General features: G+C 41.3%; 4 protein-coding genes and 1 pseudogene across 5 annotated transcripts; all 5 read left to right on the top strand.

Moving 5' to 3' along the window:
• Nucleotides 1-14,826: 14,826 nt before the first annotated feature.
• fstl4 (follistatin-like 4) lies at nucleotides 14,827-188,828 on the top strand (the record flags this gene model as incomplete). Its single annotated transcript, XM_083986585.1, has 15 exons — nucleotides 14,827-14,961; nucleotides 23,746-23,776; nucleotides 75,803-76,045; nucleotides 124,135-124,325; nucleotides 128,368-128,488; nucleotides 159,823-159,989; nucleotides 164,467-164,587; nucleotides 167,469-167,630; nucleotides 170,887-171,021; nucleotides 173,055-173,081; nucleotides 174,369-174,487; nucleotides 176,319-176,468; nucleotides 182,456-182,563; nucleotides 187,806-187,915; nucleotides 188,126-188,828. 15 exons carry the CDS (start codon nucleotides 14,827-14,829, stop codon nucleotides 188,826-188,828), a joined length of 2,523 nt encoding a protein of 840 aa, XP_083842711.1.
• Nucleotides 188,829-254,144: 65,316 nt separating this feature from the next.
• Nucleotides 254,145-255,888, top strand: LOC310997327 (tripartite motif-containing protein 29-like; annotated as a pseudogene). Its single transcript has 2 exons — nucleotides 254,145-255,169; nucleotides 255,713-255,888. The product of its transcript is annotated as a tripartite motif-containing protein 29-like (transcript).
• Nucleotides 255,889-257,536: 1,648 nt separating this feature from the next.
• On the top strand, nucleotides 257,537-259,220 carry LOC310997060 (tripartite motif-containing protein 16-like; the record flags this gene model as incomplete). The annotated part of the gene is made up of 1 exon (XM_083986635.1): nucleotides 257,537-259,220. One exon carries the CDS (start codon nucleotides 257,537-257,539, stop codon nucleotides 259,199-259,201), a length of 1,665 nt encoding a protein of 554 aa, XP_083842761.1. The 3' UTR covers nucleotides 259,202-259,220.
• A 1,621-nt stretch (nucleotides 259,221-260,841) lies between these two features.
• Nucleotides 260,842-262,586, top strand: LOC310997028 (tripartite motif-containing protein 16-like; the record flags this gene model as incomplete). The annotated part of the gene is made up of 1 exon (XM_083986599.1): nucleotides 260,842-262,586. The coding sequence occupies one exon, from the start codon at nucleotides 260,842-260,844 to the stop codon at nucleotides 262,513-262,515; it is 1,674 nt and encodes a 557-aa protein (XP_083842725.1). The 3' UTR covers nucleotides 262,516-262,586.
• Nucleotides 262,587-266,683: 4,097 nt separating this feature from the next.
• On the top strand, nucleotides 266,684-268,430 carry LOC310997066 (tripartite motif-containing protein 16-like; the record flags this gene model as incomplete). Its single annotated transcript, XM_083986641.1, has 1 exon — nucleotides 266,684-268,430. One exon carries the CDS (start codon nucleotides 266,684-266,686, stop codon nucleotides 268,346-268,348), a length of 1,665 nt encoding a protein of 554 aa, XP_083842767.1. The 3' UTR covers nucleotides 268,349-268,430.
• Between the last annotated feature and the right edge of the window lie 19,928 nt (nucleotides 268,431-288,358).

The following is a 288,358-nucleotide window of genomic DNA, read 5'->3' on the forward strand; positions in this document are numbered from 1 at the left end:
GCAGTGTTTGATAAATGGCTCCGGTAGGACTCCTCTGCCCGGATGCGCCAGGTTTGCTCAGGCAGCAGAGGGACTGAAATGATAACACAGTGAGACACGCACATCCCTCGCTGGGGCTCTCTGGCATGGCTTCCCGGTCCCAACACCACCACCTGCACCACCAGCCCCCCCTCCTCTCTCTCTTCAACCGCCGCCAATGCCACCACCACCTTCCACCCCTCCTCACCCGGTCCGTTTACCATCAGCCAATTTCTCTGGCAGGACGCAGGGAGGACTTCATCTATGAGCGATCAGTGTCTTATAACGCGCATCTCCACTCAGTGCATGCATGTATGAAAAAAAAAAAAAAAAAAACTCCCAAGAATGAGGAGGGGAGGAGGCATTTCTAAACATGATGAGATTTTCTTGTCTGATTGTGTTAAATGAGCTGCTTCAGCTCCCTCTCAAGGGAAAATCCTATCAGTGTCACCAGAGAGCTGGCACGGCGGCAGCAAAGCCTCCGTGACGGCCAACGGAGTGGGAAATGAGGATTGGTCGGCGCGCACGCCGCCGTGATACAGCGTATGTTGCGCCGGAGCTCTCCATGGTGCTGAAAACGCTCCAACCTCTTTGGTCTCTCTCTCTCTCTCTCTCTCTCTCTCTCTCTCTCTCTCTCTCTCTCTCTCTCTCTCTCTCTCTCTCTCTCTCTCCAACACTCTTCGTTCCTTTTTCCTCCCTCGCGCTCCAACCTTTTGCTTGCGTTTCTTGGATTTCCTCCCCACCTGGAACCAGATGTTGAACCAACATCCAGCTACAGAATTGTCGCCATTCATCAATGCGCTATCGGCTGCAAAACTGGTTGTAAATCCTGGCCCGTCAGCTTCAGGCGGGCCAACAACCCTTCCAACTCTCAACTCAGCCACGTAATCTCACACACAGCAAACACATGACCACACACACACAGACACGCACACATACACGCACGCACACACACACAAAACAAGCGCACCCGGATCAATATCTCCCCTTCGCTCCCTGAATGGCAGCGGTTCTCAGCTGTATCTGCTCGCGATGGGATCTCCGCTATATGAACCCGTAAATTACAGTGACATTCAACCTACAGAGATTATCCTGTTCCACACACACAACACAAACAAGCAGCCACAGACACACATCATATGCCGTGGCTGGCTGGAAAAGTTCTACATTAGTGTCTCCATGGATTAAACACTTGGATTTATAGTTTCTCATAACTGCCTCAGAGAAACTGGGAGAGGAAATAATCCATTTTAGAGCCGGGTGAACACCTAGTTTACTTCACTACAATTTAAATGCTCTTAGAGAATAAGCATGATAATAATGATAATAAACAAACCAGGGTCATGGCGGCTCTGAAATCACAGACAAAGTCATTTTTTCAGGTAGGAAGGGCACATCGTATCCTGAACCCTTCAGAATAGTTCTGCAGCCCACCCCGGGGTCACAGTCAGCGGGTTGAGAAATAATGATGTGGCCCAGAATAGTGACTCAGCCGGGCTTATTGCCGTTTGCAATCTGGTGTGTAACTTATTAGCTGTCTCACAGAGAGCCATTACAGTGCGGTGTCCAGCCGATCATGGCTGCTTGTTGTGCTTCAGAGACAGCCTAATAGTGGGATGACTCACACATTTACAGATTGATACTCAGCACACAGTAGCATATACAGTAGGCTAGTCATACTGGTGCATGCACGCACACACATGCACACACACAAAGAAAAATCTTCAGTGTAACATTTGTCATGAGAGTTGAATTAGCCTTCTGGAGTGTCCTCCTCCTGCTAAGAACTTAAACCCTGCAAAAGCCAGAACCAGCTTGAAGCAGCGTGTGCGTGTAAATGCATGTGTGCAGTATGTCATGCGTATTAGTTGGATAAAGTGAAAAATTTCAAGGATGGCAATAACAGACTAATGTGCTGTTGCATGCGTAACCAGGCTGAGGATGATTTTTCCACATGCCTCCAATGGACTTGCACGATGAGCTATTCTTAGCCCTGGCAGCCTCTTAACCATGTGTCCAGACTAGATTTAAATATGTCGGCATCAGCAGCAGTTTTCCTCCCGAAACCGTTAGAATATGTCAGTGTTGCTGTTTTTGTGGTTGTTAAGTCCTGAAGAGATAATTGGATTTTGAGTTGCCAGTAGTTTTTGTTTGAGCTGCTCTCAGAATTTATTTGTTAAATCGTGGTCAGATACGGTTTTCTTAAAAGAAGGCAGTCCTGAGAGTAATGCATGTCCAAACTGAGTAAGTCAACCTCCCAGTATGGTTTGAAATCAATTTTGAAAAGATATGATGAATGTGATAATTTATTGATCCAGTAGAAATTCTCTTTCCATTGGTCCTTGAAGAGCTGAGGTCGGATTGAGCAGCAGGTTGATTTCAGTGTCTTGCGCCAGGACATTTGAGCTGAATGAATGAACGGCTGCTGATATCAGAGGGTAAACACAGGTCATTTTCGGGGAGAGCGCGGTCTCCGTACCCACTTGACTTCCCCGCTGCTCACGTTCCTAAAATACTGGAAAAAGAGGAAAACCAGAGCGCGGCAGACGGTGCATCGTCAATACAAAATAGGAGCGAGCAACATGCATATTTATAGCTCAAAAGAAACATTCTGCATTCTTACTACACTACTGTTGTTACTCATCCAATGAAAAGGAATATTTTAAAGTTAATTTGTACTCCCAAAGAATTTTTTTTCCAAATTGAAAAGTTCAGCAGGCGTGTAGCTGGAAGATATAAGTTGTGTTTTACAGTGTGTTGATTCATTTGTTTTACAGAGAACGGAGTTAGGCTGCAGGACTGAGCAGGATTTTGATGTGGCCAACTGCTGTTTCTGTGTATGCTTTCATAACAAGTAGTGGCTGGGAACTGAGTTACTTGTACTGCTTTCAAGTGAATCTTCTTGTGTTTTGAACACATGGGCCAAATGTCAAACTGAGTGGGGCTTGTTAACATTGGCTGCCAGCCATTTTCAGAGCAGAGAGCCCCATACTGCCAGCCATTTTAGAGCATTTTGAACGATCTTATAAGACCCACAGAATATTGTGTTCTATGACTATATAAACACCGAAACTACCAAGAGAAAAGTAGACTCTCTTTGTTCAATAGGAAAAAAAAAGTTTGTTTCTACCTTTTTCCGTTCTTTTGTAAACAGCAGTAGAACATAGGCTGGTTTCGCCAAAAACAGCAGTTTTTGACCAAAACACTGAGAAAACGAGCTTTTTGTGGAAAGAAACGTGTCAAGCAGAACAGTGACTTTGACGTTGATATTTTTTGCTTTAGTGACACCTCACACATCTGAACAGTGTTTTCCTTCTATAAAACAACAAAAACAACACTGAGAAAGGACTTTTGATGGCAAAATAATAATTTATTTACAAATATCAGTAAAAATGCATTAACTTTTTTGTACGTTTGTAGCTGTCACATGACCTCTGCCCCATGGTCGACCACTGCTCGATCCACCACCTGTAAATTATAGAAATATATAGAATTACCATAAAAATACATCTCTTAGATGTAGTCAAGTGTGATGTGGAGTTTTTTTTTTTTTTTTAACCTTTCCGATCAAAGCGATCCGCCCTTCTGTAAGCAGTAAAAGTTAGCTCGCTAGCAAGTTAGTTTATTTTATTATTTTTACCATTGATGTATTATATTATTACCTTCATGTCTTTCTGGAGCGTGGGGACGAGTCTCTGCTGCTCCTGGTTGATCCGGATGGAATCGCTCGGGTCACGTCCACCGAGCCGTCAGTTGAGCTGGGCTCTGGTCTGTGGTGACGCACCGTCAGCTGCTGATTCTCACCACTCGGCCCGGCTGGATCGCCGGTGTCCAGCGTCGGTGTCGGTCGTCGGTGTCTTTTTCAATGATCTCCGTCATTTTCTCACGATCGCGACCCTCTTCCTTTCCGAACTACCGCGACACACACGGTACATAATGTGCCGACGTGCGGAACACATAGGCTCCGTGCATAAGTTTCTTTAGCATATCTCTTGTCATCTCGCTTCTTCTTCTCATACCGTAATACATGCTGATCTCTCATCCAAAGAGGGCACTGCTGCCCCCTACAGGCCGCTACACATCTTTACACTAGTTTACAAGCCTGATATTGATGGACAAGCTCCGCCAGACCTTCCTCCAGCCCTTCCCGTTGAAAAACGCAATTGACGTCTATCGACGTCAATGGCAGTGAACGGTTGTAATTAGATTGACGTCTATAGACGTCAATGGCAGCCAATGAGTTAAAGAAAACTTTTAGCACAAAAAAATATATAAAACTGTGTTTTTTGAAATACCCATAACCCCTAAATGATTATTAAGATGACAGATATTTGGAGTTTCCACAGAGCAGATACGACCCAGTGCTTTTTTTTTTCTTTTTCTTTTTCCCCAATTGGAGGTAGGAGCTGCAGGCTCTAAACAGTCACATACAAACACCCCTGGATGACAATTACATGTAACATTTAATTAGAATAGATTAACTTTTTACAATCAATTATAATATCCCACTCATGCACAGTTTAAATGCTTGGCATCACATCGCCTGAACCCCATGCAGAGCCTGTCTAATCAGGAGCAGGATTTATTTCCACACAACAAAGTTATCCCCTCGGGTGAACCAAACCCACTTCCTTCCCTTCTTTTTTTTTTTTTCCTCTTAACGCCTGGTGACTTTGATTTGTTTGGCTTTGCAAATTTTCCCAAAGAAATATAATGAGCCTTACTCCAAACAAAGGCAAACAGAAATGCATTGCAGATGGTGAGTCATGCTCTTATGGGCTGGCTCGTCCGCCGTACACTCACGCTTCTGATGGTTCTGACAAGATTAGTTTTAAATTGAACAGATGAAACTGTTCCTCATGGGTTTAGCAGGGGAGCACTGACTCTCACTCACTCTCATACCCAGAGAAATATCACTCTGATTAACACAAGGCCTATGACAATGGGAATCACTTAACAGGAGAGACACTGAAACGGAGGAGGACCGATAACTTGCTCCATTAGATTTAGCATTTCTTTATACTTTATACCCTCCACACACATAACCGTGTGTGTCGTCTCACCTGACGAGTCCCCTGAACTCCCTCCCAGAGCGCAGAGCTGCAAAATGTGGGCAACATGGTTCACTTGAAATTCCGATCACCAATGTTGAACTTCTAGAAATGACCTTTACTGCTGCATCCCATATGAACACAGCAGCTGAGCTCAGAGCATCAGCTGCGCAGCACTGAACAAACAGCGCTCGCCGCCTCCTTCGCCCGAATGCAAGAAATAAAACTGACGAAAGAGCCGGTAGAGAGGGAGAAATATGTGGTGGGGTCACGGAAAGGTCAGCGGTCATCACTGTTTTTCTGTAGTGAGTATAGTGAACCATCCCTATTCTGCAGTCACTGATCAAAACCAACCAAAATAGAAGTTCTTCTGCTCAGAGTTTTATTACAGTAAATCGTATTTGTTGTTGTGAAACTTTTCTTCACCTGCTGTAGGAGGCAACTCGTCCAATTTTCCTGTTCACTGAAAACATTCAACAAGTCAAGTGGAGGAAGTCTGAGGTTAAGTACCAGTCATTAGTGATCAGCTTCCTTTGTGGTGAAAAGGCTACGGTTGCTACGGCAAAAGGAGAGCAGCAGATGCCCATGAGAGGCAGGATATCAGCACAAATATGCTCTGTTTCCATTAACTGACTGAACTGATCTTATAGAAAACTGTTTGAAAGTGTTTGTTAGTGGATCTTGAGTTGAGATTGTTTCACCTCAAAACATCTAATCGTCCTTATCCCTCACGAAAATGACCAGATGCAGAGGAAAGGCAATCAGTGCCACAGTATTTTCTTCAAATATTGATATCTGTAATTTGCTGTAAACAAACAAAGCTGCTGCCTTTTATGTTTTATGTTATGTTTTAAAGGTTCAGTGGAAACCTGAAAGCGAAGCAAACTGAGCAAAACATTTCAGAAATTCTAACCGGTGATGAAAGGTTAAAGGTTTTCAAGCAAGCTCTAAAAGTTCCCCTTGGATTTACCACTTTGGTAGTAAACCTCTTGCAAACACCTCTGCTGTTATTTGGAGCCAGATATTTCTTGATTCTGAATCAATGTGAAGGTGAGTCTTTGGTGGAGCCACAGTATAAAAATACATGGCAATCTGACAGCCTGTCAACAGAGACAACACGCAAACAAACGCACCCGCTGTGAACGTTAATATCTCGATATCTGCTGAGAGTCTGAATGCTTTTTAATTTGTGAGTCCTGTAGCCAGGAGCATTTAGAGAAACACTGACAAAGGAAAGAGTCTGACAGTGTTTACAGACTGAGGCCCTGACAGTTTATAATGGTATTTTCAATGTAACGTTTGGCCTTTTGTCCAAAACACAAGTTAAATCAGACCATTGACAAAGCTCCGGCCAGGATGACTCAGAGTTTTTGGTTTGTAACATTGTTGTTGTTGTTGTCAGGCAGAAAGAGTTGTATCTTCTTAGACTTGTTTTTACAGTTGGGATTATACCAGGTTATTCAGGGTCATAGTGTTACACTGCCTGTTGCTTTGCATGCCTTCAATAGTGTTTGACAGTGCTTTCACTTGGATGGATTTATTTTTTTAACTGAGGGGGAAAAAAGCATCAGTTTTAATAAATGTCTGTGTACATGTGGACTTGGCCCTGATGTTCCTGAATTTTATAGCAGCAGCCCTGAATCCCAGAAATCACATTTCTGTGAAACTAAACTGCAACAGCAGATAGGACATGTAATCACTGCAGGTTTGGTGTTTCACACATTAATGTCAGTGGAGTCAGTAGAAGGTGGTTGCAGTAGTTTTGGTAACTGTTGCTGAGGAGTTGGTAACCTTTGGTTTAAGTTAGGGTCAGATCCTGCTATTTAAAAAAAGTTAAATCTGAATGTGATTCACTTCATGGCCATGCTCACGATCAACCTATTTGCCATTTGCCAAACACATACATTCCCAGCGTATCCTTATTATGGTAATAGAAAAACATAATCCGTCTGTAATTATGTTTTTGTACAAAACACATTTCATCTGTTGCTATTTAGTTGCATAGACACATCATTTTGGAGGAGACAAGGTTTCATATTAGAGATGAATCCTTCGCCTCTTCACATGCATTGATTTCTGGCTGCTACAGCCACCAGCAAAGCTTCAAGTGGTTCTTCAGTCAGTGATGATGATGTATACAAACCACATTTTTCACCATAAAGGGCCTCTGGAGAGCTATTTATGCTTTTTAAGGTGTTTTTCTCTTCATTGCAGACCTCTTTTAAGTTGTTTGCTAGCACTTTGCCACTGCTCTGTAATTAGCAGAAGTTCTATCCGCCAGACGTAGCTTCCCTCTCTGCGGTGGCACTCTACACCCCTGATGATTTTTTTTTCTTTGCTCTTTCAGCCATGTCATATCGCCTACGGGGGATTTCTAGATTTAACAAGTCACTCACAGTTTGTGTGTCTTTCAGCCGTACCTGACAAGCAGGATGTGTGCTTGTCAGAGAGAAAAGGAGGCAAAAGTCAATATTGCTTGTTGAGTAAGAAAGCTAAAGAGTGAGAGGAAGAGAATAGAGTACAATACAGAGAGAAGCAACCTCCTATTCATTCTCTCTCTCTAGTTTCAAGATGGGGTCTTATTACTACCTAACTGCCTGAAGCTCTGTCTCCTCTATAGAGACAGAGAGTGGCAAAGAGAGTGTCAGACAATGATTAATTCTGAGGTAACACAAGAGGAAGCTGTGCTGATAAGGATATGTGCACCACTAAAGCACCACAACCTGGACTCTGTGCTTTTTCTTGGAGACCAATTTGTTCCTTTTTTTCCCCTTCTTCTCTTTGGGAAAATCTGAAAAAAAACAACGCATGTGCAAAAGGAATACATTAACTTTTCTATCTCTGTTGCCATATGTTTCCCATCACGTGTTATAATTGCTTTAATGGTGTACTTATTGTTGCTCGCATAGTTTGCTCTGCTGTGTGTCTCTCTGGGTTATGCTTCATGTTTTAGTTTTATTATGTCTTTTTTATTTAACAAAGTGTCAGACTTCTGTCCTCTTTTCTCAGTTTTAGTATTTTAGTGCACACGTATCTCGATGTACGTCAGATAGATGCAGATAAATGTCATATATCTGTTTCAATTAAAAGGAATAATCAGTGTTTGCCAAAAATGACTGTAGATCAAAGATGCTTTACATCGCAGCCAACCATTTTTTCAGACAAAATGCAATAAGCAGACTCTGTATTAAATGTTCCACTAGGACCAAAAACTGTCTCTTTACGATATCATCTACTTATGTTTTATGGCTGAGTGACGGCAGCACTCTGCAACTGGTCAACTGAGCCCATGAAATTGAGGGTAAACAGAGAGAAGGGCATTTTAGATCAGTGCAATCCCCACATTTATGATGCATAAAATGTCTTTCATGTTCATCTCAGTTAAATCGACTGTTGAATCAGTGTTGATGCGGCAGTTGGTCTAATTCTTAACTAAACTGATGCGTCTTTGCATTTGCTTACAGTAGGAAATCTCAGTGCTAATGTGATGCAGATTTAAACATTGGAGTAATTTTACAGATTGACACATGGGCACACTGTGAATGTTTATTGGGTGCGTGTCTATCAAGCTTTTTTGGCTCCTCAGGGCCAAATCTGGCTCTTTAGCTGTCAAAGCTCAACTATGTTTGTTTATCAACTGGTGTTTAACTGTGTCTGTCTTCTGTTTTCTGGAGAGCAGTTAGAGTACAGTTGGCTGTGGTGGTACAGTATGTAACCCACTTCAACTTTGAATGCATGATTTGGAGCAATATTTTGGATCTCCAGTTTATGAATCAAGTCATTTATTAAAAAAAAAAATCATTTAATTTACCTCAGCTCTTGTTTCACTGTCACACAGATGATCACTATCAATAATCGGTATTGTGAACCATTTGCTGCTTAGTTTATTTTCATGTTGGAGCTAAATAGCTCAAAGTGCACAGTTCTTCAGCCGTTTATACAACTCGACACCAGCATCCACCTGTTGGCTCTGAGTCTGGTTTCTCTTAGGGAGCTACACAGACAAACAACGAGGTCAGACTCTGATGAGAATAAATTTATGACACATGTCAGGTGACAGAGATCAGCCATATTGGGTCTGTGACAGAGACACTGGTTTCTAAGTCCTGGTGACAACTAAAACATCTGCTGCCTCTCCCCTTTCTTCTTTTAACTCTGATCCGCCATCATTACTTTGATGTTTTTTTTTTCTTATTTAGTTTGAACTTGATCAGAGTCAAATCATTTTAACTAATACGCTCTCTGTGTATTAGATTTTAACTGGTGTCCTGCCAACCTCATCTCCTTTCCAATCAGCCTTATAGTCAAGTGTTTACATCACAACCTTATCTTTCCCGACTACTGTGCTATATATAAACACCACTCCAGAGTATCCTGAGATTTAGTGCATTCCTTGTCATAGAAAACAAACAAATAAATAAAGATAATAAAAGTAGGGGGGAAAAAATCCCTGTATCCTGTTTACCTGGAGTGTCTAGAAGACGACCAAGGTTAGAAGGTGCGATCCTGATGCAAGGCTGACTGACAGATTGACACTCCTGCAGTTTTCAGTATCTTCTTCAACCACACAAGAGCCGCATATAGACGAGTGAGTCAGCGCTGCAATCATGGAGAAAACGTTTTGGGTGAAGGCGATCTCCTTGGTGGCTGCATTTCATCTTTCTGAGTAAGGGGGCTGTTTGAAACCTAGGTGCAGGTGGTGGCAGGTAGACTGGCACACACTACACTAGCAGGCTGATAACAGATATTCCACTGAAGAGAAGAGGCAGCACTCAGTGTGACTACATGTAGAGAGGTTTGTTCCAAAATGGGGGCATGCACCATTTGGGGGATAAAAAAAAAGTCATGTACTTTTCTAAAAATGATTGACAGCATAAATGTTTCACCTTCTGCCTTTAAAGGGGGTAGCGGGTTTAACCCAGTTGACAAAAGGCAGAACTCTTTCGAACACGGGCGGCTCTTCTTCTTATTAATTGCATAGGGAATATTTTTTCAAAGTGTGAATATGCTGAGAGAATTCAAAAATAAAATATGTATGTGCCAAGGCAGTAAAATTACCTCAATGCTTCATATGCAAAAGATTTTACTTCAGGGTGGTGAACTACAAACCCTACAGTTTCAGCGTGTGGCGTTCAGTGTTCACAGATGTTATTCTATCCGTCCCTCCCGCCCTCCTTTGTAATCTTTTTAAATACTCAGCAACTTGCGTGGAAGGAAGCATGCTGAGTGGGGACTGATTGTCATGCTGGAACTGAATGTGTCATTTGTAACTGTGACAGCAAACCTACCTGGAGCACAGAGCTGGGACAGAGAGCTGGAAGGAGAGCTCAGACTGATCACTTGAATGTGTCTCGGAGCTCAGCTAGAGGCCTTCCCCTGCTGCCATTACACACAGACAGATAGGCTGTGGGACCGCATGCAGGGCTCATTTACATGCCAGTTTTACTTTTGGCTGTTGTCTTGGTCTCTTGACAAACATGTCCTCTTAGTCAGACTAATTTAGCCAGATTTTAGCTGGGTCATATCAAATCAAATCAAACCAGGCTTTGTGTTACAACTTTGTCCTGAATCTTCTGATGCTGTGATATGCCAGGTTTTAATCTGGAATATGTATTGTGTTAACTTTGCATGTTGAAAAGTGACTAAATTATACCCAATTTACTAAACTTGTAACCATCTTCTGCCATTTGCAAAAACAGCATTTTACTTTATGGTAACAGATATGGTTTCATTGTGGCATTATGTGACAGGGGCCATGTAAAGCTAATGAGTGTGGTGTGAGGCCAAATCCCACCCACAGTCTCGTAATGGCCCTGGATTAGGATCACTTGATCAATAGATGATTTGATCTGCAACCAAAAGAAGAAAAAAAAAACACTGAAAAGGCTTGTGCCGCAAAAGAAACAAGAAACATTAGTCTGCATCGATTCCACACAACATTATTCTCATTATTCTTTGGATCCATTGGTGATATTGTCGACACACATCACCATTAGCCGCAGCTTGACAGTTCATGTGAGCTCGTCTGAGCCAAATCAGATTTTTTTTTTTTTTTGTGGTTTCTCGCCATGAGAGAGAAAAAAATGTTTTGTGTTTTGTTTATGTTTATGGTTCCAGAAATAATCTCATAATCATGCAATTTAATCTTTGTTACCAGAAGAGAAATTAACCCCACCTGATTCAAGGTCATAATCAGATCTAATTTTGTTGGTGTCTGTTTGTAATGAGATTTTCTGGATGGTGCTGTGGATTCAACCTCGAACTCAACCTCGCTAAAGGCAGTTTTTCAAGTGAGAATGTTTTTCTTTTGACAAATGTAGGCAGAGTGAATCCGTCCTGAGGATTAAATTGGTTAGAGATTTCTTTTTTAAAAAGAAAAAATATTGGGATCAATATCTCTTTGTATTAAAAAAATAATATTTAGACCTGAACCACTTTGAAAATACCAGTTTATGGTTGGATGAAGTTGTGTCTCAAAGACCTTCATCCAATCCTTATTTTAAAACGTGGTGGCTATAAGCAGATGGCACTTAACTGTACCTGAGCACTGCACATTACAGGCATTTAGCCGACTATATCTTTTAGTGTTATGGTGGCAATAGAAAGAATGCCTCCGGTGAACTGCCATCATTACAAACGCCATAAACACCAATAGAATTCAAAATGGAGATTAGCACTTATACTTAAGAATATTGTAATTTCATATTTCTTACTGTCTATTTTAATACAATCTCACATGTTTTTAGTTGATGTTATTATTCTTCAAGCCCATGCAGACTGTAAAGTGCTCCCCTCGACTCTGCCTAGCCCTTCATGTCCCAGAAATTCTCTCTGGTTTTGTTTTCTCACCTTTTTAAAACTTCTAAAAAAAATCTATTATTCTTAATTCTAAGTTTTTCATTTAAAAAGCCTTCAAACCATTTTTTCCAAAATGAGTATGACATTTTCAGGCGCTGAAAAATATGTAGAAATCGTGGTCAGTCAATAGGTAGTTAGTTGTGAAGAAAGGAGAGACAGTAGATGGGGTGTAGTAGAGTAGATCGTTCAAGTTTCAGCACTTTTAATCCATATGAACACCAATGAGGCATAACACTATGGTCATTGTGTTGGTCTCTCTTTTGCTGCCAAATACACAACAAACTGCAATGCACTGTGTATTCTGACACCTTTCTATCAGAACCAGCATGAACTTCTTCAGCAGTTTGAGTAACAGTAGCTGGTCTGTTGAATTGGACCACACGGGCCATGCAACCTTCGCTCCCCTCATGTATCAATGAGCCTTGACCCTGAGCCCTGACACTGTGGTTCACCACTATTCCTTCCTTGGACCAACTTCTTTTTCAGATGCTCCAACCCAGTCATCACAGTTTGGTCCTTGTTGTCAAACTCGCTCAAATCCGTACACTTGCCCATTTTTCCTGCTTCTAACTCATAATGTTCACTTGCTGCCTGATGTATCCCCACCCACTAACAGGTGGCATGATGAAGTGTTATTCACTTCCCCTTTCAGTGGTCATATTGTTATGTCTGATTAGTATAGTGCAGGTTTCCTCACTGAGCTCTGATCTGAGCTCTGGTTTTAGGGTAGGCCTCTTTAAGTTCTTTAATATGCTGCTCAAATGACTTTCTCCCTCCTGATGAATTTCAAAATGGACCATTCATTCCACAACACCAGTGCTCTGTTTGTGCCTGTGTGTGTGTGTGTGTGTGTGCGTGCGTGCCAATGCTAGGGGGCCAGGCAGCACATTAAGAGAGTGACTGGCAGATCTCATTTGGTGTTTAATTTCACAAGGGTGAGCTCTCGTCTACGAGGGCCCGTTAGCCTCGGGCTAACTAGCTGAACGATGTTGGTGTTTCCTTGTCAAGTGCTACTTACACTGACAGGACTTTGGCACTTGGTTACGTGGTAACTAAGTAACTGAAGCTATCCACTGCAATCAAATCTGTATGTGAAACCTCTCTTCAACCCCTTTTTAACCTTCAATGTTGTTGAGATATTTAAGCTAATTTTCTTGATAATACTCATCCGCCTGTACATGAAGTTGCACTAATCTATACATTTCACATTAGTGTGACAGAGTCTCATGTGAATACAATCATGAATTGTGACAAAACCCTCCCAAACCTTCAGTATCATCTGATGCTTCAGCTTTCACCAGTGCTGTGGAGCGTTTACTGTACTTTGGGCCACAGTGTTGGTTTTCTGGCTCACAGCTGAGCTTTCATCCAAGTTCATTTCCAGACACAGCAGGCAGCTGTTTTCAGTGAAAAGGTTCTTATGAACTCATTGTGAGCTACATACTCAGCCCCAAATGGAAGACAGACGAAGACAGCGATGAGCTGGTGAACATAGCAGAGCATTTATCAGCTACAGAGACGGATATATTTTTTCTCTGTCATTGAAACAGGAACATGATAGTTTTATATATTTTTCTCCTTAATTGTTACTTTTTATCACAATAGCGAAATTGTGAAGATGCACCATCAGCCAAAATTGGCTTGCCAGGGAGCAGGTCAATGTGAATTGTGATGCTGTTGTAATATTCAATATTGCAGTGAAGATCCACCTGCAGACATTTAACACCTCAGTCACCTGCACTGCTTGAGATGCATTGCATGTTTTCGTGTCCTTGTTTCAGTTCAATTGCAATCTTTATGGCCCCCTTAGGGAAATTTGTTTTCAGACTGGTTCTGTAGTAAAACACCCAATAAAGTCACATAATAAAGTATAAGACCACGGTGAAAACAATAAACACATTACCTGAAAGCGCAATTACACACATGACAAACTGCCGGATCGCGCAGCCCAACTGTAAAGACCTACATCAGCAGATCAGACCGGACGGGAGGTCAATGGTTTGATGGAGTCCTATAAATATTTCTCATCAGTGCAAAATGCCAAGTTCCTCTGGAGGTCAAACCCTATATGATAACCTGCCATAAATACTACTGAAGATATCCATGTTTTAATGGGACTGTATCTACAGTACTTTTTTTTTGTTCTTTTGTGTCCAGCATTATTTTTTTATGTCAATAATTTAAGGATGAATTTTATTCCAGTTGAAATGGATTGTCCTCCGGCTCATTCACTCCCATGCTGCATCATTTAAAACACGTTTTAAGGTGTTTATTGTTAAATGTTGAGGTGCAGCTGCTTGAGGTGATTTCTCCCTTTGTACACACCAGTATAGTGGGGATGGTGTGTGTATTTTTCCTGAAAATGTGTGCATGTTTTTTCAGTGTGAGAGCAGCAGTGAAATTGATCTTCTGAGTTTATATTCTAAGCTCCCAAACCACACTCCACCATTTGTGACGACTTCAGAGGCTTGTCTCTTTGTTGACATCAAAAGATTTTCTGTGTCCTTTGTAATAGATAATTATCCCCATCAGGGCAGGCTTTGATGTTTACGTAGTTGTATGTGTGTGTGTGTGTGTGTGCGGCATCTGTTCCATTGTGAATGCATGTGTGCATGCATGAACATCACTCTGCCAATTTGTTTTTGCATGTTTTGAATACACTCTTGAAATATAGATAACTACAGTAACAGAGTTGGATGTATTAATTCTTCCAGGAAATATGAATGATAATAACACATAATGATATTTTTTTGCCTTTATTGGGCTTCTCCTTTGTCATGTTTAGAAATTGCGACTCTATCTTAACACTGATTATGAACCTGTGTGCACCATGTTTTCTTTTTGAAGTCTAAGAACTATATTGTGTGTGTTGTGTTTTTACTTTTGCAGGTAGACACTCATGGGCAGCCTGGGTGTGTGGGCTGTGGCTGTGGCCACTCTGCTGGGAACCGCAGGGTGCTGGCTGGCTGAAGGGCACAAAGGGAGCAGGCGAGGCAGCTTGGATAGAGCCTCCTCCCAGGAACCACACTCCATGGTGAATATCCGGTGCAGCAACCACACACACACTCAGACACACTGACTGTACTGCTTCCCAGCATCACTCTCCATCCAGCAATAGGAACTCTTATGGGGATGTAAATCAGTTGTATCAAACAAATCAAATCAGCATCCAACAGAAAAATCAAGTTAGAAACAATGTGGTTTGTGCCAGTGTTGCTTTGGCAAGTCAGCTTGTTCATTTCAATATATAGAATAAGGTCACTATTTATGTAAGACCACTGTAAAACACCTTGATGTAAACCCACAGAAAATATGTTCTGTTCTCTCCCATTTCCCACATCACATCATACTATGGATATTTCACCTTGAAAGCTTAAGCTAGCAGCAATTCAGATATTATTCAAAAGTGGGTGCTGCACCAAATACTGTACATTCACAAATGATGACAAATCACACTAAAATGGATAAACTACCACTTGAATGACCCTAAATAGTTTTGGCATGACATTATTTCCTTATACGAGCTCCCTACACAGCTACTGGCTGTAAATGTTTTCATGCTGCAAGACTTTTCCAATATTATTCAGACTCAAAATGCATAAAAAACATGAGTGATCCGACCCACTTCAGACATAAACTACTTTTATTTAGTTTTGTCAAGCCAAGCTGATCTTAAAAATATCAATCAATAGCTCTTGCCCACAGAATAGCCACCGCTGGGTATCATTAAGTCATTGAAAAACACCACAGAAGTTGGCTGCAGAGGCTGCTGATTTAATTTATTATAGTACATTTAACATAATATACACAGTAACAGATTTTTGATGTAACCCTGCAGCTATTAATTGGTGCCTCGTGGAAGATTTGAGTGTGATGATGGACCTCTGTTTTATTTATGATGCAGGGGCCACAGCAGCGCTTTAGGTTTAGCCTCAGTGCAGCGTGATGGACAAATCTTTACTCTGTCTTTGTCTCTCACTTCCTCTCGGTCTCTCTTCTCCCTTCTGAAGAGAAGAGGGAATTGACAGGAAGAGAAACTGGCAGACAGGGAGGACGAGAGGTTAACTATCGCTCACAAGGACGCCGTTTGGTCATGGCAGCTGAAAGAGAGAATCTATTAGCACAGTGAAATCAGTGGTCCCTGCTTCGACATTTACTGTGTCTCAAAATGTAGTCTCCTCCTCCTCCTCCCTGCAGAGTGTGTTTGTTGACTCAAGTTTACAAAGTGACAAAGTTTTCCACTCGTAGATTAAAAACCAGAGCTAGCTGGGAGCGTTTGAATAGATTTGTAGCAGTGTTTACAGTGTTGGTAATTTCGAGCTGTAGATAAACACAGATGTGAAAATGAAAAGGTGTTCTGAAACCTTTTATTATTCAATTTATTTCTGTGAGTTCTTCTTCCTCCTCTGCCTGTGGTCAAGGCCAATGAACCCTCTTATTATTACTGTAAAAGTGGAATATTGTGGTTGAATAATACCAGATGAAAGCAGATTTAAAATGTAGTGAGCAAGGGCAAGAGCAAGACTGAATTCACCTCGGCTAACAGATTCTACAGTATGTACTTAAGTAGCACAGCATCAGCTCGCACCTTCAGTCCTCAATCCTAGCTATTTAGTAAAAAATGGAAAGGACTGAGGGGGAGTGGAGTTGCAGATGTATGTGTGATGTACCCAGTGGCTTTATGGTGACATGAGGTAGACTAACTAACTGCTCAGTGTCACTGTTTGTCAGAGCTAATCTCAGTCTGCAGTGGAGATGTACAGACATGACTTTTGTCTGCACTATTTCTATAAGAGACAAAAACATATCTGTTTAATGCAACACAGCTCCTCAGCACCTACCAATACATCCTCCAATACTATGATAGACTCTCAAACAACGTGAGTAGAACCCTTCATGAAGGAGAAGGTGTTTAATGTTGTATTGAGTGTACATTTGTAAGTGCACAAGGTGAAAAGAGCCTGTTTGTCATTCATCAGTAGTAGTTGTTGTAGTAGTAGTAGTAGTAGTAGTAGTAGTACTGTATGTTCTGTTTTGCTGGAGTCAACAACATGTTGCACATTTCAAATTACATTAGTTCGTAGCTCTGTCTTTTATTTGAGCTCTTTTGTAGTTAATTCCACAGTTGAAGGTTTTCTGCTGTGTGTGCAAAGTAGTGGTTAACCTCACTTGTTTATTGGCCCTACATGTCCTGAGATATCTCATTGTGCCCATGTGTTGAGTGTTTGTGTGTAGAGGTGCGGAGGGGAAATAAGTCTCTGAGGTGTTTCTCTGCAGATATCTGTGAAAGCTCGTCAACATAACCGTCTAGTTTTTAGGAGCCAGGCCGAACGAGCGTAGAAATCAAAGGTCTCCCAGACAAGGTTCAGAGCCACAGTGGGAAGGTAACGGTATAAAAGCCATTCAAAACTGATAAGTTATGAATGGAAAACACCGATTATTAAACCTTGAAAATCACAAATGAACTCTCTGCTGCTGAAACTCTGATCCCAAATAGTGTGAAATTTGAAAATGAGAGTGGGTCATGATCATTACACTTCATCAGTTTGTGTGTGTGCTCCTCTCATAACATTTTTTTTGCATGTGCAACTGTGAACAAACTGTGTTCTGCGCGTCTCTGTGCGACAATGGGTTTACCGCTTCAAAGGCAGTGTTGGGTTGCAGTCTGAGCTTTGTTTGTTCATCCATTTATACCATTTTTAGATAATTGCTGAAACACCTCTAGGGTTGTTTCTGGATGAGTTTACCTGAATTCACCTTCTATCTTGATGGAGCACAAGACATTTGTGGCTTAGGGGAGGAAAAAGAGAAAAGATGAGCCCCTCGAGCAAACGGGTTCCTGGCAAGCAGGAATGAGCCCCTTAACAAATGTTGTCTGCATAACAGAAACACAAAGTCCCAACAGATTGTGAAAAAGACATAGGCACAGACAGTCGCACACACCACACAGCCCTGAGGTCGCCCTAATTCTTTGTGAAATGAAGCATGTAAACCCCCTGGTCTGTTCTAAGTCTGACTCACTTTGGGCTTTGCCAAGTTTGGCAGTCAGCTGTAGAGTGTCATTTTGCCTTGGTGGTTCTCTCTCCTGAGATCCCTTGATGCCCTCCTTTCACCCCCCACTCCCACAGCTACCCCCACCTCCACTTCCACCCCCCACAGGCCAGAATCTGAACTTAAAATAGATGTCAACCAATGCCAGACTTTAAAGTCGACCCTGGAGTGAATCATGCAAATTCGTAAATACACATGATTATGCAGGATGCACTTTGAAAGCCTCTGGGAATGAATAACTAGTGCCAGATTTCTTTCTTTTCAGTTTTTTTTTTCTATGACTGAAACCCTCCTCCTCCCTAAAAAAAAAACAATAGTACACATGTAAATGGAGGAACAGTAGAATCTGTTAGGGGTGGAACAATCTGAAAAATGATGAGAAAGAGAAGTAAAGCAGCAAAAAAAAAAAAGAGAAAAGAATCCAACTAAAAGCTTTTCGACTTCTGGGGAAGATGCTGGATCCCTGCAGAGCAACCAAGTTCCTTGAAGTGTGTTTACAAATCCATGTAGGGTTAGTGACGGCTTTGGTTACAATTACAGTATATATTTCCACAGATGCAAAGATGCCATAGAGCATCTGGACCAGAATATTAACATTATACTTAGGTCAGACTGCATGAAAGACCTGAACAGTAAGATAAAGAACAAGATAATGATAGAAAAACACATTATGATTATTATTCAGACGCTGCTTTGTTGGGAGTCAAAGAGGTTTAATAGTTACACTTGTGTGTAAACACACATTTTTAGTATCCTGACCCCTGACACTGACCCTGTCAGCTGCGTATTTGGTATGATTTGGTTTTGGGAGTGGCCTCCATGAAGAGTGGAGAAAAGAGTGGAGTGGTTAAATGATTTTTCAGGAACCACATACTGTAGTAAGAGGGGATTGTGCTCATTGGATAAAAGCTGTAGGAGTAAAAGAGAGTTGTGAAGTGAATAAAAAAAAGGAATAACTGCAGGAACAATGAAAATGGGAAGAAAAAAAGAAAATAGTCCTCTCTCCGTCAATGCAGGCTGTTTCAGTAGTGGGGCTACCCTGCTACATTTACATTTTGATTATGACTTGTGCCTTTAAAGCTTTACTTTTTATTACATTCAGTCCCTGGAGGGTTAGTTCACAGTCTCTCCAGGTGTCTCTCGATAATTTGTGCTTAAACCTGTAAAAAGCCTCTCAGGTATATACTAGAACATAACATATCCAGTGCAATATGAAGAAATAACTTGACATCTTGTGTGTTTGTAGCTTCTGTTATGTGACAAATTCTTACTTTACAAGACGGTTCTGGGTTACACTGAGTGTAGTTTATACACAACGGGGCCAAATATGTGCTGATTATGTTGTAACAAACTTAGACAGAGAAAGTTTTTGTTGCTGAATTATCTCTTGTGGTTGGTGATGTCATACACCGTGTGATCAAGGATATTGTAAGTGTCTATAGTTTTACACTTTACAACTGGTATGACATAAAACAGCTACAAATGTTTTCAGATCATCAAGAAAACAAAAATAATTGATAAACAATAGGGGGGAGTTTGTGATGTGTTGGTGCCTGTTGAATTCCAATGTATCCACCACAACAGGAGAAAAATCAAAGGAGCAGAGTAGGCGGAGTAAACAAAAATATGAAACAGCTTTCAGATAAGTTAGATGAGAGACACAAACAGGGAGTTACTTGAGAAAGGAAAAAAAAAAGATTGATATTGCACGACAGTGTGCAGCAACTGCTATGTGCAACATAACACACAGATTTCTATTTGTATGTGTGATGTTTATTGAAAAGCTCTTGTTGCTCTTGTCTTGCTGGTTGTTGTTGAATGAAATATAAATGATCGTTTGAACCAAAAACAGGCGTGAATTGAATTGAATGTTGGCTTCAGGGATCAGTATCAAACTGTGAGACAATCAAAGATTATAAATAATACAACAACAATAAAATCAAATGAATAGAACTGTGTTTCTTAATACAACTTGACAATTCCCACCATAGTATAAGGACAGATTGTGTCAAAATGTAACTTGGCCACTTGGGATAATAATGCATTTACTGTATTGAGCTTTCGTGCTATTTTTATGCCAGGGGAAGTCTTACTACTTCCATACGTTGCCAGTGTTTTTCTTTTTTTCCTCTTGGCTGTTTATTGTTTAACTCATTAAGTAGTTTGTTGGCACTGAATTACTGTTTGATAAGACAGAAGCCTTTTCTCTAAGTAACAGACATCAGGGATTCATTATTGAATGCCTATAGATGAACTCAGACGTGTACAGGTTCTGTTTTCTTTCCTCAGTCCATCAGCTTGGTCCTAATCAGACAGTATCTTTAAAAAGGTCAAAGTATCAATATGCTCTTTTATATCAGGCTTAAACTGAGGCTGCTGCTTAACAAATAGACTGAAGCTGCAACGCTGACTTGGCATACAGGCAGCTAATTCTAGCAGAGTGTTTTGTTGTTGACTGGAATTAAGAGCCAGAGAGAGATGGAGAGAGACGGAGGGAGAGAGTGGGTACATATAAACATATGGGTCCTTGAGTAAAAAGTGCCTGCATAGCAACGCATATAAGAGAGAGGGAGGGAAAGGCGTTTTCAAACAGACTCTGCTGCGACAGCCACACAGCTTGTCTTGAATCGCCCTGCTGTTCAAACGCATTCCCACAAAATGTGAGTCTCGGTGGCAGCAATGTCAGATTCCTGCTTTGTGTGGGTGTTTAAATGGCGTCTAATATGGAGGCATGTGGCACATACATGATAGGTGGCCATTGCATGAGCACTGTGAAGTAGTAATGCTGCGTTCTAGAGGCCTAACTCGCCCTGAGAATAATTCATGATGTGTCGTATAAACTTGGACGTAAAGGAAGGGAAACAAGAGCAAAAGCCATCTGAGGAGGTCAAAAGGTTAAAACATTCAGAATCTTTTCTCTTCCCTACTGCGCAAACCTCTCAGCAGTTCTCATGATCTTACCACATAATCCTATCCGCTGGGCAAGCATGGTATGTAGAAATACACCCACCCTTAATCAGCATCCCTCACAAAGAGGAAATATAGCATAAGATCCCTGAGTCTAATTGAGACCCAGTGGGTTTGCCACGTTTGCCCAAATGAAATTCTGTTGGCAGTCATTTACATTTCTCCATCGGTTGAGCTTGACAGACACGACTAAAGAGAAACATACAAATCATCTCCTCATCAGCTGTGTGTGAATGTGCGTATATGCTTTAAGGAGTGACACTGCACTAGTACTACACTCTCCTTCAGTTACTATTACGTATTCAGTGTTTCCTGTATAGTCGCTGCTTCGCTGCTGCTACATTATCAGCGTCAGCGCAGAAATTTCACACCATCATTAAAATCAGTGAGTGAGTTTGACACACTGAGACTGTTTTCATGCATCTGGTGAGAATAATAAGTTCACCTGAAACTGAATATGTTCACATGTGCTATTTATAGATTCAGGTAAATTGATGTGTGATCACAGACTTCATTTTAGAAAATGTATTTTATCTCAAAACATGAACTATGTACAAGGTCATAGTGAGTATTCAATAGAATAGAAGCTTAATGACCCACTGTGGCTATACTGTTGAGAAAAAGTGAAATCGCTTAAAATCAATGTCAAAAACTCATGATTATATCAATGTAATATAATGACACTAAAGTAATTTAATCTGAAGCTATTCTGACTTCTATGAATGCACGTCTTTTGTTGTACTGTTGCCTCAACAGCTGCTAAAAAGAATATTGTAGGGAAACACTGATGCTCAGAAGAAGATGGCAAAACAAACCCCGGAGAATGGTGGCGAGGAACGAACAGTATTTTTAGAAAGAGGCACTCAGCCTCTCTTTCACCCCTATGCTTGGTTTGATTCTCTAATCAATTGATCAAACAGCAGCACTCAAGATGATGGAAGGCGGTGCTGATGAGTACACTCAATTTTATCCTGCCATCATGAGGAAGCACGTCCGCAATTAAGATGGACAGATGGCAGAAAGAGAAGGGGATAGAGATGTGGAGACAAAAGAGGAAGCAATGACAGGAGGCGCTAAAACTGCTGGGTTTCTCGTGAGGCTCTCGGTCTCCGGGGAATCTGTGAAGGCCCTCGCAGACACACGTGTTTTTATCACTGAGCCTCATTACCGGTGACATCTTCACTGAGGGACAAGAACGCAAAATGTCACAACACTTCAATTGTTGCCACGAATTGGCTCCTACACAAGCAGCGTCGCGTCGGACGACTTGTTTCTGTTCTATTTTTAAACGGCGTGTTGAGCCTTTGTTTTGCCACTGTACGTTAAAATTGCATTTCAAGTTCAGATACGTTCATGCACGGCGTCGTTCTTGGCGCTTTAACAAGCACAAGTGATCAGTGGCTGACAAGTACACAATGTGCACCGACTTGTGCGCGCAGACACTGCACATGTTGGATGAATTCCTGCTTGTGATGACCGATAAAATGCATTTTCATCATCATGGCGACGTGAACGTGTCCAATAAACGGCTCACAAAAGACTGTCTGAAATGTGATGCAATTGAAACGCTCATTTTCTGTAGACATGCCATGCAGAGTTTTCCAGCTGCAGCGTCTGAGCCAAATGAAAGAGAGGTTTTGGTTTCCGTTATGATCAGGCTGCAGCCTCACACACACACACACACACTGTGGACAGCACAGAGGTGGTGATGTAGACCAGAGAATTGAATCTTTTACTCAAGTTGACAGCAACTACACGTGTAGCACTTTTAAATGTAATCAAAACCTTTTGTGAGTAAAAAGCCAGTAAGAGTCCTCCATCACAGAACCCATTCAGCGAGCTCCAAACACAGAGAAAAGCAATATTTTCCGCTGCTCACATCCACTGCAGCGTGTTTTACACAACCACAGGGCAACTGTTAAGCTTGTTAAGTTGAGGTTCACCAGTTTTTTTTAAGCAGTAAAAACACAATCAGATTTGACTGGTGATTCCAAACCTGCACTTTTATATCTCAGTGGCCACAGAAAGTGACGTTATGGAGAGTCTTGTTTGTAGGGACTTACAACTACAGGGCGAGTGTGTGCATGCAAGAGAGAGCGTGTCACAGAGCGGGGAAGAAGGTGAGCTAGTGAACCTGACCTATTGCACACAGTGTCTCAGTGAACTAATGCTTACAGGACACTGCTGCCTCACTTTTCGACCTGACCATAACCTGTGATATTCTCTCGTGAGTTTAACCCAAACTTGCCCGACCTCTGTAATCCGTGGGTTACAAGTCAACCGGTGCATCGCCAACAGATAGAGTCCTTCCTAAATGTTTTTGACAAGATTATCCAGCAATTAAATGAAAGTTGCATTTATTTTTGATGAATTTGAAACTGCACACCACGTCTAAGAAATAGGGCTGATAAATAAACCATCATTCATCCTCGTGGTGTCGAGAGTTTGACATCCAGATAAACATTCCTGTACAATATTGCCCACATCTGACATCATGCAGCCTGTTGACAAGTGGATTTCCAATTGGCTGATTGAATAGACTGTGGGATCCAATTTGTAAAGGTCTTCTCGTTTCTCCACTGTCATCCACCGCACATTGTCACTCACTCACTCTTTGTCATCCTCAGTTCATCTGTTCACCTTTGTTTTGTGTCGTCTCTGTCTGAGCGAGAGCAAAGGCGGAAAAGTCTCGCTAACGAATGGTCTGCAAAAAGCTGCACAAAGGGCTGTTTTTGTCTCACTCTTCCGAGCCTGTAATAACCCCCCTTTTTGTGTGTGTGTGTGTGCTCTCTATTTGCAGGAGGGGAAAGCAGACGGGAACATCGATCAATGTGAGTACACTTACTGTGTTCAAAACAAACAGCATTTTTCAAAATATGCCATGTTGTATTCCATGACAAAATCTTTTTTTTGTCCTTCTACTTCTTCTACTGTTATTCTGGCATGCACTTTGGTTTTTCTGATTTGCTTGGAAATGCTGCTGGAAAGTCATTCAGATCTAAATGGCTTCCACAAAATGGACCATGCAGCCTCTTATGGGGTGAGGGGGGGGGGGGGGGGGCTGTGATAATGATATGACTGTAGCAATCTGAAAAATCCCACTTGTTACTGCATCACATCCATTGCTCTGCTGTCCTCGGGGGAAGTCTTTGAGAACATTTCAGATTTCCATTTTGAAAGCATTTCAGTTGTCAGTGCCAAGAGATAATCTGCCAAGCAGTTGTAGGACACAGACGTAAGCCTGTGTATTCAGCTGCACATGACATTTCGCACTAGATGTGTATAACTTATAGTGGGAGTCATTTCATTAATGATGCAAACTCAACTCCACTGCATCCTGCCATCCTCCCTTAACTTGACAGATAAAAAATAGAGGCACCTACCATCACTCATTCCAAGTGACAACTTGTCTGTAAGTTGAAAAATATATTTGTCACTAGAATAATTATTCAGCTGTCAACCGTCTTCAGTCCCCTGTCAGAAATTATGACAGGGACCCTCAGTAAGAGCGTGGCGATGTTTGTTTGGCTTGTTTTACAGTGATTGCTCCGACAGCTGATGCCTTATAAATAAGAGCAGATTATTCTTAACTGTGAACCTCCGGATAACAGTGTGTGTGTGTGTGTGTGTCCACACGGTGTTAAAGCTGTGTTCTTCACTCACCCGTCTTGTTCATATCTGACAGATGCGCCTCTATTTTAATCAATCCAGCTGTCTGCACACACAACATGTCATGTACACAGACTGTAGCTCTATTGATTGCATTGGGATGTGGTGATGTACGATTCCATACTGTACCTACACACACTCACAGGCCTCTGTTGTTGTTGTTGTTGCTCTGCTGCTAACACAACATCTTCCATGTGGAGCCGGTGGCTTTTAACACCGAACCACTGACCCAACTGATCTGCTCTGCCATCTGAGCTGCAGCTGCAACAAGCAGATCTAGGTTAGCAGTGCCGACACTACGCTGAGTTCATCTAAAATTTTGATACCACGGCTCTGCCAAGAAGGGGTGTTGAAGTATTAACCTAGAACCTTAGTGTTTGAATAATGTTTAAATGTTTTACTCTCAAGTGTAGTTTATTTTAATGTTTCGATATAAATGTGCTGATTGATACTGTATTGAGCTCTGGCGACATAAAGATACACAGGTGCTGGTGTTTTTATGGCCTTTTCCTCTCTTACTAGTGCAACGTGTGCATCAATTCTCAGTTTCTCACTACGAAAGAAACCGAGTTCTAGTTCAGGATTGAATGCAATTTTGAACAGATTCTGCTCTTGGTTGATAAAGGTTCAGGTTGTGGCTGAGGAGTTGGTCTTAATGAGTTACTCCTGGCAGCCAATTGTGTCTGTATCCTTTGATTTTTTTTCACATTTGGTTTCTTTTGCATTTAGGGATTCAGTTGTTTTACACCAGTGTTAGTGTCTGGCTTCGTTGCTATAAAAGGTGTTTGTCATGCTGCTGTATTGCTGGCACTCATGAAAGCTAAGCATTCACATGTTTTTTGTTTTGTTTTGTTTTTTTTCTTCTGGGCCTTGCTGTTCTGTGTGTTTTTCTGTATTTTAGTCCATGGCAGGGAGGCTGAGCGGTTTGTGTGCAAGTTAGTGTAACAACTATCTTTCCAGGGCTGACTGCTTCCGATTTGACAAGTGACTTCCTCTGAAAGCATCAGGTCCATTATGATGTGTTGTCTTCACATCCAGAGAAAAGCACTGTTCCTATTGCACCTGATCATGACCCAGATGATTTCTTTTGTTCATGTGTATTATTCAACATCCACATCCACTGAAGCATATTGGCCTTTTTAGTTGATTTCCTTTTAACACCATTACATATGTAGTTTGTGATAATTGCTTTTTCTAGCTGCATCCTTTTCTGGGAGGTGATCCTGTGACAGGCACTTTTATTTACACTTTCCACCCATGTGTATGTACACTATATATACAGTATATAGCTATATAAATAGCAACGTCTTTCTTACAGCAGCACATAAAGACATTTTGTCAGAAAACTGATTTGGTATTCAGTCACAGGAAGTTGATGGGAACACCAGAAGGGGGGAAACAAAGGGGCTGAAGGTCATGGCATCGTATTTACATAAACTGGGCCCCTGTCATTTTAATAATATTTGTCTCAGGAGCCTAAAGTCCAAAGGACAAAGTGATTTCTGCACTGGATTTGTGCACAATGACTTTTCTGTCCTTCTAGGTTTTCCCCTGTGAATGTGAAGGTCTGTTGACATGTGGAAACTGCTGTACAACCATTCATAATAATGAGCATTGAATACCAATAATCAGGGTTTTGCTGCCTCTGGAGCCTTTTGATTGTTGTCAGATAAACAGAAAGAGAAGAAAACACATCACCATCTTCATCTTTCCCCAAACACCACACTGGGTATTCAAACCAGCAACTTTGCAGGTTTTTTTTTTTCTTCTGTTAGGACACTGTTGTCGTCTTCATTTACTGTATCTGGTTCACCAGATCACTTCCTGTTTACTGATGTGAGTCTGTTGTTGCAGTGAGCCGTTACAACAGACAAGGTGATAATAGGACATGATTGTGGCTGACAGTCACTTACTGTACTGTATATTTACATCAGCAGTAAGTGTGTTTGATTGTGTTAATGACGTGTTCGTCGATTGTGTTCGATGTCAGCAAGAAAAAATAGGCTACGTTTTTTGTATTGTTTTTTGCAATAGTATGACTTTCAAGTCGGGCAGAAATACATGAAAGAATCCTGCAACACTTGGAGTGAGGAATTGACTGGGCTATAATAGAATTCATGATTAATAAATAAATAAATAGCTTGGTTGCCTAGCTTTCCCATGTTTTCTGCTTTGACACAATAGTCTACGTAAACAGATACAGTATGTATAGGCTCCCATGTCTGTTGGTGTGAGCTGTGAGTCTATATTGTTATGTGCATCTGCAGTGCAGTGTTGATATCAGCTACCTGTGCTGACTATATCAGCCTATGGCTTAGTCTTATTGTCATTTTTTTTTTGCTTTGCTGAGCACTTTTATAATACACTGGCCTTAAGATATGAGAAATTATTAACTTTAAATGACTGGTGGCACCTGCCTGCCTCATGCCTCCTGTGTCGTAGCTACAGCTGCAGGTTTAAATGTGTTTTAGATTTCAGGTTAATGTTAATTCCTGTATATGGTGCAGACACCATAGTGAAATGACATTTGCTACTTGTGCTGCTTTAATAATTGATGTTTTCTACCAGAGATAAGAATGATGGAGAGGTAAAGTGAGGGAAGGCTGCAGTGAACATCTCCAGCTGATAGGCCGGTGCCTGTTATATGACTGTCCTGTCATCTGAGGACAGCTGCTTTTAATATTGTGAGCTTTTTTTTCTCCCTCTCAGTTTGTGCTGATTTCTCTCTTGAGACTAATTATCCACTGCCTGTTTGTATGCTAAACTAGATCCTCTGTCAAAATCAGGCAATTGCATTTCATTTTCTTGTTTTGCTGCCCCTTCTTTTACTTGGATGGCGATCAGTGAAGCTCTTTGGGATTGTCTGTTTTCACTGCTATTGGCTCGTGGCTTCTCCCACTTTGATTTTTTTTTATTACCTTCTCGTATCCTTCTCTTCCTGTATAATATCTTTATATTTGCTTAACCTATTCTCCTTAGATTTTTTTTCATTCTGTATTTTCACTCTCTTTTTCACTCATCTTCTCCCTCTCTGGCAAACCCTTTACTGTGCCGACATATACAAAGAGACGGTGACATTAATCAAATTGGCCCAGTTTTACCTCTGGAGCGCAGATGCTGCTTGTGAAAACTGCTTCACTACAAACATGGCCCATGAAGGTTTTAAGCTGGCGCCGACTGAAATTCTCAGAAAATGACATGTCACCGGTTGGTGAAACAAGCCAACACTGGTCAGACTGTCACACTGTGTAAAAACATACAGTCATTTTCATTGAGTGTTCTTGTTTTCACAGTGTGTTATTGTTGTCAGTGGGATCCATATGGAAAAAATTGAATATTGCCCATTTATCTTCCCAGGGAATAGTGATTAATTTGGCCTTGAGTGCTTAATTTATGAACCTTTGCGGAAGCCTAATCAGAGTTTGTTACCATCGCAAATTAAACAATGAGAAGAGGCAAAGTAAGTTAAGCATTCCTGTGGTTCATTTAGATTGTAATTGGGTGAGAATTAGATGGGACAAGGTTGACAGAGAGACTCTCTAATAAGCAGCAAATGACTGGGGAGGAAGCTGGGAGGAGAAAAAAAATGGCAGAGAAGAGAAGAGAGAGAGTGGAGGAAGCCCCCGGGAGATAGGGAGGGAGAGGGAGGGAGGGAGGGAGCGCGGAGGGATGACAGCGAGATATGACAGCTTGAAAGTCGTCTCGTCATTTCCTGGTGCAGTTACTCAATCAAATAAGATGCTTATTGTGCCTGTTGTTTAGTCTGCTCTGACATGTGCTCATACAGTAAATACATAATTGCTGATAGAAATATTTTGTAACATGGTAATACTCAATGAAATCTAGAATGATGGAGCCAGTGTGTGAAAGACGGAGAGAAAGTCACAGACAGGGTGTGTTTAAATTTTTATGCACAGAGTTCTTATATCGTCACCGACCACCAGTCACCAACCTTTGACTGTGTGACTGCACCGCTGACTAACAGCCTGCTGATGCCTGCACAGTCACTCTACTTACCGGTAGCTAAGTCGTCACACACTAGAAGAGGTGGCAGAGGCAACATGGAGGTGACAGTGCATAGAAAGAAAGTGGTAAAAGTAGAGACTGGATCAAAACAGAGAGAGAGAGAGGGAAAAAAACACTCGCGACTTGCAGATATTTTTTTCTTTCGCTTCTTAGTTGAAGCTTATTTTGTTCTACCTGTGTGTGTGTGCCTATGTTGATCTGATGTTCAAGAATGAATGGCTGGCAATTGGAAAAAGTCGGTCTTCATCTTGATTGGCTGATCGGTGTAAAATAAAACAGAGTTACAGACACACACGGAGGCTTTTTGGAGAAGAACTTGCGATTTATTATTCTTACAAGGCCAGAGTAAACTGTGGAGGAAACATCCAAAACAAACTTAATCAGACAAATAAAACACTGCCACTGAATCACTACACATCAGTAAATCACCTCAAAGCCATAACAACAAAGCTGAAGTGCAGCTTCTTCCCACAGGCTGTGAGGCTTATGAACTCCCTGCCTTAAAGGGATAGTTCAGTTTTTTTCAAGTGGGGTTGTATGAGGTAAAAATGGCCACGGCAGCACACAGCTCTCTGCTCTCGCCAAGTTAACCACACCAGGACATCGTGCTGGACAGAAATCCAGGAGATAAACAGCTGCTATGGATCCAAACCAACAGTGTTTTTTCATGAAGTCCCATCTCAGAATAATACGCCAGTTTAAGTGTTCACTATATACAATTTTTTTTTAATGGTGCTGGTCGGAAAAAAAGCAATTTCACTCACTCTGTATTTGTCTGAGCAGGCAGGTTGTGCGATATGCCGTATCACTTCGCCTCTTCCACACACCGCTAATGCCTGCAATCCACTGGGGTCACTGAGATTTCTTGCTGGACATGGTGCCAGTCCGAAATGGGCATCTGTCCACTGCTCTTTACACTTTACACTATCCTGTATGCTGCTGGAGCTGAGGAAAGTATTCAATTTCTTCATGTTTTAATAACATGAACTGAACTGAGCTACACTGAACTGAATGTCCAGTTTCATGAAGCTAACAAAGGCGAAGCAGCTGAACCCTCACTCCTTCGGGAGCTCTGCCTCGCAAATTCATCAGCGCCCATTACCGTGGCACTTTCACAGCATCTTTTATGCTGTGGAAGTGAATACTCTTTGTCATAGCAAAGTAAAATTCATAATATGAAACATCTAACAAATGACAGAACCGCAGCTCCACGAACACAGTTAAATAAGAACAACTTCAATCTCTCTTTCTCTCTCTGAGCTTCTTAATCAGTTCTTCTATATATAGACCTTTGTGCTTATGCCAGTTCTCTATTGTGTATTCACACTTCATACACAGTTGTGAATCACAACCAGCTTCATATGTAAGACGCTGTGATTTGTAGATTATTCTACCAGAGACATCCTGCATAATTACAATGTGCAAAAAGAATAAATTTTCACCGCTGAAAGTTGTAAGTCACTATCTCGGTCACATCGTAAATCTCTGTGAAATGTGATTTCATTAAACTGTAGCGCAATAAAGATTACCAAGTGAAGAGTTCATTGAGCCGTTGAGGACTTAATCAAAATAGTAAAATGAAACAGGCTTTGCTAAAATCAGACCCACCTTTATAGACATCATTACAAAATTAGAATGTCTTCAGGTAAAGTTATGATTTGCAACATAAATCTAACAATTTTCACATCGTCATGAACCTTAATTTGATCAGGCTGGGAGTTGTGGCTCATTTCCCCCTTTTTTTTTTCTTCTTTTTTTTAAAATCTAATTCACATGCAGCCAAAGTTTCATGGTACTGTATGATGATTTTTTTTTTTTTGGCCAAAAAAAGTCTGAAAGTCAAAGACAAAGGGGGATTGTAGCAGCAGCAGCAGTGTAAGCTTCATGTTGAGTGTGCCTAGAGACACTGCTGAAGGGCTTAAGGAGGGCACACGGTCTCTCCAGGGACTGAGAGGGACTGACAGTGGCACTCTGCATAACACTTCATGTGCCTGGGCCAAGCTGCACCAGTGGGCCTGCTTGAACACACATGCTTACACACACACATGGTGGAGTGCAGATAAAGAGAGCACAAACAGACAGAGGTTAGATGCAGAGAGACACCCTGTCTAAGAATCAGCAGACAAAGGTAGACGTTTATTACGGGGGCTTAGAGCGTCTTCACAGCTTCCTTTTGATCTGTAATGAGCTTGAGATAATCATTACACTGCTTTTCTGTTGGCCACAGGAAAGCAGCTAATGTGACAGCTATTTGCATACAGCGAAAGAGAGAGAGAACATGATCCACAGGTTCACCAAACAACTCTGACCTGCTTTTTTTCTTCTTCACACTTTCCAATCTTTAAACTGTGGTGATATATTTACAGCTTTTCAAACTTAATTAGAGTTGGATGTGGAGTGTATTTACCCTGGGATCCTGTGCATTTGGCTGTATACTCTCCATGGCAGCAGCTTCTTCAATTGAAATCTTAATCACATATTAACAGAAACACAAGTCATAACTAGTTTTAATTAATATAATCATTCTTAAGACTTTGAAATGTCAGAAAATATGATAAATTCAAACTGTGCAGAACCAAACTAATGCATCTTCAGTTGTTTGTTTTGATACATTCCCTGGTGTTAGGACTACAAATCCTAGACAGATTATGAGCTTGTCACCTGAGTTCTGTCTAAAAGTCAAACAGTTGCTGTATTTATCCGTTTCCAGTCATTAGCCATAACAATTATCCTGGGGGCTGACATTCGGCCATTCAAACTAACCTCCATGTGTTTGTGGGAGGAAACAGGAAACAGTCTTCCACTGCACTACTGTACTGTACATCATCTATTTATAATTGGTTTAATTAGCTACAGTACTGTATAATTCTGCTTATGCTTATGTATCACTCACTGGAGGTCAACACCTTGGATAATACCAGATTCAGCTGTGTGAATGCAAGCATCACTGTGAACCCTTCAGATCCTGTCTTTACTTTCATCCTCCTGATTTTTACTGCCGTACCCATCAACAGCACACGGCTTTATGAGCTGAGAACAAAAATGATTGCTTTTGAATTCAGATTATATGCCTCTGCGCTCAGCTCTTTCTTTCCCTGTCGCTCCTTCTCTCTGCCCTTTTCCCCACCTCCAGCACACATACACACATATATACACAGACACTGGTGTGAACACGCACCACACACACATATATATGTATATATACATATAAACCTGCTGGAGTTTGATGATAAGTTATTGTGATTTGGATTTCAACCAGCAAGGTCTCCGGTAGCACTTTGCAGAGGACAAGGTGTATTTGCATACCCCCAGGGAGGTGGAAATATTAATAAGCCGCTGTCAGGTCACATTTCTATGACTGAGTAAACACATTCACTCTTAAATACTTTCCTACGACTCAGATGTCATCAGTGTCCCGATACTGTTTTATCAGTGACTGAAAACGTATCTGTGAGAGTTGTTTTTGATTTGTATAACGTTTAATTGGATTCCTTTGCTGCTCCTGTGGTTCAGACCTTTCACCATTATGGGGAAAATGACTAAACGTTGTCAGGTTTTATTCTCACGTTAGGACACTGCGTCTAATTTTCACAATTAACAGCTGTTTACCTGCCAGTCCTGCCAAGTGCTTCCATCGTTGTGGTGTTTACAGTACAAATGGTTATGATGTGCTCTTCTGAGCAGTGCTGCTTTTCCAGACTTGGCACTGTTGTCACTCAATGTTTGGGAGGAGCGGAGCGGGGATAGCTGGTGGTTACTATGCTAATTTCACTGGAAGAAAATAATTGATAGAAACAGAATCAAAGCTCGAGGCTGCTTGGGTGTTGGACACCACCCTCGGTGAGTAACAGAGTAAAGTTAGATCCCACATTTGCAGCATTTCTTTCTAAGCTAGTAAGTAAACTGTTAATGCTAATGCTGATGTTGGAGTTTTAGCAAAATTTACTAATGCTGCTTTCAGGTGTAAGAAAAAAACTTCCTGCAGTTTGCTACCATAATAGGCAAGAAGAAGAAACGGTCCTATAGTCTCGAATTGGATCAGAGACGGATAACAATTATAAGAGACACAAAGGTGTTCACCCACGATGGATTAGTCTCACAAACACAAGTACCTAATTTGCACTTGCATAAAGTGATAAAGAGGCTGTTTATTCGTGAATTTGTTTTTAAGTGGGGTTGTTACTAATGCTTTATGATTTCAATAAATCCCAGAGAAAATAAGAAACATGGAGCCCTTTACTCCTCGGCTGTATTGCTGTCGGAACGGTGAATGAACCCAAACTATAAACGGCTCCAGAAAGAGCTGCAGATCACTGAGGCCACTGAGTAGCTGACTGGAAAACTAGCAGGCAACAGGTCATCAGAGGAGACAATTTATAACAGCTGGAAAATAAATTAAAGATTGATTGATGCTCAGGGGAAGGACAAGTAGAACTACAAATAAACTGTTGAGCACATTCTGACGGTGTTTGATTAGGCACTGAATATGGCTGTGTTGATTGAAGTCTATCTCCATTTGAATGATCAGATATTGGTAAATACAATCCTGACATTATTAATCTTAATGTATATTGATCATAGTGTGCATTTTACCATGAGTACAGCTGTGACCTCATGGCTTCATTGTAGGACCAGCCAAACCAAACAGAAGATGTATGAATGCAGTTTAGATTAAAAGTATCAAGGCAGTGAAGGGCTGCACAAAGCAAAGGCAAGATGTGCAAGAAGAAGAAAAGGAATAGAAATATTTTTAGATGCATGGGGTTAAGAAGTGTAAATTACAGTGCTGGTTCACTCAGAATCTAAATCAGACTAAGAAGTACCTGGGTGGTGCACACATGTATCTGTTGGTGTGAATATGAATACATGATAATAATAAAATCTCTAAGTTAGTGACAGAAAGTTAAATCCACCCCCCAGCATCCACCCAGTGTAGTCGACCCCCCACTTAATCTGATTCAAAGTTTCAGATTTAAGGCTCTCTGCAGTCATGACATAGCAGCAGTGATGATAATTTCACAGCCACAGGCTGCTGCTGCTGCAAAATGCATGTCGGGGAAACACTGAGCAGGGATCTCCAGGTGTTGAATGACATGGTAACTCCATCTACTGAGGAAGATTTAGTTCATGTGGCTGAAAGCGTTGAATCACTGAGTATGTGGACCTTGTAATTTTGTCAAACTGCCATTCCCAAGGTCAAAAATGAACCCCGAAGCTCAGTGTCTAAGCGAGCTGCAAATGCTCGTCAACCACCTTTGCAGCCGCCAGTGAGGAGGTATTTGATACTTAAGATTCTGGGTGGAGTGTCACTTAAAAGTACCCCCTGCCACAGTATTTATCTGTGCAAGATTGTTATTACCCCTTAGTCTTCGGTATTATCCAGAGAGAGGGTCAGAACAAGACAGAACAAAAAAGCAATGTGCAGCAGAAATCGCTGCCTGTGCAACAAATATGGAGAATGTTTTGGTCATTTACTGGCGCATCACTGTGCCCTTTAGGCCCCATCTGTGAGCTGTATTCTCATATTGTCCTTTTTCAGCAGTTTTAAAGAAGTAGTATTCGTATATTAGAAATAGATGATTTGTCAGTTTGGTGAAAAGACCTTCAAATGATGAAAATTGAATTTGAAATGCTCAAGGCAGAAAGCTTGGGCACAGATAAAATAAAGGAGATAACATTAAAAAAAAGAGTGAGTCAGGGAGGAACCGAGACGGCGGTCACACCGGTGCACCTTGGCAGGATAAAGTGAGATGAAAATGAATCAAATGAGCTTGAATAGAATTTAAAAAAGGTTTTAATATGGCATTTGTATTTCCCACATAATTTCCTAAATATGACAAGCAATTACCATTGTCTGGGCTTTGGCAGCCTGAGTGAGCGGGCTCTGCCAGGATTCTGCCTTTGAGGGTGTGCTTTTAGAATTCAATATGCAATTTGAGATTCCTCTGAAGCTCTTTGTCCACATCCACTCCTTTTTTGTCAGCGACAAGACAGCACATAAAAGCACCGCGGCTACTGTGACAGACATTGTGATCTCAACAAACTACTGTATACCCATACCCCACGGAGAACCATCTCCAGAAGTGTTATAGCACATATATATATATAAATACATATACAGGAATCTATTTTTAAAAGAAATTGTTATGATCCCAGAGGCCTTTGAAAACGCATGAAGATTAATGAGAATCCTATCAGGGATGTAATTTAAAAAACAAGTCAGTGAGGGGGTGGCACCCATGGCCAGGCAGGTGGGGTTGCTTGTTCTCAGAAATATTTGCCACTTTCTTTGGAATTAAATCACTGAATAATTTATTATGCAACAAATTTAAATGTAAAATGGCTCGGGCAGCCAGTTTCCAAGGGAGGAAGAAATACAGCAGCGGCAATAATAGCAAATGTAACAAGCAGAGATTTTTTTTTTCTTTTCTCTGAGTGAGCCTAGGATTTTTATGCTGGTGTACATAAAAGTGACTAGAATCATGCATATGCAATGTGATACAGTCATTGGGTCTGATTGGAGTGGAGGTCAAATGTCTTAGGTCAGTTATGGTATATTTGCCAGGATCTCTATAGGTTAATTATGATGTCGGATAGTTAAATCACCCCCTATAATTAAAACTCCCACCCTGCCAGGCTGGAGAGGTGGAAGCTCTTGTGGCCTGAGTTCTCCTGCTTTACTAAAACACATTATTACGCAGATGATTCATACTCTCGTAGCTCAGGTTCTCAGTTGAAGTCTGGTTGGAGAGTCATGTGCACCCGTTATGTAATTACCAAGCAGTTTCCTAGATTCCTAAACAGTCTGTTAAAATGCAACAGACTCAAAGGTCGACTTTTTCACTAAATTTTAGTGTTTCCAATATTTCCGCATCATTTTTGTATCCGATCTGTGCAGTCCATCTGCCACCTCCATCACTGCCTGGAGGTTTTACTGTGTTTGTTGTCAAACCAAGCCAGCTGTACTCTGGTTTGAATGTGGGTTACATTTAAACCAGTTCTTTGACAGCCACAACAGACAGCGATGGTAGAAAAACCGTTGCCAGTTTCATCAGACGTTTTGGTTTGGCTCCTTGCCCTCTTCTTTCACTCCCTGCTATCATATCTATTTTTTACAACCATCCTTCTGACAGAGGTTTGCTGTAATGCATCACCACTCTGTCAGACCTGAGGGATTATTAATCTCCTTCAATTTCCCTTGTTTTGTTTAGCTGTGCACTTTTTTTGACATAGTACACAGATGGGCTGTGAGATTAACAATGCAACAGGGTAGTCGCTTTATTTTGAAAGTTTATGCACTTTCGGATGATGTGTTTTTCCCCATTTGTAGAACAATGCCTCAGGAAAGCTGTCAATGGACATCTACCTACAGGATGTTCCTGTTAACATGTTTTTGAACATTAATGCTGTGAAATCTTCCCCCGTGCTCCTCCTGCACCTCCATCATAAATCTGTTGCTGTTTCCCCTTCCTTCTTTTGATTTCTGCTTACGCTGCATTCAGAAAGTGTTTGCTAAAGATGTTGATGGCTGATAGAGGCCTGTGTTCTGAGAGGAAATTTATTGTGATTGCAGGCAACACAATTGCATTTGGTGCTTTCAGTGGTCACACCACGCGGCGGTCCTACAAAACACAAAACAAAAACAATAGAAACGTTCTTTTAAAAACAAAGCAATGTACTGTACAAGCAGCGATAACAGCCCTTAACATCACAGTGTACCATTAACACGTGTTGATGGCACTTCAGCTAATGTAAAGAGGCGGATGCTGGGGTGGGGTGGGGAAATGCATTGTGTCTCATAACAACATTGAAATTAACCCTTAAAAGGCAAAAGGCAGGAAGTGTATATGTTCATTTATTGCAGTGTGGGGCCAGTTTGACAGAATTAGACTGCTGAGAAGAGTGCATCAGTGTGTGTTTGTGTGCAGGACAGAGTCTCTGGTCTCTGACAGTGTTTGTGTGTGTGAGTGCTGTTGAAGCTGAAGTGGGTCCAGACTTTGGTCTTGAAAGAATACACACCTCTTAGATCTCACCTGTCCACACATTGACCATATTGCTCATGGGTTTCTTCTTTTTCACTGCAATTTTACACCTTCATCTAAAAAGTGCCACCACGTGAAGTAGTGACTCTATCACATCAAATTAGCACAGGAATCTGTATACGTAGATATTTGTGCATTGAAAATGTATCACAAGGGGAATTAGTACAATATATTCCTGAATGGATATTTGTTCCACTGAATGTTAACGAGCAAAGTCATTTTACCGGTAAAGTATTTCTTCTTCATTAACACAGTCTAATTGGTCATAGATATTAGAGAGACTGGATGAATAGTTGAGGGCAATATAGTAATCATCAGAAAACGGACATATAGTTCACATTATACACTGAATATGTGAAAAACTACATATAAAATGATCAAAAGTGATGCATTTTTAATTGCTTGGACTGATTAATTTGGATAAATAAAAGAAGATACGATTTGAGAACTTGTTTGTTTTATCAGTGTTTAATTGTTTTTTTTACCCATGATATTTTGAAGGTTGCCAATATTTTCTCTACGTAAAAAACATAAAAGCTGATATTAAAAAAAGACACAGTACAATAGACATTTATCAACACACATCACTGCCTCTAAACAGATTACAGTACAAAGCTCAATTGCCCATGGAAGTAACCTAATTAAGAGGCAATATCTGAACATTTAGGAATTAAGAGAATAAATTCTGAGGACTAAATGTGTCATGCTGAATTGAAGTTATACCAACTTGAGCGTAAGACCAATATAAGACCAATTGCAATCTGTTGAACAATAACAATCTGGCTTCAGCAATTGGATTTGATCTTTCCCTTAGAGCTTGTGTAATGTGTAAAAATAATCCTCAAACTTCTTTCACAACTAATGACAAAGAGGAGATGAAGAGGTGATTTCAACGAAGAATAGAATATATCTCGCATCTCAAATGCTCTCTCAGGGGATAGATACAGTCTCTAGTCATACTCTGGAATTGCATTTCATATTCAAACACAAATGGAGCAATTTGTGCAAATAGCATGCGTAATAGTGGGGCAGACTCCCAGGTGTGTGAGCGACGGCCGGGGCCCTGGAGGAGAGGTTCTTCACCCTAAACGCATCAGCAACGAAACCTTAGGTCTACGGAAATAGAGCAGTGAATGAGTTAGTGTGTCATTGGTTAAGGACATCACTGAGAAGCAAGAGAGGGTGAGAGGGAGGGAGAGAGAGAAGGAGAGAAATTTGTAATGAAATTGCTACTTGCCATACTAAGCAGGAGCAGCGAGTACAGAGCCGGCTGTGGCTAGCATGGTTATTTTGACATGTTGGAATGAGCTGTCTCGCAGCGAGCTAAGTGATAATTCACCTGTCAATCTGTGGGGGAGGCAATGATAACACGTTTCCCACATGATGGAAAGAGGGCAGGGATCAAAGTTATCAAGCCAACTTTGCTCTCTGATAAGACTAATTAAAGAAAAATTAACGTCAAAGTTTAAGTTCTGCTAGCTAGCTGGAATACAATCTTAAAGGTCAGCCACATGATTTCCTCTGTATTTAAACTGCAGAAAGTTTTACATTTTCTTCATAACAGTAAAGAAAAAAGTATATAAAGCTTAAATCTCAAGACTTTTCAGGTTCATTAAAGGTAGAATATTGAATCCTCTCCTTTCTTACTACAGCATGTTCACTGTGTTTTACTGGGTTTAGACCAAGTCATTCAGCGGTGAAAGCAAAAGGTTTTATTCTTCAAACTATAAAAGACATGGCTGCTGTAGAAATGTTGGATATTTTATAAATAAGGATGTAAAATTATCCAAGTTTCCAGTTCTGTTCATATCTCAGATGTGCTCAGAGAGTCTGCAATCACAGGGTTATTATTATCTACTTTGAGTGAATACTGCAGACATGATCACTTGATCATAGGTGTCATGTAGGTGTTCAGTCTTCCATCCCTGTGAAACAAGATAATGGACTATTATTGCACTTGTACTTGTAAAATGTGTTATTCCTTTACCAGGTCAAAACCCAGTCTCCATTCACATAATCCTTCCACAGGAGTTGGCTGATTGAACTATATAGAATTTACTTTTTACACCCTAGAAATGTCAGTAATTATGATTTCCAATAAGGAATTTTCTGAAGCTCATTATCATGCCAGTTCCAATTCCCCTGCTCCTTAGAGAACATTAAAACAATAATCAATGCATTTAAGTTAAATGTTCACTTCTAAACCATTAAACCTGAGTAAAATGTACCTTGTCAGTTTTCTTCTTTAGTTATTCTGCGACTCCTTTTCTTATGTTTTCCCTCAATAATTTGAAGACAAGTAGTACTTTGGTACCAGCAGACGGTCTAATTTGCATCTATTAAAATGGATAGCATAATGACCAGCTGTAGGAATGAAAGTCATCGACTAGGGGTTTGTACCAACACAAGACAACCCAGCTTGCAGTGCAGTAAGGAACCCTATTAGGGAGACCTTTATTATTCAGAGTGGGTGTTTCAGAGCCTTGACCTTAATCACAGTTTACCATCATTTTCAGATGGCTTTGATAATAGCATATGCATTCACAGCACCAGCAGCCACTGTAAACAATCAGCCTCTACTTTTGTTTTGTGCAGCCCACACTCTCATCCGCTCTCCCAGTCTGCCACTGTCACCTGTTTTGTTCTGCTTCTTTCTACATTGTTTGATCTGCCTGTTTGTGTCTCGCCGCCTTTTTAGCTAACACTTTTTTTTTTTTTTGTCATTTGCACATGCATTCACCCAAAAGATGCAAGTGAAGACTTCCCACTTTACTTCAAGAATATTAAACTGGATGTGTTTTATTTTCCCATTACTGAAGCTGCAGTTTTATGCAGCCATTTGCATTAAAACACTGTTGAGGCAATAGACAATACATAATGTAAATTTATGCGAGGAACTCTGAATTTGAATTTCATTGAGACACTCATTGGTGGACAAAAATAATAAGGGAAATAAAATAATTCACTAGGGTTAAGTTCAAGACACCCATTTACCAGAGACAAGTTTTCTAACACATGCACCATCCAGTGAACACATTAGTTATATTGAATGGTCCACATCTAAGTTTTATGTACTGACTTTCCCAGACTGACTGCATTTCTATTCTGTGCTCAGTGAGACAGCTTAATGTATACACAGTTACATGGTTGAGTCAGATTTTTGGGAAATATCAAGTATTTATACTGCTGTCTGAATAAGTTAGGGGTTGCAGTCTTCTAGTCTACTGTAGTCTTTGTGTTTGATATGATCATTCATGCGCGGAAATATTGCTAGTGTCTGTTTTTGTTTTTCAGTATGTGGTTATGTATGCATGTATATGTGTATGAGCCCACATGTATAGAGACAGGCGGCTGAACTGATGAAAAATACATATGCATCTCTTAAGTCCTCCCCAGACATGCAGGGCCGTGTCAAGAGTTGTGTGCTGACGAATAAATGATTTGGATAGAAAACTGTGACCTCTAGTAGCTGTTACATATTTTACTAGCTAACATGGTTTTTCTCTCTTTTTTCCCCTTAATGTGCATTGGCCATTCGATTTGATCGTGCCAAAGAAGAAAAGAGAGATGAAAGCTGTCTGTCTCTGCTGTGGTGCTGTAGACTAAGACATTATGTCACTGTCTTGATGCAGAGCTATTCCAGACATTTGTCATCTTTAAACTCACCTCAGTGGGTGAAGCCAAAGAACAAGTCATAGAAAGGCATTGTTTGTGTCGCCTGTAACAGTAAAAGATGCAATCTAGACATGTCATGCAGATCCATATGCTCGTGGAGACTCCCATGCCTATAGCGATGTCAGTATAGCGTCCAAGATCATAAATGCTGCATTTATGAATCAACCGCTGTTGGGTTTTTTTCTGTCAAGCCTGCAGATGGTGAGATGGAGCAGATTCTTGATCTTGTATGAGTCAGGATGAGTTTAATGATTCCAAAAATACATGCACCATTTTCTAACAATTTGATTTTTTTTTTTTTTTTGTGTCGTTAAGTCTGCTTCATATTCTCCCTGTTAGTGAGATGGATTACGAGCTGTAGCCAAAAGAGAGAGTGTAACCAACACACACTGCACCACTTCCACACATCTTTTAGCCAATCCTGATCAGGCAAAAAGGAAGAATCTCAGTACAGTAATTTCAGATGAGCTGCTGCTGCACAGCATTGTGGATAACACAGGTCCCCTGGTACCAGTTGTGCAGCAGTGATGTGATGGTATTCTCTACTGTGGGGGAGATAACATTCAATGTAAAAAATCACCCTCTGCATTCATATTCATGGGCAATGCGGATATGATTAAAATTATTTTAAGTCTTAACAGAAGGTATTCAAAGCTGAAACCTTTTTTTGTTGTTGTTCAAGTGATTGAATGAAATGGATGTGCCATTAAGCCGGTCTGTATTTAATACCACTGGAGCTGCTGTTTATCTGGCTGTGTGAAAATGGATTATTTTCAGATGAGAGACCGCTCCACAGGGTCTCAGCTCTGCAGGTACAAGGAATCTCTTGACAATTAATACTATAGCGCTCAATTAATATTATAGCTCTTCAGTGGCATCTCATAATGTAAGCCTGTTTGATTCATTATACCCATTCAATTAGGATGTTTGAAATTTGGATAATTAAGCTCCACTGTATTGGTCATTGTGATTTAATTCCTCATTACAGAGGGAAGAGGAAGATTACTTTAATATGAAGTTTGAAGTGTCGCTCTGCATAGATAAGCATGGCCTCATGTAGATCTTTATTTCATCAGAGCAGTTTAGGAATCCCATCCGCAGTTCGAGCTGCAGAACCTTGCTGTAGGGAACATTGGCAGCGGTGGTGCATTCACAGCCCGCTGTCTGTGCGGAGTGGGACTTTTTGGGGCTTATTGTTCAGCTTCTGTACCAGCGGTCCCTCCAGCAAACGTTTAACAACCATGTGCATTGCAGGTTTTTGACATTCGATGGTCATCCCATGCTGTCATCACAGACTCATAAAAAAAACTCAACAGTTCAAAGGAAGCACAGATTTCTGCAGGCTACTCTCCGCTCACTGTGACAGAAAGTTAAATGATTTAATGATTTCCCTTTATTTCCTGCATTGGGAAGACGCATTAAATTCTGACCTCTATTAAATCAGAGTGCCAAAATGCATTTGAAGTAATTTCTTTGCACCTTTCTGAACTTGTATCAACTTGAAGCAATAACATCGCCTTTCTGGGAAATGGAAGCTCTTTTGCTCATGGATGAGGCTAATTAATGCCTGCTAAGTTCCCATCATTCTCCTTCCCCATTCATTTGGCATATTAGGCAAAATGCTCTGAGAAATGTAATTACATTCATGCATCATTAATAGCATATCTCAAAGTTATTTAGATGAGTAACAGAGAATTATGGACCTGTGCCCCCACTGCGTGTTTCGACGACAGATTTCATTTGACTTACACATATAATCTTTCAATGAACTTATAAATACTTTAAATATTTGCCCAGGGGGTGGGGGCTGATAGTGATGTGCTAAGTTGTGGCTGATAATGGAATAAAATTTGGTCATTTTCCATTGTTTGCATTTAAGACAAAGAAAACCTTATTTCATTCTAGCAAAGCCTTTCTTATCAAGGATTATGGGATACAGTATGTCTGCATTCAGGCCTGTGTTGGCTTCATGCTTAGTATTCATGAGGATTTTTTGGTCAGTATCAGTCTTTTATAGATTTTCATGCTTTCGCAGTGATTTGTAAATCCAAGAAAAAATCAGGAGTAAGAAGACGATTCTCCCTAAAACATGTCGACTGTCTCTGTTGTGGCTCTTCATTATCTTTCTGTGGAATACCAAGTATGGTAATATCTTAAAATCGTAGTTTTCTTTTTCTTCAAACACAGTTTCAGTTTTTTAAGACGGGATGTTCTGAGGAATATTTTGAAACTGAATAATTAGTCAGGATCCCTGCTGCGATATAAAGTTAAGGATAAATCTATTTAAGACAGAATCTCCTTTCCTTGTAAAAAGTTAAATATTTAGTTTATTCATTTACTTATTACTTATCTTTTATATTTTCTTACTTTCCTATCCTGTGTGGCTGCTGGTTACATTCACTTTAATGCTTGTTTCATGTTATAACTAAGGAGCATCAATTTTATCCAACGTGTCCAAAAGTATGCAGACACCAGAACGTTACACATCTCATTGAACATTTCATAATGCTGCTTTAACAGCCTTTCCTCCTCTGGGAAGGATTTCCACATCATTTTGGCTCGAGCATGCAGGCAGTTTTTTTCCTAATACAGCCACAAGAGCATTAGAGAGGCCGGCCACTGATGTTTGGCAACAAGACCTGGCTCAGTCTGTTCCAAATCACCCCAAAGGTGTTGGATGAGGTTGAGGTCAGGGCTCATTGCCAGGCCTGTTAAGTTCTCCCACACCAAATGATTTCAGTACAGACCTGGCTTTGTGCATGGGGACACTGTCGTGTTAATAGGAAAGACTCTCCCGATATGCCACTGCCAGGAAAGTGGCAGCAAACTTGCAATGATTTCTGGAGAAATAGACTCTATTTTTAGAGGAGGAGGTTTTCTGAAGTTGATACCATGTCTGTGGTGCTGTGTTGCAAATGTGTTACAGATAAATTAGTGAATAACATAATGTGAATAGTATGAATGAACAATAATACAGTTGAGTGCATGGTCCAAGCTTGTACAAAGGCTTGTGGGTAACAGGGATGCTGCTTGGCTCAGACTTTCCAAAGAGCACAAATACAGTACATGAAATTGAAGAGCTTAGCTTTAATTTCAGCACTTGGTTGGGTCAGTGATGATTATGGCAGCCTGGCCGCAGATGAGAGCAGAGAGCCACTGACTGCTCGCCTCAGCTCTATCGCCAAGCTGTATTGATCTCTATTGGATTTGGTCCACAACACACTCTCACCTAACTCAGGGGTTAAACCCCCAAAGGCACCTTAAAGACTCTGAAGTTTATAGGGACTCTTCCAGGCAAAGAGAGAATGAATGAGGTATGGCTCATTCAGTGCCCAAAGGTAACTCCAGTCTAGCTAAATCTCAGTGCAGCACTTCCAAAGTATTGGCTCCCATTTTTCCATTTCTCTTCATGAGACTTCTTCTGTGGAGGTTTAGAGGTAATAAAACAGAGATACTGGGCTGAGTGGAAGTTTTTCTTTGAGATCCTTCAGACACCAATCAAAACAAAGCATTAACAATAGAAAAAAATGGATGTGCCATTAATTCTTTCTGAGTCACACACATTAACATGGCTGTCTCTCAATTTATTACACAGGACAGCCATAAAGGATTTACCCAGGCACATAACACAAATATGTATCTAATTTGATTTCCATTTAAGTTGACTCAGCATTGAACTTCAAAATGTCGCATAACACATCTTTAATACATTTCAGTATCAGTCTGCAGTAAAATATTACTCTCAAATAAAGACGTTAGTATTGGCCTTAAGGATTTTGTTTGGGTCCATCTCTAATGTTTCTGTTTTTATGTCTGATCCTGATGTGATGTAGGCTACAACTTGTAATCAGTCGGTGAGATCGTATCTGCCGCAGCCTCACCATCGTTTCCTGCAGATATCCCATGATGCTTAGTAATAGCATTCATATAACTCCTGCTGTGGATTAAAAACAAAACTAATCTTTTCATTTCCTGGTTTGTCTCTTGATTTTGCTGAGGATAGGTTAATGGATGAAGAGAGTTAATGTGAGCTTTGAGAAACATATATAATGGTGTATTATGCTGTTGGGTGCAGGGAAACTGCAGAACTAAACAGAGCATCAGAGTTGAATGTTTGTTTTTTGTAGTACAAAGGTGAGCTATAGCTCAGAGGGGAAGGGTGGAGCTCAGTCCCCCACTGCCTCCCACCTGTGATGCAGAGGCTGGAGTCAGATTTACCTCTGGGTTTATCTGTGGACACATGCAGAGGCACACTTACCTCAAGGGCTCAGCAGTGTTTCCAGGTGCGGTTGTTCCATGCTGGGCTTTGCAGGCCAACTGTGTTCACACTGGGAGACCAGTCGTGGACCAGACCTCTGCTCTGAGTGAAGCACTGCACAGAAACAGATGCACAGCTCTTACTGTGTGTTTATGTGTAGGCACATTATTTCTACCTCAGTGTGTGTTGAAGAGCAAAGGTTCACTCACACACATTGACTTTTACGGCACAGGTCTGCACACACACACACACACACACACACACACACACACACACACACACACACACACACACACACACACACACACACACACACACACACCATGCCTCTGGCTCTCAACATTGCCATTGATCAGCACAGCACGCGCTCTGCTACACAGCACGATCATCAATGTTAATTTAACTTTTGACGGTGTTAAAATCAACACCCTGCCAGTGTTCATATCATTTCACATCTGCAAGGGATATTTAAATGTTTTTGAAGTTCTTAAATAATAATAAAAAAACGTCTCCCTCTGAGCTACAAGAGCTTCATGGGGGGGGTGAACAACTTTCCCCCCGTTGACTCTGGTCAGCCAGAATTGATTGTGACATTAAAATCAACAGTTAATGATGGTGTAATATGCTGCTCCATGGGACAGGGGGTGGTGGTTGGCGGAGGTTTGGAGAGCACATGCGACCAAACCAGACCAGCCGTCATCTCTCTCACCTCCCTCCCCTGTGTGTATGCATGGCTGGAGTCCAATCGTGGATGAATATGGAGCCTAGCTAAAGTTGATTGATGCCATTTGTCTTGGCAAGCAATCATACCTGCACCAATATTTTTGGTCTCTCTGTCTCGCTCTCTCTCTCTCTTTCTCGCTCTCTCTCAAGAGAGCAGTCACTTAGTTTGATAAGTGATATTTATAGCCGTGATGGCAGCTGGAGAGAGCATGCACAGCATGGCAAGGCAGGGACATATCAGGAGAGTGGACCATTCAAAGGCATCAGGGAATTGGGGCTTTGTTTTTATTAATTGCTTTCATCATCACTGTCCGTCTCTCACTCAGCGCTGAGCCTCTCTCCCACTCCTCTGCCACTGTCGCTGCGTTCTTACACAAAGTCTCTCCTCAGTCCCGGCTTGAAGGACAAATATGTGGCTGACTGCTGTTATCGTTTTGATGTGAAACCTCCTGTCTGTGGAAAATAGAGGAAATGTGATTTTACTGTCAGTACCTTCTCCGGGAGTCGAGAGCACACTCTTGAGAGGGTGAATATTTGTAAGGTCACGGGGGGCAGAAGCCATTGTGGCTCCCTTGATTCCTGAAGACAAATGATTGGCTGGTTTTTACCTCTAATCAGCAGCAATCATAAAACTGTGATTGAAGGTGATGGATGACCTGTGACGACGATGGTCAAAATCCTGATGACAGAGGGTCTAATAATGATAATGGTGGGGCTTCCCATGGTGCTGCAGCAACTGTTGGTTCACCTTTGATCACCCAGAATACCTGGAGGCATCAAATGGTTGTGAATGTTTTTACTTGTTTCTGTGCAGCCAGTTGGAGAAGAAGCCAAAGGGGAACAATGTTTCCTCTACAAAGTGGACAATGTTCATTTGGCATCAAGAGTTATAGGCTTAAAAGGAAAGGTGATAGAATTTGAGGGGAACAACAACATGAACTCCCTGTGATTAATAAAATGTGTTTGCAGGCGAAAAATTAATCACCACATGAAAAACTCTCCACTGGAAGATGCATTTACTGGCTGACATAGTCAATCAACATGAACAGTGCTTCAAAGATTATTCAATCAGAAATATTTGGTGGTTTCTTTCCACTTCTCTGATCTAATTATCTTTGGGGTTTTTGGACTGGACTCAGTAGATTTGTGCTTAATCACAAATCAACAGTCTATGATAGTGAATAATTGCTAGTTGCAGTTATTTACTGCTTAATCTAACTTGCTTCAAATGACATATTTATGAATAGTAAGTACTGAAGGACATTTCAAGTTGTAGTTAAGTATCTCAGTTTGTAAATGTTTGCTGTGAGCCGTCATTAAATGATGATTTTCTGTGCACTGCACACAGTGCAGTTATTTCCCGGTGTCCTATACGCTGCTTTTTTTGTTTTTGCAAAGACCCAGCCTCTGCCTCTGTCAATAATTTAGCTTAATAATCTTGGCAATGTTTGGCTTCACTGGTGCCTGAGACTGGCCTGTTTCCCATCTATAATCAATTTCACTGCTGATCATATTTGTATTTCCAGCTCTTCTCTATCTGCTTACACAGCATTACTTATTGCTGGGTTTCATTATCAGGTGTGCAGCAAGCCGTGCTGGGAAATGAGGAGAGAAGGATAGGCTAAAACAACATTTGAAATGTTTTTTCTTCGGTATGCCCTGCTTCACTGAATATCAAGACAATACAATTACCAGTTGGTATATTAGCTCGGCTAAAATGGAGATCAATAGTAAAATATGCTGTTTTAAAAAAAAGACTTTATCTATTTTTATATTTAATGGGATGGCAGAGGGAAGAGAGATGAATTGAGAGAAATACTGTACATCATATGAAAATGGAGATCCAATAAAGCTCATATACAGTACAGTACACAGCACATTGTGTTCATTTACATTGCGTTCATTTTGAATGCCTTTTCATTTTTCACACAGTTTATTACGGCCCAGGACACACGAGTGTCCAGAGGCATTTCTGCTGTTGTTGAGCAAGCACTGGTGTTTTATTATATGACCCATAATTAAAAGACCTATTAGTTAGAGTGTGAGGGTTAAAGCTGCAGAGTCCAGACAATCTATATGAAAAACATACACTCACTGCTGTTCATCCTAACCGGCTACTTCAGTATATCGAAAGACATGTTGCCTCCTGGGGCGACAGTAATGACCTCGGCTTTAGAAGTCAGTGCTCTTTACTTATATAACCCTCTATAGGAAGAGCTGAAAGCCTGTTACTGACTAATGCTTATACATAATATGCACATGTACATATTTACTGCATGTAAACATGAGATATATCATCAAAGAAATCAGAGCATATGTTGCACATTAAATGTTTATACTGGATGCTATATCTCCTTTGGTTCGGCCCATTTTATTGGCTCACTTTATTCAGTTAACTTTGTAGTTCTTATTTTCTTAAAGACATGTGTACATTTCCTGAGATCAAGCCTGTTTATTGTGCCGGATGACACGTATTAAAACTATAAAAGAATATTCTGTTTTACATCGGGGGATTTTCTTCTAATTGAACGATAACTTTGTTGAATGAGAATATAAAGCAGAATGATTAAGATACTTAAGTCTTTCATCACTAATAGAGGTGTCCTTGAGCACACATTTTGTCTACCTGCCTCAGGCTTACTGCTCCTGGTTATGCTGTTTTTTTCTTTTTTCTTTTTTAATCCCACGGTAACATGTGACTGTAACCTTCCCAAAGGGGCTGGGAATCACATCTCCAACTGAAAAAGCTCATCACACTGAGTGTAATAAGGCAATTTATGTGCAAGACATATACGCTTCAGAATGGACTTTATCCTCTGTTTTACCAGTGATTTCATCTGTATTCTGACAAAGGCGTTGAATCTGCGGGGTATAGGCCTATCTCACAGGCATTATAATGTCTACTATACTCTCATTTTTTTTAAGTCTCACATATGTTTTGTTTTCCAACTGTTTTCAGGTGGAACAAAACCACAAGACGTTCCTTTTTTTACTGGTTAAAAAACCCCTCACATTTAGTCAGTAATAGAAAACGATATAACTGACATTCACACCTGGGTCAAATGGATCTGCAATAGATGTTATGTATCGACTGCCACCCTTTTTTCCTGTTTTGATGTCTACACTGCAATCAAAGATGAAAGAATGAACTTCAGCCCCAAAATAAGTTTCAAAAACATTGAATCACCAAAGAGCACATGACCAGGGCAGAGATTTGACAAACCTATTTCACAAGTTTACACAGCTCTGTGAGTACATATGATCACATTTATCAGTCTGTACATTGAATGGCAAGCTCTACCAACAGTGAAAACGACTCGGCTGTCTTTTAATAGCAGGTTTATCTGCTTTCAAAAACTTGCTTATACCTGCTAATGTCGATGCAAAGAGCATAAATCAGAAACTGCACCTATTCGCCAGCAATCCAAATGTCATTTGTTGGACTGTGCTCACTTGTGTTGTGATGTTTGTAGAATATAAAAACAGTCAAGAAGTTTGGGAAGCCGCCTTAGGTTAAACTACAACTGCACTCCTTTCTCTTCACCTAGTTCATCCTAGGAGATAGTCCGGGTGTGATTTCCTCCACCTTTATTTCTCATGAAAATCCTCATGCTGACCTCAATTGACAGCCTTTTGGGCAAGAAAACAAACTACCAAGTGTAACAACAGCTTAGTTTATGGCAAACACTGTCTGTTATAAAGCTCAGTAAGGAGGAATCCAGATGGAGAGGGATTTGTACTTATTTACCAATAATAGAAAGTTGTCCAGAGATGATACAGTTGGCTGTGTCTACTGGTTGTACAGTACATGTCCTAACAGAGTGGATACCTCATACTGTATGCAGCCCCCCTCTTTATATGCAGGCCTTGTGCACTGAAGTGCAACTCTTCCTTACTAACTGAGTCTCTCCAAAAATTTCACCCACATCACCTGCTGTAGTTTGATCAATAGCTGATTGAGATTCAGTGTAAAACCGACTGCAGTCGTTCCAGTTCAACCAGTTGAACACCGACCTCCTGTCAACATGAAAGATGCTTTAAAAAACTTAACGGCTTCTGTCATTCACACAGAGCTAAAGCTGAAGGCAGCTTGTAGTGTCTTATCATTTACAATAGACTCCCACTGTGACCCAGTTTTACAAGCATTTATATCGACTCTTCAAACTGCTTTTACAGCAAAATCTACATTTTCTCTTCCCATTCATATCCTTGTTTTGTGCGAGACCTTTATATCTTCACACTGAAGCCTACTGTACCTCTACATCAGTTCTTTGACTCTACATTTGCTGGACTCAATACAGTATAAAGAAAGTCCAGCAAGGTGGAGATAATAATGTTTTTTAATGATTTATTTCAAAATGATGATCTGAATATAGCAACATTTCTAATTCAAATGACAATGTTGACAAAATGTACAGTCAACATCAGTTAGTTGCATAAATTATGTGTGGCATGTTTTTTTTCTCTTTGCACAAGTGACTGCTCCATATTGTGTTTTGAAAGTGACAAACTACTTCTACCCTTTGACATTTTGCCCATGTCATCGTCATTCAAGGCAAAGTTGCTTGTGAGAGTGGTGGATTTTTAGAGTGTATGAAAAGAAGATTGAGGTGGCCTTGGATGTGAAAGAGAAGTCAGCACTGCAAAGCTTCACCCAGGGGAAAAGTCTGGAGGGTGATAACATTGGCTTTTATCACTAGTTGTATGGTTGGCTGCATCCTATATTGTTCAGGGACAGGCAGACCCATCCATCTCCATTGGTTTTCATACAGTAGGTGGCTCTATGGATCGGGGGAAGGAGGATCAGCATGAAATGTCAGGCTGATTTGATTGGTTTGCCATTTGCAGTTTTGAGAAGCTCTGCTGTTACTGTAGTTTCTCTCTCTGGTTTGGCAGCAGTGGGTGTATCATAGAGTTGTTTGTCAAATGATTTCTTTTATATATATCACAAAAAAACATCCCAGGAACCCAATGCAGTAACGTCTTTTTACGTGAGTTTCTTGTTGAAAATTTTACTGGCCCTGATATGTTTGTTAGCTTGAGATCCTTTCTTGTGATATCTAAGAAAATGTTACATCTTTAATTGACTGATTAAATTCAGATTTGTACTACTACTTGTGTAAGTACTTTCCACAACAGTGCAGATGCAGTGATGGATTTCGACATCAATGGGGCCGGTGTCATAGTTGAAAGGTCAGATGTGACCGTAGCACGAAGCTGATCTGTTGGAGTTTGCCTCTGGCTGGATTCATTTCTAACTTCCTACATATATATTGCATAGTGGATGGAGATTTTTCTGGTGGTTTTACATATTTCCATTTGATTATCTGACCTGAAATGATTCTACAGTATCACACATACGGTAAGTTTATGTTGGCAAACTAAGAGGAACTTTGCAGAAATGCATCCAGTGATAAACAAGATTTTCTTTTATTAACCAAAACTTACGAAACCAAAAAACACAGATTGAAACATATGCAACATTGTAGTCCTTTCACGTCTCCGATAATCGTAAAATAAGTCAACCCTGTCACCATGTGTTACCAGGATACACACAGGATAACATGAGAATCTATACACGCCTGGAGGCACACACTATTTAAATCAATATCATATTTTCTTTCCCCCTTTTTACACAAGATTGGATCCAACCCTTGTTTTTTCAGTGACCCCAAACACAGTATGTGTCAGCTGTGTGCCACAACAGTGAAACCTCGGTTACATTTGAAGCTCCTCTTAGTCACGCCACTATACAGTAGTACACCACTTTCTTTGACAGGCAACCCAGCTGTGTTTCGTCGGAGATGGAAGAGTTATATCTTAGTTGAGTGATGACCTGATGAAAGTCAACTATTAGCAGCTTGAAGAGTTGAAGAAGACGCTGCAAGTACAGGAACCATATTTCCTAAAATCATTAATGCACTGTAGATAAATGTCCTCACCGTGGGGAGAGAAGTTGTTTTCCTTCCTGTGGGTGAAACTCAACCTTGAGGTTTCATAATGTGCCAATGATGATGGCTAACCACGACATGAAAGCAATTTCATCCGCGAGTGAGATCCTTGACTGGCGGAAATCACACGCACACACACACACACACACACATACACACTGTCTGTTACCAGTGAGCCTGCGTGGACACGTGCATGCATGGAGGCACCTCGGCATCAATCACGATCCAGACAGAGTTTTTAATAGGAAACAGAACAGCATAATAAATAACACAAGTCAAGCGTATACTGTTACTAATGATCTTTAGATTAGCCATTATGAGGAGCAAAAGTGCTGGGAGTCACTTAATTATTCTCCATGGATGTCTAGGCCATTGTATCGCAAAATACAAGTCATCCAGCACCGACTGTGCGTGCATATGCGTGTGTGTGTGTGTGTGTGTGTGTACAGCAAATTCTATAATTGAACATTACAATTGTATGTTTCTGCATATGTGTGATATAAAGCCACCGAAGAGGATTCATGTGTGGGTGTCCTGATGCAATTAGGAATGAAATTGCTGTTTACACTGTCTATGAGTTTATGAATCCGTATTCAAACGATGTATTATATACTGTTTTACATATGTGTGTGTGTGTTTGTGTGTGTAGTTAAGATGGTGGGAACTAGTGCACTGCTCACAATGATCATTCAAATTTCTTGTGTGTCCGTGGTTTCACAGGCTCAGGTACGCCTCATGTGCCTTTTTGATTAATGGGGTGGCGGAGCGGTTCACTGCAGAGATTGTCCCATGACTGAAAGGTTATAGGTTTTGTCCCTACCATAGCCAAGCAGCTATCAATAGCCCCGTGTCCTTGTGCAAGACAATGAACCCTACTCAGTCACTCTGAATAAGAGCATCACTTAATCCCTAAATTGTAAATCGTGCAGGCTTTTTCCGGGCAGGATAAGTCTGCCTTTAAATGTGTTTTTGATGAATGTTTTCAATAGCTCTGTGGGAGGAATCAGATGTGATTCAAGGTTTCTCTAAGTGCCATCCAATCCTAACACTGCACCATTTTAGGACTCAGCTCATGCAAAAGATATACTACTTCTTGGATATTGCCCCCCCCGAAATACCCACCGCTCCCCACTGAGTCAGACCTCATGAGTCAGAGTCAGCTTTGGATGCACATCACAAGTTCCCTCATAGCACACCCCTTCCCGTAATGGCCCCAAGAGAACCTGCCCACCAGTCTGAGAACCAGTGTAATACGTTAAACACACTCTTCATAAGTTTTATTATAATACGCCTAATGAAATTGGATGTATTATTTATTAAGGTTATAACTACAATTTGAAAATCTCAAACTCCTTAGAACTTCGAGAGACAGAAAATCTTGTCACAGATTTACCAGTGTGGTTCATTACATTTTAGCATGTTTAGCAGGGTTAGTAGAGACTATTTGCCTAGTTTCAGAATCATTGCCCATAATAATAATAAAACCTGATGTTGCTATTAATGGGTGTTTACTAGACCAACTGACAATAACTCTGTTTAAGTGTCTTGAACTTTGCCTCCTTTTTGAATAACCCGTTAAAAAATATCTCAATATTAATTTAGCTCCTTTGTGGGATGCATGATTCAAAGTGGTTGAACGTGTCTGGACACTATAAGAGAATGACTCACAGAGTAAATTTGAGGACAATGCTCATTGAAATCCCATGTTAAATAGAAATAGGTGGTAAATGTTTTGTATGTTGCTGACTTAACTGGGATTAAAAACTTATTAACCATCATTATTGTTCAGTGACACTAGAAAAGCAATAATATACAGTATGTTAAAGGCTATATAGTAAACAAACACACATGAGTAGGCCTTGGTTGGCAGATATTGCAATTTTTTTAATCCTTGCAGTCTCAGAATCTTTTTAACCGGCTGCATAGCCTCCAATAACCCAAATTAAACTGTCACTATTAATAGCTATTATTCTTCTATTTGAGTATCACAACATTTTGATTCCATTTTAAACTCTGAGTCATTTCTCACATTCACGACCGATCTCTGTCTCATGCTGTTTGTGTTGTCAACTGATGGTGAGCAGAGAAAGAGAGAGAAAGAGCAATTAACGGCTATATTGCAATATATTCCTTTGGCAATGATGGCTTTTTTTGTTATTAAAAGGGAGACAGACAGAATGTGATTAGGGAAAGGAGAGACTATTGGAGAGGTGAAGATCTGCAAAGGCACAAAAACAACAGGAGTCGTTGGGTTTGGAATGAGCATGAGGTTGTAGACTGTGAGGAGGAGGAGAGTGAAAAAGGGACATTATTAAAAGTGTCATGTGATCATGTTGTTTACTCCTGTAATCCTCCTTCTTTCCTCCCACTGGTGTCCTCTGGGACCCTTTTCTTTCGCTCTCTGCCAGGGAGCTAGAAATGAAAATCTGTGAATCTTGTGTATTTTCTATATTTTCTATATCCTCTCAGTGTGTGTGTGGCTGCATTTGTATTTCTGCATATGTTTTCCAGCATTAATATGTGTCATTGTTTTTGTTCATGTCAGTTTTTTTTTGTTTTTTTTTTTTGCCGTTTTGCTAGTGACAGCCATGGCCAAGAGGCATTGTGTTTTCAGGTTGTGTGTCTGTCTGTCTGTCCGTCCCACTCCTGTGAACCTGATATCAGAGAAACGCCTTGAGGCAATTTCATTACATCTGACACAAACGTGGCCGTGGACTCAAGGATGAATTAATTAGAATTTAGTTTGTCGAAAAAGTCAACCCAAGTATTCATACTAATGCTCTGACTATAATATGTGGCTTTTACTATCGTGCATACTGTATGTTAGCATTAACCACTTACAGTATATCCATTGGTCTGTGAGCGGACACAACATTTATTAGCAGCAACATGGCAGGAGACACATATTAACAGCAGTTTAGTTACCAGTCTAGAAGAAACAATGCCACTGGAGTGTTGAACTTCATTGCTTCAGTTGCCAAGAGTGATGCAAAAGAACGCTAATGTTAACTCTAGTTTTATCTCTGTTTCTATTGTTTCTTTTCTGCTACTGAAGTTAGCATGCTAACTAGACTAGACCAACACTTTCCGATACCGAGTCACTGTTGCATCCATGCTGCCCTATAAGAGATTGTGCTGCTCAAAGGACACTTTAACTTCCTGTCTTGGGAATGCAATGATGGCGGGGCCGATATAGCAGCAGCAAAACGGAAAAGTAGCTCCTTTTGTATTTTCTGTGAAATACCATCAAAGTCTTCAGTTCATATGATTGAAAGCTGGTAATTCCAGCATGGTCGCATTCTACTGTACATACATATGCAGTGGTGTGTAGGTATAAGTATATGTTTCCCAGAGCATAGAGTGCAGCCACAGCACAGGGAGTGGAAATAATTTCCTTTCTTTTCCTCTTGCATTTTTATACTTGACTGGCAGGAGAATATAAAAATGAGAAAATCTGAAGTGAAAAGGAAATGTTTTTCTCAATTGCCGCCTTCAGACAGTCCTCTAATTCATTTGCATTGTGATGCCAGGCTTCCTTTGAGGATGCTCTTTACCCCCCAAACAGCTGAAAAAACACCGACCTATAAAAATGACAAGGAATATTAGATGAAAGCTCTGAAAGACATTGAGGAAGAAAAGTGGATCTACTTGCCACTCTCTGTTTTGAAGCCTTGCTGGCTACAAAGTTGCGCTAATGAATATTAATAATAGTTATCGTAACAAATTTGTCAGTGATATAGAATATGACCAAACGCTTTACAGTAGGTGGCTTGAAGTAGCAAAACTTTTCTGTATGATTGAAGTTTTGTCTTTTGATGAGTTACTTTTCAGAACAGTTGGCAATGGAGAGAAATAGTTTTACACATATCAAAGACTTTCACTGCATGCAAAGTAGGGGTGTATTTCAGTCTTTGCCATAATCCAAAGATGTAATATCAATTTCAGGCCTTATTGAGAAACAATGAGAAACAGTGCTTCTCTGTAGTTGCAGCAGTGCCCTGTATTATTCTTGTCACAATGAAACGTCTTAAACATGAGCTCAGTGTGTCTCTAAAATCTGTCTGTGGCTGCACAGATATAACTCATGTCTATTCTATAAAATCTGTTATTTATTTTGTTTACATAATCATGTTTTATTTATGCAGCATCAGTCTTTGTAAAAAATGATGCTAATGAAATAGTCATGACCTTGAATGGTGACCTCCTTGTGTTGCTTTTGCCACATAAACAGTTTTATATACATGAAATCAAAACGATTGTGTTCTTCTGAAAAGCTAAAGCTACACTTTCTTAGTATAATTGATTGGCTCAATTTGATAGTGTGAAAAGGGAGCACCGTGTTCAGCATTCTCCACCACACCGGTCTCTTCCATGATGTCCATAATTCAATTAAAACCTATCTGGGTAACACAATAAAGCCATTGAGATCATTCCCAATGTGGTCTTTGTGGTCCATAATTAACATCCCTATCTCCTCCCTCGCCTGTTCAAAGAGAGTTAAGGGCAAAAGAAGGCCATGGGAACTCCATAAAAATGCAAATCTCAGTCACCTGTTTAATGCAAATCACTGCAGAGGTGAACTTAAATCCGCTTTTATTCGAACTTCCCCATGCAAATTCTGCAATTTTTTAATTTATACTCGTAGTAGTTTGTCTTGTTAAAAACTAAATGCTTTGTTGTTACATATCTGACGAACCAGGCTGAAAATCTTTTATTTGTATGGCATACATGAAGTGAGGTTTTGGCCATGTTTGGACATGATACACAGAAAAACTCATGTCTCATGACTCATGTCTCCTGCTGATCTTTCTGCTCTGATGCTTTAATATTTTTGCATATGCCCTGGAAACATTCAGTAAATACTTGGAGGAGTCCTACAGCTACATGGTCCAGTGATGCTACATGATGCTGAATGTGATGAAGCTCTCACTCATTAGTTGGTGTTCACTAAAAATCTGTCCAAAACAAAAAAATGACCGTATGTTTGACTGATTAGTCTCAACTGAAGGTGAAGTTCATGCTCATATTTCACAGTGTTTATGAGCAACAGGCTGTTCCATGCACTTTCAGACTGAGGTTGAATACGTCGCCAACTCACATCACCTCGTCTCAAGATGTTCCTTTTCATTTTTTCTCTTCCGTCCTATGGTCATGTCTTTCCTCAACACTGCTTCCATGATTACAGCTGTGTTTCATCAGTATCTGTGAGCCTTCAGAAAATGTGTACAATTTCAGACAAACTGAACACAGAGTACAGACGGAGCGCTCCGTCCGCAAATCCCTGCTCACCCCTAACACTGAGCATAAATGAGTCTTAACAGTTTCATCTCCACAACATGGTTTAGATTAGGCATCATGGGTCATATTCATATTGATTTTAACAGCTTAAAACCGAGGTTAGTGATTAATAAGAACAACATCAATGTCAAACAACATTAAAGAGGAGCTATGTAAGACTTTTACCTTAACTACAGTATGCTACATTTTTACAACAGCTTTTGGGTAATTGTGATTGTAATGATTTGTAACTTGTTCCAGGGAGAATGGAGGCTCTCTGCCTTCCACCTAGCGTCTCTTGGTTGGATCAGAGCGTCCGACCCAGTGTCCCAGCTTTGGCTCGGCGTCACCATGACACAAACGCACCCCGTAACCCGTGATCTCTTGTTTATGATGGATAAGGCTACACAAATATACACATCGTAACATCGTATATGATATATAACATTATCCACCGCTCCATGGATTGCTTTCCTGCTGGCTTCCTTGAAAACAAATACACATACTCTGTCTACATGATACAGTGTAAACAGAAATCTCACTACATATATGTAATATATATCTATAACATATAGTGGACATTGGCAGCAGTTCCTGTAAAGTGTTTTGTTTGTGTCCTATTGGGTAGATATCGTAGAGTTGAGTTGAGTCATATCTCTTTGTCATTGTCTTGCGCTCTTGTCTTTTCTGTCCCTTAACTAGATTTCCATCACACTCAGACTCATCTTTTCACAACACCCTCCCTCTCTTTCTGAATCTAAAGCTTGGCTCCATACTGCCATGGCTGACTGTGTTCCCAGCAGTCCAGCAGGCCAGTCAGCCAGCTGGGCTGCCAGTTGCTGATGGCCTCCTATACCCTCTACAGCGGCGTCCAGCTCCACTTTCTCCATGCCAGGTGGATCTCAGTAGACACCCAGAATGGCTGATGAGACACCACCACTTTCTTGCCCCCATAATCTTTCATTTTTTTTCAACGTAATGGAGCTAATGTTCAGCCCTGTGGACAGCTAACAGGGAGACTTGGGCCTTATGCAAACTTTATGATGGCGGAGACCGTCGTCTCCTTTGCACGTTGTGATGTGTCGTTCGACGCTGCACTTATTCTAACCCTGATTTCTGATGAATTATTGATGATCAACAGGGTCAGGGTTTGCTTTTAGTGCTCCCCTGTGGTGTGTTGCAGGGCTTAGAGCTGCTTCTGCACTCATAATATCATCACCACCCAGACGGCCCAGAACAGACTCACAAAAGCAGCCAGACTTGCATGTAACAAAGTAATGGGTTTGTAAGTGGATAGGTGAACTATGTCTGTGCTGCTGTTTCTACATGCTCAGTCTCTAAACTTTGGTTGTTATTTTAATTCACCAATTCTCATTTATATATGTATATATAATTGTTCCCATTGTCTGTATTTGTTAGACAGGAAATACAAAGAGAGGGAAAGAGAAAGAATAGACTACACCTTAACTGGAAAATGTTAGTTTCTAGATATTTAGATCCATTTAATTTAACTAAGAATCAGGTTTGCGCCTCTGATGTTTGATGCATGGTTGCATTTTAACTGGGGTCATACTTCCCCCTTTTTTTTTTCTTTAGCTGTCTTGCTTTTTGTCTTTTTGCTTGTGTCATTTTACCGAGTAATTTACCATCGCTGACTTATTCATAATAAACTAAACTGAGGCTGACCTGAATTATTACCTTCACTAAAGCCAAGTTCTTAAAAGTGGAATTTTTCACCTCATCAAATATTCAGTCCATGCCTGTCTAAATGAGCAGTTTTAACACCGGTCTAAACTGGAACAACATTTTGACCCTATTAGAGCTCCACCAGAACTCAGTTATATTAACACCACTCCATCACTCTGCTGAGCGTGGAGGGAATATTTTCAATAAGTCTGATTATTTTTGTACAGAAGTTGGTAGTTCTTCTGGTTTTTCAGTCATTTGTAGATAGATGGACTTTATCTCAACAAAGCAGGACGACCTCTCAAGGACGCATGTGTTGTAGTAGCCACCTGAGCGCTGAGATATATCCAGCGATATTTACTTTTTAATACCAACAATGATCAAGTACAACCCAGGGAACATTTACTGTCGTATCTATTTTTCATTTTAACTCGAAAATCACATTCAGAAGCAAACTCAGGGTTTTTACAAGCTGCCCAGTTTTTGTTGAGCGAGCACAGAGACAACGGCAAAAACAAGCGAGCATTCACACAAAAGGTCCATTAAGATGGTGCATGAATATTAGATAAATACACTCTATTACACTTTTTTTTTGCCCCCCCTCGCATGACGGTGAGCGATGTCTGCTCTTTGTGGGTCTTTTTGTGTGCATGTGTGTGTCCATGTATATGCGTGTGTGTTCCTTAGCACAGAGTAATTTTCTCCATGGCTCTCCTTCATAAGATATTTACATGGCCATCTATTATGGATTGTGATCTGATTGAAGCTGAGTGTTCCCATTTTGCCCCTTCTGTGAACTCACCACACGAGTACCAGGTTTTGAGAGAAGCCGGTTTCAGCCTCATCCCGGTCTCCGCAAAACAACAAGTTAAAGCCGGTAGTTTCACCCGCTGCTTTTTTGTATCCTGTGTTTCTATTGCCATCTTTTCTCCTTTGGTGAATATGAATAAATATCTGTGCAGCAAAAAGTAAAAACAACAACGGCAACTCAAGACAACTGTTGTGTTCCTTGTTCCTTGTTTTCCCCCTCAGTTGTTCAGTTTTAAGTCAGCAACACAATACCCCCGGCGTTTTCCACCAACGACGAGCCATATGGAGTTCGCTGCTTGTAGTAACTGTATTCCCACCTTCAAATTTCACCACTAAATCCAAATCCAACTTGGATTCATAGAATACCCACATCTCCAGGCAAGAGGCATATTTCTGGACTCCGGTAAACACACTGTTTGTTCCAACAACCCTAAATCCCTAATCCTCCACACATTGGGCCAGATCCACGTCGCTGTGTCTCTGTTCACCTCTCTGTCTTTTCATATTTATTTTTTTCTTTCTCTCTGAGAAACTCTCTTGTCCCCACACACACTGTCACGTTATGGCTCATACTTGCATTAGACAAGGTCTACTAGGGCTGACATGATCTTATATGATGGACAGTCTTACCTTTATGTGATGATCTACTTCAGTTTGTTCACAAAAGATGGCATTGTGTGCGAAGGGCAGCGGTGAGCAGAAAAATATCGAAAGGAAACATTATATGTGAATTACAACTTTCAGTCAAGACTCTCAGAATAAAATCAGGGTGAAAAAAAGATGCAGAGATTTGAGTCGGGTCATAAATTGGCGTATTGTGTATGTATGTTCATGCAAAACTAATCACATTTGTTCAGTAAACCTGTGGGGAGACTCCAGATTCAGACCAAGGATTGCAGTTCCGCTCCAAACGAATACTGTCCAGGACTGGCCCAAACAGCTACCCGTAGTCAGAACATACACACTTATACACACACACACACACACACACACACACACACACACTGACCGCTCAGTGGTGCTCCCTCAGATGCTTGGCCTCCATTCATTTCACCAGCTGCCCTCCAGTCACCCCCTCCACCTCCCCATTCTACTTTCTCCCCATCTGATTTATCCTCTCTCTCTCTCTCTCTCTCTCTCTCTCTCTCTCTCTCTCTCTCTCTCTCTCTCTCTCTCTCTCTCTCTCTCTCTCTCTCTCTCTCTCTCTTTCTTTCCTTCCATCCCCTGTTTGTCCTCTATTTCCTCCTCGTTCCTCCTCCCTTTTTCATTTTCTCTCTCTATCACACCTTCCCTCTTCTTGTCTGTCACCCTCTTTTCTCTGCCTCTGATTTTCATCCACCTTTCTTCCACCTCTCACCTGTGTCTCTCTTCTAACACCCCTGCTCTCACTTATCTCTCTATATCTCCTCATCCCTCAGCAGCTCCACCTCATTTTCTTCTTCTCTTTCTGGATTGGGTGCTGACCAGGCTGCAACTGACTGAAAATCTTTTTCTTATTTTATTTTTTTATTATTATGCATCATGGATTTCCATTTTTACTTTGATTCCAATATGTAAACCACATGACAAAATATAGAAAACGCGTAAAATACTGTATTCCTCTCAACAATTGATCTGATCTACACCTGCAAAATTCAGATTTATTCTAATCCAACACCCAGTGAACAAAACACTAAGAGTTAAATGAATGGTAATAAGAAACAAGGCATACGTCCCATTCTCTGATATAAAAGGGACAAAAAATGCTGAACTGACAATACGGACCCATCTTGATTCAAGCTGCAGGGAATTGGGTTACTGGCCCAAATCCATTAAGGCCAAGAGGTCATATTACTTTTCTCTCCTGTCCACCCACATCTCCCTCTCCACCTCTATTTTTTTCCTTCTTTTTATTCACCGTTTCTTCCTGAGACCCCTCTCCTGCCACCACCCCACCCTCTCTTCCTTTGTCTTCCTCCCGTCCCGCTGCCTCCCATCACTCCTGGAGTCATGACAGCCAGCTGTCAACACCACACCGGCTCTCCTGACCACTGAGCGGACCTGACAGCAGCACTGATGAGATCACTCACTGAGCGTCTCTCCCCGGGCACCGCTCGGTCAGAGCTATTTTAGATGGCAGTTGTTCTGTTTTATTTATTCATTAGCTTCTGGTTTTTTTTGTGGTTGTCTGGTGTTGTTTTTACGTGTTTATTCATAAGTGCGTGCCCGACTGGATGATTTGTATTTTTTTTTTATTCTATTTTTTACTTCTGACGATTTCAAAATACATATGACTATTTTTCTCTATGTTGCCTCCTCTTGGGTACCTTGAGGCAAATCATCATTTAAACATTAGACCTGTCAGTTGTATAAGAGGGAAAAAGTATTAATGTTTTATTCAGCACTTCTAATTCTGGGCCGTTCCGTTTATGGCTCTGTCTTTACCTGTCTCTGTCAGGTTTGGCACCGTCTTTATCAGTGTCGGTTTTTAATTGTTTTTATTAAAAGCACAGGATATATGTATGAGTGAAGAGCATTGAACTTGTATTAAAAATTAGCAAACTGTCGGACTTTCATGAGTTTATGTCATTTTTGCAGACATATACCGATACAACCAGACCATAGCTGCTTCTGGCTCAACATTTAGTATAGGCTATCTCTATAATGGCTTTTATTTTGGTGGAAGTGACACTGACTCGCATGCAGTTATTGATTGATGCAGCAGAGAGAGACAACTAAAGAAAAAACTACTGATTAAAGCAGATATCAGTGGAATGTTTTTGTTAATATAAGTCCTAAATAGTCCTATTTTCCGTCAGCAATCACTTACATGAAGTATTTCAGCCTAAACACGAGTCTCTCCGTCACTCTGCTCTGCTGTAACCCGAGGAGAAAATTTTCCTTGTGGGATACAAGTGTTATCCAATGAGGAGAGAGAACGGCATGAAGGGCTGTGTGTGCAGCCAAGGGATGCGCGTGAATGTGGTGACGTAGCACGAGGACCAATTGATGCCTGACAAGGGCGGGGGCTGCTAACTCATGGTGCGTTCAAAGAAACTCGTACTTTGTGTTTTTCCTTCCTGTGAAGTCATACCAGTTCGATCTGGTACGAGTTCACGGGTCGGAAGTTACGAGTGGCCGTTATAGGGAACTTTCACAGACAACAGGATGGTAAAAACACGAGCTACGGGTTACCTGGAACGCTACCAAGTCGTAGTTGTGACTTGAAGCTGTAACTTACGGTTTCAAAAGCCTGCCTTGAACGCAGCATTAGCCGAAACGGCCGTGAAGCTGATATCTGCTTTAAGTGATTCACTACTTCTTTGCATATAGTGAAGTCTCTGCACTGAATGAATGGACACCACCACTAATGGATATTTCCTCGTCGACTGACTTTATGATGCCGGTTGCGAGCTCTGTTTGCCTGTTTTTTTAATAGAAATGTCAGGATTGTCTTTATTCCTCCTCATTTTTTAAAAGTTTTTCCCTTTTCCGTCAATGTGTCAGTCGTCTGAAGGTTATAAAGATTTTTCAGAGGAAACATATGTCTTGCTTCTGAATTTTGAAGGATGCAAACATTCGTCATATTAATATTTTTGTTTGACTTGTCGTGTAATGTAATTTTATGTAAATGGACTTGTCATTTGAAATGATTACGATATTTTGACACATCACAGTAGGAAAACCACAGGTGTAAATAATGAAGCACCAGTGGGTGCTGGGTTTGTTGCCATGTTTGCTGTCACACTGTCTTTGTTTACTGGGACAACGGAGCATCCTTAATGTTAATAGCAGCAGCTTTGCTTTGCTTGTAATGACAAGTCATAATATCAGCTTTTAAAAGGCCTATTGTGTTTATTTATTGTATTCATTTTTAGAATATGTTATGGCTCTCCCTATGGTTCCATAGGATGATAGTTTGCTCTATAACAAAAAGCTTTATTCACTAAGCAGAAGCCGGCGCCCTCACCAGACCCCTGGTGCTCTAAGACTTGGTGAAGCTGTGCACTCTGAGGCAGATTGTTGTCCATCTTTTAGCTTCTAGCTCTGTGGGTCACAGAGCATTTTTTTTCCTCTTTATTTTATGGTTCACAAAGACAGTTTATAAAGAACTCTGCATGCAGCCCCTCCAGAAACCCACGAGCTTTGCGGAGCGGCTTTCATTTCCAAGTTGAATCGTCTCTTTCACTCACTGCATGGTTTTGTCTTTATTATCTCTCTTCCACTCTATCTCACCCATCTGTCTCTCTGTTATGCCATCTATCTCTGCTCCTTTTCACTGGAAGTAGTTTGTGTACCATGTCCAGTGTCATCAGCTGCACACAAGCACATCTCAGTGGCTCGCAATTATTTCTGAGGAAAACCCTCTCCATGGGCTCTGTCATAACCCAAATTAATTTTAGCATTATATTTGATATTTTCTTGCAGCTCTGGGCAAAGGCAACAGAAAGGCAATCCTTATTTCCCTGTAATTAGTCATTGTTGTCACTTGACATCACTTCGCAACATCCCCACCTCTGTTTTACAAAGCTACATTTGCTTCTGCTTAATTGGATCAGTCTGATTAACTCTCTTTGTGACTCATCGCTCATGTAATGGATTTTTTTTCCTCGTTTTTTCTGCATGTGCTGCTAAAAAAAGGAGCTTAAGGAGCAGGCCAATATGGAAACATAACTTCACAGAGTGCATGTTTCAGCAGAGACAGATTGGAAAATTGAAGGTGACAACGTAGCTGCTAATTGATAATAAGGTCACACCAGCTGTTTTCGTCCGAGAGAAGGTAAAGCTACTGTACAGGCAGTTGAACCTTTTCTGTCACAACTGTGTGAAAATATTTCTAACAATATGCTAGTTAGTGCAAACAAGCAAAAAAAAGAAAAAATCCCACTTGTTTATACACTGTCAGGTAGACATGTGCTGTACTGTATAGTCCGGTGTCATTAGCATCAGAATAATGCTGCCTCAGTAATCGTGTATGAACACCAGCCAGGTTCCTCAGCAGCTCATTCCCCCATGATTGATTTTATTTTATTGCCTCTCTTTAGAGTCCAAACAAGGTTTTCTAGTGTCAACCCTGCAGCTGCTTCTATACACACATTGATGACAGTGATGCTGCAAATTGAAATTCTTTCGTTGTATTACAATCTTGCTGTCCTGCTGTATCATTGCATCTCAAAGATGAATGTGGTGATTAATTCTGAACACTGTCTGAAAAAAAGAATAATCATGAGTAAATAAGGACCAGGTGGCAATCAATAAGGTATATACTGTATATCTGCATATTTTACACACATTAATTCAGCTCGTATATATCCTCCACTCCTTCAACTGTCTGTTTAAGTGCAAAACTCAAGATGAGGTGATGTGAGGAGCTCCGTTCACACAGGACTAATATCACCTGAGGGACGCCCAGTGATTTGTAATAATCACACATCATTTTGGATTTTATCTTGTGTGAATCTTCCATGTCTGCCCATACAGAAATCTCTGTGATGATACTAATCTTATGCAAACCATGGTCCCAAACATGATGTATTTTTCAGCTTTTCAAGGTGTTTCTCGGTCTGGCTCAGCGTCCCTGTTAATTTTGGTCAGACTGATATGACAGAAATCTCATATCCTGATAAAGGTCCTCTCATATCTGGATCACACCCTCGATGAATAATTAGTTGATATAAAATAAGCATATGGGAAGGCCCTTTTCTTTATATTTACATTTATACTTGACAAATCTGGTCATTTATGAAGTCCCTCCATGACACAGCAACATATAAAATAGCCTCAGTCTGCAGTATGTGTTTGCAGATACCAGGCTGTTGCCTACACTGCAGGTTGAATGCATATTTGATGTATGTGCAGCACATAATATTTTATATTTGTAAACATATAGCATGAGCTATGCAAGGACAAATCAACAAATACCACAGAAAGATGGGAACCAACAATGAATTATTGAAGAAAAGTCGTCTGTATACTTAAAGCTCCCTCCATCCATCATGTTCTGCTTCTCCAGAGTGGGGTCATGGCTGCAGCATGGTTAAGATGGAGGTTAGTTAAAGCTGAAATCCTCTATGCAACATTTCCAAATTGATATATTTTGAGTTATTCTTACAATCTAACATTTTACATTCATCAGAAATACTCTGCTGCTGATACAAACTACGATACTACACTGCTGATAGTATAATAGTACAGTAATAGTGTTTTATTGTGTGACCTGTTTTTGAAATATATCACAGAGGACGAGGTGCGAAGTGTCAGAGTCAGGACACAGGAGTTAGAAAGGTTCATCGTCTCATCCATTTAACAAAGTGCTCCGTTATAATTTTACCGTTTGTACTTGTTATGCAACTCTGTGTGACCCGTTTAAGCAGAAAGCTGTGGTTAAAAATACAAAATTTATAATCATCAAGTTGTTGCTATGAGCTTAAATTAGGATCAGTAAGACGTTGACCTTTGTTTAACCTCCCCTCTGATGTGATTTATTCATAGATTTTAGTCACTCTCATTTTGCTTTTATACAAAACACTACAAACTTTGGAACTTAACAAGCTCCAAATGTTATTGACCTGATTTGAGGTCATATATAAATACAATCAGTGCATCTCAAATACACAGTGGGACCATGTCTGTGACTACGCTTCAGTCCTTTTTAACACTGAATACAGAGAATCATTTTCCTCCATCTGACGCCTCAGTGCTTCTTGATGGGAAAACTGTAATGGCCGGTGATATTCTGCCCCACCACCCCACCCCAACATAAAGGATTTAATCCACAACACTATCTCTTTGTGACTGGGGTGTTAAGCAGCCAAAGCCCACCCAAAAGATGAAGCTTTTACAAGACCTAAGAGACGACGCCGGCTCTTGATCTTCCTCTCTCACCTTTTCGCCCTCACCTCTGCGGCCTCTCGCCCTGTGGGGCCTATTAGTCATCTCCAACCTCGGCTGTGGGAGCGAGGGCATCGGGGTGGTGGAGGGGTGTGGAGCTTGGGGCTTGGTCGCTGTTCTCCCAGAGCCCTGTGAAGACGCAGGTGCAGGTGTGGTGTCAGCAGAAATAACAGTATATACTGTAGAGAGATGTATAAATAGAGAGATGAATAGCAAGAGGTGAGAGCAAGACGAGGGAGAGGGTGGATCGAAGGGATTATGATGTTGTTGATAATAAACAGGGTGGAGTGTAGTGGGAGCACATCCAGAAGCTTTTACTGTACAGCGAAGGAAAAACTATATTTTCTAATAAGGGAAAGCAAACATTTTTCCCCAGACTGTACCACACAGTAGAATACAACAGCCACTTTTTTTTTTTGCCTCACACATGCATGCACATTTGCAGATAGACAAACACAGGAATGAAAATTTAATTTACGCCTTGAAGACTGAGATATTATGGCTCCAAATGCTGGCGTACAGGACACAGGAGGGACATTCCTTCTTTTCAAACGCTTGCTATTTGTACACTATACGACGGACTCCTGAGATGTTGTGAATGGATTCTTTTTTCCAGTCAGGATTATACAGTAGTCCCCACACTCACATGCTTACTCAAACCTACTGCAGAAAAATACATTTGAGAGCTTATTTCATCCTTGGCTGTGCTGGCATTAATGTGAAAATATGAGTGTGGCGGCGGCTGAAGAGGACTGATGCTCGAGCCCCCATCGTTGCTGTAGACTCCAGTTGTTCAGTATAGCTGCAGCAGAGGTGCAAAATTTGCAGGAAATAATGGAGCAGCTGGTGGGAACTAGCTTTTTCTGTGAGTGTCAGAGGTCAATCACAAGAAGCTAAGTTTACATTTGTACTGCAGGGACATGCAAACACTTACTTATAAGAGGCGGCTATAAGCATATACTGTAAAACTATGATCCATGGAGGAGTCGGAGCCAGATGGTGTGTGGCTACGACCTCAGTTGTTTTCATGAACAAAGCATGACACTCAGGTTCGTTTATATTCAGCGTTGATTACTGTGGATTGAATGTTGGGATCTGAAAATGCAGATGCAGAAACGTCTTTTTACATTCATCTGAATGCGTTATTTAATTAGAAAATGAAATCAAATGTCAGCATTAACATAACTGCAAATAACTCCTTAGGCTGCACCCTTAACTGAAGATAATCCTGTGTTATTTCCAAACAATGAATATTTCAGAATCAGAATTGGAACAGTTTTTTATTATATTGAATTCTTTCTTAGTGTAAGATTGTTTAATACAGGTTTTTCCAGCTTTTCTTCAGACTTTAATTATTGTGGAAAACCCAGAGACTGCGGTGCTGCCAGCCTTCCCCGAATCATTTTCAGTCATGGGGGTTGAGAGGCAGGTACCTGTCATACCTGAACCAATATGACCATGTGACTGACGGCTGCTGAGTGTGAATTCCAGTAGCTCTGGTCTCACACTCTTTTCTCAGTGTTGTCAGAAGCTTAGTGCTCCCAGATGGTTCTTCTTTTTTTTTTTTTTAGTGTGTGTCAGTGCACCTCTTTCCATTTCACTTCACCTTTATATTTCTGCTTTTATTTTCACACCCTGGGGGAAGTCGCGCTCCAGGTTGCCCAGAGAAAACATGTTGCATCCTGCCAACATCTAAATGAGCTGTTTTCATGCATAAACAACCGGTTCTTAAATGTCACTAGTTAGTTTTGAAGTCAGGATTTTTCTCCAAGAATCTTCTTTTTTTTTTTTTTTTCTTGAGTCCTTCGATGTGCTACAGACCCCACTGTGACCCTGAAAGATTCTCAGTGGATGGAAATACATGAATGAATAATTTGTATAAAATGTGGCGCAGCTCATGGTCAGCATGAGACATCGCAACAGCTCATCTGTCACTTCACAGTTGGCGGGTGAAATGTTTGTACTTGCAAAATGTCAACTGAAATAAAAGGAAATAAAAAGGAAAACAACCTTGGCTGTTAGAGTCCATACAGAAGTAGAAAAGTTTTATTAGACGAGTTAGAGCTATAGGGGCTGCAGAGGGTCAGTTAGTGGGTTTTTTGGCATATAGTCAAAAATGAGAATGTAAATGATGAAACTGATGCACTGAAACAGCAAACTACCTACAGTATAAACGGTGTGATCATGTTAACTGGTGTGTGTTCCCTGCTCGGTCTTGGACATAAAATTACCCACAAAAGCAGCAGCAGTAGCAGCAGCAGTAGCCCCCTGCTCTCCCAGGTCTTTGTAAACAGAGCTGGACCTCTCAGCACAGCAGCAACAGATACATGAAGATCAGAAGATCGATACGGGCCGATCAGCTGAACCAGCCATACGAGGCCAGTGACATTTCTCTCAGACCAAATATCCCTGCTCTGTTCTGTGGAGGCTGAGCGATCCTTTCCCTCTCCCCTGCACCATCACTTCCTCTCATATAAATCTTTTTTTTGCTGATTTCCAACTTCCTGTACCATCCTGAACGTTGCATCATTTGTTTGACTTCCTTTTACTTCTCATCTATGTCTCTGTCTTGAAATGTGTCCTTTGCTCCAGTAGTTTATTCTCATTCTGCGTGGTTGTTCCACATAAAAGCCATTTCTTATTTATCTTCTATCTCCTCATCTTAACAACATTTTAAGTCTTATTTTAAGCGTCCCCTATGTCATTACATTTGACTTGTACAGCTCCCATACTTTAATTCCTACCTGTGTGAATCCTCCCATTAAAAAAAAAACAGATACGAGATAAATTGGGTTCCACACTTCTGAAATAACGAATGAGAGTGTGACAGAGTAGGAGAGGAAGAGGAAGAAGAAGAACATTAACCACATTACACGTGTCTGAACACACTGTAAGACATCATAAACAACAGCGGCGAGCAGCTCCTCATTTCACTTGATTACTTCTTCCATTTGCGTGCTTGGCAATCGATGGTCTGGGAGGGAGGGGCCGAGCAAAAGAAACATCAAGACGGGAGGAAACAGAGTCGTCCTGCATGCGTTAATAACTTGACGAATGGTCTTAATCAGCTATGACTTCTTCCTTTTAGTCTCACCAGCCTCTTCAGGGAAGAGCTTCTCGTCTGCACTGCCAGTGTTTTGTTTGTGTTTAAAAATAGTCACGGGCCAGTTTTATATCTTTGGTACTTGTGTTCATCCTCAAAATAAGTTGTTCATTCTCTGGTACGAGTTCATGGAGAAGTGGCATTTAAACGAGGCATTGGTTAGTGTGTGTGTGTGTGTGTGTAGGCTGCAGGGAGTAACGCAAAGTGACCGAGCCCATAGATAACTGTTATTAGCAGTGTGCTCTCTGAATTCAGATAATACTTTTCTACCGTTCCTCAGATGAGCTGCTTCAGTGTCCGTCCGCTCCGTCTCTGAACACCGAGGTTCTGCGAATCTGCCATTAAGAAAGAGGTCATGGAGGTAATAGGTGCTTTGCCGCGCTTAATGGAGAAAAATGGCTCTGGTAGTAAGTTAATATTAAATGAAATTATCTTCTCGAGTTACTTGGTGTAGTGGTGTTGCTTTAGTCGTCTCTGGAGTCCAGAGTGAGCGAGGAGGATGTTTCAAAGTCTGGTTTACCTTCTCTTCTGTCCCGCGTGTTGAGTTCTGGTTTAGTCGACTGCTTTGGTCCTGTTAATGTAGCCTGCATGCTGCGTTGTTAATGTTACATTAATTATACAGGGGTTGGCTCTGAATCAGAGTACTAGGACTTTTAATTACATATTTACAGGTGTTCTTTTTACCCTTAATTAATATATTACATGAATCATAGAGTTGTTGTATAAAAATCAATATTAATATCACCCACACGAGGATGATGACCTGATCACAGCTGTGCTAATTATTAGTGCAACATCACTTCCTCTCCAGTGATTCTGCTTCATTAGATCAACCTTCAGCAGATTAGCATGTTGCATCATCACCTGACAGGAAGCATCAGTGTGTTTATGTCACTGTGTGTGTGGGAGCCTATTAACTCTCTGCCATGGCGTTGTGTCCTTCTGGTGACTTTTTTTTTTTTTAGAAAATCCAGTCAGAATATTGACACATGACAACAGACACACACACACGGTTGTCGTTGGAGATGTGATACACGACTGTGGCGTAGTGACTAATCTGACCGAGCCTCTCCTCCTCTAGGTCAGTTAGCGTTAAGATAAAATAAAACAGTGTGTGCTTTTGAAGGACTCTCATCATTTGCCATCTGTTGTGGTGGCTGCCTGTCAACCTCACTATGACGTTTAACGTTTTTAGGACTGGACTCGCGTCAGTCAGCATCACATAACAGAAGAAAGAAAAAAAAATGGTAGACCACCACATTTTTCAATAAATTTTGCTTCTTCATTTTGGATGATATAATAAAAAGTTACGATTTCTGTTTTCGTGGAGGATCATTCAGGGATTTGTGCTCTTGCAGCTACTTAAAGACATTGATCCTCACATAAACCACTGGACTTCTCATAGTCTCAAAGTCTCTGTTGTTATTTAGTAGATGAATATTAATCATGATGAATTGATGCAGGGGACAGATTTTGTGCAAAAAACTTTGGAGGTCTATTTTTTCCAAATAAAACAAAAGATTTCAACTGATTGATGCTTTGGAAACAATTTAAAATATTTAGTTATTCATCAAGAAGTTAACAGACAGTGAAATGTTATCTCATATTAACTTAATTAAAAAGCCAAACTCTGCAGGTCACTCCATCTTGTGATATTTGTATTCCGGGTTCTGTCCTTGAAATGTTGCATCAATTTGGGAACAATGCAGCAGAAAACCTGGACAGTTTGGTCTTATCTATATGTACGACGCAGCATATCTCACCTAGCTGTGAGATGGCTGCTGTTGTCCATTGATATTCAAGCTCAGCGTGCATGTCAGAAGCGCTTTGTCCGACTGTGCGACACAGGGGAGACAGTGTTTGACGGCGCGTCTTAGAATTTAATTATGTACAGCTGCTTCAGAGCAAATAGAATGATCCGTGGGATCAGCAGATGTGACAGAGCTTTTTCTTGGGCTACGAAACACACGGGCACTTCATACACATACACATTATGCACGCATGCATGCTACACAACTGTACTTGCACAAGTTAAATGGAAAGATGACACAAGGGCATTTCAGAGGCCTGAACAGCATCTAACAAAATCTGTCTGCCGGCGAAAAAAGGAAAAAAAAGTCCACTATCTTTCTGTAAATGTCACATACTGATATCCTGAAGGATTTGCGGCTGCAGCCTCGGTGTTTCCATGGATCAGGATGGTTTATAACAGTGTAGCGCTGCAGGCAGTGAGTCCCACATCAGCAGGGCAAATGTTCTTCCAGTCTAATTAGTGGGAAGCTCAGCATTGTCCCCCTGTCTCTCTAAGGAGAATGTATCAGAAATAACAAACTCTCCCTCTGTGGGGCTGGATTAAACACAAAATAAATACAGTCTGCTCTGACTGCATTTAAATGTTTAAGGGCTTTAAAGAGCTCGAGTGTAGCCTCAGGTTGAAATATATTGAGGCGCATTTTAGTTGCTAATAGAGCAAACACATACTTTTTTTTTTTTTTTTGCTTCCAGAGTGAAACAACATAGTCTTACTCTCACTCTTTTTTTTTTACTGCATGTGAGCTGTGTTCTTCAAGCGAATGTGCTACTATACAATGCATATGTGATTGCGATTGTACAGATTGCACGCACTCGCTGTGGATTCAAATTACCAATGGCTTCATCACAATGACACAGCCAGAGCTTAGACTGACAAGATTGTAGCTTCCTCTGACAAATGAAAAGGCAGTCAGTCAGTCAGTCAGGCAGGCAGACAGTTGTGCTGCGCTTTGCCTCCAGTGATGCTCTCATCCACTTTGTCATGCATAAAAGGAAATGAAAGGGAGAACTTATCTTTGTCTGTCGAAAAATGTCACCAAGATAAGGCAAAATGGTCTTAACACTTTCTACAAATCCCCCGTGTTCCCATGCAATTATCAACACTGCTCCTTACTAAACATGTCTCAGATTATAGTGGACAATACCCAGTCTCACTTTCCCTGAGGCCCACCACAGCTCGGCACCAGGCGGGTATTAACAAAGCGATGGAGAGAACGTACACGCGCGCCACAAAGTAAAAAAGAAAACAAAGATGGAGCACCAGAAGAGGAAGAAGAAGAAGGATGGCAAGGCTCAACGCCGGATGGTCAGCCTGGCATTGTCTTGGCACCAAAGAGCCCCTGAACTTATAAGAGCCGTTTATAAGCAGTGTGCCGGCAGCTTAGACAGGGAGGATTATCAAATGACACTTTTAGCCTCTTAAGCATGCCACAATTGCAGCCAACATGGTCCGAGAGAGCACAAGACAAAGGACTTAGAGCGCGGATGAACACGAGTGCAAGGACTTAGCGAAATGTCAGACAGCTCGTGTATTGTAGATGTAACTTTTATGCACCATTGTTTCCGTTGTTTGAGCGACCGCTGCTCATGTTGTCGTCTTTTCTCCGAGCAAAATGGGAAAGGGGCGAGGGAGCTGGTGATGTAGAAGAAAGAAAAATAAGTCAGGCAGGAAGAGAAAGAGAGAAAGAGAGAGAAAACTAGGAGGATGAAGACAGAAGACAGCCACCGGTGGGTAACTGCCGCAGGACGCTTTTGTTTAATCTCCCACGCTCGGAGAATACAAACGATCTTGTAATCGTCCCCGACCTTGACATGAACAGCAAGGTCACAAGGGAGCCGGGCTATTTTGCATTTCCCACAGATGCTTTGCCGAGACACGCACAACAATTAGTAAACTAGAATAAAAAAGAATTGAGTCTGTCTTACTCCCCTCTTCCTCCTCCTCCTCCTCCTCCTCCTCCTCCTCCTCCCACTCCTCCTCCTCCGTGTCTCGACACTCCCCTCTGGGTATTTAACTGGCACGCCCCCAACCCGCAGCTTCCTTCAGCAGATTAATTATGATAAAGGAGGAGTCGGTGTTCCCAAGTCCGGTCAGACGGAGTGTGTTGTTCTGAAACTATATTATTTTTATCGACTCGTCTATTGATTGTTTTTTATTTGATTGAAAGTCCAGTCTATAAAATGTCAAAGGCAATAAAAAGATACACATCACAAGTCCCTGATACCATGAGACAATGTCCTCACGTCGCACAGTTTGTCCAAACAATAAAGACACTGGAATCTGTAAATGTTACGTGTATATTCTTATTGAGCAGTTTATGAATTATTAGAATTTCCATCAATTAAAACTAATATTGATGGAGCAGGTGATATTCTCTATGTCTTATATGACTGTGTGTCAAGTGCAGATGTTTTTGGGGGCTTTTTTTTATGTGTACTGTATGTGCCTGTGTGTGTGTGCCTCTATGTGTCAGCCCTGGATCCCTTTTATGTAATTAAGGGACTTTTGTCCTCCAACAGCAGCACATTACCTCATTACCACCCATATTGAATACGCTGAGAGTTTCGATATGATTATACTCGAGGCAAATTCAATTTCAGTTTTCAGCAGTTTGACTGTAAAAGCCTGGACTGGGCTCTTTAAAGTTAAGCCTGTGTGGGTTTGTAGCCTTATTCCACAGGGGGATAATAGAGCTGACCTCCACTCAGCATCTCAACTGGCTTCACCTCAAAACAGCTTCAACACAATGGCCACTAAGTCCTTTTTTAGGATTTGTATTCATTTCCCTGTATTGGGGAAAACGGCCTTCACCGAGCGCCACAAGTGAAATGTAATGTTACGAGCAATGACTGTAGATTTTATTGTACTTGACGATGAAACGATGGTTTCATTTTCACTCTTTTACAGTGTTGTTTCCCTCTGTACCTTGACACCGAGGTTACCCGTATACTGTGCTATTTGTTTCTCACAGTTCTGCAGCCAACAGTCGTTCTCCTTTATATTTGCCCTGGTTTCCATGGAAAATAACTGAGCTTGTTAACATCAAAGGTAACAGAGACAGCACGCTTGAAATTTTAAAAGAAGAAACTGCTAAAACTCCTCTGGGTCAACTCTGGGTGAAGTTTTGCCTTTTCTTTTTTTTTAAAAACTTGTAAAAAAAAAAAAGAAAAAAAAAAGAAATAAAATTCGAGCAGTTTTTGACATTTGTATGTTCTGTAACAGTGTGGAGAGAGTGTGGGAGTGGACGCTGAGAGCTGAATATGAAATGTGTGAAGCTGACTCTCCAGTAGTCATGAAGTATATATATTTTTTAATTTTTTCAGTTTCTCTAGATGTACAAATGTATTGATTTGTATACCGAAGAAACACAGAATTATCTTTGGTCTTCGTCAGTGAAGTAAACAGTATGTGGGTGTTCAGGTAGAAGTTTGTTAATATAGATTTTTTTTTACTTTCTCATGAGCATATGAGCAATGTTTAAACTCCAGTCAGGTTTCTACCGCAGTATTTGTGTGTCATTTACGACCACTGACATTTAGCAGATGGGCTTGAGAGCCAACAAATGTCCCCCGTGTGTGTGTGTGTGTGTACCCTTTTTTTTAAAACATGTAGTTTTTACTGCGATGATAACCCCACGGCGCATGAGCCCATAAATCCAGCGCTCAGATCATGACAAGCGAGGGCGGGTTCCAGGTCAAGCTCATGGAGTCGGGGAGGATCAATCCAAGGTGGAGCGTTCAGTGGGATCAGCAGCTTTTTGACTCACTTTAAGTGCAAATAGATTAAATCAGGGGGAAGAAGTGATGTGTCCTCGTCGGTGAGTGGTGTGCATGCTGGCGTGTGCAGTGTGCGTCTGTGCATGTGTGTAGGACAGGAACAGGGAGTGGCTTATGAACTGTGTGTGTGTGTGTGTGGCTTGCAGAGTGGGTTATGCAGAAGATGTGAGCTGTGCACCGACACACTCAGGTATACATTGTGTGTTTGTATACGGATGTGTTCAAATATGTGTGAACGAGTGCCGTGAGGTGTTAATAAGGACACCTGGATGTTTGATTTGTATAGTTTGTATTTAAAAAAATAAAAAATATTCTCCTTGTTAGCACTCTATCTCCTACCTGTGATCAAGACCGGAGGTGTTTGACTCGAGTTTACGCTTTTTCTATTTCTGCTGCATACGGTCTGATTCATCTTGTTACAGCGTTGTTATAGATTTTCACTCTCATATCTAATGCAGTGTTTGTTGAAATCAGGTTAAGTCGAAGCCATTTTTTTATATTTATGCAGTGGATTTGTTAGAAAATGAGCTCCTGAGAATGAAAAGATACTCCACTGGTTCACAAAGCGATGATAATATGATTTAGACAGGAAAGTCTAACCGCTCCTTGCTGTGTCGTACGAGGACATGTTATGACATTGAGTGTTAAATCTTACTGTTGAAGGATTTGCTGCCATGTGCTGCAGCAGCAGAGTGAGTGAGGCTCCTGATACTTCCTGTCAGCCTGAGAGTTACATCATTTTTTCTATTCTAATGTTATTGAAGCCTGACAGAATGTTTCATTCATGGTCGATGTGAAGCGCTGGAAACCAAACAAAGTCAAGTTGTAGCTACTGAGCAGCCACTGTTGACAAACGCTCACAAATACTGTATGATTCATGGGCCCACTGACTTCAGCTGCAAGGACGCCGTTTCTTTTGTCTGTCTCAGCCCAAGATTTGTGATCAGTGCTGATGAGTGAAATATATTTTATTTTTGCATCGTGCAACCTCAGCTGATCTCTATCTTTGTGATTCTGTTCCAGAGTTTTGAAGATAAGTCAAATAAGTTGAAACAAATGTCCCCCCCCCTCTCTTTTTCTCTGTTTCTTATGAGATTGAATTTTCTCCTTACTTTTTTAATAAACTTTGCTTATTTAGTCCTGTTGTTTCTTAAATTTTCAACCTTTTCTTCTTCCAGCCCTTGCCGACCCAGATGAGGATCCGTGTCGGAGGACCTACTGTGGACGGGGCCGGCAGTGTGTGCTGATGGCGGACACCGGCCGCGCCGAGTGCGTCTGCCAGGAAAAGTGCCGGCCCTCCTTCGTGCCGGTGTGCGGCTCGGACGGCCGGTTCTACGAGAACCACTGCGAGGTTTACCGCACCGCCTGCCTGGAGAGGAGACGGATCTACGTGGTGCACAGCAAGGAGTGCTTCTTCAAAGGTATTTCCTGACTGCTGCGCTGACACACTGGCTAATTCAGATTTCCATGTTTATTTGATAAAACTGTCTTGAAATGAAATATCTGAGATTTACCTCAGCAAAGCCTCAAGACAAACAAACATATTGGAGTAGGTATCATTTAAGTTGTTAAGGGTTTTTTTTTTTTTGCAGTGTTGTTGCTACAGCACAACAAGAACACAGTGATGCTGCACAGGTTTTATGTGTCTTTGATGTCTGACTGCATCTCTGTGTCTGGTGCTCAGGTCTGCTGAAAATTGCCCTCAGATGATTTTGTGATACCTGCGCTGTGCGGCATAGATTTGAGCTGTTTCGAGGCTGCAGCGAGGCTTTGACTCGAGTTTCATGTTGAAACATTTAAACAGTAATAGAATTGTACAGACAAAGCAAAGCAATTGTTGTGTTACACGTTGCAACCTGTCAAGCTCCAGTCACAAGCATCAATCACTGCGGAAATGATGCCGTTTCCGTCAGGCACCTTTTTCGGTCGGGATGAAAGAACGAAATCATTTGTAGTTTGGCTCTGAAGGCTGCGGCTCAGGGTGGAGTTTGTCTGGGAAATGATAGCTAAGCACCGACACTGGCACTCAGACAGTAAGCATATTTTCTCAGGCGTTGTGCTCGTCTCCTCTGTGTATTTTGCTGCTGTAATCACGCTCCCTTTCAGTTCAAGTCAGCATACTTACTTGGCAGTCGGGCTTAATCACAAACACGGGCACCTAAATCATTTATAGTAGCACTGTAAAAGTTGATTTAATGATCAGGCCAATTGTGGAACTATAATGCTGAGTTTTCAATCAGAGGATTTTAAACTTCTGTGATAGTAATAATAATAATAAACCCATATTTTTTCATCCAGTGTTTATGCAAACATTTGTACATTTGTGAGTTCATTCAGTTTGTCCACTTGACGGTCTAACTCTGAGAAACTCCTCCACCACATCAATATCCTGGCACTCACAAATCACCACTAGGTTACTGAGGATCACCGGTTCTCTATGGTAAATCATTAAAATGCTCACTCCCTGGTCATCACTCATTAGCAGAAGTGCAGTCTCAGCATGAACAGTCAGCGTTATTATCCAACAAACAGCCCAGTCGCTTCATCACCACTTCGATTTAAAGGTAACAGCGCTTGGTAGAGGCCGCGGCTAATTTTAACTTCTACACACACTTGTTTTTGCTGCAAGTACTGTATGTGTGAAGTCCACCTGCTGGCACCTCCACCAAGGTGTGGATATGAGAAATTAAAGCTATACAGTAGTTAATTAAAATGCATGTTTTTGTAAACGCTTAGGAGAAACACACACACACACACACACGCTCACATAAACAAACATGGCGTACAGCTCTTTAAGTCCTATCACATTAGGGAGAGGAGGATTCCTGGCAGACACCACCATGCATGGCTAATCCACATTAGGGATGTTCAGTCGGCACATTAGGCTTAAACTCGAGATGTCTGAATGAAAACCAGCAGGAGATGGAAAATGTTGGAAATCAGTCATATGTCACGGGAATTGTGTGTGTGTATGTGTGTGTATGTGCATCTCTGTAAATTAGGAAGTAATTATGTCACCTGACGTACAAAGACATCATTGGGAGGCAGCTCTCTGCTGAGCTAGAATCATTATTCACAATTATCATTTCTCGTTAGTAACAGTGCAGAGGTGCTGCGGCGGTTCAGTCGTCTCTGACTTTCTGGCCTGTTGGCGCTCCTCTTCCTCTTTGTTTGCCTCCAAGCTTCACTGTTTCACTCAAAAACCCTTGAAAATAACAAACCCTGCTTTAACGCCTGGGTAACCAAACGCTGAGCCACCTTGTTGACTATTTCCTCGCTGCCCTATGAATGAAGTTTGTGTCGGGATTTAGCCCACGCTCCAAGTCAACAAAACAAAACAAAGATTTGAAAAACTGCCTGATAAATATTGATACAATATTTTATAGACAAACGGGTATTATTCTAAGGGCGGTGCATTGTTGTTCCCTTGCAGCGCTGTGTTTCACTTTGAAACAGATTAAATGAAAAAAAGTTGATGAAAGTACATTTTCTTCCTGTTTTTGAACACATTGATTTTTTTTCTGGTTTCTCTTCTTTTTTTTATTTTATATTTTGTGTCCCATTTTAAGACCCGAGGGATAATCAAATGCTAGATGGCACAAAAATGTTTTTACTCACAGATGATATAGATGGTGTTGGTCCCTGCAGCTATTTTTGGTGAAACATCTTTTCATGTGTTTGTTTGTTTCTTTCTTTTTTATTATAATTTTTGTTTCAAATTTAAACCTAAAGGCTCGGCTGTGAAAGCCAGTTTCCTCAGGGCTACGGCCAAAGTCACAGTCTCAAATTTTGGCAAGTACTCGAGTAGCCTTTTTTCATTTCAGCATATCTGGATTATTGTGATTCTCTGTGCACTTGCAGCCGGTTCAAAAACTCTCTGCTCTGGCAAAAGAAAAAACACAGAGGAACATTTCCATTGTGCCGACCTCATTTCAGTGGCTCCGTCTTACAGGGCTGATTTGAGGTTTTTTAGTTTATTCACCCGGCTTTGAGTCAGAGCACATTCACAATGACCTCTGTCTGTGTTCCAGCACCAGGTCACACAGGACGTCTCACAAAATATCGCTTTAAGATAAAAAGTCGACTTTGACTTTCCTGCTGCCCTGAGGCTGAAGAGTCGTGTTCACCATTCACACGTTTTCTCTTCTCAGATGTTATTTGCATGCTGAGGCTGTTGAGCCTTGAGACAAGTGTCCTTTTAAGAAAACTGCAAAGTGGAGGACTGACAGTGTGAACTCCACTTTTTTCATATGCCTGATTGGAAAATACTCACTTGGCCACCATCGGTCTCACCTGTTACTACAGCCAAATGTATGTTTCAAATACATTTCACACAGGTGGTGTCATGTTTATGACACACTGGCAGGTAAACTCTGCCATTTTTTGTGTATAATTCTGTCTAAATATTGAGTTATCCTCATTTTGTTATTATTTTTGCTTTCCCATTTAGCACTCTTTAATGGTTCAAACCAGTGTCGACCTAACAGGGTTGCAGAGGTGAATCTACCACTCAGGTTGTCTTTGATGCAACTAGAGGGAGGCTGTAGTCTGCCTCTACTCTGACTGCCGACTGACGTACTCTGAAGTGTTTGGCGGTGGCTGGGTGGTTTGTGACTGACAGGGGGGGTGATTGCATGGGGGGTTAAAAAGGATGAGTGTAGAGCTCTTTGTTCAGCCCTGTCACTGGCTGCTTTGTATTTACACTCAGGCTGTTCAGCTGGCAATCCATATGAACTTAATAGCAATAAGTGTGAGTATTACAATAACATTAGAATAACAATGGGCGAAAGAGGAAACACCTATAAAGTCCCATATTCTGGAGTAAATAAAAAACTATTATACAATAGTAAGAGAGAAGGAAAGTGGGATAAAGAGTTTTCATTACTGCATCTTTTCAATAACTTCAATTCTGTTTTCTCTGCGGCACTTTGAAGATTACTCTGAGCTAGCTTAGGTTATCCACTCCTCAAAGACTCCCAACACAGAAACTCTGAATGTCTGACACAAGTTAAAGTTACTTCACCGGCAAATTGATAAACAGCTTCAAAGTTAAGTGATTTGACCCCAAATGGCTTCATAAGGGGCACATTGTCAGTAAAATAGAGTGATAGGCCAGCTGCACTCAATCCTAATAACCCATTTAGATTGTAATTGCCAAAAGCCATAAAAGAGGTTTTCCTTGAGGATGTCGATCTCACCATGTGAAAAATGACATCCTCCCCCGCCAAGTAACTGATGCCATAAAAATGATAATACAGTTTAATAGACAGCAGTGCAACCCGTTGACCATGTTGATATGTGTGGTATGTTTTCCCATAGATACTTGGAACAGAAACATCTTCAAATCGTGATATTTTTCATAGGATGACTGTATGTCTAGACACCGAAAAACAACCTGTGACTGTGTTGAGTGAAGCAGGAAATACCACATTGGTTCTCGTTTTATCTCCCAGCAGCCATCTTCTCCTTTTCCTTAAGCAAATGGTTTTAGTTGATTGAATTTACCGCATCCGAAACCCTAAGATAGCAGTTTGGAAAACACTCTTAGTCTCTGAGAAGATGTGCGCTTCTTATTGTCCAATTAATGAACTCCATCGTTATACAAACACACAGAGACAGAGTAGCTACACACACACACACACACACACATGCATGCACGTGGTATTATGCAAACAGTTTATTAACTTGCAATTTATGAAAGGTCATTAAAGTCCACAACCAATCACTCTGCTAATTTGTGAAATTAGCATGGCACAGATAGATGTTTTTCTCTCCCCTCTGTGTGAGGCGAGCTCGGTGCTGCAGGGTCAGCCCACTCCTGACCCCGGCTTTGATTGCAATCTCTTCCCTCTTAAATCATCTGAAAAAGAACTAACGCGCTTGATGAACCACTTTCATCTTCCTGATGAGCAGGAAGAGACATCTGTTTGCACTGGGCCTGGGCGAGGCGCTCAGCAGGGGGGGGCTCTTTAATTCTTTAATGCATCCCGCCCCGCTATGACCACTTCATTAGGGATGAGTGTTGCACTGGTGGTACTCGGTTGTGACGCTGTTGATCGGACGGTCAATGTGTTGCCATCTGCCAGATGGAAAGTAGAAGTGAGGAGAGAACAGATCCTTCCATCTCTTCATCTCACCACACGTCTATTAAGCTCATTATTCTGTAAAACCCACAGGAGGCATGTGACCACTCAGTTATATTTGCACAAGTTGTCCATGTTGTTATCATCTCAGCCAGGATATTGTCCAATCCCATCCCCTGTACATTGATCCTGAGACCATGAATTGCTTTGTATTCTCCACCCTCCGTTCCTCCGCCTCCAGCCGTCCACCATCTATCCGTGTTTGCCATGTTTCCCTCGCTGAGCGGCGCCTCAGTCGCTCTGATTTCTCTTTATCGTCCCGGCTCGTTCGGGGGCAGCCGCGGTTATTGCATTAGCCATCAAAGCGTCTTCCTCTCTCTCCGCCCTCTCCACAGCCCGTGGCAGCGCTCTGCCGCCGCCGCCGTCCATCTTATTGCTCACTAACCCTCTGCCCCCTTCTGTGACTGAGGCCATTAACTCGGTCACGCAAACACACAGCTCTCATAAGGAGGATCAACTTTTAGGGTGAGCTGCAGCCCTATAGCTTTCCTTGTGTCCACAGAAGGTCACAGCACAATGCTTTTGAAGGTGGCAAATATATCAGTTTTTTATTAAATTGTTGTTTTTTTCATCTTTTTGCTGGAAGTGTTGCAGTATCTGTGGTGTCACACTCTTCTCTTTGCCAATACTTTGCAGGATTTAAATGCCTAAAATATTTTGCGTGCTTTCATAGACATGCCAAACTTTTTTTTTTTTTTTCTGTGTGGTCTTATTCTGTCAAAACTCAAGTAACTGTGATGTGAGAGAGCTGCTATAAAATACACTTTTTTCACACGATGTCACAAAAGTAGGTTGCTATCCCACTATATTTTTGTCTGGTGATATGAAGTGAAGTGTCTCGTGGCATTTAGAGACTCCAGAAAGTCGAAGTCATCATTACAGTTAACTTTAACATGAAATTATATTAAGAATTGTTTTTATCGCGATTGTGTTGAAGCCGCCTGCCTTTATCTGTCTTTCTTGTTTGAAGAGTTTCATCTCATCTCAAGTTATTGAAGCCACTGATTTTTATTTTATACACAAACATATAGAAATGTTAAAGAAAAATAGATTTTTTTCAGTTCAATACCAGACAATATATATATATTTTGAGTTTAAAGGCAGCCAAGACTTTCAGTGAGTCACAGTCGGTTCGCAGAGAGCCGAGCTCCACCGCTGTGCTTCTTATTCACCTTTTATATGTGAGGTTTATATAAAATGAGCGATAGTATTCATGTGTACTTACTGTGTGATTAGGGCACGACCAGCATGAGCTGAGTGAACTCCTCAATTAATGTAAAAATTACCCTAATTAGTTCTGCTATGCTCTATTAAATGACACCATTCAGCTCTCTACATCACAATGACATGTTTTATAAACGCTCACAATTGAACTCGACTGTTTCAGCAGGGTGTAGAGCTGCGCAGGTCACATAACGCACCGCTGGACCACAACTTGTCGTCCAACTCTCTGTTAGGTTAATAAGGACTAACGCCTGCTTAGGGCGACCAGGTGTGACATGTCCACGCACACACACACAAACACACACCTAATACCCTGCAGGCCTCCACTGACAGCCCTTTATTTGTTACGTTGGGTTTATTAACGAACAGTCCAACTATTTCCATCTTTCTCTCATGTTTTTTTTCTCTCCTCCCAACACCTTTCTCCTCATTTTCTCTCGTCAGTGGTCACATGGGTTTTACCTCATTAGGTTGATATCCTCCCCACAGATTCATTATGGTGGATGTATTTGCTGTATGAAATGGATGCCCTGTCCCAGATAGAGACGTCCCCTGGTCCTGCTCTGCGTCCCCTGCCTCATAAACATCAGTCTCCCCCATGAAAACTGAAAACTCTCTCTCTCTGGCCACCGGCGTCCCCCCGGCTGCTGTGGTAGTGGGACACCGTCAAGGATACTGCACCAAAACTCTGGCGCTTTCCTCCTGTCAGCCATTGATGAGGCAACAGCTGGCACCTGGTGTGTTGTTCAGACATCGTGAAGCGTACGTAGACGTATGATTTTCCGAAGCCTGTTCTACTGTCACACTAGTAATTAATGCTGTTCTGCTTCTGCTTTGTGAGGGGAAAAAAAAAGAAAAACATTGCACAAATGTTGTTTTGGTTTGACAGAAGATAAAACAGCCCCACACAACAGACAAACAAAGCAGGAAAAAGGAAAATCGCATTTTATGATCGGCAGTGCTGCTGAGAATTTATTTCCCTAACATTATTAAATGATAAAAGTGAATTAACAAATATTTTTATTTTCCATTTTGACAAAAAAAAAATAGCACAATCAAGTCTAATCACTGAGCACTCTGTAACAACATAAGCACTTCACTCACAAATCAAACAAAATAACACAAGATAAAAATGCATCATACAGTAGGACAACCAGTTGATGTCGGACATGCAACAAAAGTTACAGAAACCACACAAATAGTGGTATAAATCCACCGGTGGTTGAGATTCCTTGAGGCCGGCTTAATGTGGAAATAAATTAGTAAAGCTGCTTCACTTGTTGGCAGCAGGAAATGTCAGTGTGATGCCAGATCTGGGCACATGTCTTTATTGGAGACCTAAAGGTAATAAGATTTGTCTCGTAGTGCAGCTATAAAGACGCTGACCCTGAGCTGACAGCTGGCTGTCATTGAGCGTCTGCAGCTGACCAGCGCCTGTGGCTTTTGTGGTGCGTCCAGAACCACTGGCCCGTCGGTGGACCTCGGTGTGAGAGAGCGAGTGTGTCTGGCTGTAAATCAGTGAGTTTACCTGCATATCAACTTATAGCTCAGGTTTTACGCTTCACCTACATTAAAGGTTGACAACAGTCACTTTTCTGTTTGTTTCATTTGTCGTATGTTTGTTTAGCAGAATCTTATTCAGCAGAGACGTTGAGAAATTTTACATATAACGCACTTGGGCATCATGTTTCTTTGACTTTTCTTAATCCTCACAGATCAGTCACAGTGGTTGGTTCACACAAAAAAAAAAAAGAAAATCACAACAGATGACAAAAAAAAGTCAAATCCTGTTTGGCATCCTTCTTTACAAATGATTTTTAAAGGTTTTATTGCCTGAACACGTTTCAAAGACATTTGAATTTTTCAGTGTTTTTTTTTTTTTTTATAATTGAAAAGGCAGAAGCTTTTCATTTTATCTTGTCCTGATCCACATTCATAATCCAGTCACTTTCTTCTCTAGTCTTGCGGCACACTCTGCTTTTTGTTCTTTTATTCTTCTCCTCAGATTGCCTGCTCATCCTTACTCATCCTTTTCCTCGTCTGTGCACACACACACACACAAAAATGCACGACGAGCATAACATATTACACACAGAGACGTACACGAATGAAGACACACCACCTCTGTCATGACAAAAACAAAATAATCTCTTCTGAAAGAGAGTGTTTACTCACGCCTAAGAGATTTTGACATGCTTGTCACAACACTGGCGTTGGCTATCGCCGCTCTGCCTGTTCAGTGATGAGCTGCACCCCGCTGCACCACAATGGGCCTCGTGGATTAGCTTCTGTCGCATGCTGCCCGGCCTGGTGGGTGCACGCGGATTTATTTATTGATAATTGAAATATGAGTTGATAAATTGAAATTGGAATTCAACTGCTGTGTCCCTCTCCAACACGTCCGCACACACACACTTTGACTTTCTGTTTGTCTCTGTTGTTGAGGTAATTAACAGATCCCTAATCTCGACTGTGTTCAGGGGAAGCCATCTTGGCATTCTGTGTCTTGTTGAGCTAACAGGTGGTACCGCATAAATTTTTGGAGCTGTTCATCTAACACGCTCGGCTTTTATTACTGTTCATAACACCGATTTTTAAAAGCTGTTGGCAAATGCCTCTGAAACACTGAGAAATTAGAGAGTGACAAATGAATTCATTTGGCCCATCCCCCTTCATTTCACGACTCTTTCATCAGTTTAATGGCCACATAAAAGGAAAATACATATGGCTGCCAGTGCTTCTGGACCCAACTTTGAAAACTTTGCTTATCAGACGTGTTTCTGTCAAAGCGTGCGTCCAATTACCCGCAAGTGGGATTATTAACATCACTCCGTGCATTAGCATTTTAGACAGCAATCAACAAATGCATTCATAGTTTGCCAGTTACTGACTTTTACACAAGATGGAAACACTTTACTCTCTCTCTCTCTGCACCCATGCAGATCTGTCTTTTCCTCCTGCACCACTCACCCTCCTTCCCTCTCTACCCACCCCCCCACTCCCCACCCCCCTAGACCACTTTTCTCTCCTCTGTATTTCACCCTCATTTCTCTGACTATGCCCCCAATATAGTGCAGACGGGGATTTGAGTGACTCTGTCAAGCTTCTCTCTGCATTCCCCAGCCTGTGTTAAATTGGTTCAGAGCTTAAGTAGAGTGTGAGCCTGGAAAATAAAAAAATAAAAAATACAAGCATCACCTCAAGGCAAAGTGACCCTGGGTAGAGAAAAAAAAAAATCACACACACTATAAGTCTCTGACAAGCACAAACACATACACTCACACACACAGGCTCGGAGTATAAAGTGTACGCATGGCTGTGTTTTACTCCTAATCCATCACAGCGTCTTCTTTGATCTTTGCTGTCACGATTTCTCATTTGAACAATAGTTAAACTTGTGTTTCCAATATGTTGCTTTGTATACAGTGTATTTTTCTACCTTCTGCATAAACTAAGCATTCTTACAACGACTTCATTCTTGACATTGCTACGCTGCATTACGGATTATAGCTGCTTTAGGGCCTCGACTAAGATTGTACAATGCAGTTATGTCAAATTATGTCACTCTCCAAACTTAAATACACTCTGCAGTTCAAAGTGCTTCTTTGATCAGAGTCAAATTATACTTGTAATGCAAAGGCTGGGAAAATCGGACACAGCCTAATCTAATGGAGTTAATGTGATTATGCCGATGCAGAAGAAATACGCTGATAGATCTGCTCTGACTGTGGCTTCACTTCCCCACTTGTCAGCAGATGAAGTAGAGTTACTGGAGCACAAATAGGAGCTTGATATGCAGCACCACATCTCACATTACAGTACAGCTTTTGTCTAAGCATCGAAAACTTTTAAATAATACCCTAGCCATCCAAAGAATTATCCACAAAATTATAACATGGGAAGATTGCCAGGAAGACTTTAACTCTCCCCTGATTTGGACTTTTTACAGAAGCACTTTTAGCAAAGAGAGCCTGGGAGAAATTATAATAATACTGTATGAATGCTGTATGGTCAGCACATCAATTTCATGATCACTACTACCCCAAAGCGAGAGAAGACTTCAGCCAGCCTCACAGCTAGTTTTGCACTTAGTAATCATTATCCGCTCTGGATTGCAGTAACAGAAAATCAGTTGGCACTTTTAATGCACGCTGTCAGTCATTTGCTTTTACGCCTTTGCGCTCAGGCGCAGGGTATCACACAGAGAGCGAAGCTATTCAATTACTCTCATAAAGTTTGTCTAAGCAGGTGACATTTTTCATGTTTCCCAGCTCCTCCTGATCTTGCTGCGAGCAGATAACTGAACAGTCCCTCCACTGTCCTGTGTAATGTGAGCTGTCAGATTATATATTTCCACTCCGGCAGCCCGCGCAACAGTTTGACCAGAGGGCAAAAGAACAAGCCCAGATTGACATCTAGTGCAGCTCAATGTGCTGTAGCAACTGATTCGCCAGCTCTCTAGCTGAATGAATGGCTGCCCAGCTCCTCACACTGCCCGAAACACTTGAGATACTTAGACTCTCAAAACGCCAAGTTCCAAAATGTGGATTAAGAAATCCTCAAAATAGAATCTGCACATATTGAGTGCTGATTTTTCAAGGTCTCCTGGAAACCTCCTACTGAAATTACACCTTTAGCCATGTTGGCAAATTCAGAAAAATCACTTTGGGACATGATATATTTGGCAAGATGTGATACTTGAATGTAGCCAATGTCACTGTGTTTCCATATTGCTGGTTTCATCCAGATATATTAAGCAGTTGTTCATATGTAATGGCTTTAAATAGTGTCAGTTTCCATTTGACAAAGGTCACCCTCTCGATGTAAATGTGTGATTTAATGGTCAATGTCGTTAAAAGACCATTTATTATAAGTGAGTCTTTATTTGGCTGCTGTGCCCAGTAAACAGAGGTCCTGGATTGCTGACATGTTGTTTCTCTAAATGAACTATTTAACTGGGTTTTACAACAGCTGTGAAAAAAAATGTACAAACTGAATATAACAGCAGGGTTGCAAACACATTATTGCATTATGTTACATTGTTTTGCAAGAAGCAAAAAAAACAACAACTTTTTTTTCCACGTATTTTCATGGTCACCTCCATATCATCAGACAACGGCGAGGAGCCACTATAGCTCCCATTATATCGAGTGACATTGTGCCCTTGGTGCTTATTATTAGCAAGTACAGCATCTCGGTACCATAGGGCTTATTTGCATCATCGAGTCACTGTTCAACCATAAGTCGCTGACTATGGAGAGTGCTATAATTCTGAGGCCCAAAGGGAGTAACGATCCCAACAGCTGCCCTGGGGAAGTTATCAGTCCGTGTTATTGTTTTCAAGCTCATCCCACATGATTTCCTCAGAGAATAGGAGCAGTATGGATGGATGATGCTGACCTTTTAGTTTTTAGCCCCTACGTTACAGGTGTCACTGATGCTAACAGGCACCGGTAGCTTTCTCTCGAGGTTCGGCGCCATCTGGTCACACGGTCCCGACGCTGTTCTTTTTGCCTGCTGGCAGGATTCACGCCCATGCTGCCAATTCAGCTACTGTTATTTACAATTTACTCTTTAATTAGATTGTTTGTACCTGAGGGCTCAGTTGTATTGTCTTGTGCTGTAACAGTATTTCACTGAGAGTGCTAATGCTGGGTGAACTCTTTCTCAGTTTAGCATTTTCTATTTATTTTTCATGCAAACTTTCTTATTTTTATTATTAAACCTCAACTGAGGGGCAAGACAAGGAATTTTCTTTTAAATTAAACCTGGAAGTAAAAAACTACTAACCTTTAATCATAATAACTAGAGCACCAGTGATTTCACAGACTCTCAGTACTCAGGTGGAAGCTTATTTTTCCTCTACACATAAATTTGTGTGACACTGCTAAATTTGCAGTCTAATTACTGTTGACAGCTACAGGTGGTCACAGAATTAAAATGTTGTCACATTTGACTAAATGTATTTGCTGTATGAATGTGCTAGTTGTTGAATATTGTTACCCGGGAGAATTTATATATTTATTTACCTTGTACTGTATGAGAAGAACTTGCCAGAGTTTATTCTTGTTATATCTTTTAGGAGATGGCAATCAAAACAACCTCTTAAGTCGGAGTAGCTTCTTTAACATGCTGTGGATTGTAACATTTTGAAATATAGGATACTCTCTCTGTGCAGCAGCCAAATTACAGTTACTGGTGGGTGAGTTGTATATTAAATGCCAATGCATTATTGCTGCTTCCCTTTGATGCCTCAGAGCTATGTTGTGCCACATGCAGGGAACACTCCACTTATATAAACATAAAATATAAATAAGAGACACAGTCGCTGCTTTTCTCAAAGCACATCATATCCCTGCAATCCCTCGCAGCTCTTTGTTAATGTTTCTGAAACAACACAGTTCACGCTCCAGTATCTTCTTTGCATCAACAAAAGCAGCCCCTCAGTCACAGTGTAATGGACAGACGATTCATCATCCACCTCGAATCAATTATGGAGACTTAAAAAAAAATGCATCCGTGAATGAAATGATACATAGGATGGTGGTGGATTAGACACAGGACCTACTTAAGACTGGACTTGCATTCCCCCTGTACAGCTGCATCCTTTATCTAACATCAGACTTTTAGTTTGTGGGGAACTCGGGCGTGATCCCTGGCCTCGCTCATTATCATGCAGCAGCACAGTTGCATTATGCGCTGCATGGCAATGTGTGATCTTTCCAGTGATGGATACTATTTCATATGAATTAGTCACTGCACTCCAAATGAATTACTTACAACTGGGTGGAAGGCGAGCGTTGCTTATTACTCATGATGCTATTGCTGCAGTTTGTTTGCTTGCTACTCTCCTCTCTGCCGCTCGCTCATCTTCTTTCATTCTCTACATTTTAAGCATTTGTTTGAGCAAATGATTAGAGGCTTTATGTCTTACTAAAAGGTCATTTTATTGAATATTTGTCTACTCAAGTGATCAAACCTGTGACCTCGCTGTGACAAATCACTCCCTAATCACTAAACGACTACTGCTGTTGAGCACAATTCACTGTGGAGCTATTTGTTTGCAGCAGACCCTTACTTGAGACCGAACACGCATCCACATGCTTATCCGCATGCGTGTGAGAGTAATTAATTGCTAAACTGCTAATTGGCGTCATTACCATTTCTTGAAAATGTGGCCTACTTCTAATGGAAGAAGGCAGCCAGTTGTAATCCTCCGTTTTAATGAGGAATGCTTGTAGTGTTCACACACCATGTCAAGGAAAGTTGCTATTGCCCTTGACTCAGGAATATCTTGTTAGCAGTAAAAATTCACCCAAAACAGCGCTGCATGTTTGCACAGGTGCTGCTTCACTTAATTTAATTGAATTGAATTGACATTTTAGCACAAATTAAAGCGCGGCTGTTTATGCAGGTAGATTACCAGACAAATCGTGTGTAACAGCGTCTTTACATGGTCATAGATCTGTTGTCGACATTGACTGTGATTAACAGTGAGACACTGACGCAGACTTCAGTCCATCCTGTTGACATTTTCCTCTGTCTCTTTCCTCAGTGGAGATTGTGATTATCTTATTTTTCAGATGACAGTTGTCTTGCCCACTCATTTTTTCCATATACAGTTGCACAATGTTCCTGTGTGCATGCAGCTCTCTTTCTGCTTTATTAAGGAACCAATCTTAGAATCAGTGCCAATTTAATTAAAGTTTAAAAACTATAATTACAAATCTGAACATCATATGAGACCCTTTAGGCTCGCGAAACGTGCTCTCTGGTTGGCTGAATTTTCCGTTCGGGCTGCCGTACAAACATGGCGGCGCTCTCTAACACAAGACCCTTGATATATGTAAGAATAATAATAAGGATACGAAAACCAAACACATTTTATTTTATAGAGATTATACACAAATATATTCATGGGTAGATTTTCCCAATAAACCTTGAAAATTATTACGCACTGGACCTTTAAACACAACATGTTGTGAAATTATAATAATTACAACCTTTATTTCACCTCGAAAGACCATTGAGGAGACAAATACATGTAAATAATTAAAAACAGTTACACAGTCGAATAAAATGAGGTATGAGATGAGGCTGTATTGATGGTAAAAAATTCTAATTATAAGAGCTTTGGCAGATTTCTCCATGTGTATTGGTTATTTATAAGAGAAAGATATTTTTACCATTTTGGTTCTGATGGAAATAGAGCAACAACCACTTTTGTGAACGAGTGCTGATATTTTGTGATTTCAAGGTTAACAGAGATGATATATGTGGAGGCAGTAACTGTAACAGAGCTTTGTATATGAATAAAAAAAATCAATGCTCATCTCTCCTCATTGCCAGGGATGGCCAACTGACGAGTACAGTGGTGGGATCATAGGGCTGAGTGGTGCACAGCATCCAATGGAGTCAATGTAGAAGTAGCTGCTCTTCTATAAACGACAGCTCCATAATCCAAAACAGATAAAACAGATGAAAAATAGTGCTTCCACAATTCTTTTATCTGGTACTGCAGCTGCAAAAACAGAGTTATTATGGATAAATAAAGTTTGAATACTATATTCAGTTGTTCCAAAGAAAACCAGCATCATTTGGAAGCTATATAAAACAAAATCTATTAAAATGATACTGGAACAATATTTTTTACCCATTGTTTCCTCAGACAAAGGAAGGAGGAATACAGAAATACCTGTGAGACAATCAAACTGAGCTCAACACTATGGGAACCCTTCACATGTTTTAATGCTGCTGCTGTTATCTGTTCAGATGAAGTCGTGTCCATCCTGGTCGGAGCCTGGTCGCCTGCTGCCTTATCACTGTCACACACATGACGCTGTGTTTCTCCTGTGCTCAGTGTGTGTGTGTGTATGTGTGTGTGTGTGTGTTTTCAAGCGCAGGTTTCACAGGCAGCAGAGAGGATGATAATTGAAATCCAGAGAGTCAGGTCACTTTCATATTAAAACAAACACTGCATACTTTAGCCTCAGTAATTGCTTTTGAAGAGCAGCTGCAGTGCCAGTCTGGGGAGAATGCAACACACACACACACACACACACACACACACACTTGCAAAACTGCACAGACACACTAAACACACATGGAGTAAAACCACAAACACAGCTCTTTCCTGCAGGGTCATTTGCCATGGAACAGTGCACTAGTGGTTGGCCTGGGAGCTTCAATGACAGGGCAGCTACACTCTTCCTCCCGTGACTGACACGTACACACACAGAACATAGCGAGGACCTGGCTCTCTAGGCTGTACACACACACACATACACACACTTTCACACACACGCTAGAGTCCAGGCCCCAGAACTCACTGAGCGACTTCCATCACTGCCTTCTTTTCTAGTGCAAACGGAGCAGTGAAGCAACCATCCCTGCAGCTACACCCGTGTCTCTCTCAGCCTCTTCACTTGCTGTGTCCCTGGAGCCCCAACCCAGCTCGTTCCTCTCCTTTCCCCCTCCGCTCCTCTCCTTTATCCCCCTCTCTCCCCCCACCACCACCACCACCACCACTCCTCCCTCCTCCCTCCTTCTGTCCTCGCTAGTTATTCACTCATCCACTTCACTCTCCATCCCTGAGGCCCCATCCTGCTCGTCCATGTTCTCTTTTCTCCTCTCCTCTTCCCCCCCCTCTATACCTAACAAACCTGTCTCAGCGCTTCCTCTTCTCCGTGCTCTTTGTTTTATTTGACAGAGGTTAATGTTGCCTGGCAGCGAAATGCATCGCAAATTAGCTCAACCAGTCCAATTTGAATGGTTTAGTAAGAACTCTGATCAACTTGTTTTTTGGGGTTTCTTGTTTGTTTGTTTTTTTACATTTATTCACCCTCGGCCCGTCTTCCTGTGCCTTTTTTTAATCAGGCTGCAGTTTAACATTACTTATTTAGAAAAACAGAATTTCTCATTGCATCCATTGAGATTGTCTCTGCCTTCAGAGCAGACCAGCTGTGCCTCCAAGAAATGTTTGTCTTACTAAAACTCAATCTGCCTCAAGGAATCTCTCTTCCTTTGATTCTCCATCTCCTCCTCTGCACTCACTTCTTCCTGTAGGTCTCTACCTCTGTCATCCCTTTGCTCACTCTCTGCTCTTACCCTACAGTGTTTCAAGCTTACACCACTTTCCTCTTCCTTTTTCCTCCTCTTTCCTGACTTTATTGTTCTCTTTCCTTCACCTTCCCTTTTTCTTCTCCTGACACCCTGAAGGCTCTCTCTCTCTGTCTCTCTCCCTGTCTCTCTCTCAGTGCATTGAGTGCTCCCTCTTTCCCTCGTGCTCCAACCCAGCTTAATATGACTGTCCCTCTGTTACATCCTGGTCTGTCATCCAGCGAGCCTGCCATAATCTGTCTAACACAAAGAGACACTTTCTGTCTCCTGAGCTTTGTGACAGTGATTCAGGCCACTGCGTCTCTCCCCCAAATGGTTCACAGCTGCAGAGAAGAGGACTGACATTAACCTCAAATATCTCTTTCACTCATGTATTAAGTTATTATACTGAGTGTGAATATTCCTGTGAACCTGCAGAAAAGCCTTCGTACAGCTCAAAGCCAATAGAAAACTTTTTTTTTTTCTCCTCAGAGGTTTCCGACCTGGATCTGTGCCTCCAGAGCTTTTGCTACTGGGTTCTGAGGAAAGTACACAATACATACAGTATGAATTCATGCTGCTGTTCAATACCCCGCTGTTATGACAGGCTCCGATGTTCATGAATGTGCACCAGCTATCATAAAATTGTATCTGCTGCCACAAGGGCACTTGTGAAAACAGGAAGTGATATAACAAATAACTTACAGAGAAGTGAGTGAGCATCAGGTACAAGCTCAAATTTGTCCTCTAGACATCTTAAATTTTACCATGAGTTTATTTTTAACAACTGCCTATGGGGAGTCCAATTTTTTATTTATTTTTGTCATTTATTTTTTCGTTTACTTATTCTTTTGTTATTTTTCTTCTAGCCTGAGAAATATTTACCTCAATTTGGAAGCAGTTGGTAATTTCCAGTTAATGGTGTGAGTCATTTTTTTGATATGAATTTCCACGGATATATGTCAAAAGCTGTAAATGAAGACGAAGACAAGCATGAATAATCCTATTCTAATCTATAGTGATGCTAGGGTCATTTAATTTGAGACTGTTCTGACTCACTCATTAATACGGGCCTGTGTTACATCCTCATGGCACAAATTCGAGGGGAAACGCTGGTATTGTTTACCTTGGTTTTTGTCCCTCATCCCCTCTGAGCTGACCAGCTAATGGCTTCAGTAATTGCTTTTGGCCTGGACTAATTATGGGCCAGGTTCCTATACTGTTGGCTACTAACATCATCTCACTAACCTTACTGTAGGTGCGCCAGACACCACAACAAAACGTCTGTACACTCACACCATTAGATTTGCCAAGTGCACTGACTGTGTTAAGAGTGCATTTCTCATCAGGACTTTATTTTTTTCTGAAAAGACTTGAGTTGGACCTGCACTGCACACATTATTTACTCCTTCTCTTGGATGCAGCCAGTAGGGGAGCTGCACCTCTGACAGCACAAGATACTTAATTACTCAAACAGGTGCTTGCCACTGAGACAGGATTGATGCTTCAAGAGCACTCGATTAATTGAGGCCCACTATTAATAACGGGGTGTGAATCATCCCTTAGATCGTCACTGATTTAATTTAGCAACACACAAAGATCAGCCGTGTTAATTAGAGATTTACAAGACGGTAGGGGCATCAGAAATAAATGTGAGCATCTGGTATGATTAATTTATCGGATATTCTCCGAACAACGACTCTGTATGCGTTTACACACTTCCTGGTCCATTGCCTAGGCTGAAATGAGTAATTCATATCACGTCATCAGGTAATGGGGTTTCATGACTCTCTTGAGTGAGCATACATGTGATGGACATGGATGGACATTAGCAGGTATGGAGGGAAAAATGAGGCGATGATGATATCCTCTGTCCTGAAGTTAATTACACGTTAACACCGACCTTGTGTGGAAAGGGTTTTTCCAAACGGATACGCACACACGGGAACTTACAGCACAGCAGAGACGGACCTGCACACACATCTACATATCATGCACTTTGCACAAATACACATTTTTCCAAAGCGATTACCTCAGCAGACGTTTATAGACCCAGTTAATCTAACAGCAAGAGCGGCGCGCTATTCTATATATTTGTGTTTAATTCCAATTAAACCTGGGCAGTCGACAAACTAATTTTCTAAACCAATTACTTGGGAAGGAGATAAAATACAGAAGCAAACCTTTGAACAGGACTTTTCTCCCAGAAATCTCGAACCCAAAATAAAGGCCAGAATTACAAATCTGCTGTTCGCCCCTGTAGCTGCTTGGTTGGAATAAACTGCTGCTGACATTTGTCAGATTTATGTAGGTGGGAAGAGCGGCTCTGCCTGACAGCCTGCAGTCAGTCTTCTTTAAACTAAACAGCTGATGGAGGTTAAGCTAAGTGCTCTCCAGGATTCATACAAGACACTATTCAACATGATGAACTTTAGTATTGGCATGGCAGAGCAGTCGATGCATCTGTTCCTGGATCTGTTGTTGTGTATTTTTGCCCAAAAATCAGTTTTTCTGTTTGTTTGTTTTTTTAAAGAAATTTAGGCAAAGTTTTTTATCCATTTAGAATTAATTTCTTAAAATAAGGGAACTGGATGCTGAACAGTCGAGTGTTAAAATCTTGGCAGCCTCTTCCTGTGGTCTCATGGGGTTTCTCATGATCCCTCCCACACTCCATAGACATTCATTTTATGGGAATCCGCTGTCTTTTGCAGGTGGTGGGAGAGTTTGCAAGATAAATCATAAATTTTTCCTGGGATATGATTGTAGGCTATATGTATTATTTGCATACAGTTAAGCAGACCAAGGCAGTTAATAAACCTCAGCAGGTGGAGTTTGACCAGATACTGTATCACTGATACAGTATGTTGTTTCATTTACAATGAGCTGGAATCACACAGTATTTGGGCAACATTAAGTATTTTAAAGCTAAATACCTCATCTATATATGAAGAACAATTCCCTACTTGTACCAGAGACAGTGTTCAAAAAGTTGTTCCATTTAAAAAAAGGCACTTTCATCACTGCAGTTTTAAAGATACTATGATACTTCACTGATTAAGACCTTGAAACTTCCCCAAAATTTCAATCTCCTAACCCGGCGCTCCCCCCACAGAGCCTGCAGAGTCTCTTTAGCTTCCATGTCTTTGATGAGCCAAGCCAAGAACATCCTAAAGCCCTGCCTTTGACTGCCGGTGGACCCCCCTCTGGAGAAGCCTGGCTTCATGGTGCAGCTCCCCTGCTGGTGTGAACCATAGATCTGCTGACTGGTAAATCCAGAGCTCTCAGCCTGTAGCAAAAATGTGGATATTAATGTAGACATGAAGTGTTGAATTAATGCATTTAGCAGTACCTTATTTCCTAATTTCCCTATATTGGGAGGGCCATTAAGTCATCCTGACGACAGCTAGGTGTACGTCCGTGTGCAGAGGTAGACCGCGGACTGCAGGTTCCAATCCGACGTTGTGCTTTAGGCAGAAATGTGCCGTATTCAATCCATCACTGAGCTCCGGGGAGAGGCTTACCTGAGAGGCAGCTCACTGACAGCTCTGTGACAAATGTATAACATAGAACGGCATACATTTAAAAATCCATAGAGGAGACAAAGTGACTTAACACACCGACCCAACACTCAATTCACCTCCCTCACATTATACAGGAACCCACGGTATAGCCTGTATAAATTAGTCATTGCCAGGCTTGGAGTAATTTTTCAATTCTGTGTATTTTCCACCGGTGTACATTAGTAAGTAAAACAAACACTTGAATGTGAAAGTGGTGTCAGACTTTTGGACCACAGTGTTTGTTTTCACCTTTTCCGTAGATAAGACAAGTCTAAATGCTGTGAGGAGTTCCTCACATTTTCATCCGCCTCCATTACCCTCCCCGAAGCCTCAATTACTGCAAAAGGCCAAGCTTGTCATTATGTAAGGAATGTTAATTTCCTCTCTGAAATGGCAAATTATTGTATGAAACATTTCATTTAAAATGCCGATTTATCAAAGCCACAAGAGGAAACTTGAAGGGAAAAAGAAAAAAAAAAAGAGCAAGAGAGTAAGTGTGCGGACCATTTAACACACGGCAAAGAAATCTGACCCGTTTCTCCGGTGCAGATCAAATAGATTGTATTTAAGCTCTGCAATGTAAGGACCTTCTAAAGCAGGCACTCGAAATTAAAGATAGAAAAGAAGAAACCATAGTGGATGTAAGAGAAATCAAGAATTGATCACGTTAACTTGACTTCTGGGCACTTTGCGGTACTTAGTTTTCTACTTTGTGCTCTTAAATTAGGCCAACGCTTGAACACTTGTAGCATCAGTGTAATCTTACTCAGTCTCTCTCTGCAGGAGTTCCCGAGATTCAGGGTTTATCTCTAACTCAGCCCCCGTGCAGCCGGTTGTTCACGACCCGTGTGGAGGGTTTACTGTGAGTGCAAATACAGAAAAACTACACTTTTTATAGCAGTATCTCTGGGAAAACTCCCTGAACTGCACATTTAAAATACTATTGACAGACTATTTTCTTTTTGAAAATGTTAGGGCCCTGGAGGCCCAGTTACCTCTCCTTACCTCCATTCAGAGAAGAACCTCTCACCACCGGCCATGCTGAGCTACTGTGTCTGTCTGTTCGCTGCCTGGGGAGGTGGGGGGGGGGGGGTGAGGGGTCCCACAGCAGAGTGGGATGTGACCTAGTTCTTGAAGGCCCCTCAGCGACACATGTGGAGCCGCAGTTGACACAAGAGACCAATGTGAGGACAGTGACTTCAGGTCTCACAGCATGAAGGGACACTCTGTGACGGCCAACATCCCGACTGAATAATATGAAGTGTTATCGTCTTTTATGACTTTTTCATACGGCTTCGTCCTCTTGGTACTTCCTAAGGAGACTTTCTTTACCTGAGGTTATGCCTATGTCTTTTTTTCTCTGCACATTTAACCACCCGCTGATTCCACACATCCCATGCTGGCCATAATCATTAAAAGATAAAAAAAAAAAACCTACATCATTTGCAAATGAAGGTTTCTGCTGCAAATTCAACCACAAAGCCTCTGAACCAGCAGCAAGTTTAGACGAGTCCATAGAGACGGCTCTGGTCATAAAAAACAAAGTATTTCTTATGACGTTCCTTTGATTTTTCATTGCACCGTGACTTTTTCATTGTGTTGTTAAAGGTATATAGAGTTTTACTGTTGCAGCTGTCTGTCAAGTTTTATGAGACTTGATATAAAAAAGACACTGAAGTTGTCAACAGTGTTTTCACTGTGTGTGTTTTCTGTTGATTTTACTCTTAATTAGTTGTGAAACGGAAATAGAAAAGCAACAACAGCAACAGCGGGTCTTAATGGTAATGGGTGTTTAATGTTACATCTCTTTGTTTACTTATTGAAAGTTTCCTTGTTGTTTTACATTACCCAGTACTGTACATACAGTACTCAAGGCAAACTACAGTAGATGTCACATACAAATGCACACCCAACATCACACTTAGTGAAACAGTTTTTGCAGTGTAACAGCTCAAAATAGATCATGGTAACCCATGGAGACTTATTTAATTTTCTTGTGCCATGAAACAAAATCTCATTAGAGGACATGGAAATCAGTGTGGCTTCTGACAGCACACACAAAAAAAAATTCCCTAGACAAACCAGTTGAATGTTGTTCACCCAGTGGAAAACCTCCCCCAGCTGCTACTGTGTAGGAAATGAATGGACTTGGCGAACAGTGGAGTTAGACCTGTGCTGCAGTGGACTGTTTCTTTCTCTGCGTACCTACCCACACCTGGATGTCCATGTGTGTGTGTGCGTCTGTGTGTGTCTGTGTGTGCGTCCTAGTCCTCTTGTACAGTAAGGCAAGGCAGTGCCGTGAGCTCATTACAGCGGCTGATGAATAGATTTCCGCTTGGGTGGAAGGAGAGGCACCGGTGATTTCCGCCTGAGGATGTTCTCTCCCAAAGAGCAGGTGGGGCTCCAGGACGCAGCCTCTCAGAGCTCTGAACTCTTCCCCAGGTAGCTGATGATGGCCTCCGACTAGGCAAACACTGTTCATCATGAAACACCCGCTGGCAAGCTGATAGAGTACTGGGACAATATTTGGAAAGTGTTCTTCTGGATAGTCTCGGCTTTGAATGTGTGTGTGCGTGCGAGAACGAGAGCAGGAGTGCTTATTTCTGTTTGCATTTTTTTTCCAAAGGACTGCTGCTTTTTTCAGATGCTCTTTGTGTATGCATGCCTTTGTGATTTGTGTAGCTGTTTGGCCAGTAGCCCATGCTCAGTGAAGGAGATCTACAGTTCTATATTTCCCCCTTTCATGTCAATGGTGTTACAATTTCAGGATGTTGTGACACCATATTTTCAGGGTAAAACAAAAACAGGAATTAAGGACGGTATATAAATGTTGTATGTTGAATTATAGATGACCCACTTACTGATGAACCACTGTTAGTGAGAATTTATACACCTGTGTATGTGTGTGTGTGTGTGTTTTATAATTGGAGTTGAGCCATAGTCATCAGTCAAGTCATGTCCAGTATATTACAGTAGTAGTTATGAATTATTATTCTTTGCATAAAGGAGTAATGCATAATGAGGAAACAATTATAGTGATGTTAAGGCGCACTGATTCCTGTGCATGCACAACTGGCAGTGATACACTATGGCCATTGGTGAAAATGCACAAATGACAAAATGGTAAAGATTATGGATTTTTTTAGTCTGCAGTTTAGCCAGTCCTAGAGAGGAATTGCAAATGTCACAGCACATCACACTTATGGGTTAAATGACACAAATGTCTCATAAAACTCAGATTTAAACATGAAATAGTCAATCATTAATTCATATTGAAAGCTATTGAATCCATATTGAAAGCTGCTGTCATGCGTACGTTTGGGAACATGTCAAAGTTTAAAAATATTTATATATATCATTAGGGAAATTAATTTGAAAATTGAATTTGATTAATTCAATATTTATTTTCAAAATTTTAATAGCACTTTTCATTTCCTTTTCTTTTTATTATTTGTGTGGGCGTGTCTTGTGTTTCTGCTGGATCTTGTTGATTCAGAGGGGAAGTAGAAACAAGACAAAGCTGTGGGAGGATTACATCACAGGTCAGCACAAAAACCTTTTTTTTAATAGTGGGCAATAACATCAAGAATGACTTGAGATTAGGGCTGTCAGAGTTAACGCGTTAATCGCGATGCGATTAATTAAAAAAATTAACGCGATTAAATTTTTTAATCGCTGTTAATCGCGGCCCATTTTGTCCTCTGTCTGCTGGACTGGAGGACTGGAGTGTGGGACCTCCAGTCCAGTAGGTGGCGGTAAGGCACCTTAAGTTGGTTGCTACACAGTCTAACATATATCCACAGCTCCATCCATTGATTTTTTGACGGCTTTGTTGTCAACAAATGCACATGGCCAGGCAGAGGCGTAGCCAAGTAAAGGGCAATTTCCACTGGATGCGATTCGTTTCAATTCTGTGTGAGTTTCATGCATCATGTGTTATGATTAGGTAGGCCTGCTAGGTCTGGTCTAAAAGTTGTTTGTCTAGAGATTATAACACTTTGGAGTGTTGAAAGTCCAAAGCGCCATATATAATATTTTTAATAGAGATTAATCGCGAGTTAACTATGGGGAAAATGCGATTAATCGCGATTAGAAAAATTAATCGTTTGACAGCCCTACTTGAGATGGATTTTTTTCAGGCTTAATATTCTTCCTGGTTTCTTTCTCCATCTCGACTCTGCTTTCAATGAACAAAGAGCAGTGGTGTTAGAGAACAGTAGCTCTCCACATGATGAAAACTCTGCGACTCGGCTTTGATGTTGAAAGCCTTTCCTTCTGTGCGGTTCAGGTGTGTGTGGGCGTTTTTTTTTTTTTTTTTGCGCATTCACTTGGCATTAAAACCATCTTGTCCTATTTCATTGTCGCTGTGCCTGTTTTGCTTGATCACGTTGTTTATTAATGGAAATGGCTCCTGTTTTATATATATATTTATTTTTTAAACATTACTTTTAAAGTTGAGTATGCACTTACCATCCTTCAATCCTCACTTTCTGCAGCTCCGATTTCCAGAGCGTCGCCGATGTGACATTTGAAAGACTTTTATTATAATTACTGTTTGAGGGAAGTCATTATACAGTGACAGGGTACAGGGTTTAATGTTACTCGTAGCGTCATATTTCCTCTGGAGTGTGATATTTTAAAAGTGGAGCTGCTTTGGCAAATGTATTCTTTCTTATCTGGTGCTGGTCTGAATTCAAAGAGGGATGGCAGATCTGACAGGTCAAACTCACTGTGCCTCTCTCCATAGTACAAGTTTGTGTTCATCCCAGTTGCAGGAAATTGTATATAAGCCATCTGTACTGTAGCGCTGATAAGACTCTAATAACAAACTCGTAACCATAGTCCAGCTCGATTAACTGGTCCGAGCTCCTGTGATGTCTGAAAACAGAAAAACTGAATCTCATTCGACTGCTTTGAAACATTTGTGCTTCTTCACTGGCCTAAGTTCATGCTGTTATTTGAGCCTCATACCTTGCTGTTTACGATGAGTCGGCACACGTACTGTATCAGTTCAAACAGCTCTGGTCTCACCATCCTAAGAAGTGAACCAAAATAAAAGTTATCATTCAAAGTTCAAATCAGCCCTTTTTTTAAAAAGAAAAGTACCCCTAAAATAATTTGTAAAAGTAAAAGGCCTTTCTTTGCTAATGGTTATTAGTGATGTGTTGCCGTCCTCTGATTCTAGGCCTGTCACCACTGGCAGCGTCGTCCCCATCGGTACAAAGACCTGCTGTCACGCCACTCGCTCGCCAACAGTGAAATGACCTTCTAATTCAAGTGGAACCCCACCCCCACTCCATCGCTCACCGAAGGCAGAAAACTTTTCAAAAAGCAGCTCGTCTCATCATCAAACCCCCAAACTACACATCAGCTCCTCTCCCCTTCAAACTCTATTTGTTCTGAATAGATGAAGTCATTTTCATTATTAGTTCAGCACAGTGATCACAGTTTGCTCTGAGCACTAAGACTCAGATTTTTGCATGTGTGTTTGCTTGATGATTGATGAACCACCGATGGACTCTTCTTCTCTATATTTCTATCTTATCGTTTTGTCCTCAAATGTTCAATATGAAAATGGGACATAATAGATTCAGGACTCAGGTGATATAATCTTTAAATCACACAGAGAAACTACAAAATGATATAATAAAGCTGAACCACAGTCTTGTGGTTTCCCTCAAGTCATTTATGAGTGTGACTGTGAGTGGACAATGATTATGTTCTACAGGCAGCTGTGTAAGAAAACCATTAACCTGTCAAAGAAATTATTCCAAAATATTTTATATGGGAGTCAGGACAGTCTCTCATTATCGCTGCCATCTCCGCAGAGTTCCCACTATCTGTGCGTTCCTCCTGGGCCAAAAGGTACCCCCTTCCCTTTAATAGCTGACAATCACAAGCCCCGGATTGTGCATGGAAAATGAGCTTGAAAGCACCATTTGATGACATTTAGTATTAATGTTTCCTTGGAAGACGTTAGATCTGCAATTCTCGGCCAGATCAATCTGCATATATTCATGGCAATTATATGGTAATTTAAGAGGGAAGCCTTGCATTCATGAATACTGCTCATCAATCACAATGCCACATTTAAAATTCAGATTCTTGCACTGTAGAGGAACATGTGACGCTGATGGCCTACTTATAAAGTGCACGGCTGTCCACACAAGAGTGGATTCAACTTGCGAAGTGATGGCAGGTGTGCAGAGTTTATTCAAAGAGTACATTCACTTTTGGGATTCATGAGTTATAGTACTTTTTTTTTTTTTTTCCTGTTATGATTCAGTATTTAATATTTAGTATAACATTTATCCAGAAGTGGAAGTTTTTTTTTTGCCTTTGAAGAGGATGACTTACCTTAAAACCTGACACTGAAGATGCTATTGATAAAAATCAACAATTAAAAAGAAAATTCATACATCATGATGTTACAGTAATTTGCTCTTAACAGCAAAGAAATGCAATCTCAAAAGAAACAAATGTAAGAGTAGTGGTCAGTGGTAATTCAAAAGATGTCACTTTTTATGGTCACATAATTTATAATATCTCAACATTTAGTGTTATAGCTGCAACAAGCTCTCATTTTTATTCATAAGAAAAAAAACATTGTCATCCTCTTTTTATTTCTATTGGGAGGAGGATGGTCTCTGCCATAAAGTGCTAATAAGCAGCAATATAATACATCCATGGCAGTATCATACAACATCATAGTGGTTGCTAGGAAACATTTTCCCCTGGTATAGAAGAAAAATGCAGTTTTAACAGTTGGTCTTTTATGTCTTATATGACGACTCCATCCTGTGCAACTGTCTCTAATCCTCTGAACCCAAGCTAAGAGAGAGATGGGAGGTATTAACCATTGTTTTTCCCACAGCTCAGAGCTCATTTCACACACGACGTCTTCAGTCTTTATCATTATCTTTCAAACGGATCTAAAAAATGATTCATGAAGAATTTACATTAAGATAGACAGTCGCTAAGTATAATGCCGGACTTCTCGAGGACAGAACAAGCAATTAACCCAAGATTGATGTCGGTTTCCATCCACAAAGTGAGACTGAAACTGTTTACCTGGGCTGTAAATTTGATCTCGGGCATGACAACTGGCAGCGTTTAGAATGGATCACCAGGTGCCCAGACATCTGTGTGATTCCCTCAAGGGTTAGAGCGGCATGCATGAATGTGTGTGTGTGTGTTGTGTATCTGCATACGTGGTGTGCATGTGTAAAATATTTGCATCTGTGTGTGTGTGTGTGTGTGTGTGCTTGTGTACAGTGTTGCCTACGTGGGTGACTTGAATTATTTACAAGAAGCCACTGAGAATGGTTCTGCCAGCAGCCTCGGTACTAAAGCACACAGATGAAAATTTGGGGACGGAGCAACAGGATGAAGAAAGAGCAGAGGAAGAGAGAGAGAGAAGAGGGAGGCAAGGAGTGAAGGAGGGAGGCACAGGGAGGAAAGCAGCAGGAAAAGAATCACACAGAGAAACAATGACGAAGTCAAAGTGTGTCTCATCCTGATTAAATCATGAGGTGGTTGCAGCAGCAGCAGCATCAGCAGTGGTTGCAGGTTTGTGTCCAATCATGGAGCAGCACTGCAGCTCTGCAAGGAGGCAGGAATCACACATGTTTTCTGGGATGAAAATAAAAGTTAGGAGGGAGAAGGATAAATAGAGAACACTGTGAAAGGTGTGTGTGTGTGTTTGTTTGTGTTTGTGTGAGTGTGTGTTTTTAAAATCTGATTTCAACCATCTTACATGTAAGTCTTTCATCTGTTAAAGTGCCACTCCAGGAAACACAAACAAACAAAAGCTGATTTATTAAATCTCTCATCTCGCAGACATCCTAAAACCTATTAACACAGTTTGATTTTGCGCTGATTAAGTCAGAGTTTAATTTTGTCTTCTAATGTCCTCTGTAGATGTTATGAGGGGGCAAACCATGACATTTCATTGTGGTAATCGAATTGTAGTGTAGTTTAAATGATTGTGTACCGTTTTTATTCAGATAGATCCTGTGTTACGTGTCTGAAAGGTTGTTCTAACACTGCGCATATGGCATTATAATTAAACATTTAACGATTTTGTTAAGTGGAGATTAGTGTTGAGTAATTATGCAGAGGGTACAGAACAGGAAGGATGTTCTGTTCATGTCTGCATCTTTAAAAGTTCACGTCTCTGGACTTTCTGCCCTTTTGAACGTGGATAATTTTTCATTTTAACCTTTATTTATCATTATACGCCCCCTCGGGAAGCGCTCGGTACAATCTCAGTCGAATCCTCTAAACAGCTCCAGTGGAACAGGTGGGTGGTTAAGCGCCTTGCACAAGGACACCTTGACAGCACTGGTCGAACAAAAACGGGGGGTGTGGGGGGGTATTACTCATTATGTCCTGCAACCAACCAATTTTTCCTGCTCTGTCCTGGGAATTTGAACTGAAAAACCTTCTCTTCACAATCTTGTTTCTCATTCGCTCTCCTGCTCAGAGTGGAGATTTGCACCAGCAGCCTTGTTTTTGTTATAACCTTCATTCTCCAGCCACTTTCGGTCACTTAGATCAGTATGTATATGAAAAAGGGAGGTGGTTTTCAGGCTGTAGCATTACCTCATCATTACTACACAATATTGTATTAACCAGACATCATTGATCCCTCCCTCAGTTAATGGGCTTCAACCTGTACATTTTTTTAAGGTGCCTCAAATTAGATAATTGCAACATGTGTTTAAAAGTTGAGGCCTTGATTTTGATGTAAACAAACGAGGTGTAGCTACTACAGAATAGCAAACTGTGTTGTAATTTGTCTTTTGTATGTCACTCCTCAGTTGTGAGTGTGTCAGTGTCCTTGAATGGATCAACTGTGAGTTTTCAAACAGCCCTTCAGCTGGACAATGGGCAACAAAAAAGTCTGTCTAACTCACTATTTGAAGAATGGTAGGAGTTGATGTGAAACATGCATTACTTGTAGACGTGGGGTATTTTAAGGCTGTGAAACTAAGTGGAGGCATAAGAAGCTGTCAGCAGCCGCTGACTTTTCAGTTCGTTTGATGACAGGAAGTGTTGGACTTGGTGACTGTTTTAATGTCAATAAACTTTTCTTGAAAGGGCAAAAGCAGTTTGAGGGTTGTTTTAGAGCCAGTCTCTTTATCTGACAGTTTTTACAGTAGAGTAGTGCCAGTTAATGTTAGCACAGTGAGTTCAGTCACTTCCGACAACTACTGTAGTATGAAGGATTTTTGTTAAATCAAAGTTTGCAGTGTTTTACAGAACCAAAAATCTGTCAAAGATATTTTAGTCAGGTGGCCTCGCAGATTCCATTTTGCACAAACTCTCCATGCAAGCCCTGAGTCGAGTAATTCAAGGGTGAGACAGTGAGACAATGAGTACACAACCCATGATGGGGACCATTAAAAACACAAACAGGTTGAGATCCGGTCGTACCCGGGGCAGCTGTGATCCTCCATCATCGCTCCCATCTGTTCTCCAAGGAGCTTTTGTTCATGTTCCTCATATGAAACAAATCCGTTTTTCTTTTTTTTTGTCCTCTTGGACCCAGTCCAGGAGAGGCAGACGGCTCCAACTTCACATCAAAAACCTGCTTTTGTTATTTTTCATCTCCTATGGCATCACACAGATGTTTTCTATTTTTTAAACATCAAATGTAACGCACCACACAGTTTACAATGGATGAATTATTGATATCGATTTCAGCATTGTTTGGACTGAAGCTTCCATCCAGAGGTTACGTGCTAATGGTACCGTTTTCATTTTTGTGTTCACAAAGCTCTTTACACAGACAAATAAAAGTAGAATATGTGATGGCACAGTGGAGGCTTGTTGTGTCAGTGGATGTGATTAAAGCAACAATTGTTATATCGTACATGTGGTCACCTGTTGGTGTACCTGTTGTCCTGATCTAACCTTCACTGCTCTGAAACACCTGTTTCCTGACATGAACAATATTGCCTCCTCTTGATCTCAGCCCTGTGTGTGTGTGTGTGTGTGTGTGTGTGTGTGTGTGTGTGTTAGACACCTGTGTCTGTCATTTCTAATCAGGTCAGACTACATCTTTTACAGTGTTGATCCTGTGCTTTCTTTTAGCTGTTAGAATAAAGAGGTTTCTCCCTCAACAAGCTGAATTGATATGCAACTAAATTACACATTTGACTTCACATCTCATGTAAAATATGGTTCAGGAGGTGGAGTGCTGCCAATTAGGTTTTCACTGGTGTCAGCAAGATTTGTAGTAATCTTAGGCATTTTCTCACTTCGTCAAACTGGACAACTTTTTTTCTTTTGCTTCATCTAACAAGTCTTTTACGCTAGTCTTAAAATATTAAGTCTATCCAACTGTGAACTGCACTTCTTTGATTTATGTAGCATATTGAAATAGCTGATGCTCGTCTGCTGAGGCATTTTAAAATCTGACGGAGGCAAATGAGAGACTTTCCCAAAAAACTCGCACAACATTTATGTGATAAAGCAAAGTTTGGATAAAGAAGATAAAGAAAGTGCAGTTTGTTTTTGAAGTGTCATTTAGTTCAGACAAGTGCATACTGTACATGAATACCAATTTTTCCTAACAAGAATATCACACATAATAAGCTAAAATTAGTAACTTATCATTTTTGCTGACACCTACAGTACAGCTTGTCAGATACAGAAAAATGTAATTACATCTGCTGAGAACACAGAAGCACAGAGAGTGTGAGAGAAAGTTAAACTACAGTAACATTGTCTATAAATTCCTGGAAATTAGATCAAATATGAGTTTGCGCTCTAATGTAATTTTAATCTGCTAAATGAAAGCATTATTAAGATGGATGTGTTTGTGAAAGGAAACTAACACAAACCTGAAAGTTGTGTTGGAATGGAAACCAAATAGAAAATGTAGAAATATTTACTTTCTTCTTGTCGTGCAGTAATGACCTAGCAGAGTGTTCATACAAGATAAAGAAAGAAGGTGTTACATCCTGGATGTGATGTGATGCAAAATACAGCAATTGTGACTAAACTGACACATTTAATCAGAAACTTTGCTGTTTAAAATGTCAGACAATAACTGTCTTATTAAGCCTTAATGAGACCGATGATTATTGATATTTAGTTCCATCTTCCTCCCCCTAGAGAAGATGGCAGATAATCCACTGTTTGGGGTAGTAATTGCTTTGAATTTGCTGCATTATTCATTAATTGGTCCCTTTTTAATTAATTATTCTAAATGATGAAAAACGCCAGAGTTTGTTGTGAGCTCACATCATCGCCTCGGTTTACTGACACCAAAGCAGCTTCTAAAACAAAGACGTCTCTCTGCTGCAGGAATGTGAGCTTCGGTAACTGCCTGGATGCCACTAACCATTTTTAATGAGACCTTTTTTTTTTAAAATAGTTTTCTCTCTGCCTGCCTGTAGTCACACTAAAGGTTCAGAGAGAGTTGAATCTATGGCATAATAACTCTCGGTGTGTCTGCTCGTATAATATCCCAATATAAAGACTGAAAGAACTGTATCCTTGAAATGCAGTGTTAGAGGAAATATTCAGATCCCTAATTTAAATACAAATTTACATTATACCTGGTTTTGAATCGTGGGAAAAAACACACACACATACTTCTACTTCCCTGTCACTCCCTGTAACATTAATGGTCCCAAGGTGTCAGCTTGCCTTAACACACATTGCACAAATCACCCAGAAATATGAAATCGCAAGAATTTTGACGTGACTCAATTTGTCTCTTTCATTTTTTTTTTCTGCTGCTGCTGCTGACGTTGTTCTTATTCATCATTATTGGAGCTTATAAGTCACGGTGGACAGGGGCTCTGGTAATTAAACAAAGTACAGTGATGACCTGTGTTTCCCCCAAAGCTCTCAAATTAGTCACTGCTACAAGCAGGAGCACTCCAGGGTACGCAGCGTTACACCAAACCGTACTGTACATGTGACCGACTGGCCTAAATCTGCTCCACTGCTTCCCCATATTTTAATACACTCTGCTGTTTAATTCTCCCGTTTCTTTTTCCGGTCTGTTTAGCTGTTTGTTTAAAATATGCCTGAACTCGCAAAAACCTATTTCTTACCTGCGAAACACTTCATGGGTTTTGTAAAGCGCTCATTCACAGAGCAACACATTCATGTCATTCAGTCATTCACTGCTCTGTAGGAGCCGCTAAGACCAACATCACTCACTTAAAAACTGCACGAATAAACGTCCTTGATGGTTTCAAAACCATCATTGTGCCTCAGTTTTTCTCCAATGCATATATGCATATATAGGTATATTTTATTCTCAGCCTGTTTTTATTACAGTAACTCACAGTGACAGTGAAACATGTGAAGAGTGAGCCCGCTGTCTCTGTCCATCTTCCACTTTCCTTTGTCTTGTATATCTCATTATACATTCGGTAAACAGGAAAAAGAAGCGGGAAAAAAAAACACTACATCTAGTAGAAATCTATTTGAGGATTTCATGGCATAGCATGTTATAAAATGAATCAACACAACAGAGCTCAGTGACAGCTTTTCTGCAATTTGCATGTGATGACTGACAGTCTTTGGCGTGAGCGGAGGGATATGGAGGCTTGGCCCTGGATCCTGAGGGGCCAGGAAGCCAATGGGCATTTAAAAAGCTGCAGATCCCAGACTGGGAAACATGTCAGTCCAGTTGACAAGCTGCCGTCTGAAGAACTGGCTCAGACTATTATGAAATTGTTATGTCGGAGAGCCCTTCATCTCTGATAGTGTGTTATACTTGTGTAAATTCATGTAGAGCACCGGGAGGAAAAGGAAAAGGGGCTGGACGGGGAGAGAGAGAGAGAGAGAGAAAGAGGGAAATGTCACATCCAGACTAAAAGTCATTGCTTCTTTTTTTTTTCAATGCAATCCTCAGAAGGGACACAGAGTTGAAATGGTGTACATGTTTTTTAACTGCCCAGCACCAATGATAAATTCACCTGTTCTACGTTTGCACTCTTGTCATTTCTATAAATAGTCCGGAGGCAGAAAGGTCTGAATAAATCACAGTCCATCCAGGTCACCTCATTATTAATGGGAAACTACAACTTTGACAAAACATATTTCTTGTACCTATTTTGTTTGTTTCTTTTTATTATTTATTTATTTATTTATTTATTTCCCCCCCTTTTGGTTTGATGACTTCCCCCAACGGTGGCAGATGTGTGTGACCCAGATAGCTTCACATAATGAACTGAGGAGGCGACGTGGCAAACAGGGAGGGGAGGGGGGTGGCATATCAACAGAAGCCAGGCAGGGAACTCAGAAATACATGTGTTATTTGTTTGTGTTTTGTTAATTTCCCCCTTCATTAGTTCTGTTTCCTGGCTAATGGCCTGCTCTGCTCTGCCTCTGCTCTGCCTCTGCTCCTGCTTCTGTTTCTGTTTCCACCAGCTGCATGGCAGAGAGAGGAACTCCGGTTGTAAACCTTTAATGAGTTAATATCGGTCCACTACTGCCAGTGTACCTCAGGGCAAACAATTGGTTATACAGTGCAATCAAATGTACTCTGACATCTTGTTCTGTTTGATTTATTTATTCCCCTTTTACCTCAAAAAGGGGAACATTGAGCACAATATGGCCAGAGAAATAAATCTTTAACCAGAAAGGAGTTTGATTTGTGGCATTGAAAATCTAAAATATATCATTGTGGATAATTTACAATAAAGAACACTAACCTGTGGTAAAAGGCAATTGTTCACTGTAAAACCTCTCTTTCTGATATGTTTTTCTAAAGTTTCAAATATATTGATTAATTTATTTATATGATATGTTATTAATTCACTTTGCCAAATATGTTTTCAGGGAATTTAATGTTCGCAAAATTGGTTTGAGCAACAGGTTTCTAAACCACTTCATTGATTGATTTATTTGATAGACATCATGTTTTAGGGTAAATATCTGAAAAAGAAAAAAAAAGTCTGCACTTGATGTCCAAACAAGAACACAACCTATTTATAACTTTAATGAAGTGCCTTGAGTTGTGAAGGATACAAATAAACATGTTAATCATGGCTTAGCTAACAAGCCTGGATAATGCTCCTGTTTGTTTTGGCAACGATCACTACAGTATGTTCATTATAAACATTTGCTCATTAGTTTAATTAATGGAAACTTAGCACAAACAACTGTTCAAATTAAATCCTTATTAATATGTGGGTTTTTTCTTCTTTTTTTTCTAGGAAACATTGTCTAAAGCAGACCAAGGTGAAGGTAAAATCAGTAGGTTGGGCTGATGAAAAACACATTATTAAGTTAATTAATGTTCGAAAAAGTAAAAGTTAATAACATATTAGACAATTAAATATTACACATCACCATATTAAGTCTCATTTTATCTCAGTGGCACAGAAAAGCTGAACAGTGTTTACCTCTCAAGTGGAGGCGCGATCAACTGGCTCCAATGACCTGGTAATGAACTTAAAGAATGAAAGGAGGGGGACAGAATATCTTTACCTTTGTGTACCAACAAGCAAATGACTGTACTGTAATTACTGGGAGGGAGAGAAATGACCACATTATCAACTGATTGCACTGTCTCTCATTAGCTCAGGGGGGGGAAACATACTCATTATAATTTAAGAGCTGTCATCAAAGTTGAAATTAGCTCCCTATGTTTGCTTCATCTGATGGTAATGAAAACACCACTGCTACGGTACGATTGTGGAAACTCGAGTGTTGCCGACTAATTCATCTTTTCCTCTTGGGAAAACATCAGAGAATAAATTAATTTCTCTTTTATGCAGTGGGTTTAATGCTTGGAATGACGGCTAATACAATAAATTATTTTGATTAAAAGAAACGTCACATACTTAACTGTTTGCGAGACAATTCCTGTTTGAAATATCTGATGGCATTATTTAATTCTCATTTTAAATGAGATTTTTTTTAAGCAGCAAAACGAGTGTTAAGTTTTCCTCACTTTGTCAAATAATTCTTTGGAATGTGTTGTAAACTACTAATATGAATCACTTAAGTGTCATCGCTGCACTTTAGGCACCAGTTGATGTGTAATTAAACGCTGAAGCTGCTGCGTTTATGCAAAGAAAAGAAACAAAAGGAAGAATCTCTTCTGCTGTCAAAAGAAACATCCCCCGCAAAACACCTCAGCCTCCGCCACTGAAGCAAAGTTGTGACCTATAGAGGAAGAAAAAAAGAATTAAAGATGAAGAGTCTTCTTAAGGCAAATGTTCACAGACAGAATTTAGATGAAAGATGAAACTCTCAGATAAAAGGGTCGGACCGTTTTTTTTTCTTCTTCTTCTTTGACTGAGAAGAAAGAGTGAAAGTTGTGTTTTCTGCATACGTCCCTGTCATCCTTTTGTTCCTTTTTTTGTTGTTTTTCAAGTGTCAGTGCTCTGCAGCATTGATCTTCGCTTCACATGTATGAGTGTGTGTAGGGGGGTATTACCCGCACTTGCCAATGACTTGATCATTGTCAGTGAAACTATAAGGGCGCCCACCATCCTCATTATTTTGCATTTGAGGAGTTTCTTCTTTATACTTGCTGCTTGCTTCTTCTTGGTCCTCGGTTTCCCTCAGATTTCTGTGCAGGTGTAAAGTTTTGTTCTCTTTCATCTGCATATACTGTATCACTCACAACACACTGTAGGATGAGTCGTTATCACAACTAAGCACAACTAAATCTGTCACCCCGACTGTAAATTAAACACCTTTCTAAAAGCAATGGATTCTGCACCACATACGTATATATAGCATGACCTAAGGCATGTCAACAATTATCAACTAACTGTGTTTGCTATATCCTTCTGATGGACCCTGGTTTAAAAGGCTGAGACGTAATAATTGTAATCAATGATATAGTATAGTATGATATTGTAAAATATATTATCAATAACACAAACTTTGGAACAAGTCAACAAGTGCATCTACGTAAGTTCAGATGGTTTTGTCAGAACTAACAAAGTGGACTTTGTGAGTTGTTCACAGAGTTGGCAACAAATACAAGTTGCACATAACAGAAACCTCAAGGCCCTGGTATATCAAACTTAAACTCAACATGCATTTAATCAAAGCCAAACACATAAATAAATATATAAATGAAAGAATGGAGACATACACAAAGGCAAATAGCTTCATTTAATTAGGAAATTTCAAACTCAAGGGCAACTCAAAGTGCTTTAAGTAGACAAAGGAAAGCATTTAAGAACAACAAAGCAATAAAAGCAGAACAAAGGTGATTATGAGAGAATAAGATTAGATTAGAAAAAAACTGATCAAATCAAATGAATTGCATAAAATGAAAACAACACGGTTACATTACAGTGCAGCAATGAGTTTTATGTTTCCCCAAATGCAGAGGTGGATAAACAACATCACAAAACGTTCACTCAAAGTAGCTTGCCTTTAAAAAAGTTTTAACATTTCCTGGTAGATTTGTATGTCCACATTGTTGTATTGTTTGCAGGATATGCTGCAAAGCTAAATGGCCATAAAAAACAAAGTTGGATCAAAAGGAGGCATTTTAATATTTGTATTTCTTCAGTGTGTGTTCATGCATGTGTGTATCAAACAGAAAATGGAACAGATGAAGCTTCCAAAACAAAATGTCTTTATAAATGTCCAACAGCAACACAACACAACAACAAAATAACACTGAAAGAAAGTACAAATACTCAAAAAGTACATAAGAGTCAGTTAGTGTACTTCGTTACTGTCCACTCCAGCCCGACTGCAACCAAGGAAACTCAGGTGCAGTGGAGAGACCAATCAATCAAAGTCAGTTTTTTAATTTCTATTTAAAAGTGGCTGCAAGTTGGGGCACATTCATCACCAGGAAGTTTGTTCCATCTGTGTGCAGCACTGGCGACAACATGGCCGCTGCCCCCGAGGTAACATCTGAACCAGTCAAGGTGGCTGATAATCCCACACACTTCTCCAGAGTGTGAAGAAGGATTTACTGGTTCATGGTATCAAAGGCTGCACTGAGATCAACCAAACACCAAATCTGATGATTTGCTTGAATTCCTGTTGAGATGAATGACATTTAAAATCGTAATCAGTGTCAGTGTAACGTGTCCGTGCTGTGATCTTATTGAAGATATTTAGAAAGGTAAAATTAGTCAAAACGGCTTTTGCAATATTTCTCTCACAAAGAGAAATTTTGAATTTGGTTTTAAAATTATGGGTTTGTGCCATAGACTGTGGTTTGTGCTGCATTTTTATTTATTTTTTTCAGTGATTTTTTGAGAGGAGCCTGAGAGTGAGCCATTTTCAGCACATCTCTAAGCAACTGAAATCATTTTCAGCTGAAGCTTATTGGCAGGGAGCCAAAACAGCAGGTGGATGAATTAAGATGCTTAACTACACACTCCAGAGTTTTAGTATTGACAACACAAATGCTGACAATCTAGCTAAAATGTTTCTGCGCGACTGAAGCTCTGGTCCATTGTTCAGCACTGAGAAAATCTGAGGCTCGTCCGATATGTTTGAAATTTTCTTTTTTACACATATCTCTTATTGAGAGCTGGTAAGTTTAAGGATTAGTTGTTGATATTTTTGTTGTCTTGTCTTTTTTTTTTTTTTTAGGTCTGAGTTACAGTATAAACACAAAGCTTATCTTTAAACATTTCAATGTGGTTCGAGGATTTTTCTTTCTTTTCTTGCACTCAGTTTTCCTGTATTCTCTCCTGTAATGTGAGTGTTGCTCCATGGTGCTTTCAGCATGTCAGAGATGGTGTTTCTACCTATTCAGGATTTTACTGTCAAAAGCATGGCTTCCATTTAAAAGAAAACAACAAAAAAAACACCTTTTTTGACAGGAACTTGTCTTGTTTGTTTAAAAGTAGTATCACAGAAAACACACAAATAGTCAGCGAGACAAACGTCCCTAACAACAGTGATAGGAATGTAAACAAATGTAAATTGCTAATAACCAAAAAGCTATTTCACGTGCAGCACAAATCAGAACTTTCCAAGGTTTCTCTTTGGGACTATTAATGAAAGTTTGAGAAAAGAAAATCTAGTGGAGATCACCAGAAGTTGTCAATGAACATTTTTGAAGGACTGTGTGTAAATTGTTGACAGCAGGATGTTCCCTGTCTCTAACAGAGTCTTTGAATATATCAACACCAACTTCTATAATATGTCGGTAGATGTTTACAAAATTAAAGTTACAGTAGGACTGAACCAGTGAGAACTGCTGTTTTTATCGAGAAAAGGTTAAAAGCATACCATAAAGATTATAGGTGGTGATTACATCATGAATTAACTTGTTATCTTGATGCGTTACTTCAAAGTTTTACTGGAGGAGCCCTGAGCAGACTGAAGTCGGTATGGAATAGATAACACGGTTGGGTTTGATGACTGAGCAGTTTCTCTGGACATGCTGCATTTTGATCAGGCTGAGGAAATAATAGATGATTCTTTTGTCGATGTGGAAGAGGAGACAGATGTCATAATTGAAATTCATGTTAAGGCTGAGGTTGGTGTAAGTTCAGCCTGTAGTTGTTTCAGTCTACTTCCACTTTGAGATACTTAAAATCAGACATTCTTCCTGTGCCTCTGAAACTTTTCCCCACAAGGTCACTGCAGTATTTGGGCAGGGTACTGTTGGATGTCATCACTGGGGTTCAGTCAGGCCACATACAGCCAGAGGCGTCCACCTCCTCCAGTCTCCACATCCAGGCAATTTAAAAGCTGTATACTCATGGGATCATCAGGCGGCGGCTCGCAGGCCTCGGCAAGAGCTGTGAAAGGCCTTGAGATTAGTGTAACATGCACTCCAGGTGTGGGGGAGAGAGGGGAATGGATGCTAAAAATGTAATCAACACTTGAGCTTGTTCCCAGTCTCAATCTATTAGCAGCAGTGGGGGCTTGGTAATTATTTTCTTTGGCTAAATCCGCTTCACCAGGTCCGAGGGTGCAAGTGCAACTGTATTTAGATTCTGCGTGTGCCTTTGAGGATCTGTGCGTTCTTTGTGTCGTCATTGTCGACCCTGCACTGGACAAAATCAGCTCTCTTTTATTTGTTACACAGGTCCTAGAGCAGGTTGTGACTCTAAAAGCCACTTGAGTCTCCATTTCAGTGTGCTGCTATCACAGCCAAAACCACATGCAGGTAGGAGGTGATTTTCTTTTTGGCTGGTCTGCAATTTGTTAGAAAGCACATATTGTGCTATTGAGCATGGGAAAATGTAGAGCAGGAAATAATAAATTACATTGACTGCACTTATGGCACATTTCTTTTAGGAAATGGTTTGCACAAAAAAAGAAGGGGGGGGGGGGGGGGTTAAGCTAATGGAGGCTGTTGGATGGGACTGAGTCTGTTTTTCATTCTCTAATTTCACTAAAAGATCGAGCTGTGGAAATGGGAGATTTTCTTTTTTGTGCCTCCACACTATTGACAATCTCCGAGCCGGAGACATTATGATTTGATGGATGTCCTTCCACACGTATGTTCTCATGAACATGGAAATTTCATCTAATTTGTCACAAACATTTGCTTGAACTCGAGTATGAACTTATTAGGAAATTGTAGTCCAAGGTCAAAGGTCTCTGTGAGCTCACATTGACCTGTGGGAATTTAATGAGGTAACATCTGTCACAAAAACATGACCTGAAAGGAATATAAAGGTCAAAGGTCACTGTAACCCCCCAGGTACAGTTGACCAAATATGCAAATTGAAATTGAATGTAGTTCCAGCTACATTTGCCTCGAAAACAACTCCGCCTCATAGCGTGGTGAATGTGCAGGTCACAACTTGTCCACCAGAGCATTTTGGAGTTGTTGGATTGTGTATTTGATGAGTTTGATGAGTGAAAAGCGAAAGTATAAGTGCAAACATGCACCGATACTTAAAGGTAATTAAAGGTAAACGGGCGAACTTGCCAAAATGTTGAACTATCCCTTTAATGTAGCACAGTTTTACTGATAGAAACAGATGAATTTGTACTGCTGCATATTAAGGAGAACAAACTCTACAGCAGGTGAAGGCATCTGAATTCAAGTGTTTTCTCCCAGAAGTGTTAAAGCAGTCTTTAGAGATCGGTAGCATTCTGTCAGTCAACTGTCTTGACAGACGGCGGCGTATTTACAAAATCACAACCACCCCACTGTTGAAACACCAAGTGAGGTACTGTGTGTGTGTGTTCAGAATCTTAATTGAGCCAAGAAACACTCAATGCAAGGAGACTGAAATAGTTCTTGTAGATAAAAGTGTATTGCTGATATTTCAATGATGATTCAGCTGTTGGTTGCCTGCTGCTTTGAAACCAGCTCTCTCAGCTCTTTACGTCTCTGCGTCTGCCACCTCTCTGTAGAGATCACTGTCACTGCGAACAATGTGCAACACCCAGCAGTTTGCATCCTTATTCATGAGCCCCATGCCCGAAACCAGGGGTAAAGTAAATTTTCTGTAGTTGGAGGATGAATACTCGCTGAAATAATCAGTGAAATCCTTCAAAACAAACAACTACAGCTCACTCAACACATCACGGAGGCCGAGTACAGCACTAAAGTGGCGCTCTTAAAACAAAATAAGAGCTAGAATGTGAAAACTAGCTGTACCTGCTGGGTAAATCAATTACACCATGATGGAAAATCACATGGCGACTATAAGGGAAAAGAAAACTGTGAAAATTACTGAAACTGTAGACAATATCATTGCTTGTGAAATGGGCACTCGGCAGGTTTTTTTTTTTCATAATATTAGCTACTATAATATAATACAATATAATATAATAACAGTAGCAGAAGTGGTATCATTGATGACTAACTAACCTTAAAAACTGTACTGATTCCTGCAGTGAAATTGCTTTGTTACAACTGTTCAACACTGAGTGAAAGAAGTGGAAATGAATGAGGCAGAGTGAGGCCGCTGGTTTGATCCCTGGCTGGAAAGAGTACGTCTGGGTGGGAGGAATGAAAAAAACACTGTGGTGACCTTGAGAAAGGCCCTTAACCCCGACTGCTCCAGTGGAGCTGCCAGGACGTCAGTGTGTGGTTGTACTGGGCAGCGTTCAGGTGTGAATGTGAGTCAGTCCTGTAAGGGAGAGTTTTTCCGACTGAAACATTGGACTGAACCATTTGTAATTATCTGCATTTACGTTTGACTTTGTCTTAAAATATGCTCAGGTGAAAAGGTACAAGTAATAGCACACTAATCACAGTATTGTTCTTGCATATGGTATATTGAAAACATTAAAATATTCACAGTGAAGGCTATGAAGAGTATGTAAATGGCATTAGCAAAAGCTAATTGTCAGTCTGAAGTCAGGATTTGTCAAACCTTGAGTCCAGTCAGTGAAATAAAACCGTGTCTGTGTTAAAAGATAAATTCAGGGAAATGTAATCTGAAACATGCCTTGAAAAAAAGAGAGACACTTCAGAAGACAATTATCATAAAGATTTGATTTGCTCAAAGATGACAAAGGATTACAGTCATCTCAATCTCGAGGAGCTTTCAGTCGGACAACTCTGGTTTGAGTTCAATATTATTTTTTATTGAACATTTTGCATAATTGAAGCAGAGCATAATAATTTGAGCATGACTGAAGCAAGTTTTGCATCAGGCTCTGTATCAATGTATTCATTCCCTGATAAATGAAGTGCTTACTGTAACAGACATGACAGGGAATGAAAAGCAAGACCCCCACATGGGATCATAGAAACAGAGCCCAGATGTGGATGCTTGGGAGGAGGCGGGATTGGGAAACTTCATGGGCAGCAGTAGCAGAGTAGTCAGGAATGATCAGGTAACCAGGAGGGTTTAAATGTGACTGATCAGCTGATCAGGATTGGTTCAGCTTGAGTTGTACAGTAGTTGCCTGAACCAGCTCCAGAGGCTTCACATCATATCTATAATTAGATAAACTGGAGATGATTTAGTTCTGTTTATACTCTCTCTGTACGTAAATGGGCACCAAGCTAAAATAACAGAATGCTAAGTGCTAACAGCTAAAGGCTCAACAGCTTGAATTGGTTAAACTGGTCAACATCTCCGTTCATGAAGCCTGGTGTCTGTGTCAGGACATCACTGAGCTGAGAGTTTAACTCTGCTGGGAAAATATTTTTCAGGTTGAGTGAATCTACTACAGCACAACTTCAAACAAAGAAAATCAGCTTTTTTTTCCTCTTTTTTTTTTGGAGTCGCCCACTCAGAGCTCAAACCCTAATCCAGTAGCGATGCTGCGGAATGACCTGAAGAGCCGTTAACACCCGACATCCTGAGAATAAGTGTGAGTTGAAGCAGCTCTATGAAAAAAGAAAACGGCCCAAAATTCACCGTGAACATTTTGCAGGTCTGAGAAGGCTTGTTTGAAGTTATTGCTGCCAAAGGATTATAACTGAATTAATAACTGCTCCATTATTATTTCCAAGGATTCACTTATTTCTTCCTGCGGCACTGTGAATGTTTAATGGGCGTGTCCAATAAAGACATGAACGATTATGATATTAGCACGATATTAGCTGAAAGACGGTGTTGGCCTAGACTTGTGACTCATAGATGAAGATCAAATCAGCAAAGCAATTAAGAAAATATTAGATATTAGTCACCACAGCGAATATTATCTATTGTCTCAGACTTAGATGTTTAATCGCACCGACAGGTTTCTGTGGGAGAGCTGAGTACGTAAGAGTGTGAGAGAGTTGGAGCCGCACTGGAGGACGAGTGAGGAAGTGATACAGCGCTGATGTGTGTAGTGCTGATACGCAGTTAGAGGAGCCAGTTCTGGGAGATAGGGGCTGCAGACAGACAGGGAGTGAATGCTACTGTACTATTTCTGCTTCACTGCTTTGCCAATAACTTTGGTGTTGCAATGGTTTTCTCATTTAGTCGGTGCCAAGCTGCACACACTCTGATAAGGCTCCGTGAGCACACACTGATCCACTCTGCTGAATGTATGGGGAGGCAAACTGGCAGACAGCTTGCCTGCACTCAGGATATCTAGAGGTGTCACTTTAAATCAGTGGGGGTTATGTATTAGCCGAGGAATGCGGGAGTCACTTTAAACTACGAATCATCACTTTTTTTTTTTACTGCTTTTGATATGGGATTATTTCTCGCACTCTCAATGACGAGTTTTCCAAGAACAGTCCCATATTCAGAAAGCAAACATGTTGTTTAATCCACCACTCTGACCATAATATTTCATTCATGGTCAGTCCTGACAGCCCCCCCTCCCCTCCCCTCCCCCTCCGATCTGTCAGCTGACTCCTCCAATCCCCAATCACGTTCAAACAGTCAGTGAGGTCTTTATAACTTGACAGGCCACACTCCACCTCAGCTGTTTCTCCATGTTGCTGCTGTAAACTCCCTCCACCTCTCCAGCTTCTATTCCTGCTGCTGCTCCTTGAAGATGGATTCTGTGCAAACGCCTCCTGACAAATGACTGGGGTTTGTGCCACGGTTTTCATATTTATGGAAATATATGTCTACGGAGTTTTTATTGCACTTCCTGCAGAACGTCTCACATGCCGCTTGGATTCATCTAGAGAGGGTCCTCGGGTGCAGAATAATACTTCCTGTCAGCCGTAGTTTGTTGTAATGAATGCTGCTACCATCGAATGCTTTCTTCGTTGCGTAGCTACATCAGTAACTGAGTTTTTGGGATGAAACTAAGTTCTTAAGGTTTTTATTACTTCCGATATTGTTATGGTGATATTATCTTTGGTTGGCATTTCTTCTGCAAAAGTTTCTCAATAAATACGTTCAGTTCAGTTCAGTAACTTATTATCTCCGCCCGTGCCGAGCTACAGTAGGTTCACATTATCCGCACACTCACAGTGGATTCAGAAGAAACGGTGCATGTTTGTGCTTCAGCGTTTCTGATTTTATCTAATTTAAAGAATCTTTTTTTTTTTTACTTAACAGCTCTCCTACAGCCAGAGCTGTTAACTCAGTGCTAATACACACTGAAAATCGTTCAGCCAGTCGTCCACAAGTTGACGTTTATTGTGAAGCAGCCATGGGAAATGCAATCAACAAGGACAATGATAACTGCCATTGATTACAAAAATCCATCCGTCCAGCCATTGGCTGTATCGCTCATCTTTTTGAGGGTCACCGGTGAGCTGGAGCCAATCCCTGCTGTTACTGCACAAGAGGCGGGGTATAACCTGGTGGGATCAGCGATCTATCATATTTTTGTGTAAAAAATGCATTGATTAGTTACCTGTTTGATGTCTAAACGTAACCCACAAACCAAGACATCATGATATACATATATTTTATTCTATCAAACAGTCTAAAATCTAAATATGTTTGATTAAGAATGGCATAAAAATGCAGAAAATCAGCAAAACATCACTGTTGAGAAGCTATAAATTGCAAATGCTTGTCACTTTTAAAATGTTCCTCTGTCTAAGAGGAGAAGCATGTATGTTTCTGTGTAAGTTAAACATGCTGAAACTTTACTCTGTTGAATAGAGAAAGTTAAAGTGTTTTCAGTCGCAGCAGTTGTAGAAGAAATGTTGGATAGACTCTGACGCTTGCAGTAAGCCGATTTAAACAGCTGCCAACAGCGATTATGCAATATGAGGCTCTCCTGTGACTCGTGTCACCCCTCCGAGATTGGCTCGGCTCTCATAGACCTCGCTGCCCTCAGGAGCAAAGAGTGTCCATCATATTCATAATTATCTGGAAGGGAGGTCCATCACCATTGTATATTAGCAGCACACAGACAGCATGACAGTAAATAATCCCATCATTTTAGCCAGAGGAGGTCAGGCAGACATAAATTTAACAGAGAGCACTTTTACATCCTGGAGGGCAGAGCAGGGAGGTTTCATCATCTGAAGGATTGATGCTTTGGATTTTCCTTCCCTCCCTCCGTCTTTTAGCCGCAGCCAAGAGCTCATCTAATAAGTACAGGAGAATTTTATTTATTTATTTATTTATTTGGCTTTGTTGATTCATACACATCTGAATTGCGGTGGATGTACGGCGGCTTTGAATTTCTCAGCCAGAATTTCTCAACAGCGAGCGGCAACTTGAAGCAGACCAGTAACAAATCTGTTTTGATGGCTCACCGGCACCGGGTCACGCTCCGCTATGAACAAATCTTTCTGTCAGGGCAGACCTGGATGATTGCTAGTGAGGAAAAAGCTTTAAATTTTTATGCATTGAGCATAAACAGCATAAACCCTCCACCCCACCCAGGCTATGCAAGTTTTAAAGGTGCACTCTTCAGTTTTACAGATTTTTAACCAAAAACAGCCAAATATTTTAAAGGTCAACATCCATTTAAACTGTTATTCACCCTGATTTAATGTTTTATATATATTTTCTGCTTGTATTTGACATCAGACGAGGCCCTCTGAAGCTCTACAAAGACTTAAAATCTACTAGATACTAAACAATTTATGAATGAGCTGTTACTTTTTCCACAACGGTGTCAATTAACCAGTGAATAGTTGAAATACAAAGTGTCACACTGCAAATTGGATCTTAAAATATGATTTTTAAACAGATACACAGAGGATGCTGGTTTCTACAACAGGAAAACCTAGTGTTTTTTTAATTGGTTTTGAAGAATAAGTCTTCTCTCCCTCGAGCCTGGCAACATTTGCAAAGCATTTAAAAAGAAAAGTCACATTGACTGGTTACAGTCGAGTTAGTTTACATCACATTTGGTGCATCATGGTTTTTTTTTAACCTTTCAGAGATATACCCCCTCTTTAAATATCTGTGACTTTTTGTCCTCTGTTTCTGAGCACTCCCTTCAGCATGACATGGACTTTCTTCTTCAATGCTGCCTCTCTCTTTGTTTTCCCCTGCCTGACATTTATAAAATGTGAGCGTGGAGGATGCTCTGAGCGGTGGAGAGGAGCTCCATCTCCGGGACATTGGGCGTTCATGGTGCGAGCAGCTTCGGATCACTCACTTAAGCAGCTAACATTTCAAACGGGCAATAAAGAGAGTCCTAGTCCCTCTAGAACAATAAAACAGTGTTAGAGTCAAGGGTGGATGCACTGTAATACAGACAGATATTTCTCTGCCACTGCCGCAGCTGCTGCACTCAGCAAAATGAGAATCAAAGGACATTCACTCCAGCAAAGATTCACTGTAACACCAAGGTGCAACATTGACATTGAGGATAAAAGATGTACCTGGAGAGGTAACAAGGTCATTAGATGAGGTCATTAGAATAAATTATGACACTAATAAACCTCTGTCAGTGCAGCAACACAGTGTGATATGCTTCATTCATACACAGTTTTGCTTTAAAATCTATGTTTTTTAAAGAAATAACCCAATAGTAGCTCCTTTCAAATGGCTTTTTTAAAAGAAATAACCCAATAGTAGCTCCTTTCAAATGGCTTTTCATAATATTTTTTCCCTCTGAATAGATATTTGCGGGGGCAGAGCGAGTCTGAGCTAAGAGAGGATTGTTCTCTCCATATATGACAAGATCTAAATCAGCATGGGGGTGTTAATTTATTTCTGTCCTTCCAGAGCAGGGACAGGGATGACATTTAGGTGATGATCCCTCATGTCTGATCCTTCTCACGCCTCATTCCCCTTGCAGGAATAACATTGAACAGGGATTTAGCCAAGACCTTGACTCGACTGCCTGCTTGTAGAGAAGAGTGCACAGAGACTTTTTCTTTCTGTGTGGGTGCATGAGGCTTTGTGTAAGTAGGAGGGTCGCTCAGTGTCGAGACGTGTGTGTATGTGTGTGTTGTTGATAACTGAGATCTGTTGGATTTCTGACTTTCTGAACTGTTTCCTGAACATTAGACGCCCTCATGACTGAGCTCAAAAAGTTTGATGCTAATTATAATTTTATATGTCCAGTCACAACAACTGTAAACTGCTGTATCACATGTTCCCCTGCAGCTCCAAACAGACACAAACTCCTGTTTGAAAGACATTCGCTAAACTTGTTTTTTACAGATTTACTACTCAGCTTTAGTTGGGGGTAGTATTTCGAAAAGTAGGTTGCTTGTCATTCCACTTGCCGAATGACCCATATGAGTTCATAATCTTTCCCTGAGGTTAAGGCCTAGTGAAGTAGACACAGCTAAAATCCCTTTGTCAAGGTTAGGGGAGCGATCGCATCCATGGCAGCGTGTTTTGAAACACTTCTGGCGGTCTTACTGCACTTTCTGTTAGTTTTCCTCTCATTTGTCACACGTCTGAAAGTTTCAAGCTGAATGCCGTCTGACACACACACACACACACACACACACACACACACAGAGTGGTGCATGTCATAAAAACAGTTGTTTGTTTTTCCCTCCACTAATGCCTCGCTCACAGCATCAACTGTCTCAGAAGTTGTTCAGGACTTGATAATGGGTCACCCTGAGCTTTCCTTCACGATGAGACTTTTTGCACAACAGGAAACACTTTGTACGTGTGTGCATATGCATAAGCACAAAAATATGTGCATCTTTAATGTATCTATATACTTTAGCATCGAGTAACCCAGCAGGACACATTGTCTCTCTGCAGCGACCTAGCTGAACCCTTGCTGACTCTGCTACAGTGACAGTTTTGTTAACAACTGTAAATATGCTCTGGCAGTGCTCCCCACTGCTCTGGGTTTGGGACCAAAAGAAGATGCTGAGACTAAACTTTTGGAGTCTTTCTTTTAGGTTAGTCATTTGCATTTGTTAGAGTTGATAGTTGTTGAGTTATTGGAGGAGATTAGGCGATGAGGCAAATCCATTTCCATGTCCTCTCAGTGGGGGGGACATCCTCCTGCTCTACAGACATCACCTAATGATTTATTCATGTCACTGAATTTTTTTCATATTTTGCTTGCTCCAATATTTTGTTTGTATTATTATCTCATCGACATGTTTCTGTCTTGCACGTACTGTACAACTCACTACGTCCTGCACGTCCATCAGCACCTCATGTTGTCATTCAGCTCAGATGGCAATAAAGAAAAAGGAGGGACAACAAGACAGAAAAGAAAAGGAAACCCTCGTCTTCTCACTCTCTGTGTGTTGTGTCCATGTGCATCCCTGCTCTCTATTGGTATCACGTCCCTCACAGCGTGTGATGGACTTGTTTTGCATATTTATTGATTTCAAGTGTGAAGAATAAATGCCGATTGCTGCCTGTGATTAATTTGTTGTCTCTCGTTTCCTCTGTGCGTCCTCATCAGGCAGAACCTTGCAGGGAATCTAGAGCTAGAGACACTGAGTCTGGTTTTGAAACAAGCTCTAATCCCACAGCAAAAAAGGACAAGAAGCTTGAGAGGGCTCTAAATGAGGATATTTACCTTTTGTTTTCATGTGTGCTCAAGGATTACTTGTAATTAATTGGACCCCCTGCAAGTAAAAGCTGCCAGACAAATTATGCAAACAAAAACTAACATTTTAAATGAGTAAACACACATACAAACACACACACAAATACGCACATTATCCATCCCTCTTGCCCTCTTTTCCTCTGGAAAACACATTAATCCAATTTACAACCTCCATCCAAAGAATTTGCCTTATATAATTGAGGTTAATCAAGTGTCTTTTCTTCCATATCTGTGTGTTTGCTCTTGTAGTCAATGCGTGCACCATGTCGGAGTACAACAAGCTGAAGAGCATGCTGCTGAATATGCAACCCAAAGTGCTGAGTACTGGGGAGCAGAACCAGCAGAGAGACATGGAGGAGAAGAGAGCACTGGTGGACACCATGTTCAAGTACCTGGATGTGAACAAGGACAACCGGCTGGTGAGCGACGAGCTGGAGAAGGTGAGTGCGGAGCTGGTATCAGCCTGAATAAGAGGATGAGGATGCAGAGTGGTTAAAAGCATCTTCACTTTATTCATGTGCCTGGAACTTAAACATGATTTGTATTTGGAAACTTTTTTTTTTAAATGAATTGCATAACTTTTATTACCCTAAATCTGATTATAGCTATGAGAGCGTGGCACCAAAGAAACACACATTTCAAACTTCATCCGAGATATTTGCAGATTAAAAGTGTGAGACTTTTTTTTTCTGTCATCATGAACAAAATCTTCAAAGAATAACAGAAAACCTTTCTTGTATTTAATGAGATCCATAACGCTTTAAATGTGAGCCAGTCCCAGCTCACACTGGAGAGAGAGATTTCTCTTCTTTCATGCTTTTCTCCACCAGAGTTATTACAGAACATCGAGGACCATGTGGTCAATCTACTAAGCGGACGGAGTGAAGAGTGAATTGTGGCTGGAATCATATAATCATCTTGTTTAACAATGAAAAACGTTTACTGGGGTTATCATCCCCATTAGGATCTGATGGGAAATGGTCAGGAAGACTGTGGGGAGGAGGACTGGCGTTGATATTTGCAGGATGAGGAAATGAAATGATTGGGGTGTCATCTGGTATCAGAGATGAGTGTTAATTAGATTTCTGCTGTAATGCAGTGAGTCATTGCAACAGGAAGAATTGTCACATGCTTTATGATCTTAATATGTTTTGTTTTAATTGTGCTCCAGCACTTACTCAAAAAAAGAGAGAACATCACTTTTTTTGAAATACATCTAAATATAGACGTAAAATGCTAAAGGTAATTAATCTTTTGTCATCTCACTGTGGTTGTAAGTGACATCACTTTGTCGCCTTTGAAATAAAAAATACTGAGTGATTTTTTGGCCTAGTTTTGCCAGCAGAAATAAATATTAAAATCCTTTTTTTTTTTTTTTTTTTTTCGCAGAACTGCATTAAAAATCTAAGGAAAGATTTTGATCAATCACAGCTGGCAATTACTAATGCTGACATGTTGCCAGGAAGTCTTTAGACGAGACACTCTTATTCTGTAGGAATTCATAAATTCAGTGAGTTAATGCTTTTAAGTATCAAAGGAATTCACAGATGAATTTCAGTCCTCCATCCATCCATCCAGACGGTCTCGGTCTGAGATGTGTCTAGTGTCACAGATGGGCTCCGAGGGTGAAGTCCTGTACTTTGGGTTTGAAATATATTATTCAAATACCCAAGGACAGATCAGTCTGAGTCAGTGAACACATGGCTGCAGTCTGCTGTAGGCAGTAACAAGAGAAGAAGAGTCACATCCCTTAATCTGCCATGTCACATGTGCAGCTCCATATAGAATCAATTGGAGGAGATGAACGAGCACAGAGGCCGTTTTTTTATATTTTTAGGCTTGGAAATCATGGCTGTAGGAATTAAATGTGGAACTTACCTCGTAATATTCTTAACGTGGTTCTCAAACTTTTTCTGACATGTCACCCCACATCCCCCCAAAGACTTTTTATCAATCATTACAACAGCAATGCTAGAGGATGTAGCAGCGCAGTAGCATCAGCAAACTCTAAAATAAAACCCCTCATTAGAATTATTTGAAATATCTAAATACATAAAATTCACTTTGTGTTACAGTAAAATATACAGTAAGTGGAAGTAAGTGTCTTATTGTAGCTCAAATTATCATCCATCATCATTGCCACAGAGTCCCAACAGTGTGAGCAGTCTATTTTATCTATCTTTGCATTTTGATACACTTACCGTATTCACATCTGCTGAGTAAAATCTAATCCAGACCTTCTGTCTGCCCCCGAGGCTCAGATCCACTCAGCTGCTGACTCAGAGCTGCTGTTTTGGTTTTTTTTCTGAGATTTCAAGCTTTGCTCATGAAGTAGAAAAATAAAATATGTTACCTTGTTTTTAAAGAGAGTTTGAGAATTAACCTCAAACAAAACACACTGTGTCTATAGTTGACAACAAAACGCAATGAGGAAAGGACTGTATTGTTGAAAACAACAAACAAAGTACAGCCCACCATCTGCACAGCTTTAATCCAGGTCAGTGTCAACACATGCTGTTTACCTGTAGGTAATATGGTGGTGTGGTGTTTGCATGTTCGCCCCTTCTGTCTGGGTTCTCCACGTTCCTCCCGCAGTCCAAACACATGCACACAAGGGTGAATAATATGACACATCACCTGGGTGTCACGGACCAAGCAGTTGTTGATTTATTTACAAATTAAATTCAAACTGACTGGTTATAAAGACACCAGCTGACACAGAGACAAAAGGGGGACAGAAACAAACTCCATATACTGAAACTAAAACATGCCATCGCCCCACCCCACCCCAGCACCTCTAAGTTGCCCACCTCCATCTTGAATGGCACCACTTCCTTTTTTGGAGGTGGGGAGAGCTGCGTGCGATAAGGTTTTAATTCAAACAAAGACAAAAGAAAACTTTAACCAACAGTCTGCTAATTAAAATGCGTGCACTCAAATCGATTAACAAACTGCCAATTACATAAAAAACACACATGTGTTGGTGTCATTATTTGATCTAAATAAAAGAAAAACACTAAACTCCAGTGGTGCCATGTGCTGTGGCCACCACACTGGGTATCGTCCAGAATTCACTTTCAACCACAGTAAAAGTCATATTAGCCAAAGTGTTTGAAAGCACCTGTGTGGATGTGCAGAGACTTTAAAACAAGGCTAAATGTGGTGTCACTGTAGAGAATGTGTTTTCTATGTGTGTGGTATGGAGCAGAGATTACTTCATTAATGTTTAATTTCCCCAGGTTTACTTTACGTGATTGAAAATTACCACAGAAATTAAATGATGAGGGTGAGACAGCGTGTTTAAACGCTTCTCCAGCACTTTTTAGTATGAGCCGTCTTGACAAATACAGACTTATGTTGAGTGTTTGCCACTTTTACTGGAAACCATAATACCTCTATAGAAGACAGTTTTCTTTACAGAATATAGTGCAAGTGGATTTTCTTTTTAAACAGAAGCTGCATTTTCTGTTTATTTCCATAAAAACTGCAGAACATCACCTTTTCAAAGATGGCTCCCCTGAGAAAGATGCGCCACTAAAGTAGAAGAGAGGGCTCATAAATGACAAACAGAGGAGGTAGAGAGTGGTGCGTCTTCCCAGGGGAACGTCTTTGAATTAACTCAGGTGCAGTTTGTGCAAAGTGTAAAGCAGGAAGATAGAGGTCCTGTTAAAATGGAGAGAAAATCAGAGACACTTATATTCCAGATTACATATTTAACCCACTCCTCCTAAATGGGAAGTACCGTAATTAGTCTCAGAATGAGTCTGTTTCTGTGACTCAGGTGTTGATGTACATGAAGCATTTTCCCTCTGAAGGAAATCACGTCCTCTCTGTTGGTGGAATGAAAAAAGCTCATGTTAAACATTGCTTAAAATGCTAATTATATTCACTCAGGCAATTTACTTCCATTGCTCTCGCTGGAAACTCATTGATCACTTCTTGTTCCACTTGGAACAGAGAAATTCGAAGCTTTCGCGAGAATTATGTTGTATGTTTTTGTAACAGGGAGCAGCAGCAGGCTAATTTAGATAATACATTATAACTCAAGTATGTCAAATGCAGGGTCTAGGCAAATGTACAGTTGTAATTAAATGGAGGCTCTTGTGATTCCTTCCATTGGGTTTCTGTGGGAGACAGGCGGATCACAGCTGTTTATATTCACAAGAAGTGCCAAGGCTACGCTATTAGAAGAATACGTAAATGTTAAATGTGTCTGATATCTCCAAAATGTCAGATTTACATTTGTACCGAGCATGCATAATGTGGCTGTATCTTACAGAAGATAGCTTTGAGTAAAAAGACGTTGAAGGCAAAAGAGAAAAGATAAGTAAAGGCTGTGATAAGGTGTGAACATTTCATAGCTCTGTAGGATAATTATATATCACCACATGTTCTACAGGAAGTCTTTTTTATTAACGGAAGACATTTCGTTTTTTGTTATGATATATAATTTATTACATCATGTGTGTATGTGTGTGTTAGATCTCCATGAAGGAGCACCTGGAGGACAGCCTGCTGGAGTGCAACATGCAGGACCTGCTGCGATACGACGACTACAACAACGACGGACACCTCAGCCTCCACGAGTTCTACACGGCTTTCCGTAAGTCCAGACTTGTGTGTTATTTAAAAAGTACATCAATGCACTTTGCCCATAAATGTGCCCAGTAATTGCACATTGAACCCAACCTGTCTGAGTGCTAATAACATACCTGCAGTTTGAGATGGAGTAAATACGTCACCTGGGCTTTTTAAAACCTTTAAACACACACACACACACACACACACACACACACACACACACACACACACACACACACACACACACACACACACACACACACACACACACGCCTCTGTTTAGGAACTGGAGACCTCCCAGTCTCGCCGCCGCAGCCCATCAGGATAAAAAGTGTTTCAGCCACAGATAAATTGATAATTACACACCGGTCCATGTGCCCAGACGCAGCTATGATTATAGCATCTGGAACAGCCATAATAGCCTTTTGGGGGTTTGGACTGAACCAGCAGCTGAGCGCACAGGCAGATTTCACCTTATTAAGACCAATGATCAGAATTTCACCGTTAATGTCGCTATAGCTTCACCATCAAAACTCCTGGATGCCGTGGCAACCTCCTGCTGCTAAACTTTCCCTGAAAGAACCGACATCTGAACCCAAATCTGTGATAAAAACCTGCTGAAGTTGATGAATCCGGCAGTGAACTGTGGCAGGTGGCCATTTCTAGGGCTCTATACCTTCAGCTTTGTGTGAGTCCATTAAGCCTCAGCACTTATTTAGCCTGCTAATGACTGGTTTTAGTGGGAACCATCCTGCTATCACTCGTCAACACTCCCCCTCACCTTCCAGATGGGCAGCGATCAGATCTCTTGGTGCCTATTTACCTGCAGGCCTGCCCGCAAGGTTTCAGGACACGTTTGTCAATGCATTTTATGTTTGACAAGCAGTTGAAGGAGTGGGCTGGGAGCGATAAAACAAGCTATTGATCAGATGACGCTCAAGGTTAACTGTTGGGCTGCAGAACAGGCAACATCAAGGGGGAGTAATTAATTTTGAGTGGTGCATCTGGTGTTGTGGATAATGTTGATAGTGTGGAATTGTGCAAGTTTGCATGCAAGCGTGTGGGTGTATCACTGCAGGTGAGTCTGTGTATTGTGTGTGTGTGGGTGTGTGGGTGTGTGTGGGTTTTGTGATCAGCGCCGTCCCCGATGAGCGCTCTGGGAAGGAGAGCAGCCAGGAATCACAGGTGTGTTCAACAGGGTGGAAACTTACAATATGGTAATAAGCGTGGAAAAGAGAATAGGAATAATACACCAAAATGATATGAAAAAGGATTTTGCCACGGTTGATGCTCTATCTGTCGAGCTCCTTGTCTGATCTCAGGTGAAAACATTTGAAACGGAGCTTTAGTCATGTTTGGAGTCGCTCTAACTCAAAGCAGCAGCAGCAGCAGCAGCAGCAGCAGCAGCAGGAAGTGTGCTCAGCAGTTCCTCCACAAGTTTTCATGGCTCTCCTCTGTTGATATGTTGTGTTGTGTTCTGCAGCTTTGATGTAAGAATAAAAACCCTTCGGCCGTTTCACAAAGAAGATAAACTCCAGCTTCATTGTTGCTCCCACAGTCGCTGAACTCGTGCTGTTAAGAAACGCTGATTGTTGTTTTGGCCCCTCTGTTGTCTTTGCTTTATTTAACGTATAAACCTTGACAGGCTCACCGCTCCACACAGCTCCATTCGGTTGCCACCCAGATCTTTTTTTCTTCTTTTTTTTACCACAAATTGAATAGAAGGAGAGAATATGCTTGGAGAGAGAGCAGCCTACTCCTTGAAATGATTGCATTCTTATTGATTTCTTTGCCCTTATTTTACCTTTTACAAGCCCAGCAGGTTGTTTCCACACACATGTTTTTGTTTTTCTTCACTGCGTCCTTTGCAACTCTATAAAGTAGATACTGTTTAATTCTCTCTCCAAGAATATGGATTTATAATTATACTGAAACAATATTGCTCTCTGAATGTTACTGATATAGCCTCAGAGATTACTGGCACTTACCAGGAGATGACAATCACATTCATATTTGCCTGGCAGAAGCCGTTTCTAATCCAGTTCTTAAAACTAACCGGCTTTTAGTTTGTAAGTAACCAGCAAAATGTAGAGTAGTAAAACATCTACAGGATCCTGGGAGGACACGAGAAGTGCTTTAAAAACATTTAATCATCCTGTATTGGCTTCTTATTTACAGAATATCAGACTGGAGCATCCACCCTGACCAAAATATATGAATAACCCATCACTATTTTGATCCAAAACTCTCACAGTATGAAAGTTATTGGTGGAATGAGGCCACACAACATCTAGACATGTTTTTTTTTTTATAATATTCATCTTTATAAGAAAAGATCACAAATGACTCATTCAATGACCCATGTGTTTGTAACACTTAGTTGTCCTGACATGTAACCCCACATTTATAGACAAATGATTATTGTTGTAGTTGTTTTTTCAATCTTTTTTTATCCTCTGTTAGAAATCACTAACAAATATGGACCATGAGTTTGCAAAGTTTAATGTTTATGGCTTCAAATCGCCGGCATTCTCTGACCAATGGTCCAAAACCCAGAGAGGGGAAATGTACAAATGAAAAAGCGCGAGAGAGCATTTGGCATTTGTGGATGATTATGTTTAGTTCAGTTAAAGCTGGAAAAAAAACTCTCGTTCTGTGGCACAGCAGAAGTGAATAATCAACCTTTTCTTTGCCATAGAGCATATTGCAGGACAGAGATAAGGGCATAATAACTTTAAATCAGCTCTGTAGCTTCCTCATCTGGTTCACTGGGATCTGTTTCCCAACATTTATTATTGCTGTGAACACTGTGTAGGAGTGGAGGGATCGTACATGTGCCCTTTGTATCCAAATTAGAACCACTGTACACAATTATTGCTCAGTAAATACATGTGCAGACATTTACCTTGCAGATGTTGGCGCCGATGCCGTAGCTGAAATGATTCACATGAACAGTTTGAAACGAGACGACGGTGCATTGATACGTGAGCGAGCTTGTTGAGAGATATCTGTAGCCTGCAGATGTAATACACACAGTCAGTCACACAAGGTCACAGCTTGTTGTGCAGACACATGGAATATATAAATCTGAAGTTGGTCTGCAAAAAAAAAAAAAAAAAAATCTAATCATAGAAAACTGATTAACTACATTAAGCCCTCAGCCAAAAAATCTCAGAGTCATTATTGTTCAAGATTTGTACTTTATACCGCAGGTGAAGAAAGATCACTTATATAAATACAGCCGAGGTCAAGTCCTTTATTTCAGACACAGATCTGGAGAAACGTATTTTCGGTTTTATGTCCCTCTGCGTTCACCACAGTAAAAAATCAATCCACCACCTACAGGTTGGTTCAGAAAGCTGCAGCTCAGATTCTCACCCAGTCCAAAAAATGTGCTCACATCATCTCAAAACCTCACATCTCTACACTGGCTGCCTGTTTCTTTTAGGATTGATTTTAAAATTCTTTTAGTTCTTCGGAGCTTTTATCCTTCTATGAACCAAGACCAGTCTGAGAACTTGTGGTCATTCACTGTTCACACCACTCTGGGGTCCAAGTTGCAAACAACAGAAGACGAGGCCTTTGCTCTCTGGGCCCCTAAACTTTGGAAAAGACTTACCAGAGGAGATCAGATATCCAGAGTCAGTATCTTGTTTATCTAAACTTTATAGATTTTTTTAAAACATTATTTGCTTTTAACTCTGATTTGTTTGCATTGTGCAAAGCACTTTGTTGAGTGCTATTCAATTAAACTATTATTTATTGTCAAGGTGCCCAGAGGTCATAAATGGACTGCATGAGTATTGTGTATGATCTGAGATGGCTGCATTGCACTTCATACTACTGGCTTTCCCTCAGTATTTGGGTACATGTATTCACTGCATACACCTTCAGTGGATGATGGGTCATTAAAGCCACAAAGCCGAGGTCACAGGTAGAAGTGGAGAGCAGCTTCGACAAAGACAGCAGCGTTCCTAACACCACCCCCTCAGGTCCGGCTCACTACTGTGATGTTATTGGCTTTTACTCTTCCAATTTACCTTAAACTTGAGGTCTGGTGTGATTATGGTAAAAAAAAAGTTAAATGCAGAAACTTTGGGGCTGTTGGAGACCCTCCACATCCTGCAGAGATCAGCTTGAAAGCAGCACAACAAAGATAAACAATTATGGTCATGAATTCCAACTAACGCTCGGGAGCCCCACTCCCTGTGTCAGCAGCGGCTTGTTTATTTTACTAAATCTTCGTGATTGACTCTGGGTCGGCAAGGCAGCAAATTGGGAGCGCAACAGAGGAGCAGAAGAAGAAAACACCTGAAGGAAGACGACATGTGAGAAAAAAGCAGCGGGGCAGGAGCAGAAAGACAGCAGGAAAAAAGTGGGAAGTTTTGAAGGAGGAGATGAGAAGAAAACTAAAGGAGAGGAGGAGGACGTTTTGTTTTTCTTTATCTTTGTCAGTTTTTCTTTTTCTTTGTCCATCATCGTGTGCTGACGTTACTGTGTGAAGTTATATCTGAAAGTTATCGCTCTTTGATCAACAGCCTAACTGCATTTTCAGCGACTGATCCCGTTTTTCTGATTCTCTCTGGTATAAAAACGCTGGAAGCATTTTGACAGCTGTGAAGGTTTCTGATTTCATGAAGTTTAGATTTACTTGTCGGATTTAACAGAGATATAGTCCAAACTCCAGCATTTGATCCTATTTAGTGAATTTTCGCAGTAAAACTGCTAAGATGTAAAGTACGGTGGCCCTGAGAGCTCAATGCACTGCATAAGAAAACATGCACTTGAACAAATGAGCTGCACATTCAGGAAAAATACATCTGCATCAATCTGAGAAAAAACAAAAAAAAACACATGCAGCATGTTTCCAAGCAACACTATAATAAGTGATGAACAGGACTTGTTGTTCAGTGTCTGCATTTGCGTCACTGCAGAATCATCATCAAGGATATGAGAGGATGATATGGTGCAAAGTGCCAGGGCTTGGACTGGAGTCTGGGCCACCATGGCTGGGATAGCACCTCCATGGTAACGTCCAGGCTTGTGTCCACTGGAAACACTTCTGTTGTGTTGTATCTGAATTTGCAGCACATTTATTTGCATGTGTTGTGATTTCTTTGACGTGCGTGTGTTGTCAAATTGAGGCTGTTTTCTGTATCAACAGGACATTTGTGTGCATTGAGCTCTCAGAGCCACATGGTAAAGTCCACTTTTTCTTTTCTCACTGTTATTTACACACACAGTTGGTGAGCGTTTAATTAGGATCAGGCTGCTTTCCCCTAGTTCCATTGTTCCTCCATCTTTTTTCTGTTTTTTTTTGCACATGCATTTCTTCCCCTCTAAGTGGGGCCACTCAGCATGTCTGACTAATTAATCAAGAGGTTGAAGTTGCATAGATGGAAGTGAGAAGGTGCATGAGGAGGAGAAGAGGGGGATGAAATAGAAAAAGAGGAGAAAGGAGAGTATCATGGAGAGAGGAAAGGACGGGGGAGGGAAGATAAGAGGAGGAGAGAAGAGGTTTTTACTCACTCTGGAGGGGAAAGACCAGCAGGGGAAATGAAATTAAAAATGAGACAAAGTGGAAACGGTGGAGAGAAAATGAAAAGGTTGTAAATGTTCATGTGATGACAGAAAATTAGCAGCCAGGGTCGGATAGAGGTCAAAAGATTATTTGTGCTTGTGGGCATGCGTGTGCACGGGTGTGTGCGTGCTGTGCGTGTTTGTATGTACTTAACACCTTAAGATCTTTGTTCTGGTTCGCGGTTCACGGTTCAGATCACCTGAAGATTGCATATAGACTTGGACCTAGGCCTTCTTTTATTTTTTTGTTGTTGGTGCAAAATTATATAAGTTTAAAGATATTTTTCCAATTTTTTTATTCAATTTAAAGTCAGATCATGAAGTTTGGCCACGAATAGACAGAGTGTAGCTTTGTAGTAGTGTAGCTTTTGAAATAGCAACAGAAAAAAAAACCTGAAACATTTTTGTTTGCAATAGCGATGAAGTAAAACAGATCCTGTCTTAAATTTGAGGAACTGAGAGAAAACTATTTTAAAAATTCTGTATTCACACAGTGCATGTTGTTAACATTTTATAATAATGACTGATACTATTATTATCATAGATACAGCTGTATTATTCACAAGAGGAAAAGTGTGTGTGTGCATTATCTCCATCAGTGGAACATGTTTATATAAAGTACCTACATTCAGGACGCACATTCATTTACATCCATACAGTATAGGTAGATAAAAAATACATATGCATATAGTTGCTATGGTAATGCTATCAAACATGAACTGAAAGACAACTTGTTAATATTATGATATTATTTCAGAGTCACAATCTGAAATCACATGTGACATATTTATTTTCACTTCCACACCATTTTCATAGAGCAGACATTCATTAGGTGAAGATATTTCTCCTGGCTCCATTTTGCACCTTGTACGTTTCCAGCGAAGCTCTGAGAGCGCCACGATTCCTCGACAGCAGAGATAATATCTTTGTGCTGCTGCCCGGCAGCTCCCGTCAAGGTTTGATCTTTCATGTTACTCAAGTTTGCCCTTAATCTGCACGAATGATCTTGCTGAGATCAGATATCACTTTTACAAGGGGAGTCTGTTGTTCTCTGACAGCCAAGTGGGCGAGAGACCTCCAGCTAAGCTCTTAACAACAAAGTGACTTTGAACGGGAGGTCTTGGAGGTTCCTTCTACACACATACAAACACCCCAACCCCCCACCCCTCTCCCCTGCTTTCCATTGTTTCCTGTCCACGTTGCCTCCATCATATCCTTATTTTAGGGATGTACAGTACCCGAACCCGAATTCATTATTCGGAAGTACACAAATAATGCTTTGACCCAGAATAGTTTTTCCTCATTATTCTGGAGCTATTTTCTAAAGAAAAAGAAATGTTTGATGTGTGTTTCAAGCATGATTTTGAGCCAACTACAAGAGATTAAAACAAAACTGAACAAAAAAACATATTGGTGCGTGTTTTGAGCTAATCACATCCATGCACGAGACACTGCCACAGTTTGGTTTTGGTGAAGAGAGCCCTCAGGCTCAATCCCTTACGTTATCGCAGAGGAGCAACAGCACAAAACCAGGTGACTCTGGTTCACACTCCAACACAGTAGGTGGCTGTAATGCACTTTAACCGGAAAAGAAGCGGCTATAAAACAGTGGATACATTTTTTTGAGTGTCACAACCCCGCAAAACGACTCGTTTCACTACCAGAATATGATCCATTAGAAGAGCCACACAATGAAATTATTTTATTCCCATTCTAGTTAGCCGAGAGCTAAAGCTAGCTTGGCGGAAGTCTCTAGTGGGCCCACTTCCAGTTTCTTCCTGAACACGAATAACCAATCTTTTTATTTTTAAAGCCCAAATCCAAACTCGAATACAAATACTGCACCACTACACCCCACCTCCCATCCCCTCACTTTTCCTTTCCTTTCCTTTACCCTCATTTCCTTTCCTCCTCCTCTCTTCTCCTTTCCACCAGTCTGGTGCCTCATTACCGCTCAATGGACCTTTACAGCTAATTGCTGGTGTGTATAAGGGGCTTCCTGGAACCTTCCAAGTGTCGTTTCTTTTCCTGGGTAATTACCCAGTGTCTGCAGTAGCTGCAGTCACAGGTAAGGGAGTGTTGAGGCTTTGGTCTTCCATTCTACAAAGAGAGAGAGAGAGAGGAAGAGAGATTGTTTGTTTTTTTACTACATGTTTTCTTTTCCCTGTACTGAGTCAACAATCCTAAATTTACTATTTTGCAGGGATTCAGAGGTCAAGGGGATTTTTAATCAGCCTTAAAAACAACCTCAGTGTCCTGCAGGTTTCACTGTGTAATCAGCCTTATTGTAGCTGCCACTGATCTCTGCTTCTATAAACAAATCACTGCTGCCATTCACTGAAACACATTGATGTGAAACATGTTTGTTTGGCCAAACACCTAGCTGCATGGCATTGCAAATATAGCACTTTGTCAAGATACATAATGATTTGAGTCAATCAAGTTACATCAATTATGTATGTCTGTATAAAGTGGATAAATGTATATTTGTTAATCTTGAAATCATGGATTGTTATTTTAAACTGGACAACCGCAGCTCCTTCTCTCTGCTGTAATTATTATTTTTAACCACTTTCTCTTTAACATGTAGCAGCAACAGCAAATCTAATTTTCACTTCTCTATAATTACCTCACAAATACAGACAATCATACGCGAACACATGCAAATCCATTTTTACTGTTGTTTAGTCACACACACAAACATACACACACATATAACTCACATGGCTCCGTGCAGCCAGTGGTCATCCAGCAGTCTGCTCTGAATACAATCGTGTGAGATGCCTGGTGAGTTGTCATGGCAACTGTGGCTGTCCGAATCATTTATTTAGTGCAACACTTAGTTGATCCCCTTAATAGAGGAGAGGAGAGGGAAGGAGAGGAGGAGAGGAGAGGAGAGGAGAGGTAGATAATATAAGCAACGTGAACACTGCACATAATAAACAATTAAGGATGATATGTGTAGGATGTGAGCTATAGGAGTGTATTACCCCTGAGTGCACACACTGCAATCATGTGGACATCTTGAGTGGGAAACATAAGGAGAGGAGAGCAAAATGAAATGTAAATTGAGCATGATATATAGAACCTGTGTCAACAATATCTATAGGGAAGCTGAGCTGTGTATTTAGTCTCTTTAAAGAGAAAAGTCCCTGTGAATGAGCGTTAGCCCTGGCTGCAGTCTTCCTCTGGTTTTTTTTATGTATTTTTAAAGCTTGTGGTTGTCAGACATTGAGATTTGTTCTCCTTATACCTGTCAGATTTTGTGATAATTTGTTTGTTGTGATCATTTTTGTCAAACACTGAGGGAATTAACACTACAGGTTTGTCTCCTTTATCATATCTGCCTCACTCAAACCCAACTACAGCCGTTCAAGATATAGCCCTCGGCTGGAGGTTTACTGTGAAGATTATACGTTAGCACAGTCGTGATTTTTAATCTTCCACACGTTAACAGCCACTTTCTGCTGCACAGGTGTCAGTCAAACCTGCGAGGGGACGACCATGACTATCATACGGCATGCACTTGAACGTGCAAGGGGCTTCTAGGATCAGTGAATTAGCCTGAAATACAGAGAGAGAGGCAGCTGCTCTCATTCCAAGCAGCCAATTACACTGGAATTGACGGCGCTGATTACATTGGAAATAAACCCAAAACAATCTTCGGAGGAAATAAAAAGCTTCTGCTGATGCACCTCACTTCAAACAGTGCAAACTCTTTCTTCTTTTTATAGACTTATCTGTAGCTGCTCGTCCAGACTGTTATAATGTCACATTATGAAATCTTGTGAAATCTTACGAAAGCCTGACTTAAATCTCACACAACAATCTTTAGATTTTGTTTTGAGCCCTACAAGGACGAATACCAGGGTGAGATGTTGCACCACAATTATTTTTCTACACTGTAGCTGCTCAACTGGCAAAACTCGCCCTGTTGCTCTCTCTGCACCGCTGGGTTTTGGTTTCTCCACCCAGAAATAAAAACAACAGCTGCATGTTGCTGAATCCAGACGTGTTCTCCGAGAGACACCAAAACGAATTTTTGGAAAACACATTGAATTGATGGATTAATTAAGCAGCAAACCCGGCAAGAAACACTTTACAACACAGATGGATGATGTACACGACCGCAGGAGCTGCAGATGATTTTTCTCTTTCAAAAGAAGAAGAATCTTAATTAAATAAGTTCAGTCAAGGTTACGATTTTACTGCCTGCAATGTAAGATAACATTAAAACATCAGCCACTAGCAAAAAAAACACAGATTCTTTCTTATTAATATATCCCTTAATTCTTATTTTAATCATTATGTACTCACCAACAGGATATTTGAATATCTCAGGCATATATTGTTATTACTCCCCACAACTCTTTTTTTAAGTTGTTAAGGCTTAGTATAAATCACGTACCTAAAATGGGAGAGTCTCAGCGGTACGTCTGTGTTGAGGGAAGAACAAAGAGAAGAGTTGGACTAATGTTTGCTTTGGGTATGTTGAGCGTGTTGCTCTCAAGTACAAATTGCACTTGTAATTCATTTGTCTCTGCATCTCTCTCACACTAGTTGAATAATCCCGGTTTCCTCAGTGCAGATCGTGTTGGTTATTTGAAGCAGAAACGTTCTTGTAAAAAAAAAATCTCCCCATTACATCTTGAACATCATGTAGGGATCATTAAGACATGACTTCGCATGGTGACAGAGTCAGACATCTAATATCTCTCATAATTACACATGCTGAATAATCCCACCCCCCGCTTGCTTCTCCATCTCCCTCATCTATCCATCCTTCTCTCATTTCCACCACTTTAATTTCATCTTTACGTCCTTAATTAGCCATAGCGATGTAAATCCGTGCTTCGCAGCGACTCGAGGGGCTTCGCTTTGACCTATTACCCTTTCTAACACTTCCCTTCTGGTCACACCGTCTCTCTTCCTGCAGCTTCCTTATTTCTAATTTTTTTTTCCTCCTTTCTCTTTCCTTTGCAACCAATGGGTCCCAAGGGCGGCGAGTGTGTTCCAACGCACCATAATTCACAGGCAGCTGCCCCCAGGCTGTTAGTGGCGCAGCATGTGGTCTGCTTTTATCTCTCTCCTCTAACTCCTGCTCTGGCGAGGAAATAATTCATTATCATGCCTCCATTGATTTGCTCGTTCTCTTGCCTCTTTGGTGAAACAATCCCCCCCTCCTTTCTTTCTCTCTCTCTTCTAACACCCTTCTGCGATTTCAAACAAGTGTGTGTCTACATGGATGTGTGTACTCTCTGTGCATGTGTGTGTGCTTGCATGGGAGTATTCCTCTTCCAACCCTTTTTTTTTTCTCCTCTCATCTCCTCAACGAAATCCCCTCCAGCATCCACCTTCATCAGCTTTGAAAATGTTCTCTCAGAACAAAGGAGATAAACACGGCGGGAAAAGGGCGAGAAAAAGTGACTTTTTGCAAAGAGAGAGAGAGAGGGAGAAACGTGTATACGGCAGCAGATTTTATAGAAGACAAGACAACTCAACAAGGTGAAGGTACCAACCACGTAATCCGTCATGGCTGGAAAACCTCAGCTTCTCTGTGAGATGACGGAGAGTGAGAGACGCTTTCCCATGGATGCACTCGGAGGAGAGAGTGTTGTTTTCTACAGGTAAACATCTGTTCTTGGTAAATCATCAGCGAGTCGGTCCAGATGGCTTCGTTATAGTGATAAGGCGCCTTTTTTTTTCTTTCTTTTTTTTTTTTAAAGAAAGGCTTGATTTTTCCTCTCTTTGCACGTCGGAGCTGAACAGAGGCCAGTGTTGACGTCACTAAGCTGAAGCTGAAGCTGACAAACATGACAACAGACACATCTTATAAAGGGATGAAAGAGAGTGGAACGAGGTAAAGGAGAGGCAGAGAGAGAGAGAGAATGAGAGCGACGACGAGCGGCGGTGGCTCTCAGCTGAAGTGCTTATTTCTCAAGCAGCCGAATCTCACCACACAAACACGTCAGGGGCTATTCATTTTAGTTCCTCCATATTCAAAAGGGTGACACTGTGTTTTGATCAGAGTAACATCCACAAATACGAGGCGGCGGCAGAAAGAGGCTCCTGTGAACCTGGCGATGCTTCCCTGTTTACACATGTTTACCAGGGAGAGAAGGAGAGAATAGGATTTGGGAGGAGGCCAGAAGTGTCAAGAAAGGAGGAAGAGAGAGATGGAGAGAGATGGAGAGGATTTAGAAGTGCAGGTGATGAATAATTATATGTTTTCACATGTTTGCCAAAGTCTAGAGTTGGAGCGAGAGAGCAGCAGGGTGAGGAGTAATCAGCGACTATGGGTAGGAGAGGAAAGTGGAGAAAACAAGAGTGGGTAATACACAATTACATGTTGTGAAGATTGTGTGTGTGTGTGTGGGTTCGGCAGGAGCGGCTGCAGGTTGGGGGTATGAGAGATTAGTGTTGACAAAGCAGGAGGTGGAGGAGAAGGAGGAGAGAGTGGAGAGTGAGGTTGAAAAGAGGAGTGAGCGAGGCAGAGCCACGAGGGAGGAGGACAGGCGAAGGGCAGATGGAGCGAACGCCTTTTTACAAACTTTACACACATTTTGTTGGAAATAGTGACTCAGTGAAGAAAGTGAGTGAGTCACACTCTGGCTGGACTCCCCTGAATAACAAGTGTCAAGTTGCACTTCACTGTTGCTGAGAGACAGAGGGAGAGTTTGGCAGCGTCGGCCTGTTTACAGTTGTGGATTCGTCTAATTTGGTAAATTCTCCACCGACAACAAACAGCGAGGTCTGTTCGGTCTGGTTTTTGTCTGAGCGTCCAGATGCAATAAAGAAAAAAAAACTGTGATTTGCATGTGTGGCACGCTGCAGGTATCTAAACATATCATTAGTGCTGAAAGAAATCCACAGCCTGTGTTGATAGTCTGGAGTCAGAGGCAAAGTGCAGAAGGAGGAGGCTGACACTTTAATTGCTCGGACTGGCCCCTCGATGGATATGATGTGAATCATTAGCCGAGATGCCCCCAAATCCACTCGTTCATCATCAGCCCAATCACTGCATCTTTTTTATTTTCATCTTTTTTTCAGTTGCGTGTGGGATAACAGCTTTGCAGGCTGTGAACAGATACAAACTGAGTCCTGTCTCAAATGCAAATGTGAATGCAACAAACCAAACTGTTGCAGGTGAGAACTGAACTATGACGAGAACATTTACGTTTTTAATTTCTCTGTGATGACTGTGTTGAAATGAGAGACTGTCACATTGCTGTCATAGGAGATGAATTCGCTTGCATGTATTAAAAACATCAGATGCACTGAAATGCATCCTAAATTAGATCTGAAAAACTAGTTTATTGTTTTCAAGTCCTCCAACCTAATAGGTCTTTTTCTTTTTTCCCATCTCTCTGATACGACCCATAGAAGTGTCTTGTGAAATAACTCACTTACTGCAACACCATAATGTTATATATTATTATAATAATAGTTAATTGGTGCAAAGACTTCTAAGGTTTGAGAAAAGGTCATGTTTCTAGATATAAGACGTACTAGACGATGGCTACCACAAAGTCCACCTATCAGACCAACAGCAAATATAATTTAGTAAGAAAAGATAAGAAAAGAGAGAGGGTTAGGGAATTACTTCATTAATCCCCAAAGGGAGATTCATTTGTCCGGCAGCTCATCTACCATTTGCAGAACAATTAAAAAGCCTGATGTCTGAAGGTACAAAGGATCTTCTATATCTCTCTGTCCTGCATCAAAGAGAGAGGAGCCGTCCACGACCGCTGTTCATTTTGGTCCATCAAGGTGTTATGAAGTGGATCTGAGTTGTTCAGATTGGCCTCCACCATCTTCAGTGAGCATCTCTCCACCACATCCCCCAGTGAGTCCATCAGAGAAACATGATTGAGGTCTCCTGATATCATTAAAAGTGCCTCAGGAAGCCGTTTCCATGGGTGGGATGTACACAAGTATTGTTATGATATGAAAACATGCCTCTACTATCTGAGTCTTCACCAACATCTCCAGCAGCTCATCATCACTCTTGTTGGCCAGAGAGTTGACATTTCCCAAGACGACTGAAGGCAGAAAGGGCCGACAGTACATCAAGCATTTCCAAACCAGGAGTTTTTTGTTCAGTAGACTTTGAAAATGGAGCTTTGATAGCTTCACAAAACTGAGATCCTCAAACATCAAGAGGGGGAGGATAGAGAGGAGCAGGTAGGCTTAATCCCAGATCTCCACGGTCTTTACTCTCATGAGTTTGGTCTGATTCTGTGGCTCAGTGTTCGTAGTAGCTACTCAGCATCTCCTGTGGCAACAAGCTCCAGACAACAGGCACTGATCTGAGCTGGAGGGTTAAAGCTCAGAGGCTTTTTCTGTTCCAACATGATGCAGCCTCTTTTGTATTACTATTCTTATTATTATTATTTGGTTCATGGGTTTGAATCCCATTTACAAGCTGCATGCGGAACACCTTGATGTGTTGTTGTACCACACAGGAGAAATCCAGAGAGAAGCTGTTGAGTTTGATGGTTTGATGTGAGGGACACAGAAAGTTCAAGCTCCAACCAGTTCCCCATCACCAGATTATTGTCAAAGGTTTTTATCTCTGTTATATTTCTCTCATAGAACATACTGTATGTTGTGATTGGATATTGCAGCCTGTAACTACGTAACGGTGCTGATATGACTGATGTGAACAGCTGGACGTCAGTGTTGGATAAAGTCGATCAGTTTTCAGTTTTACTGCAATAATAGAAATAATATCAGGACTTCCGACTGTCTGAGGACGTCCTGATCACCAGACCAGTCATAACAAGACTGGGTGAAAACATGTCAGCGTCAGGACATATGAGATATGATCTGTAACCTGTTTTGATTGGACTATAAAAGCCTGAACCTCCGAGTGCAGGGTTTTTCTTCTCTACTAGAAATCTTCAACACATTGGTGACGAGGATTTGAAAAAAAAAGGAAAAAAAAATCAACAACCCTGGACTATGAGGTTCTGATCAAACAGGTCACAGCTCATTCAAGTCCTGATATTATTTCAACCTCCTGACATGTTCCTGTGAAACAGGGTTCAAGTATTATAACAGACCGTCTTGTTCTTTTCACTTAGCAACCGCAGTTTTTGTTGTTTTGTTTGTTCAGACCAAGATTGAAATATAGTGGTGTCTTTTTTATCTAAAGTTTGTGCAGACTGTGTGTGGCTCCATTGTGTTTTCATATATTCTGATGAGACAGGACGTCTCGTGTTCTCTCTGACACTGCAGCATTTATAACTTTTTATAATGGAAACTGATTATAGGAATTGACATAATAAAAAAAAAAAGCTCTGAATGATTCATGGCCGAGCTTCTGTGTGAGTTTGGTTGGACAAAGGTTTTTGCCTCTGGTCAGGTGGCTCACACCTGCATTGTGTGAAAGCCGGTGTGTGGCGGACATTAGCATGCTATCTTCTGCAAACACACAGGTCACTTGTTACTTGAGGTCAGATTCGTATGGAAAAACCTCAGCTGGGGATTAAACCCACGTCCTTTTCACTTTGAATAGACAGTTGCAGCCTCCAGCGTCGGCGCTGCCCACAGAGTTTAATCATTACGCATGCAGGAATTTAGCCCGAAACTTTCATAATTATTTTTCAAAACTCTCTGTCATGCTTGGAGGATCCATAATAATTTAGTCGTGTGGTTTATGCATAGTGTAGACAAACTTTATTCTCCCATGATCCACTGCACAGCAGAAAGAGAAGGAGAGAGAGAGAGAGAGAAAACTCCAGGGGAAAATACGGAGCAATTAATCAACTTCATCAACTCATCAGCAGCTTTTTAAAAGGCCTGTTAGTGGTTTTAATGCAGGCACCATGTTACAATGCCTGTTTAGTTCACTTTTCAGCTAATTAATCAGCAACATTTTACCAGGGTGAGAGAGAGAAGTGATATTTAAGTGATGCTGCTCCGTTTAACTAAGAAAATGATGCGAAGAAGAAGAAATCTGTTTCAGCTCGATGTTTTTGTGAAAGTGGTGGTCACGTTTCTGGATGATGTATTTAATTACCAAAAAAAAACAAGAAGTCTGAGTTATTAAATCCTCACTGGAGTAAGATGATCTGAGCGGTCCCTGTGCCACCAAGACTAGAGACTGCAATTAATATTGTCCTACAATGAGTTTTAATGAGTGTTTCTGTTATGAAATCATTAGTGTTATTAAATCACAGACACAGTCTCTTATCAACAGGCGTAAATTGGTCCGGTGTTTTACAACACATACACCCTGATAACGTGTATTCACGAGTCATTTGTTATGATTCAGTCAAATATGCATTTTCCAATTGTCTTATGTACTTATTGTAAAATGAGCAGAGCGTAGATTCCTGGAATTTACACAAATGTGTGTGTCGTGATGAGATTAAGTGAATCAACAGCATTAATCTACGAGTGTTCATTTGTAATTCTGCAAAAATCCTGTGTCAATTAGATAAAGAGTGTAGAAACCTGAGCCAAGCGGATGGTTTTTTGTCACTGTTATTAATATTAATATCAGGGACACAGTGTTGGAGGCGTTTTCTCCCCTCTATAGATTTTATGTCAGAGTCTCTTCAGCTTGATGTTTTCTTGGATTAACTTGTTTGTAGTGTCTAATACTTGTCAGGTTTTATTGTAAGGACAAAGTGCTGTAGTAGATTTATTTTAGTCCACTATTTTCATTGTAACTTGGTTTATATAGAAATTGCTTGTTATCAGGGTCATTTGTAGTCGTGGCAGAACTGCAGGTTCAAATTAACTGTCGAGCACTTTTACAGTGAACATCTTACTGAATACACAAACAAATTTTAAACATTGTAGTTTTTAACTATTTATCCAAGCAGCTAAAGGCTTTGACTTCTACTAACTTTTATTTATTTCCACACATCTGTTCACCGTCGACACAAAAGCAAAACTTTCTAACTTTCTAACAAAAGGAAAACTAGAACTGTAGAGATGGAAAACATTTTTACCTGGTTAAAATACTGCTATTGGAAAAATACAGTATTGCAACATTACAACCCATAATAACGGTATTAAAGGGATAGTTCACCCAAAATTCAAATTTCACTCACCTCATGTCGACTAAGGGCTTGGAGAAGTTTCAGAGTCCTCCGTGCCTTCTCGGAGTTACAGGGGGGTCCGCGCAGCAGTATTTGTCCATATAATGGTTGTGAATGGTGCTAACTTTTCTTTGTCCAAAAAGACACACCAAAAAACATCCAAATACCTCCATACTGCTTGTCTGTAATGTCCCTCTTGTATTGAAGCCCCGACATGAGAAATTGTTCCGAAAAAAATTAAATAACTCAGAGAAGGCACGGAGGACTCTGAAAATTCTCCCAGCCCTTAGTCGACATGAGGGTGAGTAGATAATGAGTGAAATTTGTATTTTGGGTGAACTATCCCGTTAAGAGTTAGATAGAACAACTCTTTTCTTATTTTACTTTATCTTTCTTTGGATATTGAGTGACTCACCCACCAAACTGATCAGGGGCATCAAGTTATTAAACCAAAAATCTGCTCAGGTACCAGATTCAGGTCAGATAGTGTGTGATTGAACACAGCTCTTCACCAGTCTCCTAATGGATCTCAGCAACCTGAAACATATATTTTTCTGTTTTCTGTTACGTCTCTTAGTGATACTGAGTGCTGGTTCATATTTATCACTGAAGGAGGATAGATGAGCAACACTTTCACCACCATCACCTCTGCTTTAAAGAGCTGCTTGAATCTTAAATGGATTGTTTAAGCGCACGCGAGCACCGCAACCTAGTTTTTAATACTTAATAGAGAAGCTGCTCAGTAACCTTAATATCTACACACACACATGCAGCTAGGCTTGAAGTGTTTCCAATTTGTCATACTGTAAAAACAGCACTCGTTAGTTCTGTCACATGACCCACACCATACTACTGTATCACAGCAAATAACTTCACTTGAGATTAAATGAAAGAGAAACAACGCTCTTTCTCTTTTCTCACCGCTGCATTTGTCTCTGGATGTTGAGAGCGTTTGCTTTTTTCTCCACCTCTCTCTCTCTTTCCTTCTCTCTGGAGGAAAAAAACAACAACAACACACAACCCCTCTCTAAATTGTCGTGCAACTAATCAAATTCAGCACCAGTGTTGTGCTCGCACCACTTTTACCAGTTTGACCTTTTCAACCTTAGAGAGAGGTTTCTCTATGAAACGTCCCTCATGGGAGCGGCATGAAAGACAGTTATTGGTGTTTCTCCTCCTCCGTCCTGCAGCTCTCAACACACTGATGTTAGTTAATATATTCATTTGTCTACATCAGATAAGATACATATATTTATATTTAACTCTCCCCTGTGCAGATTGAGGCATATACAGTACATTTACACAAACACACACACACACACGGCCCAGTAAACATAACACACACGTTCACCTCCCCAGCATATCATTGTGTATTCTGTCTCCATCAGGCCGGACCCTCGGGTCGGGTCAAGCTGCGACTCCTGCAGGGTAAAGTTGTGCTGCAGGCCACTAATCTCTCTCACCCTCCTCCTCCACCAGGCTGAAAGGGTTTTAAAATGAGGAAGACCACTTAGCCAAACCTGTCAGGAAAAATGCCTTACACAAGGAGGCACCGCTAGAGGGGGGAGGAGGGGAGAGGAGGAAGAGGAGGAGGAGGGAGGAGTGTTTTCCTCTATCCATAAAGATGAAAGATTATCCAGATTGTCAGAGATCTTATGCTTCTATCAGATGAGAGTATCGTTTTAATGAATTGGGTCTCATCCGGCCAAATGAAGTATGGGAGATTAGCTCCAGACTGTCGGCTTGTTTCCATTCAGCCTCTTAAAGCAGAGCGACTCTTTTGGCCTTTGAGATTTAAAATGTCCTCAGTTTTTATCAAATCAAAGGGCGTGAAGCTAATTTTTTTTTTTTTTTTTCAACCAAGCCATGTCTTGAACCTGATTTGTCTGGATGCTGCAGATGTGGCTCTTCATCTTTTAACATTTTGTTCGTCAGGCTGCAAATGCATCATGAAACAGGCAGTGAGGTTTATACTACTGTAGATGCCAGATTCATGTTGAAGCTTGCAGAGTCAAATATTTACTATCAATCTCTCCATACTGTTTAACATCTGTCGGGACAAAGTGGAAATGGAAAACCTGCATAAATGATAATGATATTTATTATTTTGACGAGGTTTTACCACCCAAAGATCACTGGTAATAACGAGCTAATGTAGTATAAAATGAAAATATACTTTATTCTATTGTTATTGTGACATATTTTCTGAATTACAGCTCATAAAATGTCAGTTTGAAGTAACTTAGAAAGGTAAAAAGCTTTTTTTATGTCGTCCTGTGGCTCTATTAAAAGAAAAATGTCACGACAGACACGACGGCCTACACCCTCGCTTTCATCTCAGTCAATGTAAAGTGATAATGCCAGAGGGTCGCAGCATGTTCGACCTTTAAGAGTCATAATACTAGAAACATTGGTTTTAAAAGCCAATGTAGGCGTAACTTTCCTTTTTAAGTGTACTAGCATGTAGCACGTGGCAATTTACAGGTTTGACATTAAAGAGACGTTGCACAGGTTTGTGATTCTGTCTCAACTGGAGACAAACAAACAAACTACATGTAACAACAAAATAAAAGTTTGAATCTGTGGAGTTCGGGGTTCATCCACTCAGGTAAACATATCTGTGAACCCTGCAGACAGGCAATTAATCCGTTCACTTCACCGGCCCTCGGGATTGAATGAAACAGTAAAGAGAGCTCTGCCCTGTCATTACCGAACTGATGCCGCTTCATTATTGAGCCTCGTCCTCTGTCGCCCTGCAAATACGCTCAGGTGCTCAGCAGCAACACCCACCTCTAGAGATTGGCTCTGTTGTTAGTAGCCTGTTCCTGCAGAATTGGTCATTAAATAATGCAGGGGGAGACATTGTTCCCTTTAAATGGCCTGGAAAGTCTGGCACTTCTTGGATGACTGTGGTAGATATCTTCAGTAATACATGTTGTTGAAAGTAGCAGCTTATGTTTAGTGCTTCAACTCCAGAAGTGGCTGTAAAATCAGTCAGTAAACTAGAGAAATCTCTTATTATAATCCCTGAAGGCATTATAATAATATATTTTTTCTGTCTTTTTTAAAATATGTGGTTTTTCAAAAGACAGGTCTGTAATTTAGTCGTCCATCTAATCACATTGTGTGTTCTGTTCTGGGAAATGCTAGTGTTCAATTTTCATTAAAAAAAAAAAACAACAACTAAAAGGTAGCAATTTTTTTCAAATTACCATGCACTCACCATAAACTAACCTCCTATTATTTTGTTTTAATTTGGTAGCAGTGCAGCACAAAATGGTTTTCATCCACCTCTAACCGATATAAAACACCCACAATTTCACAAAGTCGCCATTGGTGTCCAGCTTCTGTGGAGTGAGATGTCCTGAACCTTATAAGGAGAGAGAAATCTCAGGCCAAAAAGATGCTGCTGGATTATTATGACAATACTTCTTCCTGCACACTTATTCCTACTATACCCTCCCTATAGTTGTTTACCCTCTGCCTCCTAAGAAGACCTAATTATGGTCTTGTTAAAGGGCTCTACTACAGAAGAAGCATTGTATTGGCTTTGCTAGCAAGTTAAGAGACAGTCAGGCAAAAGGGGAAGAGAGGAAAAGAGAAAGGGCTTAAAACCCAATGAAAAAAGTGAATGAGTGAGATGGAAAGGAAAGGTGATAGTGATAGTGAATAAAGGACATTTTGAGGCCTTGTGAAGGACAAAAAAGATGGAAAGAAACAGAAGAGGATGCAAACCAAGTATCTGAGGGAAGATGAGGTGGTGGGTGGAGGAAGGACAAGATAGAGAAGGAGAAGAAGAAGAAGAGAAAGTTAAAGACGCGATGATGAGCAGCGGCGGAGGATTCCTCTGTACCTGTGGAGGAGATTAAGGGTCTGCATCCAGTGTGATTAATGAGCCGGCCGCTGATTGCTCATCCCCATCTCCCTCCCATGAATAATCACCATGCGTTTGAGTTTCTGTGTGTGTGGGAGTGCATACGTTTGTGTGTGTGTGTGTGTGTACGTGAGATAGAGAGAATAATTGCTTGTGTGGACATAAGATATGGTGAAAAAGGAGCATAAGAGTGAGTGTGAGTCGGTGTATGTATGTAATATGTTAATATAGTGTGTGCACAGAACAATTTGAGCGTGCATAGATATTGAATGGGCATGAATACAGAGTATAATGTACATTATGACAGTAATTCGGTGTGTCAGTGTGTTTGAAACATGCATGATGTATTTCCTAATAGCTGCAGCCCACCTGCAGAGATCAGCCCTCACACTCAACACACAGTGACACACAGTGGGAGTCGTGTCTGTCTGTTTGTTCTGCCGGTGTCACTGACAGTCACTGATGACTTTATCTCCAGCCTGGGATTGGCTCATGCGACAAAATGTACATAGGACAATAAAAAATTGTCAGCCGGTAGAGATTGTAATGTGTTTGCTGTCGTTTTAATATCAGTGCTTATATTATACATTGAACATTGTTGGAAATCATGCTGACATGCACTTCAGTTAAGAAAAGTAACATATCAGTGCAGAGCATTCACTGAAACGACTTAATTCTTGTCATACACTCCTACGTCCAAGTGTTAAAACTGTCAAAACACATTAAACAACACATTAAAGTTGGTGTTTTGGAAATGAAGAACAAGCAAGAAGAAGAAGAAACTCTTAACTTGTCTCTTTCAGCATCATTACGCACCACAGGGTTGCACCTATTTCTGGCGGTTTCCAGGTATTTTACCTAATGTTGCTGCACAATAAATACGATGAGAGGTGCCAGCGTGAGTCCCTGTGACTGAAGGTGCTGAGGAACCCTGTATTTATCCACATTACTATTGCGCTCCCTTCTTGCCTGGTGGTCGAAAATTGCCTTTTGTCATGACCTTTTGTTGGTCGCATAGCAACAATCAATAAGAAAATCCATTTTATTTCCTCTATAAAAAGGAAAAAAAAGATACAGTACTACAGTTTTAGTCGGAGTTAGTGCAAGGATGAGACCAGCATGAGGTTGCTTTGAATCCCACCACCAGACTCCACGGGAACATGTAGGAAGTGTGAAGGCTGGAAAATCAAACCCACTTACTGTAGCAGCTGCTTTTCACTAGAGTGATGAACTTAATCATTAATGTCTGAATCTTAATTTATCAAATGAGGCCGAATGAGGATTTTTTTTTCTTTTCTTATTTATGCGGGTCAAATATGAATAATCAAGAGCGATCTGCATGTATTTGCATACGTGACACATGAGTGATACACTACTGCTCAACAACACTCGTAGTGACAGAGAGAGAGAGGAGGGGGAGGAGGGAGGAGGGGGAGGAGGGGAGGGGGTGTCACTGTCACCAAACCCAAAGCAGTGAAGACTTCATTCTCCAAAAGGATGAAGTCTGTTTGTGCACATGTCACTCTTGCAGTGTGTGTGTGTGTGTTTGTGTGTGTGTGTGCTTTAGGTTTAGTCAAAAGCATCACGGCGGCTCAACACCTTTCTGATCCAGTGTTGAAGGTTGAAGTCAATAGTCATCACCATGGCAGCATCATTCTCACATGAACCCTGTGAACATGAGTACAGTGCTTTTTTTTCTTAGATCTAAACCAACCTTCCAGCCAGGTTAACAGACACACAGGCGTCTTGTTTCACCTGTAAATCACAACTCTCACTGGACTCTGTTCCAAGCTTTAACTTCTGACTGAACTGAAAAAAACAAAGGATGTAAAATTCACAAAAGCTCTGCTCCATGAAACCTCTATGTTCAAGACAAGAAAGTGTTTTGATCATTTTATTTGCTCATATTTCTCATATAACATACAATACATCACAGAATGCAAGTACACTACATAGCAATTACAGCCTACTACCATTAGCACGCAGATACAGATCACTCCCACTCTGGACAAAGAGGGCATCATCCAGTTTCATTCTCACCTCAATCCGACTTCTCAACAGCTATCTCCCACCATAACTTTTTATTTTTTAATTAACCTGTTTTTAAAGGTGTTCAGAAATGGCCGTTTGTCTTGTTTGTCACGCCTCCTTCTACGAGTTTCCACGAGTTGCCGCACAAGTTTACCTGAGTAAGGAAAACAAATTTGATTGGTCGTTATCGAGTGGGCGGGATATTCAATGTTTGGGGCGAGACAGAGCTCTGTGTGTGTGTGTGTGTGTGTGTGTGTGTGTGTGTGTGTGTGTGTGTGTGTGTGTGTGTGTGTGTGTGTGTGTGTGTGTGTGTGTGTGTGTGTGTGTGTGTGTGTGTGTGTGTGTGTGTGTGTGTGTGTGTGTGTGTGTGTGTGTCTCAGACGTTTGATTGACAGATGACAGATCCAATAGCTGATGAATCGTGAGCAGCGTGACGTATAATCCGTGCGCCTGCATTATCCAATGCGAAAAAAAACTACCCCACTTTCATCCCGGATTTACTCGAAAATAGAATTTTGCACAAAGTTTGGCCTACATCGTCTGATAAATGAGTTATTACACTAATGTCAAGACCCGTTAGTGGAATCAAATTCATTTTTCTTTTCTGTACACCTTTAACTAATTTTATCCTTGTATGTGTCTTTTTTAACCTTTGCTGCGAGTACTTGTACTTACTGTGTGTGTGGTATGTAGGAATGTGTGATATTATTGTGTTGGGCATGTCTGTGGTATGTAGGGATGTGTTGATCATTGTATTTATGCCCTTGCACTGTTGATGTCCTTCCGCAACGAAGTTCCTAATGGAAGAATATAATATTTTTGACTTTTTTGACTTGAAGTATGATAATTAAGACATATTTTCCGTTAGATTAATAAGCTGTTAAGTCACACGTTCTCTCGCAGCCTTTGTGAACACTCGAGCTTCAGCAGAGGGTAATAACACTGAATCACTTCTACATCCACGCCGGCTCCATCAGAGGTGATAATCATAGATCGTGATGAATCCAAACGTGAGGTTTCACTGTCAGCGTCAGTGACCTCAGTGATGGTCGTGTCCCCGCAGCACATAAATCAGCCGGCGGTGGGCGTGTCGTGTCCACAGAGAGAGAGTGTTTGTCTGAGAGGAGGCCGAGGACAAAATGTCTCCTGACATGCAAAGTGCTGCATTTCCCCGGTGGGACTGGGTTTTATAAAGAGATTTCTGCAGCTACAGGGTCTATTGCTAAAAGCACATTTTCCATATTTAGTAATGTGGGTGACTTTATCTCACATGCATTAACTTCAGAGAGACACAGATCTGAGAAGAGCTAAATACAGTACATTCATTTTTATAAAACTAATGGGAATTCTGAAATAATAAAGTCTCAGGATAAAAACAGGAAACGCACTTAACATTTGAATGACCTCATGCTGACAAATCTATAGATATTTGTGAGTAAATGATTTTGGAAATGCATTTGATTTAGAAGGGAAACAACAAGTCTGCTCATCAGTTATCAAGAGGCTGTGGACAGCATCACAGCAGAATCTCCCTCGGTCCCATTATTCAATTTGTGCACACTTTGTTCTGGCCTAGTTCTGCAGAGATAATTATTTGCTTTTACCCAATTTGCATTATATTTCGGGGACATCTCTAAGACATCGTGGTGTAAAAGGTCCAGACCAGACAGCTTGATGAGAACTAATTTGTTATCTCTCCTTTGAATATTTGTCGAGAAGGACGTTTTTTTTATTTTTTATTCTAAATAACCGACTATAACCGCCTCTACATGTGTGGATGTGAAGGAAGGAGGTTTACAGACACCTGTTGTCTCAGCATCATCTCATCGACTGCACATAATTGTGATAAACAAAACATTTTAATGCTGCTGAAATATGAAAGTCAGGCACATGAAAACACTTCATCCCAGTAATTAACTCGATGCCTTGACATTTTTTTGACCCACGAATCAACCGGTCTCTCCCCACTGGGCGTCTGTCAGCTGGTTCTCCTGCTCGCTATCCCCGCTCACATGGCTCCTCACATCCCACTCCTTCACCTCTCACCCTCTTTCCATCTGTCTCTTTATTTTTCCTCCTTGTTCTCTGCCCGTCGCTACCTCTTTCTCTCTCTCCCTCTCTCTCTCTGTTTCTGTTTCCCTCTCTGGTCTACAGTCAGGATGTTATCTGTCTTACCCTCTAAAAAAGTCATGGTGTTCTGCTCCTCTGCTTTGTGACTTGATGTCTTACTCCAGCTCACGAGGGGCTGGTCTCATAAAAGTGGAAAGGGACAACTCTGTGAGCCGCAGTCTTCAGCTCACCACATTAGTTATTCCCTGAGAGATCGTCGTCTACGTGCTCTGAATCAAATCTGTCTCTTCCCCCTGTTTCACACACGCATATTTGCACTACCTCTCCTATGGCCCTGTAAATCGCTCTTCCTTTAACGTGCTCATCCTCTTTTACATACTACACATGTTTTCTCTTTTCTCCCTCCTCTTTCCTTTTCAATCTGCTCTTTATTTGAGCACACCCTGCTTTTCGTCGTTGCTTCTCTCTTGCAGTATTTGGCCTTGCTCTCTGTCTTTCTCCTCCTTTCTGTACTGTACTGTAAATCCCTCCAGAGCTGGATACAGGAAACCTCCCTGTTGGCCCTGTCAGCCCCGTCCATAGCTCAGTTAGCAGGGCTGATCGATCAATGGAGCTCCTGAAATCCCCAGAAAGTCAATTACTAACTTACACATTGGAGCTATTTTTGGGGAGAAAGAGGAAGGGGGACGGAAAACTGTAGGAATCATTAACTAGATAATGTCATGACAACCTTCCCCAGCCGGCCGGGGCAGAGCAGGCACTGCCTGTGGATACGCAATTTGTCTGGGTCATCGGAGAGTCGTGCAGAACATGGGAGGATGTTCAGACATGTTTTTATAGAGCTGCTCTGAAAGTGGAGTCTAATCTTTTGGGTCTAGTTATTAGACCTGGAATTAGACACTGGTACTTTTTGAGTTTGGCTCAAATTGGTTTCACGGCACCAAGTATCAACACCGAGATTGGAAGTCAGAGTCCTGGTCTGGTTCGTTCATTCATTGATCACATATATTGTGGATTTGACTTTTATATATTTGTACATTTCAAGTTCTTTGACTTGCGGTGCAGAACTTTTGTCTCTTTTTGTTCCCACTTTTCCCCGCAAATTGAAAAACAAGGGACTGTCCAATCCTGACATTTTCTGGCATTTTAAAATCCTCCACAAATGAGAAGGGGTCACATGAAATCCTAATGGTCTGCCAAGTGGTCGACTGCTCAGTAATACTGACGGATGGACTCTAGTTGTACTCTGGGAACCAAACACTCACTGCATCTCACTATACATGTGGAGCCAAGTTGAACAGTGTTCTCCGTCTGCAGCCTCAGACCTAAGGTCACGATGTGTAATGAGCATCATCCAACAATCAGTAACACATGAACATCTCAACATTGAAAATTTCCCTTAATGTCCTTTAACGACTCGCCAAGACCCAGTTTCTTTAGAGGTGTCATCAACTGCAATTAAGAAAACTTCTACCTTTTATCACAGAGCTGTTTTTCATCACATAAAGAGCCTCTGTTTTCTTGCTCTCACAGGTCTAATCTCAGTGGCTTCAGTTTGGATGGCATCAGGATTAATTTTCAACGTGTCAAGATTAATTTCAAAGCCGATCTTTCACAATGGTAGATGTTTTTTTGTTGGTTTTTTTTTATATATACAATTCTCTCTCTGCTAGATATTAAAAGTGAAAACTAATACATCAGCAAAAAGTTTGGAAGTTCACACTGACCTCATATGAGGAGCTGGAAATATCTACACACAGCTTTTGGAAATGTTGGAGCGTTTCCTATTTGATTTGCTGTGTAGAGTCCTGAACCAGAGGATTTCAGCTGAAGGTTATCTTTTCACCGCTGTCAGTGCTGCAGAGTGAAGGTGTTCATTTCCAAACTGAAGGAAAAATTGCTATTGAGAATCATCCGTCAATATCACAGAAAATCACAAATGATAAGCAATTAGTTACAAATAAAAGCATTTAAAACGCTCTGACTCACCAGATTTGGGCTGTGTGTATGCAGACCTCTCTGCTTCACTCGCTTCAGGCTGATTGTGTTAGTACCGCTAATTACTAATTAAAGCGCCAACCATGGATCCATTGGTCCAACCAACTCAACTAATGCCCCTTTTCCACCAGCACTTCCAGCTTGACTCAACTTGAGTGTTCACTGGTATCTAGTACCTGCTACTTTTTTTTTTGGTATCACCTCTGGCAAAGCTCCAAGCAAGCTGAGCCGATCCTCAAATGTGAGTGTAAATGTGTGCCACTGATGGGCCGTCATCTGGAAGAGTCACAAGAATCAAACCTGCTATTTAAAAAAAAAACAATTTGTCAATAGCGGTGCCTGATCTGTACTGTGACTGTTGTTATTCTTTCACACGAGTTAAATGGCTGCTCAAACCACACCGTGGTCCATAGACGAGGTACAGACTCAATTGAAATGGAAGATGACCTAAACCGAGTACAGTCGAGTTGTCCTGTAACTAATGGAAAAGGGCCAAACCAAGTGCTGCCTCCAGTAGGATGCCAATCAGAAGTCAAAACACAACAAAAAGTGACAAACAGGTGAATAAATCTGCCACTGGGCTCCTGTTTGCAACCTGAGGATGATGATGGTTTGCTGGTTTGCACTGAGCTATCATCATCAAACAGCCAACGCACATCTTTACAGTTTTTTATTCTATTTTACTTTGCAGGGAGTTTGAATGACGGTGCTCGCCCCGCCCACGTGCAAATACCTTGAACTCTGACGAGACAGCTTTACCCAGCAGACTCTCAAAGCTGCATCCGTACTTCTCTAACTTACAACAATCAATACAAAGTCAAATGTCCGTCTGAACAGTCGGCTACTGAATGTAAAGAGCGAACCACACAGGTTCTGACCTCCATGTGATAACGTCAGTGTGAGCAGGAGTCTAGTTGTAATTCACAGAGCGACCCCTGAAACCACTGCTCCATGTCACATCAGATCAATGCACTTCATCCCTCATCCGTCCATGTGGCACCTAAAGCCTGTTCTGACACCCAAATACTGCTCTGCTGAACTTTGTTGGACCCGCTAGTGAAGTGAACCCAACATATCAGTGACAGACTGAGCTGCCTGGTTGCAGCACACGCTTCTCTTTTGTTTATTGTTTTTTTTTTATTATTCTGGTGTCGAAGAGCTCTGTCAGACGTGTCGATGTGAAATTTCCCTCAGGTGTTCAGCTGGAGTGAGACCTGGTGACTGAAAACACCACAGCGTATGAATCATACTCATCAGGCCTTATTCTTAAGCTCCGGTGTCTGATGGTTTGAGTCACTGTCATCAAGAAAGAGACCAGTCTAATCAGGGTAGAAACGTTTTGTCACAGGATAATGGTGTATAAAACTAGATCTCTTCATTCTGTTGGTTTTCTTTGTTCACTCACCAACTTTAAAGAGGAACTAAGCAGGATTTTTCCCGTGGCTATGCTACATTTTTACCTTAATTGTAAAGCTCCGGAGTAATTGTGATCGTTAACTACATGACTTGTGACTTGTTACGAGTGAGAATGGAGGTTCTCTGCCTTCACCTGGCGTCTCACGGCTGCAAACCAACCTTGCATCAGTACAGTACCTGGCCGCCGCCCCGGTGTCCCAGCTCTCGTCTCAGCACACTGCAACACAAAAGCGCCGTAATCTTTTGTTCATGACGGTTAAGACTAACACAAACACACGCGCCGTAACATCATATATGTTATGTAACGTTTTCCACCACTCCATTTATTGATTTTTCGCCAGCTTCATTGTCAACAGATGCACATGGGCGAGAGGAGCGTAACCGAAACAGCGGAAAAGCCAGCAGACTTGCATAGTTCTCCTTTAAATCCAAATTCAGACTGAAGCTATGCAGCTCAGTATGCTAAGTGCTCACCCTGAGGTTTCTTCCATTTTTCCCTGTTAAAAGGGTTTTCTATGGAGTTTTTCCTCAGTCAATGTGAGGGTCTAAGGGCAGAGGATGTTGTTATGATGCCATGTAAAGCCTTGCCTTGCCTCAGTATCTGAAAAAAATTGATATATCTTAATGCGTTCTCACTTTTCACCCACACTAAAATTTGTTTTTTTAATCACTGAAAACGATTATTTCTGAAAACTTCGGCCACAGTGGAGATTTGAGAAAACTGACAGTGCTTGATGGTGTGTTTATTCATATTCATGTAAATTGATTATTGAAACCAGGGGGGGTTCACAGAGGTTTTGTTTTAAAATTTCTCGACTGCATGTGTCCATGGCCATACTGTAGACCATTTTATTTATCCTTAAAAAGCTTAATTCCTTTGCAGTTTACCCAGTTTATCCATACTCACAGCTTGTAGAGTAGGGAGGGATGACTCATTTCACCGTATCACTACTGATTTTTATACCACTTGGCTCTCAAACTGTGCTTTCATTTGTGTAATAATGGGTTTATGCACTACTTCAATGCTAATACATCCCACTTAATAATATCCTTCCCTACCTTCCCACTCATCATGTTCTGCACTGACGTTCTCAGTCACCTGAGGAACAATTGTTTTTTCCATACAAATTGCACTAATGCATGACAATCGCAATCATCAAATGTCTGTTGTTGACCACATTTTCCAACTGTCTTTAGTTTCTGCATCAACTGAAACACTATAGTCAGTTCAGCCATCTGTCATTTCATTGAACTTTCTTTTATTTATTTGGGCACGATGCACATTAATCCACATTACTAGAGAGATGTCAGTGTTTTTATGACTTAAGCCCCTATCATCCAACAAAATCAGATTCAGCTGGTGCTCAGTATTTCCTTAGAGACCTCATAGGATGGTTGGATGTTATCTAAATTACTCAGTGTAGCTGCATTCGTTATGTCTCCACTCATTTATTCAGGCTTTTACTTTTAATTTGTCACCCTTCTTCTTTATCTCTCACCTGGAGAGCTACATTAAACAGAAGGTGTCTTTTTACTCCACTATTTTGTCTAAGTCTTGATCTTCTTGAAGTCTGAAAATGAAACATCATCGTCCTCTGAGGACGTTAAAAATGATTTGCTGTGATACCGGCTTCAACACAGCAGGTCTTAAAATAAGATCTGTGTGTGCCATTTTAAGTTGTTGATAGATTTGATAAAGTTGGAGACACAAGCCAGAAAACTCATAAAAGTTTCTCAGCACACACAGACACACACACACTCACATTGGTAAAGTAGATAATGGTGAATAAACTTAAGCCAGAAAAAAAAATATCAACAGTGTGAGAGCAGCTTGTTCATAAACAACACTGCAACTTTATTTGTGATGTGAGAGCAGATGTCAGGCTTTCAATGTGTTAATTTACACTGTTTGCTTATTATTGGAGCTGAATGGAATATGCACCCCCTGCTGTGGAGGGAGTGTGTCGAGCTCTGACAGTAACAAGACAACTAGTTGTTATAGTTTAGAGTCGTATAATGAAGAGCAGCAACACACAAAACCAGCTGAGTTTCTTAGTAGCACCTGAAACCACCTTCTTAAAATAATGAAATCATAAACGCAGAGTTTAATGGCAATTTTATGTATCTTTTTCTTCTTCTTTTTTGTGCATTTATTTTCAAAATCATAATATATTTATGTATGGAAGTTCAATTTCCAAACATAACCTCAGATTTCAATTTCCTTGTTCTAACTTGAACCTTAATGATGGATCATTCGTTAAAATATTTCAGTAATGAAAGGTCATGAAGCAAGGGCAGGTAACAGTATCAGTCCAGTGTGTGTGTGTGTGTGTGTGTGTGTGTGTGAGTGATGTGCTCAGTGTTACGCTTAGCTGGCTCCTCCATTTAGATTTCTATCAGGTGTCTGTGTCTCTTTATTTATTGAACCGAGTATATCCTGCGCCTGAGCCAATATTGACCCAGGGTCGCACAGTGACATATATCATGTCGGTGTGTGTGTGTGCGTTTATGTGTGTGTGTGTGTGTGTGCGTGCGGCATGCGTGAACTCCACATTCACACGATATCTCACTGTCATCGACGTGTGTATGCTGTTCACCCACCGCTGGGAGCAGGGGAAAAAAAAAAAAAAAACGTTGGGTGGTGTTGAAAATGCAATAAAGGTCATGAGATAGATTTAATAGTGAGGCTGCGTGTTACATACCGATGTACTGTACAGGCCACTTTTCTGCACAGACACTGTTTTAAAGTCTAATTAAAAATTCTGGGTTCAGCGTAGGTTTAAAGTGACGATGCGACAAAGGTTCAGAAAGTTTCCAGATTGTAGCAGTGACTGTGTGATCCGGCCCCGGCCACACTCTGACAGATAGTATTTATTGCGCCGAGGGGGGAACCGGTGAAGAATAATTCTTAATTTGCCGTAAAGGTGAATTGAATTGGACGGCCATTTCAATGAACATAAATTTCCCTTAATGAGAAGAATGATATTTGGCTAGGCTGTGTGTCCTCTGACACATGGTCTCTTTTTTTCTCACTGGATATCCTTCACTCCTCGACAGCTGTTTATCCTCCTCGCTCCACTAATAATGAGATGGAGGCTTAGAAATGTATTAACCCTGGCTACAGTTCCACTACATCAGCACTCACTTTTCTGATTTGTGATTTTCTCTGCTGCCCCTTTCCCCCCCTCTTTCTTTCTTTCTTTCTTTCTTTTCTTTCTTTCTGTCTTTCTTTTGCTCATTTTTTCCACTCTTCTCCTCTCCCTGTCATCCCTTCTTCTGCTTCCGTCTCCCCAACACCAATCATCATCTCCCTTCTTCTTCTCCTCCCGACAGAGGTTGTCCAGCTGAGCCTGGCAGAGGACCAACGCATCAGCGTCTCCACGGTAACGGTGGGCCTCAGCGCCGTCCTTACCTGCGCCATCCAGGGGACGCTGCGCCCACCGATCATCTGGAAGCGGAACGGCATCATATTGAACTTCTTGGACCTGGAGGACATCAACGTGAGTCTTTGTTGTTGTGGATCTTGATTTTTTTTTTTTGTTCCTTATCCCACAAACATGAGCCATGAGAACTGAAAACTCATGTTGGTCGGTTGTCCCTAGAATTTAATCCCTGAGGGTGCATTTGTTTTTGTTCTTCCTATGCACGGACGAGTGTTACTAATACTATTAAAAGAGTCATATAGATGCACGGCCACAAGGAGACAAGGTAACCTCAACTCAACTAGAAGCCTAACGTATTAAAGCCGTCATGGTTCACAGGTGTCGGCAAACATTTGCTCGACATGTTGACTCTCCAACCTGTGAGTCTCAGTGGTTATTCCAACGTTATTACATGAGCGCACGTGAGCACATCCACCTTCAATCCCAGCTGCAAACCTGCAAAGTGTCACAACTGTATCTTGCATGACTGTGATACCAGATACATCAACTAGAGCTCAGATTTTCACAGCACACTCATCATATCCAATAGAAGACATGGTAATAATGATGTTATCCAAAAATAATCAACATAATAATGATATCACTTGTTTGTCTCTTTTCCTTTTAAACTAATTAATTAGACTTTAAAGCCCACATGAAATGAAAAATGTATTTTCCAGCTTTAATCCTGTGTCCACATGTTAATTGTTAATTTATCTGTTGATATTTGCTAAATTTATGCCGGATTGTTATAGGCTATGATTATTATCTGAGTATTTTAACATCTAAATCTAAATCATATCTTATCCTCCTGTAAAACGATGTTTGGTGACTCATCCTGCACTCAAGGGCTAAAATTCAGTAAAGGTAAAGGTAAAGGTAAAGGTACTTTATTGGTCACATATACAGCTAGTACAGTGAAATTCTTTCTCTGCATTTAACCCATCCCTGAGGAGCAGTGGGCAGCCGCGGTGCAGCGCCCGGGGACCGACTCCAGATTATGAGCCAGTTCCTTGGTCAGGGGCACTGACTGGAGGATCAACCTAGCTGGCATGTTTTTAGTGGTGGGGGAAACCGGAGCACCCGGAGGAAACCCACGCAGACACGGGGAGAACATGCAAACTCCACACAGAAAGGACCTGGGCGGCCCGGGATTCGAACCCAGGACCTTCTTGCTGTGAGGCAACAGTGCTAACCACTGTGCCACCGTGCGCAGTTGATGACATTTACCAGTTTATTGAAACACCACTGATATAAACACCACCAGCTTCTCTCTGTGGTTGTTTCCAGTACATTTAGTTTCTTCAGGATCACACACACACACAGACTGAGAAGGTGAGAACAATACCTGTGTGCTCTGATGATCAATCAGCGACCAGTAAAGCGAGAGAGGACAAAAGGAAGGAGAGGAGATGTGGCTGAGAAATACGTAGTAACGAGGAAAAAAGAAGAAAAAAAAAAACGATTCAAGAAAGGAAATAAAACGAAGCAGAATTAACTCCCCATCCGCCGCCGCTGCCACCACCATGAAAGAGTAAAACAATGTCCTGCTCTGTGTTTAATGAACTGTGGGCCGTGCTCCTGTTTAGACACATCTGCACAGGTGACAGCACAGCGCCGGCCTTGCTTTACCCAGCACCGGATCACAACTCACTAATTGCATGTTAATGAGCGGCCTTGTTGGTCTGCTGCGATGATGAGCCGATAAACAATGTCAAGTGTTAAGGTGGAGACTGGAGGAGAGGTGATGGCAGCACAGGTCCCTCCGGCTCTTGACCGTGCATAATGAATTTTCAGAGTGCAGTGATGTGTGAGGAGGAGGAGGAGGAGGAGGAGGGGGGGGGGAGAGTGCAGCCTTTGACTTTCTCTTCTTTGAGTCGAGTCAAAGACAGAACAAACAAAAACCCCTAAATGAGCAGCAGTGATAACCTCAGTACTTTGTGTGGCACTGACACATGATGTCTGTGCCAGAGAGAAACAAGAGAAACTGCCTATTTAAAGGAATATGCCAAGTCTCCTCCTGCCAGATGGTCGATTTAGCCGCCTGGACAGCTGCCTCCTGTATTAAAGATGCTGCACTTTAAAAGACTTCCTGGATAAATAAAGGATAAATAAGCCATTAAAGAACAAGAGCATGAATGAACTCAGCGCGCATCAACAAGTAGATGCTTGGATTTACAGTATATTGCACACAGGCTTGTCTTGCATTTTTAAAATATCTACTTATTAATTTGTCATAAGGTTGATGCATAAGGCTTAAGTCAGCAGATATCATACATCCTTGAAATAAATGTATTCATTCCAATAAAATCTACATTCATGAAACATTTTTTCCATTAGTAGAAGTGAAATTGGAATAAAATAAGACACAAATAGTCAGAAACTACGTAGCTCACAACTTTTTCTTTTTAAATTCCAATGTTTTATTCAAGTCCCAATGCGTTTGAGGCCAAAGAGGAAACTGTCCTTTCATCGCACTGTTTTCCTCTATTGAACTGTGTTGAATGAAAAGTCATCCTGTTTTCACAAGTTTCACTCAGTGGTGATTGAAATCGTTCTGCACTCTGGCATCTAACCCCCGAAAACCTGAGAGCTCAGCCTCCAACACAATCAGCCTCATTTGTCTGTGTCTCGGTCTCTCCATTCACCTTCATCCCCTCCACAACGTCTCCTCTCTTCTCCTATTCCTGTGTGGTTTTCACCCTCAGTCATCGGTGTTTTACATTTTGTAGCCGAGCTGTGTTCTAGCAGTAATTGCACTGTGTATGTTGAAGCATTTTGACAGGTTCTGCAACAATCTGCTTATTCTGTAGCTGCTGTGGTGCATCAGGCAAAGTGTTTTTGTATGCGGATTAATGCAGAATTGAAATTAATAATGTAGATTTGTATTATTGATAAAAAGTCATTACACAGCTGCTTTATGTTTGTGTGTGCATTGCAACCACTTAGTAAACAACATGATTATAGCTCTTGAGTATAAACAAGCTTTATTGCATTAGTACTGTCTATTCTGTGTGCTTTGAAAAAGAAATGATTATTACTATTAAATTAACATTAATGTAGTATTTGCATTTAAAAAGCAAGTTAAACATTCATTCACCCGTTCTCCCACTGATTCTCCATCACAAAAACAGGATTGCCATTCAGGAAATTGATTATTTTTTGACTTGTTTGTTCATGAATTCAGACTTAGAATAATTGAGTCTTATGGCTCGCTTGTTACTGTATGAGAAGCTGTGCAAACAAACAAACACCATGTTGTCTTGGTCACAACAGGATCAGTGATCAGAGTCAAAGACAACTTCTATACTGTATTTCTTCGACAGTTTGAGCTTCATCATAAAAGTCAGACTTGTTTCGTCTGAACTCGGCGGTTGCACCAGAAACGAGATTCACAAGTTGATGCTGAAAGAACAAACTATTGTTCAGCAATAGACCCACAATGATGAAACGCACTGTGCCCAGTTACAGCAGCAGAGTCAACGCGCCAAGTCTCATACAGTATTTGACTTCCAAGATTCACTTTTATTGCTTTTGGTTTCATAGTGAAAATATTTTCACACAGTCAAAGAAATAAAATCCTATCTTTCGATTACAGTTTGTCTTGAAGCTTATCAAAAGAAAAAGTCTTATTATGTGACTGACAGTGGAGGTAGAGTTGTGAGTGAATGTGCCGTGAATGATGATTGAATCATCAGTCTTCAGGAGACATCTTGGCCGAAACCTCTTTTTTTTTTACTTTAACCATAACAGATAGTTCAGATTTTTTATATAAAATATATCTGGCACAATGTCTCAGATATATTACAGTCTTTTTTTTTAAACCCAAATGGCCATTTCAGCTTTAATTGCCCTCGCTGGCGCCGCCGTATCTCTCACCTTAATTGTAAATTGTGAACGTTCGAAAGCTGTTTAAACTCCCCCGTCCGTCTCCCTGCTAAATCGCTTCACATTTCTCATCCCGTCACCAAGCGACCCTCCGTCAGGTCACATTCATTTCCAGAGCCGTTTGTGGTTTCCATGTCAAGACAGAGCAGCGTCAGGACGACATCTGCTGTGCCACTTGGTAGGACAGCAAACTATTTAATACCTTAATCCACCCTAAGCTGTGGCTGGAAACCCCCTGGTGACTGCCGGATGCTGCACCAACAACAACCAACTCCATTCATCAACCTAATGGGCTTTATATTTTTAACCCTTGCCATTTATCAGGCTGAGGCAGTGTGATGAGGGGAGAGCGGAGGATCAAATTCCCCAACGCACGCTGCAGCTCAACAGGGAAACAGTTGATTCATGGTCTCTCTTCCTTTTCACATCACTCTTTTTCTCTCTTGTCTTTTCCCATCACTCCCTGCTGCTACGTGCCTCCTCCCTCCTCGCCCTCCTCTCCCTCCTCTCTCCACGCATCCTTATGTATTCTATCAAGCTATCTTAATTTCTCCCTCACTCCCCGTGGCTCTTTCCTGCCCCCCATCCTTCACCGCTGCTCCCTCTCTCCATCCTCGCCTCCTCTTTCCCCACCACCTCTAACTTCCATCTCCTCCCTGTGTTGCAGGACTTTGGGGACGACGGCTCCCTGTACATCACCAAGGTGACAACGATCCACATGGGGAACTACAGTTGCCATGCCTACGGCTATGAAGACCTCTATCAGACACATGTGCTGCAGGTGAATGGTCAGTAGTGGCTCATTTCTTACTTCACATTCTGGATAAAATGTTTTTGTTTGTGCCACTCTGAGGTTCCTCCTCTGTGGTCTCTGCCTCCATCAAACACCTGGAGCCTTCTGGTTAAAACGAGTGTCTCAATAGCGTCCAACGTGTCCTTGACTGTCCCTCCCGCCCCACAGACATTGTTAGTGCAACTCATTGTCGACCCGCCGTGGATGGGGAGGCTTCAAGGAATCGTTTGATCGCTTTTTCACTGCAGAGAAAACACAGCTGCTCTCAGACTTTTACCTACTCACTCGAATTTCATGTTATTTGTAATTTCGGCAGTAAATATGCAATAGATTAACCTCACAGAAACGTGTAATCCTATTTGTTTGTTGTCCTCCCGAACAAAGGAAAATTAATGACAAACATATGAGCGGTGGAGTAAATAAGTGGCTTACAGGAGGGAGATATGGAAAAAAGCAAGACGCAGCACAAACAGATGACGACGTGTATAGAAAATATAAGATCATGACGTCAAGAGAGTAATTAGGAGTTTTGATGTCGCTTCTCTGAGACGAAGACGAGAAGCAACAGCAGCAAAAAACATAATTGTTCAGATCCGACTGAACCACCAGCTCCTCTACAGATTTTCAGTTGTTGTATATTGACTTGACACATTTGACTGTTAGTTGCTTTTAATTCAGTGAAACTAATGTGAAGGGAGTCGCTGGATTTGTCAAATGTGCTGCAGTGTTAATGTGCTGCATGAATAATTTAGACAAAGTGAAAAATCTCTCATTGTGTTTTTTTTTGTTTTTTTCAGTATTTGGTGAAAACCTGAGCTTTGAAGAGATGGAGTGGTGCTTTGATTCTTAAATCACCTTTCTCTGTTATAACTACGGCTCATTTTTCTTTATTGATTTATGAGCCCCAAATTTTCAAAAATGGTTGTTTAAGGTGTTAAATGTCAAAGTCTGTTAAAAGAAAAAAAGAAAAGAAAAGAAAAATCCCATGACATGTCAATCAAACAGTCAAAAGACCCAAAGATGTGAAGTTTCTGTCTTCATGTGACAAAGCATCAAATCCTCTCATTTAGAAACTCATCATGTTTTCATGAAAAATGACTCAAGCGATAAATCAATTATCAAATTAGCTGCAGATTAATTTCCTGTCATTGACTCAATCACTGAATAATTTCAGTATTTGCTTTATTGTAACACAGCGGCTGAATATTAATGAGATCCTCCTACGAAGCCTTGAAGAAGTGAGTGAGCGTTGCATCAAAGTGACTCTGTCCATGGCAGATGATGTCATTACTTACATAAGGCTAAAAGCTAATTGTGTGTGCACGCTGCATAGTCTCTTGATTTTATGCAGTGGATTGAAGCAGCTAGAGCTAAAATACTGAACTTTTCAAAGCGCTGTCTTGCACATACACTATTAATCAGATGCATAAAGGGGCCTTGTCTCCTCTACCTGCAGTTTTTATTACTAGGCACCTTTCCAAAGAAAATCTATGGAGGAAAAAATTTATAAGCCCCCCCACCCTTACCCCTCCCACTTGTAACAACAAATCAAAGATACTGCCCTCTCTAATTTCTGCAGTTGTCTCCGGGTGACAGACAGGCAAAGCAGGGGAGAAGAGTATTCAATTGAGCTTCTTTTAATAAGAAAAGACAATAGGTGTGATTGTTTTGTTTGATTTTTTTTTTTTTCCCCTTGAGATGCTAATTGAAAAGAAACGCGGCTTCATTTTACCTTGAACTAAAGGAGGGGAGTCATGGAGACAGACCGGGGTCCTGCAGGATGAGTTATCAGGGGAGCACAATTACCAAATGTTTGTGTTGGGGATTCAAGGTATTTCAAGTGAGATAACACGAGGTGAGATAAGGTGGAATTGAGAGGAGCCAAGTGCAACATTAAACTAAGTGGGCGGTTTGCATCCTGTTGTGCTATTAAAGCAATAACAGCCATACTTACAGTACTGTAGCTCTGTACTGCAGCTCCAGCATCGCTGCAGTAGCCTTAGTTACAGTCCAGTTGTCCATCTGTGGTATTGTAATACCCTGCCTATAGCATCAGTGCTGGTCAAGAGTGTTTCTATATTAACACACATAGAGAAAAGTCTTGTTTCGATAGCAACGGTGGAGGTGATATAGGAGATCATACATTAAGAGAGACAGATGACATTACAAGGACCTTCAGACAGGCCGCAGGTGCAGCACAGAGGTGAGAAGTGAAGTGATGTGATAGATAAAAAAAAAAAAGATATAAAATAGATACACAGCCTCTGTAAACCAGGAGGGGAAGTGATTTAAGAAAGTAAAAGATCAAACAAGCAACAAATAGAGAGTTAATATCACATTAGTGTTGAGGAGCAGGGTGAGAGGTTGAGATGATTGAGCTCCAGGAGAGAGAAAGGATCCATCAGAGTTGAGAGCGTGATCCTGCATCCCAACCAGAGAGCGACAGCTTACCTGTTCATGTAAACTATTACCTCATATTTCATTACCCCCCACCCCCGCCCCCACCCTCACCTTACATTCGACTCCCCCACATTCATTTGCGGCCCTCTCCCCAGAGGAGGTGCTAAGTGGCAGATAGGTCGTCCAGCATCTATTTCATGCAGGACTCGAGCTGGAAGAAAAGCCGCCTCAGAGCTCCTGGATTCTTGTTATGTGTGAATATATTCCATGCTGGGGGGAGACAAACCCCCCCCCCCTTCTCTCTCCCTGTCTGTGCGCCGCGCGTTGTGGGTGTTTGTGCTGTATTCCCGCAGGAATTGCAGTCTACCATGAAACATTGTGTAATTATGTTTTCACTCGCCTCTCTCTTTTCTGTTTGTGTCTTTGGTTTTTTTTTGTTTGTTTGTTTGTTTGTGTTTGTGTTTGTGTGCGTCCAGTCCCTCCAGTGATCCTGGTCTATCCAGAGACACAGGCCCAGGAGCCGGGTGTATCTGCCAGCCTTCACTGTCACGCCGACGGCATCCCAAATCCTAAACTCCTGTGGCTGAAGAACGGCATGGACCTGCTGCCCAGATCCTCCAAACAGCTTTCTCTCATAGGTGAGGAGCTGTTGGTGCTCTAAGCTTTATTACGTATGTGTTTCAGCAGATACAGTTCTGTAATGTCACATGTCGTTGGTGCAGTGTTTTTTAATTGCAAAAGGGCATACTGCACTGTAACACACTGCAGCAGGGCATTACGGCAAACATTTTTTATAAGCCAAGAGGACGATGAAAACAAAGCCAGAAAATGGAGGTGGTGTTCTCTGCAACTTCCTTTTTTTCCCCTATTGAACAGTCAGTGGTGCAGCTCAAAAGAGATCTATCTGCTGTTGTGATTTCCATTTAGTTTCATTCCATATACCAAGATGATGAAACCAGGATTGCATCACCCTCTTCATATTGCTCCTTAGACAAAATAAACATACTTCTTTTTTTCCAGACGTGAATGAAAAGGGGAGATCAAAAGAGTGAAAATAAGAATGAGATCCGCTGCATGTCAGGGGATGGCAGCTACTTATCCAGGCTATAAGAGCGTTTTTAAAAGACACACTCCCAATATCAGAGAGAAGGAGGCATGACTTTTCTTTTTTATGGCCTAGTTCTCATTAAGGGAGAGTTTATTGGCTATGTGTGGGTCATTACCGGTGGTAATAGCCTGTTATCAACCCTCAGACACTCAAACAGGGGAGGTTCTGCAAGGTTCACCAGCACATAAACACTCCAGGTGCATGCGGCTTCAGATTTGCAAAACTAACTTGGGAAACGACATCAGGCGGGGCGCCGAACTCACAGTGGTAATTTGTGCTTATTTATTCCATCAAAAATATTTAGGGAAAGTTAAAGGAATGAGGTGGAGAAAGTGGAGATGATCGTTTTACTGTAGCCGCGGTTCAACTAAAGATCGGAGGTGAGATTAGATATTTAATTCCCACTGATATAACACTGACACGGTTTTGTCTTTATTCACATTATCAGCTGAACTCTGTAAAATCTGAGCCACACATTGACAGCTGATAATGAGGAGGAGAGTTTGGATTGTAAACCACAGCTCAACAGCAGAGAGAGAGGAAACTGTCCAGTGATGATGAAACCACTCGAGCCTGATGTTGCTGTTCAGTGCGTTAAAGAGCACACACAGCTACGGGGGGAAACCTCTGACATTTGAGAACTTATTATAATTTTTTTGGACCCAGGTGCATTTTGGGAAGAATGCTCAATAAATAAATCACTATAATCGCATCCTTTGTTAATCAAGAATTTATGGCCTCCAGCGTGTGTTTGAGTGAGCTTAATGTTTTGACCTTTTCTTATTTAGTGACAATTATGAGTAAAGTTCATCATAATTATTGTGAAGGCAGCGAACAACATGGTTTCAGGTGAGCAGCGGGGCCTGATGTTGGTGTATTCTGATCTCCTTCAGAAATACACAATGGTGGGAAACATAGCAGCTTTGGTGGACAATGATGGACTTGTCCTTCAGATGTGATGAAAGATCTGAAGTGTGTTAAGTGTTGGTTTGAGATATTTGTCAGAATGAGAGCAGCAGCCACATATTTACTCTTTTAATCAGATCACCATTTGATCTTCTTTTTTTTTTTTTCCTTTTTAGCTTCAGTCTTCGCTGACACATCCAGAGGCTGTTTTTTTTTACACATTGAAGTGGTGATTGACATTTGACTCTGCGTTACTTTATTTCCACTTAGGGATTTTAATGGGCTACTTTACATTTAACACCCATACAAGCTTAAGTATTTCTGGCCGCTTAGTCTATAAACATATACTGACTTACTGGAGAGAAACATTCTTTACATTCTTCTGATATTCTTAGATCCGCTGCTGGACCTGAGTAACATACTTTCATTCCTTCAAGTTCATAACATGTTGAATGACGATGAACTTTAACTGAGAGGTGGTAAAAACACTTCAACAGACTCACTTACTGTACTGGTTGTTCCTAAGTCGTGTGTCTCCTGGTTGGGTGGACGCTGAGCAGGTAAAGGACAGTACGATGGTGCTCTGGAGCTTTTCCACTGCAGCCAGTGGTGAGAGAGAGATCCAGTGCATTTAAGCTGCAGTCCAGAAAACTAAGACAATGAGCTAAAAGATGCTGTAAAGCTTCGTACTATAGAGGTAAAGGGAACTGCAGAGTCAGGTTTTAATTATCTGTGGGCCGGTCACTGCTCTCCTCTGCATAAAGGGTGTTCATATAGTCTGTTGTTCATATTGAAATAGTGACTATAGCAGTTTTGCTGTTATAGTAAAGTACTAAAAGTTACAATTTAAGACAAAACTATTCCAACCCCTGTCATTATGCACTGCTACGAAACTGCAAATAAGGCCATAAAGACTAATTTAATGAGCGGTTGATTCAGTGGTTTTCAATAAGAATTGATCTGAACATAATTATGAATTAGAAGTAATTAAAGTGGTGTCTCATTCTATGAAGGCCCGCTTCAAGGCAGTTTCACTTCAAAGCATTACACACGTTTCCCCTGATAAAAGAGAATTATTATCAGAATCCAAAAGACATTTCACTAATGTGAAAAGCTTTGCATCAACTTCTGTAATGTCTTGTTATTTTACAACCCAGTAGGCATGAATCAGAAGGTAGAGATGATTTTCAGCGTGAAAAATGAGCGCGTGCCTTATTACCGTTTGGCACATTTGTGGCGCTGCGGGAAGCTGAGCGCTTACAGTATAGTAGGATGACTTTAAAGTGCAGCAGGTAGGAAGCAGGTGTGAGGCAGAAATACAATATCTAACAGCAGAGAGGGAGTGAACATCAGCTGTTTCAGAGCAGTGTACTATTATTGTTTAGGTGCTACGGAGATGTACACAAAGAGATGAAAACTGCAGCTGCCTTTAATGTTCGTATACAACAAAGTGCAGGGTGACACGCATCACTCACTCCTGCCAGGCTGCAGAGTGTTTGTTGTTGTTGTGATGTATGTAGCGCTTCATACAGTACAGCGAGGATCAGAGTGCAGCTGTACATCACACAGCCCACGCTACAACAAACATCTGATGACGACCTCCGAGTCTGAACATGGTCAACATCACCTGTCACATCCGTCTGTCATCACCGCCGCCGCAGCTCCAGGAAAACAACACTGCATTGTACAGTATGTGATGGTTACCTAGACATCACTGCTACTGAAAATAAGAAAAGTGGATATTACTTTCCGTGTTGAGATTCTTGTGAGCTGGAGTTCAGATGTCTCAGGCAGAAGTACAGTACTGTATTTCCTATGAGCTCGGTGCAACAACCAGTGACTCAGTCGTGACTCTTTGTTTGTCTCGTCTCCTCCTGCAGCGAACGGCAGCGAGCTCTTCATCGGCAGCGTCCGGTACGAGGACACCGGAGCCTACACCTGCATCGCCAAGAACGAGGTGGGAGTGGACGAGGACATCTCCTCTCTGTTTGTGGAGGACTCGGCCAAGAAGACACGTAAGTGGCACACACCGAACAGGAACTGCTCAGTAACATCAAGATTGTATCTCTGTCAGAGTTGGAATTAAGTACAGTATGATCTCCAAAGACTCATAAGAAACACAAAAAGAAAAGAGCTTCTAATACAAACCGTAAAGGTGTGAAACACACAAATTAAGGTATTTAAAGGGGAACTATGCAAGTCCGGTCGCTTTTTTTCTCTACGTAGCTCCCCCTACAGTTACGGAGTGCATGTTTGCACCGTCATGAAAACTCACAGCTAACCCTCCTCCCTCCCCCCATTTGTTTTTAACGAAGCCAGCGAGAAGGCAATCCATGAAGCGATGTCTACCGAGGACAGTAACGTGAGCAAGAGATTACAGATTACTGGGTGTGTTTGTGTCGTAGTGCCGTAAAGCAGACCATGCTTCTTGTGAGATGAGAGCTGGGACCATAGATATATACTGTATAAGAAGACTAGATGACTCCCCTGACGCTGCTGCCCAATGACACAGAGTCATCACCTTGCATCAGTCTGCTCCCTCAGAACATTACTGTATGTCTATGGTGCATGTTCTACTAAAACAACCAACTTGCTCAGTTTTCGACCGATTTTCAAACGGTTTGGTTTGTTATGAACGTCAGAAATGCAGTTATGATACTGCATACTTAAAATCACAGTACTTTTCAATCAAAGTAACATTATGCAAATAGATAAAAGTAATAGCTATATACAGACAAAGTTCCGCAGAGTTATGAATGTTTTTTTCAGTGCAGATGACTGGATCACCCATCTACTGCAGCCAGAGTCAGAGCAAGTCGACCAATGCAATATGGCCACCTGTAAGTTAGGTCTGTGCGTAGTCCGATCCACCTCCTTTGCTGGGACACCGGGTCAGAGGCTCTGATCTTGCATGGTTGTTGTTTTTTTCAGCCAAGAAAAGCTAGGTGGAAGGCAACAAGCCTCTATTCTCCCTGTAGCAAGTCATTTAAGCATCACAATAACTCTGAAGCTGTTTTAAGGTAAAAAATCTTGCATAGTTCCTCTTTAAAAAAATCTGCTTGGCATCATAGAGATTAGCTGTAGCCGTTTCCCTCATCCCTGACAGCATGAAGCGTCAGTGCAGCACATCTACATGTACTGACGAAGGTGGAGCTTGTTCAGCCTGGCATCTCTTCATCTAATGCCGAGATCCGACTCCACAATAACCGCCTGGTAACGTCATCAGCTGACAGACGTCAGGTGTCGGGGGAAACAAAAGTGAACACCGGGCGTGACGTTTCGCTCGTTTCATCTCACGCGGTGTCAAAGTCGGAGAAGACAGGCGCAGCACCTGAACTCCTCGTGTCCTCCCACTCAACACAACCAGAGTGTCAGAAGTTTTTCAGAAGTTTTATTGCTGATATCAAGAGTTTTTAGATGCTGTAAAATGAACCACACCTACGATTGCTCTGAATCTCAAAAGACAGAAATATTGGTGTTTGATCACTGGGGAACAACTTGATTGAGAAACAGTTTCATCCCTTTCATCCAGGAAAAACACAATTTGACAGAGTCAATCCAGAAGTTGAACTTATTTTGCAACAGTATTTTGGAGGTTGGATAAGTCTCTCTATTCTAACTTCACCCCAAATTATGTCGCGATCTCACAGAGAAAATACGGTTGTAGACAATCAAATCACTTATTTAATGTTTCTTTGATTTTCGATCTTTCATTAGATTGCATCATTATGGCATCTTAACTTTCGCTATCTGGAAAGAGCTTAATGGGCCGGTTGAAATGAAACAGAATAATCTATGACATCTCTCCAGACAAGTCATATTTCCGCCTAAAACCTTTGATTTAGGAAGAAATATGGTCCTGTCAACAGCAGTGAGGAACATTTTGTAGCTGTCAAAGACATTTTGTTTTGACATGGCACAAGAGAAATCACCCTCCTCTGTTCCTCTGAAGATCTGTCCCTGTTTTCTTAAGGTAAATTCATGTTTTTCCCTCTCTCTCTTTCTCCCCCACCTTGTCCTTTCCATTGTGCCGCGGCTGATTCTGCAGTTGCGAACATCCTGTGGAGAGAAGAAGGTAATACATCACAGTGCCTCAAAATGCCTTTGTATTCCTGTGAATAAGAAAACGTGGCGTGCATGTTTTCGCAGCTCTCCGGGGCCTGCAGCTGGATTTCTATACTTAGATGTTGATGCCATGTTGTCCGGCAGAATCACAAAGCTGCTTTCTCTCCAGCAGAATTGCTCAAGTTTTGCATTTCCCCCCCTCACACGCCCGAGGTGTTTCATCCTGGCTTTTTCAGGGGGAGGGAGGGGCGGGGGGCATTAAGACACGAGCAGGAATTTTAGTTTTTGTAAATAACACCACCGACCACAGTGTGTTTGGTTACAAGAAGAACATTTTTCTGTGGTTTTCGGCTGTTTACATATCCATCCTTTTCTTTATGCTACATAACCGCAGTCACTGTAGCGCCAAAAAACCCCACTGCGGTTTCCAGTATGAGACAAATACAATCTGTTGTATACACATATAAATATATATCACCATGTCAGTGTTACCACAGCACTAAAAGCAGCCAGAGTGGTTTATAACACGGGGGGTAAACATTTAGATTATTTGCCAGTTCAATTTACTTGTGTTTATTGTCTATAAGCGAGTGAGTGCTTATTCTGTGTCTGTCTGTTTGCATGTGTCAGTGTTTTGCTGATTGCTTAGTGTGTATGTTTTGTTTTTTGTTTCTTTCTGACACAATTCATATTGTTGCGGAGCGTTCACTCCGTGTTTGATCTGGCAGCGTTATAGAGAAGAAATAAGTTCTTAACAGTCTGACAAATCAATCAGCATTACGGTTTTTGTCAGCGAATGCATTTCCCAAATGTTGCTGGTATATGTGCTTATGCTTTAATCTCTGCTGGTGTGTGATGCTGATTCCTGAAAGCACTAATGGTTTGTTGCTCGTCCAAACGGCTGAACCGAACGGTCTGTGATCCCTGCTACATCATCAGCATCTGTTTACACCCGGCAGACGAGATGTGAAACGTCTTCCCTCGTGGAGAGACAGTGTCTTTAATTTGATGCCTCTTGCTACAGTAACGTCGTGGACGTGTTGCTGCTGACAGGAAGCTTTGTAGGCATTGTCAAAATGGCTGGCAGCCACAAACTGTCCATCCCCGCTAACATGATAGCATGCTAACAGGAGCGCGGCTGCTGTGTTTCCTCGGGCGGGGAAATTGAAATGTCCATCACACACGTCAGATAAGAGAGGGAGTTGGATTTACTGCTGTTTTAATTTCTGTGATGCTTCTTTAGAAAAAGCTTCTTCTTTTTTTTTTACCAGTCGTCTCCGTCTTCCTGTCTCCTCAGGGTTGAGTGTGGGGAACATGTTCTACGTGTTTTCTGACGAGGGCATCACCGTCCTGCAGCCCAGTGAATGTGAGATCCGGAGACACATGAAGCGGACAGAGAGGATTGTTGCTACCTATGTAAGTTAATTTAATGTCTTTATGACTTTATTTCATCAACCAGCGTCACGTTTTCTAGTCAGGAGGTCATGCTGAGCAGATGCCTTTAAAGATGAGATTATATATAGTGCAGGAGGAGACCACTGTGTATTTACATTAACGGTGGCGTGTATTCATCACATTAAGCACACCTCTAACAGTCTGACGTTATCTGCACTCCCTCACTCAGCTGAAATGAAGGCCATCCTTCCTCCCTCTCCCAGTGACACAGCGGGTCTCCTCACCTCACTAATTATAATGGGATTACTCGTGTCCATTAGTCAACGGTTCGCAGCACTAGACCGTATGGAGTCTATACTACACATCCTAAGGTTTTTAATCCACTGGAGAACATCCCTCTCCCAGAGCAATGGGCTTTAGATGGTAAAAGTTGCTTGTTCCTCTGAGGGATTTAGGTTTTACAGGAGTCTGTAATTGTATTAGAGATCAATATAAACTCAATAAGCCATGTGTTAGCCAGTTCCTGCTGTAAACAGCAGTTTCACCACTTTGGTGGAGGTGGAGAGGAGGTGGAAACTCTTGAAATGCACTCTTAGTGTGTGTGTGTGTGTGTGTGCATTAGTGATTGCATGGCGGTATATGTATACTGTGTGTGGGTGTGTGTATAAATGTCTAGTCAGCAAAGATGGCTGGCTGCAGGGCCGGTGGAGGTGAGGTGTTACTGGAGTCAGCAGCACATTCTGAGCTTGTTGATGTTTTTACTTCAAACTGATGCAAAAGGTGATTTTTTTTTCAACTTTAGAGTAAAAACGAAAACACTGGTTCTGCACAGAAACCTCCATCGTCAGTATAACATCTGTAATAACAGTAAGGACCTTCAGTGCTGTGGGACATGGTTGAAAATACTATATTAATAGTCCTTTTAACTCAAGGTCGAAGGCTTTTCTGCCTTTTCTTAAATTAAATTTAAGACTATTTATTCATATCTTGCACTCTAATGCAGCTGTGCTCTGGTTTTTATTCCCCTTATTAATCTGTCTCATTCAATTGTAGCTTATTTTTGTCTTCCATTTCATTTTGCCCTTCTTCAAATTCTGTGTATGCCTACTTGTACTGTACTAAAGTGTGTTTCATTTAATCTTATCTTAATGTCTTTTATTGTCCTATGAGAAGTGTTTTGAATTGAGAGGAGCTACACAAATCCCCCTTCTTCTTCTTCTTCTTTCTCTGTCTCGCCTCGAGTTAACATTTTCACAGCACAACGAGAACAGCGTTTAATAATCAAATGAGATGATTGACAGAAAAATGAACGATTGTTATGAATTAATTATTTTTAATATGAAAAAGAGGAAAAATTAACTGGTTTTAGCTCCTTAAAAAAGTGAGGATGTGCAGATTTTTTCATTCCTTTTTGGACAAAGCGATGAAGACTAAACAATGTGTTGTTAATTAAAAACCATTAAGATTAACAGATGAATTCCTAATTAAAATAATTAGTGGTTGTGGCCCCAACTTCAATATTGCAATAATGACAGACTGGATTCAATGCAGCGATCTGTGGTCCATGGGTTATGATTTAATCAGAAGCGGCACCATGGCTGTTTGAATAATTAATGAATTCCACGATGGGATCATATCTCCATGATTTGATTCTGATGAAAGTAGATAACCCACCATTTTGAATTTTAGCCCAGACATAATCACTGGTGATGGATGACAGAGGGAAGAGCTTCACACGGCTGATCTGTAGCACAGCAGTGAATCCTGCCAACCTTTTCCTCCTCTCCTCCTCCTCCTCCTCCTCCTCCTCCCTCCATCATCCCCTCTGTTCTCTCTGCTCGGCTCCTCCCAGGAGGAGATGTGCCCTAAAGGTGAGGGGGTGTCACCGCAGCGCTGCGTGTGGTCCTCAGCAGTCAACATCAGGGATAAGTACATCTACGTGACCCAGCCCCTCCTGAGCCGACTGCTGGTCGTCGACATCCAGGCGCAGAAGGTGGTGCAGGTGGGTGCAGCAGGTATCAGGCCTGTCTCACAAACACACACACATAAAACATCTCTGAAGTTATTCATCTGCAAGTTTTAAAAGTGCAGAAGAACATTTTGCATACTGGTGTTAGTAAGTTAAGTGTTTGGAAAAGTTCAACACTTTTTCTGAATGAAAAAAGTAAACCGGAGAAGGTGAAGTTGAGGTTTCTGCACAATTACTGCTGCTTTAATAGATTTTGAGCTTGGGGTTTTTTTTTTCTCCACCTTTTATTCTCGGGGTGGCTGAAGCGAGAAAAGCAGAACAAGTCGTCCACTAATCAGAGGGTTTGTGGTCTCATCCCTAACTCCACTACCACGGTGTCCTTGGGCAAAATAGTGAGCCCTAATTTTCTCCCAGTGCTCAGACCAGTTCTTTGCCGCCAGCGGGTGAATGTGAATGACTGTCAGGCAAATTATAAATCCCCTCGGATAAAAGTGCTTTATAAACGTCTCCAATTTTATTTCATTTTTTCAAGAGTTGTTCCCAATCTTAGCTTAGGAGCCACAGCTAGCCATCACAGGCCTGTCAAGCTTTGGATTTTTCAGCATGATGAAGCAATATGAGTATAAGTTGAGCTGCAGCCAGAGTCTTACTCAGCATTTAAAGAGCTTGGAGAGCGGGGTGAGGTTTTTCTCTTTTTTTTTCTTAAATAAGCTTTTCTAAAACCAAAAGCACCAGAGGAAAAGCATTTGATCCGCTCTAAGGTAAGGCGCATACATTAGCATGCTCGACACAGTCTCAACCTTGTGTTACTTTTAAAATCAAAGAGGGGATTGTTAACTATCTACATTATTTAATTAGATTATGGGCTACATTAGGAAGAACTGTGCTCACAACAGGAACATTGCCCACTGTGTGGTGTTTCCTTGCTGTGTGGGAGCTGATCCTTTGTGCTACTACATCTGAGTTCATGATCATGTCAGCAGTTCTCTTTCTGCTTCTTATCGGATTTTGGGATGTTTACACTCGTACGAGCGCAGCCAACCCTCACTGCTTGAAAACACAAACAGAAAAGCATAAATCTAACTCGGAGGTCACTGATTCAACTGCATCTAAACAGGGTTAGTGTTTGAAAAACTAGAGAAAAGAAACATTAAAACCTAGTTAATCTATTTAGCCGGTGTTTGGAGATATGTCAGTGTTTGGTACGTACAGTTTGACACACGATTGAACTGCCGCTGATAATAAGAAGACCACATGCGAGGTGAAATAAATCAAATACACCTCAAGTGCTTGAAACAATATGGTGCCCAGGTGGGTGCTGGCTGCCGCGCCATTCATCTTGCCTGTAACGGCTGTTTAGAGACTGAATCCCTCAGGGGTTCTTCCCAGGGTCAGCATCATTTATACAGTGATACAGGATGAGAGGAAATAGGTCCAAGTCAAGGAGAAGTAGACGAGAGGAGGAGGAGGAGGAGGAGGGAGGTACCTAAAAGTCGCAGTGGAGTAAATGGGAAACTGATCAGGAAGCAGTGTAAAAATATCAACACAAACCTGTGACGTTACCTTGTTAATTAGAAAATAAAACAGGTAACGAAAGGTTGGAAATTTTGACTTTTAAAGAAAAGACAGTGAAATGATTTGCCGCATCACTTTTATCGACATTGAATTCTGGCACAAAAGATGCTCTCACACCTTCAGCGACCTTTGGTGTATTATAGTCCACCAGCTGCTTCTTTTTCTCTCTTTTCTTCTGCCAACAATGTGAAACTGCTTTCATTCTTCTGATTGCCCTATCCTTCTCCATCCTAACCCCCATCGCTCTTCCTTGAAGACCCTCCGTGGCCTCTGGGTGCAGGAGGTTAATGCACCATCCCGTTTCTCTCTCGCCTCCGTCTCCGTTATTTCAAGGCTCTTTATTCTCACGATGCACATTTGAAGCATCTTTTCAAGGCTTTTACAACAGGAGTAGAAGTCGGTAATTACTTCACTTCATCCATTGACAAAAGGAGCGTATGAGCAAAGCCGTGGCTTTAATTACTGTACTTAATTGTAAAGTAAAGAGGAGACTGAACACAGGATGACCTGGTGTACAGTATGTAGGATGGAAACACTTTTCTTAACAAGAACGCTCACTATTTGGAAAAATGCATCCAACTTATTTCTTTTATAGTCACCATTGAAAATACGTCCATCAAATTCAACACTAATCAAAACAGAGTAGTTACAACTAAAGAAGAACAGAAAAAAAATTACAAGTTTAATAAGTTTATGCTGAACTTTTGACCCAGATTGTTTATTCATTTATTTATTTTAATCTTTCTTGGGTCTTTCATCAGCACGTTGCCCAAATATTTCTGCAACTTTCAGTAATGCTTCATGCATTTCTGAGACCTGGGTGAAGGCTGTAAACATGTGGAGGAAGCTGCACCAGTAAATGCTTTAATGGTTTTCATGATGCTTTTACCCAATGAGTTATAGCACCTTCATTGTCCTGCCCTACAAAGTGATTTGACCTTCACTTTGATCTCTCTCTGACTGGACCTGAAAACAAAAGGCCCAGCCCGTAATTAAAAGGAAACCAACGTAACAACAAAAAGTAGTTGTATGAACTTATTACAGTAGTTTATTTTGAGCTGAAGTGAATCAATGAAATGCCTGCTGTTGTCAACCAGCTTTTTCCTCTAAGCAGTTTCAAAAACGCTGTATGTTTTATGTAGTAGAGAGAGAGAGAGAGATGTTCTGCTTTCCTGAAGGATAACATTTTTATTTCTGTTTTGACAAACACCTCTCTTGTTGCTGCAGGTTTTATGCTCTGGACCTCTGTGAACTCACCTGCCAATCAAACTGCTCACCTGATACTAAAACATAAATCACGCTGAAGTTTTAGTTGGCTTAAGATTCAGCTCTCAACATCTGCAAGCTAGGGAAGAAATAATTAAGCCTCTAATGTGAAGATGCATTTTAGTACACGCCATACACATCAGTCCTCAGTTCCAGCACTCCAATTTTTATCAATTTGTGCTTTGGTGGGAGTTTCATGTGCTTTGTGAAATGTGTTTACACAATTTTCTAGACATTTGAGCCTTTTTGTGAAGTTTGGAAATTAATATAACACATCAAGGACTCACAGGAAGCTGAGCGGACCCTAGAGGCCTCTACCTCAGTCACAGATGATGGTTGTTGCTGTTCACAATTTCTGCGTCTTAGAATTAAAATGCTAATTAACTGAAGTGCCTGCTCCCCCCTGCTGCTGCTGCTGCGGTAATCACACAGCACGGGCCAGAACTGATCCTGGACCAGAGCAGCCAGAATAAAATGAGAAACTAACTGTAGATCATTTCTGTACAGAAGTACAGACCCTGGCTTGGTGTTCTTTAAATACAAAAGTGATGAAGGAGTGATGTGAGGATCTTTAGCTCAATGACACCTGCATCAACCAGACAACCGGCAAAATCTACTCTTGTCTGATGTTGAATCAGAACACACAAATCCTTCCTCTTAGGACAAGCAGCGAATGGAAAAGCCAGTAACCTTCATTTTACAGACCGTTAATCACGTGATAATGTCAAAAACAATGATTTGCGTAAGTAATGTCATGTTTTTCATAAAGGCAAAAGATTAGACATGTTTTTCATGCTTTGAATTTTTTGGGAAAGGCCAGAATTCCTCCTCGGTCCAATTGACCATTATTTCTGGGCTATTTCTACGCAATCAATCGTTATTTCTTGGCTATATTTCTTGACAATGCTATGAAATTGACCATTATTTCTAGGCTATTTCTAGCCATGCTGCCTTGCGCACAATTTTATTGGCTCTGCAAGTTAGCCTGGAAACCATGGACCCAATTTTTCCCTCAATGAGGGGGCCAATCACAGAACGGGGGAGGGGGCAGCAAGACGATGACGACACGCAGAAGTGACTTTGTTGATAGCTTGTCGATCCAACATGGCAGGCGCTTTACCGGTTGTTGCTAGATGGCGTACATAGATGTCATAGACAACATGCAATCTTTACTTATCTGTGCCTAAACCCAACCAATGGCTTCATTTACTTTTTGCTTTTTTACCCCTATTTTACACCTGTACATGTCAGTTTTACTAAACCTAACCAGTCGGGAGTTCGCAACGATTTTTGGTGAGGTTCTACGTCACTTCCTGCAGCTCATGTACGCCATCTAGCCACAACCCGCTTTACTTTTCGACGCACCGTTAGAAAGTGTTTCAAGTAGTTTAGACCGCAAGTTTATTTTGAAAAAGAAGCAACGTTTAGCAAGCTGATTTCTGTCGCTCTACATACGTCATCGGGTGTGATTGATACCATTGGCTATAAGCTACGTACAGACGCATTTGATAGACATTCATAGCGCCCAATAAATAGCTCTGGGCTTTCGTAAACCACGCCTCAAATACAAAAAAGAGATGAGGTCTGGTGTTAGCCAGGCTAGGCTAATTCTAGACATTATGACGCAATAAATTGTTATTTCTTGGCTATTTCTTGACATTATCACGTAATTAGCGGCCTGTATTATAGGGTTACCAAAAAGCCTTTATGAACCCAAAAGGTTGCTCCTGTTTTCTCATAACACACCAACATGTATTTGACCTAATAGCTCCTTAATTCCACCTTTAAATGGAGCAGTTCCAGTATATCAGAGTGTTAGAGGTCAACGCAGAGCCCCCGGTCCATTTCCTCCTAGTCCCGTGAAATCGGCCTGACCCCGGCTCTACCTTCTGCTCCCATCATGTAGGAAGTTAAACACACAGAGGCAGGTCCAGCACCTCCACACACACTGTACATACACACATGCTGAGTTGACACTTGGCTGACCGGTGCAGAGCAGAGGGCTGGACCTCCCATTACAGAACACAGAGCTTGTGGTCTCGCTCCACTGGTGGGGGTGTCAGCGGCTCCCTGTCCACCCAGCCAGAAGCAGGATAATGGATTGTGTTATTCCTCGTTGTTGACATTGCAGCAGACCTGAGGTTGAATACGCCCGCACCCTCCATCTCTCTCTCTCGCGCTTTCTCTCTCACTTACCCTCTCTTTCCTGCCTGCCTCTTCTCATCTTTCCATCCTCCTTTCATTGTCTCTGCACGTTATTTTCCTCTTTCTGCCCTCTCACCTGATAAGTGTCACATATCCTCGGTAAAACCTCTCCAGCAATGACACTGTGAAATTGGACATGCCGTCACCTTCTACATCCTCTCTGGCATTTACACCTTCTTAGTCCTCAATCACTTTCCTGATGTGATAACGGGTTGTACTTGACGATACTTGATGGCTGAGCAAAGGACTATTGAGTGAGAAAGGGTACATGTCTGTTATATATCCATTTTACCTCTCTTTTATATTTGTAGCAGAAAAAGAAAAGTATTTGGGGTCTTACTAAAAGGCTTTTACTGGTAGTGAAGTCCAATCACTTGTAATACTATTAGATTAGCTGCAGCTCTACAGCCCATCTGGTATTGGATTTTTGAGGGAGGTAAATATGGGGAATTAAAAAAAAATCTAATCAGAAATAAATTGACATTTGGTTGTTTTTGTTGGTTTGTTTACATAAACGTTGTTAATAACGATCTCTTAAACTCGATTATTAAAGTATTGTGGCCGATGCAGTAAATGGGACGTTTTATAATAGAGAAATATGACTTGTTAAAACATGTTGTGAATAACCTCAAAACGCTGAGATGTTTATTGGCCGACACATCTGCAGAGAGCAATATCTTTGACGAGCTAATAATATCAGCAGAGCCTCTGTTGTTGTGGACCGGCTCCCTCAGTTCATCAGCTAAATAAAAAACATCTTACTTTCCTTTCTTTTTCTTAGCAGTATACAGTAGATGTTTTTGTTTCACAGTTTGTTTTGTTCTTGAACGTACGCCTTTGATATGGTAATGACTGTTCGTCGGTGTGATATGTGAAGGTACTTTCACACACATCAGCACAGTGAACAGAGTTTTATTTCTGTCCAGTTCAACAATAATTCATTATCTCTGTCTCTCTGTCTGTGTTTCCTCTAGGCAGTAGCAACTGACCCTTTTCCAGTGAAGATGCTCTACGACAAATCACATGACCAGGTGTGGGTGCTAACGTGGGGCGACATGGACAGAACACACCCATCACTTCAGGTATGTGTTTTATTTGTGTGTATCTCCATTAGGTAATAACAGCTCAGTGTTTTTTACTGTGGTCACCTTGCTGCAGTAGAGTCAAGCTGTTGACACAGTGTTGACATATCATTGCCCTGTTGCTCACCAACACATCCAGCAGATGTGGAGGATTGTTATAATTTAATTTTGGTCATAGTTCTAGTCACTCTGTGAATGTGAGTCAACTATTATTTGGTATTTTTCTGTTTTTAGTCTCTGCTCAGTCTTGAAGAAATGACTGGTCTGGTTTGTTCGCTGCTAAATGCTTCTCTATGTTCAGAGGCTACTTGATAGCTCTTTTGTCTGTCTGATGTTTTGCGTGGGGCAGGTGTTTTTTTGTATTTTTTTAAATTATGTTTTCATTGAAATCGGCTGCTTCCTGCAGCTGAAAACACCAGGAGAGCAGTGAGAGGAGGAGCTGGATAGAAACAAAGAGCTTGAACTGAAGCTCAGTGAAGCAAAGAGCTGCAGACTGAGGTTATAATTTGTTTCAGTTTCTACACTATCTTACACATTATTACATTGTTATTATAAAAAAGATCAATATCTGCAATTTTAATCTGCAATCATCAAGAGGTAACTGTGCACTACCCAGAATAGATGCACCATGTTACACAGTTTATGGTCATATAATAAGACGACAGTATATATTTGCTTGTTATTTGTCTATTTTGGTTTTGAGTTCTATGTTATGTCACTTCCTGTGCTGTTCCTGTGTGTATGTGGTGAAGCTGTTGATTAAGCTGCAGGAAGTTCATCACTGTTGCAGCCTCGTTTTTAAATCAGGCTGGAGATGAATTTACATAAAGTCTAGCCCAGAGCACCTTTAAAAGTACAAAATAGTACCTCTTTATTATTGTCTAATTCATGCACCACCCTACGACTACTTTGGCTGTGAACTCTGTTGAGTGATTATCTTGCTGGGTGAATATAATCTATTGAAGCTATTTAAGAAAACTTCACCAAGCACGTTGAAGACCAGCGCTCCGTAACTAATTGAGCTCCATTGTGTACCTGCGTTCCTGCTCGTGTGATAAGTATTTGCACGACAACATCTAATCTCTGTATGTTTTAGAGCATTTACCAAACCAGCAAAACAGCAATTCACAGCTGCGGCGTTTGTTGGCTTGTACCTGGCGTCCCTTTGGACCCGCTGGTGTTGGAGGCTTCACAAATGAGGAATGATCACAGGTGTGGTTGTATTTAATCCACCTCGGGGGACTGGGTGAGGCGAGAGAAGACAGAGGAGGATTAAGAGAGGGTCGAGGAGGTGGAGGGGAAGGGAGAGGGAGCAGAGCTGGTGCCCATGGGAGAGAGGCATGATGCTGTTTTTATGGGGCCAGTATTTATATATATGTGTGTGTGGGTGTGTGTGTGTTTGCCTGTGCAACTGTGGAGGACAGTGCGACGAGAAAAGCCACCTAGGGATCCCATTGTAATCTCTGTAATAGACACAAACATGTTTATTGTTGTGCTTTGTCCCACTGGAGGGAAGGATCCCATTATAATCGTGTGAGGTGTTGTGTTCGCTCTTTACTGTTTGGGGATGTTGTGTGTTTACTCATTGTGGGGATTGCAGAGGGATGATACACTCGCAAATTTATGATCCTGCAGAGAATCCTTCAGGTGAAATGACTCTTTTTATATTCAGGAAAATCACTTGAATGCATAAATTATTTTTTTTTTTTTTCAGTGCTGATATTGGTTTCGAACACGACTGCTTTCATGTAATTTTCAATAGTAAATCAGTTTGTGTAGCTGTTGGTGGTACTGAGGTCATTTGTTAAACAGTTCCATAAATAATACTTACTAATGTATTGTAATGTTTCCACTTTCCGCTATTATTATTATGATCGGATTTTATTAAAATACATTTTAGCAGTAATGATCTAAAGGTGCCACTATGTTCTGGCAACAAAAAGTAGTGACAAAACCCACACGCAGGTGTTTGTCTTAACAGTTTTCCAATGATTTACAGTCTGCGTAGCCAAGTCGAGTCCATGTGTACAAGCATACATTCGCCTGCGCTTTGTAGAGAGTAGGTGTTAGTCGGGATTTCTTTCTGAGTTGTTTTTAAACTTCTGTCTGAGGTTATAGTCTTAAATGAAGCAGAAAATTCTATGAAAAGATGGTTTTCATCACAGACAAAACAATTTTCTCCTCGTATAATTTGAAACCAAGTGCTGAAAGCAGCTTTGCATAACATTTCTCTCCTTTTTCTGGCTGCTGCCTGAACTGCACAAAACACTTTTTGTTTTTTTTTGTTTTTTCATTTTATTCATTTCCCCTCTTCCCGCAGTCGTTCAGGAGTAATGAATAATTACGGAGCAGGGCATGAATCACTCAAAAATGCAATTGCGGGGAAACCTCGTAATGGATTGGAGGCCAAATGGATCACACGACAAATAAATGGTCTGATAATGTCATTATCATTTGGACTGAAAGTAATTGACCTGTTCAGCGGCAGCCTGTCACGAGCACAGGCACTGCCTCGCTTCAGCAGATTATTCGTGTGTGTGTGTGTGTGTGTGTGTCCGTGCATGTTAATTTGTGCACACATGATGTGCGAGTGTGTGTTTGTGAGTGTGAGTGTGCGTCCAGCTCCTGTGCATGTGGCATTTTTAAGCAGCCAAATTTTAGGATGGCTCAATATCTCTGTGTAAACATCAGAGGGAGTGTGATTGTCAATTCATTAGTGAAGACAAATGGAGGAATCTGTGGCGGGCAGAGAGAGACATGGCCTTTCAGACTGTCAGTCCAGTCTGCATCTACGTGCCAAGAAGACATTAAACTCAGGCATATTGTTTTTCTCAGTCCACACACACACACACACACACACACAAACACACACAAGGACACAGTATTTGCCGTCTATTTTCTCCCCATTTATTCCTCTATCTGGAAATGTATGTTTAAGACGGATCATTATCTTTGTTGTAAATCACAACCGGAAGCTTAATATTCCAAATGATCTCCATCTTTTGCCGTCAAATCACTTTTATTATAAAGCAACTAACTAACTTGGTCATTTTTCATGTGAATAACACCAGCATTGTCTGTCCAAGGTGCCATATAAACACATTATATAGTACATTAGTTCTTACTGTAGCACCCACTTAGTCACTTGAAGTAAGACTGGATATCATTCTGAATTCATAACAGAAATAAATGGGTTATTTTGAGGAATATAAATGCTCTTCAGAAACAGTGTTAGATCACATCATCATTTTCCAGGGGTGAGATGACTCAGGGGTTAAGTTGATAATGCTGAAGGTTTGAATCCAATTTGTGAGGCCCTGGAGTTGAATATAGACCAGTAGTGCATTAGCCTAAGTATGAATAATAAGAACATCTGATCTGTATCAACATGTGTACAAATATATGATACATGCCTCGTGGAGAAAGTATTAATTTACATCTTATACTTCTGCATTGAGCATTGATCTTTTAGCAACAAGCCTCTTTGTCTTTCATAGAAACTATAATGTGCTCCATTGGTCCCCAGAAGCAACGAGATGAGTAATTCTGACAGCGTATAAAAAAAACAGCACAATTTCTGTAGCCGTACAACACGGTCTACACAGAGTTATATTAAAGTGCCTCGCGAGATGTATTGAAATTCTTCCATAAATACACAGGGGCATTTGAGGAATACCATATCATTTGGATGTACTGTAGTTAGCAGGGCGGTGGGGGGAAGTGAGGGGCGAGGGGGGGGGCTACTCACGGCTTCTGGAGACTGAATGTTGTTGAAAAGCAAAAGCTACTCAGTCAGAACCAAATCCCCCTCAGGTATTAGGGCAGCGAGCGAGGCGGGAGCAGAGTAAAACTCAATTGGGCCTCATTGCTGAGTGTGTGGATATGAAATCCAAGGATGAGCAATGACAAACGGAAGCCGGTGGCATTAAGTTTGGAGCACCTGCAGCCCCGGAGACCACAGCAGCCGCCTAATAATACATGAGCAATACCACATTTAACCTGATTAACGTCCGTCATTGTGTTGTACAACTGCTGTAATGACTTTTCTTTTAACGAGGACTCTTTTCACGCCTTGCAAGCGGTGGGGAGCGAGATCTGTTTTGTTTAAAACTGGATAAAATATTCAGGAGGTGTATATTGCAGCAGTGCAGCAGAGGCAACTTAAACTGCTATTTTTGTTTTCTTATATTTAGTTGTGAGGGAGGAGGTTGGAGTCTGGCCCCCCGCTGGGCATCAGGTGGAGTCTCAGCTTTAGTGTTGCAAGAGTTACACCTCAAAAATGAATTTTACAATCACTTCTTCCCTTTTAAAAATGTTCCATACGATCTCTTAGCAGCATTTGCCGAAGTGTCTAAATGCAGAGCCACGTTTCTCTGAGAATTTGTAAATCACTGCTTTTACTCTGGAGGTAGAACAACAGAGTGGAAGTTGTGCTTCTAAATAAATGCATAGAGTCTTAACTGTATAAGTCCCATAAAGCGTCTCGCTTGTCCTTGACTGTGACCTGATGATGGTGTAGGCTTGCATGATGAAGCATGTGTCATGGGCGAGGCGGTGCATCAAGAGCCCATCAAAAGTGGGCGCACACCCCCCCCTGCACTTTACAAACATGCTGATTCAGTGCCAGGTGTGTGACATGAGAGATGGGGCTTTTACTGTGCCGTGTGCTCCTGAGACAACCATCACCGAATAAGATGCTTTATCAGAGAGCTGAGGCGGGGCCACACTTCAGCTCAAGTCATATACTATAGATGTTTATCTGCTCCAGGATATATGGGCATGTCAGCTGAACAAGCTCCGGCTGTTTAGACCTGATATGTGAGCCTGTATTTCATTTACGGAAACTAGCAGCAGGACATTTCCAATGAAACTAAAAGGTCCCAGGTTCGGCTGTCACAGTAGTCAGATTACATTGATTTGGTGCATTCAAACAATGTGGGGGCGAAAGTTTAATATCATCTAAAATTGGGAGTGTAGCCTTTACTTTTTTTTTTTTTTTTAACAATGCACCTCAAAGTGTGATTAGAGCTGCAGATGTCAATAGAAAGTATGTTTCCATGGAGTTTAGAGATCAGCTGTAAGCTTCAACAAGATCCCATATTAGTTGTTAATTTGTCGAAATGTAAAACATGTCAAATTAGGAATTAGCAGAAAGAAAGAAATATTAAACATTTCTGTTTAACATCACAGTTTGAAAGCTGCTTGTCTTTGGTATTCATCACGTTTTGTACTTTGTCTGCAGGTGATTCTTCAAGCCAGCGTGGGAGAAGTTCATCACGCCATCCGCACAACTTTCCAGAGAGTCAGCGACTTCTTCATTCCTCCGACCAACCTCATCATCACTCACGTGAGGTAGGGCAGCACACACACACACGTACACACACACACACCCACTCAGCCACCTCTGACCTTAAAACACAAGTATCGCTCATCACGCCTGTCCCTCTGAAGTGAAGGAGAAAAGAGCAAATGAGAATCCTAATGAGACGACGTGGGTATTAATCACTGCCCACGGAAATCTAGAAAGGCTATTAACCTTTCTTCTGAACTTTGTCGATTTAGGTTTGCCTTCGTCTTCCTCAAAAACGAACCTGCGGTGCACAAGATCGACCTGGAGACCTTCCACCGTGTCAAGACCATCAGCCTCAAGAACTACAGCTGCGTCCCGGTCAGCATGGCCTACACGCACCTGAGCGGCTTCTACTTCGTCCAATGCCAGAGCAAGAGCCACCTGCAAGCCCCTCCCCAGCTCCTCATCGACAGCGTGACGGACACCGTGATCGGGCCGAACCGAAACATCACGGGGCGGCCCTTCGTGTCGCTGGACGGCCGCTACATCGTGACGCCCGACCTGCCGAGCTCCAAGCTGATGGTTCAGACGGTGTCGTTCCAGGGGGAGCTGGGTCTGAACCGGGCGCTGGACGAGCCCATTGACGTCTCCGATCTGGTTTTCCAGCCGTCCTTCACGGAGTCCAACCAGCACGTGGTGGTGGCCACCTCGGGCTCAGGCACGGACCTGCTGTTTGCCGATCTGTCCTCGGGCCGCACCGAGGTTCTCCGGAGCCTCAAGGAGCCGCTGTCCGCCCAAGCCTGGCCCTGGGGGGGCCCCAACAGGGTGGTGGTCTCGAGCGGCTTGTTTGGACAGTACCTGGTGACGCCGTCTGCCGAGTCTCTCTTTGTCCTGAACGGTAAACAGAGAACGCCACACTGTGAGGTGTCAGACATCAAGAGAGGGAACACAGTTGTCTGGGTCGGCGAGGTATGAGTAGAAAAAAAGAAAGCAGGAGACCTAGGATTAGGGAAAGACGTAAGAGAAAAAAAAGGAAAGATCAGGCCAAATTACCTATTATAAAGATTTACACGAACATAAGTTGTGGACTCAACCCTGGGACTGAGCAAGAGGGAAACATGCCTGGATTTATTGTAACAAAAGTACACTTAAAAATAGAGTAATTGAGAAAACATTAAGAAACCCTGTTGTGATATTTCTATTGGGAGAAAGTGTCAATGCCGTTCAGTGCAACAGTGATCTATGTGCACTTAACTATACAGAATTGTACATTATTGCACTTCCTTCCATGTTATCACAGCAAATAGGTACCTGAAGAGGGGTTATTAACGAACTATGAACTATGCACAATGCTCACTTTTTTTAGAGTAAAAAGCTTTCCAATTTTGTTTATCTCAACAATGTTTGTCGTTTTCACCAGTGCTGCATATAATCACCACAAACAGTCTGTCCTGTCTGCCTTTAGTGTATGTGTGTTCTGAGTCCTTTTAAAAGCTACCGACCCATCTGTTTACTCGCCTTTGTCCTGGTATCGTACCGTATCCTCCCTCTGAAAGCTTTCGTTCTCCTTACGCCGGCAGATGTTGGCTTTATGCACATGTGTAATACCCTCTATTTACATTGTCTATCCAAAGAGCCCAATTTGTCCATTAGCTGTCAACAATGGATGTTTCGCTCATGGAGGAGGCCTCCCCAGAAATGAACAGTACATCTTACAGTCTCTTGCAACGGTATAATCTGTCCCACGCTGTCTCTCTGTAAGTCTGTGCCTGCAGCACAACTCTGTGCTGTGGAGCCTAAAAATGCCACTTAGCAGATTCCCTCAGGGTAATGACTTCATTTACGCTGACCCACATGCTGAGGCCGTGCCAAAGTGGCATCAACTTCGCAATCTGACCGGCTGTGAGCATTTGTACATCCTCCCAAAGAGCTGTGCATCAAGATCACACGTCACGGCAGGTAGACTTCTACTTCCCATGTGGTAATTATTCAGGACTGTAGCAGAAACAATATATTTTTATTAGTGACTGTCTAGTCTGTGAGACAAACCTGTTCGTGGATTTATGAATTATATTTGGGTAGAAACCACTTCTGCACAGGGAAAATACGCTGTATCTCAAAACCTAGCAGCCTGTTTCAAAAGTAGGAACACACTTTTGTAGACATTAGCAATACGTACGCACTGTACTGAACATTTTTCTGTTTCCCAGAATACTCATTCAGGGCTTTAAGTTCTCCAGCAGTGTGCTGCAATTCCAGCACAGGACTGTTTTAGATTCAAGAATAGATTATTACATGTCCATGGACTAATTCTTACATAATTTAAACGGTTAGACTGCAATGAAATGCAGCCATAAGAAACCCTATCATTTGAATCAATCAGCTGATCTTTTGTTTACAATGTAGCTGAGCTCAATAATGCATATGACTGCTCTCCTTAAAAAGTACCACAAAGAATCGGACATTTGTTTTCATATCATCTCTGCAAATCTTTGGGACTAATTTGGCAAAAGCTTGACCACAGTAGGAGAATTTAAAGACAGGCATGTGGGATGTTCTCCATGGCTTTGAAAGCTGTTCCCGACGGAGGAAAGAGTAGATAACATATTTTTTCTGCTATTTGGACCTTTCAATCTAACTCTTGGGTTCACATTTAGAAACGATTAGATTTGGTGTCCTTGTCTTAGTGAAATGGATTGCGATATGCACCGCAGCAATCATTCAGCTAGCTTATGTCCCACAGCCACATCTAATACCTCAGAGCACTTTACCTTTTTCTTCATTTTGCTTGATTTGTTACTGTTGTTTTACCAGTTGCAGTAATAAACCTGTCTTAGTCTGAACGGCCAACGGGACAAATCCCAATGCGCCACAAAAAAGTAAAGTTATAAGTCTTGTGTGCACCTGTGAGTAGAGGGTGGGCTTCAGAAAGTGTAGCATGTTTGTTCCATATCTACACATTTCCCTGCTTATTTATTGTTAAATTTCAAAAATGCACTGTCTCAATTGCAGTGTCTGAACAAACACCAGCAACTCTTCATCTGATAAAACAGCAACTATTTCCTCTCTGTGGTTGAACTTCTTTATCTTCTCCCTAATTTGCATTGGTCACCGCACCAATCATCATAATGACGATCCATTAGCAGCAGGAGAGCACCTCTGTCTCTTTACAGATGTAAGGTTATCAGACATTATTGTTAACTTTTAAGTTAAATGGGTTAAAATGGGGGTCAGTCTCGGGGTAATGTCTTTTTCATTTTTATGCTACACAGTCCATGTCTGTGCCTCCTGGCTCAAACTACCTTAATGTCCCCTAATATTCAGCTGTCAGTATCCTCTGCCATAGATGTTTTCTTATTATTATGTAAATGATGAAGGAAATCACAAACTATTTTTTTCTCATTTCTAGCAAATATTGTATTTTCAAATCAGAATCAATCATCTCACAATTGCAAAAAACATTTGTTTTAGTAAAAAAGACAAACAGCATCTCGCTCAATCAGTCACAACAAAGAGACAATTTCTCCTTTTGAAATGTCCTGGTCTGATCCTAAGGACTGGTATCAGGGAGATCCAGGCATGTTTAGATGGATAAGTGTCAGCTAAAATACAACCAATCAAAATCTGATTTTTTCATTAGCGTATTCTCCAATAACCTCCAACAGTAACAAATCCGTTCTGTCGTCTTTCTTGTTCTTGTTAATGTACTCATTGTTGAGTACAATGAGTATGTTAAAATTAAAAACGTGTCCAGTGGCTGAACTGAGCTGGATGAAAGGCTAGAATAGAGTTTGTGTGTTTTCTGCACTTTGCTGTCTGTACTTAGCCAAAGATTGTCTATGAGGTAAAAAAAACTCTCTCTGAAAGCTACACTTGTTTGTAATTTCAATTCCAATCTTTTAACGTCTTGCAGCAATTCCAGGAGTCACATTTTCTCAGCTTCTACTATATTGGTAATATACGCTTATTTGGCCTCTTAGTTTAGAATCAGGACCTTCAATATTTGCAACAGGTCAATTATGAAAACTAAACCAAACTTTTAAAGTTCAACACTTTCAAAATGTCAGATACATACTTGTACTGATCTTAATGCTGATTAAGAGCTCAGACTATTTGGAGATACCCCCATAAACATTTGGCTGAGACATCCTTAATTTTATTGAGCTGAAGTGTTATTAAAAATAAACTTGTAATCACTGCACAAATACTCACAGCCTCTGGGATTTTGCAGTTGTTGATCTTTTTTGGCGCGTCGATATCAAGTGATATTAAACTCACATTTATCTCTGAAGGTCTAACCCATCCACAGACCAAGATGTCAAAGTCAAACACTAAGGTGTACAAAAAGTCTGTCATATAAGAAAGAGTGTGCCACTGGAGTCTTGTGAATGGAGTATATTTGCTCATGTGCCCCGCTCCCAACGAACAAACAAACAAACAAACAAACTGCAGTCTAAACTAAATATTAATCATCTTCTCCTAATACGTAGTTGTGCCTGTAACTCCCCAATGCAATGTGTAGGGTAGAAACCAAGTTGTGTGAAGAAAAAGAAAAAGTAAACACAGAAGTGAAGCAGATTTGTTGTTCTTGTTTGTGATTTAGGTATTTGCTGCTAATCTGCCACGAAAACCATTCTGGCACAAAAAAACCTGTTTTAAGAACTTAGCTGAAGGCAATGACCTGATGACGTTGATCATGTTTCCTAGACCACTGTTGCACTGAGGAGAGAATTATAATATCTGACAAACATTTATGCTTTCTGAATTAAAAATTTGTCAAATTGGGAGCCCAGTTTTCTCAATGTATCGATGAAATAATAATAATAAAAAATATCTTATTGTGAAAAGATTCAGGCTCTGACGCTTCCTAAAGTCACGATCCCCTCCAAAGTCACTCCCCAACGGCTCTCAATGAGTAATCATCAGTATTTGACAGCTCCAAGACATGCATGTAATGAAAATAGATCTTCGACATGATCATCATTGACCCCCTCGGTGATCTCTCACAGTCACATACAGTTTACAGTTGCTTGTGAAAAAGTCACGTTTCTGCCCTCTCATTGTCACGTCTGTCAGCTTATCTCTTTAAGGTCGATTCACCAGTATGACATCGCTAGTAGAGCCAAGGAGAGCAAGAACAAAGAGACTGCACCTGCGTTTGCTGATATAACTACATTATTGGCTAGCTCATGTTGTTTGTTTGGATCTACCTTCAGTGTCACATGACTATTTCTGTACCTCTCCTTTAACCCTCCAAATAAGGGGCTGCAGAGCTGAACCGCTTGGTGTGATAGACATTTATAGGAACCACTGTTGTAGATAACATTGTTCATGTTTAGAACAGGTTCCGACTGACTGTACAGTTTTCTTTATGCATTTTGTGTGTTCTGGTTTATGAGGGAATTGTTTTGTAAGAAAAAATCTAATTAAATATATTGTAAAAATCAATCGTTTCGCAGTGTCTTAAAAACACACACACACACACACACTCACAAAGACGACTGCAAATAACATCCATCACACTGCTGACGACTTTAACTATAACTGTTTGTCACAAATCAATCCAAAAAATATGCTGATTCACATTTCTCAGAGGTCAAGCTGATAACCACTGTTGCACTTTTTGTTCCAAGCAGTAGTTCAAACTCCAAAATTATTAAAATTACCACCCTGTACGACAAAGAAAAGCATCTGATCCTCACACTGGAGAGAGAGATGGAAAAACAATATGAAAATGACTGATCAAGTAGTCGCTGATTAATTTTCTGTCAATCAATTTATCCACTAATTGTTTCAGCTTTTACGACTTGGCTCTGGGGCTGAAACAAACAATAGGAAAAACGCACGCATCAAAGGAATAAAGGCAATGTTCATGAAATTAAATACAAATGAAATGTACAATGAGGTGTGGAAATGAAGGTCAACGGTGTGTGAGGGTGCTTCGGTGTTATGTCAGATGTGTGAGTGAATGTTGTCAGTGCAAAACCAAACAAAGCATTGCGCAGATGCTCCCAGCGACTAACTGCCCCCTGCAGGTATGGACCTGCAACACACAGGCAAAAGACACAATACACAACATAGACATAGGACCAAGCCATGGGCTGAGGGCCGTGACACAGCACGACTGCTGAATGTCATTTAAAGGAGACATATTCTGCCCCTTTTCCACAAATTAAAATAGTTCTTAAATCATGTCTGTGACATGCTTTGGTCAAAATACCCCAAGGATCAAACATCACAGCTCTTTTCATCCTCTCAAAACAGCCCTGTTCAGAACGGCTGGTTTCAGTGCCTGTCCCTTTAAATGTAAATGAACCACTGCTCACCAGGCCCAACCCCTTCTACTGGTACCAGGTAGGGGTGGGGTTATGCACATTTGAAAACTAGTTACATCACTGTCAGACAACTAAGGGAATAGTTCATAAAACCACATGGATTATATGGAGCCTTTTGCCACTTTTCACATTTTGGGGGCCAGAAGGCAAGTCAAACACCCAAATATATGTTAAAGAGTCTTCAAAAAGTGATATTTCCATACTATGACCTCTTTAACAGATAAGTCTCATGTATGTCAGTTTGTCCTCAATGATTTATCATGTCATCAATCAAGCACAAATACCAAACATTATCACAGATGTAAGGATTTGCTTCCCCAGGTTTTCTGCCTCTGCTCTCCACAGCTGTGGCCTGAGGCTTTATTATGTTGGTGTTACGTTGTCAGGGTGTCCATGCGAACAACCTTGAGAACATTTTCTTCAAATTTGGGAAAAATTGTCCATTTGGACTCAAGGAAGAACTGATTCAATCTTGAGATCCAAGGTAACTGTCACTGTCATCCAAAAAACATATTTTCAACCATAACACAATGTGACAAAAACAAAGGCCTGATATATAAATTATGACATTTATTATTCAAATAGTCAAAGGTCAATTCCACTGTAACATGTAAAAGACTTGACTGTTGTGACCTAGTTCAATCAAAATCAAATCAAAATAAACTTTAATGTCCCCGGAGGGAAAATTGTCTTGGACAATCAATGCTGTACATCCTGCATACAGATTTTAAAACCATACACCATTTCACATACTCACACACAACCAACAGAGATCACTTACAGACAGTACGACTAAGTTCATAGTTCATACAAAGTAATAAATAATTATTGTACTTTCTCCTATATTGCATCTTGCCTCAGTATTGCCACAGTCTCTGGGTCTAAATTGCACCTTTCCTGCACATTGACTGACTGACTGACTTTCTTTTGGTACTGAGTGGTATGAATCAATACCGTGGCATACTGATTGTGTTTCTATTCTCATTTCAGGGGATAAAAACTAGGTTGGTTACTGTGTGACAATCTCAACGCCACTGTCCGTCTCTAGTAGTGATGAGGTAACCAGTGTCTCTAAAGGGACAGAGGTGAGCTCATGCTTTAATGGTCCAGTCGTCTTTACACATGTGGATATAAATCCACCTGTCCAGTGGTCAGTTCTGCTGTGAAATTACTGGTCAACCTATTGACTGTATTATTTATCACCCTTCTCCTTGATGGATCGAGCATGAAGAAAATGCTTCTGCTCAAGCCAGCTGGAGCTCCTGAACCATCAACCACCAATCTGCTGTCATAAATCGGTGTTGTCAGCAGGATTTCAACACAACAGGATCAGTAAGTCCAAATTAGAAGTTCCTCTTTGAGCTTCAAGATCAGTGACAACGTTGACACTTCCCATCACCTTGAATTTCTTTCACTCGTAGGTAAAGTAAACACCTCTCAGTGTTAATAACTGTTGTAAATTGTTGAACACAGAGTGAGAAGAGCTGCAGAAAACAATTCAGAATGAATGTTTCATGGTCGGAGAAAAATCTTTAAAGAAACCAGCTTTGATGAAATGATAAAAAAAAAAAAACTATTTGAAAGTATGGTGTGACGCAAACCAGAGGGACAGTTAATTATTCACCCATATGTTTGTGCAAATATCAGCTCAGACATATGTTTATTTCTGTACACACTTTTTTTCCATGCTGTCTATTCACAAGATTGCATTATGTTTTAGTATTTAAGTGTCTTCTCAGTCGAATGCACTTTGCAGTAATTGTGTTTTGTCTTGTTTTTGTTGTTGCTTTTGACCTGACAAAAAACATAAATCCTTGATGGCTGTAGTTTTCAACCTCAGGAACTCCAATACTTTAATATTGTATATTAGGTCAAATCAGGCAAGTTTCAAAAAGCTCCAGATTTGGATGATTTGTGTGAAGTGGAAATGAAAAGTGCATGGGTGGGCGGGGGCCCCGGCGACCCAATCCCCGGATGACGACTCTGGCTTTAGGGACATGGAATGTCACCTCGCTGGGGGGGAAAGAGCCTGAGCTTGTGCGGGAGGCTGAGAGGTATCGACTAGAGATAGTCGGGCTCACCTCCACGCACAGCCTGGGCTCTGGAACCCAACTCCTTGAGAGGGGTTGGACTCTCTTCCACTCTGGAGTTGCCCATGGTGAGAGGCGGCGAGCTGGTGTGGGCTTGCTCATAGCTCCCCAGCTCAGCCGCCATGTGTTGGAGTTCTCCCCGCATAACGAGAGGGTCGCTTCCCTGCGCCTACGGGTCGGGGATAGGTCTCTCACTGTCGTTTCGGCCTACGGGCCAAACGGCAGTGCAGAGTACCCGGCCTTCCTGGAGGCCCTGGGAGGGGTGCTGGAAAGTGCCCCAACTGGGGACTCCATCGTTCTGTTGGGAGACTTCAACGCTCACGTGGGCAGCGACAGTGTTACCTGGAGAGGTGTGATTGGGAGGAACGGCCTCCCCGATCTGAACCCGAGCGGTGTTTTGTTATTGGACTTCTGTGCTAGCCACAGTCTGTCCATAACGAACACCATGTTCGAGCATAAGGGTGTCCATCAGTGCACGTGGCACCAGGACACCCTAGGACGGAGGTCAATGATCGACTTTGTAGTCGTGTCATCTGACCTCCGGCCGTATGTCTTGGACACTCGGGTGAAGAGAGGGGCTGAGCTGTCAACTGATCACCACCTGGTGGTGAGTTGGATCCGCTGGCAGGGGAGGAAGCTGGTCAGACCTGGAAGACCCAAGCGTATCGTGAGGGTCTGCTGGGAACGTCTGGCAGAATCCCCTGTCAGGGAGGTCTTCAACTCCCACCTCCGGGAGAGCTTTGACCAGATTCCGAGGGAGGCCGGAGACATTGAGTCCGAATGGACCATGTTCTCCACTTCCATTGTTGACGCGGCCATCCGGAGTTGCGGCCGTAAGGTCTCCGGCGCCTGTCGCGGCGGCAATCCCCGAACCCGGTGGTGGAGCCCGGAAGTAAGGGATGCCGTCAAGCTGAAGAAGGAGTCCTACCGAGCCTGGCTAGCTCGGGGGACCCCCGAGGCAGCTGACGGGTACCGGCAGGCCAAGCGGACGGCGGCCCGGGCGGTCGCGGAAGCAAAAACTCGGGTCTGGGAAAAGTTCGGGGAGGCCATGGAGGAGGACTACCGGTCGGCCTCGAGGAAATTCTGGCAAACCATCCGGCGCCTCAGGAGGGGGAAGCAGTGCTCCGCCAACACTGTTTACAGTGGAGGAGGGGAGCTGTTGACCTCGACTGGGGATATCGTCGGGCGGTGGAAGGAATACTTCGAGGATCTCCTCAATCCCACTGACACGTCTTCCATCAAGGAAGCAGAGGCTGGGGACTCAGAGGTCGATTCATTCATCACCCAAGCTGAAGTCACTGAGGTAGTCAGGAAGCTCCTCAGTGGCAAGGCACCGGGGGTGGATGAGATCCGCCCTGAGTACCTCAAGTCTCTGGATGTTGCGGGGCTGTCGTGGCTGACACGCCTCTGCAGCATCGCGTGGCAGTCGGGGACAGTGCCTCTGGACTGGCAGACCGGGGTGGTGGTCCCTCTCTTCAAAAAGGGGGACCGGAGGGTGTGTTCCAACTACCGGGGGATCACACTCCTCAGCCTCCCGGGGAAAGTCTATTCCAGGGTGCTGGAGAGGAGAATTCGGCCGATAGTCGAACCTCGGATTCAGGAGGAACAATGCGGTTTTCGCCCTGGCCGTGGAACGCTGGACCAGCTCTACACCCTCCGCAGGGTGCTCGAGGGCGCATGGGAGTTTGCCCAACCAGTCCACATGTGTTTTGTGGATCTGGAGAAGGCTTTCGACCGTGTCCCACGTGGCATCCTGTGGGAGGTGCTCCGAGAGTATGGGATCGGAGGCCCTCTGCTGAGGGCTGTACGGTCCCTGTATGACCGGAGCAGGAGCTTGGTTCGCATGGCCGGCAGTAAGTCAGACCTGTTCCCGGTGCGTGTTGGACTCCGGCAGGGCTGCCCTTTGTCACCGGTTCTGTTCATTATCTTTATGGACAGAATTTCTAGGCGCAGCCAAGTGCCGGAGGGGGTACGGTTCGGGAGCCACTTGATCTCATCTCTGCTTTTTGCGGATGATGTGGTCTTGTTGGCTCCCTCGAGCCAGGACCTTCAGCATGCACTGGGGCGGTTTGCAGCCGAGTGTGAAGCAGCTGGGATGAGAATCAGCACCTCTAAGTCCGAGGCCATGGTTCTCGACCGGAAAAAGGTGGCTTGCACCCTCCAGGTCGGGGGAGAGTTCCTGCCTCAGGTGGAGGAGTTTAAGTATCTCGGGGTCTTGTTCACGAGTGAGGGGAGAACGGAGCGCGAGATTGACAGGCGGATCGGTGCGGCGGCCGCAGTAATGCGGTCATTGTATCGGTCCGTCGTGGTGAAGAAGGAGCTGAGCCGAAAGGCAAAGCTCTCGATTTACCGGTCGATCTACGTTCCCACCCTCACCTATGGTCATGAACTCTGGGTCATGACCGAAAGGACAGGATCCCGGATACAAGCGGCCGAAATGAGTTTCCTCCGCAGGGTGGCGGGGCGCTCCCTTAGAGATAGGGTGAGGAGCTCTGTCACCCGGGAGGAGCTCGGAGTAGAGCCGCTGCTCCTCCACATCGAGAGGAGTCAGCTGAGGTGGCTCGGGCACCTGTATAGGATGCCCCCTGGACGCCTCCCTCGTGAGGTGTTCCGGGCATGTCCCACCGGGAGGAGGCCCCGAGGAAGACCCAGGACACGCTGGGGTGACTACGTCACTCGGCTGGCCTGGGAACGCCTTGGGGTCCCCCCGGAAGAGCTGGAGGAAGTGTCCGGGGAGAGGGAAGTCTGGGGATCCCTGCTCCGACTGCTGCCCCCGCGACCCGGACTCGGATAAGCGGCGGACAATGGATGGATGGATGGATGGAAATGAAAAGTGAGCTAAATGTTAATGCACTTTTACTTTTTATTCCACAAACAGAGAATGTGGAACATGCGATATGTTTCTGTTCTTGTGCAGCAGCCAGTGCCACGGGAAAGTCTGGATGTAAATGTCCTGCGGTCGGTCAAAGTGAATAGAAGTTGGCTTCTACGACAGGACAGTGACTCAAAGTAGACATTTAAATTCACCATGAACAAGCTGAAGGTTTTATAAACAGCCTTCACAGTCTCACAGGAATTATGTGGGTAGATTTTAAACATTCTGTCGGTGTGAAGCAGTCTGAAATATCGCAGGGCTTCAAGTGATTTGCAGGAGGAGTGGGCGTGACTGTGATAACTGGGTTAATAAGTACTGACTTAGATGGATGCCCAAACTTTTGCACATGCCACAGTTACTGCTAAGTTCATAAAATGATTAGTAACAGCGCATTTACATTTAAAGTCAAGCTAATTTTCTATGTCTGTGCTGCTTTCCACATTAAAAAATAAACAAGATATGTAATTTTGTGAAGTGTAACGCGTCTCTAAGGTAATGATACTTTATCACATAATCCAAACAAGACCTCCAGAAACACACACCTAATATTTGTCAGGCTACCTTGACGGCAGAGCAGCAGTTTAAACCTGGAAAATAAGCAGATATTTGCGACGTGACACTCACCCCCTCCGTCCCGTCCCATCCCGTCCCGTCCCGTCCTGTCCCTGCCTGCGTCGCATTATGGGCTCAGTCCACTGGTGAGCTGGCATCGAGCTGGCCTTCACTCCTCTTTAACTTAATGCACTGTGTTTCTGTGCTCAACACGCTCCAGCAATCCATGACCATTACTTACAACACTGTACTGCTGAGGGACGCTGTCAATAGACTCTCCATCAGTGTCAGAGTGACAGAAAGGGGGTAAAATAGGGAATAAAAGACTTCCTGGAGCCAAACAGTGTCCGAGGTAAGAAACCCTGGTCACGGAGACACTAACCGTCCTGTTCGTGCCAATTTCAATTTCCTATGAATCAGAGCAGAGAGTGGAAGACGCTGCCCTTCATCCAGTCTTCAAAAACATACAGAAATCAGTTTTCACAATCTGAACTGACAACAGCGCTGAAAAGGTTCTCGCACTGCTGTTTGTGTTTCAGCCTCACTCTTTTCAACCACATTTCAATTATGTTAAACAAATGTGACTTGTCCAAACACAAATCAAGTGGGCGACTACTTTTCATCTCTCACTGTTATACTGTAAACTGCAGCTGATTCAGACTACTCAGTGGCCCTGTGCTTCGAGAGGCTGTTTGATAACGCCAGAGGAATAAAAGCTCTGTACTTCAGCCATTTATTAAACTGTCCTTGAACCAACTCAACCACACACTTGAATCACATTCATGAGCTACAAGTGGAACCATCTCCATGGACCCACACCGATCAATCAATAGTCAAACTGATCATGGGTCAGATAACAGCTGCAACAGGTCATTCATATGCCGAAAATTGCAGCAGCTGTTATTTTTCCCAGTCGCTTTAATGTGACAGTAATGACGGCTGTATATGGCTGTTGTCATCAGAGGAGACAGGGTGTCGGGGCCATTTGCACAGACCATTTACTCATATAATTACACTTCAGAGAGAGAAAAGATTACGTATGTATCTTGGAGAAAGTGATGCATTTTCACCTTTTCACAATCTGGTTAATTGGAGGAACTAATGCAGTACAATTACATTAGTAGAATTAGCGTTTGCATCTGTCTCTCCGGGGACTGGAGATGAGAGATGAGTAATCATGTGTAATGGCTAAATCTGGTACAATACACGAGACAAATGAACTAAAGTAAGATAAACTAGAAATGACTATTTTCCATGGCCATGGAACTTCATTAGCATGAACTGTGTTATTTGACAGATTGACTATTTTTACACAGCCAACGTTATCTATACATATATATATATTAAAAGAGAACTAAATTACTGGTAATAAAGAGCTACAACAAATCTATTGCATACTTTATATGCAAAACAACAGAGACTAGAAAGTCAGCTCAGAAACACACAACGCACTGTAATCTGGTGTCAATCAATCCTGTCAATTTAGCTGTGGTAAATTGTACTTAAGTTATTTATAAGTACGAGACAATTAAAATATCTCACACACTGTCACTTTAATGGAAGAGCTTTTAAATTAAATCCTTGATTGTTTTTTTTCTGTGTGGGAGAGTATGAATCCACCATGTGTCCCCACCAGCATGTGAAGCTCAGCAGAGCTTAAACTGACTCATGGGCTCATTTGGGTGAATCTCACATCGACTAACAAGGTTGCAAAACTCAAACCCACTGGAAACCAAAACAGACCTGGGTCAAATATTAACATCAATGTTTTCTTTTGTTTGTCTTATTTTGATGTAACAGGTGTGTTGTTTAGTCTAACACTGTTGTGAAGTTTAGAGGAGACTTACAGTATTGTTTGTTGAGGGAAATGAGACAAAGGTCAGAGAGCAGAAGCCCACAACGGAGCAAAGCTGACATTCATACTGGCATCATATACTGCTGCTTTATCTGGGTCGCTGATTCCTCTAATGAGTAGGCTAAGATCCATGTGGAAGCATGACAGGAACTAAACCAGACACCTGTGATGTTGGACCTCAGAAAGCCACCATGAATTATGAGGAAGGTCATCGAGATTTACAGCGTAATTTGGTAGAATAAACGATATACAAATGACTTTATAAATCCTCAAAGGGAAAATCATTTGTCTCTCATTTGCAGAAGAATTAAAAAGCCTGATGGCTGAAGGTACAAAGGATCTGTCACACACCACCGCTGTGTTTATGGTCCATCAAGGCGTTATGAAGTGGATGATCTGAGTTGTTCAGATTGGCCTCTAACATCTTCAGTGCACATCTCTCCACCACATCCCCCAGTTTTCCACACTAAAACATGACTGAAGTCTCCAGAAATTATTAAAAGTGTGGATGTTTAGTAGAGTTGACATTTCCCATGATGACTGACAGCAGAAAGGACCGACAGTACAGTACATCTCCACCCCCCAAGCCTTTAACCTTTGCACAGGTAGCACGGCAACCACAACAGCACCTCTTGATCTCAGCTGGAACAGGGAGGCATCCTCCAGTCTTGCTCCATTTTCAATGAAAGAAGCTCCTCTCCTGAACGAACTCCTCTCCCTACAGAAATATCCATCGGTAGTTGACAAAATATGACAAAAACATAACAAAAAATAAAGCAAATATTGAGTAAAAACTCAGAGCTACCAGTTTTTGCTGCTAATAGCTGAAGCACATGGCATCTAAACAAATACAATCTGTGGTTTAAAAGCATTTTATCAAATCCATTTATCAGAACCAGATCCCTCTGAATCCTTGATCAAATCTCATTAGGTTTCTCTTTTGTCATTTACTACAGTAGTACCAAAATGGAGATCAAACAGAATAAAGTACATGGGTTTTATTCTTATCCAATGAGGAAAATCCATAACGTAGCAAACAGACGGACTGTAGTTCCCTAGTTTGCAACACGACATGGACACCCTTCAGAAAAACCAGACCTTCCACACCAGTTCCCTCAAACGTGGAGCAGCCAGATAAGGAAGCTCTCTTCTCCCGCATGGTCGCTAAATCAGGACACTGATCCTGCCACCTTTGATCCTTCAGACCTGATACAAGTCGTAGTAAACCCAAAAGAAGACAGAGTCACACTGTATCACTGTAGCTTTGATAACCATGTCCTCAACATTTACCACCACCACCTCCTCCTCCTGCCTCAGAGCCAGTGAGCTACAGAGAAACACTCCACCCTACAGTGAACTCTGATTTTAGTGACACCAAAGAACTGGAGTGGATCAGCCCGTGAGCAGGCGTTAGTACTCGACACAGCACCGACAGCGACGACGACGACAATAACACAAAACCTGCTGCACAACGTGTTCAGGCCCAGGAAACACACCCACTTGGAGCACACACACAGAAACAGCACATGGCCTGGACCCTCTGTCACTGGCATCTAATGCAACACAACAAACAACTCACAAATATAGATTGTTGGATTTAGTTTTAGTTGGGATTTTATCTCAATACAATCAATTCAACGCTTTTTTTTTTTTTTTTTGTGCGTCCACTAATACATGTTATATGTGTGTTATACTATAATACTAAGGAGTATATTTTAAACATTTTAAAAAACAACACCATTAAATACTTTATTCATCCCCTGGAGGGAAATTCAAAAAAGGTGTCATGTTCCATTAAAAGAGTTTTAAGGTGGGAAACCAGTCAGGATTTTATTAGTAGCTGATTGACACAATCAAATTACACTGTAAATTATGGGGTGTACTTCAAAGCATTAATGCAGCTATCAGAAAATACCATTAAATAAACAAACTCTGTGATTAATGTGTTGTGGATTCAGTGATGAGTAATTAAAGGATTAAGTGATATCAAGGAGTGGACAGGCGACTTTCACTTGTTTGACGCCTGCAAAGATTAAATTCCAGTGAGTAAACGGTTTTGGTTAAAGCCGGATTAATGGTAACTATTATAGAAAGGCTTTGGTTTTCATTACGTTAGAGGAAACATGTTTACTTTTCAAGAAGCAGAAATTGACTTTTTATTTAGTGTAAATTAAATCTAGCGAGAGATTATGTGAAAATTACAGTACAGCTGCTGTTTTGGTTGTGGTGAGACGAGTTCAAATCTCAAATGATCTGATTTTCATTAGAAGAAGAGAAAAATCTAAATGATAAACATAAAATTAAAATTCATCTGAAGAAGATCCATCCTTCTTGTGTGAGGTCGTTATTACAGAATAAGACTTAGAGTCAGGCTATGGCGTCAAACTCAGTGATAGCCAAGGACTTAACCAATGAAAAAGAGAAGTGACGCAGGAGGTCGATATCAAGTGTGATTCTGACAGCACCAGAACATCCCGTCATGTTTCCTTCACTGAATTCAAAAAAAAGAAGAAAAAAAAAACACACACACACCATGGAACAGTAACAAGACATGGAGAGCTGTCTGACAGTCGGTTACTGTGCATTGCTGCAGCGGAGTGATGTTTCCATCATTAGAGCCGCCTCTCACAGCGTCAAGTATCAGAAATCCAGGTATGTTCTGGCAGGAAACTGTCACCAAGTCATCATCCATTGCAACAAAAAAACAACAATACAAATAAACGATGACGTGAGGAAGCCAAGACTTCTTCATTCATCATCTGCTGCTCAATCTTCGAGAAAACCTTCCTGTGCAGAACCACAGTGATTAGAGCAGAAACATGAACAACAGCCACAGGAGTGGATCTGTTTAGACTGTACCACAGACAGAGCAGCATTTATACAATCTAATTATATCTATTAATAATAACAATAACAAGCAACATTACTAATACAGTCCTCTAACAGTAACTGTTTCCCATAAAGTCTAATGTCTCTTCAGGATTAGGTGTCACTATCAAAGAGGTGTTAATTGAGGACGGAGCCATATTGGACTGCATTATTTAAGGACCTGTTACACACCTCTACAAGTATAAACTATTTATAACCCTGAAAGTAGTTCTTCCTTATCTCTGCTGTGTCCACAGCTGCACAATTAATATGTAATCTTATGGGGACCAAAGTTTAAAAACAACTCCCAGTGTCATGTAGTCCATACTCAATAATAAAAAATATAATTGGATTTTCGACAATGTCAGCAAAAGCTGGCATGATGTTATGACATTTAGATTGTAAACAGGTGCTTGATAAAGTGTACGCTGAAAAGAACCTATACTGTAATTTCAGTTTGACTTAACAGGTGACAAGAGAGAGCAGCTCCATCTTTGTTTAAAGATCCTTTTTACAGTATGTTTGTGCCCCCGTTGGACACACTGATCTTTGGCGTCTGATACTCCACGCTTGCACAGTGATAATTGATGCTATCTTGTGCCTCTGTGTGCATTTCCATATAAAAATGGGAAACACTTCAGTTGAGTTGAAAATCACTCAGTAGCAGCAGCAGCAGCAGCAGCAGCAGGCAGACGCCATCATCCTCACACTGCGTCCTCGAGCACAACTGAAGGAAATATGGATGAAATTTGCACCAATGAACCCGTCTGCAATCCCTCTTCCCTGCACGATAACATGAGCTTTTATAGACCGGTGGAAACGAGTGTTATGTTTATCTTCTGTTCTGTCTTCAGAGGCAAAAAATATATAAAATAATAGCTGTTAAATCACAGGAAAACAGCAAGTGCTCTTTTTTATTTCCTTTTAGCTGTAGAAACTGAGGGGTTGTTTGTCAAATCCAGAAGCTTGATTCTGTTTCACAATGGTACAAAACGATTAAACTGCACATTTCAGTACTTAGAGCTGACATGGGGTTATGAAAGCATTGAATTTACTTTTTCAGGCATGTACCTAATGTTCCTGACAAGAACCATTTACAATAATTGCAAAATAAATTGCATCCATTATCCCGCACAGCCTTACACATACAACAAATATTTTCCATTAAGGCCGGAGCCAGTGAGACAAGTTGGTGCATTGTCGAGTTGCATTATGGCTTTTCATAAAAACACGGAGTATTGTACAGTCTGGACCAGGGCAGAATCACTCCTGCCTGTTTCAGCTAAAACATTATGAGATGTAATTACAAACATTACGGTGCTCTCTGTAGCTATAATGGATGACAACATCTAGACTGCAGGTGGCTCCGCTGATTTAATTTGTTTGGTCCAGTCCACTTCAAAGGTTTTCACTTCAGGTTTGTCCACTTTATTCAGAGCTAATACAAGGCTGCTATCACAAGCTCTCAACAGCAACAACATGTGAACACATGACGGTTCATACCATTTGACTGATGGTTTCCAGTGTTTTCTGCTTCCAGCTGTTTCATTTAAACAAGGCCTCTATCAAACTTTTACTATTTGTACCAGAGTCTATGGTGCTTTGAAGCTACCTGTGAGGTGCTTCACTGCTCTTTAAGATTTGTTTGGGCATGTGCAGATCACCTCTAATGCAGGTTTACAGCCACATAAAGAAGTTTACCTAACCCCTTCCTTTCAATTATGTGACGTTTAAGGATTCTTGTACATTTTGATGTGCTGAAGGGGGAAATTTAATGGTGAGGATTCATAGATTTATGCAGTGGTGTTACTAAGAAGGTGTGAAGTAGAAACTAATGTACAATATTGTTATTTTTCTGTCGATTGTTGTGTTTTTAAGTTTCACTGAGCACACGTTTTGCTCAAAACTAGAAATGAAGCACTTTTTATTGTTTACACTGAATTTTATCTAGATAAAATTAAACTGCAAACATTGTTCAAGCGCTTCAGTTGGACACAAACCCTGACGTTAACATCTTCATGACATACTGTACAGTATATTTTCACATTTTAGTAGACATTTTGCAAACTATTGAGCCACAAGGATTCTTAACTGTCTCTCTGAGTTGTGCAATCCATATTAATGTTGAATTAGAGCTATTACTTCAACATAAGAGTTTTAGTCTAGTGACTGTTGTTAGAAGTGCAGAAAATTGATTATGATATTTTACCGCAGCTCTTTTCATACATCAGCTATGCTATGTGAAGTTATTTATAATCTATGGCTTCATGTGAGACAAACCAAATCATGTTATTTACAGTTTAATGTGTAATGATATGAAAAGATGCATTTCCAAGTTTTCTGCAGATGATGCAAAACATAGAAAATGTGGCTTTCATTTTATGGTAAAAGCTCAGAAACAGCAGTTAAAGACTCCTGCAGAGGCAGAAATGTTGCAGCGCTGTGGCACTGGCCCAAACCCATTTGGAAGTACTGAGGCTTCTAGATGATCCCACTTCAATGAGCAGCAATCCAGAAAGAGAGTGTCTTTATACACAGCAGTCCACTCTATGCTAGAAAGAGCAGACACGGCGGATATTAAATACATGCACACAGAGCTACTCGAAAACCCAGCAGATCCATAATAAGTATCCTAACACAGAGCAGACCGATCGAGTCCAGTAGAGACGAAGAAGGAATTCAACGTGTTGTGGATCTTGGAGCTTCTGCTATTTTTAATTTCAGGACCTTCTCATCTTGACTTTATAGATTTGACTTGGTGTCTATGCAACAAATCCTTAGAGTTCATCCAACTTTGATGATCCTGTTACTTTTCCTCTCATCACACTTTTGTAGTAAAGCACAATATACCTGCAGAGCTCCTGACTCCTGTTGGCCTCGGGGTGGCTGCAGACTCTCAGTCATGTTTTCACAGATAAATTCCTTGATTGGTCAGTTTAAAGCAGAAGTGAGTGATATATTTGTGTTAATATAAGTCTTAAATAGTTATATCTTCCGACAGCAATCACTTACATAGAGTGTTTGGACTGAAACACGGGTCTCTCAGTCCCTCTGCTCTGCTCTGAGCCGAAGAGAAAACATTTATCGTATCCTACAGTTTTTATCCAATGAGGAGAGAGAACGGCATGCAGGGCTGTGTGTGCAGCCAAGGAACGCCGTGAATGTGGTGACGTAGCGACGAGGACTGTTATGGTGCGTTCAAGGAAACTCGTATTTTTCCGACCGTGAAGTGGTACCAGTTCGATCTGGTACGAGTTCACCGGTCGGAAGTTACGAGTGGCCGTTATAGTGACTTTCACCCGGTAAAACAGGTCGGAAAAACACGAGTGGGTTGCCTGGAACGCTACAAAGTCGTAAGTTGTGACTTGAAGCTGTAATTTACGATTTCAAAAGCCTGCCTGGAACGCAGCATTAGCGAAAACGACCGGATCACTCACTTCTGCTTTAAGTGAAGAGGCAGCGAAGAAGTGAGAGGGGTATGACATGGACTAAAGGTCTCTGTCCAGGTTCAAACTTGTGTTGAAATGACTCAGACACCAAAGTTCGGTCCTCTGAGGACGGCTGTCTCTTCTTCTCTGAGTTGCAGTGAGATGTAAACATTGCACAGACATTATTTGCGGAGCGGAAAATCAGACATTTTGATATGCTGAGCAGTGATGTTCTTTTCACTGACACCTCCAACACTCGCTGGAAGGTGAGATACCATTGGCAACAAACTGAGCACATCCCACCTACTGTATACGTCACACATCCAAGCATAACACGACCTTTGTCAACCGCGAGGGAGAAATATTTGAGACAAGCTCAACCTGTTCTTTCTTGTCAGGACACTTCTCTCCAGCAGAGTGAATGGAAAAATATGTCGGAGGAAAACTGTTTATTTGCTGACCATGGAAACGAAGCACATCTGAATACACGGAAATCAGAGGGATTGGCATTTCAGTGTCTCCTGTATTGACGTCTCAGCCATGGATATGTCATGAATTAAGAAAGTGTACCGCCACCTTTCCTTCCCTTTGCAATTAGTCTTCCAATCCGTTCTCTGTTTACTTTTGCTAATCAACTTTGAGTTTGTTTTCTCCCACATCCTAATAAATGACATGTTAATCCTGCTGGGACAGCCAGGTGGAAGTGTGTATTGAAAGAAAATTAGCAAATTACATTTTAACAAGGGTGTCTGTGGGGATATAATGGAATATATATATAACTAAAGTCGTGTTTGTTTGTTTTAATGTCAGGGTCAGACCGGACTAGCCGTTAGTCACACAAACTTTTCAACTCGTATATGTTCCAATAATGTGGCGCACACTGCTAGAGAATCCGTAAAGCGCATCTTCAATCTAATCTCTCTCGTTCTGACAGAGAAACGAGGCACAACAGCAAAAGAAGACGACAGCTTTGCAGTGGGAGGCAGAGAAGAGCCGTGACCTCTAATGGATTTTGTAAGAAGAATTGCATTCCTGAGCCCTCTGAGGTGTAGCACTTAGATATCCCCAAAGAGCTCACTTGAGGAGGGTGATGCAGGTAAAGCTCAGAAAGTCTGTGCAGAAAATTGAAAGCTTTGACCTAACCGTGCTTTCTGCCAAGGCTGGAGAATCGGAGTCATGTGTGATTGTTGTCATGAAAGAAAAATGTATCTAGTAATCTGAAAGCCACTGGAGGAGCTCCATCAGCGTCGTCAATTACACGAGGCATCAAGAGAAATTAGATCCAAATGAAGATGTAATGAAACAACACAGAAGAAGACAAAGAGGTGTAATTGAGCCCGTTTCACATGTGCAATGTGGGGAAAAGTAATTTGAATTGGAAGCAAAGTGCTATAATTAATTCTTTGGGTATAAGTGAGTGAAAGAAATGTAATATGGTCGACGACACCACTTCTATATAGCCGTGTTTGTTCTCCACACAAGTGCCTCGATGCTCTGTGGGTTACAGTAAACTTCACATAAGATTTCTCCCTCTTATATATTGAAGTGAGAAAATGAAACATCAAATACCTTGAGACTTTCTTTTGCATTTCTTTTCATTGTTCAAGGATATAAAGAGTTTCTCAAAGAGTTTAACTGGGGGAAAAAAACTATAGATAATTGATGATGAAGTTGTCTCTTGACAGAAACTCTTCTCAGCAGCTGCAACAACCATGTCTAAAAAGTGAGGATAAAGTGGTAGTTAAGTACCCCTGAATTTGTCAGAAGCTCTCCAACAAAAGCACTCAAAGCTGCCAAAAAGAAAAATCTTGTTCTACAGTATCTCCACGGCAGAATTTGACTAGTTGGTTGATAGCTGTGTAGCAGCCGGGGAAAAAAGTCTGTGGCATGTCTCCCTGTTGAGATCATCTCATCCACAAGATTCAGTTCAGACCACTCAGCATAAGCAGGTGTAATCTTCAAAGTGAAAACTGCTGCAATTATACCTCTGAGTCTTCCGACATGCCAGGTGGAAAAAGAAAAAAGTGGAAAACTGTGACTCTCAGTGTTGGCTAACTCTTCTGTGGGGACGTAGACGAGGCCGTTTTTCAACAGTTGAGTGAAATTAATGAAAATTTGTTTTTACTTCATTGCCTGTGCAAAGGTGTGAAGGCTGTATGTGGTTTCACAGCATCTGTATCACAAGCAGGGATGTCACGATTATGGATTTTCTTGGTACAATTATTGTTTAAGAAATAATCAGGGTATTACGATTATCACAATTATTATGCATTATTTCACAACACCATGAATGTGTAAAATCAAATACAGTCAAAATATAATTACATTACTAATTATATAGAGAAAATATTTAATGTATCTACTAATATGTAGTTGGATTAACTGTTAATCCTGCAGGGGAAATATTTTAAATAATTAAGATATCAATTGTGATCTATACTAAATGACAAAAGGAAGTTTGTGACTACATTACGTCAATCATACACTGACACCAAAACTGTCTGACAATAAAAAAGTGATCGACCTCACGCTGTGTCAGTCATGTTTGCACAGAAACTGTGAAACTATCCAGCAAAAAAGTTTTTGACACATTTTTGTTTTTTTGCATCCGTATAATGTAACAAATCTGTGTCAGACCACAACACAATTAATTGCAAATGACACTCTTACATTTCCTACCAATTCAGTTAGGTAAATTGCCATTGAGTAGTTTAACCCAGTTATGGTGCATTCACCTTTACTTTGCAACTCACATTGAACGAAAACAAAGTTACACACACGGTTGTTGTGTAACTCTGTTTTCATTCTGTGTGAGTTGCGCTCATTTGTCTATATGGTTCTGGCATAACCTTTTTTGGAAAGTGAAGGTATTGAAGAATCTTTACGATTAATTACCCGTGGCGTTTAATACCGCGGTTAATTGTGAAAATAAGTAATCGTGACATCCCTAATAAAGTGAATCTAAAGACTACCTGTAGTAGTCTCAGTCTAATGTCTCAGTAAACACACATAAACTGATTGGACGCCCACTGCCAGTCACTGAACCCTCACCGTCCCTGAAGCAGCTCTGACAGGTAGTTAAAGACATGAAAGTTTCTCAGCGAAAACCAAATTATCACCTTGTACAAAACCAAGTTTCACATCTTGCATTTTCTAGGTGTTACCCCAGTTTGCATTTGTCAGAATGGAAGATCTAATAACACGCTGCTGACAACAGGAACTAATTGACAGGGGTAGAAAGTGCAAACTTCCTGTGCTATGTTTGCAGCGAGGTGTGTTATTATACTGTAGCGATGGGAGATAGGCAGGTAGTTCATGTTTACTTGCTGATGACAGAACCAAATTGGGAGTGGGACAGTTATAATGCTGACAGCCTCATTTTCTCATCACACAGGGTTACGTTTGTCCAGCGTGCACGAGCTATCCAGCCAATCTTAATTCATTAAACAGTTTGCTTGTCTATTCAGTGTCACTGACAATTACAATTAATTAATCTGGAGTCTTCACTCCTTGACAGATGTGTTGAAGAGGGAGCCGGTGTGTCGGCACATTAACCTGTTCTTTAACAGTTTGCCGTTCACAGACAGCAGGCAGACTTAATAAAGACAGCTGCAATTCATTTCCACTTCAAAGCCTGGGATGTCAAGTTTTGTATTTAAGCTTATTACTGTATAGTATAGTATTATTATGTCATATGAGCTGTGACTTGCTCATCTTCTCAATGAGACTATTGTATTGTGTGGCTCCTACAGAGCTGAGAAAGTGGGAAAGAGCAACAAGTCAGGACTCACTGTGAAGAGCCACAACTTTGGAGTGGCAATGTCAACAACAATCACAGACACAAACAACCAAACAAAAATTAAATCGGGACAAGATGTTGAGAAGGAGGTACAGAGAAGAAGACAGAGCCACTTACTGAGTGAGTCTGCGGGGGGAGAAAGGTGAAGAATGTGAGGTGACGGGACAAACAGCCAGAGTGCCAGGACGATGCCGTGCGGAGGACAGATTGAATACAGAGCTAACTCAGGTGTCCAAGCAGGAAGAGAGCCTGAAGAGATGATAGTGGCAGCGTGAGCTCCTAACGCAAGGACTCACACTGTCTCCCTGCATCGTTACACCTGAACAGTGACAGATGGTTCTGTTGAAGACAGTGTTGTGTTTATCAGCTCCTGCCTCTCATATTTTATTGATTTTTTTTTTCTTTTGTTGCCCTCTTTCCATCTTTTTCTTTCCATCTGTTTTATTTGTGACTCAATTTGTTACTGCTACTGATAGTTCGGCTCTCTACCTTTAAGACAATAACTGTGTTTAAGTCTTCAAACTCACTTAGTATAGATTTTTGATAGATTGAATAATAAAGTTGTGTCTCTTAGACCTGAGCTTTTCCTAAAGAGACGATTTACACGGTATTATCTGTGTACAGTTGCTATAGTTATGTCAGGTAACAAAACATATTGCTATCGTTCAGCTTTGTTTTTCATTATGTTGTTTTGACACAGAAGAGGACTAGATTTTATTTCACTATACTTTTCATTGTCTTCATTGTAAACCTACTACCCTCCACACACACACACACACACACACACACACACACACACACACACACACACACACACACACACACACACACACACACACACACACACACACACACACACACACACACAATGAACCATATTCACTTCACTGGTTTTGGGTTTAATGCCTCACTAGCTATTGGTTGGATTGCCATTACAATTTGCTATAAACTTTCACAGAATCAATTGTAACGACTTTGTTGATCCCTTTACTCATTTACTTTTATTATTGGGTCACAATTTTACTTTGTCCATTTCCTAAGTCCATTTTTTTTAAATATGTTCTTCAGCCTCTGTTTTTACAAGCCTCTACATGCTAATAGTGAGCAGTAAACATGCAGCCCACAGTATTATTGATACTTTAACCACTGTATCTGTAGATTTACATTCTGTTTTTATCCATCCTTGCTGGGTTTTTTTAAACAACACGACCACCTGAGACAAACTTCCTGCACGTCACCAGGACGCTTCCCTCCAAACCCCCGGGAGAATGGAAAGGCTTACATACAGGAACCCTAAATTGCTTTCTATCGGTTTATTGATGTGAAGACAGATGGTCAAAAATACTTGATGAGACACAGTAAAAAAGACAATGTACCTCAACAGAACAGGAGCGCCCCGATCAAATTCTATCGGGTCAATTACAAAAAGAGTGTCGGCCGTGTTAACTGCGCCTTTTCTTCAGTTTTGACCTCTGTAATTTAATTAGAGCAAAGACAATCCATGCTGTCTGGTCTGCCTTGTAATTACAAGATCTTATGATCCGGGAAGCTTTTTCCAGAGACAGGATGTGTCAGCTTATACGGGTTTGAATACAGCAGTCAATAACTCATCAGCGATGACGGCGCGCAAATACAAACAGGCGGTCATCTGTGAACAGGAGCGCGGCTGCACGTCCTTTCACGGTGAAACGGGCCTTAGCTTCAATACAATTACACAGTCTCACACAAAAAAACACACTAGAAAGGCATGACCACACAGGTGCAACCGCATGTAACCGTCAAACACACACACACACACACACACACACACACAGAGACTGAATGTGTACAAGAAATGCACGAGCCAACAGACAAGAGCGAGATAAGATATCTCCAAAAAATCAGCAAATGTTTGACAGCACATAAAAGATGAGCCAAAACAAACAGCGGCCGCACGATCCAAAAAACCTGGCAGATCCTCAGAGGAGTTTACTAAGAAAATCCAAACACTGCCAAACGTGTCTGCGAAGTTTACAGTCAATTTAAAACACGCCCTGCAAATGTACAGATATGCGACATTTGCCATTTCTGAGATGTAATAGGATACATATATTACTAATTACCCTGTTAAAGACCAAAAAGAATAATATACAGTACCTGAAAACATAAGGATAGAGCCATATGTGGAAGGACAAACCTGTCGATGAGCCTTATCTACAGACGTTGCAGAGCCTGAGCTCAGCGGATAAGCAGCAGGTTACCTTAGCTTGGCTGTTGGCACGTTACGTAGTGGGCTCAGGCCCCCCACAGTCTGCAATCAAATGCTCAAACAACTGGAATGGGACAAAGAGGCGCTGGCTTAGACTGACTGGGGAATTTGGCACGCCTGATCGTTTTGATGTAGTTGGACACAGAAAAAACCCAGGAGGACGCAGCCATAAGTTTCCCGCCCCCACACCAACGCCCCGGTTCACCTTTAACATCTTGAAACACTGGCTCACTGAACAAAATCAGCAGCACAAGGGCGAACGTTTCCCCGCAGAAAAATAACCATGAGCAACATTTTTATCTCACACTCTGAGTCTGAACAACAACACTGTCCAATAACATAGACAGTGACGGATCGGCCTGCTGGCTCTTAACCCACTCCTCTCTAGGGACTCACTCCATGGAAGACTGGAGGAAAACCAGCCAAAGAAACCACATGGACTGGATCATCCTTGGCCTTTCACTAAACTCTGGTGCGAATCTGGTGCGGCCACACCACAGCTCTGTGCCGGGCTTCATGGCACAAGCTGAAAATACCCTCGGATATTTTCGACCGCTTTCATCCACCTCCCCAGATGGCAGCGGCTTTGGGCGTAACCATGGGAGGAGGAGGTGGCCTCTCCACCCACAGAGCATCGCCAACAGTGTCAGTCAGCTGTCGAAGCTTCTGGTAGATGAACGTTTTCAGACACAACCGGTAAAAAAACACACAGATACAGTACAGTAGGAGTCCTGCACTTCAGAGATGGTGTGGGTGACGGATCTTTTTATGGAGCAACAATAGTATGAAATCAAATTCTAATGGAGCAAAACACCTCAAATTGAAAACGGTTATAGAACAAAATGTTTCCTGTTCTTATAACTGGGGGCAGTGTTTTCTCTTTTTTGTGCTTCCACATTACACCTCTCATACTACGAGGCAGCAAAGAGGACTGTTTTTTGGATCTTAATGGACCCTGGTCATTAATTAACATTCACCATTTCTGTGGCCACTAGTCCATGTCACACATTAGTTAATGTATCACTTTCATTGATTAGCCTATTGACACTCTGATGAAGTGTTGGCCACAAGGATCTTCAGAGGTCTTTGCTGTAATTCATGTGCCAAGACATAATGACGAATGCATTTAAATTCAAATTTAACACAGTGGGCAATTGGTTGACCTTTGACCGAGAACAATTCACATGGAACAGTGGAATCAGCTTTGAACCGAAATTACAGACATTAGAGGAGAGTGATGTTCGTGAGTGCAATTAGCACTTTGTGATGGAGAAAAAAGAAAAGCCAGCATGTCATTATTATCTACCTCCAAAAATTTGAATGAAAAAAGCCAAGAGCCACAAGCAACATAACTGAAAACCAAAATTATTCACTCCAGGTGAAACTAAAGACATGTATGCAGCTGTGCAGGTGAACACACCCACAGCTAGATGAAAATCAACCAATGCACTCAAGTTGCAAAACACAGCTGTTGAAGTTTATACTTCCTGCCCAGATTACTGAACATCTACACATGTTTTCCTCAGCCATCCAGGATGATTCTAACATAAAAGTATGTAAATAAGTGGTTAACCTACTAAGTTACATACTTTGTAATGCAAACATGCAGGAAACAAAGTCTCCCAGCCAGGCAGTGGAGAGGCAATTTACAGAAACAAGGGAAGGGAGTTAGTGCCTTCAAATCTAAACGACATTAAAACTAGACAGGATGGGATGGGGAAAAGTTCTGACAACAAAGAATAAACAGGTGTCATCTGCCTTGTCTCTGGGTGAATGATGAATGAATGCAGCTCTCTGTCTGATATCCAATTTGTCTGCTCTGAGGGCCTCTTTGGGGCCTTTAACAAGTTTTGCTGAATGATATATGTCAGAACTGTGTCATGGCAATCCCAGCTCTCGCTCTGAGGGTTGTCAAGATGTGCTAACACTGAAAGAATTCAGAGGGAGAGCAATTTAGTTATCAAAATGTGACGAGGAAGAAACAATTCACACGTCAAGAGAGGAAGCTGTAAATATTGTAAAACATAAAAACAGACGAACCGAGTTCATGTACCTACAAGATTTCAGAAGTCGAAGCAAATGCAACCAAAAAGATCTGCAGATGGAGAAACTTTAAATTTCTAAAGATTATTTGATTTCGGCAGAGAAAACCTTCAAATGGCCTCTAGCACATGTAAGATGAGAGTTATGTGACTGACAGAAAAGAGTGAGCTAAAAGTAGAGTTAACAAGCTCATCTGTTCACCCGAGCTGGATCAGTAAGATGTTATTATGAGTCATGGTCACAATGGAAACTGAAGTTACCCAGGTTTAAGCTTAAAGAGGAACTATATGCAGGATTTTCACCTTAACTCTGCTACATTTTTACCTTAATTTAACAGCTTCAGAGTCCTAGTGCTGGTTAAAATCAATGACTTGTAACTTGTTCCAGGGAGAATGGAGGCTCTCTGCCTTCCACCTAGCGTCTCTTGGCTGAAAACCAACCTTGTAAGATCAGAGCCTCCGACCCGGTGTCCCAGCTCAAACGTAACGCGCCCCGTAACCCGTAATCTCTTGTTTATGACAGATAAGACTACACAAATATACACATGGTAACATGGTAGATGATAAATAATGTTATCCACAGCTCCATGGATTGATTTCTCCCCGGCTTTGTTGTGAACACATGCACATGGAGGAGAGGAGGGTTAGAGACACCGCGGAAAAGCGATAGGACTCGTAGTTCCCCTTTGAAGACAGTGTAGTTATGTTTATAGAACGATCAGGGTTTGGTTAGGTTTTTACAAAAGTACCAGTCACACCTTCAGCAAAAAACATCCCTTATATGCACTCACCAGTACATCGACGCCCATCTTTCCCAGTTGATCCCATTCAAAACTCCACACAGTTGGTCAGCAACGAAGTGGTGGACGGCTCCTGACTGTTTTTGCCCTGATGCCCTGGATGCTTGTTCATGTCGACCTGCAGAGGAAAAGAACAACAGGAGAGCTGCTGACTACAATCATGATAAAAAAAATAATTGTCTGAGTGTAAGAGAGAGAACATTTAAAATGTTGGGATTGTTGTGTTTTTATGAATCCTTACATGGTTCAAAAAATCATACGACAACATGAAGATTTTTGATCAACTGAATATATCAATCACTACATTTTCATTAGGAAACAATTACTGACTTGAATCATGTTTTTACTCCAGTGCACTGAGCTGTGTCTTCTTCATTATCTGATATTTTTCCAAGAAGACTGATTGACAGTCTTTATCCTGGACAACAAACTCTCACATTACAGAGAAAATGTGGCCATGATACGGCTGTAATGGAGGAAATGGATGGTAATTTAAACAGACGGAGCCCTCGTCGACTCCAGTCTAACAGATCTTTGAAAAAGCAGTGTTGTTCTGCACATCTTCACCCTCTATGAAAGAGACTTGTATGTAGCTCAAGAAATCTGCTTCCTGTCTACCGTATGTGTGCCTGCAAATAACTGACTGCTTTCATTACAAATTAGTCTGTTAATTAACTGAGCAATCAATTTCAATACTACTACTTATTAGTCAATAAATAGCAAATAAAATATGAGAAAACGTCCTCAGTGTGACACTAATGAATTGTTTGTTTTGTCCAACTGTTAGATCCCCGGTAATTATCCCCTTACCAGAACATTACGAGATGGAGTTGTTTTCGACGCAAATGCAGAGACTGCTTGCCGAAAAGCTGCCCCTGACGGGAACGTGCATCAGCGGTTTTGCATGAATTTACCTCAAAAACAACTTTGTCTTGTAACGTTCTGTTATTATCTCATAGCGTGGTGAATGTGCAGGTCACAACTTGTCCACCAGAGCGTTTTGGAGTTGTTGGATTGTGTATTTGATGAGTCTGATGAGGGAAACCAAGAAATCCCATGAGCCTCCTATCATGAACAGCTTCCAAGTGTGAAGGTATTTGTGCTCAAACCTCAGTAGACTGGTAGGTAAATTGAAGGATTGCTATGTCACAAACCGCTGGTATAACCGATATTTTGCTGTTCCCACTCTCACTCCGGCCTGCGTCTGTGACAAGAGGAAGTGCACTTCCCTATTCCAAGTTTAGCTGCCACTGCTAGACACAGTACCTTTGCGATCTCGACCTCAGCAAACAGCAACATCCAATCTATAACCACAGTCTCAAATTAAAGGGATTGAGGCTAACACGTCTCTTATCTTTTGATTTAGAAACAGCAAAGCAGCATCAGAGCATATAAATTCAATAACATTTCATCAATCAAACATGCTATCATTTTAACCCTGACTCTAACCATACAGTCCAAAGCCTGCAGACTTTTAATGAATGATGACAAACAGCAAAAAGTAGAAAAAATTAAAATACAACCAAGAATAACTGAGCAATAAATGTTCAATTTTTAAAGCACACACACTGTAGTGTTGTATTGTACATTAGTGTTTACATAATATTCACCCTGGCTACTGGAATCACTCATGTACAATGATCTAAGACACACACAATCATCTTCATTTTCTGTTCATCTGCTAAATCAATTGCTCTACAAACTGCTCCAACTCGATTCACACACCATTGACTTCAGTGCACACAGAGCTAATTCCTGAAGGTGTGTAATTTTCCACAACAAAAACATCTAATTGTAAGACAACACATATGTACAAACATAATTACAATGTCTTACAGATAGATTTCTGTATGAAAGCTTCGCACGCAGTCAATCACTCCACATCTAATGAGAGAATTCAATCTTTCTAAGCCAAAGACGAACGGACCATTATCCGCACAGAAGAGCTCACACAAAGGCTGCTAATTACAATCAGCCCACAACAATCGCTATTATACCACAGATGAAAACTGTGAGAGCTCACAATGGCTAGAGTGATATTTCTTTAAAAAAGGAAAATAATTCTTCTATTATTATCAGTTTGAGACAAAAGACAGAAGAAGTGCATCAAAAGAAAGAAAAAGAACAAGATGGAGTGATGGGATGTTTTTTTTTCTTTCTTTTCGATTACAACATCCCTGTGTGACGGCTTCAGGGCAGTTCTTTAGATTAAATCAGTGGTAGGGTTTAAAAAAGCTGCCTTCCTTATTGTTTTTACTGGTTGGCATCCTCACAAGCATGACCTTAATTGGCATCTTGAATAAATAAAACAGAGAAAATTTGCGCTGTATAAATTCGGATGGCAATCCAAAGTCACACGTCTCTTGAGGCGTGTGACTTACAGAGCTACTTCCTCCATGCATTTTAAATATGTGTCACGATGATGCGGTGAAAAAAAAATCAAGTCTGAACACAATTTCTGGGTTGGTTTATTTCCTGAGTGGGACCACTGAGTGAAATCTGTCAGCAGTGTCGTGATTGAGAGGTCTGTCAGGGACCATGCACACGTTCTGTGTCCAAATCGCCTGCACATCCCCAAAACTCAAAGTCCCTCGTCCTCCTCGTCCAATCAAGTTGAGAAATCTGACAGGTTTCCCATCTATTATCCTCTCCTCTTTTTTTGTCTGTGTGACCCTTATTCTGATCTTTCACTTGCCCTTTAATTGCGTTTTTCTCTTTCCCCCTCTATCCTTCTTCCTCTTAAGAAGGCACATGGTTGTGTGGCCAAGCAATCTGGAGAGAGTGAGGAGGCAAAAAGAGGAGGTTGATCTGAACTCACAGGCCTCGCATGGTGCCAGGACCTTGCTTTGTGCCAGGCCGTGTGTGTGTGTGTGTGTGTTTTGGCAGTCACTCTGAGCCTCGGGGCTGACTCTGCCTCAGTGCAGACCTCTGCCTGGGTCTCTTTAGGCGTTCACAACCTTTTTTGGCAGGTGAGCCGTCACTGATGTGAAGAAATCACCACAAAGCTAAAACACTTAAAGACCCCTGTGAAATGAAACATGTCATTTTCTCAGCTTTAATCCTGTGTCTTTATGTCAATTGTTCATTTATCTCTGGATATAAACCAAATTCATGACAAAAAATTATTATTATTATTATTTTTACATCAAAATCGATGTATTTTTCTCTTCCTGTAAAACTAATGATGACTCATACTGCACTTCTCCCAATTTTGCATCCAATTAAAATCACTTTCTCCAATGTTTACGTTCCTCCTCAAGCTATAAATTCTGCGATTCACCATGGCAACCTCAGTGCCAGACCTGCTAGCTATAGTTTTAGAGTTTGGGCTGACACTGAAGACGCTGAAGTTGTTGGATTGTGTAAATAAGGAAGGAGTATCTGTGCGCTGCAGCCACTCCACAGGTGGAGGTCGGTGCTCTCAGGAAGGACCAAAAACTTAAGGAAACGAAAAGAGGAACCTGGAGCACACGAGTCACTGGTGATGCAAATAATTTTAGTGCAGAAACAAGACCAACGTTTCGACGTACAACGTCTTCATCAGGGTCAAATGGTTCTGGTGCGGGCTACAAGGCATTTAAATATCCTCCCGACTGTGATTGGTTAAGGAGGGTGGGAGTGCCAGCACCTATCACATGGCCGCATACATCAATTCAGAACCAATCAAAAGTGTTAATTTGTTACACAATATACAACTATACAAACATCAATATAAACAATATTTACACTTTCATTAAGCAATAGATCGGTACGGACAAATGGCACATAACAAGATCACAACGAAAAAGCAACACGGAACACACAGTAGCCTGATACACAACACATAGGCTATAAGAGACAATTAAAGAAAACATGAGAGACTGAGTTCTTCATTCAGTCCGAGTGGTTCCACTGTGTTGAGGGTGTAAATCCAAAACGCCTCCCTCCTGAGGAGCTTATTGATAATATCTCCGCCCCTCAAGGAGGGAGACATTTTCTCCATGCCCCAGAAACGCAGAGTCGCAGCGGAGCCGTGGTTTGCCTGCTTGTAATGACGAGCGACTGCGTAGTCCATGTTGGATTGTGTATTTGATGAGTTTGATGAGGGAAACCAAGAAATCCCATTAGCCTCCGTAGCATAGCTCTGAGCAGCTCACGGCTCTGCTCCGCCGTTCTAATAATAGCTTGCACCGACAATCAAATTGTAATGAACCTACTCCTAAAACTAGGGATTATGGCAATGGGCCAATTTGCCAAAATGCTGAACTATCTCTTTAAGATAAAAAAAAAACGTAAAGAACATGTCTTCATACTAAAGCATTATGAGATCATGAGCATTGTGAGAGAGCATTTCCTCAATAAAGATCTATACTGTACATTTAACTGCATGACGACACACCAGCAATTGATCACATGGGAACCATAGGGACAAACAGGCACAGGCACAGCACGGTTGATTGGGTTAGTTAAACATATTACTTGCTATTGCTTTGGTATTAAAAGTCTAATTGATAGAGGGAGGAGATGAGGACTCCCTCCGGCCTATACATAACACCAGATTTATCACACGGATCATCATCATCCAATAATACACAGAGCACAGGCATGAAGAAAACCTTCTGTCCTCTATATTATCGCTTTTCTTGTTCATTTACATTTTTTTTATTATACAAATGTAAACAAACAACAAACCAAAAATTAACATTTAAATATATGTATTATATCTATTATATTTACCTAACGTTTGTGCACTTGTTTCATTTCAGCTCAACGCTTCTCTCTTCTCTCCTCTGCTTTCTATTTCACCATCTTTCTCACACACACACACACGCACACAGCAAAGCAGAGAGGGAGGAGACAGGTTGACAGCTCGTTATGTTAAGTGCAATAAAAGCTTTCCAACAAGTGCTATAAATCCCTCTGAAACCAAAGATGGACAGACATCGACCACATCACGTCTGGAAGTCGGCCCAAAAATATCTTTTTTTTTTTTTTTTTGAAAGCCAGTGATGAGGACTCTGTATCTGAGACAAGAAGGGAGAGAGGCCGGCCCTGAGGGAACCACCACCAGCTTTTCTATAAAGAATTTCTTGGAACGCAGTTTTATGGTATAGGTGTTTTGTAGCTGTGACAAATCTCCAAAGATGGAGGAACAAACCAGCACCATGATTGATTTTTGGTTTGAGAGTGAGGCTGTTTATCTCCATATCTGCTATGTTGCACTCTCTTATAGCTGCACTTTCTCCCTCATTACTCCTCCACTCTTCTGTCTCGCATACTCATCATACACATACATACACACACACTCATCCATGAGTACAAAACACACTCCAGAGGAGCCAAGGTCAATACATACTCACAAAAAAAAAAAGTGCATCTGGAGACGGTGGGTGATCTGAAATACCAAAAGAAAATGAGACAGACTGGAGGATTTAGGGTTAGTGGCGAAAAATCAACAGAAGACGCAGTGGTTAATCTTTTGCTTTTATCTTAAACAGAGCTCTGTCGGGCTGTTGTGTTTTTATGTGGAGCCCAGATGCTTTTTTATTTTTAATTTTTTTTACACTGAAGTGATTTTGGTCTCTAAGATTGGAGCTGATGGAAGAGAAGAGAATTGAATGAAATCTCTGTGGCCTTCAAGTTTTCTATATAATCAATGAGAGGGAAAATCTGTTTTCATCAGAATACAATCACTTACTGGGAAATTCACTTCTTAAATCTGCAATTAAAGAATAGACTTAAAACTCCCACTATCATTACTCTTTACAAACAAAAAGATCATGTTTTTTTGTCTATTTGAGCAAAATATTTTATTTCTGGAAAATGATGCGTTTACGGTCCACTTTCTAAAATCACTTTAAGTTATCTCTACATAAAACATATCTAATTGTGCACAGATATCTCAGACTGTGTCTAATCTTTCTTAATAGCTGTGTTATTTCAAAATTAATTGTCATCTGAAGTCATTTAACCATTTAAACTACAACACAAACTGATTTGCAGCAGCTTGTCCTCCAGTACGACAACGGCCATTACTCTTCATATCCTAGAGTCTTCCTGCTTTCCGCTCTACAAACACATGATCTATCTGTGGCCTTTTAGGAGGAAATGTCAAATCAGCACATGGGATAAGGTCGGGGCGTCACATCATACAGAAGAAAAAAAACAAAAACAAGTGCAACTGTCAGTTCTCTATGCAACACAAAAATGTCCAATGCCAGTCATTTAGTCTGACATTGGTTCTTAAAATTGTCAGGAGATGATGACTATAAACATTATAAATCATTCCTCTGGTATCAAGAAAATGTCACAGAGGAACTTCTTGAAAACAACTTCTTAAACCAACCAAGGAAAAGCTGAAATGAAGTGATATATCTGTGACTTCTGCAGAGAAAGATACGACTTGTGAATACGCAACAATGGAAATTACTTGCTGATAAGACAAGTAAAACAAAAAATGAGGAGGAGAAAAACCACCAAAATCACTTGCATTCATCACTTCCACTGACAATATAAACAGTATTTTAGTTATAAGCAAGAATAATCACTGCTCATCTTTCTTTGTGATTCATTTAAGGCTGCAAAAACTCCAGAGGGACCAAGGTGAAGGGCAACAGATCTCACAGTTTAAAAAGTCAAACTACAATGATACTGCAACTGTTATGTATATTCTCTATATTCTCGTTTTTCCAAAGAGGAGCTGAGCCGAGTCCCATCTGGACCTCTGATCCACACCAAGCACAGATGTTCCTAAACGCCGTCCCAGACTCTCTCAGTGTCCATCCTACACCTGCTACCTTGGGTCCCGTCTCTATGGACGCGATGCTTTGGCTCCGTTCTTCTGGTGCGATGATCCAAGTTATGTAACTAAAGCCAAACCAATTTGGACGCCATCCAAACTGACAAGGTCCTCGTCAGCTGCTGGGGGTCAGCGCATACTGATGAGACGTGGACTGAGAATATACTAGAGGAACCAACTCACATGTGAAACTCCATTCTTTTATTCGTTTATTTTTTTCCCCCATATCTTCCATGTCCGTCTTTATATTTGAAGATGGATGTGCTTCTCCTGGGCGTGGATGATGACCAGTCTGTGGAGAAATTCTGTGATTCTTTTCAGCTGCACTTTGCTTTCGGGTTTTTTTTTTTTTTTTTTTTCCTTGCTCTAGCTTCCTATATCAGATGCTTAAAAGAGTTTTCTGTTGGTTCCAGGTCAGGGGACTTTCTGTTTACTACTGTAGGTCATGGTTTTCACTTTTGTCTTCTTTAAAAACATGTGTGATTTTTTTTGCTGTGTGAATCGGATGTTTCATTGTCGCGCCAGGTTTCTGGAGACTGGGAATCATCATTGTTTCACTCGGGACTCGTCCACATCAAACCTGCTGAAGGTTATCTGATACTAACAAATTTATTTTGGTTTCATCTGAACAAAAACTTCTCTGCCAATATTCATTAGGCTAAATTTCATGTTCATTGGCAAAGTTACATACCACAGTTTTGTGACCAATGTTTCTCTTCTTGGACTTCACTCTGTGGTCTGATCAGCCAATTAAACCACAGTTTCCACAGATAATCCCTGCACAAAGAAACAAACACTTACAATGCAATTTTGCATATACAGTAATATCAAATTGCGCATAGCATCTTCCCTCATTGGTACAGTACTGTGGCTATTATTGTGGTGGGAATCACCACGATAAGATGATCATGATATCCTGAGTGTTGTGTAACGTTGTGATATTTTGTGATTATTCAACTTTTTGCAGCTGCCAATCATGTCCCGAAAGAAAAACGTTGTCAACATCTGTTTTACCTAATTAGATAATGTCGTCAAGCTGTTCATCTCATTTAAACTGTCAAGTTGACAGACTGACCAACACAGTCAGAAAAAATTATCCAATCTTAAATTTCCATTTCCATTTCCATAATAAAAAGATTGATACTTGGCGATTGTGTGTAGATGCAATACTGCCACACAAAGTATCACAAAACAAGGCTGTATTGATTTTTCCCTCCACCACTACGTTTCCTGTAGCTCCTCCTGGCTCCTACTGCTGCTGCTGCTGCTGCTGCTGGGCTTTACCTTATGCTCAGTGTCCCAATGTTCTCGCACCTTTACACATCTTTATGAAGTCTCACAGTTTCGTCTCTTGTCTTGTTCAGGTAATCTGGATCGATATTGGACAAGACACAATGCAGGTAAAAACTGAAAAAGCTGTGGTGTCCGTGCAGTAAACTCACAAAGCGCAAATGATGCAATTATTTCGCAATAGTACGATACTTTAGCTTTTTGTTTCTTCCTCTTCTACAATGATGACTCGTTTTCTCTCCACCGACCGGACTCTACAGTAAACCTGCCCGTTGCCATTTCATCATTTTATATTGCGCTGGCTAAAGCCTTACACTTCAGTATGAAAGATCAAAACAAAAAAAACTGGAGAAGAAGAAGAAGAAGAAGCAACAGCCGTTCTTCAACAGTCTTTCATTTATCATAAGGAGCCTTGAAGGGAAATATATATTACAGACAGGGTGGGTGGGTGGGGTGGGGGGGCTCCCACTGGTCCAACAGCCAAAGCTAAACCTCATTCAATCATATAAATGTATGTGTTTGTTTTTTCCTCCCTTCTTCTCTTTTTACTGGTCCTCTCTCCATCTCTCTGTCCCTCTGTTTTTCACACCTTCACTCTCTCCATCTGTCTGTCGCTCTCCCTTTCTCATTTCTGTGGCCACACTGCCGGGTGGCTGCACCGTCAAATATATCCAAATTACAGAAAGGAAAAATAAAAAATAGAAAAAAAAAATTCAAAAAAAGCTCTGTGAGGTCCAACAGCCTGGAGTTGTGGGGCTTTCTCCTGAATTATGCTTTTTGTTTTCTCAATCCAAAAGGCCTGGTGGGCCTGCTTTCAACATTTTCACACATGTCCTGCAAAGGGAAGAGGGAGGCAAAAAAAAAAAAAGAGAAGCTGGTGTAGTGCAATGTGTGTGTGTCATTGTGTGTGTATGTGTGTGCTTACCAGGACCACGATGGGAACAGGAAGCTAAATCCTTCAAAGATTAAGATATTTTTGGCCGTGCACTTCTTACTCATACAAAGGGCCGGGGCTGGGATTAGAAGTTAGAGTAAGATTACAAGAAGGAAATAATCCCTGGTAGTTACATTTAGCCGTGCGACGCTGACAGTGGGGGCCGGACGCTTGATCCATCCGCCGGGGCTCAGTGTTTAAAGACAAACCCAATTTTTGCACAAAGGAGTCGTAGATTTGGAAATTGCCTGCCCAAGGCTTACATTAGTGCACACCAGAATGGAGGCAGTGGATTTTTGGCCCAGTTTCATTGTTCCTGACTGAACACAGTGACCTAAAATGTTGTTTTTGTTAAATCAAATATGTCACCAATGAGTCTTTTTTATATATATTTTTTATAATTACCAACAAATATCTTCACAACATTTAACAAAAGCTGAACCTTGACAGTGTTAAACATCTGAAATGTGAAAATATGCCTCTCATCAAAATGTTAGTAAATTTGCCTCTGCTCATCTCACGCAAGTCCGTTGTTTTTAGAAAGCTTTTGGTTCTTCACATGGTTTTTTTTCCGTGCCAGGCTCCCGTTTGTGTATTTGGCTCCATTTGTTACATACATTCATCTTTTGCTGCTGTTTTGATGCATGTGTGTGTTCGTAGGTGCAGATGGACCATCTGGAGAACGAGGTGTTTCTGCGGTGGACTGACCTGTGGCCGGGCGCTGAGCCAAGACCAGGTTTGAGAAGCAATTACAAAAACAATACAGATACATAACTTAACATTAATGATGTATTTTGGTGCAGCAGACAAACAAACCGGCACATCACCTCTGTATTAGTTCAAGACTGAGAGTCTGCCAACGTTTTTGTGCAGCGCAGTGTTCCCACGCTATTTAATTTAACCTTGAGTTGACCTTGACTGAATAAAATGTGGTTTGTGTGGTTAATGAACCTTCAGCTGAAAAATACCTAAAAACTGCACTTGAAAAATAGAAATACAGAAAAATGTCCTGTGAGTTTAGTGGTAGAAAAGTTTGTGCTTTATTTGTATTGGACTGAAAACGGATCATCTCTTATTGTTTGAGCAGTAGGTTTGTTACCTTTATTTGTCGGTGTAAGCTATTTTTAGAACGGCGGAGCAGAGCCGTGAGCTGCTCAGAGCTACGCTACGGAGGCTAATGGGATTTCTTGGTTTCCCTCATCAAACTCATCAAATACACAATCCAACAACTCCACAACGCTCTGGTGGACAAGTTGTGACCTGCACATTCACCACGCTATGAGATAATAACACAACGTTATGAGACAGAGTTGTTTTAGAGGTAAATGCAGAGACTGCTTGCTGAAAAACTGTCCCTGAAGGCAACGCACATCAGCGGTTTTGCATGAATTTACCTCTAGAACAACTCTGTCTCGTAACGTTCTGTCATTATCTCATAGCGTGGTGAATGTGCAGGTCACAACTTGTCCACCAGAGCATTTTGGAGTTGTTGGATTGTGTATTTGATGAGTTTGATGAGGGAAACCAAGAAATCCCATTAGCCTCCGTAGCGTAGCTCTGAGCAGCTCGTGGCTCTGCTCCGCCGTTCTAAAAATAGCTTGCACCAACAAATAAAGGTAACGAACCTACTGCTATGACTATAGGGATTATGGCAATGGGCCAATTTGCCAAAATGTTGAACTATCCCTTTAAACATATGATAGAAAGTATTATGATAAGAGGCATTGTTTTACATTATCCAGAGTGTATGTAAATGTGTGTATTATACTGTGTGTGTGTGTTATACTGGTGCATCATGTTATTGTGTGTACACTATAGTCCTCACTCCTCATGCAGCGCTGCCACCCTGACTCACAGCCAGACACATATTTCATGGCTTGATGGTTTCCCTGTGTGATGCCGGGGCCTGATAGCTTATCTGAGGAATCCTCCTCACTTGCCTGGAGTTAAGTTCAATAAAATGTGAGGAAAGAACAGCCATTGACAAAGAAACCCCAGAGAAGAGAGGAGAAGGAGAGAGTGGAGGGAGGGAGACAGATCAGATACAGGAGCCTGATACACCAGCTCAGGTTGGTGGGGGGGGGGCTCGGGTCAAAGCGGGACAGGAAAAGAGGGAAAGTGAGAAATAGCTGAAGTGTCCACGATCATGTAGTGAGTACACAAAGGATTTGTCTGCGTGCAGTGTTCACAGTGCAGATTGCGTCTCCTTTGTCCTTAGTGTTGAACCTGGGAACAACAGAAGCAATCAAAGAGGAGAGGAGAGTCAGAGTCTGTCATTTTCTACTTCTGTGTCACTGTTTCATTTGACGGACGGACTCAACGCCTCTGTTCTTCTAAATGAAAAGAAAACTAAACAATTGTCACTGATAGAAGTTGAGGATGAATGTGGACACACACACACACAGTAGGACTATCCTCTCTCTCGTTGTTTCAGCCCCCCTGGTGGAACACTGCATCGTTATATCAGCACCGCTGTTGACACAGAGCGACTATCAACCCACCCACTCGTGCCGTGTGGGGCCGCAGAACAAACACACTCTTTGTGCTGAAGTGGGAAATATATAGAGAGCAGTGTAACAGGCCAATGAAAACAGAAACCTAAATAAACTCAGCAGGTCGATGTCGATGTCTTCAATGAGCTTTTTGTAAACTGTACACTTGTTTTACTTGAGGAGCGTTGTGAAAAACTAATGTCTCAGTGTGTGTCGATGTGTGTGTGTGTGTGTGTGTGTATGAGGGGTGGACAGGGTTAAAGAGTGTTAAAGCAGTTCTTACTTCAAGGCAGCAAAAACAAGGAGGTAAATTTGTTGTAATGTACCGTTGATTTTCCAGGTGGCCTCCACTTGTAAGAGTCCTGAGGTCAACCTTATCTGTGAGCACACACACACACACACAAAACCCCAAATTCAATATCACTTCTTCAGTAGCTTTCCCCCACTGAGAAACACACACACACACACACACACACACACACACATACACACTCTTGCTTAAAACTCCAGCCAACTTCTCAGGGTGGCATTGTTCAAATACACAGCTGCCCCAGCTCTGATTAATTCATTACAGGTCCCAGGCACAGTATAATGTACGTGTGTGTGTGTTATGTGTGTGTGTTGTGTGTGTTATGTGTGTTGTGTGTGTGTGGAGCTGAGGAGTGGGGAAAACAGAAACAGTAGGGAGGGAAAAGGGAGAAAGAGAAAGAGAGAGCATGCAGAGATAAAAAATAAAAAAAAATGAGTGAGGCGGTTCAGAAAAACAGAGAGAGGGAGGGAGGGAGGGGGGAGAGAGAGAGAGAGAGAAAGAGAGAGGAGAGAGAGAGAGAGAGAGAGAGAGAGAGAGAGAGAGAGAGAGGGCATGTTGGGTTCAGATTATTAGTGCTCCCTAGTGGTCAGCTGCCGGATTTATTCATATGATTTATTACATTGTTCCTGCTTTGGGATTTTGTGTTTGTTCCCATTCAACTTCCTCTCATATTGTATTTATCATGTGTGTGTGTGTGTATGTATGTGTGCGCATGTATGTGTGTGTGTGACTTTGAAATTGCTGCTGCCATTGACTTTGAGCCTCTTAAGCAAGCTTGACATATACACACACACACACACACACGCCAAAACTCCCCTCAAGCCGACCCACACATACAAACGACCCAACAATGAATTGGAGGGGGCATACTAATAAAGGCAATTGTGTTGATGTATGTAGCTTTTAGGCGTGTGTGTGCATGTGTGTGCGTGTGTGTGTGTCAATGGACAACGTTGTGCCGACTTCTGTCCCCATTGTTCCATTCGAAACAGAGTTAGGAAAATACCCCATTTATCGTCCTTCAAACATCGGGCTCATGTTTCTATATAAATGTTAATGCTCCCTCTCTCGAGCTAACAGTTTAGACCGGGGGGGGCAGAGAGAGAGCGAGGGTGAGGGTGAGGGTGGGTGCTTTGAATACGAGGAAGAAAGAGCCGCAGTCAGTGGAAGAAAAACTACAAGGCGACTAACGAGTGAGAAAGTAAAGTAATCCAGCTTTTCACTAAAACCCTGTTTTTCCAAAATGTCACGTCGGATTAATGAAGGAATGAAAAACAAGAACATGGTCAGTGTGGAGTCCAGGAAACAAGGGAGGAGAGTTACAGGACTGGAGCACAGGCTTTTTATAACAGCCTCTCTAATGACAAGTGTTTATGTACATAAATACATAATAATAGTATAAGAGCATCATAATTAGTCCGACTGAAAATTACTCATTCCTTTTATTTCTCTCCGTCTTCACTTTTTGGACTAAAGTCAAAAGGAGGACGACATTCGATCACATCACCGCAGGCTCTAAGAAACTGTAATCTCTTAGATCCATATAATTGAATTAAGAAAACATCAATTACCTGTTGTATTAGTAGACAACAACTGTGTGTTTGTGTCCATACGATCAATAGAATGAAACATAATAGAAAGTATTGTACATCTGTGTCACTGAGGTTTAACTTGCAGTAACACACCAGGACCACACCCTCAGAGGAGACAGAGCGACTGATCAATCAATCAATAAATCAGTATCTGTTGCAGATATTCCAATCCAATCCACTTTATTTGTATAGCACATTTTAAAAACAACAAGGTTACCAATGTGCAGCACAACAGATACAAAACAGTAAAATAAAGAAAGTTAAAGTTAAAATACAGTAAATTAAAAGCATATAAAAGCAATAAGAAAAACCTAAGATCATCAGATATTAAAGTATAAAACTTCTGCTTCCAAATAAATAATCTGAATCCAACCGACTGTGCACTTGACCTCAAACCACAGAGTTACACACAAACTTCCACACGAGACCTGAAGAAAGTATTTCTTTCTCTCTCCTCCTTTCTGTCACTCCCTCACTCATCTCTCCATCCATCCCTCTGTCCCTCTATCTTTCTATCTTTCTTCCCTCTTCGCTGGGGCAAAGCTTTTCTCCTCAGCACCTTGAAGACGGTCAGACGTGCCAGAATAAACATTTCATAATGGAAATATTGATCTACTGTGTGTATTCTTTTTTTTTGTAATCATTGCAGGTAGAAGTATTCTCAAGGTGATGGAGACGATTATATGAAGGTTTTATTTGTTTATTTATCTTATTCAGTCATTGCAAGATGGGAAAGAGGGGAGGGAGGAAAAACGGTGCACTTTATAAAAGGAAGGGCGTTATTATAAAAAGACTCAGCGGAGAGAGTCACGGTGTGGTCACTGTCACTGACACTGACAAAACATAACAAATCAACAATGACAGACTGGATAAACCAAAATGATCAGCTTATAATCAATTTAAGATAATCAGCATCTTCTCTGAAAAATAAAGTATGAAAAATAAAAGAATCAATAAATGCTAAATTTGTATTTCTATTTTCTATGTGCGTATGTTAAAGCAGAAGTAAGCGATCCGGTCGTTTTGGCTAATGCTGCGTTCCAGGCAGGCTTTTGAAACCGTAAATTACAGCTTCAAGTCACGACTTACGACTTTGTAGCGTTCCAGGCAACCCACTCGTGTTTTTCCGACCTGTTTTACCTGTGAAAGTCACTATAACGGCCACTCGTAACTTCCGACCCGTGAACTCGTACCAGATCGAACTGGTACCACTTCACAGGTCGGAAAAACACGAGTTACGGGCTGCCTTGAACGCACCATAACGTCTTGTCAGCCAATGGAGTTAGCAGTCCCCGCCCTCGTCATGGATCTATTGGTCCTCGTCCCTACGTCACCACATTCAGGCGCATCCCTTGGCTGCACACACAGCCCTGCATGCCGTTCTCTCTCCTCATTGGATAAAACTTGTAGGATACGAGAAAAGTTTTCTCCTCGGCTCAGAGCAGAGCAGAGTGACTGACAGACCCGTGTTTCAGTCCAAACACTCTATGTAAGTGATTGCTGTCGGAAGATATAACTATTTAAGACTTATATTAACACAAATATATCGCTTACTTCTGCTTTAATTAGGTGGGCAGTCCTTCCTCAGTCTGAAGCCGGATTGGTCGGTGTGATGTTGTCTTTTGACTTCAGGAAAAATAAAGTAACTGTGCAGTTGATCTTCAAACCCTGACCCTTGTTATTTCTTCAACACAATACTGTGTATATGTTCATACATCCCATATTTTCCGCCCTACAGAGCGAACATGTGCTGACTCCTGCCTGTCTGTCTGTACGTCATTCAGTCAGTCAGTCTGTCTGTCCACATGTCATGGCTGAACCTACATGTCCGTGTCATGTCTGAGTCGTCATCAGTTTGTCTCGCGCTTCGACAGCTTCACTCTGTGGTGACGACCTCCCGTGGCCAGAGAGAGAGAGAGAGAGAGAGAGAGAGAGAGAGAGAGAGAGAGAGAGAGAGAGAGAGAGGGGCCACTTTAAAGCCGGCGAATGATGGAAGATGAAAAATGAGGGAGGTCTGGATTCCTTTCATCTTTCTCTCACTCTCTCACACCGAGTGCTCAAATTTTCTCTCTCTGTCTCACACACCACTGCACTCCCTTTGTTTTTCTCCCTCTCTCTCTCTCTATCTTTAACGCTCGCTCATTCTCTTTCTTACTTTCTCTCCGTTCTCTTTATCTTTGTACTTTGATTTTTCTCTCTCGGCCCTCGGTCCCCTCTCTCCATCACTGTGTGTAGTTGTTGCGCGGGCTCTCAGGGTGCTTTGTATCCCCCAGACACAATGCCATCCATTCATATTACATCAAGAGACACTGACACCAATTATATGAAGGGTACATGAGGCAGCACAACCCCATGATCCAGAGGATGAAGGGAGAATTGAGACAGATGGACAGAGAGCTGGGAGAAAGATGGAGAGAGAAAGAGAGAGAGAAAGAGAGAGACAGATGAGGGACATTTGGGTTTAGTTTAGGGTGAAATTTTGTGTCTTGGCTTGGTGAACTATTTTTTTTTTTTAGAGACTTACAAACTTTTCTGGACTGGGACTGCGAGTTGAGGTCAGATCAGGTGTAGAAAGCTGAAGCATCTCTGACTTCCTGCTGTTCTGTTGAAAGACAAAACGCTCCAACTCATCCCTTTGAAAAAACAACAACTTCTTCCCAGTTTGAAACAGTTTGTTCCCTTCAAAAATTAACTCTTGTCATGATTATTCTGCCCCCAGCACTTACTCTCGTATACTTGCACATGCTGTTGCTATAGAAACCTCCACTGGCACAGGTTTATAGCAGCTGCTGTTTTTTTTTTTTTTTTTTACATCCAGACTTTTATCAGGATTTGTGACTAAACAAATAAATACAAGCGTTGTTTTTTTTTTTCTATCTCCTCCCGTGGAGCATGTGTTGGAGCATCGTCTGTAGGTGCTGCTCTTCTTATAGTTGTTGACTGATTATTCACATGTCATGTTACTATTGTTATCAAGTTTAGGAAGATTAGGGGGAAAAAAATGCCCCTCAGAAAAATCAACCCAACAATGTGTATGTTAGTCCATCCAGATTATGTGGATTTCTGCTAAATTGATCAAATAAAATAAGATTAGATACATTTTATTTGTCCTTTGTATTAGGCACAGGTGCTGGACAATGATGATAGTGACTGCACGACATCAGCAAAATGTGCGATGCCACTGTTCAATATTGCGATGACGATGTGATGATATGAAACAAATATTCAGGTTCTCCTACCGCTGGGCCAAGCGTTGGTAAATGGGTCCAGTCTTTGGAGCATTTCCTGATTATATCTGAATGCAATCAACATCCTAACATCAAACATTTAAATGCAGCGGCTCCTCAGTTCCTCTAATAATAACGGTGCGTCTTTCGGAAACTGACTCAATCCGCTGTAGTACATACACACCAGGCCTGTAACACTGCCACACAAATACACCAAAAACAGAGAAGAAAGAGTGGAAAACTTGTGACGCTGTAAACAAACTCCAAACATTCTAAGTCGACTGAAGAAGTTATCAGAACAAATATAGACGTGTTTCAGGCGCGGTATCCAAGTCTGCCGTTGTTGTTATGTTACATCTAGCAGTGCAGCTCAGGTTACACATATGAGATGTATGAGTGTGAAGTCATGGCACCTGTAAATAAAACGTACTCATTGCATATCAGGCGACCTTTTGCGATGCGTTTATCGTGCATGATGATGAAAATAGGATTAACCGGTCAGCCCTAGTGATGACCACATGATTTAAAAGAGATTAAACAAAGAGACGTTTGCTGTTGGGTTTTTCAGAACGTCATTCCTCTCCCATCACATCGTCTCAAGCTCCCTCCACTCCTCCGTCCATTCATGACACATTCATCTCTCAAAATTTGTTCTCCCTCTCTTGACTTGCTGCTCCATTTCTCCCGTTTTCGCGCGGGCACCAACTTCTCCTCCTGGTCGACTGTCATTGTTTTCAATTTGCAGCCGTTTCAAGGCTCCTGAGGTATCTCCGGGCAACACGCAGGGAGCTGGTGAAAGACAAGGGAGACCAGGGGAGCCAAGGCCGGTGTAACCAAGGATCTGTGGCCAATCTACCATGATGCTTCGCTCTGCAGTTCTGGGAGTGGAGTCAATCTCCCGTTTCATAATTTCGTTACACACATTCAAGCTCAGATGTGCAGGGACACAGCAGCAACCGCCGCAGCTCCTCTTTATCACATGTGCACCCTCCAACATGATGGGATGGCACAGGAGCATCAATAATAAACACTTGGTTGAGTTTATGGGACAGATTTGGGTCAAAATTAATTTTTTTTCAACTTATGCTGATAAAATGAATAAAGAATCAGCATTTAAGCATATATAAATAAATAAAAACACATTTATTTCTGGCTTATGGCACAAATCTATTAAATTAACTACCGTGCAAGTGAACATAATATATAGCGTCAAAGCCGCTGTCTGCCACTGACAGAGTCAAAGTCGTCATTTCTCCTGTTGTTGGGTTGAAAACCATCAACAAGGCGAGTGTGTGTAATAACAGCCTGTCAGAGACGGATGGGAGAAGTGATCAAGTTGACTCAGACCTCAGATATAGATCCTGTCAATCACTTTGTTGATAAAGCAGTAATCAATTTCTCCAGTATCCGCCCTCATCCTGCGACAACATAAGAAACTGAGGGTACAAGATCATCAGTGTGTGGCTGCACTGAATCACACAATGCATCATACACAGGTGTTCTTCTTATATAAATGTGGAGAGGAGAAGAAAATAAATATCTGAGAATTTATTCAGCGTTCATCTTTCAAAAGAAATGTTTAACCATTTCTTTGTTATGCTTAATTAAAGGGACTAAAAAACTAATTAGGTGCATAATCAAGAACATGTTTGTTTGCTCTTCATCATCACCTTAGCTACTGCTATGGTTACTGAAAATTTCATTAATTTAGCAGCAAATAATTCCCATCAAAATTCGCCCGAAAGCAATGTGACCTCCTCCTCTAATTTAAGAAGCAATATCTGTCAGGTTTTGCATAGTAAATCATTTGTTTGTAAATTTATTCGCATTATTTCACATCATTAAACTCATTGTTTCAGCACACACACAAAATAAATCCTTAGGTATGCACTGCCTCACACTGACAAAAACACAACAATGTGTCATGCACACATCCCAACACCTCTGTGCATCACACAAACTAGTGCAAAAGCACCTTTAGCTGCAGTTGTTAGTCCCGTAGGTGTCAGGTAGCATATGCTGCCAGTCGTGTCACCTGACAGACTCACACAGGTGACAGTGTGCAACTGCAACATGCTTAATTATAAAAACCGACTGTCTGGGAGCTTTTTCTCATTTCATCTCTCTGCTTTACATCCAGGAAAAAATCCACAGGCTCCAATAAAACAGACCCCAGACAGATTTTACAGTCTGGTTTTACATGCCGATCATTTTCACTCGCTATAAGCTCTCTGACAAACTGACAAACAAAAAAAGGTACAATATGAATCATTATGATGCAGCTTCTCCCGCTGTTTTGGGTCAAGTTTGATTTAACCTATAGTTGTGAAAACACTCTTCCACTCAACAGATGCAATTGATAAAAATAATAGATCAAACACAGATGGTGTGCCCCACCACCCTGCAAACTCACAACCTAGAAAACCTAATAACAGTCTATTTAATGGGTCAACTCTATGATGGGTTTTATGATGTACTGGGCAATCTTCTGCTCACATCCCGCAGCGTTCAAACTCTGTTTCACACACACACACAGACTCCTCCTCGTCTCCTCTGTTACACACCCCTGGCCTTTCAAAACCGTTGGCAAAATGTTTGTTCAGTGATTGGTATTGATGAAAAACATTATCAACCCCCTGCAAAGGGAGCCAGATAGTAATTTTGTGCTATGAGAAAGAAAAATCTTTACCTCCTCTCCTTTTAAGTGAAACTGAAATACTTTCTCCAGCTTCATCCTCACAAAGTCTGCTAATCGCTAAATTCTGGTGTTTATGTGGATGAACTAATGTTTTTCTCACTGAATGCCGACACTGGAAACCAAACTCTCTTTGAATATTTTGCTACTAACACCAAGACAGAGGCTGGACGCCATCAAGCCGGGAGAAACAGCAGATACACACTTAGCAGCGAAGAAAAAGAAATGCAGTCCTCGTGAGGCACTGGAGCCGTCACCAACCACAGGAGCCTCGAGGGCTATGCCGCTATGTCGCTGGTTAGTGTGTTTCCACCGTTTCCTCCGGCTTGATGGCGTCCAGTCTCTACGTTTTCTGCGAGCCCACCGCACCGCACGCCCAACTGCACCTGCGCTCTGTCATTGGCTGAGGAAAACACACCAAGTCTCCGCCCAGAAACATCCCAGCTGCACCAAAACATCAAAATACAGACAATGGGGGTGTGGGTGGGTGTGTGCGTCACCCACCCAGTCACCTCCATTATTTATTTACATAAATAAATAATAATTATTATTATCATTATGTAGAAGCCTATTAGTGATGATAAAGCAGGATTTATTTTGTCTATATTTAGTTAGGTTTTTTTTTAGGAAAGTCCTACAGACTCTGCCTTTAAAGTGTTGGTCCAGGTTATCTGAGGTAGGGCTGTGTGAGGCACATATTAATCATCAGTGTATTTACCTGCGGTAGATTTGGATCAGTGCACTCTCAGTGTGGAGAAGCAGCAGGAGAACTGGCACCGCAGCTGAGCTGAGAAGTGGTGCTGTGGACAGAGGCAATAAAAAACATCTCTTTACTCTTACAGTTTTATTTTGCTCTCCAACAGGCCGTAGACACAACGGTGTGTGCAACAGGGCAAACTGTATTACTCCATGAATCAGTTAGAGCTAAGTGCAGGTGCACTTGTACACCGAGTTCCACTATCACTAAAACAACACTGGTGTGTCACTGTCTTTTCTAATGCAATCTAACACACACACACTTGCATTACTGATGCTGTATACACATACTGTACAAATCCTTTTGAACCAATGCAGAGCTGCTGAGAGGTTAATGGTGATCAGAGCTGATGTTGCACTCACTCTCTCTGCTTTTCCTCAAATATCTGAACTGAAGTGTTACACAACTCTTACTCCTGCTACAAAAGGTTTCTGAGCTGCTCTCCTTTCTGCAGCATTTCCAAATATATTCAACACAAAAAGTACCCAAAATCATCTTCTATACAATTTTTTTTGTTCCAAACCTTGTCTGTTTTAAAGAAAAATACATTGACATGGGTAATGGGTAAAAGTAATGAGAGTATAGGATACATATGAAGTGGCTCGTCACCCTAAATGAGAAGAGAAGTCCAGGAATTATTTAAAGATTCATGGCTGAAACCCAATGTTTTGTACTTCCACTTAAAAAGTAAAATACAAATATTTATATGGAAACTGAATGCTCAAAACAAAAGCAGGAAGTGCAGTAATGTTGGTCCTAACTTAGCTTTAGTCCAGAACTTCAGAATATCTAACACTGACCAGATAAGTAGAATCAAAACGTGGTCGTAGGTCAGATCAATGGAGTACAGAGCGTTTCCGCACTCCAACAAACCACATGCACGAGTCACACGTGCACCCTGCAGCCGTTGCAGCGCGTTGCCTCATGGTCCCTTTGGAGTTCCTCATGTTTAAAACACACAATCTCCATCCTAAAGCAAATCAGTTATTGATCATTAATTCAAAGCCAGAGAGGAATTTTTAAACAGCGCTGCGTTTTCAACGTCTCTGTCTCGTGCGCTCCGACTTCATCGCCGCTGCACTTTAAACTCTTTATCAAACTTTCGCACGGACACGCATCATCTTCAGTGAGACTCACTGAAGATGATGCAAGGACAGTAAAGTTGGGATTCTTTCTGTTTTTCCAGGTGATCATATTTCATCATGGAGTCGTTATGAATATAATCCACTAAGAATAAGGATTAAGTCTCTTTTACGCACTGTTTGACATCTCAACATAATGATATTATTCAGTCACCTTGGTGCAACAGGCTCAAAGATTAATGTCTGTCATCATCTTCTTTCAGTATTTGTTCATGTGCATTCACCAAGGTAATCAAGCTAGTTTATAAAAGAGGCACAGAGCACTCTGACCCATACAAACCTATGAGACACAGACACACACACACACACACACATTAAAAACCACTTTCCTCAGGTAAAACTGAGCCAGTTTCAGTAGCAACACAAAAAACGATTTGGTATCTTATAGAAAAAATTGAAATAAATAAATGAATCCAACCGACCCCATGTGTATACAACCTAAATCACACAATTATAGATACACACCTTCCTGTGCATCAGCTTTACACACAGATAAACACATGTGCTTACTCAGATACTAGTCACTTAGTGATATATATGGGAGGTCAGTGGACTCAACATTTTCTCTCTGTGGGCTGCGGGCGGCAGGGGTCTGCTTGGTCAGCACACAACTGCTCACTCTTATCAACAGATAGGGAACACCGGCAACCGCAGTTTGAAAATGTGTGTGTGTGTGCAAATATAGACTTGAAGTGTGTGTTTCTGTGTGCCTCTACCTCCAGGACAGAGAACTCCTGGAGTGTGTGTGTGGGTTGGTTTATATCAGAGGATTATACAGAAAGAATTTCTGCAGCTAGTTTTGTTAAATGGCAAAAAACATCCCAGAAAAACATTTCACCTAAGACGAGGTGTTAGAGAGTCAGCTGTGACTTATCTGGATTCTGCCTTCAGCTGTAATGGAAGAAGCTGTGCTTTTCATTAGCCTCTTTTTTTTGTGAAGCAGGTAATTTACTCATTAGACCGTGATTTATTGCACTAGTTACTGAACTATTTTTTTTATTATTCACTGCAGGAACTGACACCAGTTCATCTCCCTGAACTCCTCAGGACCTCAACTCCAGAGTTTTCAGTTAGTGCCTTAAATTACACATTTTAATTCCTGAAGAGTTTTTGAGTTTTTATATTTTTTCCATCACAACTACATATTTATGACTACGGAAACATGGAATCAGAGTATGTGCAAAAGTATTGGTGAAGTCAAGAAGGTAAGAGACTCACACATGTGGGTGCTCAAGTGATCAATTAATCAGACCAATCAACATCCTTAGGAAAACGTTTTGAGCAGCATTGCCAATGCAATGAGAGGACAGGAGACATCTGTGGACATCAGGAAGTAGGCGGTGACTGTCCATCAGTCTGGGTAAAGCTAAGGACCATTTCTAGAAGGTTCCAGCTCCATCCATCCACTGTAAGACAAATCATCTACACATGGAGGACACTCAGCATCACCGCAACTCTGACCAAAAGTAAGTAAACCAACCTTTAAAAGTGGTTAAAGTGGCTATTATTCTATTTTATTGATTCATATTGTGTCAACAAATTCCACAATGTGTTTCTCAATCTCTCAATATTACACAACTTTCCTGCATCCAGTGTCCAGAGTCCAATAGTCATACAGATACTGACAGTGTCTTTAAACAAGATTTGGAAGTATATAGGAGAATAAAAAATACTTTTTATTAAAGGGATAGTTCAACATTTTGGCAAATGTTACGAGACTGAGTTGATTTCGAGGCAAATGCAGAGACTGCTTGCCAAAAACCAGCCTCCGACAGGAACGCACATCAGCGGTTTTGTATGAATTTACCTCGAAAACAACTCTGTCTCGTAACGTTCCATTATTATCTCATAGTGTGGTGAATGTGCAGGTCACAACTTGTCCACCAGAGCGTTTTGGAGTTGTTGGATTGTGTATTTGATGAGTTTGATGAGGGAAACCAAGAAATCCCATGAGCCTCCATAGCGTAGCTCTGAGCAGCTCACGGCTCTGCTCCGCCGTTCGAAAAATATCTTGCACCGATATTTAAAGGCAACAAACATACTCCTAAAACTAGGGATTATGGCAATGGGTCAAAACGTTGAACTATCCCTTTAAATGTTACTCACATAGAAACAAATACTGCATCTATGAGGGACTCGTCTCAGTGGTGGATTAACACACACTTGGTGCTCGATTAATTATTCACATCAGCCGGGTGGTAAATGTGAGACTGACTCAAAATTCACTGCAGTGATCAGGTTCATGGTCATAAAGGAACCTGGTGTGACAGTGTCTTTGTAAACAGTGGAGCTCTGTGGCACAGAGGAATAAGAAGATATACTGGGCTTTAGATCCACAGATAGGACTTGTTAGTATGGGTCAATTCACTGTTGTGGCCTTAAAGGGATCTGTAAAATATGGAATATAAATACAGCTTTAACCTGAAACGCCTCCTTTAAAACAAACAGCTAAATTCAGTCTGATAACAACAAACAGAGTTACAGAGCAGCTGAGCTGAGGTGGATCACTCCACTGTCACTCATGTCCCTGAAGAGAAAGGCTTTGTCAGATCGACTTTAAGAGGTGGAGGTGTATAAATATGTAACTGTCCAGATTTGTCAAAAAAACAACAACAACGACATAAAGACTTAAAGATTTGTATCACATACGTGGGAATGTGGTGGTGCAACTTTGTGCTGCCTATTAGCTGTGTCCCTCTGTGTGCCAGTTTCTTGCACTGTGCAGAATATTTCTGTCCTCCCACTGAAGCTGTTATTTCCCGTCTTGAAAATTTCATTCACTTGAGAGAAAATGTGATGATTTTATCCCTTTGTGGTACACCTCCATTAAGTTTATGGCTGTGTGAGCAATTACTCCCATGCGGCTTCACTATGATTAGATAGCCTGGTCTGTCTCGTGAAACAATAAGTACGGTTTTAAGATGCAAATATTATGCAGAAACTGTGGGAGAAAAATCATCCCCTGCACAAAAACAAGTTTTTTTTCAGGAGACGTCTTGGAGAAAGAGACAAAAAAAGAAAAGAAAAAGGTTGTAGTTTGATAAAGTTTCCAATAACACAGAGGCAAGTGATGCTGTAGAGGAGTGGATACATTTTCATAGGATCAATAATGAGTCCTCTGTTTCTCTATAACGAGTCAAGAACATATTATAACCTGCAAGCTCCACGAATCAATATTTCTACATCTCCCACTCTCATTACGCCTGAACCTCAGACTACACTGCACACCTACCTGTGATTAGCAGACAAAGTTAGCAACCAGCTTGTGTGAAACATTTCTGTACTCCATGCTCAGCTGATCAACACAACAATCAATCAGCTCGCTCACCAACTCAATTGTAAATATGCTTCTTTATTTCCTTGGCACAAATCCTCCACAGACTGCATCTCTCACTACAGATCCCACGACATTGTGATACGATTTTGGCACCTGATGTGGATCAATAAATGTGAAAGGTCACTGAGTGTCATCCTGGATGCCACAGTCGATCTACTGTATAGTCGTACTCATTCTCACCTTTCTGCCATGTGGATATAACTCTAGCTGCTAACAAGACTCTACTACCACTGAGGCCAATTAACACATTAAGAATGCTTTCTCTATGTAATAACTCCTACATGCTAGTGATAAATATATATTTAAAAAATAAGGTAACATCAAGTAACACCATTTACAGAAAATTATTTTCAAAAATAATAATATGCAAATTGTAATTTCTTGTTGTCAATCAGTTATAGAGCTATGTGCACAGACCTAATTATACATCATTAATACACACTGTGATTAAACAGAGAAGAAAAAAGGGGTGAGGATCATGAGATGGTAGAGAGTAGATATGACTAAAGGTGAAAATAATGTCGGGTGATGTGGAGCGAAAATGGCAGGAAGGGGCAAGTAGGACTCATTATCAAGTAGCACCTCTTCTGGCTGCATGTGAACGTGTTGACAACAGCTCACAGTGGGAGACTGAGAGGAAAGAGAAAAGAAGAGAATTATGGGAAAATGAGAGGGTGGAGCGAGCAGAGAGATCACAGATACGGAGAGGTGGTGGTGATGACAAAGGGGAAGAGGATAGAATTCAATTTCAGGTTTTACTTTCTGGTGACAATGTGTTACAAATGCTCTTTGATTTTCTCCAATATTTCTTACATCTCGTATAGAGATAAAGCACCGCACAAAAGTTATGTAGGTACAGGAAAAGTAAAGTGCAGATGCTTTCAAAAAATAATGTCATCATGAATAGTTCTTATTTATAAATTCACACCTTTCTACAAAGTGAATTAAAGAGAAAAAATATATGAATCGATACATTTATAAGGTTAAAACCGCCGCCTGCATCATTTCTGGCTGTATATGACCCATCCTGCCCAGCAGAAGCTGTCTTCATCAGCTTTGCCTTGACCAAACAATCCCTATTTATTTTATATTCCATATGTTATAAACTATTTGTTTGTCTGTACACGACTATTGCACATCTGCCCGTCTGGGTGAGGGATTTCTCCTCTGTCGCTTGAATTCGTTGGCAACTAACTTTGTTAACAATTTTTGTCGACTACATCAATTAATCGTTGCACCCCCATTTGAGACAAACTGTTTGTAAAAATGGGCTATGCCAATTACAGTTGTTCTGATTCCAATACCAGTATTGGGAATGCCTCCGATACTTCCGAAAATTCTGGCATCTGTATCAGCGGGTACTGGAGTCTATGCAACAATCCGATGCCATGTGTACTAGAAACAGGAATCCGTTTACCAGTTAGCTCCCACAGCACAAGTATCGGAATCGGTATCGAGAGGGATAACACATGAGGTTAACTGCTGCTGACATGTTAGGTTGTTTGTCTCTATGAACAGTTTTAAGTTCATTGGTAATAATTGAAGAAAAGTACGATGGATGACAAATACCAGCTGTGAATGATATCAAAAACATCTCATGAAACTTTAATCCCTCTTGTCCAATGACAGACACTGAATGGTACCTTAGTTTTACTCAGCAAAATTCAGAATCGCTCATTATCAGGGCCTATTACCGTGGCTTATCTTTGTCCTTCTTCACTGTTCAGAGCAAAATTCAAATGAAGCAATACTACAAGGGAAGGAAGATCAGGGGAAAATTGGATAGTGACAGAACAGTAGGAGTATGCTGCTGCCAGAGACCTAATGTGAACTTTGTGTGGGCCAAAAGGATTTTTTTATGAGGTGTAAAAAAAAAAAAACAAGCTTGCAATTTAGAACAGCAAATGTTAAAACCTTTGAAGAATCGACTATAGTTTCATTCAGCACTGTGCTTTATCAATAGGTGACAGAGAGAAGCAAAACAGGAATTAATTTATGTGAAAATGTCACAGATTATTACTTTTACAGGCTCGGTCGTGCAAAACAATGCAGTTGTCAGAGTGAGTTTGTGTGCTAGCAAGTGACACAGATTGAAGCACAAATCCAGTTATATGCTCACATCAACAAAACACAGCTTCTGCAGCGCTATGAAATCCGTCTGCCGTCCCCAGAGGAAACAGCTCAGACTCTGTGACAGAGCTGTGAGTCAAGATCACTTTTGTCAATTTCATGTCAAGTGCAGGACGGGAGCAGAAAGTCTGATGAGGTCTGAAGATGGTCAAGATAAATCCAAGACTGCAGAGCAACAGAGGACCTTGAATTCAACCTTCATTCAAAACTCTGAATCAGTTACGTTCTCCATGCTCATGTTGGATCCACCTCTGCCACAGTGATGGGTTGAATTTCATGTAACATCTTTATCCATCAATCTATCAAATCAAGTGCAACCACTTTTGATGTAATTTGGTATGAGGAACTGCAGTACATCCAAAACATAAGACTATCTATTTCAAACAGTCTCTACTTTCAAGCAGCAGGTCATGTGGACAGTTAAGATGAGTTCGATATCAAATCAATACACAATACTCCCCTATAGATCATCAAGAATCCCCCCCAAAAAATGCTGTGAAAACAAGTATTTGAGTGGAAATTAGAGACAAAAAAAAAATGCCATGCTTGATTGAATATATGTTAAGTTACGTGTTACGTAAGCACTGAGCTAATTGTTAGCATCTTTTCGTTGCTCTGACCTCTTACAGATACATGTTGATGTGTATTTATGTTGTTCTTGGTTGGGTCAGGCCTCCTTTTTTTCCCCTAAAACACAACTCTTGCTGGTTGTTACATGTGTCACATGAGCCAGGAGAAGGGGGGGTGCGTCAACAGCAGCAATCACACCACCCGCTGCAAAGACAGCACACCGCTTTGATCAATGGAAAAATGTATTTGGAAAGACAGAATCCGACGAGGAAGAGGTGGGCAGCTATGTCCGCCACCGGCCAGCGATGACCTACGATCAGGACCTGTTGGGCTGGTGGAAGACCAACAGCACCGCGTGTCCTAAACTCGCTCAGTAGTTGGCACGGCTGATGCCCTGTACTGTATGCCAGCAGCAGCCAGAGGGTGTTCACAGTAAGGCTACTTTAAATAAAAAAGAATGGCTTCTACACAGTTCTCATGCCTGCCTGTATGTCCGGTCCGATAAGGTATTTCATTCAAAGTTTCATCATGGCAGAGTAGAGTTTTTTTTTTTTTTTTTTTTTTTATTGGTGGCGTTTCGGGCTAAGAATTCATGCTGGTGAGTCGGGTTGCGTCGGGTCCTGGCTTCAAGACACACAGGTCTCTCCAGGTCTGGTTGTAATCTTTAGGTCCGTTGACGACTCTAACTTGACTTCACTGATATTAAAATAAGAGTAAGTTATAGTAAAATAATTGTAAACACACACTAATTGTGATGTATTTGTAAATATTAATAAAAGTGCAAAAGCTCGTGGCCATGTCCTTGAAGTCAAGACTCTTTTTGCTTATTTTGTCCAAACAAGGATTAAAAAGCACAGAGGGATTCTGTTTAATGAGAGAATGAGAAAATAGGCAAATCCTCACACTGGAGAAAGTTAAAGCTTGGAAAAGATGGGCATTATATTTGAGAAATTACTTGAGAGGGTTTATAGATATTTAAAAATGTTGTTGATACTTTTTGTATTAACCATGTCAGAATTTGGTGGTGTAATGTGTATAACATATAAAATATTCAAATCTTTTATTCCTCAATGGGAGGACTTGAATGTCATCATCACCCACTAAAAAGAAGCAATTTACAAGTATAATAAACCTGACTGGAAACTGCAGCAGGGCTTCCTCAGCACTCCTGTGTCTGAAACAGCACTTGCCCGTATCATTATCTGCCATCTCCAATTGCAGGCGGCATAACTGAAAGCTGGAGAGTATTCAAGCTAACCATAAGGTGTTTACATTTCAGGCATTTAGCTGTCACTCTCATCCACAGCGACTTACGACGAGTGCAGCAGGGGAATAAATTATCTATGATCAACAACATCGCAAACAACCAATACTGGCTAGGCAGTTAAAAAAAAGACAAGGAGAGACAGCTCTGGAGACAGTGTGGTTTTTTCCAAGTTCAGTATATACTGGAATAAGTTGAAGAGGTAGGTACGGGAGAGGGATTACGACTCTGAAGTCATAAAGGTATTTCATAATGGTTTGGTACCTGGCTGTGCACACAAGGTGTGAAGTGAAACTGCATAAAACAGCTACATAATATGTGAATACTGTTAATGGGATGGGAGATTTCAGCTCTTTTTCTACTCTTTTTCTTTTCTTGATGTTCATTAATTTCTTAACTTATGTATAATGATTTACAATTGTATTTTGGTTTATTTCCTTTACATAAAGACGTGTATTTCCTAAGCTAACAGAGGGAAGCTGACAGTGAATGGGTACTACAAAGGTAAGTAGGTACAGGAACTCAAACAGCTCACAGAGATAACTGTCTGTGAGATAACTAATGTAACATTAGTTTGGCTCCAGTCAAAGGTAGCAAGATATGTTTAGGGTGTTTGTGTATTTGTAAGGATTTTGAGTTTATTAAGCAACCGTCTTCATAAACAGAACTCCTGTCTACAGTGGAAATGATACAGTATATTAAAAAAATAAAGTGCTGGGAAAACATACTGATCCTGCCAGAAATGTTTTCCATCACTGCAGTGAAGCAGACATTGCCCAGCACGTCTACAAATCATCGCACAGGAGGAGGCCGTAAAAGCATGTTTCTACAAGATATCTTGAAAAATAGAGTAGAAAATAGGTTCAAGGTTAATCATGTAATTACACAATCTTCATCTTTCTTTGTTGAGTTCAACACTTTTTAAAGGGATCTGTCATCTTCAGCTCATGCGTGTTGTGCGTAGTATGAAATACACTATAGTATGTACTTCAGCTAACACATTTTAATGTTTTTTTTTTCTTTATATGATTGTTTACAACACTGCTATCTTAGCAGGGATACTCAGGTTTGTGAAACAGTGGTCTCTTCATATAATATATCTCATGTGTTTGTATTGACAACTCATTAAGGTGGATCGCCCATGTTCCACTATGGCCCTGGCGATGATCAAACATTTATGTCAGCGCCTCTCTGTGCATCTCAAGTCCAAACTGGCCTCAGAGCTGCAGACAGCATGGAGGTAAAACGGCATGCGTCCCAGTGGTCTATTTAAAAGCAGGCTACCCTAAGGCGAGCCAATAGGAGAGTAACCGACCTATCCTGCGCTCTACATGCTGAGTTACACCTACTGCCCTCTGGTAGGAGGTTCAAACTTCTAAGACTAACTAGATTTAGGAATTAATTAATCACATCAATAAAACTATTATGTACTGGCACGAGGCCAATGGGAACTGGATGATCTTTTATATAATGTATATGTATTTTAATTGGAAATAGGAATTGCCGTCTTTCTTACTTTTCATGGCTGCAGCAGCATGTGTGAGGAGTTCAAGGCAATCTGCCTCATGAATCCTGGAGATGTGTCATCAGCAGTGGACAAAGCAGAGCAGGTGAAACAGAGCAGGTGAAACAGAGCAGGCCAGTACAGTCTTAGAGGACGTGAACTCCTGAACTTTGGATCCAGAATCATTTCTGCCACTGGGAGGAGGAGTGTTATGTGTGTTATGTGTGTGTGGGGGGGATATGTCCTTGAAATGGCTTTCGCACGCTGGCTGCACAGTATGATGTCCACACACTCAGTGTTTCCTTCTCTCTTCATGTGTGTCATCTTGCTCTCTATTACTTTATATTTATCCATTCTCCTCTTTTATCTGTCTCTAATAGCCCACCTGCCTCTTTCTCTCCTCCCCTGTATCCATCTCCCTCTCCCTCCCTCCCTCCCTCCCTCATTGTAACCATCCATCAAGTAACTCCACTAACTGACCCCTGCAAACCACTCGCTAACCTGTGCAGCTTCTGTTGTTGCTGTGTGTGTTTGTGTGCTTAAGTGCAGACAGGTTGCACACACACAAACAAATATCTTGTGCAAATGCATACATTCACACATGTGAAGACACACTTCTAGTTAGGCCTAAATCACACACATTAAGCGCCCATTAGCCAGAATATATCAACACATTTAGCATCATATTACGCCCAGGCACACACATTTATACACTAAAAGAAAGAACATAAAATCAGAAAGCAGACACACGATCATTTATCCTACTGTGGCAGAGAAACTTTGTCCTCTCGCAGCAGTCTATCGTTTCACTGATCTCAAGTGGAGCATAAAGGATCGAGAGGTAAAATACTGCGGTGCAGCTGCTCTCTGCTCAAACTGCTAAACATGTTTCACAAAGAGTTGTGAGCGAGTGAGTCACATTATAAACAGAGACATGCACAGAAAACTGCTCGTGCTGACAAGCGTGTGAACTTTTGTTTTGTATCTGCCACTTAATACAAAAAGCACAAAACTGGAGTGATGCACTTTTAGCTCATATTTTACACCAGAGCTGAGGTAAAGCTGGGTGCAGGGGCTGATCCACGCATATTTCAGCTACAGTCATTTTTATGTGTGTATTCACACCTGGTTTGTTTGGAGCAGTTGTTCTGAAATGTAATGTGGGAACGTTTAACCCAAAAGATCGGTTCGTTTGAGCCTATGTGAACATAGCAATCGCTGCGGAATAAAACAAGCGGGCCGAGATCCCTTAGAAGGGGTGGTCCCAAAACGTAACACGCTGCTGATGTTCTATGGTTCTCAATGACCGGGGGCACTGGTTCAGACCGTGTCTGGGCCGAAAAATATACCTGGGAAGACTCGGGTCCGATTTCCCAAAATCCCAAAAATATACACAAATGACTTTTGCCTGGGTTGGATCCAAGCTTCTCCAAGATTTTAATTTTCAGGCCCGTTTAGACTTCTATTCCATGTTCCGACATCCCACCAGTCCAACATAAGCCTCTAATTGTCTGAATGGCAACACTTCATTTTCTGGATGGCATTTGGTTACATCTTTGGACCGCTTGGGACTCTTACCGTGTGAACACAAACAACCGACCCAAAAGAAAAATGCAAAGGTTGTATTGGTTTAGCCCCTGAATCGGAACAAAGCAAAAGAGCCACAGGTCTGAATACACTGTATGTTTTTCTGTTCCAGTAATCTACTGTTCATTTACTGTGTTGCACTATATTTTGAGGGAAAATGTGTTAAAGTGAAAAATTATGAGCTGTGGGTTCAGAAAGTGCATGAATTTGCTGAGCTCTGGGGCTATTAACCACTATCAAAGGATTCATTCAAATATCAGCTCCTCATGACCATCACCTCCAAACGTCTCCAGCAGCAGCTCCTATCAGCTCTCGCTCCTCAACATTAGTTCGACGAGTATGATAATTTGCTAAGATAAAATCCCCACTCTCCACTGGGAGTGTTTGATATGTCTCCTCTGTAGCAGAGCGAAAATGTGAACTGGAGAGTGGGAGGAATATTTACTTGAACTGCCCTCCTTTCTACAGTCATTGTTTGGTTGCGCTGCGTTTTGGATGGGGTCTTGTTGTCCTCTTTTACAGATGAGGTCTGGCTGTCCTTGGCTCCCTTTTCAAATCGAGCCTGTTTTTCCTGAAGTTAATTCATGCGTGTCAGGTCCAGGTAGGTTTTTCCACAGCTCTCTAATTTACATCAGCTCAGATCCACCAGCCAGCGTCGGTGCAACAGATCTCAGCAGTGTTGAGAATAAATAAATGTATTACAAATAAAAGGAATGAATAAACAAAGACTTAAGAGTCTATCATTATACAGAGAGGTAAAAAACAGGCCTTGCAAGTTGCTAAACTTAAATAACTTTTAGGATTTATTAGCATATTCCTATACAGTACGCTCCCATCGCCTGTGCCAGGCGTTAAATCTACGTTAATAGTGCACACTTTCAGCTTCAGAGATCTGCGTTCCTTTGACCTCAAAGGTATTAGTCTCCATCTCCTCTTCACAGCATCTGAAAGCTCCGCTGCACTCGTGGGAGCTGCCTTCGTATTCCTTCGGGAATGCTGCGTTTTTGTCTTGGCAAGAGGCAATCTTTTTTTTTTTCTTGCACATGACAAGGCCATGAAATATGACATTGACACACAGAAGCTGGTGCTTGTACAGATAGGCAGAATACAGAACAAGGTTTTACAAGCAAAGCCGGTCCTGACAGGAAGGGAACCGCTGGCCGTCACAGCTGCTACGAGATGTGAGGTAAGGTGCCGTTTCTGTCACGCCACAGTGTATGTAAATGACAGCCCACGCGAGTCAAGTGCGGAGAGTTAAAGAGATGGAGTGAAAGGAGGAGTGAGGGGTATAGAGAGATGGGGAGGGGGAGCACTGATACACTGGTCAGTGCGTTTTAATGTCAATTAAAAAGCAGCACCATGACAGGAAACTCTCCATAAAGCCAGGGAGCTGTGGCAGAGTGACTAATAGCAAGGACAGAGTGACACGTCCTCCTTCCTCCCCCACTTTGCTCCGTCTTGTCTGTGTTTGTGCCCTTCTCTGTCTCATTTTCCTTCCAAATCTTCCTCATTCTTTATCCAATCTTTCTCTGCATGTGGTTACTCTCAATTTCTTCCCTTCGACAACTCCTCGACCCCGCCGTGCTCCCTAATTTCTCTCCACACCCTCAAGGCCAAAGATGTAAAGCGCGTGGATATGAATGTGGCCTTCGTATGAGTCATGATAATGGCCGTCCCTCCTCTTGACCCCCTCACCTCACCTTTCAGGTCCATCGAGAAGAACCAAATGCCAGCTCTAATTTGCATAGAGCCCATTAGCTTCCCTCCAGTAACTCGCTAAAGGGGAGAGAGGCTGCGGATCACCTTATTACACACAGAATAATTGGGAATTTGTTTCCTCTGCATCCATAAATGGGCCTTACACATCCAGCAAGAAGTGAAGAACCTGGGCCCTCAGGCTTGGAAGACTGCATTTCTAAACACTCAATGAAGCTATTTTAATAATAACATGGAGCATATGTAATTTTAATAGATGCAATACTAAAATCATGCTCAGATCCATTTCCAATTGTTGTTCAGTGAAATCTTAGACAAATGTCACATATGCACAGTTTTCAAAGGGTTTGCGTGGTATGAGGCAAAATATTACATTAAACTCATGGATATTTCAAATAAGGCTCTGTGGTCAGAGACAGACATTTCCAATTGGAGATAATATAATAATAAACAGGGTTTACAGTGAGTACAACTAGTTGAGAGGGGAACTGCGCTTGTGTCCCTAAAAAGCCCTAAAAGTGAATGCAGTAGGAAAGTCAGGAGTCCAGTGACATAGTTACAAAAATGCAGCATGCTTTGCTGACTGTGATAGTTTGAGGAACTCACCTCCATTCATTTCCCTGTCAACACTCGCAAGTTATTGTTAGAAATAGATAGGGAAGACACATAGGACCATTAATGCACTCTGTAATCGACTTGTCAGGGCTTTCCCACAACTAGCAAGCAGTGGGTGAGTTCTGTTTTCGTATCTTTTCAGTAGAAACCAGGCAAAGCTAGGTGTTTGATGTCTCGTATTATGACCCTATTTATACTGTTGACGAAGTTTGGTGCTGTTCTGAACATTATTTGTGGCTATGAGTGGCTTTTTTGATTGTGGTTGGCTCTTGGCTACAAAGACAGCAGTATTTTGCTATCTGGCTGTCTGTGCTGAAGTCGCTAAAACTCAAGACGTTTGCAGTCGGCAAACTTGATCTCCGGAGGGCGGGTTCTACTCGGTCTTACGGTGGGTTAAACTTACGCCAGAATATCCCTTTAAGTCAGAGCGATTACTCTTGGAGAGAAGCTTTTCTCTGACGTTCAAGTGATGTCTCTGAGGAAATATTTTGGAAAATTTGGCAACCTAATGCAAAACCAGAGCAAGAAGGTCCTTCTCTTTGTGCTCATTAATCTGGTGTTGAATTGTAAATCTGAAGCGAAAAGCAAAAGAGACCACAGGTGCATTATGATATCACTGATGATTCAATTAATTAACAGCTGCTTCCAGAAATCTCTTCCAGAAATCCCATTTACCCTAATTTAAAATGTAAGAAAAGAAAGAAAGAAAAGAGCGAGAACATTCAACTGTGACTCCAAAATCAGGTTGAGTAGTATGAAAACATGAAGAATTTTACCATTTTTTAATGCACTTAATACTCCCACTGCTTCCTTTTCTCTTGCTCATCTCCTCTCCCACTATGCCTCCCAGCCATGTCCATCAAAACGGACTCTGCGACACTGTCAACTATGTACATACATGGTACCCAATAATTTAGGAGAAATCCAAAGAAAACACAGGCTTTCACTGCTGAAGAAACAACCAGGCACAAAATTGTATCCATTTAAAATACTGTTTTTCAGTCACAATGCAAAGAGATGATAATGTTGGAGCTTTGTTCAGCTGACAGAGTGGGCTACGAGAAAGTAAATAAAGCGGTCAGTGCCGTCACCGTTTATTCTCATTTAAAATAAACTTATATTAAATTGTCAAAACAGGAATAATGCTGGAACAAAACGGGAATTACACAAAGCTTTACAGGCATCGCCGATTACACTTTAGGATGAACTTAGATTGACATCTTCTCAAAAACACTCAGAATGTGACGAAATATTATGAATTTCTGATCCCTGACTTTAAGTCAATCACCACCTGGTTTATGACAGTTACTGTACACAGGCTCCATGTATATACACTTAAGCCCCAAATTATTCATACCCTTGTCAAATACAAGGAATTTCCTAATTTTTTCAGTCACAGATTAGTATTTTTAACTCTTTTGACATAAATAGGATATGGAGGAGCTATGACCATTTTATTTAGGTAAAATTTCACTGTTAAAGGTGTTTATTTAAACGTTGAAAATAAAATCCAAAATCCATGTCCAAAATTATTCATACTGTACCCCAGTGATACCAAGATATAGCCATAGGATGTTTGTGTTTAAACTTATTTTCAATGTTTCTGAGTTTTTTTTTTACCAGTTTTCTGACAATAAAAGTCGACTTGCTTTTCATGTCAACGCAACACTTGCCATGGCAAAGCAGAGCTCAGTGAGGACTTAAGAGCACACAGGCCAAAAAGGAAGATACAAATAGGTGCCAGTGTCAACGGTGCAAAGTATCATGAACAAGTACCAAAAATTTCAAGAAGTACCAAAAATTTAACATAGTGGAAACCCTCAAAGGATCGAAAGTCAATAGTGTGACCTCGGCTAGTCAGAAAGATCAAGCAAGATGTTGAAAACAATCCAAGGACTTCTAGCTGTCCTGAAGAGTGCAAGTGGTGTGACTATATCTTCTGGTCATCTGTCCTGTGGTCAGATGAAACAAAAATAGAACTGTTTGGGCACAGAGATTTGGCTTTCATCTGGTGAAAAAGGGCAAAGCAGCGGGGACCATGTTCTTTGGATTGTAGGCCTCGCCCTGTCACTGCTCCTCTCAGACATGAAAATGTGTCAAAGGTGAATAAGGTGAGAAGGATACGACCCCTCTAGGGGGGTCCGGGGGCTTGCTCCCCCGGAAGAAAAATTTGAATATTTCATATTTGAAAGCATCAATCTGATGCATTTTGAGAAGAAATTCAAGCAGAACTACAAGATGGTATGAGTGTATGATAAAGTATGGTCACATTATGCTATATAACGTTATTAGTGTTGTCACGATACCAACATGTTGGTACTGGTATCGGTACCAACATGTTTTTTGATACTTTTCCAAATACAAAGAGAACACAAAAAATGTCATTATTGACTTTATTTTAATTGAAAATCTTAGAACTATTAGGCCCTATGCATCAGTAAATAATCAATCACTGCTGCTGCAGGATTAAAATTGAAATTTCCATCAATATTAATCTGAACTCTAAAAATAAAAACATTAGTGGTCTGTTTAAAAATGAATATCAACTTGTTTTCTTTGCATTATTTGAGGTCTGAAAACACTGCATCTTGTTTTGTTATTTTGACCAGTTGTAATCTTTGGGAGAAACTGTTATCAGTAGTTTATAGAATGAAACACAAACGTTCATTTTACTCAAACACACACCTATTTTTTTTCCATACGTAGACCAATGTGGTGCAGCGCCACAGAATCAAGGCCAAGCCACAAATTGACTCTGCTTTTTTTTTTTCATCAACGCAATATCGTTCCGTTAATTCAACTCCGCATAGCGCTCCTTCTCTGTTCACTCACTCACACAGAGAGAGAGAGAGAGAGAGAGAGAGAGAGAGAGAGAGAGAGAGAAGCGCGCATGCATGTTAGTGGTGGTAAAAACAAAACTTATCAACCAGCAGTATTAATTAACGACTCTGTGGCGGCCCGTCTCTCTCTAGCGCGCTGGTGCACACACACACGCACACACACACACACACAGACGCAGGCACGTGGACAGGTCGCGCTGTAACGGCTCAAATTACAATGTGGCGACTTCGTAGCGGCGTCACCACTGCTGCCGCTCTGGACTGCACAGTACAATTCACAACCCAATCAGGTGCTCTCACGTTTGTGGGTGTTTTCATCTTCTACTTTTTTTCTCTTCTCAATTCAAGGCTCTCGTAATCTATACCTCCAAATCCCGATCACTTGTCACTTGCCCCCCCCCCCCCCCTCCTCAAAAATATTTTCTCATCAGATCTGCACGATTCACGTAGGTCATCTATTTTGGTTTCAAAACGGCGAATTTTGCCGAAAAGTGAGTGATTTTCATGCCTGTCCTCTGTTTACTGTCACTTTATGGTGCTTCATGTGAGAGCATGTTTGATTAGAGTGAATGTCAATGAAGTTTGAACCTTGTAACTGGAAACGGCTGACGTGTCAGAGCTGGTGTGGCTTAGAGAACAACTTTTCTGGGTAATCCAGAGTGAAATTTATTGACTTTGACGGCAGTTGTAGAGGAGAGATGGCACAGCAAATGTTTCAGCTGGATCGAGACAAGAGGAGCTGTTCGATCTGTCTGGATCTTCTAAAGGAGCCGGTGACTATTCCCTGTGGACACAGCTACTGTATGAGCTGTATTCAAAACTACTGGGGTGAAGATGATCAGTAGAACACTTGCAGCTGCCCTCAGTGCAGACAGAGCTTCACACCGAGGCCAGCCCTGGTGAAAAACACCATGTTTGCAGAGTTAGTGGAGGAACTGAAGAACGTAGGACTGAAAGCTGCTTCACCTGATCACTCCTACGCTGGACCTGGAGACGTGGCCTGTGACTTCTGCACAGGGAGGAAGCTGAAAGCCTTCAAGTCCTGTCTGGTGTGTATGGCCTCTTACTGTGAGCAGCACCTTCAGCCTCACTACGACGTAGCTCCACTGAAGAAACACACGCTGGTCGAAGCATCTTCAAAACTTCTGGAGAACATCTGTCCTCGCCATAATGAGGTGATGAAGATTTTCTGCCGCATTGATCAGAAGTGTATCTGTTATCTCTGCTCCATGGATGAACACAAAGGCCACGACACAGTCTCAGCTGTAGCAGAAAGGGCTGAGAAACAGAAGGAGCTCGGGCTGAGTCGTCAAAAGATCCAACAGAGAATCCAGGACACAGAGAAAGATGTGAAGGTGCTTCAACAGGAGGTGGAGGCCATCAATCTCTCTGCTGATGAAGCTGTTGGTAACAGTGAGAAGACCTTCACCCACTTGATCCAACTCATTGAGAAAAGAAGGTCTGAGGTGAAGCAGCAGATCAGATCTCAACAGGAAACTGAAGTGAGTCGAGTCAAAGAGCTGGAGGAGAAGCTGCAGCAGGAGATCACTGAGCTGAGGAGGAAAGACTCTGGTCTGGAGCAGCTGTCAATCACAGAGGACCACCTCAATTTTCTAAACAACTACCCCTCTCTGTCAAATCTGGGTGAAGCAACAGATTTACTCAGCATCACTCAACAATCTCAGACGTATTTTAAGGAAGTGACAGCAGCAGTGTCAGAGGCCGGAGATAAACTGCAGGCTGTTCTCAATGAGGAGGGGTCAAAGGTCTCAGTGAAAATTACTGAAGTGGAAGTTTTACAGCTGCAGAGAGAACCTCAGACCAGAGCTGAGTTCTTGAGATATTCAAAACAAATCATTTTGGATTCAAACACAGCAAACACACGTTTGTCATTGAGTGACAGGAACAGAAAAGTAACTTTGTTGAGTGAGGACCAGTCATATCCAAGTCATCCAGACAGATTCATTGAAAGGTGGCAGGTTCTGAGTACAGAGGGTCTGACAGGACGTTGTTACTCGGAGGTGAAGTGGAGTGGTAATGTTTATATAGCAGTTTCCTACAAGAACATCAAGAGAACAGGGACCAGGGATGAATGTGGATTTGGACACAATGACAAATCCTGGTCATTATACTGCTGCAGTGGTGGTTATCAATTCATACATAACAGTAAAGTTACCTCCATCTCAGGCCCTCCGTCCTCCAGAATAGGAGTGTACCTGGATCACAGGGCAGGTACTCTGTCTTTCTACAGGGTCACTGGAACCATGACTCTCCTCCACAGAGTCCAGACCACCTTCACTCAGCCTCTACATCCTGGACTCTGGATTAATTCAGGTTCAGCTGAGATGTGTGAGCTCAAGTAAACAGGAGTGTTTAGTGTGATTCATCCATGATGCTGTGCAGTTGACTGTATGTGTAGGTTTGTCTGCACTGATACAAACAGTGATGGTTTTTCTTGGGTTTTCTCTAGTTTTGTTTGTTTCAAAAACACAATGAACTTGTGAAATTAAAAAAAACAAAAAAACTTCCTTTTTTATTTTCTATTTAGGGATGAGGTTATTTTGTTCAATGAAACATAATCATTTTCATTTAATATGTAGATTATATTATGGGTGTGGAAAATATCAGCATGTGTAAAATGTCTAACAATGATGTTTTCATATTAACATTTTTATTAGGTGAATGTATGAACTAAAAAAGTATAATCTTTAAAAGTGTGTATTGAAGTGTTGTTACTTGTACAACAGTATACAAATAAAAATAAATAATAATTTAACAGTCAACATTTGAACAGCAAATGTCTCATTCTTTATATTAAAAAAAATCACTCACAAAAATAATTTGCTTTAATATGTTTCTTTTCCATCAGTCACTTCTGAAGATGTTTGGGTCCACGATGAGCTCATGAGGAGACTGATGATGGGAATTAAAGAAACTTTGGAGGAGGTGACGACTTATTTGACTGAAGATTGACAGTATAACTAACGAGAATAGTTGAAGAAAAGGTTTCAACAGTCTGTTTCACTTTCAGAATTATTACGCAACTTTTAAATGTTCCACAACAATCATTCAGAAATAAAATGTGAATTATACAAAACTTTACAGGCGGTCGCCAATCACACTTTAGGAAGAACTGAGCTTCACATCTTTCCAAAAACACTCAGAATTAGAGAAATATTAATCAAATGTCAATGGGTGTAACTGAGAAAACTTTTCCTTAACATATTTAATCACTATATTGATATTCTGTTACTTAGAGAGTTAAGTGAGTGGTACTGAAAACTATAAAACCAATAAAATGTCAGCACAAAGCTGATCAAAGTTTCTTTAGTGACAAACAGATGTTGTCTTTGTCCTGTCATTCATCTGCACTTTAGTCTACTTGCTGCTCCTGGTTTGTTTCCCGTTTCCTGCTCTTCATCTGTTTTATTTACGGTACTTCACTGACTGACATCACATGTGTCGTGGTAAACGTGAATGATTCCAGCACAAGGTTAATTCTTGTTAACTTCCATACCTGGTGTCACAACATTGAACATTCAGCTAACCCAATGTGAAGCTGCCTACTCTCCATGACACTTCCAGTTACCTTGTATGAATTGCTTTCAAAATAAGAGCACATGTCGTATCAAGTTAGATTCCACCACAACATGTCTGAGCTCAGGCTTCATTAAAGACTTTTATTTTGAAATTTTACTTGGTTTCCTGTCTGATCTCTGAGTTTCAGTCAATCACCAGCTGCTTTATGATAGTTACACAGGCTCCATGTGTAGAGACAATATTCTGACTCACTGCTCCTCTTCCTGACACAAACCAGCCTGACGACCTCTCCCTCCTCCTCCTGCTATCAGAGTTCAGCCTGTTCACTGTTCCCTCCCCTCTCACAGACCCACCTCTTTACACAGGGGTGGGAACAAGTGACGTGTCAGAGCTGGTGTGGCTTAGAGAACAGCTTTTCTCAGGAAACAGAAAGTGAAACTTATTGACTCTGACAACAGTCGTAGAGGAGAAATGGCACAGCAAATGTTTCAGCTGTATCGAGAAAAATGGAGCTGTTCGATCTGTCTGGATCTTCTAAAGGAGCCGGTGACTATTCCCTGTGGACACAGCTACTGTATGAGCTGTATTAAAAACTACTGGGGTGAAGATGATCAGAAGAACACATGCAGCTGCCCTCAGTGCCGACAGAGCTTCACACCGAGGCCAGCCCTGATGAAAAGCACCATGTTAGCAGAGTTAGTGGAGGAACTGAAGAAGGTAGGACTGAAAGCTGCTTCACCTGATCACTCCTACGCTGGACCTGGAGACGTGGCCTGTGACTTCTGCACTGGGAGGAAGCTGAAAGCCTTCAAGTCCTGTTTGGTGTGTATGGCCTCTTACTGTGAGCAGCACCTTCAGCCTCACTACGACGTAGCTCCACTGAAGAAACACACGCTGGTCCAAGCGTCTTCAAAACTTCTGGAGAACATCTGCCCTCGCCATAATGAGGTGATGAAGATTTTCTGCCGCACTGATCAGCAGTGTATCTGTTATCTCTGCTCCATGGATGAACACAAAGGCCACGACACAGTCTCAGCTGTAGCAGAAAGGACTGAGAAACAGAAGGAGCTCGGGCTGAGTCGTCAAAAGATCCAACAGAGAATCCAGGACAGAGAGAAAGATGTGAAGGTGCTTCAACAGGAGGTGGAGGCCATCAATCTCTCTGCTGATGAAGCTGTTAGTAACAGTGAGAAGACCTTCACCCACTTGATCCAACTCATTGAGAAAAGAAGGTCTGAGGTGAAGCAGCAGATCAGATCTCAACAGGAAACTGAAGTGAGTCGAGTCAAAGAGCTGGAGGAGAAGCTGCAGCAGGAGATCACTGAGCTGAGGAGGAAAGACTCTGGTCTGGAGCAGCTGTCAATCACAGAGGACTACCTCCATTTTCTAAACAACTACCCCTCTCTGTCAACTCTGGGTGAAGCAACAGATTTACTCAGCATCACTCAACAATCTCAGACGTATTTTAAGGAAGTGACAGCAGCAGTGTCAGAGGCCAGAGATAAACTGCAGGTTGTTCTCAATGAGGAGGGGTCAAAGGTCTCAGTGAAAATTACTGAAGTGGAAGTTTTACAGCTGCAGAGAGAACCTCAGACCAGAGCTGAGTTCTTGAGATATTCAAAACAAATCATTTTGGATTCAAACACAGCAAACACACGTTTGTCATTGAGTGACAGGAACAGAAAAGTAACTTTGATGAGTGTGAACCAACCATATCCAAGTCATCCAGACAGATTCACTGAATGGAGCCAGGTCCTGAGTACAGAGGGTCTGACAGGACGTTGTTACTGGGAGGTGAAGTGGAGTGGTGATGTTTTCATAGCCGTTGCCTACAAGAACATCAAGAGAACAGGGACCTCAGGTGACTGTAGACTTGGATACAATGACAAATCCTGGTCATTAAACTGCTACAGTTGTCATTTTGTATTCAGACATAACGGTAAAGTTACCTTCATCTCAGGCCCCAAGTCCTCCAGAATAGGAGTGTACCTGGATCACAGGGCAGGTACTCTGTCTTTCTACAGCGTAACTGAAACCATGACTCTCCTCCACAGAGTCCAGACCACGTTCACTCAGCCTCTACATCCTGGACTCTGGATTCATTCAGGTTCAGCTGAGTTGTGTGAGCTCAAGTAAACAGGAGTGTTTAGTGTGATTCATCCATGATGCTGTGCAGTCGACTGTATGTGTAGGTTTGTCTGCACTGATACAAACAGTGATGGTTTTTCTTGGGTTTTCACTAGTTTTGTTTGTTTCAAAAACACAATGAACTTGTGAAATTAAAAAAAAAAAAAAAAACTTCCTTTTTTATTTTCTATTTAGGGATGAGGTTATTTTGTTCAATGAAACATAATCATTTTCATTTAATATGTAGATTATATTATGGATGTGGAAAATATCAGCATGTGTAAAATGTCTAACAATATTTTTTTCATATTAACATTTTTATTAGGTGAATGTATGAACTAAAAAAGTATAATCTTTAAAAGTGTGTATTGAAGTGTTGTTACTTGTACAACAGTATACAAATAAAAATAAATAATAATTTAACAGTCAACATTTGAACAGCAAATGTCTCATTCTTTATATTTAAAAAAATCACTCACAAAAATAATTTGCTTTAATATGTTTCTTTTCCATCAGTCACTTCTGAAGATGTTTGGGTCCACGATGAGCTCATGAGGAGACTGATGATGGGAATTAAAGAAACTTTGGAGGAGGTGACGACTTATTTGACTGAATATTGACAGTATAACTAATGAGAATAGTTGAAGAAAAGGTTTCAACAGTCTGTTTCACTTTCAGATTTATTACGCAACTTTTAAATGTTCCACAACAATCATTCAGAAATAAAATGTGAATTATACAAAACTTTACAGGCGGTCGCCAATCACACTTTAGGAAGAACTGAGCTTCACATCTTTCCAAAAACACTCAGAATTAGAGAAATATTAATCAAATGTCAATGGGTGTAACTGAGAAAACTTTTCCTTAACATATTTAATCACTATATTGATATTCTGTTGCTTAGAGAGTTAAGTGAGTGGTACTGAAAACTATAAAACCAATAAAATGTCAGCACAAAGCTGATCAAAGTTTCTTTAGTGACAAACAGATGTTGTCTTTGTCCTGTCATTCATCTGCACTTTAGTCTACTTGCTGCTCCTGGTTTGTTTCCCGTTTCCTGCTCTTCATCTGTTTTATTTACGGTACTTCACTGACTGACATCACATGTGTCGTGGTGAATGATTCCAGCAGAAGGTTAATTCTTGTTAACTTCCATACCTGGTGTCACAACATTGAACATTCAGCTAACCAAATGTGAAGCTGCCTACTCTCCATGACACTTCCAGTTACCTTGTATGAATTGCTTTCAAAATAAGAGCACATGTCGTATCAAGTTACATTACACCACATGTCTGAGCTCAGTCTTCATTAAAGACTTTTATTTTGAAATTTTACTTGGTTTCCTGTCTGATCTCTGAGTTTCAGTCAATCACCAGCTGCTTTATGATAGTTACACAGGCTCCATGTGTAGAGACGATATTCTGACTCACTGCTCCTCTTCCTGACACAAACCAGCCTGACGACCTCTCCCTCCTCCTCCTGCTATCAGAGTTCAGCCTGTTCACTGTTCCCTCCCCTCTCACAGACACACCTCTTTACACAGGGGTGGGAACAAGTGACGTGTCAGAGCTGGTGTGGCTCAGATAACAGCTTTTCTCTGGAAACATAAAGTGAAACTTATTGACTTTGTCTGCGGTTGTAGAGGAGAAATGGCACAGCAAATGTTTCAGCTGGATCGAGAAAACCGGAGCTGTTCGATCTGTCTGGATCTTCTAAAGGAGCCGGTGACTATTCCCTGTGGACACAGCTACTGTATGAGCTGTATTAAAAACTACTGGGGTGAAGATGATCAGAAGAACACATGCAGCTGCCCTCAGTGCCGACAGAACTTCACACCGAGGCCAGCCCTGGTGAAAAGCACCATGTTAGCAGAGTTAGTGGAGGAACTGAAGAACGTAGGACTGAAAGCTGCTTCACCTGATCACTCCTACGCTGGATCTGAAGACGTGGCCTGTGACTTCTGCACTGGGAGGAAGCTGAAAGCCTTCAAGTCCTGTCTGGTGTGTATGGCCTCTTACTGTGAGCAGCACCTTCAGCCTCACTATGACGTAGCTCCACTGAAGAAACACACGCTGGTCGAAGCGTCTTCAAAACTTCTGGAGAACATCTGCCCTCGCCATAATGAGGTGATGAAGATTTTCTGCCGCACTGATCAGCAGTGTATCTGTTATCTCTGCTCCATGGATGAACACAAAGGCCACGACACAGTCTCAGCTGTAGCAGAAAGGGCTGAGAAACAGAAGGAGCTCGGGCTGAGTCGTCAAAAGATCCAACAGAGAATCCAGGACAGAGAGAAAGATGTGAAGGTGCTTCAACAGGAGGTGGAGGCCATCAATCTCTCTGCTGATGAAGTTGTTAGTAACAGTGAGAAGACCTTCACCCACTTGATCCAACTCATTGAGAAAAGAAGGTCTAAGGTGAAGCAGCAGATCAGATCTCAACAGGAAACTGAAGTGAGTCGAGTCAAAGAGCTGGAGGAGAAGCTGCAGCAGGAGATCACTGAGCTGAGGAGGAAAGACTCTGGTCTGGAGCAGCTGTCAATCACAGAGGACCACCTCCATTTTCTAAACAACTACCCCTCTCTGTCACCTCTGGGTGAAGAAACAGATTTACTCAGCATCACTCAACAATCTCAGACGTATTTTAAGGAAGTGACAGCAGCAGTGTCAGAGGCCAGAGATAAACTGCAGGCTGTTCTCAATGAGGAGGGGTCAAAGGTCTCAGTGAAAATTACTAGAGATGAAGTTTTACAGCTGCAGAGAGAACCTCAGACCAGAGCTGAGTTCTTGAGATATTCAAAACAAATCATTTTGGATTCAAACACAGCAAACACACGTTTGTCACTGAGTGACAGGAACAGAAAAGTAACTTTGATGAGTGAGGACCAGCCAAGTCCAAGTCATGCAGACAGATTCATTGAAAGGTGGCAGGTCCTGAGTACAGAGGGTCTGACAGGACGTTGTTACTGGGAGGTGAAGTGGAGTGGTCAAGTTCATATAGCAGTTGTCTACAAGAACATCAAGAGAACAGGGACATTGTATGAATGTGGATTTGGATACAATAACAAATCCTGGGCATTAAACTGCTACAGTGGTGGTTATAAATTCAGACATAACAGAAATGATACCTCCATCTCAGACCCTCAGTCCTCCAGAATAGGAGTGTACCTGGATCACAGGGCAGGTACTCTGTCTTTCTACAGCGTCACTGAAACCATGACTCTCCTCCACAGAGTCCAGACCAGGTTCACTCAGCCTCTACATCCTGGATTCTGGCTTCCTGCAGGTTCTGGAGACACAGCTGAGTTGTGTGAGCTCAAGTAAACGGGAGTGTTTAGTGTGATTCATCCATGATGCTGCAGTCGACTGTATGTGTAGGTTTGTCTGCACTGATACAGTGTAGGGCTGGGCCAAAAAAATCGATTTTTATATTAAATGCGATTTTTTTTCTGGCTTTTTTTTTTCGATTCTTAGAGACGGCCAATCCTTATTGTACAATCATGTATTCTGTGCCATTACACTCGACAAAGTCATGCCGGCCTGTTGTGTTCGTTTGTTCACAGATATCTATGTGAACAAACGAACACAACAGACAAACTGATGTGATGTGTGTATTGTTTTAAGTAAATATGACTTATGATGACATTGTCAAGTGTTTGGTTCAACCTGCTCTTGTTTAAGGAAAGAAAATCACAATAATTTAAATATAAAATCGCAATACTTGGTAAAATCGAATCGCAATACTTGTTTAATCAGAATCGCAATTTAAATCGAATCGGGACCCAAAAATCGTTAGAGACTCGAATCGGCACAAAAGCATATCGGCCCAGCCCTAATGCAGTGACAGTTTTTCTTGGGGTTTCTCTTGTTTTGTTTGTTTCAAAAACACAATGAACTTGTGAAATTAAAAAAATAATGCTTCCTATTTTATTTTCTATTTAGGGATTAGGTTATTTTGTTCAATGAAACATTATAATAATTTGCATTTAAAGAGCAACTTAACCCCTCAGTTTTGGATGACGTGCTCTAAGATTGAAATTCAAAAAATGCCTTGATTATGGGCGGGGCTCCAGGAGCACTCTCCGACCCCCCCTCCCCCCTGCGCCCCATTCACACCCGCAAAATCACACAAAAGAGAAAAAAATGTAATAAACACACATCGACACTTCTGCTAGCGCTAACGAGCTACTAACGAGCGACTCAACAGCACTAGTAGCGCGGACACTACTAGGAGAGGACGCCAGAGCCGTGACACAGCATCTACAGCTGATCCGCCGGCTCGTTAGCTCGCACTAACAGCCTGGTCGCACTGGACGCGGAACCGAAGCGCAGCGCCCTGGAGCGGAGGCAGTTTCAGATCGGCGCACATGTTAACAGGTCTGCCTGGTCGCACATCTCGCGCTGTGGAGCGCAGTGCGCGCGCCTGCAGCGCTTCAGATCGGTTCATTTCTATTTTTCACGCGAGCCGCGAGCGCCCAGAGTGCCGTCTGTCAAGCTGGATAGACCAAATCGTACCAGACAGGAAGTCAGGCACAGAAAAGGCGAGAGAATCCGGTCAATTTTCAAAATAAAATAATTAAATGATGATTAACTAAGTTGTTGCTTGTCCATCTACACATATTTGACCGTTGCGTCTGCACATGAGACACACACATGTTTAAAATGAGGTGTGTGTGGAAAACCGAGTGAATACGAGTATGAACGACTGCAGTCGATGTCTGACCGGCGCGGAGAGGGGAGGAGAAGTACGCTCCCAGTGCGACCACCCAAGCGCCCGAGAAGCCGCGCGCAGTGCGCGCGCTCAGCTTCCGCGTGCAGTGCGACCAAGGGGTAACGATTCCCATTCAGGCAGCTGTTAGCAGCTGTTAGCCGCAGCAGAGCAGCTAGAGTGCCTAGCAACCGTTAGCGGCAGGCAGCAGCCGGTGCTGATTGGTCGGGGAGCTAGTGGCCGGTGACGAAAGCTGCCTCCAAACCGTCATCTGCCTCCATCTCAGCCAATAGAAAAATTTGATTGCAATAGCCGTGTTTCAACCCATAGAGGGCAGTCACTCTGCATTTTTACTACAAAATACACCAAATTGAAATATTTTGACTAAAATGTCAAAAGTTGGACCAGAATCAACTGACAACACTACCTTATACCCAAATATATTTGTTTTCAGCAGAAAAAAGTGGTTTAGGGGTTTAGTTCGTCTTTAATATGTAGATTATATTATGGATATGGAAAATATCAGCATGTGCAAAATGTCTAACAATGATTTTTTTCATATTAAAGTTTTTATTAGGTGAATGTATGAGCTAAAAAAGAAAAAAAACACAATGTCATGATTATCAACGTTGTGAATTAAAATCTGTAGAAGAAATATATATCACATTTTTAAGTATAATCTTTAAAAGTGTGTATTGAAGTGTTGTTACTTGTACAACATTATACAAATAATAATAAATAATAATTTAACAGTCAACATTTGGACAGCAATGTCTCGTTCTTTATATATATAAAAAAATCACTGACAAAAATCATTTGCTTGAATACATTTCTTTTCCATCAGTCACTTTTGAAGATGTTTGGGTCAAATATGAGCTCATGAAGAGACTGATTATGGGAATTAAATAAACTTTGGAGGAGGTGACGACTTATTTGACTGAATATTAACAGTATAACTAATGAGAACAGTTGAAGAAAAGTTTTCAACAGTCTGTTTCACTTTCAGATTTATTACACAACTTTTAAACGTTCCACAACAATCATTCAGAAATAAAATGTGAAGCATACAAAGCTTTACAGGCGGTGCCCAATCACACTTTAGGAAGAACTGAGCTTCACATCTTCTCAAAAACACTCAGAATTAGAGGAAATATTAATCAAATGTCAATGGGTGTAACAGAGAAAACTTTTTGTTAACATATTTAATCACTATATTGATATTCTGTTACTTAGAGAGTTAAGTGAGTGGTACTGAAAACTATAAAAACAATAAAATGTCAACACAAAGCTGATCAAAGTTTCTTTAGTGACAAACAGATGTTGTCTTTGTCCTGTCATTAGTCTGCACTTTGATCTACTTGCTGCTCCTGGTTTGTTTCCCGTTTCCTGCTCTTCATCTGTTTTATTTACTTCACTGACTGACATCACATGTGTCGTGGTAAACGTAAATGATTCCAGCAGAAGGTTAATTATTGTTAACCCTCCATGGTGTCACAACATTGAACATTCAGCTAACCCAATGTGAAGCTGCCTACTCTCCATGACACTTCCAGTTACCTTGTATGAATTGCTTTCAAAATAAGAGCACATGTCGTATCAAGTTAGATTCCACCACAACATGTCTGAGCTCAGGCTTCATTAAAGACTTTTATTTTGAAATTTTACTTGGTTTCCTGTCTGATCTCTGAGTTTCAGTCAATCACCAGCTGCTTTATGATAGTTACTCAGGCTGTGTTCGAAACCGCATACTTCTCCTACTACTCGTACTACTCATACTAACGATTTGAGTATGCAGTATGTTCACACTGCGCAGTATGCGATTTGCAGTAGGCGAGAAGTTCCCGGATGCATACTAGATTCGGCCGAAATGTTGAGTATACATCATGAGGTCACTACTCATACTCAAACTACCCAAGATGCAACGCAACGTGACGTCAAGGACCGCCTCTTCCTTGCCGCGAAAAAAAAAAAAAAAAAAAACGGAGAAGGAGGAGCCGAGCGGACGAGAGGAAAAAGGAGGGGCAGCAATACAAATGTGAGCAAGCTAGCCACAGTGGGGACAGGTTCACTTCCTGTTTATAAAGTAAGAGCACTGACGTCATTGTAACGGCTTTCTTTATGGTCAATTGCAACGGGTGCTTTATTTTGACACAGAAACCGGAAGTACAGTGCTCACTACGGCTGGTTTTACTAACGCCAGAGAAGTCCGACTTCGTCCGACTAAAATTGTAAATAGGTGTTATTTTGTCATTTTTTCAACACCATGGGGATACGAAGTAGTACTTTCTCGCCTGAAAATGTTTCAAATGTTGCTGAAGTTATATATTTACAGAGTTTAGAGCTTAAGTGAAATCAGCTTCAGGGCGGCTGATTTCGGCTTGGGCAGGAGCGAAATGCATTGTGGGTTATCATAGTACGCAGCAGTGTGAACGCTCTGCATACTGTATGATCGATTAGTATGTAGTATGGAGTATGGAAGTATGCAGTATGGAAGTATGTAGTATGGAGTATGTGGTTTCGAACACAGCCACAGGCTCCATGTGTAGAGACGATATTCTGACTCACTGCTCCTCTTCCTGACACAAACCAGCCTGACGACCTCTCCCTCCTCCTCCTGCTATCAGAGTTCAGCCTGTTCACTGTTCCCTCCCCTCTCACAGACACACCTCTTTACACAGGGGTGGGAACAAGTGACGTGTCAGAGCTGGTGTGGCTCAGATAACAGCTTTTCTCTGGAAACATAAAGTGAAACTTATTGACTTTGTCTGCGGTTGTAGAGGAGAAATGGCACAGCAAATGTTTCAGCTGGATCGAGAAAAGCGGAGCTGTTCCATCTGTCTGGATCTTCTAAAGGAGCCGGTGACTATTCCCTGTGGACACAGCTACTGTATGAGCTGTATTCAAAACTACTGGGGTGAAGATGATCAGAAGAACACATGCAGCTGCCCTCAGTGCAGACAGAGCTTCACACCGAGGCCAGCCCTGGTGAAAAGCACTATGTTAGCAGAGTTAGTGGAGGAACTGAAGAAGGTAGGACTGAAAGCTGCCTCACCTGATCACTCCTACGCTGGACCTGGAGACGTGGCCTGTGACTTCTGCACTGGGAGGAAGCTGAAAGCCTTCAAGTCCTGTCTGGTGTGTATGGCCTCTTACTGTGAGCAGCACCTTCAGCCTCACTACCACGTAGCTCCACTGAAGAAACACACGCTGGTCCAAGCGTCTTCAAAACTTCTGGAGAACATCTGTCCTCGCCATAATGAGGTGATGAAGATTTTCTGCCGCACTGATCAGCAGTGTATCTGTTATCTCTGCTCCATGGATGAACACAAAGGCCACGACACAGTCTCAGCTGTAGCAGAAAGGGCTGAGAAACAGAAGGAGCTCGGGCTGAGTCGTCAAAAGATCCAACAGAGAATCCAGGACAGAGAGAAAGATGTGAAGGTGCTTCAACAGGAGGTGGAGGCCATCAATCTATCTGCTGATGAAGCTGTTGGTAACAGTGAGAAGACCTTCACCCACTTGATCCAACTCATTGAGAAAAGAAGGTCTAAGGTGACGCAGCAGATCAGATCTCAACAGGAAACTGAAGTGAGTCGAGTCAAAGAGCTGGAGGAGAAGCTGCAGCAGGAGATCACTGAGCTGAGGAGGAAAGACTCTGGTCTGGAGCAGCTGTCAATCACAGAGGACTACCTCCATTTCCTAAACAACTACCCCTCTCTGTCACATCTGGGTGAAGCAACAGATTTATTCAGCATCACTCAACAATCTCAGACGTATTTTAAGGAAGTGACAGCAGCAGTGTCAGAGGCCAGAGATAAACTGCAGGCTGTTCTCAATGAGGAGGGGTCAAAGGTCTCAGTGAAAATTACTAGAGTGGAAGTTTTACAGCTGCAGAGAGAACCTCAGACCAGAGCTGAGTTCTTGAGATTTTCAAAACAAATCATTTTGGATTCAAACACAGCAAACACACGTTTGTCACTGAGTGACAGGAACAGAAAAGTAACTTTGATGAGTGTGGACCAGCCATATCCAAGTCATCCAGACAGATTCATTGAAAGGTGGCAGGTCCTGAGTACAGAGGGTCTGACAGGTCGTTGTTACTGGGAGGTGAAGTGGAGTGGTCAGGTCTTTACAGCAGTTGCCTACAAGAACATCAAGAGAACAGGGACCAGGGATGAATGTGGATTTGGGCAAAATGACAAATCCTGGTCATTATACTGCTCCAGTGGTGGTTATCATTTCAGACATAACAATAATGCTACCCCCATCTCAAGCCCTAAATCCTCCAGAATAGGAGTGTACCTGGATCACAGGGCAGGTACTCTGTCTTTCTACAGCGTCACTGGAACCATGACTCTCCTCCACAGAGTCCAGACCACGTTCACTCAGCCTCTACATCCTGGACTCTGGCTTCATTCAGGTTCAGCTGAGTTGTGTGAGCACAAGTAAACAGGAGTGTTTAGTGTGATTCATCCATGATGCTGTGCAGTCGACTGTATGTGTAGGTTTGTCTGCACTGATACAGACAGTGATGGTTTTCTTGGGTTTTCTCTTATTTTGTTTGTGTTAACAACACAATGAAAAAAAAATTGATTTAGGGATTAGATTATTTTTTTCAATGAAACTTTATCATTACTTGCACTTAACATGTAGATTATATCATGGATCTGGAAAATATCAGCATCTGCAAAATGTATATCAGTGATTTTCTTTATCATAATCATCTGCCAGATGTTTTTATCACTAAATATAACTTGTATGATGTAATGTTAACTCTGTTGTTGTAAGGACCACATACTGTGCTGTTGTTGTTGTTGTTGTAATGATTTAATCAAATATTTGATTTGAAAAAAATTTATTGCAGACTATAGAATAAAAAATAGACGTGTGAAAATGAAACAAAACAAAAGGTTAAATGGTCTCAATCAATAACATGTTGGAAAGTACAGTACTGTATATCTCTTTGAATAACATAAACATGTCCAAAAATGAGTAGGCTGAAGTGAATACTTATTTACTGTATACCTACCCCTTTTCCTTCCAAATTACATCTTACATTCCAGTGTACCTTGTACAGTCCCATATTATGTTCACATAAAAGAAGAACATATATAAATACACACACATACACGCCACATACTAAAAACATACAACATTAAATATATTATGTTATCTTACATTGTATAATACTATACTATTACACATACAGTATACAATGGACAAGTTTCATTATCTTATTTCATTATTTTGTTACTAAATTTAAGTTGTAACCACATATATTTTTCTAACATTTATCTTTTACACACTAACACATACATCTACAACAATACCTAGTGATGTATTAAATATATTAATTATCAAATATAATCCCAAATATCTGTATTTGCGTGTTTCAATTAACTGTCTCTTTTGCTGCATCACAAATAGATGAGAAATGTGTCGAATAGATAAAAATGTGATTATATCCAAATAATAGGCCCAATGAGGCAAAGTGGTATCAAACTGACAAAGTCTCAATATATTAAAATGTTTGACACCGGTGCTTTTCAAGGTTTCAAAGTGACCTACAAACAGCCTGGCTTCAGGGTTCAGTGGATTATATTTCAAGAGGATGCTTCACTTTTTATCAGTGTGACTGTCTCTTCCCACAGACTCAGTCTGAATACAAGTGGAAGATCAGGCTGCACACTAGTGGAAGCATGAAGGACACAAGTATTCAAAGGACTGTGTGAGAAACAAACTGTTACCTCTTTGTTTGAAAATGCATATTTGCAGCACCACACGTCAGCCAAAAAGACTGAGCCTTGAACAGATGGAGCTAAAAGCATTATCTCACAGAGGAGTGTGGCCATTTGTTCCAGATGTGTCAAATAACCTGAGGAAACCCAACAACACAGAGCTCCGTGTTCCTGTGGTCCCTGATGTTCACACTGGGAAGCTCTCCGGCCACTTCGCCAGGCATGACAGCAAAATAAAGAGACACAATCTCACAGAGATAATCAGCAAAAGAGCCCAAAGTGTCTCACAACCTCCAATATACACAGACACACAAGTGGTGATCTCAGAGCTGGAGATCTATCAGGCCGGGGACGAACACATTTTATGGCTTTATCTCCCTCGGTGCAGCGGGAGATATGACAACGGGTCAGCGTGGAGGAAGCGCAAACAAGATGGCCCCGCTGCTTACTGCTCCTGAAAGCAGGCGGGATGAAAAGATGATTGGTTTCTCTGAAAAGTCCAGAGATAGATCTGTCCGATTTTCAGGTGAATATTAGATTATTGCTGAGCCGTCCTAACAAACGTGTGAAACGCAGCCGTTTTCAGTCAGAGAGTCATTTGTACAGACCGACAGTGAATTAGAGCCAATGTAACAGAATCAGAGGATGTTGATACAGATCAGTCATCAAAGAGTGGGAGAAATCTCTGGCTGGATCCTTTTTCACACAGTCAGCTCAAAGATATTCATATAATTACAGATACTAAGCTACGGTCATTGCCTTTTTGGTTCTTTGGTGAAACTTGGATTTGAAACGAGCTAAAATAACACGGTGGTTATATTTTCTTAAATGATGGGTAACTGTCTAAACACTAACAGTCTCTCATGCACCAGATGGTTAGACAGCATGGATGGCTGACAGAGTCTTCTAAGGACCAATCCATCACTTAGCATTCACATTCCCAACATTCAATCACCTCCATATGCAGCAACAAGGAGCGTAAATACAGCGACCAATGGGCAGGTAGAGGAAGCCTGTTTGTGTGAGGTCGGGCTGTCGCACCACACATCAACATCAAAACAAAGCTTTACTGTCCCATCTCGGTTTACGACATAATTACGGGAGGATTTATACCGTCACTGTCCCCTAGCTTTGCCTTGAGTGCAGTTTCCACATAGTTCAGTGTCCTTGCAGAAGTGCATGCTGCCTGCACACCTGGCACAGCGGGGGAAACAGATTAGGATGGCATATGCAGCAGTTACTGGACGGCCCCCATAAATGTCTGTCTTGGGACGGGCAGTAAAACACTGAAGTAACCCAGTCTCGCACTCATTTTACACACACTTTGCTCAAACTGTGGACATGCAAACGCACACATACTGTATATGGATATGGGATCTATGGGTACACAGATGAAGAAGTGTATTAAATTTACATTAATACATCTTTCAACATAAAAGAAGAGCTAAACAAGCCTAAAATTAAAAGCTTGAAGACAGACAGATGACAGTTGGGACAAAGGTTCAACTGAAACTCTCAGTCCCACATTATCTCGCTGAAAATATTGATAATCCTAACTTTTGAATCTTGTTTTTGTTTTCTTTTTCTAAGATCAAAACCAAATGTGGAGAACTTCACACAAGAAGGAGAATCAGTTTTCCCAGGTCTTTGTCATAATTAATGAACAGCCATGAGGCAGTCAATTTGGTGTTTTATGGTTTTACCAATAAAACCATGGGTGAAAGAACATGAGTTTCATCATTTTATAGTAATATATTATAATTTTGTTTAAATAAATCAAGAACAACATTTCTTGATGCAGGAGTAAGTAACAAAAAAACTTTTTTTAAGCCAGATTTTAGGTCATATGTTTTATTTTTAAACACATTTCTTATGAGCGTTACAAAAACAAATCCGACATGTCGAAGAAAACCCACTGGGTCTCTTTTTGACGCAGCACTGAGTTACCAAAATCACGCACATTTGTTGAGTTATTTTTGACCAAGCAGCTTTAGGAGTTGTGTGCACCTGCCAATGATTCTTCTACAACCACATTAACTTCTCTAATCTCGCTATCTAAAAGCCCTCTTCCTCCTCCCCCCATTATGCACTTGTAGTCAAAGTGTGCAGAGTGCTGCAGTTGGTTTCATCTGGTGTTACGACCACGTCAGAGCGTTCACACAGGGAGCTCTGTGTTAGTATGGAGAGTACTGACGTCTGACAGGAACAAAGGAAGTGGCTCTAAGACAATGGAAGGCGAGTATCAGGAAGCTTGTCTTTTATTTTTAACACCTCCTTTTGCATCAGGAGTATTAAATATAATCATGCAGAATACTTTTATTTAATAATTTCTTACTACAGCCTTTCCTACACCAGTCCTATTTTTTATACTGCTCTCTTTTAATCAGGATTCCTCTTGTCATTCACTATTATTATCTCTCTCAACCTGACTGACAATGAATTTTTCAAACTGTGGGAAATTACATCCTCCTGGTTACACGTGGACCAGGCACTGTTATAAAAATCAAACCAAACAGCCAGAGGCACAGCAGAGGAAGTTAAGACTGTGGATGTTCCCAAAACGTTGCTTTTGCACGACATTACCTTCCCCCTCTATGACAGTTATGTGGTCTCAGCTGATTTGTTTAAATGATGGTAATAAGAAATGAGAAAAAATCCATCCGACCGTGAAAATATGGTGACACATACATGGTGAAAATCTGGCCAAATTGCCTTTTGCCGTGCCATGAAGCGGCTGCATATGGCGGCTAAGTGGCTGCCATATGCAGCCCATGAATACATGCTATCAGTCGTCATCAAGAGTAATAGCCTCTTTTTTAAGCTGCCTTATGGGTCTGACCTTTTCTTCTATACTGAATGTGCAAATTATTCTTAATTTCTTCAGCCAGTGGATCTTTTCTCCTCCCCCAGAAAAGGGAACGTACTGCGGCACGCCAAGGCCTCGGTCAATTCCACCGCTGCCGAGCCATACATCATATTTTGAGTGTATGGATTTCTAATATCTCGCTACAGCAGTCAAGATGATGTAACAGATATGGACTCTGAGCACATATGAAATATGTTCCTCGAGGATATTCAATATGGCTGCCCAGAGAAATCTGATCGGGTTATTAAAACAGATAACCTCATACCCTATACCCTGACTTAGACCGTGAAATATCAAAAGCTCTGCTGGGGGTAATTAGTGATGGGATGGGATCCATTAGCCACCATTTAAAAGAACAGAGAGGTGTGGTTCAATGGGATGTTCCAGTTTCTGCTATTTTGTACCTCGAGTTGAACCAAACAGTGAAAGCTACAAATATAGAAGACCAGAAATTGCTTCCTCGGGACACAAAGGAGGAATGGGATGTACAGTGGTGGCGATATAACAGCATAAAAATCCAGACAGATCCAGCCAGATCAATGTCATCCAGAGCTGGGTTAGATGATCTCCTCCATCTTGGGACAATCTATAATGGTCCCCGAGTCAATCTTTGTCTAGATGCTCGCCTGGGACCAGTTTCCATTGGGAGCCGATACCAGGAGGTAATACCCAGAGCAACATGGCGGACAGGGTCCAAGGACATAAAAAAAACCCTCCTCCACAATAAGATGGGGAGGGAACAAAGACGGAGCTGCAGCAGCTCTCCAGGAGCTCACAGGACTGGCACTGGTCTGGGGATGAAAGAAATAGAGGCATGATGGTAGTTTTGAGGAAAGTGCAAACAACCCTTTGGGAAATCACAGGCAATAACCTGTAGGCCAAGGTTGGTGCTGTGGTTGGAGCATGCAGCGTGCAGCATGCAGCAGTGCTCATGGCTCTGTGGGAGGATGCATCAGTGAGGCATGGGAAGGGGAAAGGCTGAGGTCTGCTGAATCTGTAGCAGAGCACTGGGGCTATAGTTTCACCCTGTGGAGGTTAGATGGAGGGCATTTTTAGGAAATAGTGCCACACCATGTTTGTTTCTTGTTTTCTGCATTAAAGCAGAAGTAAGCGTTATTTTTGTGTTAATATAAGTCTTAAATAGTTATATCTTCCGACAGCAATCACTTACATGGAGTGTTTGGACCGAAACACGGGTCTCTCAGTCACTCTGCTCTGCTCTGAGCCGAGGAGAAAACATTTATCGTATCCTACAATTTTTATCCAATGAGGAGAGAGAACGGCATGCAGGGCTGTGTGTGCAGCCAAGGGATGCGCGTGAATGTGGTGACGTAGGGACGAGGACTGTTATGGTGCGTTCAAGGTAACCCGTAACTCGTGTTTTTCCGACCTGTGAAGTCGTACCAGTTCGATCTGGTACGAGTTCACGGGTCGGAAGTTACGAGTGGCCGTTATAGTGACTTTCACAGGTAAAACAGGTCGGAAAAACCCAAGTGGGTTGCCTGGAACGCTACAAAGTCGTAAGTTGTGACTTGAAGCTGTTTCAAAAGCCTGCCTGGAACGCAGCATTAGCCAAAACGACCGGATCGCTTACTTCTGCTTTAATGCTAATATACATACTGTTAGATTGAAATTAGGGATGGGCGTCGAGTACCCATACCAGGTATCGGGGTCGGGCGGATACTGGCCTTATTTCAAAGTATTTGGTACTTGTAAAGGCAGCCAATACAAAAAAAAAGAAAAAAAGATTGAGTTTCTTTTGTTCTGCCACTGCTTAAAGAAATCCTACAGGAAACACAAAAACTCTATTGCAGATTGACTGTGATGCTTCTGTTCACAAAAGACAAAAAAATCTTTGTTCAAAATTATCTGTCACTGTGTTAATTGTATGTAGATAAAATAGAATAAAAGTGGTATCGAACATCCCTAAATGAAATATATCTATGATGTCCATTACGGGATTACTGTACATAGTAATTTTTCAAAAATTTTTTACATATTGTTTGTAAATAGTATTTGTTGTTTGCAAATTACAAGTAGGTAGAGTATGCTGATATACTATAATGGATCAGTATTCATGTACAGTAATACAAATATACAGGTAAGTGACATGACCAGCTTAAAACTGCAACACAACAAAAAAGAGAACGGGTCTGAATACTTTCTGAATGCACTGTACACCATAGAAAAAAAGTTCTAAAATATACTTCATAGCGAACATCATCACTTTTTAAAAAAAATATCTTTAAAAAAAACAGGAATCTAGGCCAGGTCCCCCACAAATATCTGAGTTAACTTTCTTTTTTCCCCCTCCCATTTACTTTCACAGTAATAAAATGATTCAAGTGCGTTGGAAACAGAAACTCCTGCTTTTCACAGAGCGCTGTCAAAGAGCAGCAGTACATTTCCACTGTATTCCACAATGCATGGTGACAGACATATGAACTACAAGTCAAAGACTTCCTCCATGAAAACTCTGCCAAACAACTTTGGGCCAAGTGAGGTTATGAAGCAATGATTCTCAACAAGAAAAGAAGAAGAAAAGGAGAAGAAAAAAACTTTTTGTCTTTTTGTAACAGAAGTGCATGGGTTAACTTGCTTTTCTTACTTTTTCCTTCCTCAGACAGTTTGCTTTGATGCTTTTATAGTTTTCCTGACAGTGTGTCTTCTCTGCTCCCCACCTAGTTTTATCCATGCACGGTCTACCTGACGGCTCAACTTGGTGCACAGCAGGGGAGACGTGTGTGTGTGTGCATGTTTGGTAATGCAGTGCACCTTTCCAACACATAGGCTTTTCAAGGCTCATATCAGTTTCTACCTACAGTCTCTGCACCAGCAGGTGGAAAAGGTATGAGAGATGAGAGGCGGAAAGAGCGAGAAAGACGGAGGCGAGGTGGTGGGCAGGGAGGGAAAGACACGGCCACAGCAGGACGTCCCTCCCCTCAGGTAGACAGAGGGAAAACAGATTAGGGTAAAAAAAAGAAGAAAAAAAACTCCACCTCTCTCTCTATTTAATAAAACAAAGAGTGAGTAAGGGGCGGATGACAGGGAAGTGTCCTTGGCTGCTGCAAACTCCAAACGCTCGGCTCACCTGTCATCCCTCGACTCATTTACTTTCGCTCTAAATAGCCACTTCAGCAGCTAATACATTGCCCTGGGGTGAGACTGGCTGCTGCCGAGTGCAATATTGTGTTTGTGTTTGCTTTCTAAAAAAAATAAAAATAAAAAAGGGTGAGAGAGCTGATGCTACATTAAAAATAACAGCCACTCCTTTTCAAGCACATAATTGTTGTCCAAGGACGGGAGTAAAAGAACTAAGGGCGTGAGGCTAGAGATATCATTAAGTGATACACCGATAGAAGGAGGGACCCAAAGTTGCTCTCAAAAAAAAAGAAAAAGAAGAAGCACTCCCACTGGGTGTTTATATTAGCAGGAACTCCATTAGCAACGATTACACAGCCATCGCACTAACAGCTTTGTGGGTCCTGTTTCATTGATGCCTCCCTCTCATTTTCTAATGAGCCATGAGTGTTGTTGCTTTCACCTTGTGGTCCCAGAAGAACCCTGTAATCGCCATTATGTGTGTGGAGGACTCGGGTGGAGGCCCGGTCAGGAAGTCAAGCCGTGCACGGGCTCTTAGTGTGACTCACACACATGCACACTTGGCACCAATCCTTGTTTTCCCTCACTGGCCTCTTCAACACCACTTGGTCCATTAGTACAGTACGTGTGCGTGTGTGTATGGAAAGTCATAACCATGCAAACTACTATATTTTCTTCCTTATCCATCTCTAAAGTCAACACAGAGAGGAAAAAGACCGACGCTGAGAACATTTCACATGATTTCTTCTTTCCTCGAAGAAAACCATGAAAAAAAAAATAAAACGTAGAAATATAAAAATACATTTTTGGGCAGATCCACCCCAGAGCTGAACTCTTCACTGGTTGTTTGTGACCTCGTGTAACCTCACACTGAACTTTCTCAAACTCTCAGTCACTCCCATCAACACTCATGTGTAAAACCACTACCATCCTCCAATACCTGCAACATCACCAGGAGATTAAAACATGAAGGAATTAACGGTAGCACCATAACTAATAATCAGATTATATAATTTCTATCAGTGCACCATACAGAGTGTGTTAAGTTATGGCTGCACAGTGTGGTTCTCCAGCTGCACCATGGAGGAAAGGAGAGATCTGCAGCGTATAACCAGAACAGCTCAAAAGGTCATCGGCGCCCCCCTCCCACCCCTGGAACAGATCTACTCGGCCCGGCTGAGGAACCGAGCCGAAAAAATCAGGTCTGACATGACACACCCAGGACAATGTCTCTTTGACACCCTCCCCTCTGGCAGACTCAGGATCATGAGGGCACGAACTGATCGCCTGAGAAACAGCTTCTTCCCCAGGGCAGTGAAAGCCCTGCTGGAAGCCTGAGATGGACTGTGGCAACACACTGACACACTGCACTTTATATTATGTATGTTTTCTTGTTTTTATTGTTGTTATTATTTATTGCTTTGGCTTTTAGGATGAATTATTATTATTATTAACATTATTTTAAATGCTGCTACGGGTACTTAGTTGGGAATGCCTCAAATGGAAATTTCGTTGTATGATATACAATGACAATAAAAGCATCTTAATCTTAAAAAATGTGATATTACCTGAAATCAATATTAACACATCACATTTTTATCAGTAAATCAATAAGTAAATGCTCTTCAGCTGATAAAGAGAGCGGCCTCTGTGTTCTCCCCCACTGGCAGTGAAAAACACTCTTTGAATGCCAAGGTCTTATAATGTAGACTTTTATTTTTTCTATTTATTAGCACATCATTTAAATTAAAAATCTCACTGAACTAGGATGAACTATACTTAATCCTTTCAAATTTTCAAACTCAAAATTTTTTTTTTTAAGTGAACATATCGCATCCTGATCACAGATGACTTGTAATAAATCACCCAAACCAAAGAATCCACAATTTAGATGAATGAATATAAAAGAACAAAAACAGACCTAAAATTGCATTAACGAATAAAAAGGTTTTTCACTTGATTCATGTTGTGAGTGAAGTTTTTCTACGTTCTGTTCTACTATCTTTTCTTGCCTTTTCATAATGTTAATAAAAGTGACTTTTACATGAACAAGATCTGGTTTCACATGCATTATATTTAACTTGCACACACACACTGGTTTAACACAAGGTCAGTCACTGAAGATATTTCCCATTGCATGAACAAACAGAGGTGATTTCTTATTTTCCTACCTCTCTGAAGGCTCAGTCATGCTTGCAGTGAAGCTGCCTGCTCAAAGTGAACATGCATGATGCAACTGATCCATTATCTAAGGTGTGAAGCCAGTGTGAATGTTCTGGAAACCTTGTTGGTTTTATTTGTCTTCAGTCTCTCTCCTGTGTTGGCTGCATGCTCATCAGACTATTAGATGCCCCCCCCCCAACCCTTTTTTTTAGTCGAATATTGATTTTGGATGCCAATGCAGAGGCGCACAGTAATTGAGTCTTATCTTGATGGTTGTAGGTTTAATGATGTTGGCCGTGGCTGTAGATGCCTGTGGGCTGCAAAAAAAAAGAGGGGAGGGGGGCCAGATGAAAGTGACAGAACTTATGCTGTCCTGAAAGAAACTGCTCCAGTGCCCATCAAATGGATCACATGTTGGAAAGAAGCTGAAAAATATCATCTTGTTGTTGTATAATAACAGCCACTGTGTCAGATCTCTGCTGTCATCTGTGCTGGGTTTTTGTCAAACAAGTGAGGAAAAAAAGCACAATATGGGCTTTTTTTTTTTTTAAGAGAGCGAGCAATGGGGAAAGATTCCTGAGCATCTAATACAGAAAAATAAATCTGAGAAATGTAGATATGCAATGCAGTGCAATTGTTAGAAGCAACAACACTGAAGGACACTGTGGACGTCAACCTCTGTTTGCATTATGAAAGATAGCGCACATCTTGTAGCAGCATCTGACGCTACGAGCTGTTGTAAATTGTCTTGCAGATTTTGCCTGTTTACTTTGCAACTGATGCAAAATGATTCCATACATCATTAGAGCAGCTGCCTGGCCTTCAACTTCCACATAAATATTTCTTGGAAAGATTGTTTACTCTTGGCTTAGTGCTTTGCTACAGTATAAAAGCCTCTACATGGCTTTATGATCCATTTTCAGTGTATATACTATACCTATGCTCTATGTGCTTCACCATGTGCTGCTCATTGTACATCATGTACAATCCCCCCTCTAGATCTGGATAAAAAGAACGACTGCCAGTGTAACACACACAACAAAAACATGCATCACGTCGTTGCTCACACTGCTGATGTCTCTGTTGCATCGATGAAAGATTCACGTGTCACTCACTGCACTTGCCAAACGAAGAAATTCTCATTTAAATACAGTAAACACACTGAAAGCAGACTCAACACGGAGCGGTTCATTTGGCTCAGGCTGAACGACGAGGCCGGAAAGAAGGTCAATATCTGGTTTCATTTAGATTACCCGTGAAATCAATTGCTCATGAGGAGAATGGATTTAATGAGTTGTGATAACAAGCGCAATCCATTTTTCTTTTAGTCTTTCGCAAATCGACCCGACACATGACAAATGTGTCGGGTCGACACATTAAAAACACTTTAAGCATCACCCCCCACATATGTATTTCTGTGTCTATATTATGTAAATGCAGCAGTAAAGTAGTAAACAGACAGAGGTCATTAGGGATCCACTGCTCATTGCCAACCATCAAATCCAAGCTGGAGTAACATGATTGAACACACAGTAAGTGTGTGTCGCTGCCTGACTGACTGACTGTTGGTCAGATTGTCAACCTCCATTTTGACCAATCCACCTCAATCACCAACCCCCCAGCAGCTGAAAAGAGGGCATCTAGCCAGTCCACATAATAAGGGGAAGCGAGGCAGCGATGCATGAAAATGCCTAAAATGTCTAATTCATCTAATAGTCAGCCATCTCTGTGCTCTCTCTGTCGACAGCCACCGAGGGGCTCGGTGTCGTTTAGAGGTGAGAGCAGCATGAGCACAACCACAGAACATATTACTTTTATTCAATGGATGTGATATGATTGACAACCTCGAATTGCTTTGCCCACGACCTTGGAGGACTGGTGGTAGGACTGCAGACTGAAACTGTGGCCCCTGCAGTCGAGCCTCGTATTCCACTTGATATGATTTTTTCTGAAATGTCCTACTGTATGTTGATGTTGTCGTCGTCCTGCCAGTGGCTGGGAAAATCCTCAAAGTGCCATTTATAATATAATAAAATAGCTTCTTTTAAAAAGTAAGAGCCAGAGAGCTGAAGGGAAATGAGTTCACTGTGTGATGCAAGATGGAGGATGGCTTAAGACATCAAACAGTGGAAGATTTCTAACTTAAAATTATGAATTTATCAAAAGATTAGCAAATTAATTATATGCCCATGAGCTACTGAATTCATCAACTCACTCACTTCTGTGTGCAAATGAAAATCATTAAAAGTCTGAAAGCCGTTCATAAATAAAACCAAAATAATACATACTTTCTGAACTGCTCTGTGCCACAATAACCTGTATAAATGTATTTTAGTGATACGTTTAGATTTATAAAGTTGTAAACATTGGGATAAGTTTATGATTTTTAACTGAGATTCTCTCTCTCTCTCTCAGGCTCCATGAAGAGCAAATCTCTTAGAGTCACTTCAACTTATTGGATTTAGAAAACAGCAACTGTTCTTGACTTTGCAGCTTCAGCACCCAAGAGCAAAGCTATCTGCAAACCAGCCATGTGGTATTTATTGGGCATTCATAAACATGCACCAATTCTAGTAGCTATAACTAAAACATAACCCCCGAAGGTTCTCACTGAAACTGTAACAACATTGTGCCATGCAGGCTGTGGAACAGAGAGATGTGGACGATGATACGGTTCTAATAAATATTTTTAAAAAAGAAAAACCATCTGAATGAGGTTGGATACTAGACAAACAAAATTAACACAGTATTATGGAGTTTCATAGAGTTAATATTGCTCCTCTCTCCTATAACAACGGATGCAGCAGAGCTCTACCTATCACTCATATCATGGCACCTACATCACCCACAATGCAACTGAACTGCTGACACCGCAGTGAGAGATTTGAGTATGTTCAGTTAACAGAGCCTCATATAGCCACAGGCGACAGCGCCGAGCAGAGAGGAAGGGAGAGGTTCCCCTTTAGAAATGACTGGATGTTTGGAATATAAAGCGAAACAAAGCTGTGTACGACTGCTGTATGTGGAATAATATGAATAATAAAAATATAAGCAGAGAAGATGTCTGTGTCCAAACAGAAGCATAACACGGAAAAACCAAAGTCTCACTTCTGTAATGAGTCTGAATTTTAACTGTCTCACCTTCAATAATCTGTCACCTTTTGTTTCTGCTGCTGTTTATTTATATAAATCATGCTTTTGTATATTAATTTTAGACTAATGTGTGATCAGCACCTCACAAATCCTTTTGTATTTCTCTCCGCCAGACAAAGTGGTGACAAACGTTGAGATGTCCAGAGACAATTTCCTGTGTTTTCCCAAGTTCCCTCAATTTTCTCTGAGTCACTGCCATCTCTCCTCCTCAGACCTGACTGTCCTCTTTTTCTCCACAGTCCTCCTCTCTCCTTATCTTCCCACACACAGACAAGAAACACACACACACACACACACACACACACACACACACACACACACACACACACACACACACACACACACACACACACACACACACACACACACACACACACACACACACACACACACACACACACACACACACACACACACACACACACACACACACACACACACACACACACACACACACACACACACACACTACAGAACATATGCATGTGGTGCAATGAAAACATCTATCCTCAGGAGAGTGTGTCCCAACGGCCTCAGCCAAGTGTGTGTGGGCTGATGAGGTGAAAGTAATCAGCAGAGGTGACACGTGACACACACACACACAATCATGGTAAATCGTATCATCGCACCCCCATTGTGGCGTATGGGCTTTTCCAGCGGACGCCATTGCTCCAAAGGGGGCGAAAATATTGAAAATGAGTTGAACCTCCGCTGAAATGTGGGGTCACAGCCTTTCTTTGCAATTTTCTGTCCTTTTCTCTCAGGAGTCAGAAATTGAGCATCAGAAATTGGGGGAAACTGCTGTCGAAACAAGTCGAAACAAAGTCACAAAACAGCTTTATTTTGCCGGTTATATATACACGACGAGCAGGGAAATAACCAACTGGGAACAGATGAGACGACCAGAAGGCGGTTTTATATCTTTCCACGTTTGAAACAAAACACAAAACAAGCGTTTGTGCGTATGTGCGTGCGTGCGTGAGCGTTGTGTTTTTACACGCGCAGGCTGGCAGTGGTTCACTGGCAGTAATTTCCCTTGTCATATACGGCCGTGTTAGTAAAAGATGCGCTCACCTGTCCCTGAGCTGGTTTGCAAAATGTGGAGCAAAGCATCTCCTGGCGCACCGCTGCAGCTTGGGCGGTTAAGTGCAACTTGTTTTCATCTTCAAGGACAAGGTGACCCTTCGCCGATGATACTAAAAAAAAAAAAAAGGGAAAGAAATGAGAGCATCTGATCTTCCGGGGATATTAAAGTAGACAAATAGGCATCATCCCATCAGCACAGCAACAAAGCAAAGTCTGTGACACAGTGTGAGAAGAAAGAAAAAACGTTGGGTTGTTTGCTACGACACCAAAGGACAGTTTGGCAGTTTGACAAGCTTTGTGCTGCACTTTGAAAAAATGAGAGCATGAAATGAGCTTGAGCATGTGATTAAATGTGTAAAAGTTAAGATATTTTACATTAAAGTATACAATGCAAATGTAAAGGTCATTAGACGTGATGATGATGTTAACAGGTCATCCATAGTAGTACTTCATTAAGATCACAAAGATACAAGAAGGTATAAGATCCCTGCGATCACAGTATCAACCAATTTATCATGGCAAAATCAAAAGATAAAAGTTGGAAAGTAGATTTATAATGTACTTTAAATCTTGGCCAAAAGATGTATTTTGAGATTCCCTATTTTTCACTTATCTGTTTTTAGAGGAACGATTTCATTTTGCTTTATCCATTCCTTGGCTTGCTGATATATTCATAGAAAACAATAAGTGTTCTTCTGCATGCATACAATCTGAATCTTGGCAATTTCTTTCCTCTAGCTTTGCAGTATCTACAGAAATGTAATCGGTGTGTCTGTATTAAAATTCATGAGAACAGATAAGACGAGGCTTTCATTAGTGTGGGATTCTAAAGCAGGACATTTTTTGGGGGGGGAAAGTAAAAGCCAAAACATTTCCAGAAGCACTTTCTGGGATCCCGTCTGAGGTCAGAAAAGCGAGGAAGCTTTAGGGTCCTAGGACGGGATTCACTGGATTATATGTGCTGCCGATGGTGGTTTCAAAACTGAGAAAGTGGACACGGTGTTTACAACATCACAGCCTGTGTGATGTGACTGGGCTGCTGTGGTTCAGGAGGTCAACTGGGTCATCAGACAGGATACCAGTGGCGCTGATGGGTTAGTGAACAGCAAGTATTGTAACAACACTTTAAAGTGACGACGAGGACTTTCGGAAAGTGGACTAAAGCGAAAGTATTTGCCAAGAATGTTTTCATTAATCAAGAACAAAAGTCAGAGGTTCAAAGACGATCAGATACCCGTCAACCCCTAAATAATAATATCAAAGTAACTATAAAGACAAAATGATAAATTTATTGAAAATGGACAAAAGTGTGGGTAATGTAGATTCATCCACAACCAAAAGCAAACTTATCAGGGTCTCGTTAAGTGGTCAGTAAGACTAGAAAACTAAAATTTACATACACTTTAAAATAATAGCCAGCAGAGGGCGCTTAAAGTACACAAGGTAAAATGAATTACTTTTTAGTCAATATAAGTCAATATTATTGGATGTTTTTCCCTTACTTCTTCTAAAAATCTAGCATTAGCATGTACATACTTGCATGCTACACTGTTTTTTAGTCTTTCAGTACGATATCAAAAACTTACCAATAGCAACTTCATGTGTAAACAGCTGACCAAACTTCATCCATGTTAACAAGCTGCCGATGGCCACCTTTTCCCTTTAATACACCTGAAAGCACAACAATGAAGAAGAAAATGCAGGAGGTTCAGATTTCGAACACAATATTGTAACTTCATGTGATCAAGACTAAATAAAGCTGAATGTTGATACTGTTTCAGTGGCAGTAGCTTGGCATTAAGCATGGTTCCTGAGTTATCTCTCACTAAAATGACAGTGCACCTCCAGATCTATAAAACATTCCTTTAATGAATAATAACCATATGCAGTGGTATTTAAATTACTGTTTAGTTGAGTTTTTTTTATTTTTTTTATCAACTCTCAATGTGACAGCACTTGGGTGGGTGGAACAAACAACAACAGCTCTGATTTTGATATGTGGACTTTTTAAAAGACAACAACATTCAACATTTTCAACAGCTGGCTCGACGCACTAAGACAGAGAGAGAACTGGTGACGGTAATTCGGTCACAAAGAATCGGCTCATGTGTGAAAAATGGAGCCATTAGCGTGGGGCAGCAGGCTGCTTATTGAACAGGCTCATTTTGAGCAGCGGTTTTCACAAACTTTGCACATGTTTACATCCATCCTGTTAACATTACACATGCACGTTCATGGCAGAAACGTGTCGCCACATGCTCATTACCCCGCAGCTGCAGCTTCATCAATATCAATACTCTTTGGTAACAAACACAAATGGGTTCATCAATAGCCAGTTAGCCAAGTGATAGTGCGTATCAATATGGGTTTGCTCTGATGTTTTGGCAGAAGCGAGGCGCTACCCTTTACACACTGACCCCACAGATGCTGCATTGTCCAACAAGAGACATGTTAGGGAGGGACGCTGGCCTACGTTTGACACTTCTCTTTACTTTCATGGAAAACTAATAAGGTGCAGGTGCCGACACTCTTTGTCACCGGCCTGAACTTCTGGCGCTGACACACCTACTGCTAATTAATAGAGAGGACAGGAGTGGAGTGCCGTGGTCCTCTCCTGTTTTAATCGCGTGTCACGCTGTCACCAGAAATTTGTTTTGTGGCGGGGACTCGGGCTGTGACTGCAGGCTTCCTGACAAGTCTTCAGGCGCCTGGTTTCTAAGCACCAGCTGGTCACTTATTAGCTCTGGCATTCATTGGAAGTGCTATTGATGCACAGCTAATGGAGGAAAACAGTCTCGACTCCTGTGCCTGTTTTCTCAGCCTCATAGCTCGGGTTGGCAGAGGACAATAAAAACAGCTCCTGTTACATCGGTTACACCTTGAAATTTATGTAGGAAGACATTATAAATTCAGTGCTTCTAATTAAAGCTTGAAAAAGTAATCATCTGATTAACATTTCCTCATTAGAGCTTATCAATCAATAAGATAATAAATAAATAAAATGCAAAAAAGAGAGGAGGTGTTTCACAGGAAGAACTACCAGATATAAAAGTAGAAATAAAATGCCAGGTTAGAGAGGAAAATCTGATCTTTCTCATAAAAATCATGCAGACATTCACCTGAAAGCAGGCGGCAGAGGAGATGATGCAGTAATATCCTCGGAAAATTGAAACTTGACATCCGGATACCCATATGAAGTGATCCAATATACACTTATTCATCTACTTTAGAGGTAATGATTACAAAAAATCATGCCTGTTAAGAGCCTTGGCTTAAGGCCAGAGATTTCAGAGTAAATGATTCAGCCACAGAATTCACCTCAGTCTCAGTCAAATCAGATCACTACCTGCTCATCAACCACCCAATTATGCAAAATATTTTTGTGCTCAAAAACTATAAACGTGCATCATCATTAGTGCAGCTCAGCACTGATGCGTAGATGAAAAAAAAAAAGGTTTGTTTACTCTGAAGCCTTTTATCGCTTCAGATTGAACTGTAGAAATCTTAAATAAATAACTTGCCCTGTCTTCATCTCCACTCGAGGCTGGAGGCTACATTTGCCGTAACACACAAGACTATCCAACCAAACTGCCAGTGCCCGAGTTGCATCAGGTACATAAAGCAGGTCCGGTACCAGGTTTTGACAAGACAGAGGAATATGTGGGGAAAAATTGACTGATCTGTCAAAAATAAAACTGTCCATCCACCACATCAAGCACACAGGAGAGAAGAAGATTTGCTCCCTCTGTCTGATAATATCAAGACATCATGATGCAATCTTTAAGGTCAATGTTTTGCAACCAGTCTGACGTACTTGTACTGTCCTGTTTACCACACGTTGAGGCTGTGATGGTGCTCCATGAACATTATAGAACATAAAGCGTAACATAAATAAACATAAATAAGATAAATCCAACAGCAGGGGATAGCGTTTAAAACTAACTATACATGTTGAAACATCAGGTAACTACTCTGGTTTTACACCTGAATCCAACTGGACTATTACAGTCCAAATCATTTTTTAAAAAGAGTCCAATCAGAGGGCAGATGGTTCTGTTATCCTCTCACCACAGGACCTAGGTGCAGTTCAGTTTCACATTCATAAAAAGAAAATGTTTACCATTATTTTCTACAGCATCATTAATCTGAATAATAAAACCCACCTGCTTGGCTGAAGAATCTGCACATGCTCTATTTTTTCACAGATCTAAACCTTTCCTACCAGTGGCGAAAGTAGTCTGCTACGGGCCCCAATGCAAAATTATTGAAATTATTGCTATAACAACAGGGGCCGATGTTAGGGCTTATGTTAGAGACAGGTGTCTATATGGGACAGGCTTTTTTAAATTATTATTATTAGGCCTATTCATTTCAAACAATTCTGATGCTCAGCAAAGATGGAAAATCTATAACATAATCAAATGGTTCTGTTGTTACTTAAAAGAGTTAGGATAGAAGGGAAGGGTTGGATGGAGAGCAGCATTCATTTACAAGTTCAATCTGCACCAATTACACTTTTCCTAAATAAATGTGTGCTCCGGCCACAGACTGCACTAACAGTCTAGCGGCTCTTCCCTTGGCTTTATATTTTTTATTTTTGCGGGGATAAAAAACTGAATGACCAGATATTGAAAGCAAATCCCCATAATCCAGAATAACATCAATGAATTACAGTAATGATGTAAAAGCCAAGATGTTAATACAGTAGCCTACCACCAATGGATTATTTTATTTTTTGAAATATTTAATTTACTGTAATTTTTACCAGAGTTCACCACAGGCCTTTTTTGGCCACGGGCCCTAATGCAACGGCATTACTTGCATTAATGGTACTTTCGCCACTGTTTCCTACACATGAACAAACTTGGATTTCTCATTAAAAAAGATTTATTTACGACTACAAATTATTTGTGATCACTGATATGAGCTCATAAAAATGTTTTCATCTATGCTTCAGTGTCCTCAGCAGCTGGCCTGTCTTTATGGTTTTTATGCATTTTTCAACAAAATCTTTATGCAGATCTTTGACAAAATAAGATGCAGATGACAAATCTCTTTTTTCTTGTCAGAAAGACACTTAACAACCACGTCTTTTATAAGACCTGAGATTATTAGTGTTCTCCATTGTCAGCTGCTTTTGTGATATAAAAAAGAAAACACCACTAGGTGAATCATGATAAGTCTAGGTCATTATTAATTGAATAAATGTATTGCCAGTGGCAGATCACTGATTCTTTTTTCCTGCAACACTTCCCACTTCTACTGTCTCTACTCTGATCTGTCGCTCTCTTTCTTGTGAGTGATTCTGTGCTTTCTCTCTCTCCCTCCTCCATCATCTCTTTATTCCTCTTACTGTCGCTCTCCTTCACTTCTGTCTTGTCTCTTTTCAGAGAAGTTGACCTCTCTTTCGATTACTTTCTCAGTGGTTTGCCTCGCTGCTCCTGACACACTCTTTTCTTTTTTTTATCTTCTCAACACCTTTCTCTCGTCTAGTCTCTTATACTGTCCCACCCTCTCACCCCTCCCACCCACCGGTGTGATAACAGCTGTCTGCCAGCTGAACAGCTGTGCTCACCTGCCAGGTCGAAAACAAGGTGATAGTTTTGGCACCACTGAAGACCATCGGAGGAAAAGGGGGTCATTCACATTCTCGTTTGAACCTCTTGTTGGTGTCATTTCTCTGTCTCGTTCTCCTTGCTCCCTTACACAAGAAATAGGGAACAAATATTACACCATAGATTTCCCTGGCCAGTCCTTGATATGAGTTCTCAAAAAGACTCACAACAATAAAACTAATAAGATAAACATATAAAACAGCACAGCACAGGACAACACAGCTGTCCCATCATGGTCAAACTCAGTCACTCAATTCAATATTTCAATTTGTCTCCTTATGCCATGAATCAGAATTCAATAGGCTACGACCAACACCACCACTGCAAACACATAAACACACTTAAGACATGGACATGTAAAAACATTATGAAAATGTGAAAGGAGTACAGTTTTGGTGATGAAACTAGGACGCAACTTGTCTGTTCCCTAATATCACTGTTAAGTTACTTCTCCTATTACCATAATTGTAGAGGCACTATCATAAGAATTCATAATGTGTCTGTATCAAAAAAAAAAATCTCTGTCATTGGTTTAACGTTACCTACAGTGCTGAACAGGCCATAGACTGGACAGGCTCTGAAAACGAAAAAAATAACTTCGAAAAGATGTGTACATGATTCACAGAAAGGCCAACAAACTTACTGTATCCTAGCAACACATGGCTCCTTGACAGGGTTGTGAAAAGGAGTAGGCTTTAATCCGTTACTACCAGAGAATTTCTAATATTATTGTCAA

Source organism: Trachurus trachurus (assembly GCF_905171665.1).
Source record: "Trachurus trachurus genome assembly, chromosome: 14".
Classification (NCBI taxonomy): domain Eukaryota; kingdom Metazoa; phylum Chordata; class Actinopteri; order Carangiformes; family Carangidae; genus Trachurus; species Trachurus trachurus.